General features: G+C 45.3%; 2 protein-coding genes and 2 pseudogenes across 2 annotated transcripts; 1 reads left to right on the top strand and 3 right to left on the bottom strand.

Annotated features, from left to right (window-relative positions):
* Positions 1-55771: 55771 nt before the first annotated feature.
* On the bottom strand, positions 55772-160109 carry LOC134910693 (fucolectin-like). Its single transcript, XM_063919016.1, has 5 exons — positions 160080-160109; positions 111377-111412; positions 92619-92652; positions 66490-66796; positions 55772-56072 (listed from the first exon to the last, which is right to left on the bottom strand). Exons 1-5 carry the CDS (start codon positions 160107-160109, stop codon positions 55934-55936), a joined length of 546 nt encoding a protein of 181 aa, XP_063775086.1. The 3' UTR covers positions 55772-55933.
* A 38775-nt stretch (positions 160110-198884) lies between these two features.
* Positions 198885-267498, top strand: LOC134911060 (fucolectin-like). The gene is made up of 3 exons (XM_063919449.1): positions 198885-198993; positions 256131-256437; positions 267304-267498. Exons 1-3 carry the CDS (start codon positions 198933-198935, stop codon positions 267440-267442), a joined length of 507 nt encoding a protein of 168 aa, XP_063775519.1. The 5' UTR covers positions 198885-198932; the 3' UTR covers positions 267443-267498.
* LOC134912018 (5S ribosomal RNA) lies at positions 251115-251234 on the bottom strand (annotated as a pseudogene).
* LOC134912008 (5S ribosomal RNA) lies at positions 251465-251584 on the bottom strand (annotated as a pseudogene).
* Positions 267499-288358: the final 20860 nt, after the last annotated feature.

Below are 288358 nucleotides of genomic sequence, written 5' to 3'. Positions count from 1 at the left end.
TGGTAGGTGGTATACAATTATGGATGGACTGCCGAGTGCCGACACAGAGGTAGCTACAGCCGTGGACTACCGAACTGTACTGTGTCTGCTGCTAATATAGACTGGATGATAATGAGATGTAGTATGTATAAAGAAGAAAGAAAAAAAAACCACGGGTAGGTGGTATACAATTATGGATGGACTGCCGAGTGCCGACACAGAGGTAGCTACAGCCGTGGACTACCGTACTGTACTGTGTCTGCTGCTAATATAGACTGGATAATAATGAGATGTAGTATGTATAAAGAAGAAAGAAAAAAAAAACCACGGGTAGGTGGTATACAATTATGGATGGACTGCCGAGTGCCGACACAGAGGTAGCTACAGCCGTGAACTACCGTACTGTGTCTGCTGCTAATATAGACTGGTTGATAATGAGATGTAGTATGTATAAAGAAGAAAGAAAAAAAAAACCACGGGTAGGTGGTATACAATTATGGATGGACTGCTGAGTGCCGACACAGAGGTAGCTACAGCCGTGGACTACCGTACTGTACTGTGTCTGCTGCTAATATAGACTGGTTGATAATGAGATGTAGTATGTATAAAGAAGAAAGAAAAAAAAAACCACGGGTAGGTGGTATACAATTATGGATGGACTGCCGAGTGCCAACACAGAGGTAGCTACAGCCGTGAACTACCGTACTGTGTCTGCTGCTAGTATAGACTGGATGATAAATAATGATATAAAAAATATATATATATCACTACTGCAGCCGGACAGGTATATATTATATAATGACGGACCTGCTGGACACTGTCTGTCAGCAGAATGAGTTTTTTTTAATTTTTATAGAATAAAAAAACACCACACAAGTCACACGACGAGTGTACTTTTTCAGGCAGACAATCACAATATACTATACTGGTGGTCAGTGTGGTCAGGTCACTGGTCACAGTGGTCAGTGGTCAGTCACACTGGCAGTGGCACTCTGGCAGCAAAAGTGTGCACTGTTTAATATGTACTCCTGGCTCCTGCTATAACCTATAACTGCTCCCCAGTCTCCCCCACAATTAAGCTGTGTGAGCACAGTCAGATATTATACATAGATGATGCAGCACACTGGGCTGAGCACAGATATGGTATGTGAGTGTGACTGAGTCACTGTGTATCGTTTTTTTCAGGCAGAGAACAAGAACAGAACGGATTATTAAATAATAATAAATTATAAAACTGCACTGGTGGTCAGGTCACTGATCATCAGTCACTAGTATAACTCCTCCTAAGCTCCAGTAAGTAAATGAAGTGTCTCACTCTCACTCTCCTATCTATTTTAATTTCTAAACGGAGAGGACGCCAGCCACGTCCTCTCCCTATCAATCTCAATGCACGTGTGAAAATGGCCGCGACGCGCGGCTCCATATATAGAATCCGAGTCTCGCGATAGAATCCGAGCCTCGCGAGAATCCGACAGCGTGATGATGACGTTCGGGCGCGCTCGGGTTAACCGAGCAAGGCGGGAAGATCCGAGTCGCTCGGACCCGTGTAAAAAAACATGAAGTTCGGGCGGGTTCGGATTCAGAGAAACCGAACCCGCTCATCTCTAACGTTTATAAGGTAAAGTGATACTACTGTGGGATTTAATGTGCATTATGGACACTATCGCATGATCAAATGTGAATAAAGTTGCAGTACTGTGTGGCATAATTGGAATTGGAGTTACTATTGTGTGGCCATGCCCCTTGCCAGCAAAAACACACCCCTTTTTGGGCTGTGCGCCAAATGTGCAAACTGTTCCTATTCAAAATATAGGGGGTACAAACACCAAAATAAGGACTGCTATAGGTGAGGGGTGATCGTGCTGGGAAAGAGGTGCAAGGTCAGAGGCGGAACCAGCGGTGGTGCTAGGGGGCACCAGCCAAAATCTTGCCTAGGGCATCATATTGGTTAGGGCCGGCTCTGGCCAAATATGCCCCCCCAAGTGACAGGTACAACCCCCCCCCTCTCCTCCCCTCCCCGCACCCACACTGTTTTGTGAAGGAGGGACACGGAGGACACAGCGCACTCCTGTCCTGTGTCCCTCCTGCGTTCTGTATGAGGAGAGGGCTGGAGATACTGTGTTATTAGTGTGTGTGTATACTCACTGTCAGTGTATGCAGTTACAGGTCTCTGTGTGGTACGCCTCTGCTATAACATGTGTTGCTGAATGGAAGTACACCAGAGATTTATACTACTACCCCACAGTGCTGGGATTCTATACGTGTTCCTTGTATGTTCTGTATGAGGAGAGGGCTGGAGATACTGTGTTATTAGTGTCTGTGTATACTCACTGTCAGTGTATGCAGTTACAGGTCTCTGTGTGGTACACCTCTGCTATAACATGTGTTGCTGAATGGAAGTGCACCAGAGATTTATACTATTACCCCACAGTGCTGGGATTCTATACGTGTTTCCTTGTATGTTCTGTATGAGGAGAGGGCTGGACATACTGTGTTATTAGTGTCTGTGTATACTCACTGTCAGTGTATGCAGTTACAGGTCTCTGTGTGGTACACTTCTGCTATAACATGTGTGTTGCTGAATGGAAGTGCACCAGAGCTATATACTATTACCCCACAGTGCTGGGATTCTATACGTGTTTCCTTGTATGTTCTGTATGAGGAGAGGGCTGGACATACTGTGTTATTAGTGTCTGTGTATACTCACTGTCAGTGTATGCAGTTACAGGTCTCTGTGTGGTACACCTCTGCTATAACATGTGTTGCTGAATGGAAGTGCACCAGAGATATATACTATTACCCCACAGTGCTAGGATTCTATACGTGTTTCCTGGTATGTTCTGTATGAGGAGAGGGCTAGAGATACTGTGTTATTAGTGTGTGTGTGTGTGTGTGTGTATACTCACTGTCAGTGTATGCAGTTACAGGTCTCTGTGTGGTACGCCTCTGCTATAACATGTGTTGCTGAATGGAAGTGCACCAGAGATATATACTATTACCCCACAGTGCTGGGATTTTATACATGTTTCCCTGTATGTTCTGTATGAGGAGAGGGCTGGAGATACTGTGTTATTAGTGTGTGTGTATACTCACTGTCAGTGTATGCAGTTACAGGTCTCTGTGTGGTACACCTCTGCTATAACATGTGTTGCTGAATGGAAGTACACCAGAGATATATACTATTATCCCACAGTGCTGGGATTCTATACATGTTTCCTTGTATGTTCTGTATAAGGAGAAGGCTGGAGATACTGTGTTATTAGTGTGTGTGTATACTCACTGTCAGTGTATGCAGTTACAGGTCTCTGTGTGGTACACCTCTGCTATAACATGTGTTGCTGAATGGAAGTGTACCAGAGATATATACTATTACCCCACAGTGCTGGTATTCTATACGTGTTTCTTTGTATGTTCTGTATGAGGAGAGGGCTGGAGACACTGTGTTATTAGTGTGTGTGTATACTCACTGTCAGTGTATGCAGTTACAGGTCTCTGTGTGGTACACCTCTGCTATAACATGTGTGTTGCTGAATGGAAGTGCACCAGAGATTTATACTATTACCCCACAGTGCTGGGATTCTATACGTGTTTCCTTGTATGTTCTGTATGAGGAGAGGGCTGGAGATACTGTGTTATTAGTGTGTGTGTATACTCACTGTCAGTGTATGCAGTTACAGGTCTCTGTGTGGTACACCTCTGCTATAACATGTTTTGCTGAATGGAAGTGCACCAGAGATTTATACTATTACCCCACAGTGCTGGGATTCTATACGTGTTTCCTTGTATGTTCTGTATGAGGAGAGGGCTGGAGATACTGTGTTATTAGTGTGTGTGTATACTCACTGTCAGTGTATGCAGTTACAGGTCTCTGTGTGGTACACCTCTGCTATAACATGTGTTGTTGAATGGAAGTGCACCAGAGATATATACTCTTACCCCACAGTGCTGGGATTCTAAACGTGTTTCCCTGTATGTTCTGTATGAGGAGAGGGCTGGAGATACTGTGTTATTAGTGTGTGTGTATACTCACTGTCAGTGTATGCAGTTACAGGTCTCTGTGTGGTACACCTCTGCTATAACATGTGTTGCTGAATGGAAGTGCACCAGAGATATATACTCTTACCCCACAGTGCTGGGATTCTATACGTGTTTCTTTGTATGTTCTGTATGAGGAGAGGGCTGGAGATACTGTGTTATTAGTGTGTGTGTATACTCACTGTCAGTGTATGCAGTTACAGGTCTCTGTGTGGTACGCCTCTGCTATAACATGTGTGTTGCTGAATGGAAGTGCACCAGAGATAAATACTATTACCCCACAGTGCTGGGATTCTATACGTGTTTCCTTGTATGTTCTGTATGAGGAGAGGGCTGGAGATACTGTGTTATTAGTGTGTGTGTATACTCGCTGTCAGTGTATGCAGTTACAGGTCTCTGTGTGGTACGCCTCTGCTATAACATGTGTGTTGCTGAATGGAAGTGCACCAGAGATATATACTATTACCACACAGTGCTGGGATTCTATACGTGTTTCCTTGTATGTTCTGTATGAGGAGAGGGCTGGAGATACTGTGTTATTAGTGTGTGTGTATACTCGCTGTCAGTGTATGCAGTTACAGGTCTCTGTGTGGTACACTTCTGCTATAACATGTGTGTTGCTGAATGGAAGTGCACCAGAGCTATATATTATTACCCCACAGTGCTGGGATTCTATACGTGTTTCCTTGTATGTTCTGTATGAGGAGAGGCTGGAGATACTGTGTTATTAGTGTGTGTATACTCACTATCAGTGTATGCAGTTACAGGTCTCTGTGTGGTACACTTCTGCTATAACATGTGTGTTGCTTAATGGAAGTTCACCACAGCTATATACTATTACCCCACAGTGCTGGGATTCTATACGTGTTTCCCTGTATGTTCTGTATGAGAGGGCTGGAGATACTGTGTTGTTAGTGTCTGTGTATACTCACTGTCAGTGTATGCAGTTACAGGTCTGTGTGTGGTACGCATCTGCTATAACATGTGTTGCTGAATGGAAGTGCCCCAGAGATTTATACTATTACCCCACAGTGCTGGGATTCTATACATGTTTCCTTGTATGTTCTGTATGAGGAGAGGGCTGGAGATAATGTGTTATTAGTGTGTGTGTATACTCACTGTCAGTGTATGCAGTTACAGGTCTCTGTGTGGTACACCTCTGCTATAACAAGTGTTGCTGAATGGAAGTGCACCAGAGATTTATACTATTACCCCACAGTGCTGGGATTCTATATATGTTTCATTGTATGTTCTGTATGAGGAGAGGGCTGGAGATACTGTGTTAATAGTGTGTGTATACTCACTGTCAGTGTATGCAGTTACAGGTCTCTGTGTGGTACACCTCTGCTATAACATGTGTTGCTGAATGGAAGTGCACCAGACATTTATACTATTACCCCACAGTGCTGGGATTCTATACGTGTTTCCTTGTATGTTCTGTATGAGGAGAGACTGGAGATACTGTGTTATTAGTGTCTGTGTATATTCACTGTCAGTGTATGCAGTTACAGGTCTGTGTGTGGTACGCATCTGCTATAACATGTGTTGCTGAATGGAAGTGCCCCAGAGATTTATACTATTACCCCACAGTGCTGGGATTATATACGTGTTTCCTTGTATGTTCTGTATGAGGAGAGGGCTGGAGACACTGTGTTATTAGTGTGTGTGTATACTCACTGTCAGTGTATGCAGTTACAGGTCTCTGTGTGTTACACCTCTGCTATAACATGTGTTGCTGAATGAAAGTATACCAGAGATTTATACTATTACCCCACAGTGCTGGGATTCTATATATGTTTCATTGTATGTTCTGTATGAGGAGAGGGCTGGAGATACTGTGTTAATAGTGTGTGTATACTCACTGTCAGTGTATGCAGTTACAGGTCTCGGTGTGGTACGCCTCTGCTATAACATGTGTTGCTGAATGGAAGTGCACCAGAGATTTATACTATTACCCCACAGTGCTGGGATTCTATACGTGTTTCCTTGTATGTTCTGTATAAGGAGAGGGCTGGAGACACTGTGTTATTAGTGTGTGTGTATACTCACTGTCAGTGTATGCAGTTACAGGTCTCTGTGTGGTACACCTCTGCTATAACATGTGTGTTGCTGAATGGAAGTGCACCAGAGATATATACTATTACCCCACAGTGCTGGGATTCTATACATGTTTCCATGTATGTTCTGTATGAGGAGAGGGCTGGAGATACTGTGTTAATAGTGTGTGTATACTCACTGTCAGTGTATGCAGTTACAGGTCTCTGTGTGGTACACCTATGCTATAACATGTGTTGCTGAATGGAAGTGCACCAGAGATATATACTATTACCCCACAGTGCTGGGATTCTATACGTGTTTCCCTGTATGTTCTGTATGAGGAGAGGGCTGGAGATACTGTGTTATTAGTGTGTGTGTATACTCACTGTCAGTGTATGCAGTTACAGGTCTCTGTGTGGTACACCTCTGCTATAACATGTGTTGCTGAATGGAAGTGCACCAGAGATATATACTATTACCCCACAGTGCTGGGATTCTATACGTGTTTCCCTGTATGTTCTGTATGAGGAGAGGGCTGGAGATACTGTGTTATTAGTGTCTGTGTATATTCACTGTCAGTGTATGCAGTTACAGGTCTCTGTGTGGTACACCTCTGCTATAACATGTGTTGCTGAATGGAAGTGCACCAGAGATATATACTATTACCCCACAGTGCTGGGATTCTATACGTGTTTCCTTGTATGTTCTGTATGAGGAGAGGGCTGGAGACACTGTGCTATTAGTGTGTGTGTATACTCGCTGTCAGTGTATGCAGTTACAGGTCTCTGTGTGGTACACCTCTGCTATAACATGTGTTGCTGAATGAAAGTATACCAGAGATTTATACTATTACCCCACAGTGCTGGGATTCTATACATGTTTCATTGTATGTTCTGTATGAGGAGAGGGCTGGAGATACTGTGTTATTAGTGTGTGTATACTCACTGTCAGTGTATGCAGTTACAGGTCTCTGTGTGGTACACCTCTGCTATAACATGAGTGTTGCTGAATGGAAGTGCACCAGATATTTATATTATTACCCCACAGTGCTGGGATTCTATACATGTTTCCTTGTATGTTCTGTATGAGGAGAGGGCTGGAGATACTGTGTTATTAGTGTGTGTATACTCACTGTCAGTGTATGCAGTTACAGGTCTCTGTGTGGTACACCTCTGCTATAACATGTGTGTTGCTGAATGGAAGTGCACCAGAGATATATACTATTACCCCACAGTGCTGGGATTCTATACGTGTTTCCTTGTATGTTCTGTATGAGGAGAGGGCTGGAGATACTGTGTTATTAGTGTGTGTGTATACTCACTGTCAGTGTATGCAGTTACAGGTCTCTGTGTGGTACACCTCTGCTATAACATGTGTGTTGCTGAATGGAAGTGCACCAGAGATATATACTATTACCCCACAGTGCTGGGATTCTATACGTGTTTCCTTGTATGTTCTGTATGAGGAGAGGGCTGGAGACACTGTGTTATTAGTGTGTGTGTATACTCACTGTCAGTGTATGCAGTTACTGGTCAATGTGTGGTACACCTCTGCTATAACATGTGTGTTGCTGAATGGAAGTGCACCAGAGATATATACTATTACCCCATAGTGCTGGAATTCTATACATGTTTCCTAATATCTTCTGTATGAGGAGAGGGCTGGAGATACTGTGTTATTAGTGTGTGTGTATACTCACTGTCAGTGTATGCAGTTACAGGTCTCTGTGTGGTACGCCTCTGCTATAACATGTGTTGCTGAATGGAAGTACACCAGAGATTTACACTACTACCCCACAGTGCTGGGATTCTATACGTGTTCCTTGTATGTTCTGTATGAGGAGAGGCTGGAGATACTGTGTTATTAGTGTCTGTGTATACTCACTGTCAGTGTATGCAGTTACAGGTCTCTGTGTGGTACACTTCTGCTATAACATGTGTGTTGCTGAATGGAAGTGCACCAGAGCTATATACTATTACCCCACAGTGCTGGGATTCTATACGTGTTTCCTTGTATGTTCTGTATGAGGAGAGGGCTGGAGACACTGTGTTATTAGTGTGTGTGTATACTCACTGTCAGTGTATGCAGTTACTGGTCTCTGTGTGTTACACCTCTGCTATAACATGTGTTGCTGAATGGAAGTACACCAGAGATATATACTATTATCCCACAGTGCTGGGATTCTATACATGTTTCCTTGTATGTTCTGTATAAGGAGAAGGCTGGAGATACTGTGTTATTAGTGTGTGTGTATACTCACTGTCAGTGTATGCAGTTACAGGTCTCTGTGTGGTACACTTCTGCTATAACATGTGTGTTGCTGAATGGAAGTGCACCAGAGCTATATACTATTACCCCACAGTGCTGGGATTCTATACGTGTTTCCTTGTATGTTCTGTATGAGGAGAGGGCTGGAGACACTGTGTTATTAGTGTGTGTGTATACTCACTGTCAGTGTATGCAGTTACAGGTCTCTGTGTGTTACACCTCTGCTATAACATGTGTTGCTGAATGGAAGTACACCAGAGATATATACTATTATCCCACAGTGCTGGGATTCTATACATGTTTCCTTGTATGTTCTGTATAAGGAGAAGGCTGGAGATACTGTGTTATTAGTGTGTGTGTATACTCACTGTCAGTGTATGCAGTTACAGGTCTCTGTGTGGTACACCTCTGCTATAACATGTGTTGCTGAATGGAAGTGTACCAGAGATATATACTATTACCCCACAGTGCTGGTATTCTATACGTGTTTCTTTGTATGTTCTGTATGAGGAGAGGGCTGGAGACACTGTGTTATTAGTGTGTGTGTATACTCACTGTCAGTGTATGCAGTTACAGGTCTCTGTGTGGTACACCTCTGCTATAACATGTGTGTTGCTGAATGGAAGTGCACCAGAGATTTATACTATTACCCCACAGTGCTGGGATTCTATACGTGATTCCTTGTATGTTCTGTATGAGGAGAGGGCTGGAGATACTGTGTTATTAGTGTGTGTGTATACTCACTGTCAGTGTATGCAGTTACAGGTCTCTGTGTGGTACACCTCTGCTATAACTTGTTGCTGAATGGAAGTGTATCAGAGATTTATACTATTACCCCACAGTGCTGGGATTCTATACGTGTTTCCTTGTATGTTCTGTATGAGGAGAGGGCTGGAGATACTGTGTTATTAGTGTCTGTGTATACTCACTGTCAGTGTATGCAGTTACAGGTCTCTGTGTGGTACACCTCTGCTATAACATGTGTTGCTGAATGGAAGTGCACCAGAGATATATACTCTTACCCCACAGTGCTGGGATTCTATACGTGTTTCCCTGTATGTTCTGTATGAGGAGAGGGCTGGAGATACTGTGTTATTAGTGTGTGTGTATACTCACTGTCAGTGTATGCAGTTACAGGTCTCTGTGTGGTACACCTCTGCTATAACATGTGTTGCTGAATGGAAGTGCACCAGAGATATATACTCTTACCCCACAGTGCTGGGATTCTATACGTGTTTCTTTGTATGTTCTGTATGAGGAGAGGGCTGGAGATACTGTGTTATTAGTGTGTGTGTATACTCACTGTCAGTGTATGCAGTTACAGGACTCTGTGTGGTACGCCTCTGCTATAACATGTGTGTTGCTGAATGGAAGTGCACCAGAGATATATACTATTACCCCACAGTGCTGGGATTCTATACGTGTTTCCTTGTATGTTCTGTATGAGAAGAGGGCTGGAGATACTGTGTTATTAGTGTGTGTGTATACTCGCTGTCAGTGTATGCAGTTACAGGTCTCTGTGTGGTACGCCTCTGCTATAACATGTGTGTTGCTGAATGGAAGTGCACCAGAGATATATACTATTACGACACAGTGCTGGGATTCTATACATGTTTCCTTGTATGTTCTGTATGAGGAGAGGGCTGGAGATACTGTGTTATTAGTGTGTGTGTATACTCGCTGTCAGTGTATGCAGTTACAGGTCTCTGTGTGGTACGCCTCTGCTATAACATGTGTGTTGCTGAATGGAAGTGCACCAGAGATATATACTATTACCACACAGTGCTGGGATTCTATACGTGTTTCCTTGTATGTTCTGTATGAGGAGAGGGCTGGAGATACTGTGTTATTAGTGTGTGTGTATACTCGCTGTCAGTGTATGCAGTTACAGGTCTCTGTGTGGTACACCTCTGCTATAACATGTGTGTTGCTGAATGGAAGTGCACCAGAGATAAATACTATTACCCCACAGTGCTGGGATTCTATACGTGTTTCCTTGTATGTTCTGTATGAGGAGAGGCTGGAGATACTGTGTTATTAGTGTGTGTATACTCACTATCAGTGTATGCAGTTACAGGTCTCTGTGTGGTACACTTCTGCTATAACATGTGTGTTGCTTAATGGAAGTTCACCACAGCTATATACTATTACCCCACAATGCTGGGATTCTATACGTGTTTCCCTGTATGTTCTGTATGAGAGGGCTGGAGATACTGTGTTATTAGTGTCTGTGTATATTCACTGTCAGTGTATGCAGTTACAGGTCTGTGTGTGGTACGCATCTGCTATAACATGTGTTGCTGAATGGAAGTGCCCCAGAGATTTATACTATTACCCCACAGTGCTGGGATTATATACGTGTTTCCTTGTATGTTCTGTATGAGGAGAGGGCTGGAGACACTGTGTTATTAGTGTGTGTGTATACTCACTGTCAGTGTATGCAGTTACAGGTCTCTGTGTGTTACACCTCTGCTATAACATGTGTTGCTGAATGAAAGTATACCAGAGATTTATACTATTACCCCACAGTGCTGGGATTCTATATATGTTTCATTGTATGTTCTGTATGAGGAGAGGGCTGGAGACACTGTGTTATTAGTGTGTGTGTATACTCACTGTCAGTGTATGCAGTTACAGGTCTCTGTGTGGTACACCTCTGCTATAACATGTGTTGCTGAATGGAAGTGCACCAGAGATTTATACTATTACCCCACAGTGCTGGGATTCTATACGTGTTTCCTTGTATGTTCTGTATAAGGAGAGGGCTGGAGACACTGTGTTATTAGTGTGTGTGTATACTCACTGTCAGTGTATGCAGTTACAGGTCTCTGTGTGGTACGCCTCTGCTATAACATGTGTTGCTGAATGGAAGTGCACCAGAGATTTATACTATTACCCCACAGTGCTGGGATTCTATACGTGTTTCCTTGTATGTTCTGTATAAGGAGAGGGCTGGAGACACTGTGTTATTAGTGTGTGTGTATACTCACTGTCAGTGTATGCAGTTACAGGTCTCTGTGTGGTACACCTCTGCTATAACATGTGTGTTGCTGAATGGAAGTGCACCAGAGATATATACTATTACCCCACAGTGCTGGGATTCTATACGTGTTTCCATGTATGTTCTGTATGAGGAGAGGGCTGGAGATACTGTGTTAATAGTGTGTGTATACTCACTGTCAGTGTATGCAGTTACAGGTCTCTGTGTGGTACACCTCTGCTATAACATGTGTTGCTGAATGGAAGTGCACCAGAGATATATACTATTACCCCACAGTGCTGGGATTCTATACGTGTTTCCCTGTATGTTCTGTATGAGGAGAGGGCTGGAGATACTGTGTTATTAGTGTGTGTGTATACTCACTGTCAGTGTATGCAGTTACAGGTCTCTGTGTGGTACACCTCTGCTATAACATGTGTTGCTGAATGGAAGTGCACCAGAGATATATACTATTACCCCACAGTGCTGGGATTCTATACGTGTTTCCCTGTATGTTCTGTATGAGGAGAGGGCTGGAGATACTGTGTTATTAGTGTCTGTGTATATTCACTGTCAGTGTATGCAGTTACAGGTCTCTGTGTGGTACACCTCTGCTATAACATGTGTTGCTGAATGGAAGTGCACCAGAGATATATACTATTACCCCACAGTGCTGGGATTCTATACGTGTTTCCTTGTATTTTCTGTATGAGGAGAGGGCTGGAGACACTGTGCTATTAGTGTGTGTGTATACTCGCTGTCAGTGTATGCAGTTACAGGTCTCTGTGTGGTACACCTCTGCTATAACATGTGTTGCTGAATGAAAGTATACCAGAGATTTATACTATTACCCCACAGTGCTGGGATTCTATACATGTTTCATTGTATGTTCTGTATGAGGAGAGGGCTGGAGATACTGTGTTATTAGTGTGTGTATACTCACTGTCAGTGTATGCAGTTACAGGTCTCTGTGTGGTACACCTCTGCTATAACATGAGTGTTGCTGAATGGAAGTGCACCAGATATTTATATTATTACCCCACAGTGCTGGGATTCTATACATGTTTCCTTGTATGTTCTGTATGAGGAGAGGGCTGGAGATACTGTGTTATTAGTGTGTGTATACTCACTGTCAGTGTATGCAGTTACAGGTCTCTGTGTGGTACACCTCTGCTATAACATGTGTGTTGCTGAATGGAAGTGCACCAGAGATATATACTATTACCCCACAGTGCTGGGATTCTATACGTGTTTCCTTGTATGTTCTGTATGAGGAGAGGGCTGGAGATACTGTGTTATTAGTGTGTGTGTATACTCACTGTCAGTGTATGCAGTTACAGGTCTCTGTGTGGTACACCTCTGCTATAACATGTGTGTTGCTGAATGGAAGTGCACCAGAGATATATACTATTACCCCACAGTGCTGGGATTCTATACGTGTTTCCTTGTATGTTCTGTATGAGGAGAGGGCTGGAGACACTGTGTTATTAGTGTGTGTGTATACTCACTGTCAGTGTATGCAGTTACTGGTCAATGTGTGGTACACCTCTGCTATAACATGTGTGTTGCTGAATGGAAGTGCACCAGAGATATATACTATTACCCCATAGTGCTGGAATTCTATACATGTTTCCTAATATCTTCTGTATGAGGAGAGGGCTGGAGATACTGTGTTATTAGTGTGTGTGTATACTCACTGTCAGTGTATGCAGTTACAGGTCTCTGTGTGGTACGCCTCTGCTATAACATGTGTTGCTGAATGGAAGTACACCAGAGATTTACACTACTACCCCACAGTGCTGGGATTCTATACGTGTTCCTTGTATGTTCTGTATGAGGAGAGACTGGAGATACTGTGTTATTAGTGTCTGTGTATACTCACTGTCAGTGTATGCAGTTACAGGTCTCTGTGTGGTACACTTCTGCTATAACATGTGTGTTGCTGAATGGAAGTGTACCAGAGATTTATACTATTACCCCACAGTGCTGGGATTCTATACGTGTTTCCTTGTATGTTCTGTATGAGGAGAGGGCTGGAGACACTGTGTTATTAGTGTGTGTGTATACTCACTGTCAGTGTATGCAGTTACAGGTCTCTGTGTGGTACACCTCTGCTATAACATGTGTTGCTGAATGGAAGTGTACCAGAGATTTATACTATTACCCCACAGTGCTGGGATTCTATACGTGTTTCCTTGTATGTTCTGTATGAGGAGAGGGCTGGAGACACTGTGTTATTAGTGTGTGTGTATACTCACTGTCAGTGTATGCAGTTACAGGTCTCTGTGTGGTACACCTCTGCTATAACATGTGTTGCTGAATGAAAGTATACCAGAGATTTATACTATTACCCCACAGTGCTGGGATTCTATACATGTTTCATTGTATGTTCTGTATGAGGAGAGGGCTGGAGATACTGTGTTAATAGTGTGTGTATACTCACTGTCAGTGTATGCAGTTACAGGTCTCGGTGTGGTACACCTCTGCTATAACATGTGTGTTGCTGAATGGAAGTGCACCAGAGATATATACTATTACCCCACAGTGCTGGGATTCTATACGTGTTTCCATGTATGTTCTGTATGAGGAGAGGGCTGGAGATACTGTGTTAATAGTGTGTGTATACTCACTGTCAGTGTATGCAGTTACAGGTCTCTGTGTGGTACACCTCTGCTATAACATGTGTTGCTGAATGGAAGTGCACCAGAGATATATACTATTACCCCACAGTGCTGGGATTCTATACGTGTTTCCATGTATGTTCTGTATGAGGAGAGGGCTGGAGATACTGTGTTAATAGTGTGTGTATACTCACTGTCAGTGTATGCAGTTACAGGTCTCTGTGTGGTACACCTCTGCTATAACATGTGTTGCTGAATGAAAGTATACCAGAGATTTATACTATTACCCCACAGTGCTGGGATTCTATACATGTTTCATTGTATGTTCTGTATGAGGAGAGGGCTGGAGATACTGTGTTATTAGTGTGTGTATACTCACTGTCAGTGTATGCAGTTACAGGTCTCTGTGTGGTACACCTCTGCTATAACATGAGTGTTGCTGAATGGAAGTGCACCAGATATTTATATTATTACCCCACAGTGCTGGGATTCTATACATGTTTCCTTGTATGTTCTGTATGAGGAGAGGGCTGGAGATACTGTGTTATTAGTGTGTGTATACTCACTGTCAGTGTATGCAGTTACAGGTATCTGTGTGGTACACCTCTGCTATAACATGTGTGTTGCTGAATGGAAGTGCACCAGAGATATATACTATTACCCCACAGTGCTGGGATTCTATACGTGTTTCCTTGTATGTTCTGTATGAGGAGAGGGCTGGAGATACTGTGTTATTAGTGTGTGTGTATACTCACTGTCAGTGTATGCAGTTACAGGTCTCTGTGTGGTACACCTCTGCTATAACATGTGTGTTGCTGAATGGAAGTGCACCAGAGATATAATAAGATTTTACTTACCGATAAATCTATTTCTCGTAGTCCGTAGTGGATGCTGGGGACTCCGTCAGGACCATGGGGAATAGCGGGCTCCGCAGGAGACAGGGCACATCTAAAAAGCTCTTTAGGTCACATGGTGTGTACTGGCTCCTCCCCCTATGACCCTCCTCCAGGCTTCAGTTAGGTACTGTGCCCGGACGAGCGTACACAATAAGGAAGGATCTTGAATCCCGGGTAAGACTCATACCAGCCACACCAATCACACCGTACAACTTGTGATCTGAACCCAGTTAACAGTATGATAACAAAACGAAGTAGCCTCTAAGAAGATGGCTCACAACAATAGTAATAACCCGATTTTTTTGTAACAATAACTATGTACAAACATTGCAGACAATCCGCACTTGGGATGGGCGCCCAGCATCCACTATGGACTACGAGAAATAGATTTATCGGTAAGTAAAATCTTATTTTCTCTAACGTCCTAGTGGATGCTGGGGACTCCGTCAGGACCATGGGGATTATACCAAAGCTCCCAAACGGGCGGGAGAGTGCGGATGACTCTGCAGCACCGAATGAGAGAACTCCAGGTCCTCTTTAGCCAGAGTATCAAATTTGTAAAATTTTACAAACGTGTTCTCCCCTGACTACGTAACTGCTCGACAAAGTTATAATGCCGAGACTCCTCGGGCAGCCGCCCAGGATGAGCCCACCTTCCTTGTGGAATGGGCATCTACATATTTCGGCTGTGGCAGGCCTGCCACAGAATGTGCAAGCTGAATTGTACTACAAATCCAGCGTGCAATAGACTGCTTAGAAGCAGACGCACCCAGCTTGTTGGGTGCATACAATATAAACAGCAAGTCAGACTTTCTGACTCCAGCCGTCCTAACTATATATATATATATATATATATTTATCTTTAGGGCCCTGACAACGTCTAGTAACTTGGAGTCCTCCAAGTCCCCAGTAGCCTCAGGCACCACAATAGGTTGTTTCAGGTGAAAACGCTGACACCCCTTTAGGAAGAAACTGGAGACGAGTCCCAGTTCTGCCCCGTTCAAATGGAAAATTATAATATGGGCTTTTGTAAGACAAAGCCGCCCATTCTGACAATCGCCTGGCCGAGGCCAGGGCTAACAACATGGTCACTTTCCATGTGAGATATTGGTCAACAGCATGGTCACTTTCCATGTGAGATATTTCAAATCCACAGATTTGAGCGGTTCAAACCAATATGATTTTAAGGAATCCCAACACTATGTTGAGATCTCACGGTGCCCCTAGAGGCACAAAAAAACTGTATATGCAATACACCCTTTATAATCTGGACTTCAGGAACTGAAGTCAATTTTTTTCTGGAAGAAAATCTACAGGGCCGAAATTTAAATCTTAATGAACCCCAATTTGAGGCTCAAAACACTCCTGTTTTCAGGAAGTGCAGAAATCGACCTAGTTGAATTTCCTTCGTGGAGCCTTCCTGGCCTTACCCACGCAACATATTTTCACCACATGTGGTGATGACGTTGTGCGGTCACCTCCTTCCTGGCTTTAACCAAGGTAGGTATGACCTCTTATGGAATGCCTTTTCCCTTCAGGATCCGGCATTCAACCGCCATGCCGTCACACGCAGCCGCGGTAAATCTTGGAATATACATGGTACTTGCTGAAGCAAGTCCCATCTTAGCTCCCCAGGCCCTTAGTCCTCTGTGAGCATCTCTTGAAGTTCCGGGTACCAAGTCCCTCTTGGCCAATCCGGAGCCACTAGTATAGTTCATACTCCTCTATGTCTTATAATTCTCAATACCTTGGTTATGAGAAACAGAGGAGGGAACACATACACTGACTGGTACACCCACGGTGTTACCAGAACATCCACAGCTATCGCCTGAAGGTCTCAAGACCTGGCGGAATACCTGTCCCGTTTTTTGTTCGGGCGGGACGCCATCATGTCCACCTTTGGTCTTTGCCAACGGTCCACAATCATGCTGAAAAACTTCCCTATGAAGTTTCCACTCTCCCGGGTGGAGGCAATGCCTGCTGAGGAAGTCTGCTTCCCAGTCGTCCACTCCCGGAAAGAACACTGCTGACAGTGCTATCACATGATTTTCCGCCTAGCGAAAAATCCTTGCAGTTTTGACACTGCCCTCCTGCTTCTTGTGCCGCCCTTTCTGTTTACGTGGGCGACTGCCGTGATGTTATCCCACTGGATCAATACCGGCTGACCTTGAAGCAGAGGTCTTGCTAAGTTTGGAGCATTATATATTTGCTCTAAGCTTATTTATGCGGAGAGAATTCTCCAGACTTAATCACACTTCCCTGGAAATTTTTTCCTTGTGTGACTGTTCCCCAGCCTCTCAGGCTGGCCTCCGTGGTCACCGGCATCCAATCCTGAATGCCGAATCTGCGGCCCTCTAGAAGATGAGCACTCTGTAATCACCACAGGAGAGACACCCTTGTCCTTGGATATAGGGTTATCCGCTGATGCATCTGAGGATGCGATCCGGACCATTTGTCCAGCAGATCCCATTGAAGAGTTCTTGCGGGAAATCTGCCGAATGGAATTGCTTCGTAATAAGCCACCATTTTTACCAGGACTCTTGTGCAATGATGCACTGACACTTTTCCTGGTTTTAGGAGGATCCCGATTATCTCGGATAACTCCCTGGCTTTCTCCACTGGGAGAAACACGTTTTTCTGGACTGTGTCCAGAATCATCCCTAGGAACAGTAGACGTGTCGTCGGAAAAAGCTGCGATTTTGGAATATTTAGAATCCACTCGTGCTGTCGTAGCACTACTTAAGATAGTGCTACTCCGACCTCCAACTGTTCTCTGGACCTTGCCCTTATCAGGAAAGCGTCCATGTTTCTTTTAAGAAAATTCATCATTCCGGCCATTACCTTGGTAAAGACCCGGGGCGCCGTGGACAATCCAAACGGCAGCGTCTGAACTGATAGTGACAGTTCTGTACCAGGAACCTGAAGTACCCTTGGTGAGAAGGGCAAATTTGGACCTGTAGGTAAGCGTCCCTGATATCCAGTGACACCATATCGTCCCCTTCTTCCTGGTTCGCTATCACTGCTCCGAGTGACTCCATCTTGATTTGAACGCTTGTATGTAAGTGTTCAAATATTTCAGATCTCACCGAGCCGGTTGGCTTCAGTACCACAATATAGTGTGGAATACTACCCCCTTCTGTAAAAGGGGTACTTTGATTATCACCTGCTGGGAATACAGCCTGTGAATTGTGTGAGGGGGAGACGTCTCGAATTTCTAATGTACACCTGGGATACTACATGTAGGATCCCGGAGTTCCCTTGCGAGTGAGCCCACTGCGTGCTGAAACTCTTGAGATGACCCCCTACCGCACCTGAGTCCGCTTGTACGGCCCCAGAGTTATGCTGCGGACTTGGCAGAAGCTGTGAGGGGCTTCTGTTCCTGGGAATGGGCTGCTTGCTGCAGTCTTCTTCCCTTTCCTCTACCCCTGGGCAGATATGACTGGCCTTTGCCCGCCTGCCCGTATGGGGACGAAAGGACTGAGACTGAAAAGACTGTGTCCTTTCTTGCCGATATGTGACTCGGGGTAACAAAAGGTGGATTTTTCAGCTGTTGCCATGGCCACCAGGTCCAATGGACCGCCCCTTTATACGGCAATACTTCCATATGCCGTCTGTAATCTGCCTCACCTGACCACTGTCGTGTCTTCGTCTGGCAGATATGTACATCACATTTACTCTTGATGCCAGAATACAATATATGCCTCTGCGCATCACGCATATATAGAAATGCATCCTTAAAATGCTCTATAGTAAATAAAATCTTGTCCCTGTCAAGGGTATCAAAATTTTCAGTCAGGAAATCCGACCAAGCCCCCTCAGCGCTGCACATCCATGCTGAGGCGATTGCTGGTCGTAGTATAACACCAGTATGTGTGTATATACTGTTATGATATTTTCCAGCATCCTATCAGCTGGCTCCTTGAGGCGGCCGTATCTGGAGACGGTAACGCCATGTTTTTACAAGCGTGTGAGCGCCTTATCCACCCTAAGGTGTGTTTTCCAACTCGCCCTTACTTCTGGCGGGAAAGGGTATACCGCCCATAACTTTCTATCGGAGGAACCCCACGTATCATCACACACTTCATTTAATTTATCTGATTCAGGCAAAACTACAAGTAGTTTATTCCCACCCAACAAAATACCCTTATTTGTGGTACTTGTGGTATCAGAAATATGTAACACCTCCTTCATTGCCCTTAACATGTAACTTGTGGCCCTAAAGGAAAAATACGTTTGTTTCTTCACCGTCGACACTGGGGTCAGTGTCCGTGTCAGTGTCTGTCGACCGACTGAGGTAAATGGGCGTTTTTACAAGCCCCTGACGGTGTCTGAGACGCCTGGACCAATACTAATTTGTCCGCCGGCTGTCTCATGTCGTCAACCGGCTTGCAGCGTGTTGACATTATCACGTAATTCCATAAGTAAGCCATCCATTCATGTGTCGACTCCCTAGAGAGTGACATCACTATTACAGGCAATTTGCTCCGTCTCCTCACCAACATTTTTCCTCATACATGTCGACACACACGTACCGACCTATAGCACACACACAGGGAATGCTCTGATAGAGGACAGGACCCACTAGCCCTTTGGGGAGACAGAGGGAGAGTTTGCCAGCACACACCAAAATGCTATAATTATACAGGGACAACCTTTATATAAGTGTTCCTCCCTTATAGCATTTAATATATATTTATATCGCCAAATCATTGCCCCCCCTCTCTGTTATAACCCTGTTTCTGTAGTGCAGTGCAGGGGAGAGCATGGGAGCCTTCCCCTCAGCCTTTCTGTGAGGGAAAATGGCGCCTGTGTGCTGAGGAGAATAAGATCCGCCCCTTTCTCGGCGGGCTTTTCCTCCCGGTTTTTTAATACTGGCCTGGGTTAAAATACATACATATAGCCTTAATGGCTATATGTGGTGTATTTCTTTTGCCAAATTAGGTATTTATATTGCTGCCCAGGGCGCCCCCAGCAGCGCCCTGCACCCTCCGTGACCGTGTCAGTGAGCCTGTGAGACAACAATGGCGCACAGCTGCAGTGCTGTGCGCTACCTCTATGAAGACTGAGAAGCCTTCTGCCGCCTGTCACCGGACCTCCGTCTCTGCCGTCTTCAGCGTCTGTAAGGGGGATCGGCGGCGCGGCTCCGGGACGAACCCCAGGCTGACCTGTGTTCCGACTCCCTCTGGAGCTCAGTGTCCAGTAGCCTAAGACTTCAATCCTCCTGCACGCAGGTGAGTTGCAAGTCTCTCCCCTAAGTCCCACGTTGCAGTGATCCTGTCGCCAGCAGGTATCACTGATTAGTTTAAACCTAAAAAAGACTTTTCTAAACAGCTCTATAAGAGAGCCATCCAGGTTGCACCCTACTCGGCCGGGCACAGAAACCTAACTGAAGCCTGGAGGAGGGTCATAGGGGGAGGAGCCAGTACACACCATGTGACCTAAAGAGCTTTTTAGATGTGCCCTGTCTCCTGCGGAGCCCGCTATTCCCCATGGTCCTGACGGAGTCCCCAGCATCCACTAGGACGTTAGAGAAATACTATTACCCCACAGTGCTGGGATTCTATACGTGTTTCCTTGTATGTTCTGTATGAGGAGAGGGCTGGAGACACTGTGTTATTAGTGTGTGTGTATACTCACTGTCAGTGTATGCAGTTACAGGTCTCTGTGTGGTACACCTCTGCTATAACATGTGTGTTGCTGAATGGAAGTGCACCAGAGATATATACTATTACCCCATAGTGCTGGAATTCTATACATGTTTCCTAATATCTTCTGTATGAGGAGAGGGCTGGAGATACTGTGTTATTAGTGTGTGTGTATACTCACTGTCAGTGTATGCAGTTACAGGTCTTTGTGTGGTACGCCTCTGCTATAACATGTGTTGCTGAATGGAAGTACACCAGAGATTTATACTACTACCCCACAGTGCTGGGATTCTATACGTGTTCCTTGTATGTTCTGTATGAGGAGAGGCTGGAGATACTGTGTTATTAGTGTCTGTGTATACTCACTGTCAGTGTATGCAGTTACAGGTCTCTGTGTGGTACACTTCTGCTATAACATGTGTGTTGCTGAATGGAAGTGCACCAGAGCTATATACTATTACCCCACAGTGCTGGGATTCTATATGTGTTTCCTTGTATGTTCTGTATGAGGAGAGGGCTGGACATACTGTGTTATTAGTGTCTGTGTATACTCACTGTCAGTGTATGCAGTTACAGGTCTCTGTGTGGTACGCCTCTGCTATAACATGTGTTGCTGAATGGAAGTGCACCAGAGATATATACTATTACCCCACAGTGCTGGGATTTTATACATGTTTCCCTGTATGTTCTGTATGAGGAGAGGGCTGGAGATACTGTGTTATTAGTGTGTGTGTATACTCACTGTCAGTGTATGCAGTTACAGGTCTGTGTGGTACACCTCTGCTATAACATGTGTTGCTGAATGGAAGGGCACCAGAGATTTATACTATTACCCCACAGTGCTGGGATTCTATACGTGTTTCTCTGTATGTTCTGTATGAGGAGAGGCTGGAGATACTGTGTTATTAGTGTGTGTGTATACTCACTGTCAGTGTATGCAGTTACAGGTCTCTGTGTGGTACACCTCTGCTATAACATGTGTGTTGCTGAATGGAAGTGCACCAGAGATTTATACTATTACCCCACAGTGCTGGGATTCTATACGTGTTTCCCTGTATGTTCTGTATGAGGAGAGGGCTGGAGATACTGTGTTATTTGTGTCTGTGTATACTCACTGTCTGTGTATGCAGTTACAGGTCTCTGTGTGGTACACCTCTGCTATAACATGTGTGTTGCTGAATGGAAGTGCACCAGAGATTTATACTATTACCCCACAGTGCTGGGATTTTATACATGTTTCCCTGTATGTTCTGTATGAGGAGAGGGCTGGAGAAACTGTGTTATTAGTGTGTGTGTATACTCACTGTCAGTGTATGCAGTTACAGGTCTCTGTGTGGTATGCCTCTGCTATAACATGTGTTGCTGAATGGAAATGCACCAGAGATATATACTATTACCCTACAGTGCTGGGATTCTATACGTGTTTCCTTGTATGTTCTGTATGAGGAGAGGGCTGGAGATACTGTGTTATTAGTGTGTGTGTATACTCACTGTCAGTGTATGCAGTTACAGGTCTCTGTGTGGTACACCTCTGCTATAACATGTGTTGCTGAATGGAAGTGCACCAGAGATATATACTATTACCCCACAGTGCTGGGATTCTATACGTGTTTCCTTGTATGTTCTGTATGAGGAGAGGGCTGGAGATACTGTGTTATTAGTGTGTGTATACTCACTGTCAGTGTATGCAGTTACAGGTCTCTGTGTGGTACGCCTCTGCTATGATAAGCTGAAGGCTGCATAAGCCTGAGGCCATATAAGCGATCAACTTTTTGTGATTGGTTGTTAAATGACTAAGCAGTTGCTAGGCAGATCAGTTTTCCCGGTTGGTTTTTTCCTATTGGTTTAAGGGGTTGTGCATCAGGATGAAGAGGAGGGTCTTAGGTTAGTATATAGGGGGTGGCCATCTTGCTAGACTCCCTCTTGCCTTTCAGTTTATGCCCCAGGAAGGATAAGTACTATTGCTTATTTTCACTGCCTGTAAATTGTTTTTGTTTTTGTTTTTTTGAATTTCATTTGCCTTCTTTAGGGCATTATACAGTGCTGTGCCCCCTCTCTGCGTGTCATTGTCTACTTTTGCAGATTCTCCCCCCTCTGCCATGCCTCGTCCAAAACGTGCAGCTCCCCCCCCCCGGCGCCTCGTGGATGCGGGGAGCGCCTTCCGCTCCCGCTCCCCGAGCGTTGCGCCACAGAGAGGACTTCCCCCTGTTTCAGACAGGCGGCGGGGACGGGCAGTTACAGCCCGCTCCCCTGCCGCACGGAGACGGGCGGCCAGCGGCCGCTCGTCACGTGGTGCCGATGCGCGCGGCTCGGCCGGGCCGCGCGTCCCGGCCGGGCCGCGCGTCCCGGCGCTCGCAGCGGGACGGGCCTCTCCTCTCCCTCCTGCCTCGGGCGTCTGCAGCACTTCCCCTCCGGCGGCCGGCGGCCGCTCTGCACGTGGCGCGGGTGCGTGTGGTCCGGCTGGGCCGCGCTCCCCGGCGCCTCCCGCGGGCGAAACGACTTCCCTCCCTCCTTCCATAAGTGCCTCCGGCCCTCCTCCTCCACCCCCGCGGTCGGCTCTCGGCGGCGTCCTGGGGGCACAAGCTGTGCCGGACGGCCGCGGCAGAGCTGCGGGGGGCGAGGGGGGGGTCAATATGCAGCTGGGGGATATGAGCCCAGGGCAGCGGGTAGCGGCTCCCGCTGTCCCCGGGACAATACAGGGCCCCATACTACCCCCCTCCAGCGGGGGGTTTAGCACACCGCACCTCAATTTAAATAATATTGGGCCGTTTGGGCCTAGTGTCGCCGGGGCGGGGGACGTGGCAGCGGCGGCCGCCACACCCGCCCCGGCGGCAGTCACATGGCAGGGTTTTCCCCCGGCCTCGGTGGCCTGCTCGGGCTCCTCCTGGGTGTCAGACGCCCCGACGCCATTAACGGCGCCCCCGCTCGTCGGTTTTCAAACCCCTCTCCACGCCCTTCCCGGTCCTTTTCAGTTTGGGTCCACACAGACATCCGTCTCGGCGGCTTATATGACGCCCGGCGGGGCGCTTTCGGTAGCAGCGCAGCAAGGCTTCGCGGGGAGCCAGTCCTTCCCCGGGGGTTTTGCGTGGCCTCCGGTTCCAGCATTCCCCTTAGCCGCCAGCATGCCTTCCATGGGCTTCATGACGGTGTCCGGCACACAGTTTTCCCCGCACGGGGCCAGCGCGGGCGCCGGCGTGCAGTCCACGTGGTCGGTCGGTGGCCCCCGAGTCGCGGTGCCCTTGCCGGCCTTTGCGGGCCTGCAGTCAGGGCAGGCACCGGGCGGTGGGTATCAGGTGGCACAGAGTTGGCCCCCTCTCGCGGCGCCCCCTCAGTTCCTTCCGGCGTCATACGGATGGGCGGGGGCGGGCGGCCGTCTTACCCCGCGAGTTTCGGTGCAGTGAGCGGGTCAGCCTTTACGCAGTCGATCGGGTACACCTCGGCGGGGGCCCCCTCCCTGCAGCTGCCGGGCGGCCATCCGCCACGGAACGGGGGGACGGGCTCTCCGCCTCCGCATTTGCGGACAAGTGTTAATGATGTTCTGGTTCCCCCGGTGCCGGTTGTCCCCTCTTTTTCTCCCTTGCAGGTTCCGTCTAATTCAGGGGCTACGCCCGTCACGAGGCGAAGGTCACGGACAAGCGCGACTGCGAACGTGGAGGTACGGCCATCAGCGGAGGCGGGTGCAGCGGACGACGCGGTTCCGGGTCCTTCAAACTCCGGTGAGCTAAATATTCCTTTACACGTTTCAACTTGTAGTTCCTCGTCTTCTAGCAGCGTATCATCCGGCTCTCCGCGGCGCCCGCGTAAATTAGCTAGGCTCATCGCGCGGCGAATGGCCAAGGAGGCGCACAAGGTGGCCGCTCCTGCGCAGGTGGTCCCCTCCGACCCTCCCCGTTACGGCGAGATGGTACATTGCGCCAACACGGCAGTGACAAGAGGGGTTCGTAAGCGCATGCGGGAAAAAATACGTAAGGGGAAGTATGTAGACATATTCACCCTTACAGAGGAAATGCGGCAGGGTTTTGACGCGGCCAAGAAACCGGGTGGTATTGGGGAAAATGCGTTTCGCAATTTTCACCAGTGGCTGCGTGGGTTTTTGGTGTTCATGGCTTGCTACACGGAATCGCGTCCCGCGGAGTATGCCAACTTGGTGAAATATTTGTTTTTAGTACACGATATGTACTTAAAATCCAAGGGTTCCGCGTGGCGGGATTACGACGAGAAGTTTCGTCGCAATCAGGATGGCAACCCCATCCTGCCCGCGGGTTTTAAGGATGTTGAGGTGTGGTTGGAGGTCACGCAGCAGGTCAAACCCACCCCGGACGTCACGGCCAAGAAGCCCGGGGCGGCCGGGGCGGTGGCTTCTCGATTGACGGGAAAAGGCAAGTGCTTTGCCTACAACGACGGCAAATGCGGCAAAGGAACGGGCTGTCGTTTTCGCCACTCATGCAGGTTGTGCGGAGCCAGTCACCCGGCCAAGGAATGCACCGCGGCGACAGGCGGTAAGCCTGCCACTTCCACCGAGGCCGGTGGAATTGGCAAGTAAGGCCTTCTCCCCGATTATAGTTCCCGAGTTGCAGCGCTGGCTTACCTTGTACCCCGATGAGTCGGCGGCATCGTTTCTCTTGCAGGGCTTTCAGCACGGTTTTCGTTTGCCAATCCCGGATTCGGTGTATGTGGTTGCACGCCAGAATTTGAGATCGGCTCGGGAATTCCCGCAGGAAGTCCGGCGGAAGGTTGACGGGGAGATTGGGCTGGGGCGCATGGCTGGGCCCTACGCCCTTTCCCCGTTGCCCTCCTTGTGCATTTCCCCAGTAGGGGTAGTGCCCAAGAAGGCCATAGGTAAGTTTCGTTTGATACAGCACTTGTCGCACCCGCCGGGGCTGTCGGTCAACGACGCTATCCCGGAAGCCCAATGCAGAGTTCGATATCAGTCGTTTGACGACGCGCTGCGATTAGTGCGGGATTGTGGTCCGGGGAGTCTGTTGGCAAAATTGGACGTGGAGTCGGCCTTTCGGCTACTCCCGCTACACCCAGATTCCCTGCGGTTTCTGGGTTTCAAAATAGGGGGCGAATTCTACGTCGATCGGTGTCTCCCCATGGGTTGCTCTGTCTCCTGCGCCTACTTTGAGTGCTTTAGCACGTTTTTGCACTGGTGTGTCCAGACCGCCTCCGGGCAGATGGGGGTGGCTCACTACCTGGATGACTTTCTTTTTGTAGGCCCCGGAGACAGTTCGGTCTGTGGGGACATTCTCTCGGTGGCCAGGTCGTTATTCTGCGCTTTAGGGGTACCGGTTGCGCAGGATAAGTGCGAGGGTCCTTGCACTTGTCTTAGCTATTTAGGTATCGAGATTGACACGGTAGGGGGGTGCTGTCGCTTGCCCGAGGATAAGGTGCGGAAACTATTGGGTTTGATTACAGACTGTTTAGGAAAACGCAGGGTTCGGCTTAAACAGGTGCAGTCCTTGCTTGGTTCTCTCAATTTTGCGTGTCGGATTATCCCCATGGGTAGGATTTTCTGTCGCAAACTTGAGCGGGCCACCGCGGGGACGGTTCGACAGAATCACTCCGTGTACCTTTCCCGCGAGATCAAGGATGATTTGCGGATTTGGGTCTCGTTCCTGGTGTCCTTCAACAGGGAGATCTTGTGGCCCGCTCCTTGTTGTTCTAGTAAGCAGCTGCAATTGTTCACGGATGCTTCAGGCAGTCGAGGTTTCGGCGCGTTCTTCGCTGGCTCATGGTGCGCTGCGGCCTGGCCGGCATCTTGGGTAACGCGTGGGTTTACCAAGAACCTGCTTCTGCTGGAATTGTTCCCGATCTTAGTGGCGCTTGAGTTATGGGCCGGACGGTTCGCAAATAGGGACATTTTGTTTCTTTGCGACAACTTAGGGGTAGTGCATGCGATTAATAACCAGCGTTCCTCATCTCCGCAGGCGCTGCGATTGCTAAGGCATTTAGTGTTGGTTTGTTTGCAGCGCAATATTAATTTTAGGGCTCGACACGTACCTGGAGTTGACAATGGAATTGCGGATGCATTGTCCCGGTTCCAGTTTGACAAATTCAGGACGTTGGTTCCGGGAGCGGAGGCAGAGGGGTTACAGTGCCCACCTTCTGTCTGGCAGATGGTCGAAGCGGTTTAACGGCGTTGGCCAGGTGTGCACTGGCTCCCTCTACGCTACGAGCGTATGATGCTGCATGGCGGGATTGGTCAGCCTTTCAGAGTAGGTACGGGGTAGCAGGTGAGTCCTCGGCCGACGCCCTGTTGACCTTTGTTTGGGAGCATTACCAAAACGGTAGGTCAAAAGCGGCCATGGCTACTGCCCTTGCGGGCATCGCCTTTCACTCGCGACTCCACGGGACGACGGACCCCACGGGGTCGTTTGTCCTTTCCAGAGCGCTGAAAGGTTGGGCTAGGTTGCACCCGGCGCCTGCGGATTCACGTAGGCCTATAACGTTGCAGCTGCTAGCGGAATTGCTGCGTGTGCTACCTCGGATTGCGTCCTCGGAATTTGAGGTGGCATTGTTTAGTAGCGCGTATGCCCTGGCCTTTTTCGGGGCTTTTCGGGTGAGCGAGCTAGTGGCGAGCAGCAAGGCGTCCCGGGAATCGGGTCTGCTCTACGAGAATGTGCGCTTGCAGGAGGGCCTGTTGCTCTGTAGGATTGTGCGGTCCAAGACAGATCAAACAGGTCGGGGTCGCTGGTTGTCCTTGGAGGCTCAGGGAGGTATGGGCGTTTGCCCGCTGCGGTTGACGCAAGAGTATGTGCGGTTAAGACCTCCGGGGGGCAACCAGTTGCTGGTGCACGCGCAGTTGGACCCTCTGACAAAGTTTCAGTTCTCATCGGTGTTCAAGAAATGTTTGACGGCGTTGGGCTTGCAGGAGGCGGACTTCGGTACTCATTCCTTTCGGATTGGGGCGGCTACCCATGCGGCGGCCGCTGGTTCATCACCAGCGGCTATTCGGGAGTTGGGTCGCTGGAAGTCGGCCTCCTATAAGTCCTATGTCCGTATAGATAAGTTATAAGTGCGCCTGTTGCGCTAACCCAAAAACGTGTTTACTCGTCGGTTTTTGAACGCTTACCGTTCAGGAATCGAGGGTGTGAAGCGAATTTTTAAAATTTTTCCTCCGAGGGGGCCTAATTTCAATTGGCTGTTCTACCAAGGTCCACGGGAGGTTTTTTGAGTTTTCTCCTTCACTTGGGTTTTATTGGTTACGTTGTGTTTAAGTTACAGATTATGTGCATAATCTGACATTAGTATATTTTCTTTTACAGCTGTCAGCAATTTTGGAGACCACATATGGATGGTTGGTCATTCCTATGTTTTTTGGGCGGAGAAACATCCCATGGCATCTAGGGCGACTGAGATTTTTGGGTCCAGGCAATTTAGATGGTTAGGTGTTAGGGGCATGTTATGGGGTGATTTGTTGCGCGTCCTTTTTTCTAGGGAGCGCCGCTGGGGTCGCCCCAGTTGTATTATCATTCATCTGGGTGGTAATGATCTGGGCCGAGTTAAAGGCATAGACTTGATTTTGTCTATAAAGGCGGATGTGGTGGCGATACGTTGTCACTGGCCTGGGGTATGCATTGTCTGGTCGGAAATGGTGCCCCGTTTCCATTGGCGTGGTGCGGTGCGTTTCTCGGCGCTGGAGAAAGCACGCAAAAAGGTGAACTCGACGGTGTCTCTGTTTGTCAAGGCCATAGGCGGAGTGGCAATTAAGCATCCTCTGCTGGTGCTGCGGAACAGGCAGTTCTATAGAGACGATGGGGTTCACCTTTCTCCGGAAGGAGTGCAGTTTTTTCTGGAAGATATTTTCGGTCTTTTTCGTTAGAGCTAGTTAGTTTCTGGTTGGTTAAGGTTCTGTTTGCGGATGGCGGTGGCGGTTTGGAAAACCTTGGTGGCGGGAAATCGCTGCCAACCAGCTGTCACACAGGCATAAGTGGTCATTGTGGGGCTCCCTCTTTAAATGGACGGCAGATGTGTCCTTTTCTTGCGGTTGGACATTTAGACGTTCCCCTGCGGGAACCGAACGTTTGCCAGAGAAAGAGGGGTAAGGCCAGCACAATGCGGGTTATGCGGGAAGGAGGCGGGGTATGTGTACTCCCCTCCTTGGTTTGGTGGTTTGTCATCTAGGTGACGGGTGCTGGTGTTTGGCAGCGGTTTTCTGTTTGCCATCCTCCAAACTAAAGTTAATATATATTCAATTCAATTCTAATTCGGCCTCAATTATTAGTTTAAAGAGTTGGTCAGCGATTAATAAACATCGTCTGACCTTTAACTCCAGCTACTGTGTCCGTGTCTTTATTTCAGTGTGTGGTGTGGTTTTATTTAGTGATAAGCTAGCTTAAGTAAAAGGTTTATGTAATCACAATAAAGTTATGAGCGGCTTAAACTAGAGATGAGCGGGTTCGGTTTCTTTGAATCCGAACCCGCACGAACTTCACTTTTTTTTCCACGGGTCCGAGCGACTCGGATCTTCCCGCCTTGCTCGGTTAACCCGAGCGCGCCCGAACGTCATCATGACGCTGTCGGATTCTCGCGAGGCTCGGATTCTATCGCGAGACTCGGATTCTATATAAGGAGCCGCGCGTCGCCGCCATTTTCACTCGTGCATTGAGATTGATAGGGAGAGGACGTGTCTGGCGTCCTCTCCATTAGAATAGAGATAGATAGATTAGATAGAGAGAGATTGTGCAGAGTCGCAGACAGAGTTAGTTTACCACAGTCAGTGACCAGTGCAGTTGCTAGTTAACTTTTATTTAATATAATATATCCGTTCACTTCTCTCTGCTATATCCGTTCTCTGCCTGAAAAAAAAAACGATACACAGCACAGTCAGTCACACAGTGTGACTCAGTCTGTGTGCACTCAGCTCAGCCCAGTGTGCTGCACAGTCATCAATGTATAAATTAAAAGCTTATAATTAATTGTGGGGGAGACTGGGGAGCACTGCAGGTTGTTAGCAGGAGCCAGGAGTACAATTATATTAATTAACAGTGCACACTTTTGCTGCAGGAGTGGTGACCAGTGCCTGACCACCAGTATAGTATTGTTGTATACTACTAATATCTCTTTAAATATCAACCAGTCTATATTAGCAGCAGACACAGTACAGTGCGGTAGTTCACGGCTGTGGCTACCTCTGTGTCGGCACACGGCAGGCAGTCCGTCCGACCAGAATTGTATTATTTATTATTATATACCTACCACCTAACCGTGGTTTTTTTTTCATTCTTTATACCGTCATAGTGTCATCCTAATTGTTACGAGTATACTACTATCTCTTTATCAACCAGTGTACAGTGCGGTAGTTCACGGCTGTGGCTACCTCTGTGTCGGCACACGGCAGGCAGTCCGTCCGACCAGAATTGTATTATTTATTGTTATATACCTACCACCTAACCGTGGTTTTTTTTTCATTCTTTATACCGTCATAGTGTCATCCTAATTGTTACGAGTATACTACTATCTCTTTATCAACCAGTGTACAGTGCGGTAGTTCACGGCTGTGGCTACCTCTGTGTCGGCACACGGCAGGCAGTCCGTCCGACCAGAATTGTATTATTTATTATTATATACCTACCACCTAACCGTGGTTTTTTTTTCATTCTTTATACCGTCATAGTAGTATACTCGTAACAATTAGGATGACACTATGACGGTATAAAGAATGAAAAAAAAACCACGGTTAGGTGGTAGGTATATAATAATAAATAATACAATTCTGGTCGGACGGACTGCCTGCCGTGTGCCGACACAGAGGTAGCCACAGCCGTGAACTACCGCACTGTACACTGGTTGATAAAGAGATAGTAGTATACTCGTAACAATTAGGATGACACTATCTCTTTATCAACCAGTGTACAGTGCGGTAGTTCACGGCTGTGGCTACCTCTGTGTCGGCACACGGCAGGCAGTCCGTCCGACCAGAATTGTATTATTTATTATTATATACCTACCACCTAACCGTGGTTTTTTTTTCATTCTTTATACCGTCATAGTGTCATCCTAATTGTTACGAGTATACTACTATCTCTTTATCAACCAGTGTACAGTGCGGTAGTTCACGGCTGTGGCTACCTCTGTGTCGGCACACGGCAGGCAGTCCGTCCGACCAGAATTGTATTATTTATTATTATATACCTACCACCTAACCGTGGTTTTTTTTTCATTCTTTATACCGTCATAGTGTCATCCTAATTGTTACGAGTATACTACTATCTCTTTATCAACCAGTGTACAGTGCGGTAGTTCACGGCTGTGGCTACCTCTGTGTCGGCACACGGCAGGCAGTCCGTCCGACCAGAATTGTATTATTTATTATTATATACCTACCACCTAACCGTGGTTTTTTTTTCATTCTTTATACCGTCATAGTGTCATCCTAATTGTTACGAGTATACTACTATCTCTTTATCAACCAGTGTACAGTGCGGTAGTTCACGGCTGTGGCTACCTCTGTGTCGGCACACGGCAGGCAGTCCGTCCGACCAGAATTGTATTATTTATTATTATATACCTACCACCTAACCGTGGTTTTTTTTTCATTCTTTATACCGTCATAGTGTCATCCTAATTGTTACGAGTATACTACTATCTCTTTATCAACCAGTGTACAGTGCGGTAGTTCACGGCTGTGGCTACCTCTGTGTCGGCAGTCGGCAGGCAGTCCGTCCATCCATAATTGTATTATTATTATAATATATACCACCTAACCGTGGTTTTTTTTTCATTCTTTATACCGTCATAGTGTCATACTAGTTGTTACGAGTATACTACTATCTCTTTATCAACCAGTGTACAGTGCGGTAGTTCACGGCTGTGGCTACCTCTGTGTCGGCAGTCGGCAGGCAGTCCGTCCATCCATAATTGTATTATTATTATAATATATACCACCTAACCGTGGTTTTTTTTTCATTCTTTATACCGTCGTCATAGTGTCATACTAGTTGTTACGAGTATACTACTATCTCTTTATCAACCAGTGTACAGTGCGGTAGTTCACGGCTGTGGCTACCTCTGTGTCGGCAGTCGGCAGGCAGTCCGTCCATCCATAATTGTATTATTATTATAATATATACCACCTAACCGTGGTTTTTTTTTCATTCTTTATACCGTCGTCATAGTGTCATACTAGTTGTTACGAGTATACTACTATCTCTTTATCAACCAGTGTACAGTGCGGTAGTTCACGGCTGTGGCTACCTCTGTGTCGGCAGTCGGCAGGCAGTCCGTCCATCCATAATTGTATTATTATTATAATATATACCACCTAACCGTGGTTTTTTTTTCATTCTTTATACCGTCGTCATAGTGTCATACTAGTTGTTACGAGTATACTACTATCTCTTTATCAACCAGTGTACAGTGCGGTAGTTCACGGCTGTGGCTACCTCTGTGTCGGCAGTCGGCAGGCAGTCCGTCCATCCATAATTGTATTATTATTATAATATATACCACCTAACCGTGGTTTTTTTTTCATTCTTTATACCGTCGTCATAGTGTCATACTAGTTGTTACGAGTATACTACTATCTCTTTATCAACCAGTGTACAGTGCGGTAGTTCACGGCTGTGGCTACCTCTGTGTCGGCAGTCGGCAGGCAGTCCGTCCATCCATAATTGTATTATTATTATAATATATACCACCTAACCGTGGTTTTTTTTTCATTCTTTATACCGTCGTCATAGTGTCATACTAGTTGTTACGAGTATACTACTATCTCTTTATCAACCAGTGTACAGTGCGGTAGTTCACGGCTGTGGCTACCTCTGTGTCGGCAGTCGGCAGGCAGTCCGTCCATCCATAATTGTATTATTATTATAATATATACCACCTAACCGTGGTTTTTTTATACCACCTAACCGTGGCAGTCCGTCCATAATTGTATACTAGTATCCAATCCATCCATCTCCATTGTTTACCTGAGGTGCCTTTTAGTTCTGCCTATAAAATATGGAGAACAAAAAAGTTGAGGTTCCAAAATTAGGGAAAGATCAAGATCCACTTCCACCTCGTGCTGAAGCTGCTGCCACTAGTCATGGCCGAGACGATGAAATGCCAGCAACGTCGTCTGCCAAGGCCGATGCCCAATGTCATAGTACAGAGCATGTCAAATCCAAAACACCAAATATCAGAAAAAAAAGGACTCCAAAACCTAAAATAAAATTGTCGGAGGAGAAGCGTAAACTTGCCAATATGCCATTTACCACACGGAGTGGCAAGGAACGGCTGAGGCCCTGGCCTATGTTCATGGCTAGTGGTTCAGCTTCACATGAGGATGGAAGCACTCAGCCTCTCGCTAGAAAACTGAAAAGACTCAAGCTGGCAAAAGCACCGCAAAGAACTGTGCGTTCTTTGAAATCCCAAATCCACAAGGAGAGTCCAATTGTGTCGTTTGCGATGCCTGACCTTCCCAACACTGGACGTGAAGAGCATGCGCCTTCCACTATTTGCATGCCCCCTGCAAGTGCTGGAAGGAGCACCCGCAGTCCAGTTCCTGATAGTCAGATTGAAGATGTCAGTGTTGAAGTACACCAGGATGAGGAGGATATGGGTGTTGCTGGCGCTGGGGAGGAAATTGACCAGGAGGATTCTGATGGTGAGGTGGTTTGTTTAAGTCAGGCACCCGGGGAGACACCTGTTGTCCGTGGGAGGAATATGGCCGTTGACATGCCAGGTGAAAATACCAAAAAAATCAGCTCTTCGGTGTGGAGGTATTTCACCAGAAATGCGGACAACAGGTGTCAAGCCGTGTGTTCCCTTTGTCAAGCTGTAATAAGTAGGGGTAAGGACGTTAACCACCTCGGAACATCCTCCCTTATACGTCACCTGCAGCGCATTCATAATAAGTCAGTGACAAGTTCAAAAACTTTGGGTGACAGCGGAAGCAGTCCACTGACCAGTAAATCCCTTCCTCTTGTAACCAAGCTCACGCAAACCACCCCACCAACTCCCTCAGTGTCAATTTCCTCCTTCCCCAGGAATGCCAATAGTCCTGCAGGCCATGTCACTGGCAAGTCTGACGAGTCCTCTCCTGCCTGGGATTCCTCCGATGCATCCTTGCGTGTAACGCCTACTGCTGCTGGCGCTGCTGTTGTTGCCGCTGGGAGTCGATGGTCATCCCAGAGGGGAAGTCGTAAGCCCACTTGTACTACTTCCAGTAAGCAATTGACTGTTCAACAGTCCTTTGCGAGGAAGATGAAATATCACAGCAGTCATCCTACTGCAAAGCGGATAACTGAGGCCTTGGCATCCTGGGTGGTGAGAAACGTGGTTCCGGTATCCATCATTACTGCAGAGCCAACTAGAGACTTGTTGGAGGTACTGTGTCCCCGGTACCAAATACCATCTAGGTTCCATTTCTCTAGGCAGGCGATACCGAAAATGTACACAGACCTCAGAAAAAGAGTCACCAGTGTCCTAAAAAATGCAGCTGTACCCAATGTCCACTTAACCACGGACATGTGGACAAGTGGAGCAGGGCAGGGTCAGGACTATATGACTGTGACAGCCCACTGGGTAGATGTATGGACTCCCGCCGCAAGAACAGCAGCGGCGGCACCAGTAGCAGCATCTCGCAAACGCCAACTCTTTCCTAGGCAGGCTACGCTTTGTATCACCGCTTTCCAGAATACGCACACAGCTGAAAACCTCTTACGGCAACTGAGGAAGATCATCGCGGAATGGCTTACCCCAATTGGACTCTCCTGTGGATTTGTGGCATCGGACAACGCCAGCAATATTGTGTGTGCATTAAATCTGGGCCAATTCCAGCACGTCCCATGTTTTGCACATACCTTGAATTTGGTGGTGCAGAATTTTTTAAAAAACGACAGGGGCGTGCAAGAGATGCTGTCGGTGGCCAGAAGAATTGCGGGACACTTTCGGCGTACAGGCACCACGTACAGAAAACTGGAGCACCACCAAAAACTACTGAACCTGCCCTGCCATCATCTGAAGCAAGAAGTGGTAACGAGGTGGAATTCAACCCTCTATATGCTTCAGAGGTTGGAGGAGCAGCAAAAGGCCATTCAAGCCTATACAATTGAGCACGATATAGTAGGTGGAATGCACCTGTCTCAAGTGCAGTGGAGAATGATTTCAACGTTGTGCAAGGTTCTGATGCCCTTTGAACTTGCCACACGTGAAGTCAGTTCAGACACTGCCAGCCTGAGTCAGGTCATTCCCCTCATCAGGCTTTTGCAGAAGAAGCTGGAGGCATTGAAGGAGGAGCTAACACGGAGCGATTCCGCTAGGCATGTGGGACTTGTGGATGCAGCCCTTAATTCGCTTAACAAGGATTCACGGGTGGTCAATCTGTTGAAATCAGAGCACTACATTTTGGCCACCGTGCTCGATCCTAGATTTAAAGCCTACCTTGGATCTCTCTTTCCGGCAGACACAGGTCTGCTGGGGTTGAAAGACCTGCTGGTGACAAAATTGTCAAGTCAAGCGGAACGCGACCTGTCAACATCTCCTCCTTCACATTCTCCCGCAACTGGGGGTGCGAGGAAAAGGCTCAGAATTCCGAGCCCACCCGCTGGCGGTGATGCAGGGCAGTCTGGAGCGACTGCTGATGCTGACATCTGGTCCGGACTGAAGGACCTGACAACGATTACGGACATGTCGTCTACTGTCACTGCATATGATTCTCTCAACATTGATAGAATGGTGGAGGATTATATGAGTGACCGCATCCAAGTAGGCACGTCACACAGTCCGTACTTATACTGGCAGGAAAAAGAGGCAATTTGGAGGCCCTTGCACAAACTGGCTTTATTCTACCTAAGTTGCCCTCCCACAAGTGTGTACTCCGAAAGAGTGTTTAGTGCCGCCGCTCACCTTGTCAGCAATCGGCGTACGAGGTTACATCCAGAAAATGTGGAGAAGATGATGTTCATTAAAATGAATTATAATCAATTCCTCCGCGGAGACATTGACCAGCAGCAATTGCCTCCACAAAGTACACAGGGAGCTGAGATGGTGGATTCCAGTGGGGACGAATTGATAATCTGTGAGGAGGGGGATGTACACGGTGATATATCGGAGGGTGAAGATGAGGTGGACATCTTGCCTCTGTAGAGCCAGTTTGTGCAAGGAGAGATTAATTGCTTCTTTTTTGGGGGGGGTCCAAACCAACCCGTCATATCAGTCACAGTCGTGTGGCAGACCCTGTCACTGAAATGATGGGTTGGTTAAAGTGTGCATGTCCTGTTTTGTTTATACAACATAAGGGTGGGTGGGAGGGCCCAAGGATAATTCCATCTTGCACCTCTTTTTTCTTTTCTTTTTCTTTGCATCATGTGCTGATTGGGGAGGGTTTTTTGGAAGGGACATCCTGCGTGACACTGCAGTGCCACTCCTAGATGGGCCCGGTGTTTGTGTCGGCCACTAGGGTCGCTAATCTTACTCACACAGCTACCTCATTGCGCCTCTTTTTTTCTTTGCGTCATGTGCTGTTTGGGGAGGGTTTTTTGGAAGGGACATCCTGCGTGACACTGCAGTGCCACTCCTAGATGTGCCCGGTGTTTGTGTCGGCCACTAGGGTCGCTAATCTTACTCACACAGTCAGCTACCTCATTGCGCCTCTTTTTTTCTTTGCGTCATGTGCTGTTTGGGGAGGGTTTTTTGGAAGGGCCATCCTGCGTGACACTGCAGTGCCACTCCTAGATGGGCCCGGTGTTTGTGTCGGCCACTAGGGTCGCTTATCTTACTCACACAGCGACCTCGGTGCAAATTTTAGGACTAAAAATAATATTGTGAGGTGTGATGTGTTCAGAATAGGCTGAAAATGAGTGTAAATTATGTTTTTTGAGGTTAATAATACTTTGGGATCAAAATTACCCCCAAATTCTATGATTTAAGCTGTTTTTTAGGGTTTTTTTAAAAAAACACCCGAATCCAAAACACACCCGAATCCGACAAAAAAAATTCGGTGAGGTTTTGCCAAAACGCGGTCGAACCCAAAACACGGCCGCGGAACCGAACCCAAAACCAAAACACAAAACCCGAAAAATTTCCGGCGCTCATCTCTAGCTTAAACATGTGTTGCTGATTGGAAGTACACCAGAGATATATACTATTACCCCACAGTGCTGGGATTCTATATGTGTTTCCCTGTATGTTCTGTATGAGGAGAGGGCTGGAGATACTGTGTTATTAGTGTGTGTGTATACTTACTGTCAGTGTATGCAGTTACAGGTCTCTGTGTGATACGCCTCTGCTATAACACGTGTGTTGCTGATTGAAAGTGCACCAGAGATTTATACTATTACCCCATGGTGCTGGGATTATATACATGTTTCCATGTATGTTCTGTATGAGGAGAGGGCTGGAGATACTGTGTTATTAGTGTGTGTATACTCACTGTCAGTGTATGCAGTTACAGGTCTCTGTGTGGTACACCTCTGCTATAACATGTGTTGCTGAATGGAAGTGCACCAGAGATTTATACTATTACCCCACAGTGCTGGGATTCTATACGTGTTTCCTTGTATGTTCTGTATGAGGAGAGGGCTGGAGATACTGTGTTATTAGTGTGTGTGTATACTCACTGTAAGTGTATGCAGTTACAGGTCTCTGTGTGGTACGCCTCTGCTATAACATGTGTTGCTGAATGGAAATGCACCAGAGATATATACTATTACCCCACAGTGCAGGGATTCTATACGTGTTTCCTTGTATGTTCTGTATGAGGAGAGGGCTGGAGATACTGTGTTATTAGTGTGTGTGTATACTCACTGTCAGTGTATGCAGTTACAGGTCTCTGTGTGGTACACCTCTGCTATAACTTGTTGCTGAATGGAAGTGTACCAGAGATTTATACTATTACCCCACAGTGCTGGGATTCTATACGTGTTTCCTTTTATGTTCTGTATGAGGAGAGGGCTGGAGACACTGTGTTATTAGTGTGTGTGTATACTCACTGTTAGTGTATGCAGTTACAGGTCTCTGTGTGGTACACCTCTGCTATAACATGTGTTGCTGAATGGAAGTGCACCAGAGATTTATACTATTACCCCACAGTAATGGGATTCTATACGTGTTTTCTTTTATGTTCTGTATGAGGAGAGGGCTGGAGATACTGTGTTATTAGTGTGTGTTTATACTCACTGTCAGTGTATGCAGTTACAGGTCTCTGTGTGGTACACCTCTGCTATAACATGTGTTGCTGAATGGAAATGCACCAGAGATATATACTATTACCCCACAGTGCTGGGATTCTATACGTGTTTCCTTTTATGTTCTGTATGAGGAGAGGGCTGGAGATACTGTGTTATTAGTGTGTGTGTATACTCACTGTCAGTGTATGCAGTTACAGGTCTCTGTGTGGTACACCTCTGCTATAACATGTGTTGCTGAATGGAAGTGCACCAGAGATTTATACTATTACCCCACAGTGCTGGGATTCTATACGTGTTTCCTTGTATGTTCTGTATGAGGAGAGGGCTGGAGATACTGTGTTATTAGTGTGTGTGTATACTCACTGTCAGTGTATGCAGTTACAGGTCTCTGTGTGGTACGCCTCTGCTATAACATGTGTGTTGCTGAATGGAAGTGCACCAGAGATAAATACTATTACCCCATAGTGCTGGGATTCTATACGTGTTTCCTTGTATGTTCTGTATGAGGAGAGGACTGGAGATACTGTGTTATTAGTGTCTGTGTATACTCACTATCAGTGTATGCAGTTACAGGTCTCTGTGTGGTACACTTCTGCTATAACATGTGTGTTGCTTAATGGAAGTGCACCAGAGCTATATACTATTACCCCACAGTGCTGGGATTCTATACGTGTTTCCTTGTATGTTCTGTATGAGGAGAGAGCTGGAGATACTGTGTTATTAGTGTGTGTGTATACTCACTGTCAGTGTATGCAGTTACAGGTCTCTGTGTGGTAAGACTCTGCTATAACATGTGTTGCTGAATGGAAGTGCACCACAGCTATATACTATTACCCCACAGTGCTGGGATTCTATACGTGTTTCCCTGTATGTTCTGTATGAGGAGAGGGCTGGAGATACTGTGTTATTAGTGTATACTCACTGTCAGTGTATGCAGTTACAGGTCTCTGTGTGGTACACCTCTGCTATAACATGTGTTGCTGAATGGAAGTGCACCAGAGATTTATACAATAACCCCACAGTGCTGGGATTCTATACGTGTTTCCTTGTATGTTCTGTATGAGGAGAGGGCTGGAGATACTGTGTTATTAGTGTGTGTGTATACTCACTGTCAGTGTATGCAGTTACAGGTCTCTGTGTGGTACGCCTCTGCTATAACATGTGTGTTGCTGAATGGAAGTGCACCAGATATATATACTATTACCCCACAGTGCTGGGATTCTATACATGTTTCTTTGTATGTTCTGTATGAGGAGAGGGCTGGAGATACTGTGTTATTAGTGTGTGTGTATACTCACTGTCAGTGTATGCAGTTACAGGTCTCTGTGTGGTACACCTCTGCTATAACATGTGTTGCTGAATGGAAGTGCCCCAGAGATATATACTAATACCCCACAGTGCTGGGATTCTATACGTGTTTCCTTGTATGTTCTGTATGAGGAGAGGGCTGGAGACACTGTGTTATTAGTGTGTGTGTATACTCACTGTCAGTGTATGCAGTTACAGGTCTCTGTGTGGTACACCTCTGCTATAACATGTGTTGCTGAATGAAAGTATACCAGAGATTTATACTATTACCCCACAGTGCTGGGATTCTATACATGTTTCATTGTATGTTCTGTATGAGGAGAGGGCTGGAGATACTGTGTTAATAGTGTGTGTATACTCACTGTCAGTGTATGCAGTTACAGGTCTCTGTGTGGTACACCTCTGCTATAACATGAGTGTTGCTGAATGGAAGTGCACCAGAGATTTATATTATTACCCCACAGTTCTGGGATTCTATACATGTTTCCTTGTATGTTCTGTATGAGGAGAGGGCTGGAGATACTGTGTTGTTAGTGTGTGTGTATACTCACTGTCAGTGTGTGCAGTTACAGGTCTCTGTGTGGTACACCTCTGCTATAACATGTGTTGCTGAATGAAAGTATACCAGAGATTTATACTATTACCCCACAGTGCTGGGATTCTATACATGTTTCATTGTATGTTCTGTATGAGGAGAGGGCTGGAGATACTGTGTTAATAGTGTGTGTATACTCACTGTCAGTGTATGCAGTTACAGGTCTCTGTTTGGTACACCTCTGCTATAACATGTGTGTTGCTGAATGGAAGTGCACCAGAGATATATACTATTACCCCACAGTGCTGGGATTCTATACGTGTTTCCCTGTATGTTCTGTATGAGGAGAGGGACGGAGATACTGTGTTATTAGTGTGTGTGTATACTCACTGTCAGTGTATGCAGTTACAGGTCTCTGTGTGGTACACCTCTGCTATAACATGTGTTGCTGAATGAAAGTATACCAGAGATTTATACTATTACCCCACAGTGCTGGGATTCTATACATGTTTCATTGTATGTTCTGTATGAGGAGAGGGCTGGAGATACTGTGTTAATAGTGTGTGTATACTCACTGTCAGTGTATGCAGTTACAGGTCTCTGTGTGGTACACCTCTGCTATAACATGAGTGTTGCTGAATGGAAGTGCACCAGAGATTTATATTATTACCCCACAGTTCTGGGATTCTATACATGTTTCCTTGTATGTTCTGTATGAGGAGAGGGCTGGAGATACTGTGTTGTTAGTGTGTGTGTATACTCACTGTCAGTGTGTGCAGTTACAGGTCTCTGTGTGGTACACCTCTGCTATAACATGTGTGTTGCTGAATGGAAGTGCACCAGAGATATATACTATTACCCCACAGTGCTGGGATTCTATACGTGTTTCCCTGTATGTTCTGTATGAGGAGAGGGCCGGAGATACTGTGTTATTAGTGTGTGTGTATACTCACTGTCAGTGTATGCAGTTACAGGTCTGTGTGTGGTACACCTCTGCTATAACATGTGTTGCTGAATGGAAGTACACCAGAGATATATACTATTACCCCACATTGCTGGGATTCTATACGTGTTTCCTTGTATGTTCTGTATGAGGAGAGGGCTGGAGACACTGTGTTATTAGTGTGTGTGTATACTCACTGTCAGTGTATGCAGTTACAGGTCTCTGTGTGGTACACCTCTGCTATAACATGTGTTGCTGAATGGAAGTGCACCAGAGATTTATACTATTACCCCACAGTGCTGGGATCCTATACATGTTTCCTTGTCTGTTCTATATGAGGAGAGGGCTGGAGATACTGTGTTATAAGTGTCTGTGTATACTCACTGTCAGTGTATGCAGTTACAGGTCTCTGTGTGGTACGCCTCTGCTATAACATGTGTTGCTGAATGGAAGTGCACCAGTGATATATACTATTACCCCACAGTGCTGGGATTCTATACGTGTTTTCTTGTATGTTCTGTATGAGAAGAGGGCTGGAGATACTGTGTTATTAGTGTATACTCACTGTCAGTGTATGCAGTTACAGGTCTCTGTGTGGTACACCTCTGCTATAACATGTGTTGCTGAATGGAAGTGCACCAGAGATTTATACTATTACCCCACAGTGCTGGGATTCTATACGTGTTTCCTGTATGTTCTGTATGAGGAGAGGGCTGGATATACTGTGTTATTAGTGTGTGTGTATACTCACTATCAGTGTATGCAGTTACAGGTCTCTGTGTGGTACACCTCTGCTATAACATGTGTGTTGCTGAATGGAAGTGCACCAGAGATATATACTATTACCCCACAGTGCTGGGATTCTATACGTGTTTCCTTGTATGTTCTGTATGAGGAGAGGGCTGGAGATACTGTGTTATTAGTGTGTGTGTATACTCACTGTCAGTGTATGCAGTTACAGGTCTGTGTGGTACGTCTCTGCTATAACATGTGTTGCTGAATGGAAGTGCACCAGAGATATATACTATTACCCCACAGTGCTGGGATTCTATACGTGTTTCCTTGTATGTTCTGTATGAGGAGAGGGCTGGAGACACTGTGTTATTAGTGTGTGTGTGTATACTCACTGTCAGTGTATGCAGTTACAGGTCTCTGTGTGGTACACCTCTGCTATAACATGTGTTGCTGAATGAAAGTATACCAGAGATTTATACTATTACCCCACAGTGCTGGGATTCTATACATGTTTCATTGTATGTTCTGTATGAGGAGAGGGCTGGAGATACTGTGTTATTAGTGTGTGTATACTCACTGTCAGTGTATGCAGTTACAGGTCTCTGTGTGGTACACCTCTGCTATAACATGAGTGTTGCTGAATGGAAGTGCACCAGAGATTTATATTATTACCCCACAGTGCTGGGATTCTATACGTGTTTCCTTGTATGTTCTGTATGAGGAGAGGGCTGGAGATACTGTGTTATTAGTGTGTGTATACTCACTGTCAGTGTATGCAGTTACAGGTCTCTGTGTGGTACGCCTCTGCTATAACATGTGTTGCTGAATGGAAGTGCACCAGAGATTTATACTATTACCCCACAGTGCTGGGATTCTATACGTGTTTCCTTGTATGTTCTGTATGAGGAGAGGGCTGGAGATACTGTGTTGTTAGTGTCTGTGTATACTCACTGTCAGTGTATGCAGTTACAGGTCTCTGTGTGGTACACCTCTGCTATAACATGTGTGTTGCTGAATGGAAGTGCATCAGAGATATATACTATTACCCCATAGTGCTGGGATTCTTTACGTGTTTCCTTGTATGTTCTGTATGAGGAGAGGGCTGGAGATACTGTGTTGTTAGTGTCTGTGTATACTCACTGTCAGTGTATGCAGTTACAGGTATCTGTGTGGTACACCTCTGCTATAACATGTGTGTTGCTGAATGGAAGTGCACCAGAGATATATACTATTACCCCACAGTGCTGGGATTCTATACGTGTTTCCTTGTATGTTCTGTATGAGGAGAGGGCTGGAGATACTGTGTTATTAGTGTGTGTGTATACTCACTGTCAGTGTATGCAGTTACAGGTCTCTGTGTGGTACACCTCTGCTATAACATGTGTTGCTGAATGGAAGTGCACCAGAGATTTATACTATTACCCCACAGTGCTGGGATTCTATACGTGTTTCCTTGTATGTTCTGTATGAGGAGAGGGCTGGAGATACTGTGTTATTAGTGTGTGTGTATACTCACTATCAGTGTATGCAGTTACAGGTCTCTGTGTGGTACACCTCTGCTATAACATGTGTTGCTGAATGGAAGTGCACCAGTGATATATACTATTACCCCACAGTGCTGGGATTCTATACGTGTTTTCTTGTATGTTCTGTATGAGAAGAGGGCTGGAGATACTGTGTTATTAGTGTATACTCACTGTCAGTGTATGCAGTTACAGGTCTCTGTGTGGTACACCTCTGCTATAACATGTGTTGCTGAATGGAAGTGCACCAGAGATTTATACTATTACCCCACAGTGCTGGGATTCTATACGTGTTTCCCTGTATGTTCTGTATAAGGAGAGGGCTGGAGATACTGTGTTATTAGAGTCTGTGTATACTCACTGTCAGTGTATGCAGTTACAGGTCTCTGTGTGGTACACCTCTGCTATAACATGTGTTGCTGAATGGAAGTGCACCAGAGATTTATACTATTACCCCACAGTGCTGGGATTCTATACATGTTTCCTTGTATGTTCTGTATGAGGAGAGGGCTGGATATACTGTGTTATTAGTGTGTGTGTATACTCACTATCAGTGTATGCAGTTACAGGTCTCTGTGTGGTACACCTCTGCTATAACATGTGTGTTGCTGAATGGAAGTGCACCAGAGATATATACTATTACCCCACAGTGCTGGGATTCTATATGTGTTTCCTTGTATGTTCTGTATGAGGAGAGGGCTGGAGATACTGTGTTATTAGTGTGTGTGTATACTCACTGTCAGTGTATGCAGTTACAGGTCTGTGTGGTACGTCTCTGCTATAACATGTGTTGCTGAATGGAAGTGCACCAGAGATATATACTATTACCCCACAGTGCTGGGATTCTATACGTGTTTCCTTGTATGTTCTGTATGAGGAGAGGGCTGGAGATACTGTGTTATTAGTGTCTGTGTATATTCACTGTCAGTGTATGCAGTTACAGGTCTGTGTGTGGTACACTTCTGCTATAACATGTGTTGCTGAATGGAAGTGCACCAGAGATATATACTATTACCCCACAGTGCTGGGATTCTATACGTGTTTCCTTGTATGTTCTGTATGAGGAGAGGGCTGGAGACACTGTGTTATTAGTGTGTGTGTATACTCACTGTCAGTGTATGCAGTTACAGGTCTCTGTGTGGTACACCTCTGCTATAACATGTGTTGCTGAATGAAAGTATACCAGAGATTTATACTATTACCCCACAGTGCTGGGATTCTATACATGTTTCATTGTATGTTCTGTATGAGGAGAGGGCTGGAGATACTGTGTTATTAGTGTGTGTATACTCACTGTCAGTGTATGCAGTTACAGGTCTCTGTGTGGTACACCTCTGCTATAACATGAGTGTTGCTGAATGGAAGTGCACCAGAGATTTATATTATTACCCCACAGTGCTGGGATTCTACACGTGTTTCCTTGTATGTTCTGTATGAGGAGAGGGCTGGAGATACTGTGTTATTAGTGTGTGTATACTCACTGTCAGTGTATGCAGTTACAGGTCTCTGTGTGGTACGCCTCTGCTATAACATGTGTTGCTGAATGGAAGTGCACCAGAGATATATACTATTACCCCACAGTGCTGGGATTCTATACGTGTTTCCCTGTATGTTCTGTATGAGGAGAGGGCTGGAGATACTGTTATTAGTGTGTGTGTATACTCACTGTCAGTGTATGCAGTTACAGGTCTCTGTGTGGTACGCCTCTGCTATAACATGTGTTGCTGAATGGAAGTGCACCAGAGATATATACTATTACCCCACAGTGCTGGGATTCTATACGTGTTTCCTTGTATGTTCTGTATGAGGAGAGGGCTGGAGATACTGTGTTATTAGTGTCTGTGTATACTCACTGTCAGTGTATGCAGTTACAGGTCTCTGTGTGGTACACCTCTGCTATAACATGTGTTGCTTAATGGAAGTGCACCAGAGCTATATACTATTACCCCACAGTGCTGGGATTCTATACGTGTTTCCTTGTATGTTCTGTGTATGAGGAGAGGGCTGGAGACACTGTGTTATTAGTGTGTGTGTATACTCACTGTCAGTGTATGCAGTTACAGGTCTCTGTGTGGTACACCTCTGCTATAACATGTGTTGCTGAATGAAAGTATACCAGAGATTTATACTATTACCCCACAGTGCTGGGATTCTATACGTGTTTCCTTGTATGTTCTGTATGAGGAGAGGGCTGGAGATACTGTGTTAGTGTCTGTGTATACTCACTGTCAGTGTATGCAGTTACAGGTCTCTGTGTGGTACACCTCTGCTATAACATGTGTGTTGCTGAATGGAAGTGCATCAGAGATATATACTATTACCCCATAGTGCTGGGATTCTATACGTGTTTCCTTGTATGTTCTGTATGAGGAGAGGGCTGGAGATACTGTGTTGTTAGTGTATGTGTATACTCACTGTCAGTGTATGCAGTTACAGGTCTCTGTGTGGTACACCTCTGCTATAACATGTGTGTTGCTGAATGGAAGTGCACCAGAGATATATACTATTACCCCACAGTGCTGGGATTCTATACGTGTTTCCTTGTATGTTCTGTATGAGGAGAGGGCTGGAGACACTGTGTTATTAGTGTGTGTGTGTATACTCACTGTCAGTGTATGCAGTTACAGGTCTCTGTGTGGTACACCTCTGCTATAACATGTGTTGCTGAATGAAAGTATACCAGAGATTTATACTATTACCCCACAGTGCTGGGATTCTATACATGTTTCATTGTATGTTCTGTATGAGGAGAGGGCTGGAGATACTGTGTTATTAGTGTGTGTATACTCACTGTCAGTGTATGCAGTTACAGGTCTCTGTGTGGTACACCTCTGCTATAACATGAGTGTTGCTGAATGGAAGTGCACCAGAGATTTATACTATTACCCCACAGTGCTGGGATTCTATACGTGTTTCCTTGTATGTTCTGTATGAGGAGAGGGCTGGAGATACTGTGTTATTAGTGTGTGTGTATACTCACTGTCAGTGTATGCAGTTACAGGTCTCTGTGTGGTACACCTCTGCTATAACATGTGTTGCTGAATGGAAGTGCACCAGAGATATATACTATTACCCCACAGTGCTGGGATTCTATACGTGTTTCCTGTATGTTCTGTATGAGGAGAGGGCCGGAGATACTGTGTTATTAGTGTCTGTGTATACTCACTGTCAGTGTATGCAGTTACAGGTCTCTGTGTGGTACACCTCTGCTATAACATGTGTTGCTGAATGGAAGTGCACCAGAGATTTATACTATTACCCCACAGTGCTGGGATTCTATACGTGTTTCCTTGTATGTTCTGTATGAGGAGAGGGCTGGAGATACTGTGTTATTAGTGTGTGTGTATACTCACTGTCAGTGTATGCAGTTACACGTCTCTGTGTGGTACACCTCTGCTATAACATGTGTTGCTGAATGGAAGAGCACCAGAGATATATACTATTACCCCACAGTGCTGGGATTCTATACGTGTTTCCTTGTATGTTCTGTATGAGGAGAGGGCTGGAGATACTGTGTTATTAGTGTGTGTGTGTATACTCACTGTCAGTGTATGCAGTTACACGTCTCTGTGTGGTACACCTCTGCTATAACATGTGTTGCTGAATGGAAGTGCACCAGTGATATATACTATTACCCCACAGTGCTGGGATTCTATACGTGTTTCCTGTATGTTCTGTATGAGGAGAGGACTGGAGATACTGTGTTATTAGTGTGTGTGTATACTCACTGTCAGTGTATGCAGTTACAGGTCTCTGTGTGGTACACCTCTGCTATAACATGTGTTGCTGAATGGAAGTGCACCAGAGATATATACTATTACCCCACAGTGCTGGGATTCTATACGTGTTTCCTTGTATGTTCTGTATGAGGAGAGGGCTGGAGATACTGTGTTATTAGTGTGTGTGTATACTCACTGTCAGTGTATGCAGTTACAGGTCTCTGTGTGGTACACCTCTGCTATAACATGTGTGTTGCTGAATGGAAGTGCACCAGAGATTTATACTATTACCCCACAGTGCAGGGATTCTATACGTGTTTCCCTGTATGTTCTGTATGAGGAGAGGGCTGGAGATACTGTGTTATTAGTGTGTGTGTATACTCACTGTCAGTGTATGCAGTTATAGGTCTCTGTGTGGTACACCTCTGCTATAACATGTGTTGCTGAATGGAAGTGCACCAGAGATATATACTATTACCCCACAGTGCTGGGATTCTATACGTGTTTCCTTGTATGTTCTGTATGAGGAGAGGGCTGGAGACACTGTGTTATTAGTGTGTGTGTATACTCACTGTCAGTGTATGCAGTTACAGGTCTCTGTGTGGTACGCCTCTGCTATAACATGTGTTGCTGAATGGAAGTGCACCAGAGATATATACTATTACCCCACAGTGCTGGGATTCTATACGTGTTTCCTTGTATGTTCTGTATGAGGAGAGGCTGGAGATACTGTGTTATTAGTGTGTGTGTATACTCACTGTCAGTGTATGCAGTTACAGGTCTCTGTGTGGTACACCTCTGCTATAACATGTGTTGCTGAATGGAAGTGTACCAGAGATATATACTATTACCCCACAGTGCTGGGATTCTATACGTGTTTCCTTGTATGTTCTGTATGAGGAGAGGGCTGGAGATACTGTGTTATTAGTGTGTGTGTATACTCACTGTCAGTGTATGCAGTTACAGGTCTCTGTGTGGTACGCCTCTGCTATAACATGTGTGTTGCTGAATGGAAGTGCACCAGAAATATATACTATTACCCCACAGTGCTGGGATTCTATACGTGTTTCCTTGTATGTTCTGTATGAGGAGAGGGCTGGAGATACTGTGTTATTAGTGTGTGTGTATACTCACTGTCAGTGTATGCAGTTACAGGTCTCTGTGTGGTACACCTCTGCTATAACATGTGTTGCTGAATGGAAGTGCACCAGAGATTTATACTATTACCCCACAGTGCTGGGATTCTATACGTGTTTCCTTGTATGTTCTGTATAAGGAGAGGGCTGGAGACACTGTGTTATTAGTGTGTGTGTATACTCACTGTCAGTGTATGCAGTTATAGGTCTCTGTGTGGTACGCCTCTGCTATAACATGTGTTGCTGAATGGAAGTGCACCAGAGATATATACTATTACCCCACAGTGCTGGGATTCTATACGTGTTTCCTTGTATGTTCTGTATAAGGAGAGGGCTGGAGATACTGTGTTATTAGTGTGTGTGTATACTCACTGTCAGTGTATGCAGTTACAGGTCTGTGTGTGGTACACCTCTGCTATAACATGTGTTGCTGAATGGAAGTGCACCAGAGATTTATACTATTACCCCACAGTGCTGGGATTCTATACGTGTTTCCCTGTATGTTCTGTATGAGGAGAGGGCTGGAGACACTGTGTTATTAGTGTGTGTGTATACTCACTGTCAGTGTATGCAGTTACACGTCTCTGTGTGGTACACCTCTGCTATAACATGTGTTGCTGAATGGAAGTGCACCAGAGATATATACTATTACCCCACAGTGCTGGGATTCTATACGTGTTTCCTTGTATGTTCTGTATGAGGAGAGGGCTGGAGATACTGTGTTATTAGTGTGTGTGTATACTCACTGTCAGTGTATGCAGTTACAGGTCTCTGTGTGGTACACCTCTGCTATAACATGTGTTGCTGAATGGAAGTGCACCAGAGATATATACTATTACCCCACAGTGCTGGGATTCTATACGTGTTTCCTTGTATGTTCTGTATGAGGAGAGGGCTGGAGATACTGTGTTATTAGTGTGTGTGTATACTCACTGTCAGTGTATGCAGTTACACGTCTCTGTGTGGTACACCTCTGCTATAACATGTGTTGCTGAATGGAAGTGCACCAGAGATATATACTATTACCCCACAGTGCTGGGATTCTATACGTGTTTCCTTGTATGTTCTGTATGAGGAGAGGGCTGGAGATACTGTGTTATTAGTGTGTGTGTATACTCACTGTCAGTGTATGCAGTTACAGGTCTCTGTGTGGTACACCTCTGCTATAACATGTGTTGCTGAATGGAAGTGCACCAGAGATATATACTATTACCCCACAGTGCTGGGATTCTATACGTGTTTCCTTGTATGTTCTGTATGAGGAGAGGGCTGGAGATACTGTGTTATTAGTGTGTGTGTATACTCACTGTCAGTGTATGCAGTTACAGGTCTCTGTGTGGTACACCTCTGCTATAACATGTGTTGCTGAATGGAAGTGCACCAGAGATATATACTATTACCCCACAGTGCTGGGATTCTATACGTGTTTCCTTGTATGTTCTGTATAAGGAGAGAGCTGGAGATACTGTGTTATTAGTGTCTGTGTATACTCACTGTCAGTGTATGCAGTTACAGGTCTCTGTGTGGTACACCTCTGCTATAACATGTGTTGCTGAACGGAAGTGCACCAGAGATATATACTATTACCCCACAGTGCTGGGATTCTATACGTGTTTCCTTGTATGTTCTGTATGAGGAGAGGGCTGGAGATACTGTGTTATTAGTGTGTGTGTATACTCACTGTCAGTGTATGCAGTTACAGGTCTCTGTGTGGTACACCTCTGCTATAACATGTGTTGCTGAATGGAAGTGCACCAGAGATATATACTATTACCCCACAGTGCTGGGATTCTATACGTGTTTCCTTGTATGTTCTGTATGAGGAGAGGGCTGGAGATACTGTGTTATTAGTGTCTGTGTATACTCACTGTCAGTGTATGCAGTTACAGGTCTCTGTGTGGTACACCTCTGCTATAACATGTGTTGCTGAATGGAAGTGCAATGGAACCAGAGATTTATAGGCGTGTAGACTATATTATCTTCACCCAGGACATACTGTAGAAGTCTGAGATTCAGGTTGAGGTGGCTTTTACCTAAGAGGCTATTGTCAGGTCTATTACTAATTTTAATGCATATAAATACATTTTGTATCATTCTTATATATTTTAAATGATTAAAGAGTGCCCCCAAAAGAGATTATTTTTGCTTTAGTCAGCACACTGACAGAACTCCTCTGTTGCTATGTAACATTTCAGCGTAACTGGGGGGGGGGGGGAGGGGGGGAACCAACAGAAATGATTACTTCTGGCTGAGTTTTTCCTAGATGCTGTATATTGTTGGGTCACATGATAACGGAGTTACACCTGTACCTACCTCTTCTCAGTCTGGTGCGGGATCATTCTTATTGGTGTACAATCATCATCATCATCATCATCATCATCATCATTTTCATCAGCATGGATCTAGCACCAGGGAGGAGGCTACTGTAGCTGATGGACCTCCCATAGAGCATAACTGTGGATTCCTCAATTCTGTACGTGGCATAAGGTCTGTGAACGCGCCCTTTCTGTACGCTATGAAACAGGGGGCTAGCGCAGGATTTCTGGAGGGGGGTTTCCAAATCCACCCTTCAATCTGCGGCTCTGCATAACCGCAGAACATTAGAGAAAGCGTGGGAGTCTATATATATATATATATATATATATATATATATATCCAGATAAGTCCACACTCACTGCTACAGTCCACAACATAGGCGGTGCTCCATAAGGGGCTCCAAAGAAGTCCAAAATATATCCAAAAAGAGTACAGGCACTGACCACTTTCCTTGAGAATAGAAAAATTTATTGCCACTCACAGGTGTGTCTCACATGGAGACAGTCAGCATAACAGCATATAGTGTCGACGTTTCGGCTCCCATCGAGCCTTCTTCAAGACAGAGAGAATAACAACAGGTGTATACCCAGCAGCCCAGGGCTGTACCTTATGTTACTAATAAAAATATAAATATAAATATTCTCTGCAGAGAGAAGCACAATGGATCCATCGCTTATCAGTTTTGAGTCCTCGTGGTCTTAATGAAAATTTCAGCCTTGCATGCTTTTAATATGTTTTCATGCTCTATGATATATTTTTATTAGTAACATGATTTTGCTACTAATGTTGTCTCTCTAATTGGATTGTTTGATTAGCCGCTGCTCTACATGTTATTATTTTTTGTTTAGATGTTGTTATGGTGATGGTGCACGGCATCGCCCCCTCGGGGATGACGTCACTTTGAGTGGACGCATGTCGGGGCTTCCGGCGGGACGCCTGACCACGGCCTCTTCACATGGGTGCAAGTGTATATAAGGTAAGATTGTATCTTTGTTTGTTTAATGTATCCTGAAGATAGTGCTGAATAAAGAGCACTGAAACGTTGTTACCACTTGGTTGTTCGCTTCCGTTTCTGATTGCTGAGCACCGCACTGGTATGTGAGTTATTTGAATGTTTTTGTGAAGGCACCGGCATGATTAATACACCAGTTTTTCATGAGTGCCGGACTGATGCTCTACTATATTTAGTCTGATTCAGACGTTGTTGTCAAGGCACCGGACGAACCCTTTGATATATATGGATACTTGCTTCCTATGACTTTGTCTTGGTTTTAATTGTATGTTGATATTAGCAGCAGGACATCACCTGTTCCTAACAGACTGACAACGGTGTTTGAGAGTCTGGGTGATCGCAATCCTGCTCGCTACTGAAAATGGCAGAAGGATGCAGCACTGATAAAGAATTGCCTTTTGACCCCTCTATATTTGCTACAGGGGATATATTCAGCTTCTCTGAAGCAGAAGCTGACTTCATTTTGGATTCTGACGTTTTAAATCAACAACCAGAAGCGGCACCAGTAGAATCACTATATAGAGATCTATTACGACTCAAAAAACGTGAAATTGATTTCCAATACCTTTCAATTTCATTAAGCGACTACTATCGTGCTAAGATGATCCCACGGGGGTTAAGAATGAAAAATTGCCCAACCTTGGGCCGTTATGATCCACAGTTCTGTAAGAAATGGATCGGAATCCTAAACAAGTGCTCCTTTGACTTGATACTTTTAATCATCGAGTACTCTAAAAAGGAACGAATGTCCACTAAAGATAAAATTGCGGCATTTGAACAACAACACTTACCAGCTTTTACCACGGATATAGATAATGACTGGTTGAGCAAATTTGAGAACCAATTAGCTATTTATCGCAGGGATTTAATTAAATTTAAGAAATCTAAACTGCACAAAGTGGAAATGGATTATACACAGCATAAAGTGTATCAATGGCTTAGCGGAGGCTCCAATGAACGACATCCCAAACGGCCGTTTTTCAGGAGAAATTACCCTAAATCTGCCTGTGATACAGCAAGTTCACAAGAATTCACCAATACCAGCGACTCTGATATTCCAACCACTTCAGCACATCAAGCCCCTTTAGGGACAATGACACGTTTAAAATATCCCAGAAAAAGTGCAAAAAACGTAAAAGCACAAGACGGGGCGGACAGAATAGAAGGGAAGGGCCATGGAAGAAAACCACCACCAGGGAACAAGAGGAAATAGTATTTAATCTTTCTTCATACGAACTGAGTACCACAGAAATATCCCTATTAAGTAAGGGCCTTTCCTTCGTTCCAACTGTATTTTTTGATGACTTTAAGTGGCAGGTGGAAAAACATCAGTTACACAGGAGCATCAAACTAAAAGAATTATTTAATAGAAATCAAAGCACACCTTCTGAACAGTCACAGATTATTCCTCAACAATTGAAGAAGATTCTTCCAAGATCTACATTTGAACCATCTTCTGCTAACACAAGTATTAAAACTTTTATGAGGTTACTGGAAAATGACGTTCAAGGGGCTTTGAACTCTTCTCCCTACTTGCATTCCAATTTAACTTCAGTGGAGAAGGAGGCCATCAAGACACTTGCCAATAACCATAATTTAATCATTAGGCCCGCCGATAAAGGTGGGGCCGTGGTCTTACAAGACCTACAGGATTATCGATCTGAGGTTTTATGGCAACTCGCGGATACTGACACTTATTGTCATTTAAATTGTGATCCTACAGCATCTTTTACTAAGGAGCTACAATCTATTTTGGGTTCAGCAGTGGTGAATGGAATTATTAATCAAGAGCTAGCTGATGCTCTGTTGCCTAGGCATCCCATTACCCCACTGCTATACACCATCCCCAAAATTCATAAGGGAATTTCTCCCCCACCGGGCCACTCCATAATATCGGCCCGTGGATCTCTCTCACAACCAGCTTCTATTTACTTAGATGCTGTTTTGCAACCGCTGGTCCAGAAACAACAACATTTTCTCCTAGACACCACTGCTTTCCTAAACAAATTGTCAGCTTTATGTGATGTTAACCCAGATTCTATTCTGATTTGTGCTGATGTTGTTAATCTTTATACCGTTATCCCTCATGATCAGGGATTACTAGCTGTAAAAAAATTTATGCAAGCTGATGGGACATTTACTGAGAAATACATTGATTTTTGTTTATCATTGCTGAACTTCATTTTGACTAAGAACTATTTTCTGTCTGACGGTCTATATTACCTTCAACGTACGGGGTGTGCGATGGGGGCAGCGGTGGCCCCCACGTTCGCTAACATTTATATGTTCTACATGGAACAAAAAAATTTCTTTGATCACCCAGATACTGCATCTTTAATTCATCTTTATACACGGTATATAGATGATTTATTTATCATCTGGAATGGCAGTGATATGGCATTTGGTGAACTGATTACTGAACATAATAAAACCAAATGTCCTGTAAAATTTACCATTAGAATGAGTTAAACAAACATTGATTATCTAGATGTTGATGTAGTTAAGCAAGGTAGCATATTAACTACATCAGTTCATCACAAAAAAACTGACCGCAATACCTTGCTCCATGCACATAGATGTCACTCGACCAGCCTAAAGAGATCCTTACCCTTTTCTCAGATGCTCCGCATTAGGCGAATTAATTCAGACATCAACAAGGCTATTGAACAAATTGACATGCTTTCTGATAAATGGCTTAGGAGGGGATATTTATGCCAACTCCTTTTGGATTCTAAAACAAGGGTATTATTACTTGATAGAGACCAGTTGTTGATTAAAAATACCAAAATTACTAACACTATGAAATTACCCTGGGTCCGACACTATAATGTCAGTGCATCTCAGATTAATTCAGCAACTAAAAATAATTGGAACATCCTTAAAACTGATCACTCTCTTCCTTTTAACAACATGGATGTTATGCCATGTTTTACTAGGGGACGCAACCTTCAGGACCTCCTAGTGCGCACAGATATTACCGAATATGATAAAACATCAGGAACACATTTTTTATCCAATAAAAAACATGGGTGTTTCCGCTGTGGTTGCACCACATGCCAGTTCATGCTAGTGGGCGATTCTTTTTCTCACCCTCACTCTGGTAAGAATTATACCATCAATTACCATCTTACGTGTGAGTCTTCATATGTGATCTACCAAATTTTATGCCCTTGCGGTTTGTCTTACATTGGGAAGACACAATGTACCTTTAAGGAACGTATGACTATGCATCGTTCCACGATTCGAGCAGCTTTGGCAGGTAAAGGTAAACTAGATCACCCGGTAGCTCGTCACTTTGTAGAACAGAAACATAGTTTAGCTTCGCTCCGGTACAGAATGATCGATTTTGTACCAAAACCACGGAGGGGTGGTGACAGGAACCGTTTGCTTCTGCAGAGAGAAGCACAATGGATCCATCGCTTATCAGTTTTGAGTCCTCGTGGTCTTAATGAAAATTTCAGCCTTGCATGCTTTTAATATGTTTTCATGCTCTATGATATATTTTTATTAGTAACATGATTTTGCTACTAATGTTGTCTCTCTAATTGGATTGTCTGATTAGCCGCTGCTCTACATGTTATTATTTGTTGTTTAGATGTTGTTATGGTGATGGTGCACGGCATCGCCCCCTCGGGGGTGACGTCACTTTGAGTGGACGCGTGTCGCGGCTTCCGGCGGGACGCCCGACCACGGCCTCTTCACATGGGTGCAAGTGTATATAAGGTAAGATTGTATCTTTTTTTGTTTAATGTATCCTGAAGATAGTGCTGAATAAAGAGCACTGAAACGTTGTTACCACTTGGTTGTTCGCTTCCGTTTCTGATTGCTGAGCACCGCACTGGTATGTGAGTTATTTGAATGTTTTTGTGAAGGCACCGGCATGATTAATACACCAGTTTTTCATGAGTGCCGGACTGATGCTCTACTATATATATATATATATATATGGTCATTTCAACATAGAAGGGGATTCATCTGCACATAGATCCAGCACATTTAACTACTGCGCATGCGTGGCGGCCATTTTCACCATGATTGTAGTGCCCGATGCTGAACTCCGGAAAGGAAACTATTTAAATATGGGTGTGATTTGTGGGTCCCCCTGGACCAAGATGCCCAAGTGCACCGTACATATTGCACCCATTATAGAAACGCCAATGTATATACACACACATGCCCCCACACCACAAAGCCACTCCTCTTTTGTGTCCGAACCGAGTGTAATTTGGGTGAGTGACACCTCTGATAGTGACCACACCTAAGAGACAGATCTGCAGCAAAACCCAATTAGACTTACATGATAGACAATCTTTATGTTTGTACAATGTCTTTAGCAGGAGACTGTCATTTATAAACCAGATGTCAGCTATCTGTAAACAGGTGGTCTTCAGTATGCCGGTTGTCGGGATCCCAGCGCACAGTATACCCGCGCCAGAATCCCGACAGCCGGCATACTGACACTTATTCTCCCTCGTGGGGGTCCACGACCCTCCGGGAGGGAGAATAAAATAGTGGGGCGTGCGTAGCGCGCCACCGTGCCCGCAGCGAGCCCGCAAGGGGCTCATTTGTGCTCGCCACACTGTCGGTAAGCCGGCGGTCGGGCTCCCGGCGCCGGTATGCTGGTCGCCGGGAGCCCAACCGCCAGCAGATCGTACTACACCCGTGTAAACCTGTGATACGTTCCTGATATAAAGCGTGAATTTATTTCAATCACCTTATTACATGGTAGCAGAACTGCAGGTGAGGTCAGAGAAAGTCTTAGTTCTACATTAATGACCCAAACCTCCAATCCTGAAGCCTAGAGTAGTGTCTGGTAACGTGGCCGGTAGACGGGTATCACAGGAGGAAATGTCCCAGACAGCACTTAATGTCACAGTGTGGCCGCAGATTGCGCAGTGACTATAGGACGATGGTGGATACTATTGCAGAAGCATAATATATGACACGTGTTTTAATGCCTTTGTTTTATTTCAGTGAATTAATTTTGAACCCAAAATATGAAACAGGATAATTTTTCAGGTGAAAGAAGAGAAAGTGATTGGCTATCGCAGTGTGATCAATGGATCTGAAAGACGGTAAAATCTCGCACCGACACTTTATGCAATAATAAGCAGTATGATTAGCTTTAGTAGCCAATTATTTGTATCTCAGAGAAGTGGAGGTATTGTTGTACCGGAAGATAGACGATCACATAGCGTCCCACCATCCCATCACACTCAAAGGTTTGTGACGCTCCAGCTGCTAATGTGGTAATCTCTCCGCAACTGCAGAACCAATAGGAAAAGAGTTCACGTTAGTGCACGCTGTACGTGATTATGTTCATTACACACAGGCTCTATAATATACTGGCCTCAGGACGTTTTCTATCATTTCTACAGCAATAAACATCAAATAAAATCAAATGATTAAAAAGATTTGGCATTTTAAATAGAATTCCATATTATTCCAAATTCACCCACTAAATACACATTTGGGGCCACATGTAATTGGGTGTTTTTTTCTGAAAAATACAAGTTTAGCGCTAAACTGGCACATTTTACTGGACTTACAAACTCACAAGTGTAATAGGGTTTGGGAACATGCAAACATGTCCCCTGCAATCCCCAAACTCCCAATTGCACACATATAACTCGGACAAGGGGGGTCATTCCGAGTTGATCGCTCGCTAGCTACTTTTAGCAGCCGTGCAAACGCATAGTCTCCGCCCACAGGGGAGTGTATTTTCACTTTGCAAGTGTGCGAACGCGTGTGCAGCCGAGCTCTGCAAAAACAGTTTGTGCAGTTTCTGAGTAGGTCTGAACTTACTCAGCCCTTGCGATCACTTCAGTCTTTTTGGCGCTGGAATTGACGTCGCCCCTCAAACGCCCGGACATGACTGCATTTTCCCTACCACTCCCAGTAAAAAGCCAGTTGACACCCATAAACGCCCTCTTTCTGTCAATCTCCTTGCGATCGGCTGTGCGTATGGTTTCTTCGTTAAAACCACCGCTCAGCAATGATCCGCTTTGTACCCGTATGACGCGCCTGCGCATTGCGGTGCATATGCATGCGTAGTAGAAACCTGATCGCTGCGCTGTAATAGGATTACCAAAAGTTGCAAAAACAATAGACCGGCTTATGGCTGGCGAGTGTGACAGAAGCATGACACAGATCAGAGAGATCTTTCTTCACTTTCACACCCTCCTGACCCCAGGCCAACATTGCTGGGTGACCTTATCATACAGCCCATTAAGAACCTCTGCAATCTGGTGGATCATTAGTAACACCTATCCTTGTTTATCAATGCCTGTTTCCCTATAGAGTGTAGGCATGAGAGCAGGGTCCTCCTACCTCTATGTCTGTCTGTTATACCCAGTTTTCTTTTATCACCGTTGTTTCCATTTGTAAATAGCAATGGAATATATAAGAAACTATTAATAAATAAATAATGAGAAGCCCAGAGCCAATCACTGGTGGAGCTCCTCTGGTGCTGTTAGGTGATTGGCTCAGGGGTTTCCCATTGACAGGAGTCACCTGGGTCCCAGTCATTTGCGCAGAGGAGCAGCATGTGGAAGTCCTGACTGGATCGGAGTGACATTTTATTTAACCTCTGGGATGCCTACATGGAACAAATGGGATGTGTTCTACACTGGAATAGGGGAGTACAGTATTTAGGTTATTTCTACAGGTGACGCAGATTACTACTGGAGAAGAGGACGTGAAGGACAGCGTGGGATGTAGGTAAGTACAGATGTATCCACATTTATCTTGACTGTTAATAGGATTAACTGTGACTGGACAGTCGGACTTAATCCCCTGCTGTATTGTTCTCTGTATTGTATTGCAGTTGAGAACAATAGCTGAAAGGTTTATGCTAATAAGTCATGTTGGGACTAGGCACAGAAAACTACTCAAGATAACGGGGGATACATCTGTATGTGTGAGTGTCAGTATGTATGTGAGTGTGAATGAATGATTTATTTATGTTATTATTTATGTTACTGTCATGGTGTGCGTGTAATATGTTTATTATAATATTTATTTTACAGGTAGAACTACAGGTACCAGCAGGCCTTTTAATTCCCCACACGCTGCTACAGTAATTGTGGTTCTACAAACACCAGCATGCGGGGAGGCTTCCTGGGATCTTTATTTCCACCTGTGAATGATAATATTATTTTATTTCTTACACTTATTGGACTATGAAATCGGCATACACAGCCCGGTAATGCTGGGGATTGCCCCAGACTTCAGCCCTGGCTCTTGAGTGCCCTGCGCAGTGGGCACTCCTTTATTGGAGAGTCCTCACTCCCCAGGGTACCCCAGCCAGGGCTAACTAGTTGGGGATTGATGCTGTGGCCGCTGGGACCCATATAAGCATGTGCTCGGGCTGCAGAACTGCCACCCTGGCTAGTGAAGACCAGTGCTGGTTCCACAAATACGGGAGACCCCTGCATCTCCCCCTCCATAGTTTTGGAACCAGGACTGGTCCAAGAGCTTGGTGCTGATTGTAAAACATACAGGGGAGCTCTACTCATTTTTTTTCCTCACCGGTCCTTTCAGGATGTCAGATGAATGTGGCCATAGATGGGCTTATGGGATGATGACTGTCAAACATTAGACAATGTGTTTGTTGCAAAGAGGCAACAAAAAAGATAGATTGCTTTTTGGAGCACTCTTTTATAACAAGTTTAATATGTAATTTGATATGATTATAATGTTAAAACGTAACCTTTAATTCTTACTCCTAAAATAAAGGGGTTCATCTGAGTAACATCAATTTGTATGTAAATGTCACTCTTTGATGCATTAGTATATTTGCATCCCCCGAAAAATTATACAAATTATATATGTATATAGTTCATGAATTGAATCAATATTTCATACGTGGTAAAAATATATTAATCTGAATGATCACTAGTGACCCATAATTGGATCGTAATCAATAATCCATAATTGAATATTCATATTGATATATTGATCATTGATATACTGTGGAATATGGGATGATGACTGTCCCAGCATCTCTGTAATCGCTAATGCCCCTCGCTTGTCCTTGTCTGAGTGGAACATCTCCTTTACTTCTCCCGGCTTGTTCACAGTATTACTCTCGTGGTAGGAGACAATATCTCCTTCTAGTTATTACAAAGCTGATAGTGAATATAGTTGTGCCCAGGAGTGAGCATACTGGACCTTTCAGGAAGCCTTATAAATTATATGAGCTGAGGTGTCCACCGGTGCCTTGGCAAAGACCCATGGTGCAGTTAAAATGCGTCAGTACCAGGCAAGAAGAAGTAAAGGGGATGTTCGGCTCAGACAAGGATTAGCGAGTGGCTTGGCTGAGAGAAGCGACAGATGTCTCTCTCAGCTAATCAGCAGTCAGCCCATTGAAATCAATGGGACTGAGCCCGAGGCAAAATCTGAAGAACCGTCAGCGGGATTGTGAGGTTTTACCCCGGTTTGGGATCCAGGGCATGCAGGGAGATCCAAGCTGTTGCTCAGATTGTCCCAGATCCCAGAATTTTGGGTGGGTCCACTTCCCAGAGAACCGGACCCGCTCATCTCTAGTATTAATATAATTTACTACTGAGATCAGAGTATTGTGGGGGCCTTTTGAAGGCAGGGCCAAATTAACAACAAGGCAAGAGGGGGGACACACATTGGGGGCTCCCACATACAGTATAGCTACATAACCAATATGAGGGCTCTGTGGCATAATGTGAACTGGGGGTCTACATTGTGTTTAATACATTTGTATTGCTGGGAGCATTTGCACATTATACTTTTAGCAGCATTTCTTACTGACATTTTTATTGGTAGGGTCCCTACAAGTTATCCATCATTTGGCCCCCAAACTTTAATCCAGCCCTTTGGGAAAGGTACAGATGGAGCCTCTGTTATCTTTGCTGTTTCTCCGCCTAAACGGAGGTTTAGTCGCACCTAGCGATAGCTTAGGTTGCTGAGTTTAATCACAGATAGACGCGTTGAGGCACGACTACATACTCAGCATGCAATACACATCTCCACCACTGGGTGGCTAATGCTACACTAATCCAGTACTTTAGAGCGAATAGCGGTAGAATGATCTGATGGTACAATGGTCAGAATGATCTGATGGTACAATGGTCAGATGGAGAGGGTCAATTAAATTATATATATATATATATATATATATATATATATATATATATATATATATATAGTTAATACATACAAACATATTAAAACACTTGTCAATTGCCAATTGCTGTGTTATTGAATGTGAGCGTCCAAGTCCCGTAGACAAAGCAATAGAGTAAAAATTCATATAGTTTATGCAGATGCAAATAAAGTGTGAAAGCAATAATGTAGTTTATTGACGTTAAAGTATGTATAGTATACTGTATGTTTTGTACAAAATGAGCGTACAAGTCCCTTAATGGCATATAACAAACACCAATGGGAAGGAATCGCTGCTTACAGAACTTTTACACATGAGCTTGTGTATCTTCCAAGAAGTGGTGTGGGCAATCGGTGAAGTCTTCTGCCAGTAGACCTGGGTTCGATTACCAAAGTGCAAGTGTATTTTTTTCTGACACTCACTTTATTTTTTTATTTTTTTTAATCTATTGTAATATAACATACCAATTAGTATAAATTAGTGTATTTTGGCGTAATTAACTGTTCGAGCAACACAGTACTGTAGATCATCGGCATTAGAGAATCTATGTTGTACTTTATGAGAAGGAATCACTGCTACTGTACCATTTACACATCAAAGTGACTGCAGTTCTCTATCTGAAGTTAATATGCAGTGCAATATTGTGTTGTACATTTATTGTAACCTGGCCTCCCTCGCTGTCTACTGTATGAACTGTGCAGGCTCCCAGGGAGACAGGAAGAAGTGGGATGGGGGTAGGGAGATGCTGGCTTAATACCGTTTTCTGTATTATGAGCATCCAAGTCCACTAACAGCATAAACAAACATTAATGGGAAGGAATGGCTGCTTGCAGTACTTTGACACATCAGCTTGTGTATCTTCTGAAAAGTGGCATAGGCAAACAGTGAAGTCTTTGGCCTTCGATGCTGAGAGTCCGGGTTCGATTCCCAAAGTGCTGGTTCCAGGGTTTCTTTTCTGACACTAACTTTATTATTTACATTTTTTTAATCTATTGTAATATACCTTCACATTCAATAGAAGTGTGCACACAGGTTTTACATAAATCAGGGTAAATCTGTAGGAACAACACATTCCACTATCTAAAATACACATCTGCAAAGAGGACCTGTAGACATACCAATTAATATAAATTAGTTAATTCTGATGCAATTAAATGTTCTAGCAACACAGTACTGAGATCGTCGGCGTTAGAGAATCTGTGTTGTACTTTATGAGAAGAATCACTGCTACTATACCATTTACACATCTATCAAAGCGACTGCAGTTCTCTGTCTGATTTTCATATGCAGTACAATATTGTGTTGTATATTTATTGTAACCTGACCTCCCTCCCTGTCTACAGTATGAACTGTGCAGGCTCCCAGGGGGAAGGGGGGAAGGGAGGTGGGTAGGGGGAGGTGCTGGCTAAATACCATGTTCTGCCTTATGAGCGTCCAAGTTCCTTAACAGCATAAACAAACACTAATGTTTTTTTTAAAATCTATTGTAATATAACTTCACATTCTATAGAAATGTGCACACTTCTAGTCATTACCGCAGAGTACATCCAGGAACTTAGTGAGGAGCTTTTATCTCTCCCCATTATACTTAGATAGATAACACTTTCCTCTGTAGCCTGTAGAGCCGGGTAAGTTACAATCTGTTCGTGCTACTTAGTACTCAAATAGAAACTACTGTACTGAGATGCTAAACACAGTGTTTTGACATCCAGGAACTTAGGGAGGATCTTTCATCTCTCCCCATTATACTTAGAAAGATTACACTTGCCGCGGTACGTTACAAGCTGTTTGTGCTATTCTGCTGGCACCCAAATCGGCTGACTCGCCTTGTGCATGCTCCTGATCATCTCTATAAAACAGCTTGAATTCACCACAACTGACCTATGAATCATCATAAATATCCAAGGACTTACCTTTAACTAGTACTACTCTACGCAGACATCTCTCATTCCTGCGCTGAGATAAACACTGGATTGAATCCTGGATTGAATCCTCTGCACACCTCCACTGAGAAGTACTTCAGTTTGGCAGCTACTGTACTCTGCATTGGACATCCCAGATAAGGTACTGTGGACTACAACCTATCTTTGGCTCCATCCAGCCCCTCACTTAGACATCATCCACCTCTGTTCTCCGAGCAACAAATAAGTGACTTATTGCATTAATCAACTAATATCAGTATATTCAGGCTCTGAATTACTGAAGGCTCACTGTTTCAAACTGCAGGATCCATGTCCCATGACACGTTATCACTACCCCCACAAGAAATCTACTTCAAAGGCCTCTCACACTAAGACTTTTCACACCTACACAGTAGGAATTGGCTTCTAACACCTTTCCACAAGACTGCCTATCCTAGGATAATTGACTAAATCAGCAGTTATTTTATTTAACACTTGCTTCAAATATACACAATAGGTTATAGCAATAACTCTGTTCATAAACCCATTATAATTTTGTATCAGATACCGAATTGGGGGAAATCAAAACACAAACAGGAAAAAAAAACCCACTGCTTTCTCTCCCTCTCTCATTATCATATGCAGCTCATACTTATAGTGATCTATCATTGATGACCCAATGTATACGTATTCCTAAAGCTTCATTCTTTCATTCCGCCCACCACATTCCGCAGTTCCTATCACACCATCACAGGCTTCTATTCTCCAATCCCATGGCATTTTAAAAAGAAAACACCTTAAAATTAGGGCCCACCCTATTGAAATGACTCGCTCATTCGAGTGCATTGCTGCCTGGAGTTCGACAGGATTAGGTTTCACAGTATTTCTCATTTACCGGCTCCTGGAGATGGAAAGAAATTTCTACAATAAATTGCAGACACTGTTGCTGGCCTGGCTCTGGAACATCAAAAATGGCTCATGCTCGGGAATTTCAATGCATGGGTGGATGATGAGCTCTCACGCCTTGGCCAAGACCTCCTGTGCACAATGAATGGTCTGGGCTTCACACAGGTCATTCCTTCTGCCACACATAAAAGTGGTCACACTCTCGATCTTGTCTATCAGATTGGATTAGAAGTCACTGACCTAAAAATAAACCCAGTCACAGACCACCACTCCCTTTGGTTCTCAGTTGCAACTCCTCAAATAAGATCTCTGCCCTTAGAGTTGACCAGGTATCGTCCAAGGAGGGGTATGATCCCCCAGGCTCTTGCTGCAAATCTGTATCTCTCTGCTATACTGGGTGCCTGTGAAGATCCCTGTTCCCTAGTCCGTTATTTTAATAGGGATGTTATGGCTGCAATTGATATTATCGCCCCTGTGTGTATAAGACCTTGTAAACCACAACGTCAAGCTCAATGGTTCGACAACAGCATTAGTGAGCTCAAGGAAAGGGGGCGTAGACTGGAAAGATGATGGAGGAAGACTAACCTAGTGGAAGACAAAATAAAACTAATAAAGCATAACGAAGACTATCAATCGACAATCACTCGTAAGAAATCACAGTTCCTGTCAAATGAGATCACGGCAGCAAACAATAGGCCAGCTCAACTTTTCCGCACAGTGGAGATGCTTTACAAGCCAGCATGCCTGCAGACTGATGAAGCCCTCTCCCAGGCAAGATGCAACAAGTTTGCAAACTTCTTTGCAGATAAAATATCCACCATCCGGAATCTCCACAGTGCCATCACAGGAGTGCCAAACTACAAAGCATGCCAATATAAGCCTCCTGCCTTCATGGACCAGCTTTGACCCAGTGGATGTAAAGGAAACTGCTGAAATTGCTCAAATTTTGCATCCCACCACCTGTGATCTGGACCCGGCCTCAACCAAGCTTCTAAAAGGTTGTATGGATATAATTGGTCCTATCTTTGCAAAAATTGTTCAATGCTCTTTGCAAATAGTCATTTTTTCTGGGACCCCAAAAGGAAGCAATTGTTAGACCGCTTCTTAAAAAACCTAATTTAGATGCTGACTGCATGACCAACTACAGCCCGGTATCAAACCTTCCTTTCCTAGGAAAGGTTATTGAGAAAGTGGTTGCAAATCAACTGGAAACCTGCCTGACAACCCATGATATTTATGATCCATTCCAATCAGGATTCAGGAGAAGACATAGCACTGCAACAGCCCTGGTGTGTGTGTTAAATGATCTTCTGATGGCAAGAGACAGATGTGACTGTTCAATATTAATCCTTCTAGATCTCTCTGCAGCATTTGATACCGTGGACCATGGGCTTCTGATTGAGCGACTGATACATTTCTGTGGTTAGGATGGGACAGTCCTAGGCTGGTTCAAATAATTTCTCACAGGCAGGTCACAGAGTATAGTCTGGATTATACGCATCACCATCAGTGCCATTGTCATGTGGTATCCCACAAGGTTCTATACTATCCCCCATGCTTTTTGCAGTACACATGCTTCCGTTGGGTGAAATAATCAGGCGCCATGGCCTGGTCTACCACTGCTATGCAGATGATACACAACTGTACTTGTCCTTTGCTCCGGGCACTGATAACCCAATAGCAACCCTAAATGGCTGTCTAGCTGAGCTCCAGGAGTGTATGAGCGCCAGCTGGCTGCGACTGAACCCGAATAAAACAGAGGTCGACCGCAACATCAAAGGACAAGACTGCAGCATAGCCAACCAACTGGACTTACACTCGGGGATTCAGAATTACAGACCACTGATCGTGAGCGGAATCTTGGTGTTGTCCTGGATGGTGGCTTGACACTTATACATCAGATATCAGCCACAATCAAATCCTCTTTCACCTGAGGAACATAGCCAGAATCAAGCAGTTAATTCCCTCAGATGATCTGCCAAAAGTCATACATGCATTGGAATAACCTCGATTAGACTACTGTAATGCCCTCTACCTTGGTCTCCCAGCAAAAGAATTGCAATGCTTACAGCTGGTGCAAAACACAGCTGCCAGGCTGTTACCCAACCAGCCCCGTTCTAACCACATAACACCCATCCTCTATTCCCTTCACTGGCTGCCTGTAAGATGGCGAATCATCTTCAAGATTGGCTTACTGAGTTTCAAAGCACTACATGACCAGGGCCCAAGATACTTGAAGCAGCTTCTGACCCCATACTGCCCCACTCGATTACTGCGATCTGTAGATGAATGACTTTTAGCAGTACCTAGAATCTCCTGTAATTCATCTGGGGGTGGAGCTTTTAGTCATGCGGCTCCGATGCTATGGAACTCACTTCCCCGCAACTGCGAGAGGCCCCAACTATAGAATCCTTCAAAAGTTGACTCAAGACTTTCCTGTTTACTCAAGAATTTCCATAATTGTCCCTTTTAGTATCTTCATGCTTCTGTATTTTATGAAAATATACCTCATTCTTTTCTGTACTATATTATGCTATGTATCTGTTAAGCACCTTGAGTCCTATTGGAGAAAGAGCACTATATAAATAAAATTATTATTATTATTAAATACAAAATACTATACAGCGATGCAAAGCACAGTGATTTGGCATCCAGGAACTTAGGGTGGAGCTTTTCTCTCTCCCCATTGTACTTAATACTCTGGGATTTGGACGCTCACATATCCCTAACATCATTAGACCATACTGTACCTGTAACACATTCGTTTGCATCTGTATATGCTGTACTATTTGCGTCTGTACTGTATATACTGTTATAAACTGTATGACATACTGTAGCATAATGTAGCGTAATGAGACGCACCAGTAAAGTAGTTCCTACGCTGTAGTTCAGTATTGCATTTTAATGGAGACCACACGTATGCGCATTAGTGATTTTAAAAAGCGACATCTGGTGGATGATCGCTGGTATTACACTCAAAGGTATTGCCAAATGCTCTGTGTGTCTCCCTATGACCTGGTGCGCCTCCTTCCACCCAGGCATGCTGCATATGCCCGATCGCGACTAACGCCTCAGCCAGCCAAGATAATGGCGGCTCCAGGGCCGGCTCCGGGGCTTGTGGCGCCCCGGGCGGCTTTAGGGGGCGAGGCTTAGTACAGGGGGCATGGTCATTCACGCCCCCTGTACAGCTGAATTGATGTGCGGTGCGCGATGACGTCATCGCGCACCGCACAGTAAAGGACCTCTCCAGGAAGGGAAACTAGACGCGTACGCGGCTAGTTTCCCTTCCCAGCGGCAGCGGACGGGGGCACACACCAGCAGCGGATCTTGCCCTGGTGCGGCGCCCTCCGGAGGGCGCCCTGCGCCCTCCGGAAGGCGGCGCCCCGGGCAAAAGTACTGCTTGCCCGTGGCAAGATCCGCTACTGGGCGGCTCCATCTGTAGATGGCGACCAGTGCCTGTTGCATGTCACTGCATTAGAGTATGCCTTCTCTGTGGTCTCCAAGGCATTGGCAGAACCGATGGAACAACTAGGGCTCACCTCTATAATCAGAATTGTTGTAAACATTTTTACATTTTTGAACCTTGACACCTTTGTAAATGTTATACGTCACTGAGCTTCTGAATGGGAGCACTGCTGGGTATTTTCCCATCATTCTCCTCTGATAATTTGCTTTGTTAGAGGTAAGTTACTTAAATAACCATCATGACATCTCTATGAATAATTGTGTCCTCACCTTGGATTGGTCTTTCCATCATTTTCCAGTGAGTTCCCAAAAACAATTTTTGCTCCGTTCAGCCGTTCTGGACAGCAGTCTCCTCGGTTGGTGATAATTATATTGGAGATGTGATAGGAATCCAGTAAGTCCACTCTCCACCAGGGACCAACATCATTACTAGAGTGAAAGCACGACCCATGGAAATAGTTGGGATCTGTGTTTCCATCTATTGCATTCGCACCCAGGCCCAAATATCCAACGGAAGAGTCTAGATGTATAGATGACTGCGTCGCACGGCCTCTAAGAGCAAGATTCTCATATACTGCTGTATGAAAAGATATGACGGGAAAAATACATTACAATTTGGTATTGGGCAGTGTGTTATACTAAACAGTAATAATACAGCACAAGGATTGTCACGATGCACAGTACGTAAGGTAGTGCAGGTTGAGGTCATTGAGTTCGTGAAATGTTGCACCTTTATAAAGTAGTCTATTATCTCTCAGCTGAAAAAAACTGAACAATTATTTCACCACCCAAAAAGATATCTCCAATCAATTCCAAAAATATTTCCAAACTCTCTACACCGAAATTCCAGACGCACCCTTATTGACCAAATCTCTTCTAGATACAATCTGCTTACCAACTTTAAGCACACAACAACTAGAACATTTGGAAGAAGATATCACAGAAGATGAAATTAAAAAGGCTATCCAAGATCTTACACTGTATACATCTCCTGGTCCAGATGGACTGAGTGGAGAATACTATAGAATTATTTCCCCCTCTATTCAAAGGAAAACCCAAATACACTGATTTTAACTGAAGCCCATACCATTTTATAACCAAATCCCAATAAGGGCCCAGAATTAGTGGACTCATTTAGACCAATTAAGCTTATAAATGTTGATTTTAAATGACTGTCAAAAATGATGTCCTCACGTCTACAATCTATAAAGCCTTCTATTCTTACACAACATCAGTGAGGCTTCACACACTACAGGCACTCAGTTTTTGCTATTAGATCTGCATTATCTGCAATAATAGCAACAAAATCTTTGAAAAATCACGACAAGATGCTTTAAAGTTTACATGCGGAAACAGCATTCCATCAGATCTCATGGAAATACCTGTATCAAATTCTAGAGAGAAGAAATTCTGGTCCTTCCTTTATCAGTTTGATAACATTTTTATATACTGAACCTAAAACCACCTTAATAGTCAATAACCTATTTAGTGACCCAGTCAATCTCCAGAGAGGAATGAGACATAGGTGCTGCATGTCCCCTGTCTTGTTCAGGTTAGCTCTGGATCCTTAAGTAAGAATCTAACAGGATATGAAAGTACACCTACACAGTAGGAATTGGCTTCTAACACCTTCCAAAAGACTGCCTATCCTAGGATAATTGACTAAATCAACAGTTATTTTATTTATTACTTGCTTCAAATACACCCAATAGGTTATAGCAATAACTTTGTTCATAATCCCATTATAATTTTGGATCACATACCGAATTGGGGGAAAACACAAAAAAAAAAAAAAAACACTGCTTTCTCTCCCTCTCTCATCATATGCAGCTCAAACTTATAGTAATCTGTCATTGATGACCAAATGTATACGTATTGCTCCTGCTTCATTCTTTCACTCCGCCCACCACGTTCTGCAGTTCCTATCACACCATCACAGGCTTCTATTCTCCAATCCTTTGGCATTTTAAAAAGAAAACACAGGCGCATTCGTGGGAAGCGAGCAGGCCGGAAATGTATTTCCCCCGGTAACCATCTAAGTCCTTTGCCCACCTGCTCACCCCCATACTCAAAGAACAATCAAATAGAAGTGATAACAAAAAGACGGCCCTGTGTTTGGAAGGACAGAACTGTCAACTCTCACTTTGTGACCCCCATACCCAGAGCTCCTGCACTTAACATAAAGAAAACTGAAGGCCCTCTGGTATGCCCAATCAGGTCAGTCCTTTGTAATGCCAGATCTATAAGAAACAAGACTGCAACAATTGCTGACCTTATTGAATCTGCAGATCTAGCCTGTATTACAGAGACCTGGCTAGATGAAAATGCAGCACCTATATTGGAGGCTGCAGTACCAACAAACTACTCTGTCATCCACAACCCAAGACTGGACCGCAGGGGTGGCGGGGTGGCTATCTGCTTCAAAAAAGAACTTAAACTTAGGGTCCACCCTATTGAAACTACTCGCTCATTCGAGTGCATTGCTGCCCGGAGTTCGACAGGATTAGGTTTCAGAGTACTTCTCATTTACCGGCCACCTGGAGATGGAAAGATATTTCTACAAGAAATTGCAGACACTGTTGCTGGCCTGGTTCTGGAACATCAAAGATGGCTCATCCTCGGGGATTTCAATGCATGGGTGGATGATGAGCTCTCATGCCTTGGCCAAGACCTCCTGTGCACAATGAATGGTCTGGGCTTCACACAGGTCGTTCCCTCTGCCACACATAAAAGTGGTCACACCCTCGACCTTGTCTTTCAGATTGGATTAGAAGTCACTGACCTAAAAATAAACCCAGTCATCTGGTCAGACCACTACTCCCTCTGGTTCTCAGTTGCAACCCCTCAAATAAGATCTCTGCCCGTGGAGTTGACCAGGTATCGTCCAAGGAGGGGTATGACTCCCCAGGCTCTTGCAGCAAATCTGGATCTCTCTGCTATACTGGGTGCCTGTGAAGATCCCTGTTCCCTAGTCCGTTATTATAATAGGGATCTTATGGCTGCAATTGATATTATCGCCCCTGTGCGTTTAAGACCTCGTAAACCACAACGTCAAGCTCCATGGTTTGACAACAGTGTTAGTGAGCTCAAGAAAAGGGGGCGTAGACTGGAAAGACGATGGAGGAAGACTAACCTAGTGGATGACAAACTAAAACTAATAAAGCATAACGAAGAATATCAATCGACAATCACTCGTAAGAAAGCACAGTTCCTGTCAAATGAGATCACAGCAGCAAACAATAGGCCAGCTCAACTTTTTCGCACAGTGGAGATGCTTTGCAAGCCAGCATGCCTGCAGACTGATGAGACCCTCTCCCAGGCAAGATGCAACGAGTTTGCAAACTTCTTTGCAGATAAAATATCCACCATCCGGGCTGGAATCTCCACAGTGCCATCAAAGGAGTGCCAAACTACAAAGCCCTCCAATATAAGCTACCTGCCTTCATGGACCAGCTTTGACCCAGTGGATGTAAAGGACACTGCTGAAATTGCTCGGATTTTGCGTCCCACCACCTGTGATCTGGACCCAGCCTCAACCAAGCTTCTAACCGGTTGTATGGATATAATTGGTCCTGTCTTTACAAAAATTGTTCAATGCTCTTTGCAGACAGGCATTTTTCCTGGAGCCCTAAAGGAAGCAATTGTTAGACCGCTTCTTAAAAAACCTAATTTAGATCCCGACTGCATGACCAACTACAGACCGGTATCAAACCTTCCTTTCCTAGGAAAGGTTATTGAGAAAGTCGTTGCAAATCAACTGGAAACCCGCCTGACAACCCATGATATTTATGATCCATTTCAATCAGGATTCAGGAGAAGACATAGCACTGAAACAGCCCTGGTGTGTGTGTTAAATGATCTTCTGATGGCAAGAGACAGAGGTGACTGTTCAATATTAATCCTTCTGGATCTCTCGGCAGCATTTGATACCGTGGACCATGGGCTTCTGATTGAGCGACTGATACATTTCTGTGGTCTGGATGGCACAGTCCTAAGCTGGTTCAAATCATTTCTCACAGGCAGGTCACAGAGAGTATCATCTGGATTATACTCATCACCACCAGTGCCATTGCCATGTGGTGTCCCACAAGGTTCTATACTATCCCCCATGCTTTTTGCAGTAAATATTGCTCCCATTGGGCGAAATAATCAGGCGCCATGGCCTGGTCTACCACTGCTATGCAGATGATACACAACTGTACTTGTCCTTTGCTCCGGGCACTGATAACCCAATAGCCACCCTAAATGGCTGTCTAGCTGAACTACAGGAGTGGATGAGCGCCAGTTGGCTGCGACTGAACCCAGATAAAACAGAGGTCCTTTTGATACGACCGCAACATCAAAGGACAAGACTGCAGCATAGCCAACCAACTGGACTTACACTCGGGGATTCAGAATTACAGACCAGTGATCGTGTGCGGAATCTTGGCGTTGTCCTGGATGGTGGCTTGACACTTAAACATCAGATATCAGCCACAATCAAATCCTCATTCTTTCACCTGAGGAACATAGCCAGAATCAAGCACTTAATTCCCTCAGATGACATGCCAAAAGTCATACATGCATTTGTATCATCTCGTTTAGACTACTGTAATGCCCTCTACCTTGGTCTACCAGCAAAATAATTGCAACGCTTACAGCTGGTGCAAAACACAGCTGCCAGGCTATTAACCAACCAGCCCCGTTCTAGCCACATAACACCCATCCTCTACTCCCTTCACTGGCTGCCTGTAAGATGGCGAATCATCTTCAAGATTGGCTTACTGAGTTTCAAAGCATTACATGACCAAGGCCCAAGGTACCTAAAACAGCTTCTGACCCCATACTGCCCCACTCGATTACTGCGATCTGTAGATGAAGGACTTTTAGCAGTACCTAGAATCTACCGTAATTCATCTGGGGGTCGAGCTTTTAGTCATGCGGCTCCGACTGTATGGAACTCACTTCCCCGCACAGTGCGAGAGGCCCCAACTATAGAATCCTTCAAAAGTAGACTCAAGACTTTTCTGTTTACTCAAGCATTTCCATAATGTCCCTTTTAGTATCTTCATGCTTCTGTATTTTATGAAAATGTACTTCATTATTTTCTGTACTATATTATGCTATGTATCTGTTAAGCGCCTTGAGTCCTATTGGAGAAAGAGCGCTATATAAATAAAATTATTATTATTATTATTATTATTATTTGAAGTCAATCAAATTGGTGCTCACTCTCTTACATTATTAGCCTTTGTGGACGATTTATTATTATTTCTCTCTAACCCAAAAAATATTCTACAAACAGTTATTGACACAATAACACAATTCGGTCTCATTTCTGGTTTTATTATTTACTTTAACAAATCTATAGCCATGTCACTTACCCAAAACACGTGCCCCATTTGGGTACGCAACCTCAATATTTCATGGTCTTCTTCTAGTATCTCATATTTAGGAAGCCAACTTCCAAAATATATTTCCTTTTTATATACTCTTAACATAACCAAGACAATAAATAAAGTCACTGCCGAACTTACAGAATGGAGCAAAATACAACTTTCCTATTTGGGCAGGGCTCAGTTAATAAAAATCATGTCCTTTCCTAAAATACTGTATCCATTACAAGTCCATTACAAGTCCTGCCGTTAATTCTTACTAATAAAGATGAGAAATCACTGAACAATGTTTTCCGTCAATTTATTTGGAACGGCAACAAACCGAAGATAAGCCTTAACATTTTACAAAAAAGAAAATCTGAAGGAGGCTTTAATGTCCCTCATTTAATGTTCTATAATCAAGCTGCTATATGCAGATATATAAAAGATTGGATCTCTAGTCACAAGAAATACGCTAATGTTGCACTAGAACAGCAACGCATACCAGATATTGGGGATCATTCCGAGTTGATCGCTCACTAGCAGTTTTTAGCAGCTGTGCAAACGCATTGTCGCCGCCCACTGGGGAGTGTATTTTCGCTTTGCAGAAGTGCGAACGCCTGTGCAGCAGAGCGCCTGCAAAATCTTTTCGTGCACAACAAGACCAGCCCTGGAGTTACTTAACCTGTGCGTTGATTCTAACGACGGAGGGACGGCTTTTGATGTCACACACCCGCCCAGTGAACGCCCAGCCACGCTTGTGTTTTTCTATGAACTCCCTGAAAACGGTCAGTTAACACCCAGAAACACCCTCTTTCTGTCAATCACCTTGCGGCAGTTTGTGCGATTGGAATTGTTGCTAGAACCAGTGCAAAACCACAATATTTGACAAATACCTCACGTTTGGCTTTAATGACGCATGTTCAAATTTTAGAAAAAAATAATTTTTACGAGAAATCAACCTTTTTTTGCGAAATTTCAAGCCAAACACTATACCAAATATTTCTTGCGAAGGGTTACACTATCTGACTGGAACAACAATTTACAGTGCATCCAGAAAGTATTCACAGTGCTTCACTTTTTCCACATTTTGTTATGTTACAGCCTTATTCCAAAATGGAATAAATGTATTTTTTCTCTTAAAATTCTGCACACTATACCCCATAATGACATGAGAAAAGTTTTTTTTTAGATTTTTGCAAATGTATTAAAAATAAAAAACTAAGAAATCACATGTACATAAGTATTCACAGCGTTTGCTCAATACTTTGTTGATGCACCTTTGGCATCAATTACAGCCTCAAGTCTTTTTGAATATGATGCTACAAGCTTGGCACACCTAACTTTGGGCAGTTTTGCCCATTCCTCTTTGCCGCACCTCTCAAGCTCCATCAGGTTGGATGGGAAGCGTCGGTGCACAGCCATTTTCAGATCTCTCCAGGGATGTTCAATCGGATTCAAGTCTGGGCTCTGGCTGGGCCACTCAAGGACATTCACTCAGTTGTTCTGAAGCCATTCACAGAGTTGTCCTGAAGCCAGCCCTTTGATATCTTGGCAATGTGCTTAGGGTCGTTGTCCTGCTGAAAGATGAACCTTTGCCCCAGTCTGAGGTCAAGAGAGCTCTGGAGCAGGTTTTCATCCAGGATGTCTCTGTACATTGCTGCATTCATCTTTCACTCTATACTGACTATTCTCCCAGTTCCTGCCACTGAAAAACATCCCCACAACAATGCTGCCACCACCATGCTTCACTGTAGGGATAGTATTAGCCTGGTGATGAGCGATGCCTGGTTTCCTCCAAACATGACACCTGGCATTAACGCCAAAGTATTCAATCTTTGTCTCATCAGATCAGAGAATTTTGTGGTTCTCCTTTCTCCACAGAGGAATGCTGTAGCTCTGAGTGACCATTGGGTTCTTGGTCACCTCCCTGACTAGGGCCCTTCTCCCCCGATCACTCAGTTTAGATGGCCACCCAGCTCTAGGAAGAGTCTTGGCGCTTCCAATCTTCTTTCTTTTACGGATGATGGAGGCCACTGTGCTCATTGGGACCTTCAAAGCAGCAGATATTTTTCTGTACCCTTACCCAGATTTGTGCCTTAAGACAATCCTGTCTCGAAGGTCTACAGACAATTCCTTTGACTTCATGCTTGGTTTGTGTTCAGACATGCACTGTCAAGTGTCGGACCTTATATAGACAGGTGTGAGCCTTTCCAAATCATGCCCAATCAACTGCATTTACCACAGGTGGACTCCAATTAAGTTGTAGGAACAGCTCAAGGATGATCAGTGGAAACAGGGTGCACCTGAGCTCAATTTTGAGCTTCATGGAAAAGGCTGTGAATACTTATGTACATGTGATTTCTTAATTTTTTATTTTTTATAAATTAGGAAAAATCTCAAAAAAACTTTTTTCACGCTGTCATTATGGGGTATTGGGTGTAGAATTTTTAGGGAAAAAATAAATATATTCCATTTTGGAATAAGGCTGTAACATAACAAACTGTGGAAAAAGTGAAGTGCTGTGAATACTTTCTGGATGCACTTTAGATACTGCATTCTGGCTACTCTCTCAGCCGTCCAATCCACCTTCTTACTTTTATTGTCTAGCCCTTTCTCCAACATTCTCATGTGAGTTTTGCACAGGGATTGCTGCTTGGCGTGAAAAATTTCCACATATACAATCTGTCAAAGTCAGAAAAATATCTCTATGCACACTGCCATATTTTGCACCTCATACAGGTCCGTGCTGCGCATGCGTACGCTCTCCCGTGCGTGCGCATACTCACAGTCGCGGGCACCCGCAGGCGCACGGTATGCGTATTTACGGTAGAGTTTATGTGATCGTAGCGTGCGACTCAATCGTAACATATTTTCACTATATAATGTATTTTGTAGATCATGGTCCCTTTGATAGATTCTGAAAGTTTAGTTAATATAGCATGTTCCTGGACAGAGAGATCCCTCTTTGTATTGTACGAAGGGTCTAACAGGGGTCATACAGTGGTGTTTAGTACCCATCGGAAGAGTATTTAATTAGCAATATTCCGGTGTTGGTTTGGAGCGGATTAATCGCTCGTGCGAATAGTTATGGACATAAGAAGTTTATGTCCATTTACTATTATTTGTTCTTACTTAGCCATGCGGCGGGAAACCTAGTATCCCACCCACCTGAACAGTTGGAAGAAGCCACAGCCCACCTGTATGAATCAACCTATGACCTTTTGTTATAATGCGAAGCCGAATTCCTGTGTCCAATGAACAATGAGATTGTAGGGACCATTGAATTGTATTGTGTGTGGGGCATAAATAGACAAGCCGACCATATCCAGTTCACTCTCTTCAACGGTTCTCATTGCTGATAATCGGGAGCTGGATATCGAGGCGCATGCGATCGTTTCCCCTTGTGCGTAAGTCTTCTCCGCAATCATATTGATCTTCTTGTTATTGTGAGCCATTTCTCTCTCTCTCTCTCTTCTCCTCTTTCTCTCTTATTTTCCCTTAAAACGTAATTGTATTGTATTGTATTTCCTGTGTAGTTATCTGGTTAGGTAGTCTATGTTATATTGTAGTGTATGACTTGTATTGTGTTAATTCTTTTGCAAGTATATCATTCATAATATATATATATCAGGCGTTGGACCCTAAGCACGGTATCTGTGTATTTCTTATAGTGTTAAGTATTCTCAGAGTGTCGGTGACGCTCGAACAGCTTTTAAGTTAATAAGGTTATACTGTGTTGCATTTACACTCTATCATTACACTAAGGTTTTACTGCATAATACACTGTTTATGGTTTAGATATAAAGGTTTAACATTGTGAGCGTCAGCGCCGCTGGTGATCTCCTCGTGGTCCCGAGCGTCCGCTACGCTATAGCGAATCATTACGTTAGTCGGCAGCCAATAGCGTGCCTGCCTGTGATCTCTTGGCCGTGAGCGAACGTGACGCTTGAGCGTCTCGACTACGGCTAAGCGATCGTTACGCAACGTGCGTACCCTTACGGTATTCCATACGTAAATAGCGTACAGTGTTCTTAGACCTCTTAAAGGGTTTTATATACGATAAATATTTAGCTTTGTCAATTGCGGGCTCGTCCAGTCCTTCACATATCTGCACTAGGTAGATTCAGCAGACATTATCCATCAGCAAAGGGCGGGAGATCATGTTCTTTGCAGTGCTGACGGGATAAGCGTCTGCTTTGCTTAAGTAAAGAGTGCTGAAGGAACCCGGGAACCGGAGGTAAGAACAACACACTAGTGTCTTTTAAAACTGTTTATTTCTGTCTTGCGTACACACGCACGCACGTATATATCTGCATTTCTTTTTCACTCGTGTATTTTCATATGTCACTCTTCTGTTTGCCATTTTTATAAGTTGATAAACGTACTAAGAGAGATTTGCCGCTATTTCATAGTTTAAGAGTAAAGGTAATATAGTTAAAGTATAGACAAACACACAGCTTTGCCTGAGAGACAAGGCGAAGTCAGTGTGGTGCGCGGTAGATGATAAAGGATCATCTACATTGATAAACGTATAAATTGTGTTACGGTGGATCTTTGCTTTGCGTACACGTGTCTCTAACAAAGGACTGAGACTTGCGTACGCAACCCAAAGGCCGACGCACGCAGCGTATATTACACAACGGAGCGTCCGTGTACGCCCACGTAACTCAAATCACAAGTGTTATTTTTACGCAATAAATAACGCAACGCGATAAATAGCGCAAATCTATTTTGGTGTCCGAAATTTAAATTAACAGATCCTCCTCCTAATTTACAACACATCTGGTTTAAAGAGAAAATTTCTGCGCAGAAATAGAAAGAGAAACAAAAGTGTACATGTGGTGAGTGAGTGTGTTTTATACAATTTTGAGGTTGAACCACAAGAAAAGTATCGAGTTCTCGTGAAGGTACATACGTGTAAGTGACGTACATGGTGGCTAGGGAGGCATCCCTGGTTAAGCATAAAATTTGAGCATTAGAGTATAGCGGACCAAGAGGTCATACTGTAGCACAGACCAGGAGGTCCAGAACAGACCAGGAGGTCCAGGTACAGCAGACAAGGAAGTCCGCTATAGAGTCAAGAGGCACAACACCAAGAAAGGGTTGGTGCAACACCCATATAGGCCATACAAGCTCTGGCTGACGGATTTCGCAGCCGCAATTTTCGATTCCGTTGGTCGCTCCGTACATAAGATTAGTTGCTTATGTTCTGAACGATTGTACCGCACGTAATTGTGTACATTAGTTAGTAATCTGACCTAGTACCACTAGAGTAAAGGGGTCACAAACGCTATTTGTACATTCTAACGTGATTTGTGTAATTTTTTTATTTTAAGGGAAGTTCGCTGCTCACTTAGGAACTATCCAACAACCGATACTTGCTGGGGAACGCGCCCCAGTAAATAAAGGTTCACAGGGGCCCTGGGTTGGGTACCACAGCTCTGGATACAGTGATTGCAGTACTGGCCAACGTGGGCGAGGAGTGAGTGGAGTACTCGGTAAACTTCGCCGCCAGCCTGCCCAGGACATCTTGGTTTTTTTGTAAGGGTTCGCTGAAGAAAAGCAACCCCTACGAGTTATGGGGGCCAGTTGTTCAGGTAGGGGGCGATCAACCTCGGTTCGGGTTGATTTAGTTAACCGACCAATCGGGACGGCAAGGTACGTGATGTGTGAAAAATACGGTTCACACACAGAGGTTTTATGTGATGAATGGGAGAGAATGACTGTACATGACGGGGAGAAGTTCCCGAAAATAGGCAGCTTTAGCCCAGAAGTGTTACTGAATCTAAGGAGGAGGATAGGTCTCATTAAATCAGCAAAGAGACGGAGCAAACATTATGATTATTTAAAACTTTGGCAACAGGAAAGTGAATTTCAAAGAGAGGTAACTGACATATCTGACTCTTATCTTGGGAGGAGAGACATGGCGATGGAGAGGGTTATGGTTGCGGAGAAAAGCACAATGTTGAACAACAAAAACGCTCTTAACAACTGTATTATAGATGATAAGAATAATGTAATAAATGTAACAATGATAATTGTAATACTGTTAAATGTACAACTATTAACCTGTGCAAGTCGCACCCCATGTTAAACTTCCCTCAGGATTACCTGCAAGAAAGTGAGCCCAGAACGATGTCGGCACCTCTTCCAACAACCATCACACAAGACATCCAGGTGGACGCGACCAAATCGGTAAAGGCAATAATCAAACCCCCTAACGGAGGGTCAGGTGAGGTCGTGTCCACAGGTACGTACAAAGTTTTATATCACGCACAAACAGATGTACCCCATATTGTAAGACCAACACAAGATGATGTAGTTGAGTTTGATCCGGTCAGGGTGATCGCAGTCCCCAATGGGAAGACTGACGATCAGGGAATCATTCCCGTCAAGGACAGTGCAATGCGCTGTCTCTGGTCCCGGACCGAATTGAGGTCAATTATGTCTGAATTTCCTGATCCTAGGAAAAATCTAGCCGCATGTCAAAGGTTTATTAAAGAACTAGGAAACGCCACAGAACCCACCAACAAAGAGTGGCGAACCGTGCTGAGGACATGTTTGCCCTCCAGTGTTGACCCTGCAAAATTCATTGCTGATTGTAAATTAGACACGGAGGTACCTTGTACGGAGGAACACAATCAGGAATGTATTAAGCAGATCAACCGACAGTTGGGAGTATATTTCCCAGCCGCTGTCAAGTGGAATGAAATTTTCTCCATAAGGCAAAACGAAAGGGAAAGTATTTCTAATTATTTCAATCGAGCACTGCAAATAATGGCTAGAAACACTGGGATCACAGACATCAAGACAAAGGCACAGCATAAAGGAATAGCGGTTAAGGTATTAATGAATGGTTTAAAGGATGAATTAAGAACAAGGGTACAGACCACCAACCCAAACTGGAGAGATATCTCGGTGGCCGCATTAAGAGAGGCCGCTATTGATCATGATCAGAATATCACCAGATACAGAGAGTCACTAAGTGACAAGTTAATGGCAGCAAGTATACAGGCCCTAACCACAAGACCACTCCAACAAAAGCCCCACACCCCTGCGAGAAATTTAAATGTGGAAGTCTGTTACAATTGTCATAAAAAGGGACACTTTGCGAGAGATTGTAGATCAAGAGAAATACAAAAGTCATATCAATCTCCTAGACAACAACCTAACCATGATATCCAAGGAAGCAGGGAAGTACAGGGAAAACGGTTGATGGTGATGAGCATCCGAGCGTTTGAGGAGGCATCAAATCAACCAAAACCTCAGATCACTGACACGTGGAGGAAGCCCAGGATTTGTTATCTTTGTAAAAGAGAAGGGCATTATGCCAGCAACTGTAACAGCCCACATAAAGTTAGACCCCCTAGACCAAGAAATGAGCAAAGTAATGACACACCAAATTATAATCAGAGATCAGATAGGAAGAATTTTGGCCCACACTCATGAGATGTAGTCAAGAAAGGTGATCACTAGGATGGATGGTAAGCCTGAGGTAACAGTTAATAAATTGGGAGGTCATTCCCTGAAGACACAGGAATGACCGGGTGAAACGTTGTAAATGTATCTGTGAAATGTTTCTTTTTCTCTCTCCCCATCTCTGACGATTATTGGTAGGACTCAAACATTGCATATCTGCTTGGTCTTTGCAGAAGTCTACCAAACCCCAGCATGACCTATCCACATCAATGTATCCTGGCCAGATACAGACAGTGGAGTAATGGGGGTGCTGGTGGGGAAGGGACTGCGCAAGGAAACCATTGGACATATAGATATGGCAGCCTGACGATCTGACAATGTTTTAAAATGTTTGAAAAATGTTTTTTTTTCTCTTTTCCTATTGTTGGTTATTGTTGATTTATGTAATATACATATACATATGAAGTGTTCTCTCTCTCTGTTGTTTTTTTTTGTTTTCTCTCTTCTCACTCATGTTTTCATGGTTTAAAGATGGTATGTCACCCCTCAGTTAGACAAATGGTGATGCAGGATTTTTGCTCCTTACAGAAAGATCGCTGGTTTGGAAGAATATTGCATCACCGGAATGTTTGTTTGGAAGACTGAGAGACAGCACCTTTGAGATGACGACAGAACAAGAAGAACAACAAGACTAGAGAACTAATCATCGTAACAAGTTTCTTTCCCCCTCAAATTGATTTTCTGTACCCCATTACAAGTTTCTTCTTTTCTCCTCCAGTAAGATGGACTTGCCCCAAGAGACTGTGATATGGATTTTCCTGTTGACCATGATGTTGACCAGAGCAGTCTGTTTCGGTGAGAGTATCAGTGAGGTCGAGAAAGGATCCAGAAAGGTCCTGATGATAAAGATAGAGGTGTAAATTTCCAATAACAACCCAATCACCAAGCAAAGGCGAGTACCGGAAACGATCTAGCAGCCATGTTATCTGTAAACATTTTCTTTTAAGGATTGTTAGCTGAAGAAAACTGTATCTGTAGGATCTGTAACAACTGTGTATGAAAGAAATAGAGTGCACTGTCAGGAAGCTGCTGGTGTAGGGGGTGGTAATTCCCCAAAGAAATATATATGCAATAAAAGTAGTAGTCACCAGCGCTAAGTTGTAAAAATTAAAAATAATACTATAATTTAAAACAAATTCAGGACGGTAGGTTATGTTGAAAAAGGTATATAATAAATTTAATAAAAATAATATCATAAAATCACAGATGCCTAAATAGCATAATTAGGAGTTTAAATGATCATGTAGAATGGCACATCCACATATTTCCTCAACATATGTTAATTCATACCCCGGCTAGGACTTCCTCTGGAGTTATGTCCATGAACTTATTGGAGAGTTGATGAAAGCGATGGAGTGAAGAATGTCCCTTTGAAGCATAACAATGCAAGCGTTTCAAGCAGATAGGGAAACCTCCAATTTCTCCGCAAATGGAAATGTCCAGGGAAATGCTGTCCAATTGATGCCGTGTGGGTGATGGTGATGAAAAGATCCAGCAATGTTGAGGATAGTTTTGAGGATGTGACCAGCAGTCTCTAACTCGATGCGTTTCGCTGGTGTTGACACCCAGCTTCCTCAGGAGTGAATCATTTTTTTATTAAATTTATTATATACCTTTTTCAACATAACCTACCGGCTCTGTAACAACGTAGTGGAGGATGGGTGCATTAAGAAATGCCAATCCAGTTTTAATATCCATATGGACCGGCATCCATTGAGTGACTATCACTCCTTAGTGGGCAGTGTGTTAAATAAAACAGATTGTTGGGTATGCTCTCAAGTACCTCAAGGTCATAGCAAATCAGGGCTAGTACCATTTCCTTTAACGTTAGGGGAGGTACTTGAGTTAAGTGGTGGGAGACCGGTGGACAGGAGGTTTAATATCTCCAGCCCTCCTAGTTTGAAGCTCCACCAATACCATGTGGATAGGTCCCTATTATGTTTTAACATCTCCAATCCCCAAAAGCCGGGAAATTGGGAAGTGTCATGGAGTAACCAAACCATGACCTTTTCGCATAGAGCAGATAGAATGCCTACAGATACAGAGCTTATACGCCACATAGCCAGTAGAGGAAAATCTTTCCGGTATAGGTATACCTTAGGAAATAGGATTACGAGAGTTGGAGAGGTATCACCAGGATACTGTGCACATATCGTACAACCTGATACGTGTACTAAGCAGATGGAAGAATTAGGGTTAGGAGATGTCACATGGAAGGTGTGTAATATGGTTATGTCCTAATCCGTCCTATATGTTCTCCCCGATGATGCATATTTCATATGCGTGAGAAAGGCGTATAAGTGGCTTGCCCCAAACTCTGAAAGATTGTGTTATATTGGAAAAGTACTGCCTGAAGTAATGACTGTATCACATGCCAAAATGAAAGACATACACCGTGGTGCCCAAGCTCCTTATACTCACACCCATTACGAGCACGTAGTTAAAAGGCAACTGACAGAAAGGTCAGAGCATCCGGCCTCTGATCTGATCCATGAATCCACCGGGATTCAGGTTCTGCTTGAGTTAGATTTCACTCGCACCGCTAGGGGAGTGATGAACTATAGATACATCTCTACGCTCGCAAATTTGTTAGATAATATCACTGAAATGTATGATGACACGTTTAGGTATACTGGAAGGGAACTTCAAGCTTACAAAACAGAACTGGTACAGCATAGAATGGTTCTCAATTACCTCACAGCAGTGACAGGCGGATATTGTGTCACACTGGCAACGCAATACGGCGTGAAATGTTGCACATATATCACGAATAGCACCGAGGATCCGGTCGAGGTCATAGACCAAAAGATGGATGATATTCTCCAATTGAAGTGGGAATTTCGCAGGAGACACAATCTCACTCTTGCTGCTGTAGGTAATGAGCTGACTGGTTGGGTGTCATGGTTAAACCCACAAAATTGGTTCTCTGGTTTAGGAGACTGGGCTCAAGGAGTCATAATGGATGTTGGGAAGTTTCTTCTATGTATCTTAGGTGTCATTATATCGATTGGATTGATATTTAGATGCGGTCAGGCTTTAGTGAAGTGCAAACAAAGTACCAGAGTGATGAGTCTGAGGAGTGAGGAAACTGTAATTCCAATGGACTTGATTTATGACCCAACGGTAGAAACAATGATGTAATGAAAATGCGATTATACGGTCCGTTTCTTTCACCTGTTTTTCCGTTTTCCTCCAAGGTAAAAAGACCCACTTGGACGAGGAATTTGATGAGCCGATATACAGACAACGGATAGATCAAAGAAGAAGTTTTGACAACCTTATACACGGATATTTGATGAACTATGCCATAGATCCCCAGTTTCCCTAGAAATTTTAAAATTACGCTAGCCCAACACTTTTGTAAATCTATGGACATTGACATAAGCTTTTGCTCGCACCTTATGGGCAAAAGCACAAAGAAGACTGCAACCAACAGACACCGAACAAGACTTCAACCGACAAATGTACATTAACCTGACATAGAATACCACAGCATTTACCATAAGTGTTCTTTATCTTCATTTCTACAACCCTCAGGTAATGACACACATAGTCGATAGGGAACACAGGCACAGATATCAGCAATCACATAATTCCCCCATTCATGTATCATCAACTAAAATGTGCTCCCCCATTTTGTTACAACCACAGCCGAAAAGAGCTCGGTAGAGTTTGACAGCCCATCCACAGACCCTTAATACGGGATAAGAAGGAATTCAAATGTATACTTCGCAATACCTCGAAGCTTGATGTACAACACGTACGGCACGATGATACATGACCCCCCAAACATGGACTCATACACACATGCTTCTGCTATCTCACTAGGTCATACCCTCTTCACACCTTCTCCTCTCTCCTCCCTTACCCAACCATGGAAATGTATTAACCCCTGACATGTATTTTTCTCTTTTTGAAATGTTTTAGAAAGTGGCAGTTATTGTTGACTGCCAAAGGGTGGACTGTCAAAGTCAGAAAAATATCTCTATGCACACTGCCATATTTTGCACCTCATACAGGTCCGTGCTGCGCATGCGTACGCTCTCCCGTGCGTGCGCATACTCATAGTCGCGGGCACCCACAGGCGCACGGTATGCGTATTTACGGTAGAGTTTATGTGATCGTAGCGTGCGACTCAATCGTTACATATTTTCACTATATAATGTATTTTGTAGATCATGGTCCCTTTGATAGATTCTGAAAGTTTAGTTAATATAGCATGTTCCTGGACAGAGAGATCCCTCTTTGTATTGTACGAAGGGTCTAACAGGGGTCATACAGTGGTGTTTAGTACCCATCGGAAGAGTATTTAATTAGCTATATTCCGGTGTTGGTTTGGAGCGGATTAATCGCTCGTGCGAATAGTTATGGACATAAGAAGTTTATGTCCATTTACTATTATTTGCTCTTACTTAGCCATGCGGCGGGAAACCCAGTATCCCACCCACCTGAACAGTTGGAAGTAGCCACAGCCCACCTGTATGAATCAACCTATGACCTTTTGTTATAATGCGAAGCCGAATTCCTGTGTCCAATGAACAATGAGATTGTAGGGACCATTGAATTGTATTGTGTGTGGGGCATAAATAGACAAGCCGACCATATCCAGTTCACTCTCTTCAACGGTTCTCATTGCTGATAATCGGGAGCTGGATATCGAGGCGCATGCGATCGTTTCCCCTTGTGCGTAAGTCTTCTCCGCAATCATATTGATCTTCTTGTTATTGTGAGCCATCTCTCTCTCTCTCTCTCTCTCTCTTCTCTTCTTTCTCTCTTATTTTCCCTTAAAACGTAATTGTATTGTATTGTATTTCCTGTGTAGTTATCTGGTTAGGTAGTCTATGATATATTGTAGTGTATGACTTGTATTGTGTTAATTCTTTTGCAAGTATATCATTCATAATATATATATATCAGGCGTTGGACCCTGAGCACGGTATCTGTGTATTTCTTATAGTGTTAAGTATTCTCAGAGCGTCGGTGACGCTCGAACAGCTTTTGAGTTAATAAGGTTATACTGTGTTGCATTTACACTCTATCATTACACTAAGGTTTTACTGCATAATACACTGTTTATGGTTTAGATATAAAGGTTTAACATTGTGAGCGTCAGCGCCGCTGGTGATCTCCTCGTGGTCCCGAGCATCCGCTATGCTATAGCGAATCATTACGTTAGTCGGCAGCCAATGGCGTGCCTGCCTGTGATCTCTTGGCCGTGAGCGAACGTGACGCTTGAGCGTCTCGACTACGGCTAAGCGATCGTTACGCAACGTGCGTACCCTTACAGTACTCCATACGTAAATAGCGTACAGTGTTCTTAGACCTCACAAAGGGTATTATATCAGATAAATATTTAGCTTTGTCAATTCGGACAAAATTCTATCAACTCTTATATTCTCTCTGAACACTCTATGCAATTTCATATAAAGAAATGCGTCTCAAAATCTTTTACAGTGGCTATCTATCGCCCGGGAGAGCAAATCTTATAGGTATTATATGGGGTAATCCAGACCTGATCGCTAAGCTGCGTTTTCTCACTCTGCAATCAGGTCCGAACTGCGCATGCGTATGTACCGCAATGCGTAGGCGCATTGGACGACTGGACCGGGCATCGGTGCATAGCGACGGGATGGTGTGAAAAAAGCGATCGCACGGGCGATCGAAAGGAGAGTGACAGGAAGTGGGCGTTCGTGGGTGGAAAGTGACCGTTTTGTAGGTGTGTCCAGGAAAACGCAGGAGTGACCAGGTGTTTGGTGGGAGGGTTTCTGGGGTCAGCTCTGGCCCGGATCATCGCAGCGGCTGAGTAAGTCCTGGGCTGAGCAGAAAGTTCTGCTAGAAAAGCGTTCGCACCCCTGCACACAGCCAATACCCTCCCCCTGTAGGTGGCGACTTCCTGATCGCAGGGATGCAAAAAACGCACCATAGTGATCAGGTCTGAATTAGGGCCATAGATTCTCTATGAAATGGATGAGGTGTTTAGCGCATCCTAGCTAGAGCAAGGATATCAATATTATATTCTATAAAAAAGTCCACAATGAGACAGTATTAGTGAATAAATAAACAATTTATTGGCATAAAATCTTCATAAAAATGCTATATCGATTTAATAAATTTGTGCAACGATATGTGTGTGCTATTCCTATATACCCTCCTAGTACCGGTACACAATACAAACAAATGACACATAGACAAACATACCCTGTGGGCACACTGTGAAAGCGTTTTACCCCACTGGTGTATGCTCTAGTGAATAACCTTATTACTCTGTGGTCTTTGGTCTTATAAAGGAATCTTATTATGGGCTCTGTAGTCTGCGATTTGTGCATATAAGCAGTCTCTGCAATGTAGTGACTCGTCCCGTCGCCAGAAACCAATGTCCATGTATATGGGGCAATGCCGGTAATTGAGTCCTGTATTAAATGTCCCTACTGGCAAATAGGAGAAATAGCGCAGTTCCTCACTCTCTCCTTTTTAAACCATAGATTCCTCTAGTTGCCCTAAATCCTCCTCTTCCTCATCTTATCTTTTCAATATCTTCTGGGGCTGCCACGCAATAAAACGATTCTGGAAACAGATATTACACTTTGTAATTTTAAATATCACCCCGGAATGCCAGCTGACACCTGAATGGGCGATATTGGGAATTTCGAATGCTGACACCAATTTAACCTCCCCAACGATTAAACTTCTTACAATTATATCTGCAATAGCCTGTATACGCATCCTGCGTTAATAGATTTCTTATTCACCTCCTACTGGTAAAATGTTTCAGCAACAACTCTTCTTTATTTTCAAAATGGATTGGATTGAAACCTCGTTATGTAAAGACACTTGCATAAAGAATTTTTTTCTCCTATGGAATGAATATATTGGGGTATATGCAATTGCGGTCGAATTGCCGCAAATGTCGAAAAACGGGGCATTTTTGACACAAAAAAATAAAAATCAAGAAAAAAAATGCATGGGGTCCCCCCTACTAAGCATAACCAGCCTCGGGCTCTTTGAGCTGGTCCTGGTTGTAAAAATACGGGGGGGGGGGGGGGGGGGGAATGACAGGGGATCCCCCGTATTTTCACAACCAGCACTGGGCTCTGCATCCGGTCCTGGTGCCAAAATACGGGGGACAAAAAGCGTAGGGGTCCCCCATATTTTTAACACCAGCACTGGGCTCTACTAGTCAGAGAGATAATGCCACAGCCGGGGGACACTTTTATATCGGTCACTGTGGCCGTGGCATTAAATCCCCAACTAGTCACCCCTGGCCGGGGTACCCTGGAAGAGTGGGGACCCCTTAATTCAAGGGGTCCCTCCCATCCAGCCACCCAAGGGCCAGGGGTGAAGCCTGAGGCTGTCCCCCCATCCAAGGGCTACGGATGGGTGGCTGATAGCCTTGGTGTGGTATAGCTCATAGACAGTTAAAAGATAGACAGTCATTAGTTAGACACTATATGGTCGACAGTCAAAAGTCAGACAGGGTCAAAAGTCAAACAGTCAAAAGTCAGACAGGGTCAAAAGTCAGACAGGGTCAAAAGTCAGACAGTCAAATGTCAGACAGTCAAATGTCAGACAGGGTCATAAGTCAGACACACAAAAAATAATTTTTTGTATGTTTTTAAACATCTTTAACCCAAAATTGGTGAAATTTGTCCGCTCGCCATGCTTTGGGCTCGATGTCTCATTCCGCTTCGCTCACAACTTTACTAAAAGGTAATAGTTTGTGTGACATGGATAGTAAATGAGGCAAAAGATGTAAAAAACAGAAAAATCAAACATTTTTTTTGTCTGACTGTTGACTGTTTGACTTTTGACCCTTTCTGACTTTTGATCCTTTCTGACTTTTGACCCTGTCTGACTTTTGACTGTCTGACTTTTGACCTTGTCTGACTTTTGACCTTGTCTGACTTTTGACCATGACTGAATTTTGACTGTCGACCATATAGTGTCTAACTAATGATTGTCTATCTTTTAACTATCTGTCTATAGACCGGAACCCGATAGCCTTGTGTCAAATAAAAGAGTATTGTTTTTTTGTAGCAGAACTACAAATCCCAGCAAGCATCCCCCGCAAGTTGGTACCTGGAAAACCACGAGTACCAGAATGCGGGGGGGGGGGGGGGGGGGGGCGCTGGTACCTGTAGTTCTACTGCAAAAAAAATACCCAAATAAAAACAGTACACTCCGTGAAAGTAAAACTTGCCATTATTCCATACATGCCAACACACACTTACTTACCTATGTTGACACGAGGGTCGGTCCACTTCTCCAAGTAGAATCCACGGTGTACCTGAAAATAAAATTATACTCACCAAAATCCATTGTAGATCTGTCCTCTTCTGTTCTGTAATCCATGTACTTGGCAAAAAAACAAACTGCATTTACCCGGATCACTCACTGAAAGGGGTCCCATGTTTATACATGGGACCCCTTTCTCCGAATGCCGGGACCCCCCGTGACTTCTGTCACAGAGGGTCCCTTCAGCCAATCCGGAAGCCTGAGGATGGTTATGCTTAGGAGGGGGGACCCCACGCATTTTTTTTTTGGGGGGGGGGGGGGGTTTAAACACTTTTGTGCCGTCCAAAAAGTCGAATCCAGGACGCACATATCCGTCAATTGGTCCGTTTTTCGACAGCAGGACTGCATATACCCCATTGACTCCCTGCCAATTGAAACACAGACATGAAAGTTTTTTCTAGGTTTTTATGAATTCGATGATTCACCAGATGTTTGATAGCCAGATCCATTACTTCCTTCCCTCTCACCTTTTCTTCTTCCCTCTACTAGAGTCTTCTTACTCTTTTTCTTTACTGGATACCATGAAAATTCTCATTGTTTGGAAACAACACCAAATTGTTCCTCATATTTGTTGTTCATATTGAAACATACTTTCAAGTTACTTTTAATAAAAAAAACCCCATAAAAATTGGAAAGGTTGGTCTTAATATTATTTCTGAGAGACTTAATATTAAACATACTATGGACTTTGCTAGAACATAGTGACCTTCCTGGATTTGTAATATTGAATGTCAACAAGATTTCAAAATATTTCTCTGTGTATCTGGAATTCTTATGTATGTAATATACTTTAAATCTTGTAAAAAGAAAATAAAGTGTTCTTTCATATTCCTGATACATAGGCTGATACTGACCTTTCCTCAATAAACAACATTTATATAAAGTAGTCTATCGTTCACATACATTAATCAATTATGTGCGTCTATATTTATAAACAAAATAAAACGTTAAAAGGCGGGGCAGCCATCAGGGGGGACTGTGGGGACTGGTGTCCCAGGCCCTTACAGATAGGGGGGCCCACCCCTTGCTCCTACCGCCAATACCTGTAGAGCTGCACCAGTCTGTGAATCAGCGGCAAGCCTTCTTAATACAATGTGCGCATCAGTTCTCTATAAACCGTTCTTGTAGGTTCACAACACTTAACCAATATGTAACGTCACAATGTATGACATTACATAGGGGTGGAGCAGCGCAGCAGAATTTTTTGGGGAGAGGTAGGGGCCTTGTCTATTTTGTCAGTCCCGCGCCTCCAATTTCTGGTGGCAGCCCTGGTAAAAGGTACAATATGCTACATTCAACTTACTGTTTAACTACTTTGGAGCTAGCACTCATAATGTGTAGTGATGAGCAGGTTCGGTTCGTTGGAATCCGAACCCCCCCGAACTTCACTCTTTTTACACGGGTCCGAGGCAGACTCGGATCTTCCCGCCTTGCTTGGTTAACCCGGGCGCGCCCGAATGGCATCATCCCGTGGTCGTATTCTCGCGAGATTCGTATTCTATATAAGGAGCCGCGCGTCGCCGCCATTTTTCACTCATGCATTGGAAATGATAGTGAGAGTACGTGGCTGGCGTCCTCTCAGTTTTATTCATTTGGCTGCAAATATCTCTGCTCACTGCTTTATTGTGTGGACTGGGGACCAGCTGTATTATATAGGAGGACAGTGCAGAGTTTTGCTGACCAGTGACCACCAGTATTATACGTTCTCTGCCTGAAAAACGCTCCATATCTGTGCTCAGTGTGCTGCATATATCTGTGCTCACACTGCTTTATTTTGGGGACTGGGGACCAGCAGTATTATATAGGAGGAGTACAGTGCAGAGTTTTGCTGACCAGTGACCACCAGTATTATACATTCTCTGCCTGAAAAACGCTCCATATCTGTGCTGCATTGTAGTATATAGTAGGAGTACAGTGCATAATTTTGCTGACCACCAGTATATAACATATAGCAGTATGGTACAGTAGGACACTGCTCTACCTACCTGTGTGTCGTCAAGTATACTATCCATCCATACCTGTGGTGCATTTCAGTTGTGCGCAGTATATATAGTAGTATGCCATTGCTATTGATACTGGCATATAATTTAACACTTTAAAAAATGAAGAACAAAAATGTGGAGGGTAAAATAGGGAAAGATCAAGATCCACTTCCACCTCGTGCTGAAGCTGCTGCCACTAGTCATGGCCGAGACGATGAAATGCCATCAACGTCGTATGCCAAGGCCGATGCCCAATATCATAGTAGAGAGCATGTAAAATCAAAAAAACAAAAGTTCAGTAAAATGACCCAAAAATCAAAATTAAAAGCGTCTGAGGAGAAGCGTAAACTTGCCAATATGCCATTTACGACACGGAGTGGCAAGGAACGGCTGAGGCTCTGGCCTATGTTCATGGCTAGTGGTTCAGCTTCACATGAGGATGGAAGCACTCATCCTCTCTCTAGAAAACTGCAGTGCCACTCCTAGATGGGCCAGGTGTTTGTGTCGGCCACTTGGGTCGCTTAGCTTAGTCACACAGCTACCTCATTGCACCTCTTTTTTTCTTTGCATCATGTGCTGTTTGGGGACTATTTTTTTGAAGGGCCATCCTGCCTGACACTGCAGTGCCACTCCTAGATGGGCCAGGTGTTTGTGTCGGCCACTGGGGTCGCTTAGCTTAGCCTTCCAGCGACCTTGGTGCAAATTTTAGGACTAAAAATAATATTGTGAGGTGTGAGGTGTTCAAAATAGACTGAAAATGAGTGGAAATTATGGCTATTGAGGTTAATAATACTATGGGATCAAAATGACCCCCAAATTCTATGATTTAAGCTGTTTTTGAGGGGGTTTTGTAAAAAAAAACACCCGAATCCAACAAAAAAATTTCAGGGAGGTTTTGCCAAAACGCGTCTGCATCCAAAACACGGCCGCAGAACCGAATTCAAAACCAAAACCCGAAAATTGTCCAGTGCACAGCACTAATAATGTGAATTGGGTTACCCATATATATGTAACCTGATTAATAGTTATTACTGATAGTTTAGCAATAATTTAATATTTATTAATAATCTAATAAATGTTTGATGAATATATATATATTGTGTTAAGGGAATTTTATAATAAATATATGTGGATACTGTAATAATAAATATATATAATAAAATAAGTATATATGTATATAGATGAATTGTGAAGGGATAAATATCTGTACTTTAATTATTAATTGTACATGTATATTCCAATTGATATAATGTGTGGGTTTGGCTTATATAGTTTGCCATGTGGTAATGCTGGGGGTATAGTATAGACCTAGTGGGCCAGCGATAGCCTGCGGGGTAGAAAAGGATTTACAGCATTGGGTCCAGAGAATGAACTCAGTTACACCCTTTGGCTTAAATGAGTCGTTGTCTTTCTCCTGTTTCCTGTAACTTCGCATGGTTTTGGAGCTTTCATCAATTTGCGCATTGTAATACATCAGGCACACATAACATACATTAGACAGCAGCACAAGTATAACATGGCGGCAGGTATCCTAAGGGAGTCCCATCCACATAACGCTCCCCTCGCATAATGCCTGTTTTCAGCACATTGCAGGACCACAAGTAGAGTTGCAGTAATGATAAGGATAGTTAGTTCCCTGTTTTTTGACAACCTATAAATTTTTTCTATAGGTTTTTTTTCTACAGGTTTTCAAGTAGTATATTTAACAACACCCAGTGCATCTATACCAGTCTTATAGACATAGCAGTCATTTTTCTGTTTGGCATTGCCAACTGTGGCTGCACTTATTTTTGAGCCATGCATCAGTTACCAGCACTCACGATTCGTTTATTTACCCGAATCTCCTCTTCCGAGGATTTTAATCTTATTTTTTTGTTTACATTCCCTCATTGGGCAGTGCGCTGCCGTCTGAATTCTTTCATGTTTTTTTCACTTTTTAATATACCATTACAGGGGCTTTCAAGTGTTTTTAGCCCGCTGTATCTTACACCGCCCGGTTGGTAGATTTTTACACAACACATTTTACTCCTTCATTTATTTTTCATATTTATATTCACATGTATCTTTATTTTGGTCATTTGATATGTTTGTATTATGCTATCACGTGTTGTTTTGGCTGTTTACAGGTCACCATGGCGACCACCGGTTTCCCTCATCCCCTCCGACGACGGGTCACGTGCCTGCGTTCCATGCAGTTGGCGCCGGAAGGTGTCACTAGAAGGGAGGAAGTGAGGTGACAGACCGAAGGCTGCAGCGAGCGAATGGGACAAGCGCAATGACGTCATTGGAAGGGGACACGCGGCGACTGAGAGGCGGGCATGGCGGCCAGGACGGCTTTTCACTATTTAAGGTAAGATTTCACTTGTTTTAGCTTGTTCTTGAAAAAAGTCAAATAATACTGAAATGTTGACACGCAGACGCTGTTCGTCTCTTTATTCGCCCGTCAAAAGTCTCACGAGTGCCGCCCGCACACGCAATATACGAGGGTCCAGCAGGCTCAGGGAGGGCACCGGAGCAGCTTTGTTTGACAGTACGTGAGTGCCGACTCAACTTCTGCATATATATATATCTATATATATTGTTGGACAGTTCTAAGTTCACAACAAGATAATTGTATGGAAAGTCTCAATTAGCTGAGTTGAGGAACAAGTGCATTAATAATATTATATATATATATAGTTTTGAATGTGAAAAAGATATTTGGCAAGGACATTTATTAGCATTGTGTCATCTAAGTGATACATCACCGCTGCAGCAGCTGAGACGGATACAGTTACTAGAAACCAGAGACTATAACACATAGTATCACAGCAAGAAAGGATACAATTGTTACAGAGTCTAGGATATCTATTGCAGACTGAATTACAGACAATGCCTGTTTCCTTTTAATGAGATGAACATAATACTGCACAAACCCATCAGTCTATGATTAAATACCAGAGAGGGTGACTGTCAGCATGATGCACAGAGTAAAGTATATTCTGCTATACAGGGAAAACTAGAGGCGTGCCGCACATTTTAAATTGGATGCCAAGCAAGGTATTGGTCAGTGTACACTGAATTACGGGCCCAGACTTTGCACTTATTTTTCTGAGTACCCGGGTCACTCCAACAGTAACATTACAATATTTTTTTGTATTGCATGCAAGATAACGTGTATAGGGCGTAAAGGGTGATATAGGAATGGGATTGACAATGGTGTTACATGTTATTGTGTTTGCCAGAATGTTTGTTTTGCCTTTAATCTTTAGATAGCGTAGGGGTAATAAACATCACTACTTATACTTACCATCTGCTGTGTGATGAACTTCTTTCCGAAGATCCTGAAGAAACAAAGAGAAGAACAGGTATAATATAATATTGTAAAATATGCGCATATGTATAGGAGGCAGACAGACATACACCTAAATTCCCATTGTTAGGAAAAGGCTTACCCAAGAAAGCCTAAATAATTACTCCTGGGTGGAGGCACAAGTATTGACTGACCGGTTATTAGGTGATATATCCCTGTACCGGCAGGGGGAGGGTTACATTTGGAGGCACCGCGTGAGATCATTTTGTAGGATACTCAGGGGCAAGTGAGCACAGTAGCCAGAATGCCACATTATACCAGGAGTGAAGTGTTTGACTGGTGTATAAGGAAGGGAATAACTCCTGAAAGGAGTTTTGTATTGATGGGGGATCTCACAGACACCACTGATGGTACAATTATGACAGAGATGTTGTTTCTGTTCGGGGTGAAGCAACCAAGGATTATTGATAAACAATTCAGGGAAAGTGGAGAGATGTGCGCTGTATTAATAACTACCAGTCATGATTTAGAGTCTGAGTTGCTTCCTAAAGTGGTGGCTGTGAGATCTAACCCAGAACGCCGGTGGATAATTATATGGCCTGAAAAGGATGGAAGTGAAAGGGCTGCTGAACCATTAATTGTGGGTGACATGTCTACTCCGGCCAGTGGAGATCCCTCCGCGACTCTGGGAGAAGGGAGTCAAACACAGGGCATTGAAGAAAAATTAGGTAACCAGTTAGAGGTTATAGCTGATAAAGTAGTACATCAATTGGAACGGTGGCACTATGAGGGTAGCTATAGGCGATTGAGGCTTTTTTCAGGAATAATTCCTGTGCCTATTGGCGAGGAACCCTCTGAGGTGTGGAGGGAGGCAGCCATACAGCAGTCGGAGGAATGTCATTGCCCCGATCATATAAAGAAACAAAGGATAGTAGAGAGCTTACGGGGACCCGCTATGGGAATTATTCAAGCCACCAGAAAAAGTAATCCTGGGGCTGCTGTGGCTGACAACTTTCAGGCCTTAGAATACACATATGGGACATTGGAGGACGTAGGTGATTTGGTTGCAAGATTCCATCATACATATCAGGAGACAGGGGAGAAGTTGTCACAGTATGTGTATAGACTTGATAAATTAATTCATAAAATCGTAGATAAAGGAGGGTTAGCTCCTGCGGAAGTGGATAGTAGCCGCTTGAAACAATTGATTAGGGGAGCATTAACAACTGACCCTGTAGCTCAGCGGTTGCGTTGTACAACTTTATTATTAGGAAGTCCCACCCTTAACGATCTAATTAAGGAAATTACACAGGAAGAAGCTTTAATATCTAATAGGGAAAAGACTCATACCAAATCTGTCAAAATAGTGTTACCCTCCCCTGAGGCACAAGGGTTAAAAGAAGACAAGTTAGTTACCCTGGTAGTGGAACAAAATAAGAAAATAGACCAGCTTATTCTGGCACTAAATAAAAGGTTGGAACCCTCCAGCATTACTTCCAGTAATTCCACTAGGGGGTTTAATAGTAGTAGATACATTTTAGGAGAGGTGGAAATTTTATAAACAGAGGCTGTTTTCGCTGTGGACAATTAGGACATAGAGCAATGGAATGTTCTATAGACTGGGGAATAAATGAAATGGGAACTAATGTTCAGTCAAATACGTCTCATCAGGGAAACGATGGAGGGAGATTGGCGGGCCCCTCGCCATCTCCCAGAAATTAGACATAGATTCAATGGGGAGTACCCAGTGGAGTAGTTCTATTCCGGATGGTATGGTAGGACCTGCTCCACGTGTGGTTGTTAAATTGAATGGACATCCCTGCCCTGTGTTGCTGGACAGTGGGTCTCAGGTGTCCATTATATTTGAGCATTGGTACAGACATTATTTATCTGTTGTCCCTATCCTGCCCCTGGAAGGACTAGTAATTTGGGGATTAAGTGAACAGAAATACCCATATTTAGGTTATGTGGTAATTAACATAGAGTTTCCGGAAGGGTATATGGGTGTATCAGAGTCATTACCTCTAATTGCTCTGGTATGCCCAGAATCACCAGGTGATAAAACTACAATGCCAGTGATCATTGGGACTAATGCTCACTTATTTAGGGTCCTCAGTGATTGGTGTTTAAAAATGTGTAGGGAAGCGACTGCTTTTACAATGGCGACTGGCTATGAGGAGTACAGGAGCGGGGAGTCTGAGCACCGAAATTCCTCTCTTACTCAGGGTATGTCCCTTGAAGACTTACATCCATGTTTCCAGGGGAGTGACATTGGGCTGCTAGAAAGAAATATTTTATGTGAGGAATTGCTGGAACGAAAGCATGTCTTTTCTCTTGGGGAATGGGATTTGGGAAAAGCAAAAGGTGTGGAACACTGTACAAAGCTGACTGATGAGACTCCTTTCAGGGAGAGGTCACGCAGACTTGCTCCTGCAGATTTCGATGATGTCAGACAGCATCTTCAGACTCTTTTGGAAACAGAGGTTATTCAACACTCTGAAAGTCCATATGCCTCTCCCATTGTGGTGGCTCGTAAAAAGAATGGCAAAATTAGAATGTGTATTGACTATCGCACACTTAACCAACGTACTGTGCCTGATCAATACACTGTTCCTAGGATAGAGGAGGCATTGGACTGTTTGCAGGGGAGTCAGTGGTTTACTGTGTTGGATCTACGGAGTGGGTATTACCAAATACCTATGAGTCATCATGATAGAGAGAAGACTGCTTTTATTTGCCCTTTGGGTTTCTTTGAATTTTTGAAGATGCCCCAGGGAATCAAGGGTGCCCCGGCAACGTTTCAGAGGACCATGGAGCAGACGGTGGGTGATATGAATTATCGTGAGGTATTAGTTTATCTCGATGATATTATTGTTTTTGGGTCCTCTCTGCAGGAACATAACCACCGTCTGCTCCGAGTACTTGATAGATTATTGAAGAAAGGTTATAAACTCTCTTTGGACAAATGCAAGTTCTGCCTGCCCTCTGTTACCTATTTGGGACATGTAGTAAGTCGACAGGGCATTTCTACTGATCCAACAAAAGTTGAAGCAGTGAATGAGTGGCCCAGACCCACTAAATTAAAGGAATTAAGATCTTTCCTCGGGTTTTGTGGTTACTATCGCCACTTTGTGCCCTATTACTCCGTAATATGTCGCCCTCTCACTGATCTGACCAAGGGGTATCCGCCAGTTGGTAAAACTACAACTGCCACATCCTGTAACAAGAAATATTTCAAACCATATGAAGAGTTCGGGGATAGATGGACCCAGGCTTGTGAAGAAGCCTTCATCAAATTAAAATGGAGTCTTACCAATGCTCCTGTATTGGCCTATGTGGACCCCAGTCTGTCATATACATTACATGTGGATGCGTCTTTTGATGGTCTGGGTGCCGTGTTGTATCAAACTCATGACGGAAAATTGCGACCTGTATCTTATATCAGTCGAGGATTGTCCAATAGTGAAAGGAGATATCCTGTACATAAATTAGAATTCCTTGCTCTAAAATGGGCTGTGGCTGATAGGTTTTATGAATACCTGTATGGAGCGAGTTTTGAGGTGTTCACTGACAATAACCCTTTGACCTATGTGCTTACCACTGCAAAATTAGATGCCACCGGGCACAGGTGGTTAGCTGCCTTGTCCATTTATGATTTCAAGATTAAATATCGCCCAGGCATTAATAACATAGATGCAGATTCTTTGTCTAGATTATCTAGAATTGATAAAGAAATAGATAGATCTGAGTGGATTGAAGTTCCTGCAAATACCATTAAGGGACTATGCTTTAGCATCTCATGTGTACTTGCAGAAAGTAGGGAATGTATTAGTGCCCTTGGAGCTACCGACAAGGCTTTACCTCTGGCCTATTGCTGGTTAAGCCAATCAGAATTAGGGGGTTTGAAACAAATAAATCAAGACCAAATCCGCATTGATCAACGGAATGACCCTGATATCTCCATTGTCATACGCTATCTTGAGTCTGGTTGGGCTGAATGTGATGATGTTAGTTCTCTGACACATGCATCTAAGTTACTGATGTGGCAAATTAAGCAATTGACTCTGAGGAATGGAGTAATGTATCGTAAATTATTTAAATTCAAAGGGAAGTTCAAATTACAATTAGTTACTCCACAGTGTTATAGAGAAACTATTTTGAATGCATTACATGATCAGCACGGCCATTTTGGGATAGAAAAGACATCGGGGCTGATAACTGACCGATTTTACTGGCCATTATTGGAGAAGGATATTGAGAACTATTGTAAGACCTGTGGTAGTTGTGTTTTGAGGAAAACTCTCCCCACTAAGTCCGCTTCTCTTATTAATCTTCAGAGCAGTGGTCCCATGGATCTGGTATGCATTGATTATTTGTCCTTGGAAACTTCACCAGGAAAGAAATGTTACATACTTGTAGTAACGGATCACTTCACCCGTTATGCCCAGGCTTATGTTACTTCTGATTAAAGAGCTGTTACAGTAGCCAAAACTCTATGGGAGCGGTGCTTTGTTCATTATGGTTTACCGGCCCGATTGCACTCCGACCAGGGGCGGGATTTTGAGGGAAAAATTATTAAGGAGCTTTGTCTGTGTTGCGGGATTAAGAAATCCCGAACTACTCCTTACCATCCGCAGGGAAATTATCAGCCAGAACGTTTTAATCGTACTTTGCTTGATATGATGGGCACTTTGGGACCCATGTGCAAAAGAAAATGGAATAGAAGGATATGCCATCTGGTGCATGCCTATAATTGCACTAAGAATGAATCTACTGGGTACTCCCCATATGAGCTGATGTTTGGGCGTGAAGCCCGACTGCCCATAGATGTCTCTTTAGGACTTCCATCCAGAGATGCAATGGGACAAACTCATTCTCAATATATTAATAATTTACGGAAAGAGCTAAAATATGCTCATGAGCTAGCTCAGGAAAAGGCTAGGAAAACTGGTATAGCAAATAAGAAAAGATATGACATGAGAGTGAAAGAAAATGTATTAAAAATAGGAGATCGAGTTCTAGTGCAGAAATTAGGACACCCCCACCGACAAAAATTAGCTTATCGATGGAAACCCGATCCATATGTGTTAATTGAAAAATTACCTAACATACCAGTTTATAAACTAAGGTCAGAGTCGGTGGAGGGAACAGTTCTTACATACCACCGACAGCATCTTTTGCCCATCTCACAAAATCTTCGTCTCCCTGACTATATTGAAAATGAACCACCCTTAAGATGTAGTCGGAAAGATAGTAATAGGTTAAGATCTTCTCCAGGTCAATGCCAATCTCCAGACATTACAGCAGGATATAATGGGGATGCTGAGGACAGGGAACCAGGCCCAGGATATTTTTATTATGATAACAGTAATGATAACTCTATTCCCTTGTTATCTGATTGTAACACACCTGGGATGTTTGATAACAGATCTCTGGAAAAGGACGGTAATATATCCACTAATACCCATAACGAGGAAGGTGGGTCAGAATCTCAGTGGGGACTTCTATCAGAAGGGAGTATAGGTAACACTGAGGTTAACCCAAGCATGGATTCTGGTAGTGAATCCAGGATATTAGATGCTGGTGAGGATAAATTGCCTAGTTATAGGACATTCAGGGAACGAAGACCTCCTTTAATATTAACCTATCCGGAATTAGGTAAACCTGCATATTTACCTCAAATAATTCACCCAAATATAGTACTTACCTGGCCCTACTTTGGGTATTGAAAGGAGGAAGATAATTGGTGATCTGATTGATTGGGATGGATAAATTTACAGATCACCAGGGGGAGAGTGTAACCTGATTAATAGTTATTACTGATAGTTTAGCAATAATTTAATATTTATTAATAATATAATAAATGTTTGATGAATATATATATATTGTGTTAAGGGAATTTTATAATAAATATATGTGGATACTGTAATAATAAATCTATATAAGAAAATAAGTATATATATATATATATATATATATATATATATATATATATATAGATGAATTGTGAAGGGATAAATATCTGTACTTTATTTACTAATTGTACATGTATATTCCAATTGATATAATGTGTGGGTTTGGCAATATAGTTTGCCATGTGGTAATGCTTGGGGGATAGTATAGACCTGGTGGGCCAGCGATAGCCTGCAGGGTAGAAAAGGATTTACAGCTTGGGTCATTGGATGGTCCGCGCGCTGCTGGAGTAATACACTGCAGGGCGGGAAGAGCAGGTCCCCAAGCGGGGGGGGTACAAAGCTGACCGCGAGCCTGGGGAAAGATAGCTGATTGGCGGCGGTGATGGGACAGCGCGCGGCTCTGGCGGGAAGGGAGCCGCACGAGCCGGAGTCTGGGGAGAATAAATAGAGCTCCCCGCCGGCGGTGGGTTAGAATGCGGTTCCCCCTGTTAGTGTGTGCACTTGGGTCGTCAGTACTGCCGTAAGAGCTGTGCGGTAGCGCTTGGAGACCAAGTAGTACGGCCAATACAGGGCAGCGACGGTAAGCAGAGGTGATGAGCCTAGATCCCCCAGCCCTTCCTATACCTAAGTACCTGGATGAGGCTCAACGGGAGAAGGGACGGTTATCCGGTGGAGGAGGCAGTGTGAAGAGACAGAAGGACTGAGGGAAGTGCTTCCCCAGCGGCTGAGAGGAAGCTAACATTGCCCTCTCCTGATTCGCCGCCTGCATAAAGGGGTCAGTCCAGCAGAGACCATCCGTCCCGAGGGAGGAGTCGGGGGAGAAGGCAGCTGAGATACAACAATCTGTAAGTGAGATTATGCAAATCAGCACACAGCTACACCTCACTGGCTTTTGTACTAGAAAACAGATTGCCTCCCACATCTACTTGCTGTATAGGGTGGCTGACTTAAATATTGAACTAAACGCAGCCAGCCCTTGGTACTAATTTAATATACTGCCATAAGGCGTTAATAGACTAGCCAGGAGATTAACTATGTCACCCTGGTATATGTAGAGGATGAACAGTTGCTGCCTCAAAGGAACACTTATATATGACAGGGAGAACTATATGAATATATATATATTCCATAGACAAAAAACCTTACAGTTTCACATGTCCCATTAAGGCTTCTTAGACATGATCGAAATTTCAGAAACCAGTTGTAACTCTTCCACTCAAACTCCAGAAAGCAATGAAATTCCGATCATTAAGGCTGAAGCCTTAATGGACGTGTTCCTTGCGCAATACAGATATGGTATGCCATCACAGCCTGTGGGTAAGTGCAGATTCAGCACTCTCACAGAGTGAGATTTCTGTCACTCACACAATGGTGGAGCTGCTAATTCACAGATTTGTGTGCTCATTGGAATACACACATGCAGTCTATGCAACTGAAGGTCTGAGCAGTTATGTGGTGCTCCCATCCCACACAGTCCTCACAACCATCCCATTCAGTCACCACAACAATCCCACCTTGTTACAACATCCTTCTAACTCCATACATCCATCTCATTTAGAATACACATTTAGCTCCCTCAAACATCTTGGTTAATTGCTAAAACTATAATACCCTATCTACGGTCTATGCATCTACACTTACTTCCCCTATACACCCCCATGCTGCCCTGTCTTCCCCAATCCCTACTGCTGTGTTCTCCCATCTGTGCTAGTCTGTACTAACTTATCTGTACCATCTGTCTTTCCCCACCTGTGCCTTGTCTGTACCACCGTTTCCTTCTCTCTGTGCTGCTCAGTGTTTCCTTCTTCAACGTCACTCTGCCTACTTCAGTACATGGCACACTATCTTCTCACCCATCTGCACCAGTTTTCTACGCATCCATGCCAGTGTTTTCAACCCATCTGCACCGCTCTGTCTCCCTTCCCATACTTGCTGCTTAATCTACCCCTATCCACACCAGTCTTACCCCATTCATGTAGCTGACATCCTGAAGGTAAATTTCGTTGATCATACGCTCTTGGCAGGGGGATAACCGCTACAGCCCACCCCCCAGTGGTCCGGAAACGCCTCCGTTGTGCAGACCATGCCCTGCCAATGGCATGCTAACGCTGTTTGCACGCCCCCCTCCTTCCCCGCAACCACCTCTGCCTATCAATCAGGCAGGGTGATCGCAGCCAGTGAGATGCTGATAGCATCTCACTGGGCTCCTGGGGTATGCACGCGCAGTGCGGCCATTGCACGTGCGCACCTAACAAACTAATACAGACTGCGATTGCTGCTGCTGCGGTCTGAATTACCCTCTGTGTTTCTTTGTCCCCCCCATCAGTGCTGCTTAGTGTTCAACTCTATCCACACACTTCTGTTCCCCCATCCACACCGCTCTCCTCCCTCCAATCAACAACACTCTTACCTCATCTGAGCAGTTTTGTCTTCCGCTCAGACCTTCAGTTGCATAGACTGCATGTGTGTATTCCAATGAGCACACAAATCTGTGAATTAGCAGCTCCACCATTGTGTGAGTGACAGCAATCTCACTCTGTGAGAGTGCTGAATCTGCACTTACCCACAGGCTGTGATGGCATACCATATCTGTATTGCACAAGGAACACGTCCATTAAGGCATCAGCCTTAATGATCGGAATTTCATTGCTTTTTGGAGTTTGAGTGGAAGAGTTACAACAGGTTTCTGAAATTTCGATCATGTCTAAGAAGCCTTAATGGGACATGTGAAACCGTAAGGTTTTTTGTCTATGGAATTTCATCGCTTTTTTAAAAAAAAAAAATGTTATTCAGAAATGTAAAATTTCACTGTAAGAATAAACATTTGATTTTTTTAAATGTTTAATGAAAATGTTCGTATAACATCACTGTTCTGTGCAAAATTATTTTATTAACCAAACCGAATTGTTTAAGGTCAATACACACTTAACGATTTAATGAGCAACGTCGCTCATTTTCCCCCTCCTTGAGCGACGTCGCTCGTTTTATCGTTAAGTGTGTATGCCGCCAGCGACGAACGATGCGCGGCCCCGCGGGTCGGCAACAATCGTCGCTGTCGGTAGGTCATGCATGAAGGATGTGGACTGTCGTCCACGACCTTCATGCAGGGCTGGCGGGGGCATGACGTCACTGAGCGGTCATATCGCTCAGTGTGTACAGTCGGCCGCCGGCCGGCCGGCCCGTGAGGGGAAAACATTACACGATGTCGCTCACAGAGCGACATCGTTTAATGTGTATGGGCCTTTAGACTTTGGTCAAAATATTTTGCTGCCTTTGCAGCTGATGCAGGGAGGGGGGTAGGCGGCAGCAGACTGTGACTGAGGCTGGAGGTAGGCGTGAAATGCATTGCTTGTACGTGTGAGTGCGTGGTGTCAGGTGCTGCCTGTGTATCAGCTCCTGTGTGTGTGTGTGTGTGTGTGTATGTGTGTGTCAGGTGCTGCGTATATAAACGAGTGTGTCTGATGGTGCGTGTGTATGCGTCAGCAGCCGCACGTGTATGTGTGTCAGGTGTTGCGGGTGTATATGTGTGTGTGTGTCAGGTGTTGCGCGTGTATGTGTGTGTCAGGTGCCGCACGTGTATGTGTGTGTGTGTCAGGTGTTGCGTGGATATGTGTATGTCAGGTGCCGCACGTGTATGTGTGTGTGTCAGGTGTTGCGCGTGTATGTGTGTGCGTCAGGTGCTGCACGTGTCTATGTGTGTGTGAGTAAGGTGCTGCATGTGTATGTGTGTGTCTGATGGTGTGCGTGTATATGTATGTGTCAGGTGCTGCATGTTTATTTTATTGTGTCTGATGCTACGTGTGTGTGTCAGGTGTTGCGCGTGTATGTGTGTGTGTGTGTGTCAGGTGTTGCGCGTGTATGTGTGTGTCAGGTGCCGCACGTGTATATGTGTGTGTCAGGTGTTGCGCGTGTATGTGTATGTCAAGTGCCGTTCCCCTTTTTCCCATCCCAGCTCTCTCTGTAGAATACAGCTCTGCACTCAGAGAGAGGGAAAGACCAGGGGGCTGATCACTGCACTGCTCACTTTTTGGTCATGAGTTCGGCCTCCTGTTTCTTCCAGTGCTGTGTTCCTGCAGCCCAGCCCTCCCTGTTGTGCCAGAGAACCAGCCCTTCCTTCCCCAGCCAGAGAGAGAGCCCGAGGCAGAGACGTAGCTGGCTTACCCCCAGTACTTCAGCACTGGCCATGCGGCAGTCAACAAAGGAGACCAGCAGGGGGTTCTGGCAGCATCAGCTGTGGCCGCAGCTGGATCGGGGAGGCCTGCAGTGTCTGAGGTGGGCAACGCTTCCTCCGCCGCGGTCACCTTCCCCTGCCGGAGAGAAAGCCAGAGACATACCCTTCCCGCAGCTGGGCTACCCCTAGTACCTCAGTGCTGGCCAGGCAGAAGCCTATGGAGGGGACCGGAAGGGGTTTCGCAGCCAGATCAGGGAGGCCTGCAGGGTCAGAGCCGGGCAGCACTTCCACCAACACTGTCACCTCTGTGCTGGGCATGTACACCAGTCCGTACGGACGGAGGTGTCCACAACAGGCAGCAGTATAATGAGTCAGACAAACTCATTACACGCTGCCCACTGCTGCGCCGCGTGCCCTCGATGGAGGAAGCCTAGATGCGGTCCCCAGCGGCAGCGAGGGAGAAGGGTGATCACATCACCCTTCAACCCGGCACCTCACAATCAGCTGTGGATCTGCAGTAGCTTCATCTCTCTCTTCCTCTCTGACAGCACAGCAGCCCCTCTGGGTCCCATGTAGCTCTGCCCCCCTGCTCACAGTTCACTCGGCCTCTCCTGATTAAAAAGAAAATAAGAGCCTGACCTGCTGCTCAGATGCGAGGAGGGGACGGGCGGTAGGTCCTCTGTGAGTGCACTACACAGTCATAATTAACTCTGACTCCTCACAACAGTGTGGACTGCGGGCGACGTCAGACGCCAATTTGGGTGTGCTTGCCGCACTACCTGCCCATCAAGCCCAACGTGGTGCCATGGTGCCAGCCCCGCCCACTATACGGATTCCATTTTGTATTAGGAACCCTATAACAGCATTCCGACATCCCTTCCTATGACGCTGCCATCCATACACTGCCGCTCTCATACATCCGCACACTGCCGCTCTCACACAACTGTACACTGCTGCTCTCATACATCCATACACTGCCGCTCTCATACATCCGTACAACCCCGCTCTCATACATCCGCACACTGCCGCACTCTTACAGCCGCACACCATCGCACTCTTACAGCCGCACACCATCGCACTCTTACAGCCGCACACCATCGCACTCTTACAGCCGCACACCATCGCACTCTTACAGCCGCACACCATCGCACTCATACAGCCGTACTTTGCCGCTCTCATACATCCGCACACTGCCGCTCACATCTATACAAACATAGCCTCCATACATCTACACATCCAATCCCCGCGCAAGGGAACACTGAAATCACTATCACTTTTGCCCGGGGTGTGACCACAGCCAGCCACTACTCCGGCCACCTTCTTGTGACACCAAAATGCATCTTACCTATCATCAGGGTGGTGCTGCTGCTGGGGGTGGGTTGCTGCCTCAGTCTCCAGGTTGGTGCTGCGATTGGAGGGGGTACTGCTTCCCTGTGCTGCCACTGTCTCCCGGATCATCGTGCCGCTGGCTGAATTGCTGCTTGACGCTACTGCTGCCAGGAGTAACAGCTTCCTGGCTGTTGTTGCTGGTGGCTGCCTACTGCTCATTGCCACCGGAACACTGACCGGCTCGGCAGTGATGCTGGCGGAGGAGTAGTGGCGGTGGGGTGGGGGGTGCCTGCTCCCTTCCCTTGAGCATTTTGCAGTGTACAAAAATAAATAATAAATAGAGAGCATACCAGGTTGAGAGTCTGTATGGATCACAGTGATTACACGGGGCACAGCATAAGGACACCTTGCTGTGAGCGGCTCTGCCCACACAGATTGCTGCACCCTCTCTGATGTCAGCCGCTGCCCTCTCATTCTCAGGGCGGCCAGTTCCAGTGTGAGGTAGGAGAGGAAGAGAACACACAGGAGAGCAGCCCTGATATATAACAGAGGTGGAAGTTCTATAGGCAGCAGAGACGGAGACCAGCCAGCCAGTCTCCCAGTGCCCTGATCACTACACGCCGCCAGCACAGCATTACAGGAGGGTCCTATAGTGCTGCCCTGAGCTAACAGGTGTGTGTACCAAGTGTACCCCGTACAGTGTGCTGCGCCCTGGTGTCTCTGAGAGGGGTGAGGTCACCGTGCCGCTTTAGTATGTGGCTTTTCCTTAGTACTGTACGTTACAGCCCTGCACTAGTAGTGGCAACTCTGCCCTATGTGAACCTGTGAGGTTATTTTCCTATTTACAGAATAACCGGGGAGAAGGCGGCCATATTGTGGCTCTCAAGTGAAGGCCCTCTAGTACACCCCCTGCTGGCGGCCACTGCGCAGGCGCAACAAATTGAAATGCCCGATCTCTATAATGGGGCATATTTCTCTTAATTAAAAAAAACCTGTAACTTTCTGAAAAACCACAACCCCAAAAGGCACTTCACTGGGACATGCTCTATCTAATAAAACAAACCCCAATATATATATACACACATACACACACACACACACTCATATATATACATGTATACACAAATACACGTATGTACATGTTTATGTATGTATAATACACTGATAGAGTACATTATATTTATGAATTAATTGCTTCCCGATTCTGCAGCAGCATCATCAGCACCACCAGTGTTACTCACAGTCACTTCACACTGACTGCTGCACAACACATCACTTAATTTCCGGGCCGCCCGCCACCTGGTGAAGAGACATGGGAGATGAAGGACCAGCAGTGCCACGTTGAGCGGAAGTATTGTGAATTAGTTACCCACACACTCCTTGTGACACCAGCTCCCCGTCTGCCCTCCCACCCGCCGCCTGCCGTCCGGAACCCGCACTGACAAGTAAGTCTCAGCAGAATGTGTCTGCCGGCGGCTCCTAGTCCCCAGTGGTGTGGCGGCCGCGGCACACTAGGACTGAGAGACCGCAGCGGGAGGAAAGCACAGGTGGGCGGGAGGAGAGCATGGGCGGACATCACCACGTCACATTGCAAGGTGACGCCAGTCCCCCCAGTGAGGCCGCCGACGAATGCACTCAGCATAGTATTAGCAGCAGGCAGAGGGGGGGCGGGCGCATCGGTGGTGGGAGGTACGGAAATGAGCTGCAGGCTAGGCTCCACCGATCACACACTCAGCGATCACTGTGCTACAGCAAGCGTGGCGTGCAGCGGTGCTGGACATTAGGGAGTGCCTGTGCGCAGCGTGTAGGGGGCAGGCCTGGTCCACTTGTCAGGAGAGAGCAGTCACTGGAGGGTAAGAAGGGGGCGGGGCCTAGTCCTACAGACGGGAGAGAGCACAGACAGGAGAGAGCAAGGTACAGGGGTAGAAGGGGACGGCTGATGTGGAGAAGGGGGCGGGGCCTATTCTTACAGGCTTTCAAAATTCGACTTTTTAAAATTCGACATTTGACAAATTCGACTTTTCTGCAATGGTACAAATGCGGCAATTCGACAAAAGTATATTCAATTGAAGTTTGTAAATTCGACAACAGTGCTTTTAAACAGTAAATTCGTCATTTTCAATCCGCCACACTTTGCAGGCGGAATCTAATAAATAAAAGTGTTTTTTTTTGGTAATAGCATATTTATATTAGAAGGGATTAGGTACTTGGTTTGTCTTTTTTGGAGGCACAAGTATTATTTATATATTTTTTAAAAGATTATTATTTTTTTTTAAATGGAATGTAAAAAACCCGGGAAAAAAATTGCGTGGGGGTCCCCCCTCCAAAGCATAACCAGCCTCGGGCTCTTCGAGCCGGTCCTGGTTCTAAAAATCCGGGGAAAAAACGGACAGGGGATCCCCCGTATTTTTAAAACCAGCACCGGGCTCTGCGCCTGGTGCTGGTGCAAAAAATACGGGGGACAAAAAGAGTAGTGGTCCCCCGTATTTTTTACACCAGCATCGGGCTCCACTAGCTGGACAGATAATGTCACAGCCGGGGATCACTTTTATACAGTGCCCTGCGGCCGTGGCATTAAATATCCAACTAGTCACCCCTTGCCGGGGTACCCTGGGGGAGTGGGGACCCCTTCAATCAAGGGGTCCCCCCCAGCCACCCAAGGGCCAGGGGTGAAGCCCAAGGCTGTCCCCCCCATCCAAGGGCTGCGGATGGGAGGCTGGTAGCCTTGAGAAAATTGAAAGAATATTGTTTTTTCCAGCAGTACTACAAGGCCCAGCAAGCCTCCCCCGCAAGCTGGTACTTTGAGAACCACAAGTACCAGCATGCGGGAGAAAAACGGGCCCGCTGGTACCTGTAGTTCTACTGGAAAAAAATACCCAAATAAAAACAGGACACAGACACCGTGAAAGTATAACTTTATTTCACACCTGCCGACACACACATACTTACCTATGTTGACACGAAGCAGTCGGTCCTCTTCTCCAAGTAGAATCCACGGGTACCTGAAAATAAAAGATAATTATACTCACCTGATCCAGGTTCCAGATTAAATCCACGTACTTGGCAAAACAACAAACCGAACACCCGGACCAGACGGACTGAAAGGGGTTCCATGTTTACACATGGTACCCCTTTCCACGAATGCAGACATCCGAATCTCGTGAGAATCCGACAGCGGGATGATGATGTTCGGGCGCACTTGGGTTAGCCGAGCAAGGCGGGAAGGTTCGAACCTGCCTCGTGTAAAATGGGTGAAGTTCGGGGGGTCCGGATTCCGACGAACCGAACCCACTCATCACTAGTATGTGCGTGTGCGTGTCAGGCGCTGCGTGTGAGTGTGTGTGCGTGTCAGGCGCTGCGTGTGAGTGTGTGTGCGTGTCAGGCGCTGCGTGTGAGTGTGCGTGTCAGGCGCTGCGTGTGAGTGTGTGTGCGTGTCAGGCGCTGCGTGTGAGTGTGTGTGCGTGTCAGGCGCTGCATTGAGTGTGTGTGCGTGTCAGGCGCTGCGTGTGAGTGCGCGTGTGTGTCAGGCGCTGCGTGTGAGTGCGCGTGTCTGTCAGGTGCTGCGTGTGAGTGCGTGTGCGCGTGTCTGTCAGGCGCTGCGTGTGAGTGCGTGTGCGCGTGTCTGTCAGGCGCTGCGTGTCTGTCATGCGCTGCGTGTCTGTCAGGCGCAGCATGTCTGTCAAGCGCTGCGTGTCTGTCAGGCGCTGCGTGTGTCAGGCGCTGTGTGTCTGTGTGTGTCAGGCGCTGCGCGTCTGTGTGTGTGTGTCAGGTTGTGCGCGTCTGTGTGTGTGTGTGTGTCAGGCGCTGCGCGTCTGTGTGTGTGTGTGTGTGTGTCAGGTGCTGCGTGTCTTTGTGTGTGTGTGTGTCAGGTGCTGCATGTCTGTATGTGTGTGGGTGTGTCAAGTGCTGCATATTTGTGTGTGTGTGTGTCAGGTGCTGCATGTCTGTGTGTGTGGGTGTGTGTGTGTCTGTCAGGTGCTGCATGTCTGCGTGTGTGTGTCAGGCGCTGCATGTCTGCGTGTGTGTGGGTGTGTCAAGTGCTGCATATTTGTGTGTGTGTGTCAGGTGCTGCATGTCCGTGTGTGTGGGTGTGTGTGTGTCTGTCAGGTGCTGCATGTCTGCGTGTGTGTGTCAGGCGCTGCATGTCTGCGTGTGTGTGTCAGGCGCTGCATGTCTGAATGGCAGGTGCTGTGTGTCTGTGTGTGTGTGTGTCAGGTGCTGCGTGTGTGTGTGTGTCAGGTGCTGCGTGTCAAGTGCTGCGTGTCTGCGTGTGTCAGGTGCTGCGTGTCTGCGTGTGTCAGGTGCTGCGTGTCTGCGTGTGTCAGGTGCTGCGTGTGTGTGTCAGGTGCTGCGTGTGTGTGTCAGGTGCTGCGTGTGTGTGTGTCAGGTGCTGCGTGTGTGTGTGTGTGTGTGTGTGTGTGTCAGGTGCTGCGTGTGTGTGTGTCAGGTGCGTGTCAGTGTGTGCGTCAGGTGCTGCGTGTGTATGTCAGGTGCTGCGTGTGTGTGTCAGGTGCTGCGTGTGGTTGTCAGGTGCGTGTGAGTGTGCGTCAGGTGCGTGTGAGTGTGTGCGTCAGGTGCGTGTGAGTGCGTGCGTCAGGTGCTGCGTGTGCGTTAGGCGCTGCGTGTGCGTCAGGCGCTGCGTGTGCGTCAGGCGCTGCGTGTGCGTCAGGCGCTGCATGTCTGCGTGTGTCAGGCGCTGTGCGTCTGTGTGTGTCAGGTGCTGCGTGTGAGTGTGTGCGTGTGTGTCAGGTCCATGTGAGTGTCAGGTGCTGCGTCTGGGGACGGTGGGGAGGGATGGACGGACACGGCGGGGAAGGCGGGGGGGATGGACGGACACACGGCGGGGAGGGGTGGACGGACACAGGGCGGGGGGATGGACGGACACACGGCGGGGGGGATGGACGGACACACGGCGGGGAGGGGTGGACGGACACAGGGCGGGGGGGATGGACGGACACACGGCGGGGAGGGCGAGGGGGGATGGATGGACACACGGCGGGGAGGGCGGGGGGGATGGATGGACACACGGCGGGGAGGGATGGACGGACACACGGCGGGGAGGGGATGGACGGACACACGGCGGGGAGGGGATGGACGGACACACGGCAGGGAGGGCGGGGGGGGAGATGGACGGACACACGGCAGGGAGGGCGGGAGGGATGTACAGACACAGCAGGGAGGGAGGGAGGGCGGGGGGGGATGGACGGACACAGCAGGGAGGGCGGGGGGGGGGCGGATGGACGGACACAGCAGGGAGGGCGGGGGGGGGGATGGACGGACACAGCAGGGAGGGTGGGGGGGGATGGAAGGACACAGCAGGGAGGGCGGGGGGGGGATGGACGGACACAGCATTGAGGGTGGGGGGGATGGACGGACACAGCAGGGAGGGATGGACGGACACAGCAGGGAGGGCGGGGGGGATGGACGGACACAGCAGGGAGGGCGGGGGGGGATGGAAGGACACAGCAGGGAGGGCGGGGGGGTGGACGGACACAGCAGGGAGGGCGGGGGGGGATGGACGGACACAGCAGGGCGGGCGGGCGGGGGACGTCATGCATGAGACACTGCTTCCCGTGCTCTCCTTGTGCACAACTGCCAGTACACAGCGCGTGAGGCTGCTAGAGCCATTATGCCACCAATGACAAGCTCATCTATGTTCACCCCCTGCTGGCGGCCACTGCGCAGGCGCAACAAATTGAAAAGCCTTATCTTTAAAATGGGGCATATTTTACTTAATTAAAAAAAAAACTATAACTTTCTGAAAAACCACAACCCCAAAAGGCACTACACAGGGACATACTCTATCTAATAAAACAAACCCCAAGTCTTAATTTGTCCTCTATCCTGAGTTATGCCTTCCCAAAAAAATCCTCCTTCACTCTATAGGAAAACGTTGTCAAAAAGCCACAGAGGGAGTGGCAGAAAAAAACTGACAGTTGGAACTTTAGGTTACTCCCAATTCCTCATTTTTTATTATTTTGCCCAGTTTTGAGGTGTAGCCCCTCAAACACCATGACCCCATCTCAGAAGTTCCCTATGGGAGAATTCCGTTTGTTCGATTCAGCCTTAATATAAGGGCACGACCGTGCCCTTATAATATAACTATATATATTGTTGGACAGTTCTAAGTTCACAACAAGATAATTGTATGGAAAGTCTCAATTAGCTGAGTTGAGGAACAAGTGCATTAATAATATTATATATATATATAGTTTTGAATGTGAAAAAGATATTTGGCAAGGACATTTATTAGCATTGTGTCATCTAAGTGATACATCACCGCTGCAGCAGCTGAGACGGATACAGTTACTAGAAACCAGAGACTATAACACATAGTATCACAGCAAGAAAGGATACAATTGTTACAGAGTCTAGGATATCTATTGCAGACTGAATTACAGACAATGCCTGTTTCCTTTTAATGAGATGAACATAATACTGCACAAACCCATCAGTCTATGATTAAATACCAGAGAGGGTGACTGTCAGCATGATGCACAGAGTAAAGTATATTCTGCTATACAAGGAAAACTAGAGGCGTGCCGCACATTTTAAATTGGATGCCAAGCAAGGTATTGGTCAGTGTACACTGAATTACGGGCCCAGACTTTGCACTTATTTTTCTGAGTACCCGGGTCACTCCAACAGTAACATTACAATATTTTTTTGTATTGCATGCAAGATAACGTGTATAGGCCCTCATTCCGAGTTGATCGGTCGCAAGGCGAATTTAGCAGAGTTACACACGCTAAGCCTACGCCTACTGGGAGTGTATCTTAGCATCTTAAAAGTGCGAACGAAGTATACGCAATATTGCGATCACAAACTACTTAGCAGTTTTAGAGTAGCTCCAGACTTACTCTGCCTGTGCGATCAGTTCAGTGCATGTCGTTCCTGGTTTGACGTCAGAAACACTCCCAGCGTTCGCTCTGGCACTCCCCCGTTTCTCCGGCCACTCCTGCGTTTTTTTCGGAAACGGTAGCGTTTTCAACCACACGCCCATAAAACGCAGTGTTTCCGCCCAGTAACACCCATTTCCTGTCAATCACACTACGATCGCCGGTGCGAGGAAAAAGCCGTGAGTAAAAATCCTTTCTTCATTGCAGAATTACTTGGCGCAGTCGCAGTGCGAACATTGCGCATGCGCTCTAAGCGGATTTTTACTGCGATGCGATAAAAAAGAACGAGCGAACGACTCGGAATGAGGGCCCTAGGGCGTAAAGGGTGATATAGGAATGGGATTGAAAATGTGTTACATTTTATTGTGTTTGCCAGAATGTTTGTTTTGCCTTTAATCTTTAGATAGCTTAGGGGTAATAAACATCACTACTTATACTTACCATCTGCTGTGTGAAATTAACTTCTTTCCGAAGATCCTGTAGATACAAAGAGAAGAACAGGTATAATATAATATTGTAAAATATGCGCATATGTATAGGAGGCAGACAGACATACACCTATATTCCCATTGTTAGGAAAAGGCTTACCCAAGAAAGCCTAAATAATTACTCCTGGGTGGAGGCACAAGTATTGACTGACCGGTTATTAGGTGATATATCCCTGTACCGACAGGGGGAGGGTTACACACATGTAACTGTGACAGGGAAGGTGGCTTCTCTCAGCTCTGGGCCCCATAGCAGCTGCACTCCCTGCACCTATGGTAGCTACACCCTGTATATAACACATGTAACTGTGACAGGGAAGGTGGCCTCTCTCAGCTCTGGCCCCATAGCAGCTGCACTCCCTGCACCTATGGTAGCTACACACTGTATACAACACATGTAACTGTGACAGGGAAGGTGGCCCCTCTCAGCTCTGGCCCCATAGCAGCTGCACTCCTTGCACCTATGGAAGCTACACTCTGTATATAACACATGTAACTGTAACAGGGAAGGTGGCCCCTCTCAGCTATGGCCCCATAGCAGCTGCACTCCCTGCACCTATGGTAGCTACACCCCAGTATATAACACATGTAACTGTGACAGGGAAGGTGGCCCCTCTCAGCTCTGGCTCCATAGCAGCTGCACTCTCTGCACCTATGGTAGCTACACCCTGTATATAACACATGTACCTGTGACAGGGAAGGTGGCCCCTCTCAGCTCTGGCCCCATAGCAACTGTACTCCCTGCACCTATGGTAGCTACACCCTGTATATAACACATGTAACTGTGACAGGGAAGGTGGCCCCTCGCAGCTCTGGGCCCCATAGCAGCTGCACTCCCTGCACCTATGGTAGCTACACCCTGTATATAACACATGTATCTGTGACAGGGAAGGTGGCCCCTCTCAGCTCTGGCCCCATAGCAGCTGTACTCCCTGCACCTATGGTAGCTACACCCTGTATATAACACATGTAACTGTGACAGGGAAGGTGGCCCCTCTCAGCTCTGGGCCCCATAGCAGCTGCACTCACTGCACCTATGGTAGCTACACCCTGTATATAACACATGTAACTGTGACAGGGAAGGTGGCCCCTCTCAGCTCTGGCCCCATAGCAGCTGCACTCCATGCACCTATAGTAGCTATACCCTGTATATAACATGTAACTGTGACAGGAAAGGTGGCTCCTCTTAGCTCTGGTCCCATAGCAGCTGCACTCCCTGCACCTATGGTAGCTACACCCTGTATATAACATGTAACTGTGACAGGGAAGGTGGCTCCTCTCAGCTATGGCCCCATTGCAGCTACACTCCCTGCACCTATGGTAGCTACACCCCTGTATATAATACATGTAACTGTGACAGGGAAGGTGGCTCCTCTCAGCTCTGGCCCCATAGCAGCTGCACTCCCTGCACCTATGGTAGCTACACCCTGTATATAACACATGTAACTGTGACAGGGAAGGTGGCCCCTCTCAGCTCTGGCCCCATAGTAGCTGCACTCCCTGCACCTATAATAGCTACACCCTGTATATAACACATGTAACTGTGACAGGGAAGGTGGCCCCTCTCAGCTCTGGCCCCATAGCAGCTGCACTCCCTGCACCTATGGTAGCTACACCCTGTATATAACACATGTAACTGTGACAGGGAAGGTGGCCCCTCTCAGCTCTGGCCCCATAGCAGCTGCACTCCCTGCACCTATGGTAGCTACACGTTGTAAATAACACATGTAACTGTGACAGGGAAGGTGGCCCCTCTCAGCTCTGGCCCCATAGCAGCTGCACTCCCTGCTCCTATGGTAGCTACACCCTGTATATAACACATGTAACTGTGACAGGGAAGGTGGCCCCTCTCAGCTCTGAGTCCCATAGCAGCTGCACTCCCTGCACCTATGGTAACTACACCCTGTATATAACACATGTAACTGTGACAGGGAAGGTGGCCCCTCTCAGCTCTGGCCCCATAGCAGCTGCACTCCCTGCACCTATGGTAGCTACACGCTGTATATAACACATGTAACTGTGACAGGGAAGGTGGCCCCTCTCAGCTCTGGCCCCATAGCAGATGCACTCCCTGCACCTATGGTAACTACACCCTGTATATAACACATGTAACTGTGACAGGGAAGGTGGCCCCTCTCAGCTCTGGCCCCATAGCAGCTGCACTCCCTGCACCTATGGTAGCTACACCCTGTATATAACACATGTAACTGTGACAGGGAAGGTGGCTCCTCTCAGCTCTGACACCATAGCAGCTGCACTCCCTGCACCTATGGTAGCTACACCCTGTATATAACACATGTAACTGTGACAGGGAAGGTGGCCCCTCTCAACTCTGGTCCCATAGCAGCTGTATTCCCTGCACCTATGGTAGCTACACCCTGTATATAACACATGTAACTGTGACAGAGAAGGTGGCCCCTCTCAGCTCTGGCCCCATAGCAGCTGCACTCCCTGCACCTATGGTAGCTACACCCTGTATATAACACATGTAACTGTGACAGGGAAGGTGGCCCCTCTCAGCTCTGGGCCCCATAGCAGCTACACTTCCTGCACCTATGGTAGCTACACCCTGTATATAACACATGTAACTGTGACAGGGAAGGTGGCCCCTCTCAGCTCTGGCCCCATAGCAGCTGCACTCCCTGCACCTATGGTAGCTACACCCTGTATATAACACATGTAACTGTGACAGGGAAGGTGGCCCCTCTCAGCTCTGGCCCCATAGCAGCTGCACTCCCTGCACCTATGGTAGCTACACCCTGTATATAACACATGTAACTGTGACAGGGAAGGTGGCCCCTCTCAGCTCTGGCCCCATAGCAGCAGCACTCCCTGTACCTATGGTAGCTACACCCTGTATATAACACATGTAACTGTGACAGGGAAGGTGTCCCCTCTCAGCTCTGGCCCCATAGCAGCTGCACTCCCTGCACCTATGATAGCTACACCCTGTATATAACACATGTAACTGTGACAGGGAAGGTGGCCCCTCTCAGCTCTGGGCCCCATAGCAGCTGTACTCCCTGCACCTATGGTAGCTACACCTTGATAAAAAGATTACACCTGCATGAAATTGCGCTCACAAGCAGCAGGGGAATAGATATCCAAAGGGGGGTATTACCTTCACCCCAATGAAGCTCTAATGTTAAAGGAAGAATTATTTGGATATCTTATCTCCTGCGCTTTCCTAATTCAGTTTTTTGTATAAAGAAGGAGTGAACCTTTACTTATCTTATCAAGGCAGATGGGTTTCTTACGTCCTACTTCCTTCTCAATAGTTTTCAATATGAATAATAATGAGTAGTGAATATCCAACAATCCAGTGTCAGAACCATGTAAAAAAAAATGTATAAAACACAATCTAGTGTATTACCATTATAAAAATATTTCAATTAAGAATAATAGAATAATTGATTCTTTGGTCTTAATTTCTAGTGAGAGTAGTCCACACATATATATAAAAACAATTTCTTTAATGCTAAAAGTTGTTCCAATCACGGAATATCATTCAGACATATACGGATATAGCATATATCCACTTTTACATCCAATCATTTGTGAGGGTGGCTTCCTACCAGATTTGGGAAATTTTGAGGCGCTTAAAATTAAGCTTGTGCAGATGTCTCAGCAGTCCGGGGAAAACCAGCTCCAATGGTCAGCACCTCGTCCTCTCCTCGTCTGGTACGTCTGCCACAAATCCTCACCGTTACCAACGCGTTTCGATCAAAATCGTTGATCTTTGTCAAGGCATAGTGTGATGACCTCCTCTTCCAGTTAAAAATAATGAAAACATAAATTGACGTGGACCGGAAGTGCATAGTGCAACGGGGACTATTTCTGGTTGCACTATGCACTTCCGGTCCACGTCAATTTATGTTTTCATTATTTTTAACTGTCTTTTAATCATGTATTGTTATGTACAATCGAAAATATAGTAATAGATTGTATTAAAGAATCATTTATAAATGGAAAATAAGGAGTTTGAGAATGATTTATATAGAAAACAAATGTTAATTGTAAGTGAGAGTGGCTCCTCCCAGCAATTAGGAATACTAATTCATAGGGGTATAAAGAGCTGGAAGAGGAGGTCATCACACTATGCCTTGACAAAGATCAACGATTTTGATCGAAACGCGTTGGCTGACGGTGAGGATTTGTGGCAGACGTACCAGACGAGGAGAGGACGGGGTGCTGACCATTGGAGCTGGTTTTCCCGGGACTGCTGAGACATCTGCACAAGCTTAATTTTAAGCGCCTCAAAATTTCCCAAATCGTGTAGGAAGCCACCCTCACAAATGATTGGATGTAAAAGTGGATATATGCTATATCCGTATATGTCTGAATGATATTCCGTGATTGGAACAACTTTTAGCATTAAAGAAATTGTTTTTATATATATGTGTGGACTACTCTCACTAGAAATTAAGACCAAAGAATCTATTATTCTATTATTCTTAATTGAAATATTTTTATAATGGTAATACACTAGATTGTGTTTTATACATTTTTTTTTAACATGTTCTGACACTGGATTGTTGGATATTATTATTCACTACTCATTATTATTCATATTGAAAACTATTGAGAAGGAAGTAGGACGTAAGAAACCCATCTGCCTTGATAAGATAAGTAAAGGTTCACTCCTTCTTTATACAAAAAACTGAATTAGGAAAGCGCAGGAGATAAGGTAGCTACACCTTGTATATAACACATGTAACTGTGACAGGGAAGGTGGCCCCTCTCAGCTCTGGCCCCATAGCAGCTGCACTGCCTGCACCTATGGTAGCTACACCCTGTATATAACACATGTAACTGTGACAAGGAAGGTGGCCCCTCTCAGCTCTGGGCCCCATAGCAGCTGCACTGCCTGCACCTATGGTAGCTACACCCTGTATATAACACATGTAACTGTGACAGGGAAGGTGGCCCCTCTCAGCTCTGGCCCCATAGCAGCTGCACTCCCTGCACCTATGGTAGCTACACCCTGTATATAACACATGTAACTGTGACAGGGAAGGTGGCCCCTCTCAGCTCTGGCTCCATAGCAGCTGCACTCCCTGCACCTATGGTAGCTACACCCTGTATATAACACATGTAACTGTGACATGGAAGATGGCCCCTCTCAGCTCTGGCCCCATAGCAGCTGCACTCCCTGCACCTATGGTAGCTACACCCTGTATATAACACATGTAACTGTGACAGGGAAGGTGGCCCCTCTCAGCTCTGGGCCCCATAGCAGCTGCACTCTCTGCACCTATGGTAGCTACACCCTGTATATAACACATGTAACTGTGACAGGGAAGGTGGCCCCTCTCAGCTCTGGGCCCCATAGCAGCTGCACTTCCTGCACCTATGGTAGCTACACCCTGTATATAACACATGTAACTGTGACAGGGAAGGTGGCCCCTCTCAGCTCTGGCCCCATAGCAGCTGCACTCCCTGCACCTATGGTAGCTACACCCTGTATATAATAGAGATGAGCGCCTGAAATTTTTCGGGTTTTGTGTTTTGGTTTTGGGTTCGGTTCCGCGGCCGTGTTTTGGGTTCGAACGCGTTTTGGCAAAACCTCACCGAATTATTTTTGTCGGATTCGGGTGTGTTTTGGATTCGGGTGTTTTTTTCCAAAAACACTAAAAAACAGCTTAAATCATAGAATTTGGGGGTCATTTTGATCCCAAAGTATTATTAACCTCAAAAACCATAATTTACACTCATTTTCAGTCTATTCTGAATACCTCACACCTCACAATATTATTTTTAGTCCTAAAATTTGCACCGAGGTCGCTGTGTGAGTAAGATAAGCGACCCTAGTGGCCGACACAAACACCGGGCCCATCTAGGAGTGGCACTGCAGTGTCACGCAGGATGTCCCTTCCAAAAAACCCTCCCCAAACAGCACATGACGCAAAGAAAAAAAGAGGCGCAATGAGGTAGCTGTGTGAGTAAGATTAGCGACCCTAGTGGCCGACACAAACACCGGGCCCATCTAGGAGTGGCACTGCAGTGTCACGCAGGATGGCCCTTCCAAAAAACCCTCCCCAAACAGCACATGACGCAAAGAAAAAAAGAGGCGCAATGAGGTAGCTGTGTGAGTAAGATTAGCGACCCTAGTGGCCGACACAAACACCGGGCCCATCTAGGAGTGGCACTGCAGTGTCACGCAGGATGGCCCTTCCAAAAAACCCTCCCCAAACAGCACATGACGCAAAGAAAAAAAGAGGCGCAATGAGGTAGCTGACTGTGTGAGTAAGATTAGCGACCCTAGTGGCCGACACAAACACCGGGCCCATCTAGGAGTGGCACTGCAGTGTCACGCAGGATGTCCCTTCCAAAAAACCCTCCCCAAACAGCACATGACGCAAAGAAAAAAAGAGGCGCAATGAGGTAGCTGTGTGAGTAAGATTAGCGACCCTAGTGGCCGACACAAACACCGGGCCCATCTAGGAGTGGCACTGCAGTGTCACGCAGGATGTCCCTTCCAAAAAACCCTCCCCAATCAGCACATGATGCAAAGAAAAAGAAAAGAAAAAAGAGGTGCAAGATGGAATTATCCTTGGGCCCTCCCACCCACCCTTATGTTGTATAAACAAAACAGGACATGCACACTTTAACCAACCCATCATTTCAGTGACAGGGTCTGCCACACGACTGTGACTGATATGACGGGTTGGTTTGGACCCCCCCCAAAAAAGAAGCAATTAATCTCTCCTTGCACAAACTGGCTCTACAGAGGCAAGATGTCCACCTCATCTTCACCCTCCGATATATCACCGTGTACATCCCCCTCCTCACAGATTATCAATTCGTCCCCACTGGAATCCACCATCTCAGCTCCCTGTGTACTTTGTGGAGGCAATTGCTGCTGGTCAATGTCTCCGCGGAGGAATTGATTATAATTCATTTTAATGAACATCATCTTCTCCACATTTTCTGGATGTAACCTCGTACGCCGATTGCTGACAAGGTGAGCGGCGGCACTAAACACTCTTTCGGAGTACACACTTGTGGGAGGGCAACTTAGGTAGAATAAAGCCAGTTTGTGCAAGGGCCTCCAAATTGCCTCTTTTTCCTGCCAGTATAAGTACGGACTGTGTGACGTGCCTACTTGGATGCGGTCACTCATATAATCCTCCACCATTCTATCAATGTTGAGAGAATCATATGCAGTGACAGTAGACGACATGTCCGTAATCGTTGGCAGGTCCTTCAGTCCGGACCAGATGTCAGCATCAGCAGTCGCTCCAGACTGCCCTGCATCACCGCCAGCGGGTGGGCTCGGAATTCTGAGCCTTTTCCTCGCACCCCCAGTTGCGGGAGAATGTGAAGGAGGAGATGTTGACAGGTCGCGTTCCGCTTGACTTGACAATTTTGTCACCAGCAGGTCTTTCAACCCCAGCAGACCTGTGTCTGCCGGAAAGAGAGATCCAAGGTAGGCTTTAAATCTAGGATCGAGCACGGTGGCCAAAATGTAGTGCTCTGATTTCAACAGATTGACCACCCGTGAATCCTTGTTAAGCGAATTAAGGGCTGCATCCACAAGTCCCACATGCCTAGCGGAATCGCTCCGTGTTAGCTCCTTCTTCAATGCCTCCAGCTTCTTCTGCAAAAGCCTGATGAGGGGAATGACCTGACTCAGGCTGGCAGTGTCTGAACTGACTTCACGTGTGGCAAGTTCAAAGGGCATCAGAACCTTGCACAACGTTGAAATCATTCTCCACTGCACTTGAGACAGGTGCATTCCATCTCCTATATCGTGCTCAATTGTATAGGCTTGAATGGCCTTTTGCTGCTCCTCCAACCTCTGAAGCATATAGAGGGTTGAATTCCACCTCGTTACCACTTCTTGCTTCAGATGATGGCAGGGCAGGTTCAGTAGTTTTTGGTGGTGCTCCAGTCTTCTGTACGTGGTGCCTGTACGCCGAAAGTGTCCCGCAATTTTTCTGGCCACCGACAGCATCTCTTGCACGCCCCTGTCGTTTTTTAAAAAATTCTGCACCACCAAATTCAAGGTATGTGCAAAACATGGGACGTGCTGGAATTTGCCCATATTTAATGCACACACAATATTGCTGGCGTTGTCCGATGCCACAAATCCACAGGAGAGTCCAATTGGGGTAAGCCATTCCGCGATGATCTTCCTCAGTTGCCGTAAGAGGTTTTCAGCTGTGTGCGTATTCTGGAAAGCGGTGATACAAAGCGTAGCCTGCCTAGGAAAGAGTTGGCGTTTGCGAGATGCTGCTACTGGTGCCGCCGCTGCTGTTCTTGCGGCGGGAGTCCATACATCTACCCAGTGGGCTGTCACAGTCATATAGTCCTGACCCTGCCCTGCTCCACTTGTCCACATGTCCGTGGTTAAGTGGACATTGGGTACAACTGCATTTTTTAGGAGACTGGTGAGTCTTTTTCTGACGTCCGTGTACATTCTCGGTATCGCCTGCCTAGAGAAGTGGAACCTAGATGGTATTTGGTAACGGGGGCACACTGCCTCAATAAATTGTCTAGTTCCCTGTGAACTAACGGCGGATACCGGACGCACGTCTAACACCAACATAGTTGTCAAGGACTCAGTTATCCGCTTTGCAGTAGGATGACTGCTGTGATATTTCATCTTCCTCGCAAAGGACTGTTGAACAGTCAATTGCTTACTGGAAGTAGTACAAGTGGGCTTACGACTTCCCCTCTGGGATGACCATCGACTCCCAGCGGCAACAACAGCAGCGCCAGCAGCAGTAGGCGTTACACGCAAGGATGCATCGGAGGAATCCCAGGCAGGAGAGGACTCGTCAGACTTGCCAGTGACATGGCCTGCAGGACTATTGGCATTCCTGGGGAAGGAGGAAATTGACACTGAGGGAGTTGGTGGGGTGGTTTGCGTGAGCTTGGTTACAAGAGGAAGGGATTTACTGGTCAGTGGACTGCTTCCGCTGTCACCCAAAGTTTTTGAACTTGTCACTGACTTATTATGAATGCGCTGCAGGTGACGTATAAGGGAGGATGTTCCGAGGTGGTTAACGTCCTTACCCCTACTTATTACAGCTTGACAAAGGGAACACACGGCTTGACACCTGTTGTCCGCATTTCTGGTGAAATACCTCCACACCGAAGAGCTGATTTTTTTGGTATTTTCACCTGGCATGTCAACGGCCATATTCCTCCCACGGACAACAGGTGTCTCCCCGGGTGCCTGACTTAAACAAACCACCTCACCATCAGAATCCTCCTGGTCAATTTCCTCCCCAGCGCCAGCAACACCCATATCCTCCTCATCCTGGTGTACTTCAACACTGACATCTTCAATCTGACTATCAGGAACTGGACTGCGGGTGCTCCTTCCAGCACTTGCAGGGGGCATGCAAATAGTGGAAGGCGCATGCTCTTCACGTCCAGTGTTGGGAAGGTCAGGCATCGCAAACGACACAATTGGACTCTCCTTGTGGATTTGGGATTTCAAAGAACGCACAGTTCTTTGCGGTGCTTTTGCCAGCTTGAGTCTTTTCAGTTTTCTAGCGAGAGGCTGAGTGCTTCCATCCTCATGTGAAGCTGAACCACTAGCCATGAACATAGGCCAGGGCCTCAGCCGTTCCTTGCCACTCCGTGTGGTAAATGGCATATTGGCAAGTTTACGCTTCTCCTCCGACAATTTTATTTTAGGTTTTGGAGTCCTTTTTTTTCTGATATTTGGTGTTTTGGATTTGACATGCTCTGTACTATGACATTGGGCATCGGCCTTGGCAGACGACGTTGCTGGCATTTCATCGTCTCGGCCATGACTAGTGGCAGCAGCTTCAGCACGAGGTGGAAGTGGATCTTGATCTTTCCCTAATTTTGGAACCTCAACTTTTTTGTTCTCCATATTTTATAGGCAGAACTAAAAGGCACCTCAGGTAAACAATGGAGATGGATGGATTGGATACTAGTATACAATTATGGACGGACTGCCACGGTTAGGTGGTATAAAAAAACCACGGTTAGGTGGTATATATTATAATAATAATACAATTATGGATGGACGGACTGCCTGCCGACTGCCGACACAGAGGTAGCCACAGCCGTGAACTACCGCACTGTACACTGGTTGATAAAGAGATAGTAGTATACTCGTAACAACTAGTATGACACTATGACGACGGTATAAAGAATGAAAAAAAAACCACGGTTAGGTGGTATATATTATAATAATAATACAATTATGGATGGACGGACTGCCTGCCGACTGCCGACACAGAGGTAGCCACAGCCGTGAACTACCGCACTGTACACTGGTTGATAAAGAGATAGTAGTATACTCGTAACAACTAGTATGACACTATGACGACGGTATAAAGAATGAAAAAAAAACCACGGTTAGGTGGTATATATTATAATAATAATACAATTATGGATGGACGGACTGCCTGCCGACTGCCGACACAGAGGTAGCCACAGCCGTGAACTACCGCACTGTACACTGGTTGATAAAGAGATAGTAGTATACTCGTAACAACTAGTATGACACTATGACGACGGTATAAAGAATGAAAAAAAAACCACGGTTAGGTGGTATATATTATAATAATAATACAATTATGGATGGACGGACTGCCTGCCGACTGCCGACACAGAGGTAGCCACAGCCGTGAACTACCGCACTGTACACTGGTTGATAAAGAGATAGTAGTATACTCGTAACAACTAGTATGACACTATGACGACGGTATAAAGAATGAAAAAAAAACCACGGTTAGGTGGTATATATTATAATAATAATACAATTATGGATGGACGGACTGCCTGCCGACTGCCGACACAGAGGTAGCCACAGCCGTGAACTACCGCACTGTACACTGGTTGATAAAGAGATAGTAGTATACTCGTAACAACTAGTATGACACTATGACGACGGTATAAAGAATGAAAAAAAAACCACGGTTAGGTGGTATATATTATAATAATAATACAATTATGGATGGACGGACTGCCTGCCGACTGCCGACACAGAGGTAGCCACAGCCGTGAACTACCGCACTGTACACTGGTTGATAAAGAGATAGTAGTATACTCGTAACAACTAGTATGACACTATGACGACGGTATAAAGAATGCAAAAAAAACCACAGTTAGGTGGTATATATTATAATAATAATACAATTATGGATGGACGGACTGCCTGCCGACTGCCGACACAGAGGTAGCCACAGCCGTGAACTACCGCACTGTACACTGGTTGATAAAGAGATAGTAGTATACTCGTAACAACTAGTATGACACTATGACGGTATAAAGAATGAAAAAAAAACCACGGTTAGGTGGTATATATTATAATAATAATACAATTATGGATGGACGGACTGCCTGCCGACTGCCGACACAGAGGTAGCCACAGCCGTGAACTACCGCACTGTACACTGGTTGATAAAGAGATAGTAGTATACTCGTAACAATTAGGATGACACTATGACGGTATAAAGAATGAAAAAAAAACCACGGTTAGGTGGTAGGTATATAATAATAAATAATACAATTCTGGTCGGACGGACTGCCTGCCGTGTGCCGACACAGAGGTAGCCACAGCCGTGAACTACCGCACTGTACACTGGTTGATAAAGAGATAGTAGTATACTCGTAACAATTAGGATGACACTATGACGGTATAAAGAATGAAAAAAAAACCACGGTTAGGTGGTAGGTATATAATAATAAATAATACAATTCTGGTCGGACGGACTGCCTGCCGTGTGCCGACACAGAGGTAGCCACAGCCGTGAACTACCGCACTGTACACTGGTTGATAAAGAGATAGTAGTATACTCGTAACAATTAGGATGACACTATGACGGTATAAAGAATGAAAAAAAAACCACGGTTAGGTGGTAGGTATATAATAATAAATAATACAATTCTGGTCGGACGGACTGCCTGCCGTGTGCCGACACAGAGGTAGCCACAGCCGTGAACTACCGCACTGTACACTGGTTGATAAAGAGATAGTAGTATACTCGTAACAATTAGGATGACACTATGACGGTATAAAGAATGAAAAAAAAACCACGGTTAGGTGGTAGGTATATAATAATAAATAATACAATTCTGGTCGGACGGACTGCCTGCCGTGTGCCGACACAGAGGTAGCCACAGCCGTGAACTACCGCACTGTACACTGGTTGATAAAGAGATAGTAGTATACTCGTAACAATTAGGATGACACTATGACGGTATAAAGAATGAAAAAAAAACCACGGTTAGGTGGTAGGTATATAATAATAAATAATACAATTCTGGTCGGACGGACTGCCTGCCGTGTGCCGACACAGAGGTAGCCACAGCCGTGAACTACCGCACTGTACTGTGTCTGCTGCTAATATAGACTGGTTGATATTTAAAGAGATATTAGTAGTATACAACAATACTATACTGGTGGTCAGGCACTGGTCACCACTCCTGCAGCAAAAGTGTGCACTGTTAATTAATATAATTGTACTCCTGGCTCCTGCTAACAACCTGCAGTGCTCCCCAGTCTCCCCCACAATTAATTATAAGCTTTTAATTTATACATTGATGACTGTGCAGCACACTGGGCTGAGCTGAGTGCACACAGACTGAGTCACACTGTGTGACTGACTGTGCTGTGTATCGTTTTTTTTTTCAGGCAGAGAACGGATATAGCAGAGAGAAGTGAACGGATATATTATATTAAATAAAAGTTAACTAGCAACTGCACTGGTCACTGACTGTGGTAAACTAACTCTGTCTGCGACTCTGCACAATCTCTCTCTATCTAATCTATCTATCTCTATTCTAATGGAGAGGACGCCAGACACGTCCTCTCCCTATCAATCTCAATGCACGAGTGAAAATGGCGGCGACGCGCGGCTCCTTATATAGAATCCGAGTCTCGCGATAGAATCCGAGCCTCGCGAGAATCCGACAGCGTCATGATGACGTTCGGGCGCGCTCGGGTTAACCGAGCAAGGCGGGAAGATCCGAGTCGCTCGGACCCGTGGAAAAAAAAGTGAAGTTCGTGCGGGTTCGGATTCAAAGAAACCGAACCCGCTCATCTCTAGTATATAACACATGTAACTGTGACAGGGAAGGTGGCCCCTCTCAGCTCTGGCCCCATAGCAGCTGCACTCCCTGCACCTATGATAGCTACACCCTGTATATAACACATGTAACTGTGACAGGGAAGGTGGCCCCTCTCAGCTCTGGCCCCATAGCAGCTGTACTCCCTGCACCTATGGTAGCTACACCCTGTATATAACACATGTAACTGTGACAGGGAAGGTGGCCCCTCTCAGCTCTGGCACCATAGCAGCTGCACTCCCTGCACCTATGGTAGCTACACCCTGTATATAACACATGTAACTGTGACAGGGAAGGTGGCCCCTCTCAGCTCTGGGCCCCATAGCAGCTGTACTCCCTGCACCTATGGTAGCTACACCTTGATAAAAAGATTACACCTGCATGAAATTGCGCTCACAAGCAGCAGGGGAATAGATATCCAAAGGGGGGTATTACCTTCACCCCAATGAAGCTCTAATGTTAAAGGAAGAATTATTTGGATATCTTATCTCCTGCGCTTTCCTAATTCAGTTTTTTGTATAAAGAAGGAGTGAACCTTTACTTATCTTATCAAGGCAGATGGGTTTCTTACGTCCTACTTCCTTCTCAATAGTTTTCAATATGAATAATAATGAGTAGTGAATATCCAACAATCCAGTGTCAGAACCATGTAAAAAAAAATGTATAAAACACAATCTAGTGTATTACCATTATAAAAATATTTCAATTAAGAATAATAGAATAATAGATTCTTTGGTCTTAATTTCTAGTGAGAGTAGTCCACACATATATATAAAAACAATTTCTTTAATGCTAAAAGTTGTTCCAATCACGGAATATCATTCAGACATATACGGATATAGCATATATCCACTTTTACATCCAATCATTTGTGAGGGTGGCTTCCTACCAGATTTGGGAAATTTTGAGGCGCTTAAAATTAAGCTTGTGCAGATGTCTCAGCAGTCCGGGGAAAACCAGCTCCAATGGTCAGCACCTCGTCCTCTCCTCGTCTGGTACGTCTGCCACAAATCCTCACCGTCACCAACGCGTTTCGATCAAAATCGTTGATCTTTGTCAAGGCATAGTGTGATGACCTCCTCTTCCAGTTAAAAATAATGAAAACATAAATTGACGTGGACCGGAAGTGCATAGTGCAACGGGGACTATTTCTGGTTGCACTATGCACTTCCGGTCCACGTCAATTTATGTTTTCATTATTTTTAACTGTCTTTTAATCAAGTATTGTTATGTACAATCGAAAATATAGTAATAGATTGTATTAAAGAATCATTTATAAATGGAAAATAAGGAGTTTGAGAATGATTTATATAGAAAACAAATGTTAATTGTAAGTGAGAGTGGCTCCTCCCAGCAATTAGGAATACTAATTCATAGGGGTATAAAGAGCTGGAAGAGGAGGTCATCACACTATGCCTTGACAAAGATCAACGATTTTGATCGAAACGCGTTGGCTGACGGTGAGGATTTGTGGCAGACGTACCAGACGAGGAGAGGACGGGGTGCTGACCATTGGAGCTGGTTTTCCCGGGACTGCTGAGACATCTGCACAAGCTTAATTTTAAGCGCCTCAAAATTTCCCAAATCTGGTAGGAAGCCACCCTCACAAATGATTGGATGTAAAAGTGGATATATGCTATATCCGTATATGTCTGAATGATATTCCGTGATTGGAACAACTTTTAGCATTAAAGAAATTGTTTTTATATATATGTGTGGACTACTCTCACTAGAAATTAAGACCAAAGAATCTATTATTCTATTATTCTTAATTGAAATATTTTTATAATGGTAATACACTAGATTGTGTTTTATACATTTTTTTTTAACATGTTCTGACACTGGATTGTTGGATATTATTATTCACTACTCATTATTATTCATATTGAAAACTATTGAGAAGGAAGTAGGACGTAAGAAACCCATCTGCCTTGATAAGATAAGTAAAGGTTCACTCCTTCTTTATACAAAAAACTGAATTAGGAAAGCGCAGGAGATAAGGTAGCTACACCTTGTATATAACACATGTAACTGTGACAGGGAAGGTGGCCCCTCTCAGCTCTGGCCCCATAGCAGCTGCACTGCCTGCACCTATGGTAGCTACACCCTGTATATAACACATGTAACTGTGACAAGGAAGGTGGCCCCTCTCAGCTCTGGGCCCCATAGCAGCTGCACTGCCTGCACCTATGGTAGCTACACCCTGTATATAACACATGTAACTGTGACAGGGAAGGTGGCCCCTCTCAGCTCTGGCCCCATAGCAGCTGCACTCCCTGCACCTATGGTAGCTACACCCTGTATATAACACATGTAACTGTGACAGGGAAGGTGGCCCCTCTCAGCTCTGGCTCCATAGCAGCTGCACTCCCTGCACCTATGGTAGCTACACCCTGTATATAACACATGTAACTGTGACATGGAAGATGGCCCCTCTCAGCTCTGGCCCCATAGCAGCTGCACTCCCTGCACCTATGGTAGCTACACCCTGTATATAACACATGTAACTGTGACAGGGAAGGTGGCCCCTCTCAGCTCTGGGCCCCATAGCAGCTGCACTCTCTGCACCTATGGTAGCTACACCCTGTATATAACACATGTAACTGTGACAGGGAAGGTGGCCCCTCTCAGCTCTGGCTCCATAGCAGCTGCACTCCCTGCACCTATGGTAGCTACACCCTGTATATAACACATGTAACTGTGACATGGAAGATGGCCCCTCTCAGCTCTGGCCCCATAGCAGCTGCACTCCCTGCACCTATGGTAGCTACACCCTGCATATAACACATGTAACTGTGACAGGGAAGGTGGCCCCTCTCAGCTCTGGGCCCCATAGCAGCTGCACTCTCTGCACCTATGGTAGCTACACCCTGTATATAACACATGTAACTGTGACAGGGAAGGTGGCCCCTCTCAGCTCTGGGCCCCATAGCAGCTGCACTTCCTGCACCTATGGTAGCTACACCCTGTATATAACACATGTAACTGTGACAGGGAAGGTGGCCCCTCTCAGCTCTGGCCCCATAGCAGCTGCACTCCCTGCACCCTTGGTAGCTACACCCTGTATATAACACATGTAACTGTGACAGGGAAGGTGGCCCCTCTCAGCTCTGGCCCCATAGCAGCTGCACTCCCTGCACCTATGGTAGCTACACCCTGTATATAACACATGTAACTGTGACAGGGAAGGTGGCCCCTCTCAGCTCTGGCCCCATAGCAGCAGCACTCCCTGTACCTATGGTAGCTACACCCTGTATATAACACATGTAACTGTGACAGGGAAGGTGGCCCCTCTCAGCTCTGGCCCCATAGCAGCTGCACTCCCTGCACTATGATAGCTACACCCTGTATATAACACATGTAACTGTGACAGGGAAGGTGGCCCCTCTCAGCTCTGGCCCCATAGCAGCTGTACTCCCTGCACCTATGGTAGCTACACCCTGTATATAACACATGTAACTGTGACAGGGAAGGTGGCCCCTCTCAGCTCTGGCACCATAGCAGCTGCACTCCCTGCACCTATGGTAGCTACACCCTGTATATAACACATGTAACTGTGACAGGGAAGGTGGCCCCTCTCAGCTCTGGCACCATAGCAGCTGCACTCCCTGCACCTATGGTAGCTACACCCTGTATATAACACATGTAACTGTGACAGGGAAGGTGGCCCCTCTCAGCTCTGGGCCCCATAGCAGCTGTACTCCCTGCACCTATGGTAGCTACACCTTGATAAAAAGATTACACCTGCATGAAATTGCGCTCACAAGCAGCAGGGGAATAGATATCCAAAGGGGGGTATTACCTTCACCCCAATGAAGCTCTAATGTTAAACGAAGAATTATTTGGATATCTTATCTCCTGCGCTTTCCTAATTCAGTTTTTTGTATAAAGAAGGAGTGAACCTTTACTTATCTTATCAAGGCAGATGGGTTTCTTACGTCCTACTTCCTTCTCAATAGTTTTCAATATGAATAATAATGAGTAGTGAATATCCAACAATCCAGTGTCAGAACCATGTAAAAAAAAATGTATAAAACACAATCTAGTGTATTACCATTATAAAAATATTTCAATTAAGAATAATAGAATAATTGATTCTTTGGTCTTAATTTCTAGTGAGAGTAGTCCACACATATATATAAAAACAATTTCTTTAATGCTAAAAGTTGTTCCAATCACGGAATATCATTCAGACATATACGGATATAGCATATATCCACTTTTACATCCAATCATTTGTGAGGGTGGCTTCCTACCAGATTTGGGAAATTTTGAGGCGCTTAAAATTAAGCTTGTGCAGATGTCTCAGCAGTCCGGGGAAAACCAGCTCCAATGGTCAGCACCTCGTCCTCTCCTCGTCTGGTACGTCTGCCACAAATCCTCACCGTCACCAACGCGTTTCGATCAAAATCGTTGATCTTTGTCAAGGCATAGTGTGATGACCTCCTCTTCCAGTTAAAAATAATGAAAACATAAATTGACGTGGACCGGAAGTGCATAGTGCAACGGGGACTATTTCTGGTTGCACTATGCACTTCCGGTCCACGTCAATTTATGTTTTCATTATTTTTAACTGTCTTTTAATCATGTATTGTTATGTACAATCGAAAATATAGTAATAGATTGTATTAAAGAATCATTTATAAATGGAAAATAAGGAGTTTGAGAATGATTTATATAGAAAACAAATGTTAATTGTAAGTGAGAGTGGCTCCTCCCAGCAATTAGGAATACTAATTCATAGGGGTATAAAGAGCTGGAAGAGGAGGTCATCACACTATGCCTTGACAAAGATCAACGATTTTGATCGAAACGCGTTGGCTGACGGTGAGGATTTGTGGCAGACGTACCAGACGAGGAGAGGACGGGGTGCTGACCATTGGAGCTGGTTTTCCCGGGACTGCTGAGACATCTGCACAAGCTTAATTTTAAGCGCCTCAAAATTTCCCAAATCGTGTAGGAAGCCACCCTCACAAATGATTGGATGTAAAAGTGGATATATGCTATATCCGTATATGTCTGAATGATATTCCGTGATTGGAACAACTTTTAGCATTAAAGAAATTGTTTTTATATATATGTGTGGACTACTCTCACTAGAAATTAAGACCAAAGAATCTATTATTCTATTATTCTTAATTGAAATATTTTTGTAATGGTAATACACTAGATTGTGTTTTATACATTTTTTTTTAACATGTTCTGACACTGGATTGTTGGATATTATTATTCACTACTCATTATTATTCATATTGAAAACTATTGAGAAGGAAGTAGGACGTAAGAAACCCATCTGCCTTGATAAGATAAGTAAAGGTTCACTCCTTCTTTATACAAAAAACTGAATTAGGAAAGCGCAGGAGATAAGGTAGCTACACCTTGTATATAACACATGTAACTGTGACAGGGAAGGTGGCCCCTCTCAGCTCTGGCCCCATAGCAGCTGCACTGCCTGCACCTATGGTAGCTACACCCTGTATATAACACATGTAACTGTGACAAGGAAGGTGGCCCCTCTCAGCTCTGGGCCCCATAGCAGCTGCACTGCCTGCACCTATGGTAGCTACACCCTGTATATAACACATGTAACTGTGACAGGGAAGGTGGCCCCTCTCAGCTCTGGCCCCATAGCAGCTGCACTCCCTGCACCTATGGTAGCTACACCCTGTATATAACACATGTAACTGTGACAGGGAAGGTGGCCCCTCTCAGCTCTGGCTCCATAGCAGCTGCACTCCCTGCACCTATGGTAGCTACACCCTGTATATAACACATGTAACTGTGACATGGAAGATGGCCCCTCTCAGCTCTGGCCCCATAGCAGCTGCACTCCCTGCACCTATGGTAGCTACACCCTGCATATAACACATGTAACTGTGACAGGGAAGGTGGCCCCTCTCAGCTCTGGGCCCCATAGCAGCTGCACTCTCTGCACCTATGGTAGCTACACCCTGTATATAACACATGTAACTGTGACAGGGAAGGTGGCCCCTCTCAGCTCTGGGCCCCATAGCAGCTGCACTTCCTGCACCTATGGTAGCTACACCCTGTATATAACACATGTAACTGTGACAGGGAAGGTGGCCCCTCTCAGCTCTGGCCCCATAGCAGCTGCACTCCCTGCACCTATGGTAGCTACACCCTGTATATAACACATGTAACTGTGACAGGGAAGGTGGCCCCTCTCAGCTCTGGCCCCATAGCAGCTGCACTCCCTGCACCTATGGTAGCTACACCCTGTATATAACACATGTAACTGTGACAGGGAAGGTGGCCCCTCTCAGCTCTGGCCCCATAGCAGCAGCACTCCCTGTACCTATGGTAGCTACACCCTGTATATAACACATGTAACTGTGACAGGGAAGGTGGCCCCTCTCAGCTCTGGCCCCATAGCAGCTGCACTCCCTGCACCTATGATAGCTACACCCTGTATATAACACATGTAACTGTGACAGGGAAGGTGGCCCCTCTCAGCTCTGGCCCCATAGCAGCTGTACTCCCTGCACCTATGGTAGCTACACCCTGTATATAACACATGTAACTGTGACAGGGAAGGTGGCCCCTCTCAGCTCTGGCACCATAGCAGCTGCACTCCCTGCACCTATGGTAGCTACACCCTGTATATAACACATGTAACTGTGACAGGGAAGGTGGCCCCTCTCAGCTCTGGCACCATAGCAGCTGCACTCCCTGCACCTATGGTAGCTACACCCTGTATATAACACATGTAACTGTGACAGGGAAGGTGGCCCCTCTCAGCTCTGGGCCCCATAGCAGCTGTACTCCCTGCACCTAGGGCAGCTACACCTTGATAAAAAGATTACACCTGCATGAAATTGCGCTCACAAGCAGCAGGGGAATAGATATCCAAAGGGGGGTATTACCTTCACCCCAATGAAGCTCTAATGTTAAACGAAGAATTATTTGGATATCTTATCTCCTGCGCTTTCCTAATTCAGTTTTTTGTATAAAGAAGGAGTGAACCTTTACTTATCTTATCAAGGCAGATGGGTTTCTTACGTCCTACTTCCTTCTCAATAGTTTTCAATATGAATAATAATGAGTAGTGAATATCCAACAATCCAGTGTCAGAACCATGTAAAAAAAAATGTATAAAACACAATCTAGTGTATTACCATTATAAAAATATTTCAATTAAGAATAATAGAATAATAGATTCTTTGGTCTTAATTTCTAGTGAGAGTAGTCCACACATATATATAAAAACAATTTCTTTAATGCTAAAAGTTGTTCCAATCACGGAATATCATTCAGACATATACGGATATAGCATATATCCACTTTTACATCCAATCATTTGTGAGGGTGGCTTCCTACCAGATTTGGGAAATTTTGAGGCGCTTAAAATTAAGCTTGTGCAGATGTCTCAGCAGTCCGGGGAAAACCAGCTCCAATGGTCAGCACCTCGTCCTCTCCTCGTCTGGTACGTCTGCCACAAATCCTCACCGTCACCAACGCGTTTCGATCAAAATCGTTGATCTTTGTCAAGGCATAGTGTGATGACCTCCTCTTCCAGTTAAAAATAATGAAAACATAAATTGACGTGGACCGGAAGTGCATAGTGCAACGGGGACTATTTCTGGTTGCACTATGCACTTCCGGTCCACGTCAATTTATGTTTTCATTATTTTTAACTGTCTTTTAATCATGTATTGTTATGTACAATCGAAAATATAGTAATAGATTGTATTAAAGAATCATTTATAAATGGAAAATAAGGAGTTTGAGAATGATTTATATAGAAAACAAATGTTAATTGTAAGTGAGAGTGGCTCCTCCCAGCAATTAGGAATACTAATTCATAGGGGTATAAAGAGCTGGAAGAGGAGGTCATCACACTATGCCTTGACAAAGATCAACGATTTTGATCGAAACGCGTTGGCTGACGATGAGGATTTGTGGCAGACGTACCAGACGAGGAGAGGACGGGGTGCTGACCATTGGAGCTGGTTTTCCCGGGACTGCTGAGACATCTGCACAAGCTTAATTTTAAGCGCCTCAAAATTTCCCAAATCTGGTAGGAAGCCACCCTCACAAATGATTGGATGTAAAAGTGGATATATGCTATATCCGTATATGTCTGAATGATATTCCGTGATTGGAACAACTTTTAGCATTAAAGAAATTGTTTTTATATATATGTGTGGACTACTCTCACTAGAAATTAAGACCAAAGAATCTATTATTCTATTATTCTTAATTGAAATATTTTTATAATGGTAATACACTAGATTGTGTTTTATACATTTTTTTTTAACATGTTCTGACACTGGATTGTTGGATATTATTATTCACTACTCATTATTATTCATATTGAAAACTATTGAGAAGGAAGTAGGACGTAAGAAACCCATCTGCCTTGATAAGATAAGTAAAGGTTCACTCCTTCTTTATACAAAAAACTGAATTAGGAAAGCGCAGGAGATAAGGTAGCTACACCTTGTATATAACACATGTAACTGTGACAGGGAAGGTGGCCCCTCTCAGCTCTGGCCCCATAGCAGCTGCACTGCCTGCACCTATGGTAGCTACACCCTGTATATAACACATGTAACTGTGACAAGGAAGGTGGCCCCTCTCAGCTCTGGGCCCCATAGCAGCTGCACTGCCTGCACCTATGGTAGCTACACCCTGTATATAACACATGTAACTGTGACAGGGAAGGTGGCCCCTCTCAGCTCTGGCCCCATAGCAGCTGCACTCCCTGCACCTATGGTAGCTACACCCTGTATATAACACATGTAACTGTGACAGGGAAGGTGGCCCCTCTCAGCTCTGGCTCCATAGCAGCTGCACTCCCTGCACCTATGGTAGCTACACCCTGTATATAACACATGTAACTGTGACATGGAAGATGGCCCCTCTCAGCTCTGGCCCCATAGCAGCTGCACTCCCTGCACCTATGGTAGCTACACCCTGTATATAACACATGTAACTGTGACAGGGAAGGTGGCCCCTCTCAGCTCTGGGCCCCATAGCAGCTGCACTCTCTGCACCTATGGTAGCTACACCCTGTATATAACACATGTAACTGTGACAGGGAAGGTGGCCCCTCTCAGCTCTGGCTCCATAGCAGCTGCACTCCCTGCACCTATGGTAGCTACACCCTGTATATAACACATGTAACTGTGACATGGAAGATGGCCCCTCTCAGCTCTGGCCCCATAGCAGCTGCACTCCCTGCACCTATGGTAGCTACACCCTGCATATAACACATGTAACTGTGACAGGGAAGGTGGCCCCTCTCAGCTCTGGGCCCCATAGCAGCTGCACTCTCTGCACCTATGGTAGCTACACCCTGTATATAACACATGTAACTGTGACAGGGAAGGTGGCCCCTCTCAGCTCTGGGCCCCATAGCAGCTGCACTTCCTGCACCTATGGTAGCTACACCCTGTATATAACACATGTAACTGTGACAGGGAAGGTGGCCCCTCTCAGCTCTGGCCCCATAGCAGCTGCACTCCCTGCACCTATGGTAGCTACACCCTGTATATAACACATGTAACTGTGACAGGGAAGGTGGCCCCTCTCAGCTCTGGCCCCATAGCAGCTGCACTCCCTGCACCTATGGTAGCTACACCCTGTATATAACACATGTAACTGTGACAGGGAAGGTGGCCCCTCTCAGCTCTGGCCCCATAGCAGCAGCACTCCCTGTACCTATGGTAGCTACACCCTGTATATAACACATGTAACTGTGACAGGGAAGGTGGCCCCTCTCAGCTCTGGCCCCATAGCAGCTGCACTCCCTGCACCTATGATAGCTACACCCTGTATATAACACATGTAACTGTGACAGGGAAGGTGGCCCCTCTCAGCTCTGGCCCCATAGCAGCTGTACTCCCTGCACCTATGGTAGCTACACCCTGTATATAACACATGTAACTGTGACAGGGAAGGTGGCCCCTCTCAGCTCTGGCACCATAGCAGCTGCACTCCCTGCACCTATGGTAGCTACACCCTGTATATAACACATGTAACTGTGACAGGGAAGGTGGCCCCTCTCAGCTCTGGCACCATAGCAGCTGCACTCCCTGCACCTATGGTAGCTACACCCTGTATATAACACATGTAACTGTGACAGGGAAGGTGGCCCCTCTCAGCTCTGGGCCCCATAGCAGCTGTACTCCCTGCACCTATGGTAGCTACACCTTGATAAAAAGATTACACCTGCATGAAATTGCGCTCACAAGCAGCAGGGGAATAGATATCCAAAGGGGGGTATTACCTTCACCCCAATGAAGCTCTAATGTTAAACGAAGAATTATTTGGATATCTTATCTCCTGCGCTTTCCTAATTCAGTTTTTTGTATAAAGAAGGAGTGAACCTTTACTTATCTTATCAAGGCAGATGGGTTTCTTACGTCCTACTTCCTTCTCAATAGTTTTCAATATGAATAATAATGAGTAGTGAATATCCAACAATCCAGTGTCAGAACCATGTAAAAAAAAATGTATAAAACACAATCTAGTGTATTACCATTATAAAAATATTTCAATTAAGAATAATAGAATAATAGATTCTTTGGTCTTAATTTCTAGTGAGAGTAGTCCACACATATATATAAAAACAATTTCTTTAATGCTAAAAGTTGTTCCAATCACGGAATATCATTCAGACATATACGGATATAGCATATATCCACTTTTACATCCAATCATTTGTGAGGGTGGCTTCCTACCAGATTTGGGAAATTTTGAGGCGCTTAAAATTAAGCTTGTGCAGATGTCTCAGCAGTCCGGGGAAAACCAGCTCCAATGGTCAGCACCTCGTCCTCTCCTCGTCTGGTACGTCTGCCACAAATCCTCACCGTCACCAACGCGTTTCGATCAAAATCGTTGATCTTTGTCAAGGCATAGTGTGATGACCTCCTCTTCCAGTTAAAAATAATGAAAACATAAATTGACGTGGACCGGAAGTGCATAGTGCAACGGGGACTATTTCTGGTTGCACTATGCACTTCCGGTCCACGTCAATTTATGTTTTCATTATTTTTAACTGTCTTTTAATCATGTATTGTTATGTACAATCGAAAATATAGTAATAGATTGTATTAAAGAATCATTTATAAATGGAAAATAAGGAGTTTGAGAATGATTTATATAGAAAACAAATGTTAATTGTAAGTGAGAGTGGCTCCTCCCAGCAATTAGGAATACTAATTCATAGGGGTATAAAGAGCTGGAAGAGGAGGTCATCACACTATGCCTTGACAAAGATCAACGATTTTGATCGAAACGCGTTGGCTGACGGTGAGGATTTGTGGCAGACGTACCAGACGAGGAGAGGACGGGGTGCTGACCATTGGAGCTGGTTTTCCCGGGACTGCTGAGACATCTGCACAAGCTTAATTTTAAGCGCCTCAAAATTTCCCAAATCTGGTAGGAAGCCACCCTCACAAATGATTGGATGTAAAAGTGGATATATGCTATATCCGTATATGTCTGAATGATATTCCGTGATTGGAACAACTTTTAGCATTAAAGAAATTGTTTTTATATATATGTGTGGACTACTCTCACTAGAAATTAAGACCAAAGAATCTATTATTCTATTATTCTTAATTGAAATATTTTTATAATGGTAATACACTAGATTGTGTTTTATACATTTTTTTTTAACATGTTCTGACACTGGATTGTTGGATATTATTATTCACTACTCATTATTATTCATATTGAAAACTATTGAGAAGGAAGTAGGACGTAAGAAACCCATCTGCCTTGATAAGATAAGTAAAGGTTCACTCCTTCTTTATACAAAAAACTGAATTAGGAAAGCGCAGGAGATAAGGTAGCTACACCTTGTATATAACACATGTAACTGTGACAGGGAAGGTGGCCCCTCTCAGCTCTGGCCCCATAGCAGCTGCACTGCCTGCACCTATGGTAGCTACACCCTGTATATAACACATGTAACTGTGACAAGGAAGGTGGCCCCTCTCAGCTCTGGGCCCCATAGCAGCTGCACTGCCTGCACCTATGGTAGCTACACCCTGTATATAACACATGTAACTGTGACAGGGAAGGTGGCCCCTCTCAGCTCTGGCCCCATAGCAGCTGCACTCCCTGCACCTATGGTAGCTACACCCTGTATATAACACATGTAACTGTGACAGGGAAGGTGGCCCCTCTCAGCTCTGGCTCCATAGCAGCTGCACTCCCTGCACCTATGGTAGCTACACCCTGTATATAACACATGTAACTGTGACATGGAAGATGGCCCCTCTCAGCTCTGGCCCCATAGCAGCTGCACTCCCTGCACCTATGGTAGCTACACCCTGTATATAACACATGTAACTGTGACAGGGAAGGTGGCCCCTCTCAGCTCTGGGCCCCATAGCAGCTGCACTCTCTGCACCTATGGTAGCTACACCCTGTATATAACACATGTAACTGTGACAGGGAAGGTGGCCCCTCTCAGCTCTGGCTCCATAGCAGCTGCACTCCCTGCACCTATGGTAGCTACACCCTGTATATAACACATGTAACTGTGACATGGAAGATGGCCCCTCTCAGCTCTGGCCCCATAGCAGCTGCACTCCCTGCACCTATGGTAGCTACACCCTGCATATAACACATGTAACTGTGACAGGGAAGGTGGCCCCTCTCAGCTCTGGGCCCCATAGCAGCTGCACTCTCTGCACCTATGGTAGCTACACCCTGTATATAACACATGTAACTGTGACAGGGAAGGTGGCCCCTCTCAGCTCTGGGCCCCATAGCAGCTGCACTTCCTGCACCTATGGTAGCTACACCCTGTATATAACACATGTAACTGTGACAGGGAAGGTGGCCCCTCTCAGCTCTGGCCCCATAGCAGCTGCACTCCCTGCACCCTTGGTAGCTACACCCTGTATATAACACATGTAACTGTGACAGGGAAGGTGGCCCCTCTCAGCTCTGGCCCCATAGCAGCTGCACTCCCTGCACCTATGGTAGCTACACCCTGTATATAACACATGTAACTGTGACAGGGAAGGTGGCCCCTCTCAGCTCTGGCCCCATAGCAGCAGCACTCCCTGTACCTATGGTAGCTACACCCTGTATATAACACATGTAACTGTGACAGGGAAGGTGGCCCCTCTCAGCTCTGGCCCCATAGCAGCTGCACTCCCTGCACTATGATAGCTACACCCTGTATATAACACATGTAACTGTGACAGGGAAGGTGGCCCCTCTCAGCTCTGGCCCCATAGCAGCTGTACTCCCTGCACCTATGGTAGCTACACCCTGTATATAACACATGTAACTGTGACAGGGAAGGTGGCCCCTCTCAGCTCTGGCCCCATAGCAGCTGCACTCCCTGCACCTATGGTAGCTACACCCTGTATATAACACATGTAACTGTGACAGGGAAGGTGGCCCCTCTCAGCTCTGGGCCCCATAGCAGCTGTACTCCCTGCACCTATGGTAGCTACACCTTGATAAAAAGATTACACCTGCATGAAATTGCGCTCACAAGCAGCAGGGGAATAGATATCCAAAGGGGGGTATTACCTTCACCCCAATGAAGCTCTAATGTTAAACGAAGAATTATTTGGATATCTTATCTCCTGCGCTTTCCTAATTCAGTTTTTTGTATAAAGAAGGAGTGAACCTTTACTTATCTTATCAAGGCAGATGGGTTTCTTACGTCCTACTTCCTTCTCAATAGTTTTCAATATGAATAATAATGAGTAGTGAATATCCAACAATCCAGTGTCAGAACCATGTAAAAAAAAATGTATAAAACACAATCTAGTGTATTACCATTATAAAAATATTTCAATTAAGAATAATAGAATAATAGATTCTTTGGTCTTAATTTCTAGTGAGAGTAGTCCACACATATATATAAAAACAATTTCTTTAATGCTAAAAGTTGTTCCAATCACGGAATATCATTCAGACATATACGGATATAGCATATATCCACTTTTACATCCAATCATTTGTGAGGGTGGCTTCCTACCAGATTTGGGAAATTTTGAGGCGCTTAAAATTAAGCTTGTGCAGATGTCTCAGCAGTCCGGGGAAAACCAGCTCCAATGGTCAGCACCTCGTCCTCTCCTCGTCTGGTACGTCTGCCACAAATCCTCACCGTCACCAACGCGTTTCGATCAAAATCGTTGATCTTTGTCAAGGCATAGTGTGATGACCTCCTCTTCCAGTTAAAAATAATGAAAACATAAATTGACGTGGACCGGAAGTGCATAGTGCAACGGGGACTATTTCTGGTTGCACTATGCACTTCCGGTCCACGTCAATTTATGTTTTCATTATTTTTAACTGTCTTTTAATCATGTATTGTTATGTACAATCGAAAATATAGTAATAGATTGTATTAAAGAATCATTTATAAATGGAAAATAAGGAGTTTGAGAATGATTTATATAGAAAACAAATGTTAATTGTAAGTGAGAGTGGCTCCTCCCAGCAATTAGGAATACTAATTCATAGGGGTATAAAGAGCTGGAAGAGGAGGTCATCACACTATGCCTTGACAAAGATCAACGATTTTGATCGAAACGCGTTGGCTGACGGTGAGGATTTGTGGCAGACGTACCAGACGAGGAGAGGACGGGGTGCTGACCATTGGAGCTGGTTTTCCCGGGACTGCTGAGACATCTGCACAAGCTTAATTTTAAGCGCCTCAAAATTTCCCAAATCGTGTAGGAAGCCACCCTCACAAATGATTGGATGTAAAAGTGGATATATGCTATATCCGTATATGTCTGAATGATATTCCGTGATTGGAACAACTTTTAGCATTAAAGAAATTGTTTTTATATATATGTGTGGACTACTCTCACTAGAAATTAAGACCAAAGAATCTATTATTCTATTATTCTTAATTGAAATATTTTTGTAATGGTAATACACTAGATTGTGTTTTATACATTTTTTTTTAACATGTTCTGACACTGGATTGTTGGATATTATTATTCACTACTCATTATTATTCATATTGAAAACTATTGAGAAGGAAGTAGGACGTAAGAAACCCATCTGCCTTGATAAGATAAGTAAAGGTTCACTCCTTCTTTATACAAAAAACTGAATTAGGAAAGCGCAGGAGATAAGGTAGCTACACCTTGTATATAACACATGTAACTGTGACAGGGAAGGTGGCCCCTCTCAGCTCTGGCCCCATAGCAGCTGCACTGCCTGCACCTATGGTAGCTACACCCTGTATATAACACATGTAACTGTGACAAGGAAGGTGGCCCCTCTCAGCTCTGGGCCCCATAGCAGCTGCACTGCCTGCACCTATGGTAGCTACACCCTGTATATAACACATGTAACTGTGACAGGGAAGGTGGCCCCTCTCAGCTCTGGCCCCATAGCAGCTGCACTCCCTGCACCTATGGTAGCTACACCCTGTATATAACACATGTAACTGTGACAGGGAAGGTGGCCCCTCTCAGCTCTGGCTCCATAGCAGCTGCACTCCCTGCACCTATGGTAGCTACACCCTGTATATAACACATGTAACTGTGACATGGAAGATGGCCCCTCTCAGCTCTGGCCCCATAGCAGCTGCACTCCCTGCACCTATGGTAGCTACACCCTGCATATAACACATGTAACTGTGACAGGGAAGGTGGCCCCTCTCAGCTCTGGGCCCCATAGCAGCTGCACTCTCTGCACCTATGGTAGCTACACCCTGTATATAACACATGTAACTGTGACAGGGAAGGTGGCCCCTCTCAGCTCTGGGCCCCATAGCAGCTGCACTTCCTGCACCTATGGTAGCTACACCCTGTATATAACACATGTAACTGTGACAGGGAAGGTGGCCCCTCTCAGCTCTGGCCCCATAGCAGCTGCACTCCCTGCACCTATGGTAGCTACACCCTGTATATAACACATGTAACTGTGACAGGGAAGGTGGCCCCTCTCAGCTCTGGCCCCATAGCAGCTGCACTCCCTGCACCTATGGTAGCTACACCCTGTATATAACACATGTAACTGTGACAGGGAAGGTGGCCCCTCTCAGCTCTGGCCCCATAGCAGCAGCACTCCCTGTACCTATGGTAGCTACACCCTGTATATAACACATGTAACTGTGACAGGGAAGGTGGCCCCTCTCAGCTCTGGCCCCATAGCAGCTGCACTCCCTGCACCTATGATAGCTACACCCTGTATATAACACATGTAACTGTGACAGGGAAGGTGGCCCCTCTCAGCTCTGGCCCCATAGCAGCTGTACTCCCTGCACCTATGGTAGCTACACCCTGTATATAACACATGTAACTGTGACAGGGAAGGTGGCCCCTCTCAGCTCTGGCACCATAGCAGCTGCACTCCCTGCACCTATGGTAGCTACACCCTGTATATAACACATGTAACTGTGACAGGGAAGGTGGCCCCTCTCAGCTCTGGCACCATAGCAGCTGCACTCCCTGCACCTATGGTAGCTACACCCTGTATATAACACATGTAACTGTGACAGGGAAGGTGGCCCCTCTCAGCTCTGGGCCCCATAGCAGCTGTACTCCCTGCACCTATGGTAGCTACACCTTGATAAAAAGATTACACCTGCATGAAATTGCGCTCACAAGCAGCAGGGGAATAGATATCCAAAGGGGGGTATTACCTTCACCCCAATGAAGCTCTAATGTTAAACGAAGAATTATTTGGATATCTTATCTCCTGCGCTTTCCTAATTCAGTTTTTTGTATAAAGAAGGAGTGAACCTTTACTTATCTTATCAAGGCAGATGGGTTTCTTACGTCCTACTTCCTTCTCAATAGTTTTCAATATGAATAATAATGAGTAGTGAATATCCAACAATCCAGTGTCAGAACCATGTAAAAAAAAATGTATAAAACACAATCTAGTGTATTACCATTATAAAAATATTTCAATTAAGAATAATAGAATAATAGATTCTTTGGTCTTAATTTCTAGTGAGAGTAGTCCACACATATATATAAAAACAATTTCTTTAATGCTAAAAGTTGTTCCAATCACGGAATATCATTCAGACATATACGGATATAGCATATATCCACTTTTACATCCAATCATTTGTGAGGGTGGCTTCCTACCAGATTTGGGAAATTTTGAGGCGCTTAAAATTAAGCTTGTGCAGATGTCTCAGCAGTCCGGGGAAAACCAGCTCCAATGGTCAGCACCTCGTCCTCTCCTCGTCTGGTACGTCTGCCACAAATCCTCACCGTCACCAACGCGTTTCGATCAAAATCGTTGATCTTTGTCAAGGCATAGTGTGATGACCTCCTCTTCCAGTTAAAAATAATGAAAACATAAATTGACGTGGACCGGAAGTGCATAGTGCAACGGGGACTATTTCTGGTTGCACTATGCACTTCCGGTCCACGTCAATTTATGTTTTCATTATTTTTAACTGTCTTTTAATCATGTATTGTTATGTACAATCGAAAATATAGTAATAGATTGTATTAAAGAATCATTTATAAATGGAAAATAAGGAGTTTGAGAATGATTTATATAGAAAACAAATGTTAATTGTAAGTGAGAGTGGCTCCTCCCAGCAATTAGGAATACTAATTCATAGGGGTATAAAGAGCTGGAAGAGGAGGTCATCACACTATGCCTTGACAAAGATCAACGATTTTGATCGAAACGCGTTGGCTGACGGTGAGGATTTGTGGCAGACGTACCAGACGAGGAGAGGACGGGGTGCTGACCATTGGAGCTGGTTTTCCCGGGACTGCTGAGACATCTGCACAAGCTTAATTTTAAGCGCCTCAAAATTTCCCAAATCTGGTAGGAAGCCACCCTCACAAATGATTGGATGTAAAAGTGGATATATGCTATATCCGTATATGTCTGAATGATATTCCGTGATTGGAACAACTTTTAGCATTAAAGAAATTGTTTTTATATATATGTGTGGACTACTCTCACTAGAAATTAAGACCAAAGAATCTATTATTCTATTATTCTTAATTGAAATATTTTTATAATGGTAATACACTAGATTGTGTTTTATACATTTTTTTTTAACATGTTCTGACACTGGATTGTTGGATATTATTATTCACTACTCATTATTATTCATATTGAAAACTATTGAGAAGGAAGTAGGACGTAAGAAACCCATCTGCCTTGATAAGATAAGTAAAGGTTCACTCCTTCTTTATACAAAAAACTGAATTAGGAAAGCGCAGGAGATAAGGTAGCTACACCTTGTATATAACACATGTAACTGTGACAGGGAAGGTGGCCCCTCTCAGCTCTGGCCCCATAGCAGCTGCACTGCCTGCACCTATGGTAGCTACACCCTGTATATAACACATGTAACTGTGACAAGGAAGGTGGCCCCTCTCAGCTCTGGGCCCCATAGCAGCTGCACTGCCTGCACCTATGGTAGCTACACCCTGTATATAACACATGTAACTGTGACAGGGAAGGTGGCCCCTCTCAGCTCTGGCCCCATAGCAGCTGCACTCCCTGCACCTATGGTAGCTACACCCTGTATATAACACATGTAACTGTGACAGGGAAGGTGGCCCCTCTCAGCTCTGGCTCCATAGCAGCTGCACTCCCTGCACCTATGGTAGCTACACCCTGTATATAACACATGTAACTGTGACATGGAAGATGGCCCCTCTCAGCTCTGGCCCCATAGCAGCTGCACTCCCTGCACCTATGGTAGCTACACCCTGTATATAACACATGTAACTGTGACAGGGAAGGTGGCCCCTCTCAGCTCTGGGCCCCATAGCAGCTGCACTCTCTGCACCTATGGTAGCTACACCCTGTATATAACACATGTAACTGTGACAGGGAAGGTGGCCCCTCTCAGCTCTGGCTCCATAGCAGCTGCACTCCCTGCACCTATGGTAGCTACACCCTGTATATAACACATGTAACTGTGACATGGAAGATGGCCCCTCTCAGCTCTGGCCCCATAGCAGCTGCACTCCCTGCACCTATGGTAGCTACACCCTGCATATAACACATGTAACTGTGACAGGGAAGGTGGCCCCTCTCAGCTCTGGGCCCCATAGCAGCTGCACTCTCTGCACCTATGGTAGCTACACCCTGTATATAACACATGTAACTGTGACAGGGAAGGTGGCCCCTCTCAGCTCTGGGCCCCATAGCAGCTGCACTTCCTGCACCTATGGTAGCTACACCCTGTATATAACACATGTAACTGTGACAGGGAAGGTGGCCCCTCTCAGCTCTGGCCCCATAGCAGCTGCACTCCCTGCACCTATGGTAGCTACACCCTGTATATAACACATGTAACTGTGACAGGGAAGGTGGCCCCTCTCAGCTCTGGCCCCATAGCAGCTGCACTCCCTGCACCTATGGTAGCTACACCCTGTATATAACACATGTAACTGTGACAGGGAAGGTGGCCCCTCTCAGCTCTGGCCCCATAGCAGCAGCACTCCCTGTACCTATGGTAGCTACACCCTGTATATAACACATGTAACTGTGACAGGGAAGGTGGCCCCTCTCAGCTCTGGCCCCATAGCAGCTGCACTCCCTGCACCTATGATAGCTACACCCTGTATATAACACATGTAACTGTGACAGGGAAGGTGGCCCCTCTCAGCTCTGGCCCCATAGCAGCTGTACTCCCTGCACCTATGGTAGCTACACCCTGTATATAACACATGTAACTGTGACAGGGAAGGTGGCCCCTCTCAGCTCTGGCACCATAGCAGCTGCACTCCCTGCACCTATGGTAGCTACACCCTGTATATAACACATGTAACTGTGACAGGGAAGGTGGCCCCTCTCAGCTCTGGCACCATAGCAGCTGCACTCCCTGCACCTATGGTAGCTACACCCTGTATATAACACATGTAACTGTGACAGGGAAGGTGGCCCCTCTCAGCTCTGGGCCCCATAGCAGCTGTACTCCCTGCACCTATGGTAGCTACACCTTGATAAAAAGATTACACCTGCATGAAATTGCGCTCACAAGCAGCAGGGGAATAGATATCCAAAGGGGGGTATTACCTTCACCCCAATGAAGCTCTAATGTTAAACGAAGAATTATTTGGATATCTTATCTCCTGCGCTTTCCTAATTCAGTTTTTTGTATAAAGAAGGAGTGAACCTTTACTTATCTTATCAAGGCAGATGGGTTTCTTACGTCCTACTTCCTTCTCAATAGTTTTCAATATGAATAATAATGAGTAGTGAATATCCAACAATCCAGTGTCAGAACCATGTAAAAAAAAATGTATAAAACACAATCTAGTGTATTACCATTATAAAAATATTTCAATTAAGAATAATAGAATAATAGATTCTTTGGTCTTAATTTCTAGTGAGAGTAGTCCACACATATATATAAAAACAATTTCTTTAATGCTAAAAGTTGTTCCAATCACGGAATATCATTCAGACATATACGGATATAGCATATATCCACTTTTACATCCAATCATTTGTGAGGGTGGCTTCCTACCAGATTTGGGAAATTTTGAGGCGCTTAAAATTAAGCTTGTGCAGATGTCTCAGCAGTCCGGGGAAAACCAGCTCCAATGGTCAGCACCTCGTCCTCTCCTCGTCTGGTACGTCTGCCACAAATCCTCACCGTCACCAACGCGTTTCGATCAAAATCGTTGATCTTTGTCAAGGCATAGTGTGATGACCTCCTCTTCCAGTTAAAAATAATGAAAACATAAATTGACGTGGACCGGAAGTGCATAGTGCAACGGGGACTATTTCTGGTTGCACTATGCACTTCCGGTCCACGTCAATTTATGTTTTCATTATTTTTAACTGTCTTTTAATCATGTATTGTTATGTACAATCGAAAATATAGTAATAGATTGTATTAAAGAATCATTTATAAATGGAAAATAAGGAGTTTGAGAATGATTTATATAGAAAACAAATGTTAATTGTAAGTGAGAGTGGCTCCTCCCAGCAATTAGGAATACTAATTCATAGGGGTATAAAGAGCTGGAAGAGGAGGTCATCACACTATGCCTTGACAAAGATCAACGATTTTGATCGAAACGCGTTGGCTGACGGTGAGGATTTGTGGCAGACGTACCAGACGAGGAGAGGACGGGGTGCTGACCATTGGAGCTGGTTTTCCCGGGACTGCTGAGACATCTGCACAAGCTTAATTTTAAGCGCCTCAAAATTTCCCAAATCTGGTAGGAAGCCACCCTCACAAATGATTGGATGTAAAAGTGGATATATGCTATATCCGTATATGTCTGAATGATATTCCGTGATTGGAACAACTTTTAGCATTAAAGAAATTGTTTTTATATATATGTGTGGACTACTCTCACTAGAAATTAAGACCAAAGAATCTATTATTCTATTATTCTTAATTGAAATATTTTTATAATGGTAATACACTAGATTGTGTTTTATACATTTTTTTTTAACATGTTCTGACACTGGATTGTTGGATATTATTATTCACTACTCATTATTATTCATATTGAAAACTATTGAGAAGGAAGTAGGACGTAAGAAACCCATCTGCCTTGATAAGATAAGTAAAGGTTCACTCCTTCTTTATACAAAAAACTGAATTAGGAAAGCGCAGGAGATAAGGTAGCTACACCTTGTATATAACACATGTAACTGTGACAGGGAAGGTGGCCCCTCTCAGCTCTGGCCCCATAGCAGCTGCACTGCCTGCACCTATGGTAGCTACACCCTGTATATAACACATGTAACTGTGACAAGGAAGGTGGCCCCTCTCAGCTCTGGGCCCCATAGCAGCTGCACTGCCTGCACCTATGGTAGCTACACCCTGTATATAACACATGTAACTGTGACAGGGAAGGTGGCCCCTCTCAGCTCTGGCCCCATAGCAGCTGCACTCCCTGCACCTATGGTAGCTACACCCTGTATATAACACATGTAACTGTGACAGGGAAGGTGGCCCCTCTCAGCTCTGGCTCCATAGCAGCTGCACTCCCTGCACCTATGGTAGCTACACCCTGTATATAACACATGTAACTGTGACATGGAAGATGGCCCCTCTCAGCTCTGGCCCCATAGCAGCTGCACTCCCTGCACCTATGGTAGCTACACCCTGTATATAACACATGTAACTGTGACAGGGAAGGTGGCCCCTCTCAGCTCTGGGCCCCATAGCAGCTGCACTCTCTGCACCTATGGTAGCTACACCCTGTATATAACACATGTAACTGTGACAGGGAAGGTGGCCCCTCTCAGCTCTGGGCCCCATAGCAGCTGCACTCCCTGCACCTATGGTAGCTACACCCTGTATATAACACATGTAACTGTGACAGGGAAGGTGACCCCTCTCAGCTCTGGGCCCCATAGCAGCTGCACTCCCTGCACCTATGGTAGCTACACCCCTGTATATAATACATGTAACTGTGACAGCGAAGGTGGCCACTCTCAGCTCTGGCCCCATAGCAGCTGCACTCCCTGCACCTATGGTAGCTACACCCTGTACATAACACATGTAACTGTGACAGGGAAGGTGGCTCCTCTCAGCTCTGGCCCCATAGCAGCTGCACTCCCTGCACCTATGGTAGCTACACCCCTGTATATAATACATGTAACTGTGACAGGTAAGGTGGCCCCTCTCAGCTCTGGCCCCATAGCAGCTGCACTCCCTGCACCTATGGTAGCTACACCCTGTATATAACACATGTAACTGTGACAGGGAAGGTGGCTCCTCTCAGCTCTGGCCCCATAGCAGCTGCACTCCCTGCACCTATGGTAGCTACACCCTGTATATAACACATGTAACTGTGACAGGGAAGGTGGCCCCTCTATGCTCTATTCCCCATAGCAGCTGCACTCCCTGCACCTATGGTAGCTACACCCTGTATATAACACATATAACTGTGACAGGGAAGGTGGCCCCTCTCAGCTCTGGCCCCATAGCATCTGCACTCCCTGCACCTATGGTAGCTACACCCTGTATATAACACATGCAACTGTGACAGGGAAGGTGGCCCCTCTCAGCTCTGGGCCCCATAGCAGCTGCACTCCCTGCACCTATGGTAGCTACACCCTTTATATAACACATGCAACTGTGACAGGGAAGGTGGCCCCTCTCAGCTCTGGCCCCATAGCAGCTGCACTCCCTGCACCTATAGTAGCTATACCCTGTATATAACATGTAACTGTGACAGGAAAGGTGGCTCCTCTCAGCTCTGGCCCCATAGCAGCTGCACTCCCTGCACCTATGGTAGCTACACCCTGTATATAACACATGTAACTGTGACAGGGAAGGTGGCCCCTCTCAGCTCTGGCCCCATAGCAGCTGCACTCCCTGCACCCTTGGTAGCTACACCCTGTATATAACACATGTAACTGTGACAGGGAAGGTGGCCCCTCTCAGCTCTGGCCCCATAGCAGCTGCACTCCCTGCACCTATGGTAGCTACACCCTGTATATAACACATGTAACTGTGACAGGGAAGGTGGCCCCTCTCAGCTCTGGCCCCATAGCAGCAGCACTCCCTGTACCTATGGTAGCTACACCCTGTATATAACACATGTAACTGTGACAGGGAAGGTGGCCCCTCTCAGCTCTGGCCCCATAGCAGCTGCACTCCCTGCACTATGATAGCTACACCCTGTATATAACACATGTAACTGTGACAGGGAAGGTGGCCCCTCTCAGCTCTGGCCCCATAGCAGCTGTACTCCCTGCACCTATGGTAGCTACACCCTGTATATAACACATGTAACTGTGACAGGGAAGGTGGCCCCTCTCAGCTCTGGCCCCATAGCAGCTGCACTCCCTGCACCTATGGTAGCTACACCCTGTATATAACACATGTAACTGTGACAGGGAAGGTGGCCCCTCTCAGCTCTGGGCCCCATAGCAGCTGTACTCCCTGCACCTATGGTAGCTACACCTTGATAAAAAGATTACACCTGCATGAAATTGCGCTCACAAGCAGCAGGGGAATAGATATCCAAAGGGGGGTATTACCTTCACCCCAATGAAGCTCTAATGTTAAACGAAGAATTATTTGGATATCTTATCTCCTGCGCTTTCCTAATTCAGTTTTTTGTATAAAGAAGGAGTGAACCTTTACTTATCTTATCAAGGCAGATGGGTTTCTTACGTCCTACTTCCTTCTCAATAGTTTTCAATATGAATAATAATGAGTAGTGAATATCCAACAATCCAGTGTCAGAACCATGTAAAAAAAAATGTATAAAACACAATCTAGTGTATTACCATTATAAAAATATTTCAATTAAGAATAATAGAATAATAGATTCTTTGGTCTTAATTTCTAGTGAGAGTAGTCCACACATATATATAAAAACAATTTCTTTAATGCTAAAAGTTGTTCCAATCACGGAATATCATTCAGACATATACGGATATAGCATATATCCACTTTTACATCCAATCATTTGTGAGGGTGGCTTCCTACCAGATTTGGGAAATTTTGAGGCGCTTAAAATTAAGCTTGTGCAGATGTCTCAGCAGTCCGGGGAAAACCAGCTCCAATGGTCAGCACCTCGTCCTCTCCTCGTCTGGTACGTCTGCCACAAATCCTCACCGTCACCAACGCGTTTCGATCAAAATCGTTGATCTTTGTCAAGGCATAGTGTGATGACCTCCTCTTCCAGTTAAAAATAATGAAAACATAAATTGACGTGGACCGGAAGTGCATAGTGCAACGGGGACTATTTCTGGTTGCACTATGCACTTCCGGTCCACGTCAATTTATGTTTTCATTATTTTTAACTGTCTTTTAATCATGTATTGTTATGTACAATCGAAAATATAGTAATAGATTGTATTAAAGAATCATTTATAAATGGAAAATAAGGAGTTTGAGAATGATTTATATAGAAAACAAATGTTAATTGTAAGTGAGAGTGGCTCCTCCCAGCAATTAGGAATACTAATTCATAGGGGTATAAAGAGCTGGAAGAGGAGGTCATCACACTATGCCTTGACAAAGATCAACGATTTTGATCGAAACGCGTTGGCTGACGGTGAGGATTTGTGGCAGACGTACCAGACGAGGAGAGGACGGGGTGCTGACCATTGGAGCTGGTTTTCCCGGGACTGCTGAGACATCTGCACAAGCTTAATTTTAAGCGCCTCAAAATTTCCCAAATCGTGTAGGAAGCCACCCTCACAAATGATTGGATGTAAAAGTGGATATATGCTATATCCGTATATGTCTGAATGATATTCCGTGATTGGAACAACTTTTAGCATTAAAGAAATTGTTTTTATATATATGTGTGGACTACTCTCACTAGAAATTAAGACCAAAGAATCTATTATTCTATTATTCTTAATTGAAATATTTTTGTAATGGTAATACACTAGATTGTGTTTTATACATTTTTTTTTAACATGTTCTGACACTGGATTGTTGGATATTATTATTCACTACTCATTATTATTCATATTGAAAACTATTGAGAAGGAAGTAGGACGTAAGAAACCCATCTGCCTTGATAAGATAAGTAAAGGTTCACTCCTTCTTTATACAAAAAACTGAATTAGGAAAGCGCAGGAGATAAGGTAGCTACACCTTGTATATAACACATGTAACTGTGACAGGGAAGGTGGCCCCTCTCAGCTCTGGCCCCATAGCAGCTGCACTGCCTGCACCTATGGTAGCTACACCCTGTATATAACACATGTAACTGTGACAAGGAAGGTGGCCCCTCTCAGCTCTGGGCCCCATAGCAGCTGCACTGCCTGCACCTATGGTAGCTACACCCTGTATATAACACATGTAACTGTGACAGGGAAGGTGGCCCCTCTCAGCTCTGGCCCCATAGCAGCTGCACTCCCTGCACCTATGGTAGCTACACCCTGTATATAACACATGTAACTGTGACAGGGAAGGTGGCCCCTCTCAGCTCTGGCTCCATAGCAGCTGCACTCCCTGCACCTATGGTAGCTACACCCTGTATATAACACATGTAACTGTGACATGGAAGATGGCCCCTCTCAGCTCTGGCCCCATAGCAGCTGCACTCCCTGCACCTATGGTAGCTACACCCTGCATATAACACATGTAACTGTGACAGGGAAGGTGGCCCCTCTCAGCTCTGGGCCCCATAGCAGCTGCACTCTCTGCACCTATGGTAGCTACACCCTGTATATAACACATGTAACTGTGACAGGGAAGGTGGCCCCTCTCAGCTCTGGGCCCCATAGCAGCTGCACTTCCTGCACCTATGGTAGCTACACCCTGTATATAACACATGTAACTGTGACAGGGAAGGTGGCCCCTCTCAGCTCTGGCCCCATAGCAGCTGCACTCCCTGCACCTATGGTAGCTACACCCTGTATATAACACATGTAACTGTGACAGGGAAGGTGGCCCCTCTCAGCTCTGGCCCCATAGCAGCTGCACTCCCTGCACCTATGGTAGCTACACCCTGTATATAACACATGTAACTGTGACAGGGAAGGTGGCCCCTCTCAGCTCTGGCCCCATAGCAGCAGCACTCCCTGTACCTATGGTAGCTACACCCTGTATATAACACATGTAACTGTGACAGGGAAGGTGGCCCCTCTCAGCTCTGGCCCCATAGCAGCTGCACTCCCTGCACCTATGATAGCTACACCCTGTATATAACACATGTAACTGTGACAGGGAAGGTGGCCCCTCTCAGCTCTGGCCCCATAGCAGCTGTACTCCCTGCACCTATGGTAGCTACACCCTGTATATAACACATGTAACTGTGACAGGGAAGGTGGCCCCTCTCAGCTCTGGCACCATAGCAGCTGCACTCCCTGCACCTATGGTAGCTACACCCTGTATATAACACATGTAACTGTGACAGGGAAGGTGGCCCCTCTCAGCTCTGGCACCATAGCAGCTGCACTCCCTGCACCTATGGTAGCTACACCCTGTATATAACACATGTAACTGTGACAGGGAAGGTGGCCCCTCTCAGCTCTGGGCCCCATAGCAGCTGTACTCCCTGCACCTATGGTAGCTACACCTTGATAAAAAGATTACACCTGCATGAAATTGCGCTCACAAGCAGCAGGGGAATAGATATCCAAAGGGGGGTATTACCTTCACCCCAATGAAGCTCTAATGTTAAACGAAGAATTATTTGGATATCTTATCTCCTGCGCTTTCCTAATTCAGTTTTTTGTATAAAGAAGGAGTGAACCTTTACTTATCTTATCAAGGCAGATGGGTTTCTTACGTCCTACTTCCTTCTCAATAGTTTTCAATATGAATAATAATGAGTAGTGAATATCCAACAATCCAGTGTCAGAACCATGTAAAAAAAAATGTATAAAACACAATCTAGTGTATTACCATTATAAAAATATTTCAATTAAGAATAATAGAATAATAGATTCTTTGGTCTTAATTTCTAGTGAGAGTAGTCCACACATATATATAAAAACAATTTCTTTAATGCTAAAAGTTGTTCCAATCACGGAATATCATTCAGACATATACGGATATAGCATATATCCACTTTTACATCCAATCATTTGTGAGGGTGGCTTCCTACCAGATTTGGGAAATTTTGAGGCGCTTAAAATTAAGCTTGTGCAGATGTCTCAGCAGTCCGGGGAAAACCAGCTCCAATGGTCAGCACCTCGTCCTCTCCTCGTCTGGTACGTCTGCCACAAATCCTCACCGTCACCAACGCGTTTCGATCAAAATCGTTGATCTTTGTCAAGGCATAGTGTGATGACCTCCTCTTCCAGTTAAAAATAATGAAAACATAAATTGACGTGGACCGGAAGTGCATAGTGCAACGGGGACTATTTCTGGTTGCACTATGCACTTCCGGTCCACGTCAATTTATGTTTTCATTATTTTTAACTGTCTTTTAATCATGTATTGTTATGTACAATCGAAAATATAGTAATAGATTGTATTAAAGAATCATTTATAAATGGAAAATAAGGAGTTTGAGAATGATTTATATAGAAAACAAATGTTAATTGTAAGTGAGAGTGGCTCCTCCCAGCAATTAGGAATACTAATTCATAGGGGTATAAAGAGCTGGAAGAGGAGGTCATCACACTATGCCTTGACAAAGATCAACGATTTTGATCGAAACGCGTTGGCTGACGGTGAGGATTTGTGGCAGACGTACCAGACGAGGAGAGGACGGGGTGCTGACCATTGGAGCTGGTTTTCCCGGGACTGCTGAGACATCTGCACAAGCTTAATTTTAAGCGCCTCAAAATTTCCCAAATCTGGTAGGAAGCCACCCTCACAAATGATTGGATGTAAAAGTGGATATATGCTATATCCGTATATGTCTGAATGATATTCCGTGATTGGAACAACTTTTAGCATTAAAGAAATTGTTTTTATATATATGTGTGGACTACTCTCACTAGAAATTAAGACCAAAGAATCTATTATTCTATTATTCTTAATTGAAATATTTTTATAATGGTAATACACTAGATTGTGTTTTATACATTTTTTTTTAACATGTTCTGACACTGGATTGTTGGATATTATTATTCACTACTCATTATTATTCATATTGAAAACTATTGAGAAGGAAGTAGGACGTAAGAAACCCATCTGCCTTGATAAGATAAGTAAAGGTTCACTCCTTCTTTATACAAAAAACTGAATTAGGAAAGCGCAGGAGATAAGGTAGCTACACCTTGTATATAACACATGTAACTGTGACAGGGAAGGTGGCCCCTCTCAGCTCTGGCCCCATAGCAGCTGCACTGCCTGCACCTATGGTAGCTACACCCTGTATATAACACATGTAACTGTGACAAGGAAGGTGGCCCCTCTCAGCTCTGGGCCCCATAGCAGCTGCACTGCCTGCACCTATGGTAGCTACACCCTGTATATAACACATGTAACTGTGACAGGGAAGGTGGCCCCTCTCAGCTCTGGCCCCATAGCAGCTGCACTCCCTGCACCTATGGTAGCTACACCCTGTATATAACACATGTAACTGTGACAGGGAAGGTGGCCCCTCTCAGCTCTGGCTCCATAGCAGCTGCACTCCCTGCACCTATGGTAGCTACACCCTGTATATAACACATGTAACTGTGACATGGAAGATGGCCCCTCTCAGCTCTGGCCCCATAGCAGCTGCACTCCCTGCACCTATGGTAGCTACACCCTGTATATAACACATGTAACTGTGACAGGGAAGGTGGCCCCTCTCAGCTCTGGGCCCCATAGCAGCTGCACTCTCTGCACCTATGGTAGCTACACCCTGTATATAACACATGTAACTGTGACAGGGAAGGTGGCCCCTCTCAGCTCTGGCTCCATAGCAGCTGCACTCCCTGCACCTATGGTAGCTACACCCTGTATATAACACATGTAACTGTGACATGGAAGATGGCCCCTCTCAGCTCTGGCCCCATAGCAGCTGCACTCCCTGCACCTATGGTAGCTACACCCTGCATATAACACATGTAACTGTGACAGGGAAGGTGGCCCCTCTCAGCTCTGGGCCCCATAGCAGCTGCACTCTCTGCACCTATGGTAGCTACACCCTGTATATAACACATGTAACTGTGACAGGGAAGGTGGCCCCTCTCAGCTCTGGGCCCCATAGCAGCTGCACTTCCTGCACCTATGGTAGCTACACCCTGTATATAACACATGTAACTGTGACAGGGAAGGTGGCCCCTCTCAGCTCTGGCCCCATAGCAGCTGCACTCCCTGCACCTATGGTAGCTACACCCTGTATATAACACATGTAACTGTGACAGGGAAGGTGGCCCCTCTCAGCTCTGGCCCCATAGCAGCTGCACTCCCTGCACCTATGGTAGCTACACCCTGTATATAACACATGTAACTGTGACAGGGAAGGTGGCCCCTCTCAGCTCTGGCCCCATAGCAGCAGCACTCCCTGTACCTATGGTAGCTACACCCTGTATATAACACATGTAACTGTGACAGGGAAGGTGGCCCCTCTCAGCTCTGGCCCCATAGCAGCTGCACTCCCTGCACCTATGATAGCTACACCCTGTATATAACACATGTAACTGTGACAGGGAAGGTGGCCCCTCTCAGCTCTGGCCCCATAGCAGCTGTACTCCCTGCACCTATGGTAGCTACACCCTGTATATAACACATGTAACTGTGACAGGGAAGGTGGCCCCTCTCAGCTCTGGCACCATAGCAGCTGCACTCCCTGCACCTATGGTAGCTACACCCTGTATATAACACATGTAACTGTGACAGGGAAGGTGGCCCCTCTCAGCTCTGGCACCATAGCAGCTGCACTCCCTGCACCTATGGTAGCTACACCCTGTATATAACACATGTAACTGTGACAGGGAAGGTGGCCCCTCTCAGCTCTGGGCCCCATAGCAGCTGTACTCCCTGCACCTATGGTAGCTACACCTTTATAAAAAGATTACACCTGCATGAAATTGCGCTCACAAGCAGCAGGGGAATAGATATCCAAAGGGGGGTATTACCTTCACCCCAATGAAGCTCTAATGTTAAACGAAGAATTATTTGGATATCTTATCTCCTGCGCTTTCCTAATTCAGTTTTTTGTATAAAGAAGGAGTGAACCTTTACTTATCTTATCAAGGCAGATGGGTTTCTTACGTCCTACTTCCTTCTCAATAGTTTTCAATATGAATAATAATGAGTAGTGAATATCCAACAATCCAGTGTCAGAACCATGTAAAAAAAAATGTATAAAACACAATCTAGTGTATTACCATTATAAAAATATTTCAATTAAGAATAATAGAATAATAGATTCTTTGGTCTTAATTTCTAGTGAGAGTAGTCCACACATATATATAAAAACAATTTCTTTAATGCTAAAAGTTGTTCCAATCACGGAATATCATTCAGACATATACGGATATAGCATATATCCACTTTTACATCCAATCATTTGTGAGGGTGGCTTCCTACCAGATTTGGGAAATTTTGAGGCGCTTAAAATTAAGCTTGTGCAGATGTCTCAGCAGTCCGGGGAAAACCAGCTCCAATGGTCAGCACCTCGTCCTCTCCTCGTCTGGTACGTCTGCCACAAATCCTCACCGTCACCAACGCGTTTCGATCAAAATCGTTGATCTTTGTCAAGGCATAGTGTGATGACCTCCTCTTCCAGTTAAAAATAATGAAAACATAAATTGACGTGGACCGGAAGTGCATAGTGCAACGGGGACTATTTCTGGTTGCACTATGCACTTCCGGTCCACGTCAATTTATGTTTTCATTATTTTTAACTGTCTTTTAATCATGTATTGTTATGTACAATCGAAAATATAGTAATAGATTGTATTAAAGAATCATTTATAAATGGAAAATAAGGAGTTTGAGAATGATTTATATAGAAAACAAATGTTAATTGTAAGTGAGAGTGGCTCCTCCCAGCAATTAGGAATACTAATTCATAGGGGTATAAAGAGCTGGAAGAGGAGGTCATCACACTATGCCTTGACAAAGATCAACGATTTTGATCGAAACGCGTTGGCTGACGGTGAGGATTTGTGGCAGACGTACCAGACGAGGAGAGGACGGGGTGCTGACCATTGGAGCTGGTTTTCCCGGGACTGCTGAGACATCTGCACAAGCTTAATTTTAAGCGCCTCAAAATTTCCCAAATCTGGTAGGAAGCCACCCTCACAAATGATTGGATGTAAAAGTGGATATATGCTATATCCGTATATGTCTGAATGATATTCCGTGATTGGAACAACTTTTAGCATTAAAGAAATTGTTTTTATATATATGTGTGGACTACTCTCACTAGAAATTAAGACCAAAGAATCTATTATTCTATTATTCTTAATTGAAATATTTTTATAATGGTAATACACTAGATTGTGTTTTATACATTTTTTTTTAACATGTTCTGACACTGGATTGTTGGATATTATTATTCACTACTCATTATTATTCATATTGAAAACTATTGAGAAGGAAGTAGGACGTAAGAAACCCATCTGCCTTGATAAGATAAGTAAAGGTTCACTCCTTCTTTATACAAAAAACTGAATTAGGAAAGCGCAGGAGATAAGGTAGCTACACCTTGTATATAACACATGTAACTGTGACAGGGAAGGTGGCCCCTCTCAGCTCTGGCCCCATAGCAGCTGCACTGCCTGCACCTATGGTAGCTACACCCTGTATATAACACATGTAACTGTGACAAGGAAGGTGGCCCCTCTCAGCTCTGGGCCCCATAGCAGCTGCACTGCCTGCACCTATGGTAGCTACACCCTGTATATAACACATGTAACTGTGACAGGGAAGGTGGCCCCTCTCAGCTCTGGCCCCATAGCAGCTGCACTCCCTGCACCTATGGTAGCTACACCCTGTATATAACACATGTAACTGTGACAGGGAAGGTGGCCCCTCTCAGCTCTGGCTCCATAGCAGCTGCACTCCCTGCACCTATGGTAGCTACACCCTGTATATAACACATGTAACTGTGACATGGAAGATGGCCCCTCTCAGCTCTGGCCCCATAGCAGCTGCACTCCCTGCACCTATGGTAGCTACACCCTGTATATAACACATGTAACTGTGACAGGGAAGGTGGCCCCTCTCAGCTCTGGGCCCCATAGCAGCTGCACTCTCTGCACCTATGGTAGCTACACCCTGTATATAACACATGTAACTGTGACAGGGAAGGTGGCCCCTCTCAGCTCTGGGCCCCATAGCAGCTGCACTCCCTGCACCTATGGTAGCTACACCCTGTATATAACACATGTAACTGTGACAGGGAAGGTGACCCCTCTCAGCTCTGGGCCCCATAGCAGCTGCACTCCCTGCACCTATGGTAGCTACACCCCTGTATATAATACATGTAACTGTGACAGCGAAGGTGGCCACTCTCAGCTCTGGCCCCATAGCAGCTGCACTCCCTGCACCTATGGTAGCTACACCCTGTACATAACACATGTAACTGTGACAGGGAAGGTGGCTCCTCTCAGCTCTGGCCCCATAGCAGCTGCACTCCCTGCACCTATGGTAGCTACACCCCTGTATATAATACATGTAACTGTGACAGGTAAGGTGGCCCCTCTCAGCTCTGGCCCCATAGCAGCTGCACTCCCTGCACCTATGGTAGCTACACCCTGTATATAACACATGTAACTGTGACAGGGAAGGTGGCTCCTCTCAGCTCTGGCCCCATAGCAGCTGCACTCCCTGCACCTATGGTAGCTACACCCTGTATATAACACATGTAACTGTGACAGGGAAGGTGGCCCCTCTATGCTCTATTCCCCATAGCAGCTGCACTCCCTGCACCTATGGTAGCTACACCCTGTATATAACACATATAACTGTGACAGGGAAGGTGGCCCCTCTCAGCTCTGGCCCCATAGCATCTGCACTCCCTGCACCTATGGTAGCTACACCCTGTATATAACACATGCAACTGTGACAGGGAAGGTGGCCCCTCTCAGCTCTGGGCCCCATAGCAGCTGCACTCCCTGCACCTATGGTAGCTACACCCTTTATATAACACATGCAACTGTGACAGGGAAGGTGGCCCCTCTCAGCTCTGGCCCCATAGCAGCTGCACTCCCTGCACCTATAGTAGCTATACCCTGTATATAACATGTAACTGTGACAGGAAAGGTGGCTCCTCTCAGCTCTGGCCCCATAGCAGCTGCACTCCCTGCACCTATGGTAGCTACACCCTGTATATAACACATGTAACTGTGACAGGGAAGGTGGCTCCTCTCAGCTCTGGCCCCATAGCAGCTGTACTCCCTGCACCTATGGTAACTACACCCTGTATATAACACATGTAACTGTGACAGGGAAGGTGGCCCCTCTCAGCTCTGGGCCCCATAGCAGCTGCACTCCCTGCACCTATGGTAGCTACACCCTGTATATAACACATGTAAATGTGACAGGGAAGGTGGCCCCTCTCAGCTCTGGCCCCATAGCAGCTGCACTCCCTGCACCTATGGTAACTACACAATGTATATAACACATGTAACTGTGACAGGGAAGGTGGCCCCTCTCAGCTCTGGGCCCCATACCAGCTGTACTCCCTGCACCTATGGTAGCTACATGTAGCCCTGTAAAACTAAATAAATGACAAAGAGGAGATACATGATGATCTCTGTTCCCTGAGGCTTACATTGAATGTATATATATGTGTATCTATATATATTTATATATATATATATATAATCTAGTTATCCACTGCTTGTGTACATATATGAACTATGTACTATATAATTACTGCCTTTGTAAATAGATGATATATATTCACATTGTTTGATGTGACTCTTGTACTGTATATATATATATTTGTGGGTTGTTGGTGGAGAACGGGGATATTGGACATTAATGTGTTGGACGGTACTGTGGTACGTTGGCACGAGCAGGATTAGCTTGAATCTTCCAGAAGCTCTCGTGCTGACTGAGATGTGCCCGGATTGAGAGAGCCGTTGAGGGAAGCTCGAGGGAGAGCGGGAGTGAGAGCCGCGAGGACACAGAGACGCTGAGGAGAGCGGTGTGCGGCTGAGGTTTATGACAGGAGGCGCTGTGTAGTCCGGCACCGGAGCCCACCCGTACGCACCCCGAGGAAAAGAGATAGCGCGGAGGGTGGCTGAGGATAGTGACGGGACGGAGCGGCAAGGCGGGAGATTGACCTTACCTGACAAGGAGCTACGGTGGGGTTCAAGGTGCTGCATCTCCCTGACTGAGCTGCTGAGGAGAACAGACGGGACAGTCTGTGGAAATCTGATCCAAGAGACGCCTTCAGAGAGGCGGCCCCCGAAAGTGTGACCAACAGGAGCTGTGAGTTGAGACCTAAGGGGGAAGTGGGAGGAATAAACAGACCCATCCGATAAGTGTACAGGCTGCCTGACATAGACTGTGAAATAGACAGGCAGTTCACTGAAGGGAAATAGAACTGTGTATCAGAGAATACCCTTCAGCCGCTGTCTGACACTGAAAATATTAGTGCATTAGAAACTATCCTTCAGCAGCAGACTCACCCTGTAAAGTCAAGTGCAGTATAATAGACTATACTGAAACGGCCCCCTTCACATTAACCCTTTTGACAGGGAATTATTGCAGTAATTGAGGAATCAATAGATGCCAGCTGATCATTGACTTATAAGGTCTAAATGAGACTCTACCGATAGGGAGCAGTACTGGAATATGATACCTCATCCAGTGCAGTAACTGTATATAGTTATTGGAGCATACCGGACAGAGAGGAGAGTCAGGCTCTGTGTGTTGAAGGAGGTATGACCCAAGACCACGTTAACGAATAAAGGGGATGCTGAGGTAACATCAGTCAGTTGTACTATGTGGAGTGACTTTTAGGAAGAGCATCCAGACAGGGGAATTTGCTCCAGAGATGGGGGAGGAGAGCCTGCTTTAGTTTACAGCAGGTGATGATCGAGGAGAAAGATCTTATGGAAATGGACTAAGGTTCACTAATATTATATAGAGGGGACGAGAGTACCGAAGGATATACAAAAGCACAGGAACATTATATGTGGAAGGAGTTTAGTATGCCAGGGAAATTTCGAGTGACATAAAAGGCAGAGGGGATACTGGTAACTTTTCTTTTTGTTGAAGACTAACAACCCACACTAAACTCTCAGAGCGGAGTTCAACCAGTAAACACTAGTTCACTAAAATATTGTTATCAGTAGAGGTAGACCAGATACTTCGGATGAAATTGGAAAGCATATGTATCTCTACAACTTACCTTGTACTCCGGAAACAGACATAGATTCATGTCACTATACTTCGAAAAAAGGCATATGTATAATATAAATTATATTGGGCCCCAACTGTGCACCAACAATCACCATATGGTATACCATAACGGAGAATGGTAATATAAAGTGGGTAATCTAAGGTTACTGTATAAATATTAACAACCTAACTTTATAAAGTTCAGTAGCAACCAGTTTTTTTTGTATTGCATGCACGGTAATCTTTTATGTATAGGGAAAGGATATGGTATAGCATAGTATAATGATATGCATTGTTTCAGTTAAATAAATATTGTCATCTTTGTGAATAAACCATCATATTTATATATGAAGTGAGTTATATTAATGAATACTTACCGGTGAGGTGGAGAACATCCTTGGTAAACGAAAGAACAGCCCCTGAAAGACATAAGGTGACAATAAGGTAAACAACCTCTTTTATCAATTACCCCTTTGGATACAGTATATGTATATAGCATTACTGGTAAATGCTTTCCCAAGCAAGCTAAAGGGGGGAATAAATATTGCTTGGGTGGAGGCACTCTGTTCAATTGAAATAGTAACCTCTTCAGTGTATTATTAGGGTACAAAGGAGTGTTACATTTGGAGGCACTGCTGAGATCCTACTATACCCAAGATTCAGTGTTCCATATCGAAAATATACATCATGGAAGAAGTTACCAACGCCGATATCTATAGGTGGTGTAAAGAAAAGGGCATGGAACCCTTATGTAGCTTCGGATTAGTTGGACAACTTTCATCGGCCAGTGATGATGCAGTCATTCGGGCTGTTGTACAACTGTATGGTATTAGTCAACCATGTACGGTTGATCGATGGAAAGGACAAGATGGAGAAACTTTTGCTATCCTACTTAGTAATAGACTTCCTTTGGATAACACATTACTACCCTGTATGGTGGTGGTTGAAGATGTCCCTGGGCGAAAAGTTCAACTAGTATGGCCTGAAACCATGGAAGAAGCGGCCACCCCAGGAGAAGATATAGGAAATGATACCACGGCTGTAGGAGACTGTTTTCATATCCCCAGTGGGGAAGATCGAACAGAGGATAAGGAAGAATCTCCTGGAAAAGGGGTGAAAACCATGATGGATAAAATGGTTAGTCAGATGGAGAGATTACATTATGAAGGGGGATATAGGAGACTTAGGATTTTCTCTGGTATTTCCCCTGTACCTGCTGGTGAAGAAACATATGATACTTGGAGAGAAGCTGCCATTCAGCACTCTGAAGAGTGGCAATGTCCTGAGCATATCAAACGACAGCGCATAGTGGAAAGTCTCCGGGGACCTGCTATGAGAGTGATTCAAGCCACCAGAAGGAGTAAATCTACCGCCACTCTGAAAGATTATCTAGAAGCGTTGGATTTTTCTTATGGCACCATGGAAGATGTAGGAGATCTGATGTCAAGATTACATCGCACCTATCAGGAGCCGGGGGAGACTCTCACTCAATATATTTATAGAGTGGATCGATTGATTTATCAAATTGTAGAGAAAGGGGGGATAGTTAGGGATGCGGTAGATGACCAACGAATGCGACAGGTTCTGAAAGGAGCTCTAACTCTAAATCCAGTTGCACAAAGACTACGTTGTACCCGACGGTCAGGACCCGCACCCAGTCTTACGGAACTTGTGAGGGAGGTCAAGATAGAGGAAGTACAAATCGAGAATCGAGACAAGACTATTAAGAGAGTCAAAGCTATCTTACCGGCGATACCTGCCCCCACCTCCACTGTTATGGATGACCGATTGATTAAGTTACTGGAAGATCAAAATAAAAAAATAGACCAGTTAATTGCTTTACAGAGTACAGCTTCATCAAGGCCCTACTGGTCGTCAGACTCAACCCGAGGAAGGACCAGGGGAGGTGGTAGACGTGGGAATATACTCTGTTATAGTTGTGGACAACCAGGACATAGATCTTTTGAATGCCCAGTGAGTGGTATGGAGCGGAATGGACGAATGCCGTTTTACCACCGGTCCAGAGAGGAGCAGATGGAAAACCCCAACGGGAGTTCTGTGAACCCCTCACAGGCTCCCCAACAATAACTGTTCATGCTATGGGGAGTGCCCAATGGTCCGATGCTATTCCAGACTGTCTTATGGGAAATGCACCATTAGTGAAAGCACTTATAAATGGACAGGAATGTATGGTGTTGTTGGACAGTGGGTCACAAGTGTCCATTGTATTTGAAACATGGTACCGGGAGAATCTGTCAACTGTTCCCATTCAAGCTCTTAGCGGTCTTACAGTATGGGGCCTCAGTGAACAGAAGTACCCGTATTTAGGGTACATAGTTACACAACTTACTTTGGAACCTGGATTAATTACCCCTAATGATTCTATCCCATTGGTAGCCCTGATTTGCCCTGATTCCCCTGGGGATAATGGCCACTTGTCCGCTATAGTGGGTACTAATACCAATATGTTTAGAAATTTAAAGCAATGGTGTGATAAACAAGACAGGGGAAATAATGAAGGGATGAGACCATTGATAGAACCAGAAACCGTTCACTGTAACTTCTTGGAAAGTCATCCTGATCGAATGGTTACCCCTTTGTCTAATGGGTCTCAGGGAAATTATAACCAATTGAATCTGGAAGAGTGTTTTCAGGGGAGTGATATTGATCAGACTCGAAAACAACTGCTAATGGAACAGCTCATGTTAAGGGAAGATGTTTTTTCCAAAAGTGATTGGGACCTAGGGATTGCATCGGGTGTTGAACATCATATTAGATTGACAAATAATACTCCATTCCGAGAGAGATCCAGGAGATTGGCTCCGGCTGATTTCGAAGACGTCAGGAGTCACCTTAGGAATTTGTTGGAGAATAATGTCATCGCCGATTCCGAAAGTCAGTATGCTTCACCTATTGTGGTTGCTCGGAAAAAGACCGGAGAAATTCGTCTATGTATAGACTATCGTACTCTTAACAATAGAACAGTGACTGATCAATACACTGTACCTAAAGTAGACGAGGCATTGGATTGCCTTCAAGGGAGCCAGTGGTTCTCCGTTCTTGATCTACGATGCGGGTACTATCAGATCCCCATGAGTAAGGAGGACAGGGCCAAAACTGCCTTCATCTGCCCTATTGGGTTCTATGAGTTTTTAAAGATGCCCCAAGGAATCAAGGGAGCACCGGCTACTTTCCAACGAACCATGGAACAAACTGTAGGTGACATGTGTTACCGGGAAGTATTAGTGTATCTCGACGATATCATCGTGTTCGGAAAAGATCTAGATGAACACAATGAACGATTACTGAAAGTGTTAGATCGTCTACGAGCTCGAGGATTAAAACTTTCAGCCGAAAAATGTAAATTGTGTAGATCTTCAGTCAAATACTTGGGACATGTGGTGAGTCGGCAAGGGATAGCTACTGATCCCGATAAAGTAGCCACGGTGAAGAAATGGCCCCGACCAACCAACCTTAAGGAACTGAGGTCTTTTCTGGGTTTTTGTGGATACTACAGGAAGTTCGTAGAGCACTATTCTAAAATCGCTAAACCACTGACAGATTTAACAAGAGGGTATCCGCCCGTCAATAAAGACAGAAGAAAGAAATCCGAGGTAGACATGTCTTACCATAAGCCCAGAGAATTGTTTGGAAACAGGTGGACGGATCAGTGTGAGAAAGCCTTTGTTACTCTGAAAGATCGCCTCACTGAATCTCCTGTGTTGGCATATGCTATACCGGATTTGCCTTACGAAGTACACATAGATGCCTCATTAGACGGGCTAGGGGGGGTGTTGTACCAAAAACAAGAGCAATTGTTGAGACCCATTGCCTATGTTAGTAGAGGAATTTCTAGTAGTGAAAGAAATTATCCCGTTCACAAGTTGGAATTTCTAGCATTAAAATGGGTGGTTAGCGAAAAATTACATGACTATCTTTATGGCGCGAAATTCATTGTACAGACGGATAACAACCCACTTACTTATGTACAGACCTCCGCTAAACTTGATGCCACTGGACACCGATGGCTTGCAGCCCTTACCAACTATGACTTCACTCTCAAATATAGGCCAGGTATTAATAACCAGGATGCTGATGCTTTATCTAGGATGCCACACTCTGAAGCTCCCGAAGGCGAATATGATTGGATTGAAGTACCTGCTGGAGTAGTAAAAGGACTGTGCCACCATATTAGTATCACCAAAAATCAAGAAGTGGCGGCGGTATATGATATAGGAGCCTCTGAAATAGCTATTCCACCTCTCTATTGCAGGTTAGGACGGGTTGAACTCCAGGGGTTAGGAATAATAACCTCTGAACAATTGGCTCAAGAACAACGAACTGACCCCGATATTCTTCCTATTGTTAGGATTATCGAAGATCATAATTATCAGTTGCATCGTTCTCAATTACCAAGGAAGGCACAAATATTGATGAGGCAGTACCGGAAGTTAACCATGCTGAATGGGGTATTATTTCGGAAAACAATCAAGAAAGACGGAGGTACTAAAATGCAAATAGTATTACCCACCAAGTATAAACAGATGGTGCTAGAAGCCTTGCATGATCAACATGGCCACCTTGGATATGAGAAAACCCAGGGGTTGGTGTCCGATCGTTTTTTCTGGGCTCATATGAATCAGGATATAGAACGATTCTGTAGAACCTGTGGGAATTGCATTCTCCGAAAAACTTTACCTATATCTACCGTTCCATTAGTTAATATCACCAGTACGGGACCTATGGAGTTAGTATGCATCGATTTCCTTACCTTAGATGGCCCTGGTAGATCAGACTGTCATATTCTGGTAGTAACTGACCATTTTACAAGGTATGCTCAAGCCTACGTAACTGTGAACCAGACTGCCCTAACTGTTGCAAGAACATTGTGGGAGAAATTCTTTGTACATTACGGTTTGCCCGCAAGGATTCATTCAGATCAAGGTCGAGAATTTGAGAGTAAAGTAATTCGAGAACTGTGTCATTGCTGTGGTATAACCAAATCCCGAACTACCCCCTATCATCCCCAAGGAGACCCTCAGCCTGAGCGATTTAACAGAACGTTATTAAACATGTTGGGCACATTAGACTCTAAAAGAAAATCCAACTGGCGGAAATATATTGCTCCTTTAGTGCATGCATATAATTGCACTCGAAATGACACCACGGGATACACCCCATATTACCTCATGTTTGGTCGGGAGGCCAGATTGCCCATAGATATTTGTTTAGGAACTCGCAATAATTCTAGTTCAAAGATATCTCACAGCCAATATGTTAAACAACTTCGTCAACAATTACGAGAAGCCTATCAACTCGCTGAAAGGGCCGCCCAGAAAATGTGTGACAGAAATAAAGAATATTTTGATCGACATATTAAGGAACACATCTTAAAGCCTGGAGATAGAGTGCTGATTAGAGCTCTGGGGTTACCACGAAAGCAAAAGTTACAGTATAAATGGAAATCCACTCCTTTTATTGTATTGAAACAGCTCCCTAACATTCCGGTATACCAATTAGCCCCAGCAAATGGGCAGGGAAATATGGTCACTTACCTTAGAAAACATTTACTCCCTATTGCTCAGGACATTAGATGGGAAAATAATGTAACGTTTCCTATGGAAGATAGTGAAATTAAAAGCATTGGTACACAGGAAGTTAACCTTCAGAGTCCAAGAAAAGAAGCTGAGGACATTGAAGATGACTTCAAAGCAGGATACTACTTTTGGGATAGTGAACCTTGGGAATCCAAAACCCATGTATTGGATTCATATCCTGGAGGACAAGAAAAAATACCCTCTTCATGCACCGGGGTAGAACCGGAGAGTGTTGGAAGCCATGATGGTAATGAAAGTGAATCGATATGTGGAATAACAGAAGTTCCTGACCACATCCATGGGGATAATATAGGAGAAGGGCTTAATTTTGAACAACCATCTATGTCACCTAGGCCTCAAAGGGTTAAGAGGGCCCCTAGAATACTCACCTATGACCAGTTGGGAACCCCAACTGAAATTCCTTTGGTATTGCAACCCCACATGATGATGTCATGGCCATATTTTGGATGAAATATAATCTGTAATACTTAGTGTGAACATTGGAATGTATATGTGTGTGGTGATATACAATTAACTTTAAAATAGTGTAAATGTACTCACCAGGGGGAGAGTGTAGCCCTGTAAAACTAAATAAATGACAAAGAGGAGATACATGATGATCTCTGTTCCCTGAGGCTTACATTGAATGTATATATATGTGTATCTATATATATTTATATATATATATATAATCTAGTTATCCACTGCTTGTGTACATATATGAACTATGTACTATATAATTACTGCCTTTGTAAATAGATGATATATATTCACATTGTTTGATGTGACTCTTGTACTGTATATATATATATTTGTGGGTTGTTGGTGGAGAACGGGGATATTGGACATTAATGTGTTGGACGGTACTGTGGTACGTTGGCACGAGCAGGATTAGCTTGAATCTTCCAGAAGCTCTCGTGCTGACTGAGATGTGCCCGGATTGAGAGAGCCGTTGAGGGAAGCTCGAGGGAGAGCGGGAGTGAGAGCCGCGAGGACACAGAGACGCTGAGGAGAGCGGTGTGCGGCTGAGGTTTATGACAGGAGGCGCTGTGTAGTCCGGCACCGGAGCCCACCCGTACGCACCCCGAGGAAAAGAGATAGCGCGGAGGGTGGCTGAGGATAGTGACGGGACGGAGCGGCAAGGCGGGAGATTGACCTTACCTGACAAGGAGCTACGGTGGGGTTCAAGGTGCTGCATCTCCCTGACTGAGCTGCTGAGGAGAACAGACGGGACAGTCTGTGGAAATCTGATCCAAGAGACGCCTTCAGAGAGGCGGCCCCCGAAAGTGTGACCAACAGGAGCTGTGAGTTGAGACCTAAGGGGGAAGTGGGAGGAATAAACAGACCCATCCGATAAGTGTACAGGCTGCCTGACATAGACTGTGAAATAGACAGGCAGTTCACTGAAGGGAAATAGAACTGTGTATCAGAGAATACCCTTCAGCCGCTGTCTGACACTGAAAATATTAGTGCATTAGAAACTATCCTTCAGCAGCAGACTCACCCTGTAAAGTCAAGTGCAGTATAATAGACTATACTGAAACGGCCCCCTTCACATTAACCCTTTTGACAGGGAATTATTGCAGTAATTGAGGAATCAATAGATGCCAGCTGATCATTGACTTATAAGGTCTAAATGAGACTCTACCGATAGGGAGCAGTACTGGAATATGATACCTCATCCAGTGCAGTAACTGTATATAGTTATTGGAGCATACCGGACAGAGAGGAGAGTCAGGCTCTGTGTGTTGAAGGAGGTATGACCCAAGACCACGTTAACGAATAAAGGGGATGCTGAGGTAACATCAGTCAGTTGTACTATGTGGAGTGACTTTTAGGAAGAGCATCCAGACAGGGGAATTTGCTCCAGAGATGGGGGAGGAGAGCCTGCTTTAGTTTACAGCAGGTGATGATCGAGGAGAAAGATCTTATGGAAATGGACTAAGGTTCACTAATATTATATAGAGGGGACGAGAGTACCGAAGGATATACAAAAGCACAGGAACATTATATGTGGAAGGAGTTTAGTATGCCAGGGAAATTTCGAGTGACATAAAAGGCAGAGGGGATACTGGTAACTTTTCTTTTTGTTGAAGACTAACAACCCACACTAAACTCTCAGAGCGGAGTTCAACCAGTAAACACTAGTTCACTAAAATATTGTTATCAGTAGAGGTAGACCAGATACTTCGGATGAAATTGGAAAGCATATGTATCTCTACAACTTACCTTGTACTCCGGAAACAGACATAGATTCATGTCACTATACTTCGAAAAAAGGCATATGTATAATATAAATTATATTGGGCCCCAACTGTGCACCAACAATCACCATATGGTATACCATAACGGAGAACGGTAATATAAAGTGGGTAATCTAAGGTTACTGTATAAATATTAACAACCTAACTTTATAAAGTTCAGTAGCAACCAGTTTTTTTTGTATTGCATGCACGGTAATCTTTTATGTATAGGGAAAGGATATGGTATAGCATAGTATAATGATATGCATTGTTTCAGTTAAATAAATATTGTCATCTTTGTGAATAAACCATCATATTTATATATGAAGTGAGTTATATTAATGAATACTTACCGGTGAGGTGGAGAACATCCTTGGTAAACGAAAGAACAGCCCCTGAAAGACATAAGGTGACAATAAGGTAAACAACCTCTTTTATCAATTACCCCTTTGGATACAGTATATGTATATAGCATTACTGGTAAATGCTTTCCCAAGCAAGCTAAAGGGGGGAATAAATATTGCTTGGGTGGAGGCACTCTGTTCAATTGAAATAGTAACCTCTTCAGTGTATTATTAGGGTACAAAGGAGTGTTACATACACCCTGTATATAACATGTAACTGTGACAGTGAAGGTGGTACCTCTCAGCTCTGGCCCCATAGCAGCTGCACTCCCTGCACCTATGGTAACTACACCCTGTATATAACACATGTAACTGTGACAGGGAAGGTGGCACCTCTCAGCTCTGGCCCCATAGCAGCTGCACTCCCTGCACCTATGGTAGCTACACCCCTGTATATAACACATGTAACTGTGACAGGGAAGGTGGCCCCTCTCAGCTCTGGGCCCCATACCAGCTGTACTCCCTGCACCTATGGTAGCTACACCCTGTATATAACGCTTAACTGTGACAGGGAAGGTGGCCCCTCTCAGCTCTGGGCCCCATAGCAGCTGCACTCCCTGCACCTATGGTAGCTACACCCTGTATATAACACTTAACTGTGACAGGGAAGGTGGCCCCTCTCAGCTCTGGGCCCTATAGCAGCTGCACTCCCTGCACCTATGGTAGCTACACCCTGTATATAACACATGTAACTGTGACAGGGAAGGTGGCCTCTCTCAGCTCTGGGCCCCATAGCAGCTGCACTCTCTGCACCTATGTTAGCTACACCCTGTATATAACACATGTAACTGTGACAGGGAAGGTGGCCCCTCTCAGCTCTGGCCACATAGCAGATGCACTCCCTGCACCTATGGTAGCTACACCCTGTATATAATACATGTAACTGTGACAGGGAAGGTGGCTCCTCTCAGCTCTGGCCCCATAGCAGCTGCACTCCCTGCACCTATGGTAGCTACACCCTGTATTTAACACATGTAACTGTGACAGGGAAGGTGGCCCCTCTCAGCTCTGGCCCCATAGCAGCTGCACTCCCTGCACCTATGGTAGCTACACCCTGTATATAACACATGTAACTGTGACAGGGAAGGTGGCCCCTCTCAGCTCTGGGCCCCATAGCAGCTGCACTCTCTGCACCTATGGTAGCTACACCCTGTATATAACACATGTAACTGTGACAGGGAAGGTGGCCCCTCTCAGCTCTGGGCCCCATAGCAGCTGCACTCCCTGCACCTATGGTAGCTACACCCTGTATATAACACATGTAACTGTGACAGGGAAGGTGACCCCTCTCAGCTCTGGGCCCCATAGCAGCTGCACTCCCTGCACCTATGGTAGCTACACCCCTGTATATAATACATGTAACTGTGACAGCGAAGGTGGCCCCTCTCAGCTCTGGGCCCCATAGCAGCTGCACTCCCTGCACCTATGGTAGCTACACCTTGTATATAACACATGTAACTGTCACAGGGAAGGTGGCCACTCTCAGCTCTGGCCCCATAGCAGCTGCACTCCCTGCACCTATGGTAGCTACACCCTGTACATAACACATGTAACTGTGACAGGGAAGGTGGCTCCTCTCAGCTCTGGCCCCATAGCAGCTGCACTCCCTGCACCTATGGTAGCTACACCCCTGTATATAATACATGTAACTGTGACAGGTAAGGTGGCCCCTCTCAGCTCTGGCCCCATAGCAGCTGCACTCCCTGCACCTATGGTAGCTACACCCTGTATATAACACATGTAACTGTGACAGGGAAGGTGGCTCCTCTCAGCTCTGGCCCCATAGCAGCTGCACTCCCTGCACCTATGGTAGCTACACCCTGTATATAACACATGTAACTGTGACAGGGAAGGTGGCCCCTCTATGCTCTGTTCCCCATAGCAGCTGCACTCCCCGCACCTATGGTAGCTACACCCTGTATATAACACATATAACTGTGACAGGGAAGGTGGCCCCTCTCAGCTCTGGCCCCATAGCATCTGCACTCCCTGCACCTATGGTAGCTACACCCTGTATATAACACATGCAACTGTGACAGGGAAGGTGGCCCCTCTCAGCTCTGGGCCCCATAGCAGCTGCACTCCCTGCACCTATGGTAGCTACACCCTTTATATAACACATGTAACTGTGACAGGGATGGTGGCCCCTCCCAGCTCTGGCCCCATAGCAGCTGCACTCCCTGCACCTATAGTAGCTATACCCTGTATATAACATGTAACTGTGACAGGAAAGGTGGCTCCTCTCAGCTCTGGCCCCATAGCAGCTGCACTCCCTGCACCTATGGTAGCTACACCCTGTATATAACACATGTAACTGTGACAGGGAAGGTGGCTCCTCTCAGCTCTGGCCCCATAGCAGCTGCACTGCCTGCACCTATGGTAGCTACACCCCTGTATATAACACATGTAACTGTGACAGGGAAGGTGGCCCCTCTCAGCTCTGGGCCCCATAGCACCTGCACTCCCTGCACCTATGGTAACTACACCCTGTATATAACACATGTAACTGTGACAGGGAAGGTGGCCCCTCTCAGCTCTGGGCCCCATAGCAGCTGCACTCCCTGCACCTATGGTAGCTACACCCTGTATATAACACATGTAAATGTGACAGGGAAGGTGGCCCCTCTCAGCTCTGGCCCCATAGCAGCTGCACTCCCTGCACCTATGGTAACTACACCCTGTATATAACACATGTAACTGTGACAGGGAAGGTGGCCCCTCTCAGCTCTGGGCCCCATACCAGCTGTACTCCCTGCACCTATGGTAGCTACACCCTGTATATAACATGTAACTGTGACAGTGAAGGTGGCACCTCTCAGCTCTGGCCCCATAGCAGCTGCACTCCCTGCACCTATGGTAACTACACCCTGTATATAACACATGTAACTGTGACAGGGAAGGTGGCACCTCTCAGCTCTGGCCCCATAGCAGCTGCACTCCCTGCACCTATGGTAGCTACACCCCTGTATATAACACATGTAACTGTGACAGGGAAGGTGGCCCCTCTCAGCTCTGGGCCCCATACCAGCTGTACTCCCTGCACCTATGGTAGCTACACCCTGTATATAACACATGTAACTGTGACAGGGAAGGTGGCCCCTCTCAGCTCTGAGTCCCATAGCAGCTGCACTCCCTGCACCTATGGTAGCTACACCCTGTATATAACACATGTAACTGTGACAGGGAAGGTGGCCTCTCTCAGCTCTGGGCCCCATAGCAGCTGCACTCTCTGCACCTATGGTAGCTACACCCCTGTATATAATACATGTAACTGTGACAGGGAAGGTAGCTCCTCTCAGCTCTGGCCCCATAGCAGCTGCACTCCCTGCACCTATGGTAGCTACACCCTGTATTTAACACATGTAACTGTGACAGGGAAGGTGGCCCCTCTCAGCTCTGGCCCCATAGCAGCTGCACTCCCTGCACCTATGGTAGCTACACCCTGTATATAACACATGTAACTGTGACAGGGAAGGTGGCCCCTCTCAGCTCTGGCCCCATAGCAGCTGCATTCACTGCACCTATGGTAGCTACATCCTGTATATAACACATGTAACTGTGACAGGGAAGGTGGCCCCTCTCAGCTCTTGCCCCATAGCAGCTGCATTCACTGCACCTATGGTAGCTACATCCTGTATATAACACATGTAACTGTGACAGGGAAGGTGGCCCCTCTCAGCTCTGGCCCCATAGCAGCTGCACTCCCTGCACCTATGGTAGCTACACCCTGTATATAACACATGTAACTGTGACAGGGAAGGTGGCCTCTCTCAGCTCTGGGCCCCATAGCAGCTGCACTCCCTGCACCTATGGTAGCTACACCCTGTATATAACACATGTAACTGTGACAGGGAAGGTGGCCCCTCTCAGCTCTGGGCCCCATAGCAGCTGCACTCCCTGCACCTATGGTAGCTACACCCTGTATATAACACATGTAACTGTGACAGGGAAGGTGGCCTCTCTCAGCTCTGGCCCCATAGCAGCTGCACTCCCTGCACCTATGGTAGCTACACCCTGTATATATAACACATGTAACTGTGACAGTGAAGGTGGCCCCTCTCAGCTCTGGCCCCATAGCAGCTGCACTCCCTGCACCTATGGTAGCTACACCCTGTATATAACACATGGAACTGTGACAGGGAAGGTGGCTCCTCTCAGCTCTGGGCCCCATAGCAGCTGCACTCCCTGCACCTATGGTAGCTACACGCTGTATATAACACATGTAACTGTGACAGGGAAGGTGGCCCCTCTCAGCTCTGGCCCCATAGCAGCTGCACTCCCTGCACCTATGGTAGCTACACCCTGTATATAACACATGTAACTGTGACAGGGAAGGTGGCCCCTCTCAGCTCTGGCCCCATAGCAGCTGCACTCCCTGCACCTATGGTAGCTACACCCTGTATATAACACATGTAACTGTGACAGGGCAGGTGGCCCCTCTCAGCTCTGGCCCCATAGCAGCTGCACTCCCTGCACCTATGGTAGCTACACCCTGTATATAACACATGTAACTGTGACAGGGAAGGTGGCTCCTCTCAGCTCTGGTCCCCATAGCAGCTGCACTCCCTGCACCTATGGTAGCTACACCCTGTATATAACACATGTAACTGTGACAGGGAAGGTGGGTCCTCTCAGCTCTGGCCCCATAGCAGCTGCACTACCTGCACCTATGGTAGCTACACCCTGTATATAACACATGTAACTGTGACAGGGAAGGTGGGTCCTCTCAGCTCTGGCCCCATAGCAGCTGCACTCCCTGCACCTATGGTAGCTACACCCTGTATATAACACATGTAACTGTGACAGGGAAGGTGGGTCCTCTCAGCTCTGGCCCCATAGCAGCTGCACTCCCTGCACCTATGGTAGCTACACCCTGTATATAACACATGTAACTGTGACAGGGAAGGTGGCTCCTCTCAGCTCTGGCCCCATAGCAGCTGCACTCCCTGCACCTATGGTAGCTACACCCTGTATATAACACATGTAACTGTGACAGGGAAGGTGGCCCCTCTCAGCTCTGGCCCCATAGCAGCTGCACTCACTGCACCTATGGTAGCTACACCCTGTATATAACACATGTAACTGTGACAGGGAAGGTGGCTCCTCTCAGCTCTGGCCCCAAAGCAGCTGCACTCGCTGCACCTATGGTAGCTACACCCTGTATATAACACATGTAACTGTGACAGGGAAGGTGGCTCCTCTCAGCTCTGGCCCCATAGCAGCTGCACTCCCTGCACCTATGGTAGCTACACCCTGTATATAACACATGTAACTGTGACAGGGAGGTTGGCCCCTCTCAGCTCTGGCCCCATAGCAGCTGCACTCCCTGCACCTATGGTAGCTACACCCTGTATATAACACATGTAACTGTGACAGAGAAGGTGGCCCCTCTCAGCTCTGGCCCCATAGCAGCTGCACTCCCTGCACCTATGGTAGCTACACCCTGTATATAACACATGTAACTGTGACAGGGAAGGTGGCCCCTCTCAGCTCTGGGCCCCATAGCAGCTGTACTCCCTGCACCTATGGTAGCTACACCTGGATAAAAAGATTACACCTGCATGAAATTGCGCTCACAAGCAGCAGGGGAATAGATATCCAAAGGGGGGTGTTACCTTCACCCCAATGAAGCTCTAATGTTAAAGGAAGAATTATTTGGATATCTTATCTCCTGCGCTTTCCTAATTCAGTTTTTTGTTTAAAGAAGGAGTGAACCTTTACTTATCTTATCAAGGCAGATGGGTTTCTTACGTCCTACTTCCTTCTCAATAGTTTTCAATATGAATAATAATGAGTAGTGAATATCCAACAATCCAGTGTCAGAACCATGTAAAAAAAAAATAAGATTTTACTTACCGATAAATCTATTTCTCGTAGTCCGTAGTGGATGCTGGGACTCCGTAAGGACCATGGGGATATAGCGGCTCCGCAGGAGACAGGGCACAACAATAAAAGCTTTAGGATCAGGTGGTGTGCACTGGCTCCTCCCCCTATGACCCTCCTCCAAGCCTCAGTTAGGATACTGTGCCCGGACGAGCGTGTATAATAAGGAAGGATATTGAATCCCGGGTAAGACTCATACCAGCCACACCAATCACACCGTACAACTCGTGATATGAACCCAGTTAACAGCATGATAACAACGAAGGAGCCTCTGAAAAGATGGCTCACAACAAGAATAACCCGATTTTTGTAACAATAACTATGTACAAGTATTGCAGACAATCCGCACTTGGGATGGGCGCCCAGCATCCACTACGGACTACGAGAAATAGATTTATCGGTAAGTAACATCTTATTTTCTCTGACGTCCTAGTGGATGCTGGGACTCCGTAAGGACCATGGGGATTATACCAAAGCTCCCAAACGGGCGGGAGAGTGCGGATGACCCTGCAGCACCGAATGAGAGAACTCCATGTCCTCCTCAGCCAGGGTATCAAATTTGTAGAATTTAGCAAACGTGTTTGCCCCTGACCAAGTAACTGCTCAGCAAAGTAGTAAAGCCGAGACCCCTCGGGCAGTCGCCCAAGATGAGCCCACTTCATACTTGCCGACATCCTGGCTGCTCTCTGCGGGAGAGAGCAGCCAGGTCGGCTCAGCAAAGGGGCAGAGGAGGGATATGACGTGGGGAGGAGGCGGGGCGGAGGCGGAGCAAGGGCGGGGCGGGGCGGAGCAAGGGCGGGGTCACGCTGCCACCCGCTTTGAGCCACGCCCCCCCCGCTCTGTAATGCCGCGATCACCGGCATTACACGGCAGGGGGCGTGGCTATGATGACGCGATTCTGCAAGAATCGCGTCATCAACTGCCCGGACCGCCCACTTTACATACTAAGTGGGCGGACGGGCAGGGAGACCCCCGTTTCCGGGAGACTTGCCTGCTCTTCCGTGGGGCCGGGAGGGTCACCCGATTTTCGGGAGCCTCCCGGCCATTCCGGGAGAGTAGGCAAGTATGGCCCACTTCCTTGTGGAATGGGCTTTTACAGATTTTGGCTGTGGCAGGCCTGCCACAGAATGTGCAAGCTGAATTGTACTACAAATCCAGCGAGCAATCGTCTGCTTAGAAGCAGGAGCACCCAGCTTGTTGGGTGCATACAGGCTAAACAGCGAGTCAGATTTTCTGACTCCAGCCGTCCTGGAAACATATATTTTCAGGGCCCTGACAACGTCAAGTAACTTGGAGTCCTCCAAGTCCCTAGTAGCCGCAGGTACCACAATAGGTTGGTTCATGTGAAAAACAGAAAACACCTTAAGGAGAAATTGAGGACGAGTCCTCAATTCTGCCCTGTCAGAATGAAAAATTAAGTAAGGGCTTTTATATGATAAAGCCGCCAATTCTGACACACACCTGGCTGAAGCCAGGGCTAATAGCATCTTCACCTTCCATGTGAGATATTTTAAGTCCACAGTGGTGAGTGGATCAAACCAATGTGACTTTAGGAAACTCAAAACAACATTGAGATCCCAAGGTGCCACTGGGGGCACAAAAGGAGGCTGTATATGCAGTACCCCTTTTACAAACGTCTGAACTTCAGGCACTGAAGCCAGTTCTTTCTGGAAGAAATTCGACAGGGCCGAAATTTGAACCTTAATGGACCCTAATTTTAGGCCCATAGACAGTCCTGTTTTCAGGAAATGTAGGAAACGACCCAGTTGGATTTCCTCTGTAGGGGCCTTCTTGGCCTCACACCACGCAACATATTTTCGCCAAATGCGGTGAAAATGTTTTGCGGTTACATCCTTCCTGGCTTCGACCAGGGTAGGAATGACTTCATCTGGAATGCCCTTTCAGGATCTGGCGTTCAACCGCCATGCCATCAAACGCAGCCGCGGTAAGTCTTGGAACAGACAAGGCCCCTGCTGGAGCAGGTCCTTTCTTAAAGGTAGAGGCCACGGGTCTTCCGTGAGCATCTCTTGAAGTTCCGGGTACCAAGTCCTTCTTGGCCAATCCGGAACCACGAGTATCGTTCTTACTCATCTCTTTCTTATGATTCTCAGTACTTTTGGTATGAGAGGCATAGGAGGGAACACATACCCTGACTGGTACACCCACAGTGTTACCAGAGCGTCCACCGCTATTGCCTGAGGGTCCCTTGACTTGGCGCAATATCTGTCTAGTTTTTTGTTCAGGCGGGACGCCATCATGTCCACCTTTGGTTTTTCCCAACGGTTTACAATCATGTGGAAGACTTCCCGATGAAGTCCCCACTCTCCCGGGTGGAGGTCATGCCTGCTGAGGAAGTCTGCTTCCCAGTTTTCCACTCCAGGAATGAACACTGCTGAGAGTGTTATCACATGATTTTTCGCCCAGCGAAGAATCCTTGCAGTTTCTGCCATTTCCCTCCTGCTTCTTGTGCCGCCCTGTCTGTTTACGTGGGCGACTGCCGTGATGTTGTCCCACTGGATCAATACCGGCTGACCTTGAAGCAGAGGTCTTGCTAAGCTTAGAGCATTGTAAATTGCCCTTAGCTCCAGTATATTTATGTGGAGAGAAGTCTCCAGACTTGATCACACTCCCTGGAAATTTTTTCCTTGTGTGACTGCTCCCCAGCCACTCAGGCTGGCATCCGTGGTCACCAGGACCCAGTCCTGAATGCCGAATCTGCGGCCCTTTCATAGATGAGCACTCTGCAGCCACCGCAGAAGAAACACCCTTGTCCTTGGAGACCGGGTTATCCGCTGATGCATCTGAAGATGCGATCCGGACCATTTTTCCAGCAGATCCCACTGAAAGGTTCTTGCGTGAAATCTACCGAATGGGATCGCTTTGTAAGAAACCACCATTTTTCACAGGACCCTTGTGCAATGATGCACTGATACTTTTCCTGGTTTTAGGAGGTTCCTGACTAGCTCGGATAACTCCCTGGCTTTCTTCTCCGGGAGAAAACATCCTTTTCTGGACTGTGTCCAGAATCATCCCTAGGAACAGTAGACGTGTCGTCGGAAAAAGCTGCGATTTTTGAATATTTAGAATCCACTCGTGCTGTCGTAGAACTACTTGAGATAGTGCTACTCCGACCTCCAACTGTTCTCTGGACCTTGCCCTTATCAGGAAAGTGTCCATATTTCTTTTAAGAAGAATCATCATTTCGGCCATTACCTTGGTAAAGACCCGGGGTGCCGTGGACAATCCAAACGGCAGCGTCTGAACTGATAGTGACAGTTCTGTACCACGAACCTGAGATACCCTTGGTGAGAGAGGCAAATTTGGACATGTAGGTAAGCGTCCCTGATATCCAGTGACACCATATCGTCCCCTTCTTCCTGGTTCGCTATCACTGCTCTGAGTGACTCCATCTTGATTTGAACCCTTGTATGTAAGTGTTCAAATATTTCAGATCTCACCGAGCCGTCTGGCTTCAGTACCACAATATAGTGTGGAATAATACCCCTTCCCTTGTTGTAGGAGGGGTACTTTGATTATCACCTGCTGGGAATACAGCCTGTGAATTGTTTCCAATACTGCCTCCCTGTCGGAGGGAGACGTTGGTAAAGCAGACTTCAGGAACTTGTGAGGGGGAGACGTCTCGAATTTCCAATGTACACCTGGGATACTACGTGTAGGATCCAGGAGTCCACTTGCGAGTGAGCCCACTGCGTGCTGAAACTCTTGAGATGACCCCCCACCGCACCTGAGTCCGCTTGTACGGCCCCAGCGTCATGCTGCGGACTTGGCAGAAGCTGTGGAGGGCTTCTGTTCCTGGGAATGGGCTGCCTGCTGCAGTCTTCTTCCCTTTCCTCTACCCCTGGGCAGATATGACTGGCCTTTTGCCCGCCTGCCCTTATGGGGACGAAAGGACTGAGACTGAAAAGACTGTGTCCTTTTCTGCTGAGATGTGACTTGGGGTAACAAAGGTGGATTTTTCAGCTGTTGCCATGGCCACCAGGTCCGATGGACCGACCCCAAATAACTCCTCCCCTTTATACGGCAATACTTCCATGTGCCGTCTGGAATCTGCATCACCTGACCACTGTCGTGTCTATAAACATCGTCTGGCAGACATGGACATCACATTTACTCTTGATGCCAGAATGCAAATATCCCTCTGCGCATCTCGCATATATAGAAATGCATCCTTAAAATGCTCTATAGTCAATAAAATATTGTCCCTGTCAAGGGTATCAATATTTTCAGTCAGGAAATCCGACCAAGCCCCCCCAGCGCTGCACATCCAGGCTGAGGCGATTGCTGGTCGTAGTATAACACCAGTATGTGTGTATATACTTTTAGGATATTTTTCAGCTTCCTATCAGCTGGCTCCTTGAGGGCGGCCGTATCTGGAGACGGTAACGCCACTTGTTTTTATAAGCGTGTGAGCGCCTTATCCACCCTAAGGTGTGTTTCCCGACTCGCCCTAACTTCTGGCGGGAAAGGGTATACCGCCAATAATTTTCTATCGGAGGAAACCCACGTATCATCACACACTTCATTTAATTTATCTGATTCAGGAAAAACTACAAGTAGTTTATTCACACCCTACATAATACACTTTTTTGTGGTACTTGTAGTATCAGAAATATGTAACACCTCCTTCATTGCCCTTAACATGTAACGTGTGGCCCTAAAGGAAAATACGTTTGTTTCTTCACCGTCGACACTGGAGTCAGTGTCCGTGTCTGTGTCTGTGTCGACCGACTGAGGTAAATGGGCGTTTTTACAAGCCCCTGACGGTGTCTGAGACGCCTGGACAGGTACTAATTTGTTTGCCGGCCGTCTCATGTCGTCAACCGACCTTGCAGCGTGTTGACATTATCACGTAATTCCTAAATAAGCCATCCATTCCGGTGTCGACTCCCTAGAGAGTGACATCACCAATACAGGCAATTTGCTCCGCCTCCTCACCAACATCGTCCTCCTACATGTCGACACACACGTACCGACACACAGCACACACACAGGGAATGCTCTGATAGAGGACAGGACCCCACTAGCCCTTTGGGGAGACAGAGGGAGAGTTTGCCAGCACACACCAAAAACGCTATAATTATACAGGGACAACCCCTTATACAAGTGTTTTCCCTTATAGCATTTTCACATATGTAATCATATCGCCAAATAAGTGCCCCCCCTCTCTGTTTTAACCCTGTTTCTGTAGTGCAGTGCAGGGGAGAGCCTGGGAGCCTTCCTCACAGCAGAGCTGAGCAGGAAAATGGCGCCGTGTGCTGAGGAGAATAGGCGGGCTCTTCTCCCGGAGTTTGTGAGATCTGGCAGGGGTTAAATACATCCATATAGCCTCAAGGGCTATATGTGATGTATTTTAGCCATAAAAAGGTATTATACATTGCTGCCCAGGGCGCCCCCCCCAGCGCCCTGCACCCTCAGTGACCGCTGGTATGAACAACAATGGCGCACAGCTGCAGTGCTGTGCGCTACCTTATGAAGACTGAAAGTCTTCTGCCGCCTGTTTCTGGACCTCTGGACCTCTTCAACTTCGGCATCTGCAAGGGGGGTCGGCGGCACGGCTCCGGGACCGGACTCCATGGCTGGGCCTGTGTTCGATCCCTCTGGAGCTAATGGTGTCCAGTAGCCTAAGAAGCAAATCCATCCTGCACGCAGGTGAGTTTACTTATCTCCCCTAAGTCCCTCGTAGCAGTGAGCCTGTTGCCAGCAGGACTCACTGAAAATAAAAAACCTAACTTAAACTTTTATTCTAAGCAGCTCAGGAGAGCCACCTAGATTGCACCCTTCTCGGCCGGGCACAAAAATCTAACTGAGGCTTGGAGGAGGGTCATAGGGGGAGGAGCCAGTGCACACCACCTGATCCTAAAGCTTTTATTGTTGTGCCCTGTCTCCTGCGGAGCCGCTATATCCCCATGGTCCTTACGGAGTCCCAGCATCCACTAGGACGTCAGAGAAATGTATAAAACACAATCTAGTGTATTACCATTATAAAAATATTTCAATTAAGAATAATAGAATAATAGATTCTTTGGTCTTAATTTCTAGTGAGAGTAGTCCACACATATATATAAAAACAATTTCTTTAATGCTAAAAGTTGTTCCAATCACGGAATATCATTCAGACATATACGGATATAGCATATATCCACTTTTACATCCAATCATTTGTGAGGGTGGCTTCCTACCAGATTTGGGAAATTTTGAGGCGCTTAAAATTAAGCTTGTGCAGATGTCTCAGCAGTCCCGGGAAAACCAGCTCCAATGGTCAGCACCCCGTCCTCTCCTCGTCTGGTATGTCTTCCACAAATCCTCACCGTCACCAACGCGTTTCGATCAAAATCGTTGATCTTTGTCAAGGCATAGTGTGATGACCTCCTCTTCCAGTTAAAAATAATGAAAACATAAATTGACGTGGACCGGAAGTGCATAGTGCAACGGGGACTATTTCTGGTTGCACTATGCACTTCCGGTCCACGTCAATTTATGTTTTCATTATTTTTAACTGTCTTTTAATCATGTATTGTTATGTACAATCGAAAATATAGTAATAGATTGTATTAAAGAATCATTTATAAATGGAAAATAAGGAGTTTGAGAATGATTTATATAGAAAACAAATGTTAATTGTAAGTGAGAGTGGCTCCTCCCAGCAATTAGGAATACTAATTCATAGGGGTATAAAGAGCTGGAAGAGGAGGTCATCACACTATGCCTTGACAAAGATCAACGATTTTGATCGAAACGCGTTGGCTGACGGTGAGGATTTGTGGCAGACGTACCAGACGAGGAGAGGACGGGGTGCTGACCATTGGAGCTGGTTTTCCCGGGACTGCTGAGACATCTGCACAATCTTAATTTTAAGCGCCTCAAAATTTCCCAAATCTGGTAGGAAGCCACCCTCACAAATGATTGGATGTAAAGTGGATATATGCTATATCCGTATATGTCTGAATGATATTCCGTGATTGGAACAACTTTTAGCATTAAAGAAATTGTTTTTATATATATGTGTGGACTACTCTCACTAGAAATTAAGACCAAAGAATCTATTATTCTATTATTCTTAATTGAAATATTTTTATAATGGTAATACACTAGATTGTGTTTTATACATTTTTTTTTACATGGTTCTGACACAGGATTGTTGGATATTATTATTCACTACTCATTATTATTCATATTGAAAGCTATTGAGAAGGAAGTAGGACGTAAGAAACCCATCTGCCTTGATAAGATAAGTAAAGGTTCACTCCTTCTTTATACAAAAAACTGAATTAGGAAAGCGCAGGAGATAAGGTAGCTACACCTTGTATATAACACATGTAACTGTGACAGGGAAGGTGGCCCCTCTCAGCTCTGGGCCCCATAGCAGCTGCACTCCCTGCACCTATGGTAGCTACACCCTGTATATAACACATGTAACTGTGACAGGGAAGGTTGCCCCTCTCAGCTCTGGGCCCCATAGCAGCTGCACTGCCTGCACCTATGGTAGCTACACCCTGTATATAACACATGTAGCTGTGACAGGGAAGGTGGCCCCTCTCAGCTCTGGGCCCCATAGCAGCTGCACTCCCTGCACCTATGGTAGCTACACCATGTATATAACACATGTAACTGTGACAGGGAAGGTTGCCCCTCTCAGCTCTGGGCCCCATAGCAGCTGCACTCCCTGCACCTATGGTAGCTACACCATGTATATAACACATGAAACTGTGACAGGGAAGGTGGCCTCTCTCAGCTCTGGCCCCATAGCAGCTGCACTCCCTGCACCTATGGTAGCTACACCCTGTATATAACACATGTAACTGTGACAGGGAAGGTGGCCCCTCTTAGCTCTGGGCCCCATAGCAGCTGCATTCCCTGCACCTATGGTAGCTACACCCTGTATATAACACATGTAACTGTGACAGGGAAGGTGGCCCCTCTCAGCTCTGGCCCCATAGCAGCTGCACTCCCTGCACCTATGATAGCTACACCCTGTATATAACACATGTAACTGTGACAGGGAAGGTGGCCTCTCTCAGCTCTGGCCCCATAGCAACTGTATTCCCTGCACCTATGGTAGCTACACCCTGTATATAACACATGTAACTGTGACAGGGAAGGTGGCCTCTCTTAGCTCTGGTTCCATAGCAGCTGCACTCCCTGCACCTATGGTAGCTACACCCTGTATATAACACATGTAACTGTGACAGGGAAGGTGGCCCCTCTCAGCTCTGGGCCCCATAGCAGCTGCACTCTCTGCACCTATGGTAGCTACACCCTGTATATAACACATGTAACTGTGACAGGGAAGGTGGCTCCTCTCAGCTCTGGCCCCATAGCAGCTGCACTCCCTGCACCTATGGTAGCTACACCCTGTAAATAACACATGTAACTGTGACAGGGAAGGTGGCTCCTCTCAGCTCTGGCCCCATAGCAGCTGCACTCCCTGCACCTATGGTAGCTACACCCTGTATATAACACATGTAACTGTGACAGGGAAGGTGGCCCCTCCCAGCTCTGGCTCCATAGCAGCTGCACCCCCTGCACCTATGGTAGCTGCACCCTGTATATAACACATGTAACTGTGACAGGGAAGGTGGCCCCTCTCAGCTCTGGCCCCATAGCAGCTGTATTCCCTGCACCTATGGTAGCTACACCCTGTATATAACACATGTAACTGTGACAGGGAAGGTGGCTCCTCTCAGCTCTTGCCCCATAGCAGCTGCACTCCCTGCACCTATGGTAGCTACACCCTGTATATATAACACATGTAACTGTGACAGAGAAGGTGGCCCCTCTCAGCTCTGGGCCCCATAACAGCTGTACTCCCTGCACCTATGGTAGCTACACCCTGTATATAACACATGTAACTGTGACTGGGAAGGTGGCTCCTCTCAGCTCTGGCCCCATAGCAGCTGCACTCCCTGCACCTATGGTAGCTACACCCTGTATATAACACATGTAACTGTGACAGGGAAGGTGGCCCCTCTCAGCTCTGGCCCCATAGCAGCTGCACTCCCTGCACCTATGGTAGCTACACCCTGTATATAACACATGTAACTGTGACAGGGAAGGTGGCCCTCTCAGCTCTGGGCCCCATAGCAGCTGCACTCTCTGCACCTATGGTAGTTACACCCTGTATATAACACATGTAACTGTGACAGGGAAGGTGGCTCCTCTCAGCTCTGGCCCCATAGCAGCTGCACTCCTTGCACCTATGGTAGCTACGCCCTGTATATAACACATGTAACTGTGACAGGGAAGGTGGCTCCTCTCAGCTCTGGGCCCCATAGCAGCTGCACTCCCTGCACCTATGGTAGCTACACCCTGTATATAACACATGTAACTGTGACAGGGAAGGTGGCCCCTCTCAGCTCAGGCCCCATAGCAGCTGCACTCCCTGCACCTATGGTAGCTACACCCTGTATATAACATATGTAACTGTGACATGGAAGGTGACCCCTCTCAGCTCTGGGCCCCATAGCAGCTGCACTGCCTGCACCTATGGTAGCTACATCCTGTATATAACACATGTAACTGTGACAGGGAAGTTGGCTCCTCTCAGCTCTGTCCCCATAGCAGCTGCACTGCCTGCACCTATGGTAGCTACACCCTGTATATAACACATGTAACTGTGACAGGGAAGGTGGCCCCTCTCAGCTCTGGCCCCATAGCAGCTGTACTCCCTGCACCTATGGTAGTTACACCCTGTATATAACACATGTAACTGTGACAGGGAAGGTGGCCCTCTCAGCTCTGGCCCCATAGCAGCTGCACTCCCTGCACCTATGGTAGCTACACCCTGTATATAACACATGGAACTGTGACAGGGAAGGTGGCCCTCTCAGCTCTGGCCCCCATAGCAGCTGCATCCCTGCACCTATGGTAGCTACACCCTGTATATAACACATGTAACAGTGACAGGGAAGGTGGCACCTCTCAGCTCTGTCCCCATAGCAGCTGCACTCCCTGCACCTATGGTAGCTACGCCCTGTATATAACACATGTAACTGTGACAGGGAAGGTGGCTCCTCTCAGCTCTGGCCCCATAGCAGCTGCACTCCCTGCACCTATGGTAGCTACACCCTGTATATAACACATGTAACTGTGACAGGGAAGGTGGCTCCTCTCAGCTCTGGCCCCATAGCAGCTGCACTCCCTGCACCTATGGTAGCTACACCCTGTATATAACACATGTAACTGTGACAGGGAAGGTGGCCCCTCTCAGCTCTGGGCCCCATAGCAGCTGCACTCCCTGCACCTATGGTAGCTACACCCTGTATATAACACATGTAACTGTGACAGGGAAGGTGGCCCCTCTCAGCTCTGGCCCATAGCAGCTGTACTCCCTGCACCTATGGTAGCTACACCCTGTATATAACACATGTAACTGTGACAGGGAAGGTGGCCCCTCTCAGCTCTGGCCCCATAGCAGCTGCACTCCCTGCACCTATGGTAGCTACACCCTGTATATAACACATGTAACTGTGACAGGGAAGGTGGCCCCTCTCAGCTCTGGCCCCATAGCAGCTGCACTCCCTGCACCTATGGTAGCTACACCCTGTATATAACACATGTAACTGTGACTGGGAAGGTGGCTCCTCTCAGCTCTGGGCCCCAGAGCAGCTGCACTCCCTGCACCTATGGTAGCTACACCCTGTATATAACACATGTAACTGTGACAGGGAAGGTGGCCCCTCTCAGCTCTGGGCCCATAGCAGCTGCACTCCCTGCATCTATGGTAGCTACACCCTGTATATAACACATATAACTGTGACAGGGAAGGTGGCCCCTCTCAGCTCTGTCCCCATAGCAGCTGCACTCTCTGCACCTATGGTAGCTACACCCTGTATATAACACATGTAACTGTGACAGGGAAAGTGGCCCCTCTCATCTCTGGCCCCATAGTAGCTGCACTCCCTGCACCTATGGTAGCTATACCGTGTATATAACACATGTAACTGTGACAGGGAAGGTGGCCCCTCTCAGCTCTGGCCCCATAGCAGCTGCACTCTCTGCACCTATGGTAGCTACACCCTGTATATAACACATGTAACTGTGACAGGGAAAGTGGCCCCTCTCATCTCTGGCCCCATAGTAGCTGCACTCCCTGCACCTATGGTAGCTATACCGTGTATATAACACATGTAACTGTGACAGGGAAGGTGGCCCCTCTCAGCTCTGGCCCCATAGCAGCTGCACTCCCTGCACCTATGGTAGCTACACCTTGTATATAACACATGTAACTGTGACAGGGAAGGTGGCCCCTCTCAGCTCTGGCCCCATAGCAGCTGCACTCCCTGCACCTATGGTAGCTACACCTTGTATATAACACATGTAACTGTGACAGGGAAGGTGGCCCCTCTCAGCTCTGGCCCATAGCAGCTGTACTCCCTGCACCTATGGTAGCTACACCCTGTATATAACACATGTAACTGTGACAGGGAAGGTGGCCCCTCTCAGCTCTGGCCCCATAGCAGCTGCACTCCCTGCACCTATGGTAGCTACACCCTGTATATAACACATGTAACTGTGACAGGGAATGTGGCCCCTCTCAGCTCTGGCCCCATAGCAGCTGCACTCCCTGCACCTATGGTAGCTACACCCTGTATATAACACATGTAACTGTGACAGGGAATGTGGCCCCTCTCAGCTCTGGCCCCATAGCAGCTGCACTCCCTGCACCTATGGTAGCTACACCCTGTATATAACACATGTAACTGTGACAGGGAAGGTGTCCCCTCTCAGCTCTGGCCCCATAGCAGCTGCACTCCCTGCACCTATGGTAGCTACACCCTGTATATAACACATGTAACTGTGACAGGGAATGTGGCCCCTCTCAGCTCTGGCCCCATAGCAGCTGCACTCCCTGCACCTATGGTAGCTACACCCTGCACAGGGACGTGCAGTCAGGGGAGGCAGTGCCTCCCCTGTCATAATGTTTAAAATAATACAAAGAAGATACTTATAACACAGATTCTGTGTCATATCAATCTTCTTTGTATTATTCTTAGAATTTTGGCTGTGAAAATAAAGGTAACTGTGGATGGGAGGCAACGAGAACGCTGCCTCCCTCTTACATTAATAAAGTAGCTGAAGCTGGGGGCGGGGCCAAGCCACCGGCAGGAAAAGGCCATTCAAAAAAGTGAGGAGAAGAGGCAGCTCTAACTCTGCCTCAATCTAAAACAAAGCAAGCCCCTGCCCCTTCTCTATCCCTCCCCTCTGTCTATCATTGTCTGGTGACGGGATGTTGTGCTGCACGGAGAGGACGAATACATCATATCCTTGACACAGGGGGCAGTGTCATTTCCGGTCAGACGGTAAACGCCGATCCACGTCATTTCCGGTGACGGGACAATGTTGCGTCATGAGGCATTATTGGTCAATCCATACGGCGGGAAACGGACTTTCAGAAAGCCACTAGGAAGATATGAAATTGACTTCTTTTATAGCAATAGGTGCATGTTAGGTATTTAGGATCTTAGCAGTCAGGTAATCCATGTCTGGCATTAGGTTTTTAGCTGTTTAGATTTGTGGGAGGATAAATACCACAGGGTGTCTGCTACCATCTACACCTTGAAAAAGATAACCATTTGTTATCGAAACGCGTTGGTGAAGGTAGCAGGACGTATGTGGAGCTCTTGCCTGGCTGGATACAACTACTCCTGGGGACGCCTAGTTGTTTTATGTATAACAAAGGTAGTTGTCTGCATTTTCATGCAGACCAATCAGTCTGGTAAGAACCCACCTTGCTAAGTTTTATATTTTATGAAAATAAGAATATACTTACCGATAATTCTATTTCTCGTAGTCCGTAGTGGATGCTGGGGACTCCGTCAGGACCATGGGGATTAGCGGCTCCGCAGGAGACAGGGCACAAAAGTAAAAGCTTTAGGATCAGGTGGTGTGCACTGGCTCCTCCCCCTATGACCCTCCTCCAAGCCTCAGTTAGGATACTGTGCCCGGACGAGCGTACACAATACGGAAGGATTTTGAATCCCGGGTAAGACTCATACCAGCCACACCAATCACACTGTACAACCTGTGATCTGAACCCAGTTAACAGCATGATAACAGCGGAGCCTCTGAAAAGATGGCTCACAACAATAATAACCCGATTTTTGTAACAATAACTATGTACAAGTATTGCAGACAATCCGCACTTGGGATGGGCGCCCAGCATCCACTACGGACTACGAGAAATAGAATTATCGGTAAGTAAATTCTTATTTTCTCTGACGTCCTAAGTGGATGCTGGGGACTCCGTAAGGACCATGGGGATTATACCAAAGCTCCCAAACGGGCGGGAGAGTGCGGATGACTCTGCAGCACCGAATGAGAGAACTCCATGTCCTCCTCAGCCAGGGTATCAAATTTGTAGAATTTTTCAAACGTGTTTGCCCCTGACCAAGTAACAGCTCGGCAAAGTTGTAAAGCCGAGACCCCTCGGGCAGCCGCCCAAGATGAGCCCACCTTCCTTGTGGAATGGGCATTTACATATTTTGGCTGTGGCAGGCCTGCCACAGAATGTGCAAGCTGAATTGTACTACACATCCAACAAGCAATCGTCTGCTTAGAAGCAGGAGCACCCAGTTTGTTGAGTGCATACAGGATAACAGCAAGTCAGTTTTTCTGACTCCAGCCGTCCTGGAAACATATATTTTCAGGGCCCTGACAACATCTAGCAACTTGGAGTCCTCCAAGTCCCTAGTAGCCGCAGGTACCACAATAAGCTGGTTCAGGAGAAACGCTGACCCACCTTAGGGAGAAACTGGGGACGAGTCCGCAGCTCTGCCCTGTCCGAATGGACAATCAGATATGGGCTTTTGTGAGACAAAGCCGCCAATTCTGACACTCGCCTGGCCGAGGCCAGGGCCAACAACATGGTCACTTTCCATGTGAGATATTTCAAATCCACAGATTTAAGCGGTTTAAACCAATGTGATTTGAGGAATCCCAAACCTACGTTGAGATCCCACAGTGCCACTGGAGGCACAAAAGGGGTTGTATATGCAATACTCCCTTGACAAACTTCTGGACCTCAGGAACTGAAGCCAATTCTTTTTGGAAGAAAATCGACAGGGCCGAACTATGAACCTTAATGGACCCAAATTTGAGGCCCATAGACACTCCTGTTTGCAGGAAATGTAGGAATCGACCGAGTTGAAATTCCTCCGAGGGGGCCTTCCTGGCCTCACACCATGCAACATATTTTCGCCAAATGCGGTGATAATGTAGTGCGGTCACCTCCTTCCTGGCTCTGACCAGGGTAGGGATGACCTCTTCCGGAATGCCTTTTTCCCTTAGGATCTGGCGTTCAACCGCCATGCCGTCAAACGCAGCCGCGGTAAGTCTTGGAACAGACATGATCCTTGCTGAATCAAGTCCCTTCTTAGTATCTCTTGAAGTTCCGGGTACCAAGTCCTTCTTGGCCAATCCGGAGCCACGAGTATAGTTCTTACTCCTCTCCGTCTTATAATTCTCAGTACCTTGGGTATGAGAGGCAGAGGAGGGAACACACACACACACACCGACTGGTACACCCACGGTGTTACCAGAGCGTCCCAGCTATTGCCTGAAGGTCTCTTGACCTGGCGCAATACCTGTCCAGTTTTTTGTTCAGATGGGACGCCATCATGTCCACCTTTGGTCTTTCCCAACGGTTCACAATCATGTGGAAAACTTCCAGATGAAGTCCCCACTCTCCCGGGTGGAGGTCGTGCCTGCTGAGGAAGTCTGCTTCCCAGTTGTCCACTCCCGGAATGAACACCGCTGACAGTGTTATCACATGATTTTTCGCCCAGCGAAGAATCCTTGCTGCCATTGCCCTCCTGCTTCTTGTGCCGCCCTGTCTGTTTACGTGGGCGACTGCCGTGATGTTGTCCGACTGGATCAGCACCGGTTGACTTTGAAGCAGAGGTCTTTCTAGGCTCAGAGCATTGTAAATTGCCCTTAGCTCCAGTATATTTATGTGGAGAGAAATCTCCAGACTTGACCACACTCATTGGAAATGTCTTCCCTGTGTGACAGCTCCCCAGCCTCTCAGGCTGGCATCCGTGGTCACCAGGACCTAGTCCTGAATGCCGAATCTGCTGCCCTCTAGTAGATGAGCACTCTGCAACCACCACAGGAGAGACACCCTTGTCCTTGGAGACAGGATTATCCGCTGATGCATCTGAAGATGCGATCCGGACCATTCGTCCAGCAGATCCCACTGAAAAATTCTTGCGTGAAATCTGTCGAATGGAATCGCTTCGTAAGAAGCCACCATTTTTCCCAGGACTCTTGTGCATTGTGACACCTGGCCTAGTTCTAGGAGGTTCCTAACTAGCTCGGATAACTCCCTGGCTTTCTCCTCCGGGAGAAAACACCTTTTTCTGGACTGTGTCCAGAATCATCCCTAGGAACAGCAGATGTGTCGTCGGAATCAGCTGCGATTTTGGAATATTTAGAATCCACCCGTGCTGTCGTAGAACTACTTGAGATAGTGCTACTCCGACCTCCAACTGTTCTCTGGACCTTGCCCTTATCAGGAGATCGTCCAAGTAAGGGATAATTAAGACGCCGTTTCTTTGAAGAAGAATCACCATTTCGGTCATTACCTTGGTAAAGACCCGGGGTGCAGTGGACAATCCAAACGGCAGCGTCTGAAACTGATAGTGACAGTTATGTACCACGAACCTGAGGTACCCTTGGTGAGAAGGGCAAAATTGGGACATGGAGGTAATCATCCTTGATGTCCAGTGACACCATATAGTCCCCTTCTTCCAGGTTCGCTATCACTGCTCTGAGTGACTCCATCTTGATTTGAACCTTTGTATGTAAGTGTTCAAAGATTTCAGATTTATAATAGGTCTCACCGAGCCATCTGGCTTCAGTACCACAAATAGTGTGGAATAATACCCCTTTCCTTGTTGTAGGAGGGGTACTTTGATTATCACCTGCTGGGAATACAGCTTGTGAATTGTTTCCAATACTGCCTCCCTTTCGGAGGGAGACGTTGGTAAAGCAGACTTCAGGAGCCTGCGAGGGGGAGACGTCTCGAATTTCCAATCTGTACCCCTGGGATACTACTTGTAGGATCCAGGGGTCCACTAGCGAGTGAGCCCACTGCGCGCTGAAACTCTTGAGACGACCCCCCACCGCACCTGAGTCCGCTTGTACGGCCCAAGCGTCATGCTGAGGACTTGGCAGAAGCGGTGGAGGGCTTCTGCTCCTGGGAAGGGGCTGCCTGCTGCAGTCTTCTTCCCTTTCGTCTACCCCTGGGCAGATATGACTGACCTTTTGCCCGCCTGCCCTTATGGGGACGAAAGGACTGAGGCTGAAAAGACGGTGTCTTTTCCTGCTGAGATGTGACTTGGGGTAAAAAAGGGTGGATTTTCCAGCTGTTGCCGTGGCCACCAGGTCCGATGGACCGACCCCAAATAACTCCTCCCCTTTATACGGCAATACGTCCATGTGCCGTTTGGAATCTGCATCACCTGACCACTGTCGTGTCCATAAACATCTTCTGGCAGACATGGACATCGCACTTACTCTTGATGCCAGAGTGCAAATATCCCTCTGTGCATCTCGCATATATAGAAATGCATCTTTTAAATGCTCTATAGTCAATAAAATACTGTCCCTGTCAAGGGTATCAATATTTTCAGTCAGGGAATCCGACCAAGCCACCCCAGCGCTGCACATCCAGGCTGAGGCGATCGCTGGTCGCAGTATAACACCAGTATGTGTGTATATACTTTTTAGGATATTTTTCAGCCTCCTATCAGCTGGCTCCTTGAGGGCGGCCGTATCTGGAGACGGTAGCGCCACTTGTTTTGATAAGCGTGTGAGCGCCTTATCCACCCTAGGGGGTGTTTCCCAACGCGCCCTAACTTCTGGCGGGAAAGGGTATAACGCCAATCATTTTCTGTCGCGAGAACCCCACGCATCATCACACACTTCATTTAATTTATCTGATTCAGGAAAAACTACAGGTAGTTTTTTCACACCCCACATAATACCCTTTTTTGTGGTACTTGTAGTATCAGAAATATGTAACACCTCCTTCATTGCCCTTAACATGTAACGTGTGGCCCTAATGGAAAATACGTTTGTTTCTTCACCGTCGACACTGGAGTCAGTGTCCGTGTCTGTGTCTGTGTCGACCGACTGTAATGGGCGTTTTAAAGCCCCTGACGGTGTTTGAGACGCCTGGACAGGTACTAATTGGTTTGCCGGCCGTCTCATGTCGTCAACCGACCTTGCAGCGTGTTGACATTATCACGTAATTTCCTGAATAAGCCATCCATTCCGGTGTCGACTCCCTAGAGAGTGACATCACCAATACAGGCAATTGCTCCGCCTCCTCACCAACATCGTCCTCATACATGTCGACACACACGTACCGACACACAGCACACACACAGGGAATGCTCTGATAGAGGACAGGACCCCACTAGCCCTTTGGGGAGACAGAGGGAGAGTTTGCCAGCACACACCAAAATGCTATAATTATACAGGGACAACCTTATATAAGTGTTATCCCTTATAGCATCTTAATATATTATAATATTGCCACTCAAAATGCCCCCCCTCTCTGTTTTAACCCTGTTTCTGTAGTGCAGTGCAGGGGAGAGCCTGGGAGCCTTCCTAGCAGCGGAGCTGTGTAGGAAAATGGCGCTGTGTGCTGAGGAGAATAGGCCCCGCCCCCTTTTCGGCGGGCTTCTTCTCCCGTTTTTCTGACAACCTGGCAAGGGTTAAATACATCCATATAGCCCCAGAGGCTATATGTGATGTATTTTTAGCCAGCATAGGTCAGTGGCGTAACTACGGCCCCCGCAGTCCTCGCGGTGGCTTGGGGGCGAGGGGCTGCGGGGGCGCCACTGATTACAGCAGACTGACATGCGGACGAGCGTCCGCTTGTCAGTCTGCTTTGTTGGAGGGACACGGAGGGCGCAGCGTGTGCCTCTCCTGTGTCCCTCCTGAGTCCTGCATCATCTCCGGCGGCCCGCGGGTCTAATAGGGGAAAGTGCCGTTCGTGAGCTCTAATTGGCTCACGAACCGGCACTTCCCCCTATCAGACCCGCGGCCGCTGGAGATGATGCAGCAGGAGGGACACAGGAGAGGCACACGCTGCGCCCTCCGTGTCCCTCCAACAAGCGGCGGCGGCACTGGGGGGAATATCTGGCACTGGGGCATATATGGCACTGGGGGGGGGGGATATCTGGCACTAGGGCATATCTGGCACTGGGGGGGGTGTCTGGCACTGGGGCATATATGGCACTGGGGGGGGGATATCTGGCACTGGGGCATATCTGGCACTGGGGGGGGGGGTATCTGGCACTGGGGCATATATGGCACTTGGGGGGGGGATATCTGGCACTAGGGCATATCTGGCACTGGGGGGGGGGATGCCTGGCACTGGGGGGGATATCTGGCACTGGGGCATATATGGCACTGGGGGGGGGATATCTGGCATGGGGGTGGATATATGGCACTGGGGGGGGATGTCTGGCACTGGGGGGGAATATCTGGCACTGGGGGGGGGGGATATCTGGCACTGGGAGGGAATATCTGGCCCTGGGGCATATATGGCACTGGGAGAGAATATCTGGCACTGGGGGCATATATGGCACTGGGGGGGAATATCTGTCACTGGGGGGGGGGATATATGGCACTGGGGTGGAATATCTGGCACTGGGGGCATATATGGCACGGGGGGCATATCTGGCACTGGGGGCATATATGGCACGGGGGGCATATCTGGCACTGGGGGCATATATGGCACTCGGGGGGAATATATGGCACTGGCGGCATATCTGGCACTGGGGGAATATCTGGCTACTGGGGGCATATGTGGCACTGGGGGGGAATATATGGCACTGGAGGCATATCTGGCATGGGGGGAATATCTGGCACTGGGGGCATATGTGGCACTGGGGGGGAATATCTGGCACTGGGGGCATATCTGGCACTGGGGGCATATCTGGCACTGGGGGGAATATCTGACACTGGGGGCATATGTGGCACTGGCGGGGGTATATGTGTACCTGGCACAGGGGGGGGGGGGCTATATTTGGCACCGTGGGCATGTGAGTACCTGGCACCGTGGGGGAATATCTGGCACTGGGGACATATGTGGCACTGGGAGCACAGCCCTAGCAACAAGGACTACCTCCTAGCAACGAGCATGACACCCAGTGCATGAAACACCTGGCAACGAGCATGACACCCAGTGCATGAAACCCCTGACAACGAGAAGGTAATTGAAAAGTAATTAGAAGCCTTACTGTAGGACTTAATGTGTAATGGGCATTACGGTGTGTGGCATAATGTATCACGGACATTGCGGTGTGTGTCATAATGTGTCACAGGCATTACGGTGTATGGTATACTATATCGCGGGCATTGTGATATGTGGTATAATGTCTCAGGGTCATTGCAGTGTGTGGCATAATGTATCACGGACATTGCGGTGTGTGTCATAATGTGTCAGGCATTACGGTGTGTGGTATACTATATCACGGGCATTGTGGTATGTGGTATAATGTCTCAGGGTCATTGCAGTGTGGCATAATACATAACGGGCATTGCGGTGTGTGGCATAGGGTATAACGGGCAGGGCATTGCGGTATGTGTCACAGGCATTACGGTGTATGGTATACTATATCACGGGCATTGTGGTATGTCTCAAGGTCATTGCGGTGTGTGTCATAATGTGTCACAGGCATTGTATGTGCTATAATGTATCAGGGGCATTGCAGTGTGTAGCATAATCTATAACGGGCATTGCGATTCCTGTCATAATGTGTCGGGGGCATTACGATGTGTGGCATAATGTGTCGGGGGCATTACAGTGTGTGCATATTGTGTCATGTGCATTGTTGTGTGCGGCATAATGTCTAAGGGCCATTGCAGTATGTGGCATAATGTATACTGGGCATTACTATAAGGAGGAAAAATGACAAATAATGTAAGGGGCATGAAGCAGGATTATTTTTCTTTCCTGTGGTGGCTAACGTCTTGGCGTGCAGGTTGCAAAACTGGGGTATAAGGTAGTCTTTTCCTGCAATACCACGCCCCTTTATGAGAAACCACGCCCATTCCAACAAAACCACGCCCCTTTTTTTGCAGCGCGCGCCTTAGGCGCGCGCATATTTATCCCTTTCTTGCTCCCAATTATGCGGCGGGGGGGGGGGGCGCCAAACAATTTTTTGGCCTGGGGGAGAAAAATTTCTAGTTACGCCACTGGCATAGGTACTATCATTGCTGCCCAGGGCGCCCCCCCCAGCGCCCTGCACCCTCAGTGACCGTTGGTGTGAAGTGTGCTGAGAGCAATGGCGCACAGCTGCCGTGCTGTGCGCTACCTTAAGAAGACTGGGAAGTCTTCAGCCGCCGATTTCTGGACCTCTTCACTCTTCAGCATCTGCAAGGGGGTCGGCGGCGCGGCTCCGGTGACCCATCCAGGCTGTACCTGTGATCGTCCCTCTGGAGCTAGTGTCCAGTAGCCTAAGAAGCCCAATCCATCCTGCACGCAGGTGAGTTCACTTCTTCTCCCCTAAGTCCCTCGTTGCAGTGAGCCTGTTGCCAGCAGGACTCACTGAAAATAAAAAACCTAACAAAACTTTTACTCTAAGCAGCTCTTTAGGAGAGCCACCTAGATTGCACCCTTCTCGGCCGGGCACAAAAACCTAACTGAGGCTTGGAGGAGGGTCATAGGGGGAGGAGCCAGTGCACACCACCTGATCCTAAAGCTTTTACTTTTGTGCCCTGTCTCCTGCGGAGCCGCTAATCCCCATGGTCCTGACGGAGTCCCCAGCATCCACTTAGGACGTCAGAGAAATAAAAGTTTTATGGTAATGCACTATTGGAGTACCATTGTCACTTTCATGCACCTTGAGTTGGAATAAGAAGGGGCTATTCCTGAGAAGTTGGAAGAAGTCAGGAGATATCTAAGACGGTGACCCGCTCCAATACCGCGCAATTTGTCTACCTAACAGTAGACCACCTGATGCGGTACGAATCCGACACCTCTAAAGATTGATTCGACTGTCCCCTCCCACTGTTACAATATCACACTATGTATTTGTATTTTCCAAGGTTATATGTCTCCATTAAATCTGAGAGACTGAATATTACTTGAAGAGCGCCTGAGATAAGAGGTGGTAAACCATTTTTCTGTATTTCTGTCTATCGGGAGTATTGGTGATACTTCTAACCACCTTTCTTTTCGGCTGCTCAGGCGCACCTATTGTGATCTATTTTTTGTACACTCTCTTCCGTATGTACACCATTGTTTTCCCACCATCTATGGAGTACGGGTGCCACCATGTTGCTTTGGATCAGCTGATTGCAAGTCCTCCAACCACAAGCATCGGTTAGTCACATGACTCCGCTATCCACTGGATAACCAGCAAGGGGGATACAAGGGCTAGTCAGAGCTCTAGCAAATTGCCCAGGACACCTTCATTCATCTCATGTTCCTGGTGTCCTGTTTATTACCAGCAATTCCAAGTTCTAGCAGGATTACCAGCACTGTGATCCCGCTGTAAGTATTTCACCTGCATTAAGATTCCAGCCGTATTGCCAGCTCAGTGTTCCCAGCACTAAGTACTTGTACATGTATTGTGTGATTCCAGCAGCTACGTGTTCTCTCCAGTGTGTTCTACAGTGCTATTCCAGTGCCAGAGATATCCATCCAGTGGCTACGTGTGTGTACTGCAGTTACAGCTGTCTCACTGGTTCCAATCCGGTTCAAGTTTATCATCTCCCAGGCTGAGTCCAGTTCCAGCTGTCTCTCTGGTTTCAATCTGGTACAAGTTTATCATCTTCCAGGCTGAGTCCAGTTCCAGCTGTCTTTCTGGTTTCAATCTGGTACAAGTTTATCATCTTCCAGGCTGAGTCCAGTTCCAGCTGTCTCTCCGGTTCCAGTAGGGTTCAAGTTTATCAGCTTCCAGGCTGAGTCCAGTTCCAGCTGTCTCTCTGGTTCCAATCTGGTTCAAGTTTATCAGCTTCCAGGCTGAGTCAGATTCCAGCTGTCTCTCTGGTTCCAATCTGGTTCAAGTTTATCAGCTTCCAGGCTGAGTCCAGTTCCAACTGTCTTCCTGGTTCCAATCTGGTTCAAGTTTATCAGCTTCCAGGCTGAGTCCAGTTCCAGCTGTCTCTCTGGTTTCAATCTGGTACAAGTTTATCATCTTCCAGGCTGAGTCCAGTTCCAGCTGTCTTTCTGGTTTCAATCTGGTACAACTTTATCATCTTCCAGGCTGAGTCCAGTTCCAGCTGTCTCTCTGGTTCCAGTAGGGTTCAAGTTTATCATCTTCCAGGCTGAGTCCAGTTCCAGCTGTCTCTCTGGTTCCAGTAGGGTTCAAGTTTATCATCTTCCAGGCTGAGTCCAGTTCCAGCTGTCTCTCTGGTTCCAGTAGGTTTCAAGTTTATCATCTTCCATGCTGAGTCCAGTTCCAGCTGTCTCTCCGGTTCCAGTAGGGTTCAAGTTTATCATCTTCCAGGCTGAGTCCAGTTCCAGCTGTCTCTCTGGTTCCAGTAGGGTTCAAGTTTATCATCTTCCAGGCTGAGTCCAGTTCCAGCTGTCTCTCTGGTTCCAGTAGGGTTCAAGTTTATCATCTTCCAGGCTGAGTCCAGTTCCAGCTGTCTCTCCGGTTCCAGTAGGTTTCAAGTTTATCATCTTCCAGGCTGAGTCCAGTTCCAGTTGTCTCTCTGGTTCTAATCCGGTTCAAGTTTATCAACTTAACAGGCTGAGTCCAGTTCCAGCTGTTTCTCCATTTCCAGTCTGGTTCAAGTTTATCAGCTTCCAAGTTCTGATTCCAGTTCCAGCTGTTACTCCGGTTCCAGTCTGTGACAAGCATATCAGCTTCCAGGCTGAATCCAGTTCCAGCTGTCTCAAGTCTGGTTCAAGTTAAACAGCTTCCAAGCTATCTCCAATTCCAGTTGCCTCACTGATTCCAGTGCGGTTCTAGTGAATGCTTCTTATAGCTGTCATCTGTTTCAGCTATTTACTAAGCACAGACTTGTTCAAACCTAGACTGTTCCATGTTTAATTCAATTGCCGTATGTCTTCCATGCAAATCTTGAATAAATATGCTTAAAGATATTGGGGGTCATTCCGAGTTGATCGCTCACTGACGATTTTCACAGCACAGCGATCAGGTGAAAAAAAATGGCATTTCTGCGCATGTGTATGCCCCACAATATGCACGCGCGACGTACGGGTACAAAGCTCTTTGTGGTTGTGCTCAGGTTCTAGCGAAGTTTTCCTTCGCACTGGCGGCCGCAAGAAGATTGACAGAAAGGGGCATTTCTGGGTGTCAACTGACTGTTTTCAGGGAGTGTTTGCAAAAACACAGGCGTGTCTGAAAAAATGAAGGCGTGGCTGGGCGTTGTATGACGTCAAATCCAGACACGAATAGGCTGAAGTGATCGCATGCACAGAGTAGGTTCAGAGCTACTCTGAAAGTGCACATACTGTTTTGCAGAGCTCGGCAGCACGGGCGTTCACACTTCTGCTAAGATAAAATATACTCCCCAGTGGGCGGCGGCATAGCGTTTGCACGGCTGCTTAAACTAGCTAGCGAGCGATCAACTCGGAATGACCCCCATTATCATCTCTCATTGTTCCTTGTGTGAAAGACATACAGTACCTAAGTCCACTGAGTTTCCTGCACCATGGCGGTCATTCCGAGTTGATTGTTCACTAGCTACTTTTAGCAGCCGTGCAAACGCATAGTCGCCGCCCACAGGGGAGTGCATTTTCGCTTTGCAAGTGTGCGAACGTGTGTGCAGCTGAGCGTCTGCAAACACATTTTGTGCAGTTTCAGAGTAGTGCTGGACTTACTCAGCCTTTGTGATCACTTCAGTCTTTTTGGTGCCGGAATTTACGTCAGACACCCGCCTTCCAAATGCTTGGACACGCCTGCGTTTTTCCAAACACTCCCAGAAAATGGTCAGTTGACATCCATAAACGCCCTCTTTCTGTCAATCTCCTTGCAATCGGCTGTGTGAATGGATTCTTTGTTAAATCCATCGCTCAGCAACGATCCGATTTGTACCCGCACGACGCGAGTGCACATTGCGGTGCATGCGCAGTAGAAACCTGATCGCTGCGCTACGAGAATCGGCAGCGAGCGATCAACTCGGAATGACCCCCCATGTGCCTACTACAGGACCACACATAGATTCAAACTTGGGTTCACTAAATACCATACTTCCCAACACTGGGAGAATGGAAGGAGGGACACATTGGCGAGGCGAAGCTGCGCCCGCTCGAAAAGGGGGTGTGACCTATAGAAAAGGAGCGTGTATATATATATATATATATATATATATATATATATAGCACAATTTAATACATTAATGTTAATTATCTAATTGTTTAGGAATAAAAAAATAATAAGAAAATACTGCCCTTGTGTATAATAATAATTGCTGTATAACACTGTGCCAGTTCATTACTAGGCAATGTTGGTAATACTGGGGATTATTACATATAAGACTGCTCCTGGGATTTATTACGAGATATTAGTACATGTAACATTTTCCACGTGAAACTTGAGCTAAAGCCAATTATACCAGGATGCAGTCTAGCTCCTCCCATTATCATTGTATCTTCTGGTATAAATGAGGTGTCATCACTGGAGATTATACCAGGATGCAGTGTAGCTCCTCCCATTATCATTGTATCTTCTGGTATAAATGAGGTGTTATCACTGGAGATTATACCAGACACCAGACATCAGACATGAGATCAGCTGCTTCCTCTCTTCTCCTGGGGCTGGTCCTGCTCTCAGCAGTGACTGCTGGTAAGTGACAGATTAACTGCAAACGCCTTGGAGAGAGATAAAGTACCAGCCAATCAGCTCCTAACTGCCATGTTACAGGCTGCATCTGAAAAATGACAGTAAGGAGCTGATTGGTTGGTACTTTATCTTCATCCATTTTATCTCTCTCCAGGGCTTAGAAAATATTGTGTAAACCATAAGGTGTCTCCCTTACAGCAATTTAAATTGCAATTTGCTGAGACCAACAAGGATTTGGGCATAAATAGGGCAGAAAGTGGAATGGACTTTAGGAAATTTCCCATTTCTCACTCGGTAGTGTCTTCCAGAGAGGGCACCCCCGGAATAGGATGTGGCACCATTCCCTCAGAGAACCAGAAGTGTAGCTGTGGGAGGTAATGGAGTCAGCTGCCACCGGGATACTGCTCTGTAGGGGGCACCTCTCCTCCCATTCAGGGACACCATTCAGTTCTGGTAATTCAAAGCCACCGCTATCTCTTCCATGGCCGCCTGCCCCACTAGTCCCTGCACCTTACAAGTCACATCCTCTTTATTATAGATGCACATTTTGAAAGCGTCAGACAGAGGATCAGAACCCACAACCTATTACACTGGAAGTAGACACCTCACTGATGGAGCTATCTGCTCCTATATAGGAAGCGCGAGAACTCTAACTATATGAAGTAACTTCTCTGACCATTAGACGTAACTTCATATAGTTAGAATTCTCATACTTCCTATACAGGAGCAGATAGCTCCATCAGTAAGGTGCCTGCTTCCAATGTAATAGGGCGTAGGTTCTAATCCTGGGTATGACGCTTGTAAAATAATTCTCAGAGAAATAATCAGCATTGTGATGACTGAGCAGATCTATGTAGTGTGCGGATGAGCAGATCTATGTAGTGTGTGGCTGAGCAGATCTATGTAGTGTGTGACTGAGCAGATCTATGTAGTGTGTGACTGAGCAGATCTATGTAGTGTGTGGCTGTGCAGATCTATGTAGTGTGTGGCTGAGCAGATCTATGTAGTGTGTGGCTGAGCGGATCCATGTAGTGTGTGACTGAGCAGATCCATGTAGTGTGTGACTGAGCAGATCTATGTAGTGTGTGGCTGTGCAGATCTATGTAGTGTGTGGCTGAGCAGATCTATGTAGTGTGTGGCTGAGCAGATCTATGTAGTGTGTGACTGAGCAGATCTATGTAGTGTGTGGCTGTGCAGATCTATGTAGTGTGTGGCTGAGCAGATCTATGTAGTGTGTGGCTGAGCAGATCTATGTAGTGTGTGACTGAGCAGATCTATGTAGTGTGTGACTGAGCAGATCTATGTAGTGTGTGACTGAGCGGATCCATGTAGTGTGTGGCTGAGCAGATCCATGTAGTGTGTGGCTGAGCAGATCTATGTAGTGTGTGGCTGAGCGGATCCATGTAGTGTGTGGCTGTGCACTATGAATCGACAACTCTAACTAGGTTCATATAATTAGAATCTGCAGCCTGGCTACGCAGGAGCAAATATCTCTATGAGTAAGGTGTCTGCCTTCTGTGAAACAGGGTATGGGTTTTAATTCTGGGTATGACTGTTAAGAAATGACCGCCGGTCACGCAATAAACACTCCTCCAATGGGGCTGTAATAATCTATTGAGAATGTGTAATCTCTATGGAGGTGTGCAATGTGACTGAGAGTATGCAATCTGTATGAAGGTGTGCAATGTGGCTATAAGTGTTCAATCTGTATGGAGGTGAGCAATGTGGCTGAGAGTGTGTAATCTCTTTGAAGGTGTGCTATGTGATTGAGAGTGTGCAATCTGTATGACGGTGTGCTATGTGATTGAGAATGTGCAATCTGTATGGAGGTGTGCAATGTGACTAGGAGTATGCATTCTGTATGGAGATGTGCAATGTGGCTGTAAGTGTGCAATCTCTATGGAGGTGTGCAATATGGAAAAGAGTGTGCAATCTGTATGGAGGTGTGCAATGTTGCTGAGAGTGTGCAATCTCTATGGAGGTGTGCATTGTGGCTGTACGTGTGCAATGTGGCTGAGAGTGTGCAATCTGTATGGAGGTATGCAATGTGGCTGTACGTGTGCAATGTGGCTGAGAGTGTGCAATCTGTATGGAGGTGTGCAATGTGGCTCTGAATGTGCAATCTGTATCGAGGTGAGCAATGTGGCTGAGAGTGTGCAGTCTGTATGGAGGTTTGCTATGTGATTGAGAATGTGCAATCTGTATGGAGGTGTGCAATGTGACTAGGAGTATGCATTCTGTATGGAGATGTGCAATGTGGCTGTAAGTGTGCAATCTCTATGGAGGTGTGCAATATGGAAAAGAGTGTGCAATCTGTATGGAGGTGTGCAATGTTGCTGAGAGTGTGCAATCTCTATGGAGGTGTGCAATGTGGCTGTACGTGTGCAATGTGGCTGAGAGTGTGCAATCTGTATGGAGGTGTGCAATGTGGCTCTGAATGTGCAATCTGTATCGAGGTGAGCAATGTGGCTGAGAGTGTGCAGTCTGTATGAAGGTGTGCAATGTTGCTGAGAGTGTGCAATCTCTATTAAGGAGTGCAATGTGACTGAGAGTGTGCAATCTATATGAAGGTGTGCAATGTGGCTGTTAGTGTGCAATCTGTATGAAGGTGTGCAATGTGACTGAGAGTGTGTAATCTCTTTGGAGGTGTGCTATATGATTGAGAGTATGCAATCTGTATGACGGTGTGCTATGTGATTGAGAATGTGCAATCTGTATGGAGGTGTGCAATGTGACTAGGAGTGTGCATTCTGTATGGAGATGTGCAATGTGGCTGTAAGTGTGCAATCTCTATGGAGGTGTGCAATATGGAAAAGAGTGTGCAATCTGTATGGAGGTGTGCAATGTTGCTGAGAGTGTGCAATCTCTATGGAGGTGTGCAATGTGGCTGTACGTGTGCAATGTGGCTGAGAGTGTGCAATCTGTATGGAGGTATGCAATGTGGCTGTACGTGTGCAATGTGGCTGAGAGTGTGCAATCTGTATGGAGGTGTGCAATGTGGCTCTGAATGTGCAATCTGTATGGAGGTGTGCAATGTGGCTGAGAGTGTGCAGTCTGTATGGAGGTTTGCTATGTGATTGAGAATGTGCAATCTGTATGGAAGTGTGCAATGTGACTAGGAGTATGCATTCTGTATGGAGATGTGCAATGTGGCTGTAAGTGTGCAATCTCTATGGAGGTGTGCAATATGGAAAAGAGTGTGCAATCTGTATGAAGGTGTGCAATGTTGCTGAGAGTGTGCAATCTCTATGGAGGTGTGCAATGTGGCTGTACGTGTGCAATGTGGCTGAGAGTGTGCAATCTGTATGGAGGTGTGCAATGTGGCTGTACGTGTGCAATGTGGCTGAGAGTGTGCAATCTGTATGGAGGTGTGCAATGTGGCTCTGAATGTGCAATCTGTATCGAGGTGAGCAATGTGGCTGAGAGTGTGCAGTCTGTATTGAGGTTTGCTATGTGATTGAGAGTATGCAATCTGTATGGAGATATGCAATGTGGCTGAGAGTGTGCAATCTGTATATACAGTAGGTGTGTAAAGTGGCTGAGAGTGTGAAATCTGTATGTTGGTGTGCAATGTGGCTGAGAGTGTGAAATCTCTATGAAGGTGTGCAATGTGACTGAGAGTATGCAATCTGTATGGAGGAGTGCAATGTGACTGAGAGTGTGCAGTCTGTATGAAGGTGTGCAATGTGGCTGTAAGTGTGCAATCTCTATGGAGGAGTGCAATGTGACTGAGAGTGTGTAATCTGTATGAAGGTGTGCAATGTGACTGAGAGTGTGCAATCTGTATGAAGGTGTGCAATGTTGCTGAGAGTGTGCAATCTCTATGGAGGTGTGCAATGTAACTGAGAGTGTGCAATCTTTATGGAGGTGTGCAATTTGGCTGTAAGTGTGCAATCTGAATGGAGGTGAGCAATATGACTGAGATTGTGCAATTTGTATGGAGGTGTGCAATGTGGCTAAGAGTGTGCAATCTGTATGGAGGTGAGTAATGTGGCTGAGAGAGTGAAATTTGTATGTTGGTGTGCAATGTGGCTGAGAGTGTGTAATGATAATCTCTATGGAGGTGTGCAATGTGACTGAGAGTATGCAATCTGTATGGAGGAGTGCAATGTGGCTGTTAGTGTGCAATCTGTATGGAGATGTGCTATGTAACTGAGAGTGTTCAATCTGTATGGAGGTGTGCAAAGTGGCTCTGAGTGTGTAATCTCTATGGAGGTGTGCTATGTGATTGAGAGTATGCAATCTGTATGAAGGTGTGCTATGTGATTGAGAATGTGCAATCTGTATGGAGGTGTGCAATATGACTGGGAGTGTGCAATCTGTATGGAGGTGTGCAATATGGAAAAGAGTGTGCAATCTGTATGGAGGTGTGCAATGTTGCTGAGAGTGTGCAATATGGAAAAGAGTGTGCAATGTGACTGAGAGTGTGCAATGTGGCTGAGAGTGTGTAATCTGTATGGAGGTGTGCAATGTGACTGAGAGTGTGCAATCTGTATGGAGTTGTGCAATGTGGCTCTGAATGTGCAATCTGTATAGAGGTGAGCAATGTGGCTGAAAGTGTGCAATCTGTATGGAGGTGTGCTATGTGATTGAGAGTATGCAATCTGTATGGAGATATGCAATGTGGCTGAGAGTGTGCAATCTGTATATACAGTAGGTGTGTAAAGTGTCTGAGAGTGTGTAATCTGTATTGAGGTGTGCAATGTGGCTGAGAGTGTGTAATCTCTATGGAGGTGTGCAATGTGACTGAGAGTATGCAATCTGTATGGAGGTGTGCAATGTGACTGAGAGTGTGCAATCTGTATGAAGGTGTGCAATGTGACTGAGAGTGTGCAATCTGTATTAAGGTGTGCAATGTGGCTGTAAGTGTGCAATCTGTATGGAGGTGAGCAATGTGGCTGAGAGTGTGCAATCTGTATGAAGGTGTGCAATGTGACTGAGAGTGTGCAATCTGTATGGAGGAGTGCAATGTGACTGAGAGTGTGTAATCTGTATGAAGGTGTGCAATGTGACTGAGAGTGTGCAATGTGTATAGAGGTGAGCAATGTGGCTCAGATTGTGCAATTTGTATGGAGGTGTGCAATGTGGCTAAGAGTGTGCAATATGTATGGAGATGTGCAATGTGGCTCTGAGTGTGCAACCTGTATGAAGGCGTGCAATGTGGCTGAGAGTGTGTAATCTCTATGGAGGTGTGCAATGTGACTGAGAGTATGCAATCTGTATGGAGGAGTGCAATGTGGTTGTTAGTGTGCAATCTGTATGAAGGTGTACAATGTGGCTGTAAGTGTGCAATCTGTATGGAGGTGAGCAATGTGACTGAGATTGTGCAATCTGTATGAAGGTGTGCAATGTGACTGAGAGTGTGCAATCTGTATGGAGGTGTGCTATGTGATTGAGAATGTGCAATCTGTATGGAGGTATGCAGTGTGGCTGAGAGTGTGTAATCTCTATGGAGGTGTGCAATGTGACTGAGAATGTGCAATCTGTATGGAGGTATGCAGTGTGGCTGAGAGGGTGAAATCTGTATGGAGGTGTGCAATGTGATTGGGAGTGTGCAATCTGTATGGAGATGTGCAATGTGGCTGTAAGTGTGCAATCTGTATGGAGGTGTGCAATGTGGCTGAGAGTGTGCAATCTGTATGGAGGTGTACAATGTGGCTGAGAGTGTGCAATCTGCATGGAGGTGTGCAATGTGGCTGAGAATAAGCAATTTGTGTGGAGGTGTGCAATGTGACGTGAGAGTTTGCAATCTGTATGGAGGCGTGCCAAGTATTTTTGAGTGTGCAATCTCTGTGGAGGTGGGCTATGTGACTGAGAGTGTGCAATCTGTATGGAGGTGTGCAATGTGACTGAGAGTGTGCAATCTTTATGGAGATGTGCAATGTGACTGAGAGTGTGCAATCTGTATGGAGGTGTGCAATGTGACTGAGAGTGTGCAACCTGTATGGAGGTGTGCTATGTGATTGAGAGTATGCAATCTGTATGGAGGTGTGCTATGTGATTGAGAATGTGCAATCTGTATGGAGGTGTGCAGTGTGGCTGAGAGTGTGCAATCTGTATGTAGGTGTGCAATGTGTCTGAAAGTGTGTAATCACCATGGAGGTGTGCAGTAGTGGATCTTGCCACGGGCAAGCGGGACTTTTGCCCGGGGCGCCGCCTTCCGGAGGGCGCCGCACCATGGCAAGATCCGCTGCTGCTGTAGTGCCCCCCGCTGCCACTGCCCGCTGCCCGCTGTGAAGGGAAACTAGATGCTACTGTTAGGGTCTCCTGCCCTGTGCTGCCACGTCTTCATGGCAACCGGGAGACAAGTGCTAGCGGAGTAACCTGAGCGCAGCTGATACTCCGGTTCGGGTCTTTTGCTGTGCAGTGGTTATAGGCTCTGTGCACGGCAGGGGATCTGGTGCTGGTTTTTGTGCTCACAGTCTGTGAGGTCTGAGTGGGGCGTGGACAGCACCTGCTTTATAAGGCCTCTTCTCAGTTTAAGCAGATGCTGCTGAATCTTTGTTGGTTAGTCAGTTCCTGAAAGTTAGCCAGTACTGTGTAGCTTTGTATTTGTTTGTTGCTTACTGCAAATAGGCCTGGGGATTTGGTATTACACTCTGCCAATCCAGACCTAGCAGTAAGACTGGAGTCAGTCGTTTAGCTTGCTGGGGTTCTGTTACTACTCTGTGAACTTAGCAAGTTTGCGGCTGTATTCTAAGACTTGCCTGTCTAATCCTGTCTCACTGTGCTAGGTGTCAGGGGTCAGTTTAGTGGCAGTAAGCTGAACCTGTGCACTGCAAGTGAGAATTAGGATTGTGGAGACTCTCCTTGTGTCTATCATTCCATCTCTGACCAAGGAGTTTACTGCCACACCCGTTGGTAACCCTTTAGGGTTTTGCTGTTGCCCTTAGCAACAGCATTTCGGGTTCTCTACGTATTAAAACACAACATCTTGCTTTTCCCATCTGAGCATTTCTAATACAAGGGAGATACCCAGTTCCTTAGCCTCTGGGCTTCTCTGTTCACTTTGTGTGTATTTTGTTACCCTATCATCTTCTGTGTACGTTATGTCATATTCCCCAGTCTGTCTGTGAGTCCATTTGTTTTGCATACCTATCCGTTCAGACACCAGTACATTCCTGCAGGCACTGGTGTGCATAACATATTCAGCAGCCCAATATTCCTGTTGAAATTTTGTGGGAATATGGAGCATACCCCTCAAAATACGTTGCAATAGGTGGTCGATCAGGTGCAGGTCCTGACTCGACAATTTAATGATTTGTCCATTAAAATGCACACCTCCCAGGCTGCTGGCGGAGCTCCCGCAGCAGCAGCACCTGCAGGGGTTAAGGAGCCGAAAGTAAATCTCCCGGATCGTTTTTCTGGAGATCGCTCGCAGTTCTTTTGTTTCAAGGAGAGCTGCAAGCTATACTTCCGGCTTAGGCCTCAGTCTTCTGGGTCGGAGATTCAGCGGGTGGGCATAGTGATTTCCTTGCTACAAGGAGACCCACAGGTCTGGGCATATGGGTTGCAGCCTGACTGTCTGTCGCTTAAAAGTGTTGATGCTTTTTTTACGGCACTGGGCATGTTATATGATGACCCTGACAAGACGGCCTCAGCCGAGGCTCAGATTTCGATCCTTAGGCAAGGGCGAAGGCCAGTTGAGGTTTACTGTACGGAGTTTCGGAGGTTGGCCCATGATACCCAGTGGAATGACCCAGCCCTGAGACACCAGTACCGAAGAGGTCTTTCTAACCAGATAAAGGACCAACTGGTACAATATCCCTTGCCTGATAGCTTGGATCAGCTCATGCAGTTATCCATCCGGGTGGATAGACGACTGAGAGAGCGTAGGCTTGAAAGGGAGACTGAGATTTCCTTCCTTCCCAAGGGAACCTCAGACTCTGAGGAATTTTCCGAGGAGCTTATGCAGATTGGGGCTACCCGCCTCTCCTCGCGTGAGAAGACGCGGAGGAGACAGCAGGGGTTGTGTTTGTACTGTGGGAATAAAGGTCATGTGGTAGTATCATGCCCAGAAAAGCCGGAAAACTTCAGGGCCTGAGGGTGATGGGAAATATCCTGTCAGGCCAGAAGTCAGAATTTCCCAAGAAGACTTTTATCATTCCGGTGACCTTGAAGATCCTCGGTCAAACTGTCAAGACTGAGGCCTTTGTGGACAGTGGGGCCGACGGGGTTTTTATGGACCGCCAATTCGCCCTGAAACACTCTATTCCCTTAGTACCCTTGGCATCGGAAATTGAGATTTGTGGGTTAAACGGGTTACCATTATCCCAAGGTAAAATTACCTCTTGCACTAGCCAGATTTCTTTGTTTATTGGAGCCACACACTCTGAAAAATTGTCCTTTTATGTGACTGTCTGTACTTTTGCCCCATTGGTGTTGGGGTTACCCTGGTTAAGGGCTCATAATCCTCAATTTGACTGGGTCTCTGGGGAGATTCTTAGTTGGGGTACTGATTGTTTCAGGAGTTGCTTGAGCCTTCCAGTCAGGCTCTCGCAGCTAAGTTTGCCAGGATTGCCAGGGTGTTATGCAGATTTTGCGGACGTGTTCTCCAAAAAAGTTGCAGAGGCACTACCTCCCCATCGCCCCTATGACTGTGCCATTGATTTGTTGCCAAATGCTAAGCTTCCCAAGAGCAGGTTGTACTCCCTGTCACGTCCTGAGACTCAGGCTATGGCAGAGTACATTCAGGAGAACTTGGCTAAGGGATTTATCAGACCTTCACAGTCTCCAGTTGGGTCGGGGTTCTTCTTCGTGGGTAAAAAGGACGGTTCGTTGCGACCCTGCATCGACTTCAGGGAATTGAACCGTATCACGATTAAAAACTCATACCCACTGCCTCTCATTTCGGTCTTGTTTGACCAGCTTCGTACTGCCACCATTTTTTCTAAGATTGACCTACGCGGTGCGTACAATCTAATCCGAATAAGAGAGGGGGATGAATGGAAGACTGCCTTTAATACCCACTCAGGGCATTATGAATATTTGGTGATGCCTTTTGGGCTCTGTAATGCCCCGGCAGTCTTCCAGGATTTCATGAATGATGTGCTCAGGGAATATTTGGATAGATTCTTAGTTGTATACTTAGATGACATCCTAATCTTCTCCCATTCCCTGGAGGAACATCGGAAGCATGTACGCTTAGTCCTCCAGAAACTCAGAGACCACCGGCTTGGGGCGAAGCTGGAGAAGTGCGAATTTGAAGTTCAGCAAATCGCATTTCTAGGATATATTATCTCCCCAGAAGGTTTCCAAATGGAGGGTTCCAAGGTACAGGCAGTCCTGGATTGGGTGCAGCCCACTAGTTTGAAGGCGCTTCAGCATTTCCTGGGCTTTGCAAATTTTTATAGACGATTTATCGCTGGATTTTCGTCTACAGTGGCGCCCTTGGTGGCACTCACTAAGAAAGGGGCGGATGTTGCTCACTGGTCTTGTGAGGCTAAAGCGGCTTTTGCCCGTCTCAAAAGGGCATTTGTTTCGGCCAAGGTGCTGCGACACCCAGATCCAGAGCGTCCTTTTGTGGTGGAGGTGGATGCCTCTGAGATGGGTATTGGGGCAGTGCTTTCTCAGATGGGAGTGTCTGATAATCGCCTTCATCCCTGTGCTTACTTTTCCCGTAAATTTTTGCCTGCCGAGATGAATTATGACGTGGGTAACCGTGAATTGTTGGCTATTAAGGATGCACTCGAGGAGTGGAGACACTGGCTTGAGGGGGCTAAGTTTGTGGTCTCAATTCTCACTGACCATAAGAATCTGGCATATTTAGAGTCAGCGAAGCGTCTCAATGCCAGGCAGGCACGATGGGCTTTGTTTTTTGCTCGCTTTAATTTTTTGATAACATATCGCCCTGGGTCAAAAAACATCAAGGCTGATGCGCTCTCGCTGAGTTTTGCTCCAATCCAGGAGACCACCGAGGAGCCGTTGCCCATTGTTTCCCCATCATGTATTAAAGTGGGCATTACCCAGGACCTCTTATCATTAGTCCTTAGAGCACAGGAGCAGGCTCCTCCAGACCTTCCGGTAGGTCTTTTGTTTGTGCCTCCTAGGTTAAGACAGCGAGTGTTCCTGGAATTCCATGCCAAGAAGTCGGCAGGTCACCCGGGTATTGCCAGAACTCGGGAGTTGCTATCTAGGGCGGTGTGGTGGCCCTCGGTGGCTAAGGATGTGGATCGGTGGGTTCGGGCATGTGACATCTGTGCCCGAAATAAGACTCCTAGAGGGGTTCCTGTTGGCCCATTACATCCACTCTCTATCCCATCTAAGCCATGGACCCACATTTCAATGGATTTTGTGGTGGACTTGCCCAAATCCTCGGGGATGACAGCCATCTGGGTTGTCGTTGACAGGTTTTCGAAGATGGCGCACTTCGTTCCACTGGTTGGGCTGCCATCGGCCAGACGCCTGTCTGAATTATTTATGCTGCATGTTGTGCGTCTCCACGGGTTGCCACTTGATGTGGTTTCTGACCGCGGATCTCAGTTTGTGGCCAAATTCTGGAGGGCATTTTGTTCCGATCTCCAGATTTCTGTCAGCTTGTCGTCAGGCTACCATCCGCAGTCTAATGGGCAGACTGAAAGGGTGAACCAGTCCTTGGAGCAGTTCCTCAGGTGTTATGTCTCCAAGTGTCAGACTGACTGGGTTGCTCATCTGTCCATGGCGGAGTTTGCCTATAACAACGCGGCTCACTCTGCTACAGGGATCTCTCCCTTCCTTTGTGTGTATGGGCATCATCCTAAGGCCAATTCTTTTGACCCCCTGGACTCCACGCCTGGTGGTTCCTCTGTGGTTTCGGTCCTTAGAGGTATTCGGCGGAAAGTGAAGAAAGCCCTTGTGTCTGTGTCATTAGTGACCAAAAGGGTTTTTGATAAGCGGAAAAGATCCTGCAGCTTCAAATTAGGAGACTTCGTCTGGTTGTCTACCAAGAATTTGAAGTTGAGACAGCCATCTCATAAGTTAGGCCCCTGGTTCATCGGCCCTTATAAGATCACCAGGGTTATCAATCCGGTGGCATTTCAGTTAGATCTGCCCCGTTCTTTGGGTATCAATAAAACATTTCATTGTTCCCTTTTAAAACGGGCGATTAGCAATCCTTCTTCCAGTGGAAGACCTTCCCCTCTTCTGATACGTGGCCAGAGGGAGTTTGTTGTTGAAAGGATTCTTGACTCCAAGGTGGTTCGGGGTCGGCTGTCATTTTTGGTGCACTGGAAGGGGTATGGCCCGGAGGAGCGGTCGTGGGTGCGCAGTTGTGATCTTCATGCCCCCCAGACTGATACGCTCTTTCTTCTCGCAGTTCCCCGATAAACCCGGTGGTAGGGGTTCTTTGACCCCTCGTCAGAGGGGGGGTACTGTTAGGGTCTCCTGCCCTGTGCTGCCACGTCGTCATGGCAACCGGGAGACAAGTGCTAGCGGAGTAACCTGAGCGCAGCTGATACTCCGGTTCGGGTCTTTTGCTGTGCAGTGGTTATAGGCTCTGTGCACGGCAGGGGATCCGGTGCTGGTTTTTGTGCTCACAGTCTGTGAGGTCTGAGTGGGGCGTGGACAGCACCTGCTTTATAAGGCCTCTTCTCAGGGTAAACAAATGCTGCTGAATCTTTGTTGGTTAGTCAGTTCCTGAAAGTTAGCCAGTACTGTGTAGCTTTGTATTTGTTTGTTGCTTACTGCAAATAGGCCTGGGGATTTGGTATTACACTCTGCCAATCCAGACCTAGCAGTAAGACTGGAGTCAGTCGTTTAGCTTGCTGGGGTTCTGTTACTACTCTGTGAACTTAGCAAGTTTGCGGCTGTATTCTAAGACTTGCCTGTCTAATCCTGTCTCACTGTGCTAGGTGTCAGGGGTCAGTTTAGTGGCAGTAAGCTGAACCTGTGCACTGCAAGTGAGAATTAGGATTGTGGAGACTCTCCTTGTGTCTATCATTCCATCTCTGACCAAGGAGTTTACTGCCACACCCGTTGGTAACCCTTTAGGGTTTTGCTGTTGCCCTTAGCAACAGCATTTCGGGTTCTCTACGTATTAAAACACAACATCTTGCTTTTCCCATCTGAGCATTTCTAATACAAGGGAGATACCCAGTTCCTTAGCCTCTGGGCTTCTCTGTTCACTTTGTGTGTATTTTGTTACCCTATCACCTTCTGTGTACGTTATGTCATATTCCCCAGTCTGTCTGTGAGTCCATTTGTTTTGCATACCTATCCGTTCAGACACCAGTACATTCCTGCAGGCACTGGTGTGCATAACAGCTACGCGTCTAGTTTCCCTTCCTGGAGAGGACCGAAACTGTAAAGATGTGCGGTGCGCGTTGATGTCATCGCGCACCGCACAGCAAAGGTCTTCTCCCACGAAGGGAACTAGACGCTTAGCGTCTAGTTTTCCTTCATGGAGAGGACCTTTGCTGTGCGGTGCGCGATGATGTGATCGCGCACCGCACATCCTACTACAGTACAGGGTGCGTAACTGACCACGCCCCCTGTATGAAGCCACGCCCTCAAATGCCGCCCGGGGCGCAAGAAGCCCCGGAACTGGCCCTGGAGGTGTGCAATGTGACTGAGAGTATGCAATCTGTATGGAGGTGTGCAATGTGACTGAGAGTGTGCAATCTGTATGAAGGTGTGCAATGTGGCAGTGAGTGTGCAATCTGTATGGAGGTGTGCTATGTAACTGAGAGTGTGCAATGTGTATGGAGGTGTGCAATGTAACTGAGAGTGTGTAAATTGTATGGAAATATGCAATGTGGCTGAGAGAGTGCAATCTGTATATACAGTAGGCGTGTAAAGTGTCTGAGAGTGTGTAATCTGTATTGAGGTGTGCAATGTGGCTGACAATGTAATCTGTATGGAGGTGAGCAATGTGGCTGAGAGTTTCTGTATGGAGGTGTGCCAAGTGTTTTTGAGTGTGCAATCTCTTTGGAGGTGGGCTATGTGACTGAGAGTGTGCAATCTGTATGTGGGTGTGCAATGTGACTGAGAGTGTGCAATCTGTATGGAGGTGTGCAATGTGACTGAGAGTGTGCAATCTGTATGGAGGTGTGTAATGTGGCTGAGAATGTGCAATGTGGATGAGAGTGTGTAATCTGTATGGAGGTGTGTAATGTGGCTGAGAGTGTGTAGTTTCTATGGAGGTGTGTAATGTGGCTGGGAGTGTATAATGTGTATGAAGGTGTGTAATGTGGCTGGGAGTGTATAATGTGTATGGAGGTGTGTAATGTGGCTGGGAGTGTGTAATCTGTATGGAGGTGTGTAATGTGGCTGGCTGTATATAATGTGTATGGAGGTGTGTAATGTGGATGAGAGTGTATAATCTGTATGGAGGTGTGTAATCTGTATGGAGGTGTGTGATGTGGCTGTTAGTGTACAATCTGTATGGAGGTGTGCAATGTGGCTGAGAGTGTAATCTTTATGGAGGTGTGCAATGTGGCTGAGAGTTTGCAATCTGTATGAAGGTGTGCCAAATGTTTTTGAGTGTGCAATCTCTGTGGAGGTGGGCTATGTGACTGAGAGTGGGCAATCTGTATGTGGGTGTGCAATGTGACTGAGAGTATGCAATCTGTACGGAGATGTGCAATGTGGCTGTGAGTGTGCAATCTGTATGGAGGTGTGCAATGAGACTGAGAGTGTGCAATCTGTATGGAGGTGTGCAGTGTGGATGAGAGTGCGTAATCTGTATGGAGGTGTGTAATGTGGCTGAGAGTGTGTAGTCTCTATGTAGGTGTGTAATGTGGCTGTGAGTGTGTAATCTGTATGGAGGTGTGCAGTGTATCTGAGAGTATGTAATCTCTATGGAGGTGTGCAGTGTGGATGAGAGTGTATAATCTGTATGGAGGTGTGTAATGTGGCTGGGAGTGTGTAATCTGTATGGAGATGTGTAATGTGGCTGGGAGTGTATAATCTGTATGGAGGTGTGTAATGTGGCTGAGAGTGTGCAATCTGTATGGAGTTGTGTAATGTGGCTGGGAGTGTGTAATCTGTATTGAGGTGTGTAATGTGGCTGCGAGTGTGCAATCTGTATGGAGGTGTGCAATGTGGTTGGGAGTGTATAATCTGTATTAATAAAGGTGAACCGAGGAAAGGGCACCCTTTGCTTAACCAAGTTCAAGCACGCATTCAGTCAGTCAGCATCAGGTTCATACATGGCTGCAGCCAGTGACCAGTCAACAAATTAACATTTGTAATAATCAGCCACGTGTGTTTAGTGAGGAATTATAGTGCGGAGCTGCTTTATTTCCTGAAAACATTACATTGTAAAGAGGTACATATTTGCATACAGTAGCGTAGCTTCCTTACACAAAGCATAATCCTATTGGTTAATGACCTCTTTAATTCTATTGGTTAACATACTTTTCTTATCCTATTGGTTAATAAACTCCTATATTCTTAGCAACGCTATAACTCCAGTTTGCGGTTTTAAGTGGGACAACAGGGGACTTTTGTTGAACTCATATGTCTGGTTCTTTTGTTAAACTCGTAATCTACATATGTCTGGTTCTGCTTCCATTCCTGTTATACCGCAAACTGACAAATGCCTTTGAAGCCTTCATTCACATTTAGCTGCTGACAATATATTTTGTGCAAGGAAAGTATATCTTAGATAAAGATCATAGCTTCACAATATGAGTTCAAACGAAGTACAAGTCTGTACTTTTCCTGTGTCAGTTCTAAACTGAAAAACAATTTGAAACTACTTGTAAAATGTCAATTATAAAATGGAGTCCTATGAACAAATATGGCTTCCATCTTTATCAACTTCCCCTCTTTGTTTCTAATTTTATTTTATCCTTCCTTTACCTGGTCATTGATTCTATAGGGACACCTACTTTCACGACTGGTGTACCATAAGGGCACTCCAGGCATGGGCTAGTCCATTCAACATCCCTATGCTCGGGTAGAACCAATGTTCCCTATCCTCTTATTCCTAACCACAAGAGAAAGTTCACAAAAGAGAAGCGGTTTCTCAAGATGAGATTATTATAATGTTCATAGTCCTTGAAAATGATAATAACTTCATATTGTGACAGCAATGGGGGGTCATTCCGAGTTGTTCGCTCGCAAGCTGATTTTAGCAGAGTTGCTCACGCTAAGCCGCTGCCTACTGGGAGTGAATCTTAGCTTCTTAAAATTGCGAACGACGGATTCGCAATATTGCGATTACACCTCTCTTAGCAGTTTCTGAGTAGCTTCAGACTTACTCGGCATCTGCGATCAGTTCAGTGCTTGTCGTTCCTGGTTTGACGTCACAAACACACCCAGCGTTCGCCCAGACACTCCCCCGTTTCTTCGGCCACTCCCGCGTTTTTCCCAGAAACGGTAGCGTTTTCCCTCACACACCCATAAAACGGCCTGTTTCCGCCCAGAAACACCCACTTCCTGTCAATCACATTACGATCACCAGAACAATGAAAAAGCCGTGAGTAAAAATCCTAACTGCATAGCAAATTTACTTGGCGCAGTCACACTGCGGACATTGCGCATGCGCACTAAGCAGAATATCGTTGCGATGCGAAGAAATTTACAGAGCGAACGACTTGGAATGACCCCCAATGTTCCTTTAGATCACATCATCATAGCAATAGGGACAGCTGGAAGCTTCTGTGTATCTGGTGTGGCAGGTATCACAGTAGAATGAAGTGGAGTTGTATATGGTGGTGTCGTCCAGAAGTTCCAGATAAATCGGTTGTGATTTTCCAGTTTCAGAAATACCTCGGACAGAAAAAGATCTTTGTGTAAGTATCTTTTGTATTATCCACATAATAATCCTTACAACAATATAGATTACTAATAGCAAAGCAAGCATTTTGGCAATAATGGACAATATTCCTGCTATCCATCCTCCTATGCCCTGGAACCAGTTGTTAGGATTTAACCATGAAAGCCAAGAAAAGTATGAGCCTGGAATTACACTGGTGTAGTTATGGTCAATAGCGAACTGATTTTTCAACAGTATTACTTCATTCATCTTTTCATCAATAATATCTTCTGGGCAGTATCATTAGTTATATAAGTACAACACTTAACTCCATATAGAGTTTGTAATGTGACACAATAGCCTGCAGAAGCTGCTGTAAGCTAATCAAGAATCATGCGGTGCTGAATAAGTTCTGTTCGAACCGATTGGAGCTCATGTCCAATATACCTAAAGGTACTATCATATATTTCAGTGATATTATCAGTTATATCCCCCAAGGCCTGGATCATTTTCTGATTTGCAGTGGATCCCTACGTACCAAATGTAATTATGTTTCCAAAACCCAATCCCAGTTTGTAACCTGTACTTAGGGTAAAGAGATGCTTATATTTCTTGCTTATTATTTTGACTTCACGTTTTGTCAATTTTTGGCCTGGGGGTGTTACCTTGGATGTAAATTATTCTTTTATATCCTCATGATCTAATGTAACTACATCAGGAATGAGTGTACCTATAAAACATATTCTAAAAGCGTTGTACGATAACCATTTATAAGCCCGTCTACCACAGATGTAATAGATCCCACTAGGTAAAGTGTATGGCTCATCCCACACTGCATATATTATTGCTTCGTTCAAGAGGTCACAAGGATATTCCTCTCCTATTATCCTTTCCTGAAATCGGTCCCATGCTTCAGAGACATTTACCCCTACCATTTTTGCTATTATGGCCCAAAAGTATTTTGGATTATCTATATCTAATATGTGTGTACAGCCTGTGGTGGCCCCCAAGAATTTTATTCCAGTAAGATCAGTCCCTTCATCAGGTTCCCATCCTACCCATCGTTTGGCTGTTTCTTCTCCTACAGATTTATTTATACACACTACCTGTTGTTCTTTAGTAAAATGATAACTTTTTACTATTAAAGTCGGAGCTTTGGTCATATCATCATAAGGGGGTGCAGTGTGTTTTCCACAACCACGATTTTTGACCATGTCATATGTGACGGGCACTGGGACAAATCCTACATTTCCTTGTCCTCTTGGGACATGACTGCAAATCCAACAATCTGTGAGGTTTGCACCTTTACCCAGTAATGTATGGTAGGTATCGAGAGGGTGTGTATGTACTGTGTGCGAGGGGTCACCCTTGCACCACTCTTCGCATGTTGCCTCTGAATTAAGCCCACAATACCTACAAATACACTCTTCTACTGCTGTCTTTTGCTTACAGTTGTTCCTTATTGTATCTACTGATCTGCGTCTTCTAGGGTTATGTGCATTTACTGGAGTATTTGGTGAAGTCATAACAGTAGACATTTCTGATAAAATAGGGAGGATTCCTGATTCCTTTATATTTTCCTTTGTGTCATTACCCTTGGTATGGTTACCATCTATGGCCCTGTCACGTGACTCCTCATAATAGTATGGATCAAGTATTAATGACCATATAAGGATTACCATGCCACCAATAAGAACTGAATAGTACATTATACATGCCCACAGACCCATGTCTGGTCTGGCACTTATGAGATGATATCTGTACATTCTGATTGTGTATCGTGATTGGATAATACTTTCTTTGTCACTTTCTTGCAATGTGATGCATGTACCCACGAATCCCTTCCACACAATTTGACCGACGTGGCTGTCGTCAACAGGACTTGGAATGGACCTTCGAATCTGGGTTCTAGAGACTTTCTTACGTGTTTCTTAGTGACCACCCAATCACCTGGCTTCAGTTCATGCGTTTCCTGTGAGTTATTAGGATCTGGAATAGAACCAAAAACTTTGTCGTGCATTTTGGTTAGTTGTTGTTGTATATGTATTACATAATAAGTTGTCACCATGCTCATGCAGAAGCTGCTAGGGAAAATAACATACTGTCCTAGCAACAATACCAAAATAAGATTGCATATGGTATTAACCCATGCTTTTCACTTGAAATATTTGTGAGAACAAAGCAATGGGTAAACCTTCTAGCCATGTTTTGCCTGTTTCTGTAACTTATTTTTATAGCTTTAGTTTTAAGGTAATAGTTAAGTTTTTCTACATGTTTACTACTCTGCATATAGGGAGTGTAAAATGCCTGAGTAACACCTAAATCTGACAGAATTTTTGCCTAATACTTCTCCTGTAAAATGGGTACCTCTGTTGCTTTCAATAGCTTAAGGTACTCCATATCTACATATTACTTCTTGCATTAACTTCTTTGCAACTGTTTTGGCGTTTGCTGCTCTACAAGGCCAAGCTTCAACCCAATTTGAGAATAGGTCTTTGTACACAAGTACATTTTTATACCCAGAACATTTAGGTAACTGGATAAGGTCTATTTGTAATCGCTGAAAGGGGTAGCAAGTTTGTGGGGTACTTTTTGCTGGTACCTTCACAACCTTTCCTGGGTTGTGTAGGGCACAAGTTACACACCCTGCAACATAGGCCTGTGCTGCTTGTGTGAAACCGGGTGCTACCCAGTGCTGGTTTAAAATCCTTACCATTGCATCTCTTTATTGGTGAGTTTTTTTATGCAATATTTGTGCTAAGACTGGGTAAAGTGAGCGTGGTAAACAGATACGGTTCTCCACCATCCACCTGTCACTGTGTATTCACCCACCTAATTTTTCCCAATCCTTTTTCTCCTTGCCTGAGGCTTGTGCTTGTAATTTGCACAATAACTGTAAGTCTAATGACTCTGGCGTGACAGTTATCATCACCTGAGTGTCTGGCAGAGGCTGGACTGCTGCAGCTTTTGCAGCCTGATCAGCTAGAGCGTTTCCTCTGACCTCTGCAGTATCCTCTTTAGTGTGCGCTTTGACCTTTATAACTGCTAATTTCTTTGGCAATCGAAAGGCAGCAAATAATGCCCTAATACAGTTTGCATATTTTATTGGTTTTCCTGAAGAACCTATAAAATCTCTGCTCTTCCAGATAACTGCATAGTCATGGGCAATACCAAAGCATTACCTTGAGTCTGTGTAAATGTTAACTGTTTGACCTTCAGCATAAATACAGGCTGCTATCAGTGCCCTAAGCTCTGCCTCCTGCGCTAAACTACCTGATGGCAAGGGTTCCTGTATTAGGATTTCTGTTTCTGTGGTAACTGCAAAACCTGTATGCGGTTCCCCATCCACATAGTACCTGGAGCCATCCACAAATAAATGTAAATCTGCATTTAGTAGAGGATGTTCCTGTATGTCTGGTGTACTTGTGGTTTCAAGATTCATTAACTCTATACAATCATGTTCTTGATCGTGTATAGAAATTGAAAAATTTGATTGGTTTTCTGTGCCTGTCACTGTCATTCCATCATCACTTGCACCACTGTGCCTGTCATTTCATCATCACTTGCACCATGGTTTTCTGTGCCTGTCACTGTCATTTCATCATCACTTGCACCATGGTTTTCTGTGCCTGTCACTGTCATTTCATCATCACTTGCACCATGGTTTTCTGTGCCTGTCACTGTCATTTCATCATCACTTGCACCATGGTTTTCTGTGCCTGTCACTGTCATTCCATCATCACTTGCACCATGGTTTTCTGTGCCTGTCACTGTCATTCCATCATCACTTGCACCATGGTTTTCTGTGCCTGTCACTGTCATTTCATCATCACTCGCACCATTCCTGCCTGTCATTTCATCATCACTCGCACCATTCCTGCCTGTCATTTCATCATCACTCTCACCCTTCCTGCCTGTCATTTCATCATCACTCGCACCATTCCTGCCTGTCATTTCATCATCACTTGCACCATTCCCCTCTTTTGAAGCCAACGGCAATAATGTAGCTGGGTTCAAAGAAGTACAACGTTTGATAGTGACATTGGATGGTGTAAGCAATGCTACTTCATATTTGGTTAGTCTAGCAGCAGATAAATGTTTAGTCTGCGCTTGGTTCAGAATTTCAGTCACTGAGTGAGGCACCTGTACAGTTAAGGGATGACCCAGAACAATATCAGCAGCCTTGTCTAACAGTAACGCTGCTGCTGCTACTGACTTGACACAGGTTGTTGCTGCCCATATGACTGGGTCTAACTGTACTGAGTAATACGCTGGGGGTCGCTGTTTGTCACCATGTACCTGCGTTAATATTCCTTCGGCATAGCCTGAAATTTCACAACAAAACAAATTGAAAGGCCTTGCATAATCAGGAAGTCCTAATGCTGGTGCTGATATTATGTCTGTTTTTAGCTGACAAAAAGCATCTAGCTGCTCTTGTGTTATGAGTACTGCACCTTGTGCATTTTGTCCCTTTAGGGCATCATATAACACTAGTAGTTTCTGTGATGCGCCTACAATCCACTCTCTGCAATAAGTGATCAGTCCTAAAAGGATATGAGTTGTTTAAGTGTCTGAGGAGGTTTAACTGACGAGATTACATTTCTCCTCTCTGTAGTAATGTGTTTAGCATTAGCAGACATATAAGGACCCAAAAACTGTATTTTCTCTTGTGCGTACTGTAACTTGTCCTTGGATACCTTGCAATTCTTTTTGTGTCAAAAATAATAACAAGGAATATGTATCTTGTTCACATTTCTGTCTGTCATCTGCACACAAAAGTAGGTCATCTACATATTGTATCAGTACTGTGGACACATTTTCTGGTGCCCATTCCTGAAGGACCAATGCCATAGCCTCGCTAAATCCACTGGGACTTACTGCTCCTCCCTGAGGCAATCTTGTCCAGCAGTACTGTTGTCCGTTAAAGGTAAAGGCTAGCAGTAACTGACTATCCTCAGTAATGGGCACACTGAAAAATGCGTTGGCAAGATCGAGAACAGTGAATACTATAGCACTAGTTGGAATCTGATTGAGAAGCGTGTGCGGGTTGGGAACAATAGGACTATCTATGATCATCCTCTTGTTGACCTCCCTTAGGTCATGAATAAGCCTATAAGAGGGCTTATCATTTATTTGGGAATGTTTTTTAATGGGAAACAGCGGCGTATTCCAACGGGACCTGCAGGTGTTAAGGACCCCTGCCTTAACATAATCCCCAATTTGTTTCCCTATCGCTTCCACCTGTTCACTGTTTAGGGGATACTGTTTCATTTTAACTGGTTGTACATTGGGCTTCAATTTGATAGCCACTGGTGTTACTGGGAGTAAACCCACATCTACTTTACTGCTGGACCACAGGTTCTGTGGTAATGTTTGAAGCAATTCAGGAAGCGAAGTACTCGGGGAGTCACACTCCTGAGATGAGACAAACATGTACGTATCAAAAGCAATTCTTTGGTTGTCACAAGCATGAGTTGAAATCGACACAGTTCCATTTTTAAATATTATACAGGCTTCTAGGGCAGATAAAAGATCTGCTCCTATTAAGTTTACTGGGCAGTCTTCAGATATGAGAAACTGTGTGACAACTGATTTACCCTCTGGGCCAGAAACTTTTACTGGTTTGGATTGTTGTAGGAACTGTGTTTGACCATGTAAACCTGTAGCAGGTACTTGATCGACTGAGATTAGATTTTTGGGCACTAAGTTTTTCCTTATTACAGACCTGGCTGCCCCGGTGTCCACCAAACACTGGATGTTTGGACCTCCATCAAGAGTTAGAGGTAAATTACATTGGGGTCCTGCCTTAGATACTCTGCAGGGAAAGGTGGGCACTCGGGGGCCGTGTTCCTAATCTGATTTATGTTTGTCTTGAGAATTGTGGCTGCTCTGAAATGGTTTTTGCAAATTGGCTTGCTGATTTTTCCATTTCCGACAGTCCTTTTTAAGATGACTCTTTTTATTGCAGGCAAAACACAGACCCAGTCTCCTAGCTGTATCAGCAGTGGATCTGAATCTGTTATCAGAGCCCTGTTTGTGGGTATCCTGTTGGAATTTACCTGGTGCTTGTTGGACCAGATAAATAGTCTGTGGAGCTGACTTCTTTTTGTCAGCCTTTTCCTGATTATTATGTTCAATGGCACGCAAGATAGTGAGCATCACATCTGGAGCCAATGTCCCTGCTTCTGGCCTGCTACAGTACAATTCTTCCTTTAGGGCGGGGGATAGGCCATTAAGGAAGGCAGTCTTGAATATTCTAATGTCTCTAGGCTCTGTCATATTAAAGCCTTGATCAGTATGCCGTCTGTGCATGATATCATAGTACTGCTGTACTGATTCTGTTTTATTTTATCTGTGTTCTTGTGCTGCTGGTGCATTTTCTACCAGGCGATTACAGAAAAGTTCACATTTTCCTATCCACGTCTGGCCAGAAGCACAAGCTTTGCGCTCATTTTCAGCAGGTATGGCAAGTGCTGCACCTGGAGGGTTAGGCTGCATTTGCTCTATTTGACTTGCAATCAGAACTCCTGCAGAGGCTTTTGTTACTTCATCTAGATCTAACCATGTAGCATTATAAATTGTTCTTAATCTTTTAACCTGCCTAAGAAACCCCATGGGTTGAAGTTTAACATCCGGCATGTCCTTGACTATTGTTAACAGTTCTGTATTTGTCCATGGCTTGTACCATGTTGTGGTTCTGCGCCGCTCTGCCTGCGCTTCATTGCTATTCCCAGCTGCTACGGCCGGTGTGATTGAATCCTGTGTATATACCGGATACAATCCATAGGGGACTGATCCCTCGGGTACAGTATATGCTGGAGGTGCAGATGCCAGACTAGAGACCACACATCCAGTTTGTTTAGGATGCACTCCTGGTCTTTTGACATTGCATGCTGTGCACTCTCTAGTTTGCCAATGTATAAGTTTAGGGCATCCGCATCTCCAAGTATATTTTGTAGGTCTCTTACTTTTAAGTAATGGCAGCCATTCACTGATAGATTTCCTAAACCTAACGGATTTTCTAACATTTGGTCCTTCACAGGGTTTACATTTGTAAGACCAGGGTGTCTGACAAACTGGACATATTGTGTCATCTGGTGGGTTACAATGTCCACAATTTGGACATTCCCAGTAAGGATACCCTTTGGTTTTCTTGGGACCTGCACGTATCATTGTTTCCTGTCTGGTTGTGTCCACATTTTCCCAGTCATCCAAACTTATTAGGGACAATTGCTCCTGAATTTGGTCTACCTCTTCTAACTCTTTTTCATACTGAAGTAATTCAGCCGTGTCAATCCACAACTCAAGCCTACATTCCAGTTTATTATCCTTCACATATCTCCCATAGGTTACTCTAATTTGCTTCAACCTATCCGGGTCAGGAATGCCATCAGTGGTCACTCCTGCCCGTTGAAACAATCGTCTCATACCCTTCAAGCATTGGTCACCATGTACATTCTTCATAATGTCCATGGCACTCCGAGGTGCTTCATCCGAAGGATAAGTATTTGTATTTCCCATTCTTATGGCCAGTCAGAAAAAATCCGGGAAATATCAGTAGCCTGGATCTAACGGATCCTCAGAGATACAACTGTGAGGATAATTGCCTGAAACAGAGGTGATTTGTAACCAATTTTTACCTATGTCTCTATCCTTTGGAATGAAATGACATCCCATCAGTATGAACACATCATCTGGGTTTTCTCTATTTTTCCAAACCCCTTCTTCTGCAGAGCATACTACTGCTTTTAAAACAAATGGATGTCCCTCTCCTAACTTATGTATGATTGCTATTCAGACACAATCCTGACAGGACATTTAACTTGCATTTATTGCTCGCACCAGTCTGTGGTTATAGCTCACGGAAGAGAGAGAAAAAAAAGTTTTAAATGACTTCCGTTCCTGATTTTTTTTTTCTTAACTCTGTACGCTAGAATTTTTAAAGCGACAGGACGTGCTTTCTGGTACTAACAAGGTATGCAAGTCAGAAGCAATGATATTCTACTGTGAGTACAACTTAGACTCTTATATTGTGTGCAATATACTGCTCTGAATCATTTAATTCAGTAAGTATATCTGACCACTTCCTTCCAATGTCTCTTACTGTAGGAATGAAATGGCAACAAATTGGTGCAAAAATGTCAAATCCTTCTTCCCAAGGTTCAGAAAATAGGGGAGATTCTCCTGGACTACAAATATAATGTAAATAAAATGTCTGATCGTGGTGTGCCTTTACTAAAAGTACTACACACTTGCCAAGGGGACAGATTTGTTTTATAACTCTGAGTTCTTTCTAAAGTCTCCTTACACTATTTTACATTTATACTGCTGTAACAATGACGTAATCTACGTTCTAGTTCTCTTTATAAGACAAACAAGACAGTGTTCTAGCCCTCAGATGCCACATGGGTCTCCTGAGTATGCGTGTAGGATCGCTACCGCACCAAAACACCTGACCAGACTCATTGGAAGTTTTAACTACGCCACTCCAATTGCCTGTTATTTGAGGTATACAGATCAAGTTCACAGGTTCCAGGAGCCACTACCGCCAGTGAAGGCGGCTGCAGCAACATCCAGTTTAACAACCCGTCAGTTGATTATGTATACACACTCTAAATACTCAGGATCAACTCACACTGACATTCATTGATTCATACGCCTTTGTAACATATATAAGCACATATAAGCAAGAGATAGAATGAAAATGAGAAAAACCTGTTTACTGAGTGACCTTTGCGCACACAATCCCGATTTCTGTCTCCCAGCGGAACAGAGTGGATGGTTAGCAGGAATGAGAGTCTACTAGTGATGAGCACCGGAAATTTTTCGGGTTTTGTGTTTTGGTTTTGGGTTCGGTTCCGCGGCCGTGTTTTGGGTTCGTACGCGTTTTGGCAAAACTTCCCCGAATTTTTTTTGTCGGATTCGGGTGTGTTTTGGATTCGGGTGTTTTTTTCAAAAAACCCTAAAAAACAGCTTAAATCATAGAATTTGGGGGTAATTTTTATCCCAAAGTATTATTTACCTCAATAACCATAATTTCCACTCATTTTCAGTCTATTCTGAACACCTCACACCTCACAATATTATTTTTAGTCCTAAAATTTGCACCGAGGTCGCTGGATGGCTAAGCTAAGCGACACAAGTGGCCGACACAAACACCTGGCCCATCTAGGAGTGGCACTGCAGTGTCAGGCAGGATGGCCCTTCCAAAAAATACTCCCCAAACAGCACATGACGCAAAGAAAAAAAAAAAGAGGCGCAATGAGGTAGCTGTGTGAGTAAGCTAAGCGACTCAAGTGGCCGACACAAACACCTGGCCCATCTAGGAGTGGCACTGCAGTGTCACGCAGGATGGCCCTTCCAAAAAACACCCCCCAAACAGCACATGACGCAAAGAAAAAAAAAAAGAGGCGCAATGAGGTAGCTGTGTGAGTAAGCTAAGCGACTCAAGTGGCCGACACAAACACCTGGCCCATCTAGGAGTGGCACTGCAGTGTCACGCAGGATGGCCCTTCCAAAAAACACCCCCCAAACAGCACATGACGCAAAGAAAAAAAGAGGCGCAATGAGGTAGCTGTGTGACTAAGCTAAGCGACCCTAGTGGCCGACACAAACACCTGGCCCATCTAGGAGTGGCACTGCAGAGACACGCAGGATGGCCCTTCAAAAAACTACTCCCCAAACAGCACATGACGCAAAGAAGAAAAAAAAGATGCGCAATGAGGTAGCTGTGTGACTAAGATAAGCGACCCTAGTGGCCGACACAAACACCTGGCCCATCTAGGAGTGGCACTGCAGTGTCACGCAGGATGGCCCTTCCAAAAAACACCCCCCAAACAGCACATGACGCAAAGAAAAAAAGAGGCGCAATGAGGTAGCTGTGTGACTAAGATAAGCGACCCAAGTGGCCGACACAAACACCTGGCCCATCTAGGAGTGGCACTGCAGTGTCACGCAGGATGGCCCTTCCAAAAAACACCCCCCAAACAGCACATGACGCAAAGAAAAAAAGAGGCGCAATGAGGTAACTGTGTGACTAAGATAAGCGACCCAAGTGGCCGACACAAACATCTGGCCCATCTAGGAGTGGCACTGCAGTGTCACGCAGGATGGACCTTCCAAAAACTACTCCCCAAACAGCACATGACGCAAAGAAAAATTAAAGAAAAAAGAGGTGCAAGATGGAATTGTCCTTGGGCCCTCCCACCCACCCTTATGTTGTATAAACAGGACATACACACTTTAACCAACCCATCATTTCAGTGACAGGGTCTGCCACACGACTGTGACTGAAATGACGGGTTGGTTTGGATCCCCACCAAAAAAGAAGCAATTAATCTCTCCTTGCACAAACTGGCTCTACAGAGGCAAGATGTCCACCTCATCATCATCCTCCGATATATCACCGTGTACATCCCCCTCCTCACAGATTATCAATTCGTCCCCACTGGAATCCACCATCTCAGCTCCCTGTGTACTTTGTGGAGGCAATTGCTGCTGGTGAATGTCTCCACGGAGGAATTGATTATAATTAATTTTAATGAACATCATCTTCTCCACATTTTCTGGATGTAACCTCGTACGCCGATTGCTGACAAGGTGAGCGGCGGCACTAAACACTCTTTCGGTATACACACTTGTGGGAGGGCAACTTAGGTAGAATAAAGCCAGTTTGTGCAAGGGCCTCCAAATTGCCTCTTTTTCCTGCCAGTATAAGTACGGACTGTCTGACGTGCCTACTTGGATGCGGTCACTCATATAATCCTCCACCATTCTTTCAATGGGGAGAGAATCATATGCAGTGACAGTAGACGACATGTCCGTAATCGTTGGCAGGTCCTTCAGTCCGGACCAGATGTCAGCATCAGCAGTCTCTCCAGACTGCCCTGCATCACCGCCAGCGGGTGGGCTCGGAATTCTGAGCCTTTTCCTTGCACCCCCAGTTGCGGGAGAATGTGAAGGAGGAGATGTTGACAGGTCGCGTTCCGCTTGACTTGACAATTTTCTCACCAGCAGTTCTTTGAACCCCTGCAGACTTGTGTCTGCTGGAAAGAGAGATACAACGTAGGTTTTAAATCTAGGATCGAGCACGGTGGCCAAAATGTAGTGCTCTGATTTCAACAGATTGACCACCCGTGAATCCTTGTTAAGCGAATTAAGGGCTCCATCCACAAGTCCCACATGCCTAGCGGAATCGCTCTGTGTTAGCTCCTCCTTCAATGTCTCCAGCTTCTTCTGCAAAAGCCTGATGAGGGGAATGACCTGACTCAGGCTGGCAGTGTCTGAACTGACTTCACGTGTGGCAAGTTCAAAAGGTTGCAGAACCTTGCACAACGTTGAAATCATTCTCCACTGCGCTTGAGACAGGTGCATTCCACCTCCTATATCGTGCTCAGTTGTATAGGCTTGAATGGCCTTTTGCTGCTCCTCCAACCTCTGAAGCATATAGAGGGTTGAATTCCACCTCGTTACCACTTCTTGCTTCAAATGATGGCAGGGCAGGTTCAGGCGTTTTTGGTGGTGCTCCAGTCTTCTGTACGTGGTGCCTGTACGCCGAAAGTGTCCCGCAGTTCTTCTGGCCACCGACAGCATCTCTTGCACGCCCCTGTCGTTTTTTTAAATAATTCTGCACCACCAAATTCAAGGTATGTGCAAAATATGGGACGTGCTGGAATTTGCCCAGATTTAATGCACACACAATATTGCTGGCGTTGTCCGATGCCACAAATCCACAGGAGAGTCCAATTGGGATAAGCCATTCCGCGATGATCTTCCTCAGTTGCCGTAAGAGGTTTTCAGCTGTGTGCGTATTCTGGAAAGCGGTGATACAAAGCATAGCCTGCCTAGGAAAGAGTTGGCGTTTGCGAGATGCTGCTTCTGGTGCCGCCGCTGCTGTTCTTGCGGCGGGAGTCCATACATCTACCCAGTGGGCTGTCACAGTCATATAGTCCTGAGCCTGCCCTGCTCCACTTGTCCACATGTCCGTGGTTAAGTGGACATTGGGTACAACTGCATTTTTTAGGACACTGGTGAGTCTTTTTCTGAGGTCTGTGTACATTTTCGGTATCGCCTGCCTAGAGAAATGGAACCTAGATGGTATTTGGTACCGGGGACACAGTACCTCCAACAAGTCTCTAGTTGGCTCTGCAGTAATGATGGATACCGGAACCACGTTTCTCACCGCCCAGGATGCCAAGGCCTCAGTTATCCGCTTTGCAGCAGGATGACTGCTGTGATATTTTATATTCCTCGCAAAGGACTGTTGGACAGTCAATTGCTTGGTGGAAGTAGTAAAAGTGGTCTTACGACTTCCCCTCTGGGATGACCATCGACTCCCAGCAGCAACAACAGCAGCGCCAGCAGCAGTAGGCGTTACACGCAAGGATGCATCGGAGGAATCCCAGGCAGGAGAGGACTCGTCAGAATTGCCAGTGACATGGCCTGCAGGACTATTGGCATTCCTGGGGAAGGAGGAAATTGACACTGAGGGAGTTGGTGGGGTGGTTTGCGTGAGCTTGGTTACAAGAGGAAGGGATTTACTGGTCAGTGGACTGCTTCCGCTGTCGCTCAAAGTTTTTGAACTTGTCACTGACTTATGATGAATGCGCTGCAGGTGACGTATAAGGGAGGATGTTCCGAGGTGGTTAACGTCCTTACCCCTACTTATTACAGCTTGACAAAGGCAACACACGGCTTGACAAATGTTGTCCGCATTTCTGTTGAAATACTTCCACACCGAAGAGCTGATTTTTTTGGTATTTTCACCAGGCATGTCAATGGCCATATTCCTCCCACGGACAACAGGTGTCTCCCCGGGTGCCTGACTTAAACAAACCACCTCACCATCAGAATCCTCCTGGTCAATTTCCTCCCCAGCGCCAGCAACACCCATATCCTCCTCATCCTGGTGTACTTCAACACTGACATCTTCAATCTGACTATCAGTAACTGGACTGCGGGTGCTCCTTCCAGCACTTGCAGGGGGCGTGCAAATGGTGGAAGGCGCATGCTCTTCATGTCCAGTGTTGGGAAGGTCGGGCATCGCAAATGACACAATTGGACTCTCCTTGTGGATTTGTGATTTCGAAGAACGCACAGTTCTTTGCTGTGCTTTTGCCAGCTTGAGTCTTTTCATTTTTCTAGCGAGAGGCTGAGTGCTTCCATCCTCATGTGAAGCTGAACCACTAGCCATGAACATAGGCCAGGGCCTCAGCCGTTCCTTGCCACTCCGTGTGGTAAATGGCATATTGGCAAGTTTACGCTTCTCCTCCATCAATTTTATTTTCGATTTTTGAGTCCTTTTTTTACTGATATTTGGTGTTTTGGATTTTACATGCTCTGTACTATGACATTGGGCATCGGCCTTGGCAGACGACGTTGATGGCATTTCATTGTCTCGGCCATGACTAGTGGCAGCAGCTTCAGCACGAGGTGGAAGTCGATCTTGATCTTTCCCTATTTTTGGAACCTCAACATTTTTGTTCTCCATATTTGAATAGGCACAACTAAAAGGCACCTCAGGTAAACAATGGAGATGGATGGATACTAGTATACTTATGGATGACGAGCGACTGCCGACACAGAGGTAGCTACAGCCGTGGACTACCGTACTGCGTCTGCTGCTAGTATAGACTGGATGATAATGATATAAAAAATATATATATATCACTACTGCAGGACAGGTATTTATTATATAATGACGGACCTGCTGGACACTGTCAGCACAGCAGACTCCTAAAGTAAACTACTAGTATGAAGAAGATAGAAAAAAAAAAAAACACCACAGGTATGTATACAATTATGAATGGACGAGCGACTGCCGACACAGAGGTAGCTACAGCCGTGGACTACCGTACTGCGTCTGCTGCTAGTATAGACTGGATGATAATGATATAAAAAAAATATATATATCACTACTGCAGGACAGGTATATATTATTTAATGACGGACCTGCTGGACACTGTCAGCACTGCAGACTCCTAAAGTAAACTACTAGTATGAAGAAGATAGAAAAACAAACAAACACCACAGGTAGGTATACAATTATGGATGGACGAGCGACTGCCGACACAGAGGTAGCTACAGCCGTGGACTACCGTACTGCGTCTGCTGCTAGTATAGACTGGATGATAATGATATAAAAAATATATATATATCACTACTGCAGGACAGGTATATATTATATAATGACGGACCTGCTGGACACTGTCAGCAGAATGCGTTTATAGAATAAAAACACCACACGACGAGTGTTTAACTTTTTCAGGCAGACAATCACAATATACTGGTGGTCAGTGGTCACTGGTCAGTCACACTGGCAGTGGCACTCTGGCAGCAAAAGTGTGCACTGTTAAATATGTACTCCTGCTATAACTGCTCCCCAGTCTCCCCCACAATTTAATTAAGCTGTGTGAGCAGTGAGCACTCAGCACAGTCAGATATACATAGATGATGCAGCACACTGAGGCTGAGCACAGATATGGTATGTGACTGTGTATCGTTTTTTTTCAGGCAGAGAACGGATTATATTAAATAATAAAAATAAATAAAACTGCACTGGTGGTCAGTCACTAGTATAACTATCAGCAAAACTCTGCACTCTCTGAGTACTCCTCCTAATGCTCCAGTAAATCAAGTGTCTCACTCTCTATCTATTCTAAACGGAGAGGACGTGGCTGGCCTATCAATCTCAATGCACGTGTGAAAATGGCGGCGACGCGCGGCTCCTTATATAGAATCCGAGTCTCGCGAGAATCCGACAGCGGGATGATGACGTTCGGGCGCGCTCGGGTTAACCGAGCAAGGCGGGAGGATCCGAGTCGCTCGGACCCGTGTAAAAAAAGGTGAAGTTCGGGCGGGTTCGGATTCCGAGGAACCGAACCCGCTCATCACTAGAGTCTACAGAGAAATATCTCTACGTACCATGCATGGGTTTTGAGTCTCAGTCCAGGAACCGTCCGCCCAATCATCCGCTGTTCAACAGGTGATGTGGGATCTCGGATTCGGAACCTCCATATGATAAAGGTGAACCGAGGAAAGGGCACCCTTTGCTTAACCAAGTTCAAGCACGCATTCAGTCAGTCAGCATCAGGTTCATACACGGCTGCAGCCAGTGACCAGTCAACAAATTAACATTTGTAATAATCAGCCACGTGTGTTTAGTGAGGAATTATAGTGCGGAGCTGCTTTATTTCCTGAAAACATTACATTATAAAGAGGTACATACAGTGGCGTAGCTTCCTTACACAAAACATAATCCTATTGGTTAATGATCTCTTTAATTCTATTGGTTAACATACTTTTCTTATCCTATTGGTTAATAAACTCCTATATTCTTAGCAACGCTATAATTCCAGTTTGCGGTTTTAAGTGGGACAACAGGGGACTTTTGTTGAACTCATATGTCTGGTTCTTTTGTTAAACTCGTAATCTACATATGTCTGGTTCTGCTTCCATTCCTGTTATACCGCAAACTGACAAATGCCTTTGAAGCCTTCACATTTAGCTGCTGACAATATATTTTGTGCAAGGAAAGTATATCTTAGATAAAGATCATAGCTTCACAATATGAGTTCAAACGAAGTACAAGTCTGTACTTTTCCTGTGTCAGTTCTAAACTGAAAAACAATTTGAAACTACTTGTAAAATGTCAATTCTAAAATGGAGTCCTATGAACAAATATGGCTTCCATCTTTATCAGTATCGAGGTGTGTAATGTGGCTGGGAGTGTGTAATCTTTATGGAGGTGTGTAATGTGGCTGGGAGTGTGTAATCTGTATGGAGCTGTGTAATGTGGCTGGGAGTGTGTAATCTATATGGAGGTGTGTAATGTGGCTGGGTGTGTATAATGTGTATGGAGGTGTGTAATGTGGCTGAGAGTGTATAATCTGTATGGAGGTGTGTAATGTGGCTGAGAGTGTGCAATGTGTATGGAGGTGTGTAATGTGGCTGGGAGTGTGTAATCTGTATGGAGGTGTGTAATGTGGCTGAGAGTGTATAATCTGTATGGAGGTGTGTAATGTGGCTGCAAGTGTGCAATGTGTATGGAGGTGTGTAATGTGGCTGAGAGTGTGTAATGTGTATGGAGGTGTGTAATGTGGCTTGGAGTGTATAATCTGTATGAAGGTGTGTAATGTGGCTGGGTGTGTATAATATGCATGGAGGTGTGTAATGTGGCTGAGAGTGTATAATCTGTATGGAGGTGTGCAGTGTGGATGAGAGTGTGTAATCTGTATGGAGGTGTGCAATGTGGCTGGGAGTGTATAATCTGTATGGAGGTGTGTAATGTGGCTGGGAGTGTGTAATGTGTATGGAGGTGTGCAGTGTGGATGAGAGTGTATAATCTGTATGGAGGTGTGTAATGTGGCTGGGAGTGTATAATGTGTAAGGAGGTGTGTAATGTGGCTGGGTGTGTATAATCTGTATGGAGGTGTGTAATGTGGCTGGGAGTGTATAATCTGTATGGAGGTGTGTAATGTGGCTGGTAGTGTGTAATGTTTATGGAGGTGTGTAATGTGGCTGAGAGTGTATAATGTGTATGGAGGTGTGTAATGTGGCTGGGAGTGTGTAATGTGTATTGAGGTGTGTAATGTGTCTGGGAGTGTATAATCTGTATGGAGGTGTGTAATGTGGCTGGTAGTGTGTTATGTTTATGGAGGTATGTAATGTGGCTGAGAGTGTATAATGTGTATGGAGGTGTGTAATATGGCTGAGAGTGTAATGTGTATGGAGGTGTGTAATGTGGCTGGGAGTGTATAATCTGTATGGAGGTGTGCTATGTGATTGAGAGTATGTAAACTGTATGGAGGTGTGTAATGTGGCTGGGAGTGTATAATCTGTATGGAGGTGTGCAGTGTGGATGAGAGTATGTAATCTGTATGGAGGTGTGCAATGTGGCTGGGAGTGTGTAATGTCTATGGAGGTGTGTAATGTGGCTGGGAGTGTATAATCTGTATGGAGGTGTGTAATGTGACTGAGAGTGTGTAATGTGTATGGAGGGGTGTAATGTGGCTGGGAGTGTGTAATGTGTATGGAGGTGTGTAATGTGTATGGAGGTGTGTAATGTGGATGAGAGTATGTAATCTGTATGGAGGTGTGTAATGTGGCTGGGAGTGTGTAATCAGTATGGAGGTGTGTAATGTGACTGAGATTGTGCAATGTGTATGGAGGTGTGTAATGTGGCTGGGAGTGTATAATCTGTATGGAGGTGTGTAATGTGACTGAGAGTGTGTAAACTGTATGGAGGTGTGTAATGTGACTGAGAGTGTAAACTGTATGGAGGTGTGTAATGTGGCTGGGAGTGTGTAATGTGTATGGAGGTGTGCAGTGTGGATGAGAGTATGTAATCTGTATGGAGGTGTGCAATGTGGCTGGGAGTGTGTAATGTCTATGGAGGTGTGTAATGTGGCTGGGAGTGTATAATCTGTATGGAGGTGTGTAATGTCACTGAGAGTGTGTAATGTGTATGGAGGGGTGTAATGTGGCTGGGAGTGTGTAATGTGTATGGAGGTGTGTAATGTGGCTGGGAGTGTGTAATGTGTATGGAGGTGTGCAGTGTGGATGAGAGTACGTAATCTGTATGGAGGTGTGTAATGTGGCTGGGAGTGTGTAATCTGTATGGAGGTGTGCAGTGTGGATGAGAGTGTGTAATGTGTATGGAGGTGTGCTGTGTGGATGAGAGTATGTAAGCTGTATGGAGGTGTGTAATGTGACTGAGAGTGTGCAATGTGTATGGAGGTGTGTAATGTGGCTGGGAGTGTGTAATCAGTATGGAGGTGTGCAATGTGACTGAGAGTGTGCAATGTGTATGGAGGTGTGTAATGTGGCTGGGAGTGTATAATCTGTATGGAGGTGTGTAATGTGACTGAGAGTGTGTAATCTGTATGGAGGTGTACAGTGTGGATGAGAGTATGTATTGTGTATGGAGGTGTGTAATGGGGCTGGTAGTGTGTAATCTGTATGGAGGTGTGTAATGTGACTGAGAGTGTGTAATGTGTATGGAGGTGTGTAATGTGGCTGGGAGTGTGTAATGTCTATGGAGGTGTGTAATGTGGCTGGGAGTGTATAATCTGTATGGAGGTGTGTAATGTGACTGAGAGTGTGTAATCTGTATGGAGGTGTGCTATGTGATTGATAGTTGTTGTGAACCACAAGTAGTGGTTCATTCCTGTTCATGTATTTTATGTCATAGTTCTCTTGCAGGCCAGGATTTCCCTTTTCTCTGGTTTAGAAGACTCTAGTTTGCCTCCGGTGGTTAGTCTGTGTAATTGCAGCCTGTTCCCATATGTTTGGCCTCACCTGTCTGCTAATTGCATCTTGTCAGTTTGGAGTCATGCAACAGGGCAGCTGCACGACATAATTAATTAGGGTTCCCTGTTATATTCTGGCTCAGTGCAATACACAGACGCGGGTGATAGTTTCTGTCTAGCAGCTTCTGTCTAGCCTTGAAGCGTTCCTGTCCAGGGATCCAGTGTCTGATCCAGTGTCTGATCCAGTATCCTGCTTCCTGGTCTCCATTGGTCTGTCGCTTGGAACTCTGCATGTCCTCCGGTCCTGAGAGCCTGTGTCGGCTACCTTGGCGGTTCCTGTCCTGTTGCCAGTATTCGTGCCGGTTTCGTGAGTAGCGGCTCTGCCGCATGCCTAGGCCGCGGCATTTGGTTATATTTGTTTTGGAGTTTCTGCAGAGGTTCTGCATATGCTGTCACCACCGGTAAACAACAGTAGTGTGTCGGCATGTGGACAGCATTTCCTTTGTTGTTGTTTATCCTGGCAGCTGTGCCGCATATACATTTAGTTTTAGGTCTCTTTGTAGCACCTAGCTCTCTGTTTGCTTTAGTTAGAGGTCCCTTTGTTATCATCCTGTCTCGGTTCACGCCTTGTCTCATACTAAGACCTGGGGGCATCGGAGTTGGGCAGACCTAATCCGCCCTTCAAACGCAGCTGCCGTGGGCCCAAGAAACCACAGTCTCGCAGGCGTGAACTGACCACACTGTTGAAATAATGGAAGTAGGCTGCTAGGGGCTATTTCAGTACCTTACCTCAATTCAGCGTCACGTTCTGGTGCTCTGGACTCACAACGCAACATATCTCTAGTTCTGAGCACCAGGAACCTAACAAGAGTGTGCAATCTGTATGGAGGTGTGCAATGTGGTTTTGAGTGTGTAAATTGTGTGTGAAATGAGCAATGTGACTTTCTACTCTGCTATACTCTAATGCTCTTATTTCAATATTTAACAAGGGATGCCTCCCAAGCCACCACACGCCGTCACTTTCGCGGATGTCCTCACGAGAACTCGACTTCTATGTTCCAACCAAAAATGAGAAAATACTTATATATATGTATACACACACTTTCACCTCATATACTCTTGACTTTCATTTCTGCGCAGAAATCCCTTTCATTCAGTAACACAGTCTAGTCCAGAGGAGTTGCAACTAGAGAAGGATCTATTAGCTTAAAATTTTGGACACTGGGATTGATTTGCGCTATTATCTCGTTGCCTCCATATCGCCTACTAAAACAATACTATCGTGTGATTTGTATTATGTGGGCGTTCCCAGACGCTCCGTTGCGTAATATACGCTCCGTGCATCGGCCCTTGAGTCGCGTACGCTAGTCCCACCCTTGGTTAGGGACAAGTGTACGCAAACCAGGTATGTCCACAGTAACACAACTAACACGTTTATCAATGTAAATGACCTTTAACTGTAATCATCTACTGAACACCACACAGATCTTCCCTTGTATCTTTAGGAAAAGCCGTGTGCGTGTTTTACAATTTACTCCTTAACGTATTATTTTTACTTTTAACTTACCAATAGCAACCACTCTTTCTCAGCACGTTTTCAATTATAAATGGCAAACAGGAGAGTGAGACGTGAAACTACAGAATTGAAAAGAAATACAGATGTGTGCGTGCGTGCGTGTGTGCTTACGCAAAACAGAAATAAACAGGTTTTAAAAGATAATAGCATATTGTTCTTACCTTCCTACCTTCCGGTTCCGGATTCCACCCCAGCACTCCTACAGCGTAGTGCAACAGACTGTCAAAAGAAAAAATCAGAGACCCAAGGCGCAAAACACTTTTGCAGCTAACACGACAAAATGAGGGCCACTTCACCCACATAAAAAGACAAATTAAACAGAAAATGGTCGAGAACAAGCGCTCAGTGTGGTTCCATACAAATAATATACTTAAAGTCCATATGTGCCCGTGGAGGGAATTCAACTTCACAGATCAATCTTGCTGCTGTAATATGGATCCAAACTTCTACTCCACGAATAGGCTCAGGATAATATACAATGAAAACAGAAATAGAAAATCATGGTGCAGTATGTCCTTATATAGTAAAATGTTGATGTTATATCTGGTAACAATAAGTCCTCTGTGAGATAAATGGCGTACCCCACTCACAAGAAATATGGTATATCTCCACCCATAAAGGTATCTTTATCTCTATCACACAAAAGAGCCGTGACGATAAATGCGTACCATTACTCACTCAAGAATGGGCGCTGATCCTCATGTAAAGGTATATTTTCACGCTGCTCCGCAAATAAATAAACTTTCTTATCTGACTTATTGGAAGATCTCTCAGCTCCTTAATTCCACTTCCTCTGAAAGTCCAATGTGGGTTTCTTGTTTTTTGCTTTTTTCTTCTTTATCTGAAAATAAATCCAACCGGAATTTCTCCTTTGCATTTACCGGCAAATAACTTAGCTTCCTCTATCTTCTACCAGAAAACATCAAACCAGATGGATTTCCAGAAAGAGGATTAGAACAAAAAAAAACACAAAAAAATTAGAATCACACAAAAGATTTGTAGAAGTTCCAGACGCTTATCTAGTCAGCACCACTGTATCCCTCACCACCAATACGGATATGAAAGGATACTGCTTTCCCGCCCTTTGCTGACAGATAAAGTCTGTTTGCACTAGTGTGGATATGTGGAGGGAGGACCAGGCCCCAATTGATAATACTGATATATTACCTTATACCTTTCCCTATATGTAGGTAGGAGACTCAGTACGCAATTGGCGTATGGGGTACCGTAAGGGTACGGACTTAGCGTAGCAAACGCTCAGCGGTGATCGAGACGCACGAGTGGCATGCTCGCTCACAGCTTTACGCTTGGTGTCGAACACGCTATAGGCGGCCGACTACCGTAATGATACGCTACTAGCGTAGCGGACGCTGTGATCGCGAGGGGAACACGAGCGGCGCAGACACTCACGGGATGACACTCAGTAAACCTTGTATGCAACGCACTATGATTGAGTTTGTATTGTAAACCTTACTACTGAAATACTGCAGCGATAATACGCTGCTTTAACCTTATTAGTGTAAATGCTGTTTGAGCAATTGAGAAGCTCTGAATACCCTCTACAATGTAATAAACACACAATACCTTTCTAAGGCTCCAAAACCTTTACTAACAGGATTAAGTTATATTAAAAGGGGAAATACAGTTGACAATTCATACACTACAAGCTAACATCAATATCTAACAGAATAACTACACAATAGCAGCACAATCACAAACAATAACATACAATGAGAGAGAGAGAGATCGTGGCACAATTACAGTCAGAGATTAAGAATGGTCACAGAGAGAGTACTTACACACTGGGAAATGATTCGCTGCGCATGTCCTGGTTGCCAGCTCTGGGTTAGTCAATGATGAAAACCGTTGTGGAGAGAAGACTCTTGTGTCCCCAAGGCTATTTCAAACTATATTTATGTACTAGCTCAAGACATACTTCAATAGATACTATGTGTCCTCTTTCCATTGGTTAGGGGGTGGGACATGTACTGCACCTGGGATCATTGGTTAGTTCAAGAAATGGGCGATGGCTAGGACTTGTCAGTATTCTAAATTCCTCTCTTGGTTGTATTGGGGAAACCTATTGTTTTGATCTTCCAAACAAACTCTGTCTCTGTGCTTTGTTTACCCCCTGGTCACCTCTTTCAGTTGAGACAATGACATCTCAGCACTCATTATTCTGGAGAGAAACCTGGACCTATTCATAAACAAAGGTATAAGCCCTCTTCATAGAATCTCAAAGCTTAGTGTAAATAAGGCTATTTATTTTCAGTCTGTGGGAAAGAGGTGACTGAATTCCAGTCCCCCACCCTGCATTTATGTGTAATTTATTCTGAATGCAATTAATCTTATGTTCTACTTCTGTGCATAACCATGAGCAGGAACTATGCGAATCCCTCCCAACTGTCATAGGCACAACACTTCTTCAATACCCCACAGCTGGACACCAAATACTACCCTCCAACCTTTATCTGAACCCTCCCAGCATGTAAAGGAGAATTTCTCAGGTCCAAGAACCGTTTTAAACTTACCATACTTGCTGACATTATTAAGGGGAATATTAACTATAAAACGCAATATATTGGTTAAATATGTAGCGATCGAGTCGCTCGCTAGTCGCACACAAACACCGCCGTAAATACCCATCTCCCTGCGCAGGCGACATCAGAGTGTCCCCTATGCAACCTGAGGGGATGCATACGCACAGGGGAGTCGGTGCGCGAGCAGCGGGCACGTGCATTGGGGTTAGTACAAGGCATCATAGGTCGCTATATTTTTCGACTTTGACAGTCCACCCTTTGGCAGTCATCAATAACTGACACTTCCTAAAACAATTCAAACAGAAAAATATATGTCATCATGGAATACCTTTTTATGATTGGGTAGAGGGAGGAGAGGAGAAGGTGGGAAAGGTATGACCTAGTGAGATAGTAGAAGCATGTGTGTATGAATCCATGTTTGGGGGTCATGTATCATCGTGCCGTACGTGTTTTAAATCAAGCTTCGAGGTATTGCGAAGTATACATTTGAATCGTTCTTATCCCGTATTAAGGGTCTGTGGATGGGCTGTCAAACTCTACCGAGCTCTTTTCGGCTTTTGGTTGCAACAAATAGGGGAGCACATTTAGTTGATGATACGTGAATGGGGGGAATCGACTATGTGTGTCATTACCTGAAGGTCGTAGAGGTGAAGATAAGAAGCAGTTATTATAAATGCGGTTGTAAACTATGTGAGTTTAGTATGCATTTGCTGATTGAGGCCTTGTCTTGTGTCTTGTCTTGATGTACATGTTGTCTGTAGTCTCCCGATGCTTTTGCTATAAATGGCGGCAAAAGCTTTTCCATTGTCCAGAAAGTTACAGTCTCTAAAATATTTGGGGCTATCGTAAAATTTACAGTCACTAGGGATATTGGGGGTCTGTGGTATGGTCCATCGATGGTCTGTATAAAAGAGGTTGTCAAATTCTTCTTCCAAATGGATGTCTTTGTACCTTGGAGGAAATCAAAGGAGAAACGGGTGAAAGAAACGGACCGTGGAATCACATTTTCATCACAACATTGTCTCTATCGTTGGGTCGTAAATCAAATTAGTTGTTGTTATTACAATGTCTTCGCTCCTCAAACTCATCACTCTGGTATTACCTTTACACTTCGTTAAAATCTGAACGCATCTAAATATCAGACCAATCAATATGACGGCACCCAGAATACACAAGAGAGATTTCCCTACATCCATAATAATACCTTGAGCCCATTTTCCTAAACCAGAGAACCAATTTTGTGGGTTCAACCATGACACCCAACTGGTCAGTTCATTACCCACAGCAGCAAGTGTGAGATTGTGTCTCCTTCGGAACTCCCACTTTAATTGTAAAATGTCATCCATCTTTTGGTCTATGACCTCGGCCGGGTCCTCTGTGCTGTTTGTAATGTACGTGCAGCACTTTATTCCATATTGAGTTGCTAAGGTGACACAATACCCACCTGTCACTGCTGTGAGATAATTGAGAATCATCCTATGCTGAACCAGTCCTGTTTTGTAAGCTTGTAACTCTCTCCCAGTATACCTGAATGTGTCGTCATACATTTCAGTGATATTGTCTATCAGGTTCGCAAGCGCGTTTACATACCTAAAGTTTATCACCCCCCTGGCGGTACGAGTGATATCCATCGGGAGGAGAAATTGAATCCCGGTGGATTCATGGATCAGATCAGAGGCCGGATGCTCTGTCCTTTCTGTCAGGTGCCTTTTAATGACGTGCTCGTAATGGGTGTGAGTATAAGGAGCTTGGGCACCGCGGTGAATATCTTTCATTTTTGTATGGGATACAGTCATTACTTCAGGCAGTACTTTTCCAATATAACATAATCCTTCTGAGTTTGGGGCAAGCCACTTATACGCCTTCCTCCTGCATATGAAATATGCATCATCGGGGAGAACATATGGGACGGAGTGTGTCATAACCATGTTACAAATTTTCCATGTGAAATCTCCTAACCCTAATTCTCCCATCTGTTCAGTACACGTATCTGTTTGTACGACATGTGCACAGTATCCTGGTGATACTTCTCCAACTCGCATAATCCTACTTCCTAGAGTGTACCTATACCGGAAATATTTTCCACTGTCGGCTATCTGGCGTATAAGCTCTTTGTCTATGGGCATTCGTCGGCTCTATGTGAAAATGTCATGGTTTGATTACTCCATGACACTTCCCAATTTCCCGGCTTTCGGGGATTGGAAATGTTAAAGCACACTAGGGATCTATCCACATGATATTGGTGGAGCTTCAAACTAGGAGGACTAGAGATATTAAACCTCTTGTCCACCGGCCTCCCACCACTTAACTCAAGTACCTCTCCTACAGTTAAAGGGAATGGTACTAGCCCTGATTTGCTATGACCTTGAGGTACTTGAGAGCATACTCAACAGTCTGTCTGATTTAACACTTTACCCACTAATGAGTGATAGTCACCCAATGGATGCCGGTCCATGTGGATATTAAAACTGGACTGACATTTCTTGATGCACCCATCCTCAACTATGTTGTCGCAATGCCTACAGATGCAGTTTTCTTCAGCTAACAATCCTTCACAATTCCTTCTATTGTCAATGCTACCAGATCGTTTTCTGATACTCGCCTTTACTCTGTGATTATGTTGTTCTTGGAAATCTACGCCTCCGTTTCTGTCATCAGATTCCATTCTAGATCCTTTCTCGACCTCACTGGTACTCTCACCGAAACAGACTGCTCTGGTCAACATCATGGTCAACAGGAAAACACGGACTGCAGTCTCTTGGGGCGAGTCCATCTTACAGTAGGAGAAAGAGAAATTTGTAATGGGGGTACAAAAAAATACTTTGAGGGGAAAGAAAAATGTTACGATGTCTTATGTCCTCTAGTCTTGTTGTTCTTCTTGCTCTGCTGTCATCTCAAAGGTGCTGTGTCTCAGTCTTCCAAACGAACACTCCGGTGATACAATATTCCTTCCAAATCTGCGATCTTTCTGTAAGGAACAAAAAATCTTGCATTACCATTTGTCTGACTGATGTGTGACATACCGTCTTTAAAGCATGAGAACATGAGAGAGAAGTAAAAAACAAACGAGAGAGAGAACAATTCATATATATGTGTTACATAAAACAACAAACAAAAAAAAAACATTGTCAGATCTTCTGTTCACCATCAGGCTGTCACACCAACACATCCATTGGTATCTTTGCGCAGTTTCCCCCACCAGTATTTCCACACTCCACCTTTTTGTGCCTGGCCAGGACACACCGATGTCGGTAGGTCACACTGGGGTTAGGTAGACTTCTGCAAAGACCAAGTAGCCATGTGATGTTTGAGTTCTGCCGATGAACGTCAGAGATGGGAAAAAGAAACATTTACAGATAAATTACAACGTTTACCCGGCCGTTCTTGTGCCTGCAAGGAACTGACCTCCCATTTCATTAACCTCAGGCTTACTATCAAGGCTACTGACTAGCTTTACTGGCTGCAAATTACAGGTGCGGCCCAAAATTCTTCCTATATGATCCCTGATTACAATTCCGTGTGTCATATCTCTGCTCGTGTCCTTGTCTAGGGGGTCTGACTTTATGTGGGCTGTTACAGTTGCTGGCATAATGCCCTTCCCTTTTACACAAATAACAAACCCTGGGCTTCCTCCAAGTGCCAGTGGCCTGAGGTCTTGGTTGATTTGATGCCTCCTCAAACGCTTGGATGCTCATCACCATCAACCGCTTTCCCTGTACTTCCCCGATTCCTTGGATACCATGGTTATGTTGTTGTCTAGGGGGTTGATATACCTTCTGTAAATCTTTGAACCTGCAATCTCGTGCATAATGACCTTCCTTCTGGCAATTATAACACCTTATCACCTTTGACTTACCCACAGGGATCTGAGGCTTCTTGCCTCCCTGTGCTTCCCTGTCCTTGCTGATGTTTTGCTCATGCCCAACAGCGGACTTTCTTAATGCAGCCACCGAGATATTTCTCCAGTTTGGGTTGGTGGTCTGAACCCTTGTTCTCAGCACTTCCTTTAAACCATTCATTAACACAGATACTGCTACTTCTCTATGCGGTGCATTTGTTTGTGCGTGATATATAACACCGTATGTACCTGTGGACACGACCTCACCTGACCCTCCGTTAGGGGGTTTGATTACTGCCTTTACCGATTTGGTCATGTCCACCTGGATGTCTTGTATGATGGCTGCTGGAAAAGGTGCCGACATCGTGCTGGGCTCACTTTCTTGCTTGTAATCCTGAGGGAAGTTTAACATGGGGTGCGACTTGCACAGGTTAACAGTTGTACATTTAACAGTTTTACTTTTATCATTGTTACATTTACTACTTCCATAATTATTAATACAGTTGCTAAGTGCATTTTTATCATACACCAGTGTGCCACTCTCTGTAACCATCTTTTCTCTCGTTGCCATATTTTTCTTACCACAGTGAGAGTCAGCTGTGCAAGCTAATCCTCCTTGTCTCTCACCTTCCTGTTGCCATAACTGTAAACAATCATAATGTTGGATCCGCCTCCTTACAGATTTAATGAGACATATCCTTCTCCTTAGATTTTGTAACACCTTGGGGCTAAAACTGCCTACTTGTGGGAACTTTTCCCCGTCATGCACAGTCATTCTTTCCCATTCATTGCACAAAACCTCTGTGTGTGAGCCGTATTTCTCACACATGATATACCTTGCCGACCCTATTGGCCGGCTTACTAAATCAACCGGAACTAGGGTTGATCGCCCCCTACCTGAACAACTGGCCCCCATCTTTGCAGGTGTTGCTTTCACTACCTCTGACCTTCAAATCAGGGTCTTCAGCGAACCCTTACAAAAACCAAGATGTCCGGGGTAGGCCGACGGTGAAACTTTACTGAGTACTTTCACACACTCTCGCCCACGTTGGCCAGTACTTCAATCACTGATGTAGAGCTGCCGTACCCAACCTAGGGCCCCTATAAACCTTTATTTCTGGGGCGTTTGGGAGTAGGTTACCCGTCCCCAGCAAGTATCGGTTGTTAGAGAATTCCCGAGTGACCAGCGAATCTCCCTTAAAATAAAAAAAAATTGCAGAAATCACGTTAGAATGTACAAATAGCGTTTATGACCCCACTAGCGTACGCAAATGGTACTGGGTCAAGTTACAAACTAATGCACACAATTACGTGCGGTACAATCGTACGGCACACAAGCAACTAATCTTATGTGCGGAACGACCAACGGAATCGAAAATTGTGGCTGCGAATTCCTTCAGCCGGAGCTTAATGGCCTATATGGGTACCGCACCAACCCTTCCTGGTGTTGTGCTTCTTGACTATCTATAGCGGACTTCCTAGTCTGCTGTACCTGGACCTCCTGGTCTGTCTCTGGACCTCCTGGTCAGTGAGCTCCTGGTCTGTGTCTACAGTAGACTTTCTACTCTGCTATACTCTAATGCTCTTATTTCAATATTTAACAAGGGATGCCTCCCAAGCCACCACACGCCGTCACTTTCGCGGATGTCCTCACGAGAACTCAACTTCTATGTTCCAACCAAAAATGCGAAAATACTTATATATATATGTATATACACACACTTTCACCTCATATACTCTTCACTTTCGTTTCTGCGCAGAAATCCCTTTCATTCAGTATCGCAGTCTAGTCCAGAGGAGTTGCAACTAGAGAAGGATCTATTAGCTTAAAATTTTGGACACTGGGATCGATTTGCGCTATTATCGCGTTGCCTCCATATCGCCTACTAAAACAATACTATCGTGTGATTTGTATTATGTGGGCGTACCCAGACGCTCCGTTGCGTAATATACGCTCCGTGTGTTGGCCCTTGAGTCGCGTACGCTAGTCCCACCCTTGGTTAGGGACAAGTGTACGCAAACCAGGTATGTCCACAGTAACACAACTAACACGTTTATCAATGTAAATTACCTTTAACTGTAATCATCTACTGAACACCACACAGATCTTCCCTTGTATCTTTAGGCAAAGCCATGTGCGTGTTTTACAATTTACTCCTTAACGTATTATTTTTACTTTTAACTTACCAATAGCAACCACTCTTTCTCAGCACGTTATCAATTATAAATGGCAAACAGGAGAGTGAGACGTGAAACTACAGAATTGAAAAGAAATACTGATGTGTGTGTGCGTGCGTCGTGCGTGTGTGCGTACGCAAAACAGAAATGAACAGGTTTTAAAAGATAATAGCATATTGTTCTTACCTTCCTACCTTCCTAACTTCCGGTTCCGGATTCCACCCCAGCACTCCTACAGCGTAGTGTAACAGACGCTTATCTAGTCAGCACCACTGTATCCCTCACCACCAATACGGATATGAAAGGATACTGCTTTCCCGCCCTTTGCTGACAGATAAAGTCTGTTTGCACTAGTGTGGATATGTGGAGGGAGGACGAGGCCCCAATTGATAATGCTAATATATTACCTTATACCTTTCCCTATATGTAGGTAGGAGACTCAGTACGCAATTGGCGTATGGGGTACCGTAAGGGTATGCACTTAGTGTAGCAAACGCTTAGCCGTGATCGAGACGCACGAGCGGCATGCTCGCTCACAACTTTACGCTTGGTGTCGAACACGCTATAGGCGGCCGACTACCGTAATGATACGTTACTAGCGTAGCGGACGCTGTGACCGCGAGGGGAAAACGAGCAGCGCAGACACTCACAGGATGACACTCAGTAAACCTTGTATGCAACGCACTATGATTGAGTTTGTATTGTAAACCTTACTACTAAAATACTGCAGCGATATAACGCTGCTTTAACCTTGTTAGTGTAAATGCTGTTTGAGCGATTGAGAAGCTCTGAATACCCTCTACAATGTAATAAACACACAATACCTTTCTAAGGCTCCAAAACCTTTACTAACAGGATTAAGTTATATTAAAAGGGGAAATACAGTTACAATTCATACACTACAAGCTAACATCAATATCTAGCAGAATAACTACACAATAGCAGCACAATCGCAAACAATAACATACAATGAGAGAGAGAGAGAGAGATCGTGGAACAATTACAGTCAGAGATCAAGAATGGTCACTGAGAGAGTACTTACACACTGGGGAATGATTCGCTGCGCATGTCCTGGTTACCAGCTCTGGGTTAGTCAATGATGAAAACCGTTGTGGAGAGAAGACTCTTGTGTCCCCAAGCCTATTTCAAACTCTATTTATGCACTAGCTCAAGACATACTTCAATAGATACTATGTGTCCTCTTTCCATTGGTTAGGGGTGCGACATGTACTGCACCTGGGATCATTGGTTAGTTCAAGAAATGGGCAATGGCTAGGACTTGTCAGTATTCTAAATTCCTCTCTTGGCTGTATTGGGGAAACCTATTGTTTGGATCTTCCAAACAAACTCTGTCTCTGTGCTTTGTTTACCCCCTGGTCACCTCTTTCAGTTGAGACAATGACATCTCAGCACTCATTATTCTGGAGAGAAACCTGGACCTATTCATAAACAAAGGTATAAGCCCTCTTCATAGAATCTCAAAGCTTAGTGTAACTAAGGCTATTTGTTTTCAGTCTGTGGGAAAGAGGTGACTGAATTCCAGTCCCCCACCCTGCATTTATGTGTAATTTATTCTGAATGCAATTAATCTTATGTTCTACTTCTGTGCATAACCATGAGCAGGAACTATGCGAATCCCTCCCAACTGTCATAGGCACAACACTTCTTCAATACCCCACAGCTGGACACCAAATACTACCCTCCAACCTTTATCTGAACCATCCCAGCATGTAAAGGAGAATTTCTCAGGTCCAAGAACCGTTTTAAACTTACCATACTTGCTGACATTATTAAGGGGAATATTAACTATAAAACGCATTATATTGGTTAAATATGTAGCGATCGAGTCGCTCGCTAGTCGCACACAAACACCGCCGTAAATACCCATCTCCCTGCGCAGGCGACGTCAGAGCGTCCCCTACGCAACCTGAGGGGATGCGTACGCACAGGGGAGTCGGTGCGCGAGCAGCGGGCACGTGCATTGGGGTTAGTACAAGGCATCATAGGTCGCTATATTTTTCGACTTTGACAAAGTATATTACATACATAAGAATTACAGATACACAGAGAAATATTTTGAAATCTTGTTGACATTCAATATTACAAATCCAAGAAGTCACCATGTTCTAGCAAAGTCCATAGTATGTTTAATATTGAGTCTATCAAGACCAACCTTTCCAATTTTTATGGGTTTTTATTTATTAAAAGTAACTTGAAAGTATGTTTCAACAATATGAACAACAAATATGAGGAACAATTTGGTGTTGTATTCAAACAATGAGAATTTTCATGGTATCCAGTAAAGAAAAAGAGTCAGAAGACTCTAGTAGAGGGAAGAAGAAAAGGTGAGAGGGAAGGAAGTAATGGATCTGGCTATCAAACATCTGGTGAATCATCGAATTAATACAAATCTAGAAAACACTTTCATATCTGTGTTTCAATTGGCAGGGAGTCAATATATTCATTCCATAGGAGAAAAAAATTCTTTATGCGAGTGTCTTTAAATAACGAGGTTTCTATCCAATCCATTTTGAAAATAAAGAAGAGTTGCTCCGGAAACATTTTAGCAGGAGGAGGTGAATAAGAAATCCATTGACGCAGGATGTGTATACGGGCTATTGCAGATATAAGTTTCGTTGTTGGGGAGGTTAAATTGGTGTCAGCATACGAAATTCCCAATATCGCCCATTCAGGTGTCAGCTGACATTCCGGGGTTATATTTGAAATTAGAAAGTGTAATATCTGTTTCCAGAATGGTTTTATTGCGTGAAGATATGGGAAAGATAAGCTGAGGAAGAGGAGCATTTAGAGCAACTAGAGGATCTATGGACCTAATTCAGACCTGATCACTATGGTGCGTTTTTTGCATCCCTGCGATCAGGAAGTCGCCACCTACAGGGGGAGGGTATTGGCTGTGTGCAGGGGTGCGAACGCATTTGTAGCAGAACTTTCTGCTCAGCCCAGCACTTACTCAGCCGCTGCGATGATCCGGGCCAGAGCTGACCCCAGAAACCCTCCCACCAAACACCTGGTCACTCCTGCGTTTTCCTGGACACACCTACAAAACGGTTAGTTTCCACCCACGAACGCCCACTTCCTGTCACTCTCCTTTCGATCGCCTGTGTGATCGCTTTTTTCACACCATCCCGTCGCTATGCACCGATGCCCGGTGCAGTCGTCCGATGTGCCTGCGCATTGCCGTGCATACGCATGCGCAGTTCGGACCTGGTCGCAGGCTGTGAGAAAACGCAGCTTAGCGATCAGGTCTGGATTACCCCATATAATACCTATAAGATTTGCTCTCCCGGGCGATAGATAGTCACTGTAAAAGATTTTGAGACGCATTTCTTTATATGTAATTGCATAGAGTGTTCAGAGAGAATATAAGAGTTGATAGAATTTTGTCCGAATGTATACGTGGAAATTGTTCACGCCAAGCAGAAATCCCTGTGCAAAACTCACGTGAGAATGTTATAGAATGGGCTAGAGAATAAAAGTAAGAAGGTGGATTGGACGGCTGAGAGAGTAGCCAGAATGTAGTATCTAAATTGCATCCAGAAAGTATTCACAGCGCTTCACTTTTTCCACATTTTGTTATGTTACAGCCTTATTCCAAAATGGAATACATTTATTTTTTCCCTCAAAATTCTACACACAATACCCCATAATGACAGTGTAAAAAAAGTTTTTTTTAGATTTTTCCTAATTTATTAAAAATAAAAAAACGTGCATCGTATGGGTCTATTGTGGTTTTGCACTGGCTCTACCGACTATTCCAATCGCACAGACAGCCGCAAGGTGATTGACAGAAAGAGGGCGTTTCTGGGTGTCAACTGACCGTTTTCAGGGAGTGCTTGGAAAAACGCAGGCATGTCGGGGGAAAATGTAGACGTGGCTGGGCGTTCGCTGGGCGGATGTGTGACATCAAAAGCCGTCCCTCCGTCGTTAGAATCAACGCACAGGTTAAGTAACTCCAGGGCTGGTCTTGTTGTGCACGAAAAGATTTTGCAGGCGCTCTGCTGCACAGGCGTTCGCACTTCTGCAAAGCGAAAATACACTCCCCAGTGGGCGGCGACAATGCGTTTGCACAGCTGCTAAAAACTGCTAGTGAGCGATCAACTCGGAATGATCCCCAATATCTGGTATGCGTTGCTGTTCTAGTGCAACATTAGCGTATTTCTTGTGACTAGAGATCCAATCTTTTATATATCTGCATATAGCAGCTTGATTATAGAACATTAAATGAGGGACATTAAAGCCTCCTTCAGATTTTCTTTTTTGTAAAATGTTAAGGCTTATCTTCGGTTTGTTGCCGTTCCAAATAAATTGACGGAAAACATTGTTCAGTGATTTCTCATCTTTATTAGTAAGAATTAACGGCAGGACTTGTAATGGACTTGTAATGGATACAGTATTTTAGGAAAGGACATGATTTTTATTAACTGAGCCCTGCCCAAATAGGAAAGTTGTATATTGCTCCATTTTGTAAGTTCGGCAGTGACTTTATTTATTGTCTTGGTTATGTTAAGAGTATATAAAAAGGAAATATATTTGGGAAGTTGGCTTCCTAAATATGAGATACTAGAATGAGCCCATGAAATATTGAGATTGCGTACCCAAATGGGGCACGTGTTTTGTGTAAGTGACATGGCTATAGATTTGTTAAAGTAAATAATAAAACCAGAAATGAGACCGAATTGTGTTATTGTGTCAATAACTGTTTGTAGAATATTTTTTGGGTAAGAGAGAAATAATAATAAATCGTCCACAAAGGCTAATAATGTAAGAGAGTGAGCACCAATTTGAATAACTTCAAATACTTTCATATCCTGTTAGATTCTTACTTAAGGATCCAGAGATAACTTGAACAAGACAGGGTACATGGAGCACCTTTGTCTCGTTCCTCTCTGGAGATTGACTGGGTCACTAAACAGGTTATTGACTATTAAGGTGGTTTTAGGTTCAGTATAGAAACATTTTATCAAACTGATAAAGGAAGGACCAAAATTTCTTCTCTCTAGAATTTGATACAGGTATTTCCATGAGATATGATGGAATGCTTTTTCCACTTGTAAACTTTAAAGCATATTGTCGTGATTTTTCAAAGATTTTGTTGCTATTATTGCAGATAATGCAGATCTAATAGCAAAAACTGAGTGTCTGTAGTGTGTGAAGCCTCACTGATGTTGTGTAAGTATAGAAGGCTTTATAGATTGTAGACGTGAGGACATCATTTTTGACAGTAATTTAAATAAGGGTGCGTCTGGCATTTCAGTGTAGAAAGTTGAGAAATATTTTTGGAATTGATTGGAGATATATTTTTGGGTGGTGAAATAACTGTTCAGTTTTTTTCAGCTGAGAGATAATAGACTACTTTATAAAGGTGCAACATTTCAAGAACTCAATGACCTCAACCTGCACTACCTTACGTACTGTGCATCATGACAATCCTTGTGCTGTATTACCACTATGGCTAACTTGTAGGGACCCTACCAATAAAAATGTCAGTAAGAAATGCTGCTAAAAGTATAATGTGCAAATGCTCCCAGCAATACAAATGTATTAAACACAATGTAGACCCCCAGTTCACATTATGCCACAGAGCCCTCACATTGGTTATGTAGCTATACTGTATGTGGGGAGCCCCCAATGTGTGTCTCCTTTCTTGCCTTGTTGTTAATGTGGCCCTGCCTTCATAAGGCCCCACAATACTCTGAATCTCATTAGTAAATTATATTAATACTAAAGATGAGCAGGTCCGGTTCTCTGGGAAGTGGACCCACCCAAAATTCTGGGATCCAGGGCAATCTGAGCAACAGCTTGGATCTCCCTGCTTGCCCTGGATCCCAAACCGAGGCAAAACCTCACAATCCCGCTGTCGGTTCTTGAGATTTTGTCTCGGGCTCATTCCCATTGAATTCAATGGGCTGACTGCTGATTAGCTGAGAGAGATGTCTGTCACTTCACTCCGCCAATTAGCACTTGCCCATAGAGTTCAATGGTAAAAATGTTAAATATACTGGCTACTGCTACCACCCCCCCCCCCACAATGAGGACACCGCTGCCAACCCCCCACAAAAAAAAAACAGCCAGCACCGCTGAAATCGCTGGCACCCCCACACTGCCAACACAACTAGCACACCCTCTCAGATGACATAGCCAGCACCCCCACACTGCAAACACAACTGGTACACCTGCACAGAGAACACAGCCGGTTTCCCACACTGCAAACACTGCTAACACACCCACACAGAGGACACTGTCAGCACCACAGCACTGCCAATACTGCTGGAACACCCACACAGATGACACAGTTGGTACCCTTGCACTGCCTACACCGCCGGCATCACCCTTCTCACAGACATCACCTGGGGCACGGGCGTAACTATAACTTGTGGGCCCCATAAGCAAAATCTGGAAAAGGGTCCCACCCAGGAAAAACAACAACCCATTAACGCTAATGCCCCCCGCTAATCCTTGTCTGAGCTGAACATCCCCTTTACTTCTTCTGGCCTGGTACTGATGCGTTTCAACTGCACAATGGGTCCTTGCCAAGGCACCGGTGGACACCTCAGATCATACAATTTATAAGGCTTCCTGAAAGGTCCAGTGTGCTCACTCCCGGGCACAACTATATTCACTATCAGCTTTGTAACAACTAGAAGGAGAAGTTGTCTCCTACCATGAGAGTGATACTGTGAACAAGCCGGGAGAAGTAAAGGAGATGTTCCGCTCAGACAAGGATTAGCGAGGGGCATTAGCGGTTACAGAGATGCTGGGACAGACGTCATCCCATAAGCCCATCTATGGCCACATTCATCTGACATCCTGAAAGGACCGGTGAGGAAAAAAAAATAGTAGAGCTCCCCTGTATGTTTTACAATCAGCACCAAGCTCTTGGACCAGTCCTGGTTCCAAAACTATGGAGGGGGAGATGCAGGGGTCTCCCGTATTTGTGGAACCAGCACCTGGCTTCACTAGCCAGGTTGGCAGTTCTGCAGCCCGAGCACATGCTTATATGGGTCCCAGCGGCCACAGCATCAATCCCCAACTAGTTAGCCCTGGCTGGGGTACCCTGGGGAGTGAGGACTCTCCAATAAAGGAGTGCCCACTGTCCAGGGCACTGAAGAGCCAGTGCTGAAGTCTGGGGCAATCCCCAGCATTACCGGGCTGTGTATGCCGATTTCATAGTCCAATAAGTGTAAGAAATAAAATAATATTATAATTCACAGGTGGAAATAAAGATCCCAGGAAGCCTCCCCACATGCTGGTGTTTGTAGAACCACAAATACTGTAGCAGCATGTGGGGAATTAAAAGGCCTGCCTATACCTGTAGTTCTACCTGTAAAAGAAATATTATAAAAAACATATTCCACGCACACCATGACAGTACAACATTAATAAAGCATTCATTCACACTCACATACATACTGACACTCACACATACTTAATAGAAAGAAAGGGGTTTTGGGAACCGCACAAGTCTTTAATTATAATAATCAGTAGCCTCTGAATAAACTGAATTATCCCGAATTGCTTCTAGATATAGCAACTAGGGGTATGGATAGTTAATTTTAGCCCCAATTGATTGTTGCTTTCAGTGGTGCTCCCAAGAGTCAATTTTAAGCAGACAGAAAAAAACAAAACAAAGAAGTGTTGGAAAGTAGACTCTTTTTTGGGAGCACTCTAATTCAGAGGGTAGAAATATGATTTATCAATACTGGTAAAATCATTTTTATTAGGTTATTCATTAAAAAAAAAATTTTTTTTGGAGTATCTGCGTGAAAAATTATTATAAGCTTTGCGAAAATATAGAACACATTACACATGGTACGTGATATCCATATCACAATGTATCAATTGCCGGAGATTAATGGCTGTGGTTACAAAGTTCATGAGTCCTTACACATTCGGACTCATGTGATATATGACCATCATTTGTTCAGCAAGTATCCATCATGGATTACAATCATTGCTGAGAATTAAATCATAGGTCATATGAGAGTCAGGTACCCAATAGTATATATATATATATAGGTGGGTGACACTGTATAGGGGAGTCAATTTCTTGCAGTACCAGGGTGTTCAGAGGTGGTCTCCCATCCTAGTACTAACCCGGCCTTTCACTGCTTAGCTTCCAAGGTCAGAAGAGATTGGGCATCTCCAGTAATGTATGACCGCAAATGTTGTACTCTCCCTCTAGGATCACCTAAATGCATGCAGCCACTTGGTTGGGTTACCCTCTAGCTAGGCAGTCACAATTAAGATATAGACATATTTGACAGCCTATTTTGTAATGGGAAAGTTACCAAGTATCCACAATTTAGGCTTGCCTTTTCACTGATGCAAACCAATTTTTTTGAAAATCCAAATGCTCAATATTTTGGGTGTGGATGATGCTCTAGGGGAGTCAATTTGTTGCAGTACCTGGGTGTTCAAAAGTGGTCACCCATCCTTTTACTAGCCCGGCCTTTCACTGCTTAGCTTCCAAGGTCAGAAGAGATTGGGCATTTCCAGTGAGGTATGACCGCAAATATTGTACTCACCCTCCTGAATCATCTAAATTTTTAAATTGTGTTTGCCAAGGATAGCAAATTATATATACATGTGGTACAATAAAGGATTAAATAAGATAATATGTAGCCACCTGGCTTAATCACCTCGTAACATATCAGCCACGAAAAACAATATACTCATGAGTGAAGGCCTGTTGTGTGGGTAAAATTCCTGAGCACCACACAATGTCCACAATTAGGACTTGCCTTTCACTCTTGAAAATAACCAAGGAGCACCAGAACGGTCGGACAACAATTAGTAACTATATAAGTGCAGGATAGAATTATGCTGCACAGAAATAAATTTTCTAAATCGTCAATTTATGGTACACCCTGAAGCACTAACCCAGACAATAGATTAGAGGTGCCTATTGCTCGTAACCTCTAATAAGTACCTGCATATATTATGAGAAAGCAGGCTGGAAAAGGTGCTTGTAGATGATTTGCACATATGTTAAATTGCTTGAGCCTAATAAATTCAAAATTCTGAGCATTTGCTGAGATTTGCCTATTGTTAAATTTCATCAGAAAGGGCACATTCAGTGCTTCCTATAGAGTAGATATCAGCTTGCTGTTAATGTTTGTAGCCATGTGGGTGTTGCTTTAGCCTGATAAGTTCAAAATTCAGAACATTTGCTGAAATTAGCCATTATTGAATTTCCAAAGAAAAAACAGTCAGTGATACCTATAGAGATGATATCAGCTTGCAAATATTGTCTATAGCAAATAAGGATAGTTCCAATTGTATACCTTGATTGCTGAGGAAAAAATCCTTGTGGTATTGTTAATATGCATATAGATTGGTAAATGCTCAATTAGCTTAGTGATATCATTCAGGTGCTCGAAAGGAAGGGGTATTTCTGAGCAAGAAAAAAGGAATTGGATTCCCCAGCACCCTGGATGATACCAGTAACCAGATATAAATCCCACATGATAATAGAATTCAGAGATCTTCGGCAATTGATACATTGTGATATGGATATCACATACCATGTGTAATGTGTTCTATATTTTCGCAAAGCTTATAATAATTTTTCACCCAGATACTCCAAAAAAATTGTTTTTTTAATGAATAACCTAATAAAAATGATTTTACCAGTATTGATAAATCACATTTCTACCCTCTGAATTAGAGTGCTCCCAAAAAAGAGTCTACTTTCCAACACTTCTTTGTTTTGTTTTTTTCTGTCTACTCACACATACTTGACATATAGATTGGTAAATGCTCAATTAGCTTAGTGATATCATTCAGGTGCTCGAAAGGAAGGGGTATTTCTGAGCAAGAAAAAAAGCAATTGTTTCCCCAGCACACTGAATGGATAACAGTAACCAGATATAAATCCCACATGATAATAGAATTCAGAGATCTTCGTTACACATATTTGCGCAAATGTGTGGTTAAGCCCCAAAGACGCATCAAGGCCTCTCTGTATATTTGGGGTCCCTAGCGCTATATCAAGGTGCAGGGTGTGGCACCCCAAAACACCAGAATGAGCCAGAAAGCACAGTGTGACATACCAGTGTAAAAAACTATAGTGTTAATAAATTAGTTTAACAGAAAAAGGAGATCTTTCTTGCGCTTTACTAACAAGTGTCAGACTCTTATCCCACACAAAGAAACCTTCACCGTGGTTTCACTTCAAGACCATACACCAAAAAAACGTGAGGAAAAGATGGCGCAACTTGTCACCCTTATAGACACACAGAAATGCTTACACGAAATGTTCCTACAGCGAAAGAAAGATGTATGATTTATAATCCACCTTCCATAAATAAGGATTCTATAAATATAGTAAAAAGAAACACAACAAACATAGTGTATTCCGATTAAATTGATTGATGTGTCTTTAATACTTCTTGGTCTCACTCACATGATGGAATTTTTCAATTCACATATAGAAATCCATAGGTATGATGAATCAACTTCATAGGTATGCAGGAAGCATAAAATCCATATGGCACATAAAAAAGAGAAAGTAGGAAAATAGTGCAATCCTGTCTGTGTATATTTTTTAAAAGGGTATTTATTAAAACACACTCACAAAACACAGACTTGACAATAGCATATAACAAGGAAGGAATTGCTTGGACATCAGGGTAAGGGAAAAACAGCCACCGGCAGCATGGATTATAGTCACCGCAAGTCCCGGTTTACTCGAGGTGTCCCCGTGCTGTCAGGTCCGTTCTCCAAAGTTCCAGTCAGTCCAGCAAAGAAAACAAGAGTCCCCAGCTTGAGCGCTTTCGGATGAGATATCCTTCTTCAGAAGCGTAGGGGACAAACGCTGTTACCTGCTTTAAATAGTGTCCTAATCTTGATCACTGAAAACAGCTGTTCACTGAGTCCGCCCTCGGAACAGATCAGTGTTGTAAGGGGTGACGTATGCGTTTCAATGGGCGGAAGTCGCGTCACCGAAAGTGACGCACGCGGAACCCAGCTCATGCAGTATGCGTTCCATTCCGACCCGTTTTCGTGTACAGCTCGTTTGACATGCATCATTCCACTCAGCGCTCCGTCAGTCACCCAAAATATAAGACAAATATAGCAGGAATAACTTAAAACATGAAATCACTTTAAACAGCCATTATTTCTTAAAATATGACATTGTTTTAAAAAAAAAGCATTAAAAAACAGCATTAAAAAACATTAAAAAACATCAATCCACAAACCACTTAGGAGACAATAAAAGAGATTTAGAAATTCATCATAAAAACCATTTGAGTTCGAAATCACTATTCAGTCCCAATGGGACTAAGGTTTTTAATCTGTATATCCATTTCATTTCTGTTTTAGATAGTAAAATATCAATTTGTTTGTTCCTGGGGTTAGAATTAATTGTTTGGATACCCCAAAAAGATTTAAAGTGACAAGGTTTACAGGCATGTGTCAATTTAAAGTGCTTTGAGACTGTATGGGTATCTAAACCCTTTTTCACATTGCGGATATGTTCCGATAATCTTATCTTTAAATTTCTACTTGTCTTTCCGACATACACCAATCCGCAATCACACTCTAGAGCGTAAATAACGTTACTAGAGTTACATGTGATAAAATTCTTAATGGGATATGTATTCCCCCATACCGTGAACTCCTTAATTTTACTTGCACCTTTTGTGCATTTGCACATGGCACAAAGTCCACATCGGTAGAACCCAGTACTTCTAATACTAGTTCTCTTAGACACCTCAATTGAACTATGGACTAACTTGTCCTTAATGGACTTGGATCTTCTATAAATAAACCTAGGTTTTGGGGGTAATATCGGGCCCAAAACTGGATCTTTCGTAAGTACCATCCACTTTTTTTCTTGCTCAGAAATACCCCTTCCTTTCGAGCACCTGAATGATATCACTAAGCTAATTGAGCATTTACCAATCTATAGGTCTGTTGTGAGAGGCAGAGAGGTTTCTGCATTAGGAGGAGGTGCAGGCCCTGACATGCCACATGGAGCATTATGGGGTTGCTCCAAGGTAAGTAGCTCTTAGCTTAGACATATTTTAGTAAGGAGCCATTATCATGTGACTCCTTGCTGGTTAATATTAGACCCAGATTGGGGTAATGGAGGTGTGAGGTGTGGTGCCTCTGGACTGGCTGAGCTGGATGGCTTTAGTGTGGCATACCTTTACATTCTATTAACACTTTTCACTTATTAATTTACTAACACTATTTCTCTATTTTAATTACATTTCATGTTTGTATCACCCCCTCTATAGCTTCGGCTTCCTAAATACTAATTTATTAACACTATAGTTTTTTACACTGGTATGTCACACTGTGCTTTCTGGCTCATTCTGGTGTTTTGGGGTGCCACACCCTGCACCTAGATATAGCGCTAGGGACCCCAAATATACAGAGAGGCCTTGATGCGGCTTTGGGGCTTAACCACACATTTGCGCAAATATGTGTAACGAAGATCTCTGAATTCTATTATCATGTGGGATTTATATCTGGTTACTGTTATCCATTCAGTGTGCTGGGGAAACAATTGCTTTTTTTCTTACTCACACATACTTACCTACAGCCCACACTGTCCTTCACGTCCTCTTCTCCAGTAATAATCTGCGTCACCTGTAAACAAGAACTTAAATACTGTACTCCCCTATTCCAGTGTAGAACACATCCTATTTGTTCCATGTAGGCATCCCAGAGGTTAAAAAAAAAGGTCAATCTGATCCAGTCCGGACTTCCACATGCTGCTCCTCTGCGCAAATGACTGGGTTTGTTTCTATAAGAGATTTGGTCAATAAGAGTGCGTCTGGCATTTCAGTGTAGAGAGTTTGGAAATATTTTTGGAATTGATTGGAGATATATTTTTGGGTGGTGAAATAACTGTTCAGTTTTTTTCAGCTGAGAGATAATAGACTACTTTATAAAGGTGCAACATTTCACGAAATCAATGACCTCAACCTGCACTACCTTACGTACTGTGCATCATGACAATCCCTGTGCTGTATTATTACTGTTTAGTATAACACACTGCCCAATACCAAATTGTAATGTATTTTTCCCTTCATATCTTTTCATACAGCAGTATATGAGAATCTTGCTCTTAGAGGCCGTGCGACACAGTCATCTATATATCTAGACCATTCCAATGGATATTTGGGCCTGGGTATGAATGCAATAGATGGAAACACAGATCCCAACTATTACCATGGGTCATGCTTTCACTCTAATAATGATGTTGGTCCCTGGTGGAGAGTGGACTTACTGGATTCTTATTACATCTCCAATATAATTATCACCAACCGAGGAGACTGCTGTCCAGAACGGCTGAACGGAGCAAAAATTGTTGTTGGAAACTCACTTGTAAATAATGGAAAGAACAATCCAAGGTGAGGACACAATTATACATAGAGATGTCATGATGGTTATTTAAGTAACTTACCTCTGACAAAGCAAATTATCAGAGGAGAATGATGGGAAAGTACCCAGTACTGTCCCCATTCAGAAGCTCAGTGACGTATAACATTTACAAAGGTGTCAAGGTTCAAAAATGTGAAAATGTTTACAACAATTCTGATTATAGAGGTGAGCCCTAGTTGTTCCATCGGTTCTGCAAATGGCTTGGAGACCACAGAGAAGGCATACTCTAATGCAGTGACAGGCAACAGGCACTGGTCGCCATCTACAGATGTAGCCTCCATTATCTTGGCTGGCTGAGGCGTTAGTCGCGATTGGGAATACGCAGCATTCCTGGGTGGAAGGAGGCACGCCTAGTCATTAGAGATGTGCACTTGAAATTTTTCGGGTTTTGTGTTTTGGTTTTGGGTTTGGTTCCGCGGCCGTGTTTTGGGTTCGACCGCGTTTTGGCAAAACCTCACCGAATTTTTTTTGTCGGATTCCGGTGTGTTTTGGATTCGGGTGTTTTTTTCAAAAAACACTAAAAAACAGCTTAAATCATAGAATTTGGGGGTCATTTTGATCCCAAAGTATTATTAACCTCAAAAACCATAATTTCCACTCATTTTCAGTCTATTCTGAATACCTCACACCTCACAATATTATTTTTAGTCCTAAAATTTGCACCAAGGTAGCTGTGTGAGTAAGCTAAGCGACCCTAGTGGCCGACACAAACACCGGGCCCATCTAGGAGTGTCACTGCAGTGTCACGCAGGATGGCCCTTCCAAAACCCCCCCCCCAAACAGCACATGATGCAAAGAAAAAAAGAGGCGCAATGAGGTAGCTGTGTGAGTAAGATAAGCGACCCTAGTGGCCGACACAAACACCTGGCCCATCTAGGAGTGGCACTGCAGTGTCACGCAGGATGGCCCTTCCAAAAAACACTCCCCAAACAGCACATGACGCAAAGAAAAAAAGAGGCGCAATGAGGTAGCTGTGTGAGTAAGATAAGCGACCCTAGTGGCCGACACAAACACCTAGCCCATCTAGGAGTGGCACTGCAGTGTCACGCAGGATGGCCCTTCCAAAAAACACTCCCCAAACAGCACATGACGCAAAGAAAAAAAGAGGCGCAATGAGGTAGCTGTGTGAGTAAGATAAGCGACCCTAGTGGCCGACACAAACACCTGGCCCATCTAGGAGTGGCACTGCAGTGTCACGCAGGATGGCCCTTCCAAAAAATACTCCCCAAACAGCACATGACGCAAATAAAAATTAAAGAAAAAAGAGGTGCAAGATGGAATTGTCCTTGGGCCCTCCCACCCACCCTTATGTTGTATAAACAGGACATGCACACTTTAACCAACCCATCATTTCAGTGACAGGGTCTGCCACACGACTGTGACTGAAATGACGGGTTGGTTTGGACCCCCACCAAAAAAGAAGCAATTAATCTCTCCTTGCACAAACTGGCTCTACAGAGGCAAGATGTCCACCTCATCATCATCCTCCGATATATCACCGTGTACATCCCCCTCCTCACAGATTATCAATTTGTCCCCACTGGAATCCACCATCTCAGCTCCCTGTGTACTTTGTGTAGGCAATTGCTGCTGGTCAATGTCTCCACGGAGGAATTGATTATAATTAATTTTAATGAACATCATCTTCTCCACATTTTCTGGAAGTAACCTCGTAAGCCGATTGCTGACAAGGTGAACGGCGGCACTAAACACTCTTTCGGAGTACACACTTGTGGGAGGGCAACTTAGGTAGAATAAAGCCAGTTTGTGCAAGGGCCTCCAAATTGCCTCTTTTTCCTGCCAGTATAAGTACGGACTGTCTGACGTGCCTACTTGGATGCGGTCACTCATATAATCCTCCACCATTCTTTCAATGGGGAGAGAATCATATGCAGTGACAGTAGACGACATGTCCGTAATCGTTGTCAGGTCCTTCAGTCCGGACCAGATGTCAGCATCAGCAGTCGCTCCAGACTGCCCTCCATCACCGCCAGCGGGTGGGCTCGGAATTCTGAGCCTTTTCCTCGCACCCCCAGTTGCGGGAGAATGTGAAGGAGGAGATGTTGACAGGTCGCGTTCCGCTTGACTTGACAATTTTCTCACCAGCAGGTCTTTGAACCCCAGCAGACTTGTGTCTGCCGGAAAGAGAGATCAAAGGTAGGTTTTAAATCTAGGATCGAGCACGGTGGCCAAAATGTAGTGATCTGATTTCAACAGATTGACCAACCGTGAATCCTTGTTAAGCGAATTAAGGGCTCCATCCACAAGTCCCACATGCCTAGCGGAATCGCTCCGTGTTAGCTCCTCCTTCAATGTCTCCAGCTTCTTCTGCAAAAGCCTGATGAGGGGAATGACCTGACTCAGGCTGGCAGTGTCTGAACTGACTTCACGTGTGGCAAGTTCAAAGGGCAGCAGAACCTTGCACAACGTTGAAATCATTCTCCACTGCGCTTGAGACAGGTGCATTCCACCTCCTATATCGTGCTGAATTGTATAGGCTTGAATGGCCTTTTGCTGCTCCTCCAACCTCTGAAGCATATATAGGGTTGAATTCCACCTCGTTACCACTTCTTGCTTCAGATGATGGCAGGGCAGGTTCAGGCGTTTTTGGTGTTGCTCCAGTCTTCTGTACGTGGTGCCTGTACGCCGAAAGTGTCCCGCAATTCTTCTGGCCACCGACAGCATCTCTTGCACGCCCCTGTCGTTTTTTAAAAAATTCTGCACCACCAAATTCAAGGTATGTGCAAAACATGGGACGTGCTGGAATTTGCCCATATTTAATGCACACACAATATTGCTGGCGTTGTCCGATGCCACAAATCCACAGGAGAGTCCAATTGGGGTAAGCCATTCCGCGATGATCTTCCTCAGTTGCCGTAAGAGGTTTTCAGCTGTGTGCGTATTCTGGAAACCGGTGATACAAAGCGTAGCCTGCCTAGGAAAGAGTTGGCGTTTGCGAGATGCTGCTACTGGTGCCGCCGCTGCTGTTCTTGCGGCGGGAGTCCATACATCTACCCAGTGGGCTGTCACAGTCATATAGTCCTGACCCTGCCCTGCTCCACTTCTCCACATGTCCGTGGTTAAGTGGACATTGGGTACAACTGCATTTTTTAGGACACTGGTGAGTCTTTTTCTGACGTCCGTGTACATTCTCGCTATCGCCTGCCTAGAGAAGTGGAACCTAGATGGTATTTGGTAACGGGGGCACACTACCTCAAGAAATTGTCTAGTTCCCTGTGAACTAACGGCGTATACCGGACGCACGTCTCACACCAACATAGTTGTCAAGGCCTCAGTTATCCGCTTTGCAACAGGATGACTGCTGTGATATTTCATCTTCCTCGCAAAGGACTGTTGGACAGTCAATTGCTTTGTGGAAGTAGTAAAAGTGGGCTTACGACTTCCCCTCTGGGATGACCATCGACTCCCAGCAGCAACAACAGCAGCGCCAGCAGCAGTAGGCGTTACACGCAAGGATGCATCGGAGGAATCCCAGGCAGGAGAGGACTCGTCAGAATTGCCAGTGACATGGCCTGCAGGACTATTGGCATTCCTGGTGAAGGAGGAAATTGACACTGAGGGAGTTGGTGGGGTGGTTTGCATGAGCTTGGTTACAAGAGGAAGGGATTTACTGGTCAGTGGACTGCTTCCGCTGTCGCCCAAAGTTTTTGAACTTGTCACTGACTTATTATGAATGCGCTGCAGGTGACGTATAAGGGAGGATGTTCCGAGGTGGTTAACGTCCTTACCCCTACTTATTACAGCTTGACAAAGGCAACACACGGCTTGACAAATGTTGTCCGCATTTCTGTTGAAATACTTCCACACCGAATAGCTGATTTTTTGGGTATTTTCACCAGGCATGTCAACGGCCATATTCCTCCCACGGACAACAGGTGTCTCCCCGGGTGCCTGACTTAAACAAACCACCTCACCATCAGAATCCTCCTTGTCAATTTCCTCCCCAGCGCCAGCAACACCCATATCCTCCTCATCCTGGTGTACTTCAACACTGACATCTTCAATCTGACTATCAGGAACTGGACTGCGGGTGCTCCTTCCAGCACTTGCAGGGGGCGTGCAAATGGTGGAAGGCGCATGCTCTTCACGTCCAGTGTTGGGAAGGTCAGGCATCGCAACCGACACAATTGGACTCTCCTTGTGGATTTGGGATTTCGAAGAACGCACAGTTCTTTGCGGTGCTTTTGCCAGCTTGAGTCTTTTCATTTTTCTAGCGAGAGGCTGAGTGCTTCCATCCTCATGTGAAGCTGAACCAGTAGCCATGAACATAGGCCAGGGCCTCAGCCGTTCCTTGCCACTCCGTGTGGTAAATGGCATATTGGCAAGTTTACGCTTCTCCTCCGACAATTTTATTTTAGATTTTTGAGTCCTTTTTTTACTGATATTTGGTGTTTTGGATTTTACATGTTCTGTACTATGACATTGGGCATCGGCCTTGGCAGACGACGTTGCTGGCATTTCATCGTCTCAGCCATGACTAGTGGCAGCAGCTTCAGCACGAGGTGGAAGTTGATCTTGATCTTTCCCTAATTTTGGAACCTCAACATTTTTGTTCTCCATATTTTAATAGGCACAACTAAAAGGCACCTCAGGTAAACAATGGAGATGGATGGATACTAGTATACTTATGGATGGACGAGCGACTGCCGACACAGAGGTAGCTACAGCCGTGGACTACCGTACTGTGTCTGCTGCTAATATAGACTGGATGATAATGAGATAAAATTAAAATATATATATATATCACACTAGTACTGCAGCCGGACAGGTATATATTATGTAATGACGGACCTGCTGGACACTGTCTGTCAGCACTGCAGACTCCTAAAGTAAGCTACTAGTATCAAGAAGATAGAAAAAAAAAAACCCACGGGTAGGTGGTATACAATTATGGATGGACGAGCGACTGCCGACACAGAGGTAGCTACAGCCGTGGACTACCGTACTGTGTCTGCTGCTAATATAGACTGGATGATAATGAGATAAAATTAAAATATATATATATATCACACTAGTACTGCAGCCGGACAGGTATATATTATGTAATGACGGACCTGCTGGACACTGTCTGTCAGCACTGCAGACTCCTAAAGTAAGCTACTAGTATCAAGAAGATAGAAAAAATAAATAAACCACGGGTAGGTGGTATACAATTATGGATGGACGAGCGACTGCCGACACAGAGGTAGCTACAGCCGTGGACTACCGTACTGTGTCTGCTGCTAATATAGACTGGATGATAATGAGATAAAATTAAAATATATATATATATATCACACTAGTACTGCAGCCGGACAGGTATATATTATGTAATGACGGACCTGCTGGACACTGTCTGTCAGACTCAGCACTGCAGACTCCTAAAGTAAGCTGCTAGTATCAAGAAGATGGAACAAAAAAAAAACCACGGGTAGGTGGTATACAATTATGGATGGACAAGCGACTGCCGACACAGAGGTAGCTACAGCCGTGGACTACCGTACTGTGTCTGCTGCTAATATTGACTGGATGATAATGAGATAAAATTAAAATATATATATATATATATATATATATATATATATATATATATATATATATATATATATATCACACTAGTACTGCAGCCGGACAGGTTTATATTATGTAATGACGGACCTGCTGGACACTGTCTGCAGAATGCGTTTATAAAAACACCACACGACGAGTGTTTAACTTTTTCAGGCAGACAATCACAATATACTGGTGGTCAGCAGACAATCACAATACTGGTGGTCAGTGGTCACTGGTCAGTCACACTGGCAGTGGCACTCTGGCAGCAAAAGTGTGCACTGTACTTAAAATATGTACTCCTGCTATAACTGCTCCCCAGTCTCCCCCACAATTAAGCTGTGTGAGCAGTGAGCACTCAGCAGTCAGATAATGATATACAGTATATGATGCAGCACACTGGGCTGAGCACAGATATGGTATGTGTGACTGTGTCACACTGTGTATCGTTTTTTTTCAGACAGAGAACGGATTAATTAAACTGGTGGCACTGGTCACTGGTCACACTATCAGCAGCAAGTAGTACTCCTCCTATATGCTCCCCAAAATTTGTGTCTCTCTAGTACTAGTCACTTTAAACGGAGAGGACGCCAGCCACGTCCTCTCCCTATCAATCTCAATGCACGTGTGAAAATGGCGGCGACGCGCGGCTCCTTATATAGAATCCGAGTCTCGCGATAGAATCCGAGCCTCGCGAGAATCTGACAGTGGGATGATGACGTTCGTGCGCGCTCGGGTTAACCGAGCAAGGTGGGAAGTTCCGAGTCGCTCGGCCCGTGTAAAAAAAACTGAAGTTCGGGCGGGTTCGGATTCAGAGGAACCGAACCCGCTCATCTCTACTAGTCATAGGGAGGCACACAGAGCATTTGGCAATACCTTTGAGTGTAATACCTGCGATCATCCACCAGATGTCGCTTTTTAAAATCACTAATGCGCATACGTGTGGTCTCCATTAAAATGCAATACAGAACTACAGCGTAAGAACTACTTTACTGGTGTGTCTCATTACGTTACATTATGCTACAGTATGTCATACACTATATAACAGTATATACAGTACAGACGCAAATAGTACAGCATATACAGATGCAAACAAATGTTTTACAGGTACAGTATGGTCTAATGATGTTAGGGTTATGTGAGCGTCCAAATCCCAGAGTATTAAGTATAATGGAAAGAGATAAAACCTCCTCCCTAAGTTCCTGGATGCCAATTCACTGTGCTTTGCATCGCTGTATAGTATTTTGTATTTGAGTACTAAATAGCATGAACAGCTTGTAACGTACAGCGGGAAGTGCTAGCTTTCTAAGTATAATGGGGAGATATAAAAACTCCTCCCTAGGTTATTGGATTTGTATTTGAGTACTAAATAGCAGGAACAGCTTGTAATGTACCCTGCTCTAAAGGCTACAGAGGCAAATGTTATCTTTCTGAGTATAATGGGGAGAGATAAAAGCTCCTCCCTAAGTTCCTGGATGAACTCTGCTGTAATGACTAGAAGTGTGCACACTTCTATAGAATGTGAAGTTATATTACAATAGATTTAAAAAAAACATTAGTGTTTGTTTATGCTGTTAAGGAACTTGGATGCTCATAAAGCACAACACGGTATTTAGCCAGCACCTCCCCCTACCCCCATCTTACTTCTCCCTTCCCCCCTGGGAGCCTGCACTGTTCATACAGTAGACAGGGAGGGAGGTCAGGTTACAATAAATATACAACACAATTTTGTACTGCATATGAAAATCAGACAGAGAACTGCAGTCGCTTTGATAGATGTGAAATTGGTACAGTAGCAGTGATTAATCTCATAAAGTACAACACAGATTCTCTAACACCGACGATCTACAGTACTGTGTTGCTAGAACATTTAGTTGCATCAGAATTAACTAATTTATATTAATTGGTATGTCTACGGGTCCTCATTGCCGATGTGTATTTTAGATAGTGGAATGAGTTGTTCCTACAGATTTACCCTGATTTATGTAAAAGCTGTGTGTACACTTCTATTGAATGTGAAGGTATGTTACAATAGATTAAAAAAATAAAAATAATAAAGTTAGTGTCGGAAAAAAAAACCCCGCAACCGGCACTTTGGGAATCGAACCCGGGACTCTCAGCATGGAAGGCCAAAGACTTCACTATTTGCCTATGCCACTTCATGGAAGATACACAAGCTCATGTGTCAAAGTACTGTAAGCAGTGATTTCTTCCCATTAATGTTTGTTTATGCTGTTAGTGGACTTGGACGCTCATATTACAGAACACGGTATTAAGCCAGCACCTCCCTCTACCCCCATCCCACTTCCCCCTGTCTCCCTTGGAGCCTGCACAGTTCATACAGTAGACAGTAGGGAGGTCAGGTTACAGTAAATGTACAACACAATATTGCACTGCATATTAAATTCAGATAGAGAACTGCAGTGATTCCTTCACAAAAAGTACAACACAGATTCTCTAACACCGACGATCTACAGTACTGTGTTGCTAGAACATTTAGTTGCATCAGAATTAACTAATTTATATTAATTGGTATGTCTACGGGTCCTCATTGCCGATGTGTATTTTAGATAGTGGAATGAGTTGTTCCTGCAGATTTACCCTGCTTTATGTAAAAGCTGTGTGCACACTTCTATTGAATGTGAAGGTATATTACAATGGATTTAAAAAAAAGCAAAAAATAAAGTGAGTGTCAGAATCAAACCAGGTCTCTTAGCATGGGAGGCAGAAGCCTTCACCGCTTGCCCACACCACTTCATGGAAGATACACAAGCTCATGTGTAAAAGTACTGTAAACAGCGATTCCTTCCCATTGGTGTTTGTTATATGCCATTAAGGGACATACACTATACTGTACATACTTTAACGTCAATTAACTACATTATTGCATTCACACTTTAGTTGCATCTGCATACACTATATGAAATTTTTGCTCTATTGCTTTGTCTACGGGACTTGGACGCTCACATCAATAACATGGCAATTGACAAGTGTTTTAATATGTTCATTTGCGTATGTATAAACTATATATATATATATATATATATATATATATATATATATAATTTAATTGACCCTCTCCATCTGACCATTGTATCGTCAGATCATTAATATAATTTCGGATCATTCTGACCATTGTATCGTCAGATCATTCTGCCGCTATTTGCTCTAAAGTACTGGATTAGTGGAGCATTAACCACCCAGTGGTGGAGATGTGTATTGCATGCTGAGTATGTAGTCGTGCCTCAACGCGCCTATCTGGGATTAAACTCAGCAACCTAAGCTATCGTCTAGGTGCAACTAAACCTCCGTTTAGGCGGAGAAACAGTGAAGATAACGGAGGCTCCATCTGTATCTTTCACAAAGAGCTGGATTAAAGTATGGGGGGCCCCATGATGGCTAACTTGTAGGGACCCTACCAATAAAAATGTCAGTAAGAAATGCTGCTAAAAGTATAATGTGCAAATGCTCCCAGCAATACAAATGTATTAAACACAATGGAGACCTCCAGTTCATATTATGCCAAAGAGCCCTCACATTGGTAATGTAGCTATACTGTATGTGGGGGCCCCCCAATGTGTGTCCCCCCTCTTGCTTTGTTGTTAATGTGGCCCTGCCTTCAAAGGGCCCCCACAATACTCTGAATCTCAGTAGTAAATTATATTAATAGTAGAGATGAGCGGGTTCGGTTCTCTGGGAAGTGGACCCACCCAAAATTCTGGGATCCAGGGCAATCTGAGCCACAGCTTGGATATCCCTGCATGCCCTGGATCCCAAACCGAGGCAAAACCTCATAATCCCGCTGTCGGTTCTTGAGATTTTGCCTCGGGCTCAGTCCCATTGAATTCAATGGGCTGACCATGATTAGCTGAGAGAGACGTCTGTCACTTCTCTAAGCCAATTAGCACTTGCCCATAGATTTCAATGGGAACAGAGTTAAAGATACTGGCTGCTGCTACCCACCCCCACACTGAGGACACCGCTGGCAACCCCCAACAGAGAACACAGCCAGCACTGCTGAAACCGCTGGCACCCCCACACTGCCAACACAGCTGTAAATCCCGCACAATGATGACACTGCCAGCCCACCAACACTGCCGACATTGTTGGCACACCCACACAGGGGACACCACTGGCACCCCAGCACTGCTGACACAGTCGGCGCCCCCACACTGCCAGCACAGCTAGCACACCCTCTCAGATGACATAGCCAGCACCCCCACACTGCCAACACCACTGGTACACCTGCACAGAGAACACAGCCAGTTTCCCACACTGCCAACACTGCTAGCACACCCACACAGAGGACACTGCAAGCACCACAGCACTGCCAATACTGCTGGCACACCCACACAGATGACACAGCCGGCACCCTTGCACTGCCGATACCACCGGGATCACCCTGGGGCAGGGGCGTAACTATAACTTGTGGGCCCCATAAGCAAAATCTGGAAAAGGGTCCCGCCCATGAATTTTTTTATAAATTTAATTAATTAATAAATTTATTAATAAAATTAATTTATGGGTCCAACTGACTTTTTCTGGGAGTGGTAGGGAAAACGCAGGCGTGTCCGGGCGTTTGAGGGGTGACGTCAATTCCGGCACCAAAAAGACTGAAGTGATCGCAAGGGCTGAGTAAGTTCAGACCTACTCAGAAACTGCACAAACTGTTTTTGCAGAGCTCGGCTGCACAGGTGGTCGCACACTTGCAAAGTGAAAATACACTCCCCTGTGTGCGGTAACTAAGCGTTTGCACGGCTGCTAAACGTAGCTAGCGAGCGATCAACTCGGAATGACCCCCCTTGTCTGAGTTATATGTGTGCAATTGGGAGTTTTGGGATTGCAGGGGACATGTTTGCATGTTCCCAAACCCTATTACATTTGTGAGTTTGTAAGTTTGGCCAGTTTAGCGCTAAACTCGTATTTTTCAGAAAAAAACACCCAATTACATTTGGCCCCAAATGTGTATTTAGTGGGTGAATTTGGAATAATATGGAATTCTATTTAAAATGCCAAATCTTTTTAATCATTTGATTTTATTTGATGTTTATTGCTGGAGAAATGATAGAAAACGTCCTGAGGCCAGTATAATATAGAGCCTGCGACTGATTATGCGGCTGTGACATCATCATTCACTTTCATACTGCAACACAAAGGTTTTGCAATAACTTAGATGTCACTTCTGCAATAACTTTCCGTATATCTGTGTCTTAGAAAATGTGTGTAATGAACATAATCACGTACAGCGTGCACTAACGTGAACTCTTTTTCTATTGGTTCTGCAGTTGCGGACAGATTACCAAATTAGCAGCTGGAGCGTCACAAAACTTTCAGTGTCATGGGATGGTGGGCCGCTATGTGATTGTCTATCTTCCGGGAAAACAAAACCTCCACTTCTCTGAGATACAAATAATGGGCTACTAAAGCTAATCATACTGGGTTCAAAATTCATTCCCTGAAATAAATCAAAGGCATTAAAACATGTGTCATGTAATATGCTTCTGCAATAGTATCCACCATCGTCCTGTAGTCACTGTGCAATCTGCGGCCACACTGTGACATTAAGTGTTGTCTGGGACATTTCCTCCTGTGATGCCCGTCTACCGGCCACGTTACCAGACACTACTCTAGGCTTCAGGATTGGAGGTTTGGGTCATTAATGTAGAACTAAGACTTTCTCTGACCTCACCTGCAGTTCTGCTACCATGTAATAAGGTGATTGAAATAAATTCACACTTTATATCAGGAACGTATCACAGGTTTACACATAGCTGACATCTGGTTTATAAATGACAGTCTGCTGCTAAAGACATTGTACAAACATACAGATTGTCTATCATGTAATTCTAATTGGGTTTTGCTGCAGATCTGTCTTTTAGGTGTGGTCACTATCAGAGGTGTCACTCACCCAAATTACACTCGGTTCGGGCACAAAAGAGGAGTGGCTTTGCGGTGTGGGGGCGTGTGTGTGTATATACATTGGTGTTTCTATAATGGGTGCAATGTGTGCTGTGCACATGGAGCTCTTGCTCCAGGGGGACCCACAAAACACACCCACATTTAAATAGTTACCTTTCCGGAGTCCAGCATCGGGCACTGCAATCATGGTGAAAATGGCTGCTACGCATGCACAGTAGTTAAATTTGCTGGATCTATGTGCAGAGTAATCCCCTCCTATGTTGAATAATGGGTTGTATGATATGATCACCCCGCAATGTTGGAAGACAAAATATGTGAGGTTATGTGGACTGTACAGAGAGGATGTAATTAGATAGAGAAGCACTGTAGGCTATGTGGGTGGGTCTGGAATTTGGTAGGCTTGTCTGAAGAGGTGAGTTTTCAGGGAACATTTAAAGGCTTGGAGAGTCTTATTATGCATTCCACAGAGAGGGGGAAGCTGGGATAAAGTCCTGTAATTTTTAGTGGGAACAGGTAAAACATGTGGATGAGAGACGTAGATCTTGTGCAGAGCAGAGAGGTCAGGTAGGGAGATATTTTGAGATGAGTGAAGAGATGTATGATGGTGCAGTTTGGTTATTGGCCTTGTATGTAAGTAAAGGTATTTTATATTTAACATGGTAGAATACCGGTAACAAATGGAGGGACTGACAGAGTGGATCAGCAGACAAAGAACGTCTAGCGAGGAAGATTTTATATATATATATATATATATATATATATATATATATATATATATATATATATATATATATATATAAATAAAATGTCCAGGGTCTGAACTAGGTTCTTCTACTTGTCCACCAGACTCCCACGCTTGCTCTAATGTTCTGCGGTTATGCAGAGCAGCAGATTGAAGGGTGGATTTGGAAACCCCCCTCCAGAAATCCTGCGCTTGCCCCCTGTTTCATAGCGTACAGAAAGGGCGCGTTCACACACCTTAAGCCACGTACAGAATTGAGGAATCCACAGTTATGCACTATGGGAGGTCCATCAGTTACAGTTGCCTCCTCCCTGGAGCTAGATCCAAGCTGATGAAAATGATGATGATTATGATGATGATGATGATGATGAAGAAGACGATGACGATTGTACACAAAGAAGAATGATACGGCACCAGACTAAGAAGAGGCAGGTACAGGTGTATCTCCGTTATCATGTGACCCAACAACATACAGCATCTAGGAAAAACTCAGCCAGAAATAATAATTTCTGTCGGTGCCCCCCCCCCCCCCCCCACCGGTTACGCTGAAATGTTACATAGCAACAGGAGTTCTGCCAGCATGCAGGACTAAAGCAAAAATAATTTCTTTTGGGGGCACTCTTTAATCATATAAAATACATAAGATTTATACAAAATTTATTTATATGCATTAAAATTAGTACTAGACCTAACTATACCCTCTTAGGTAAAAGCCACCTCAACCTGAATCTCAGACTTCTACAGTATGTCCTGGGTGAAGATAATAAATATAGTCTACACGCCTATAAATCTCTGGTTCGATTGCATTTCCATTCAGCAACACACGTTATAGCAGAGGTGTACCACACAGAGACCTGTAACTGCATACACTGACAGTGAGTATACACACACACTAATCACACAGTATCTCCAGCCCTCTCCTCATACAGAACATACAGGAAACACGTATAGAATCCCAGCACTGTGGGGTAATAGTATATATCTCTGGTGTACTTCCATTCAGCAACACATGTTATAGCAGAGGTGTACCACACAGAGACCTGTAACTGCATACACTGACAGTGAGTATACACACACACTAATAACACAGTATCTCCAGCCCTCTCCTCATACAGAACATACAAGGAAACACGTATAGAATCCCAGCACTGTGGGGTAATAGTATAAATCTCTGGTGCACTTCCATTCAGCAACACATGTTATAGCAGAGGTGTACCACACAGAGACCTGTAACTGCATACACTGACAGTGAGTATGCACAGACACTAATAACACAGTATATCCAGCCTCTCCTCATACAGAACATACAAGGAAACACGTATAGAATCCCAGCACTGTGGGGTAATAGTATAAATCTCTGGTGCACTTTTATTCAGCAACACACGTTATAGCAGACGCGTACCACACAGAGACCTGTAACTGCATAAACTGACAGTGAGTATACACACACTAATAACACATTATCTCCAGCCCTCTCCTCATACAGAACATACATGGAAACACGTATAGAATCCCAGCACTGTGTGGTAATATTATATATCTCTGGTGCACTTCCATTCAGCAACACATGTTTGTTAGAGTCTCCTGCCCTGTGCTGCCACGTCGTCATGGCAACCGGGAGACAAGTGCTAGCGGAGTAACCTGAGCACAGCTGATACTCCGGTTCGGGTCCTTTGCTGTGCAGTGGTTACAGGCTCTGTGCACGGCAGGGGATCCGGTGCTGGTTTTTGTGCTCACAGTCTGTGAGGTCTGAGTGGGGCGTGGACAGCACCTGCTATATAAGGCCTCTTCTCAGGTTAAGCAGATGCTGCTGAATCTTTGTTGGTTAGTCAGTTCCTGAAAGTTAGCCAGTACTGTGTAGCTTTGTATTTGTTGTTGCTTACTGCAAATAGGCCTGGGGATTTGGTACTACACTCTGCCAATCCAGACCTAGCAGTAAGACTGAAGTCAGTCGTTTAACTTGTTGGGGTTCTTTTGCTACTCTGTGAACTTAGCAAGTTTGCATCTGTATTCTCAGATTTGCCTGCCTAAATCCTGTCTCACTGTGCAAGGTGTTCAGGTGTCAGTTTAGTGGCAGTAAGCTGAACCTGTGCACTGCAAGTGAGGATTAGGATTGTGGAGACTCTCCTTGTGTCTATCATTCCATCTCTGACCAAGGAGTTTACTGCCACACCCGTTGGTAACCCTTTAGGGTTTTGCTGTTGCCCTTAGTAACAGCATTTCGGGTTCTCTACGTATTAAAACACAACATCTTGCTTTTTCCATCTGAGCATTACTAATACTAGGGAGACACCCAGTTTCTTAGCCTCTGGGCTTCTCTGTTCACTTTGTGTTTATTTTGTTACCCTATCACCTTCTGTGTACGTAATATCATATTCCCCAGTCTGTCTGTGAGTTAATTTGTTTTGCATCCCTATCTGTTCAGACACCAGTACATTCCTGCAGGCACTGGTGTGCATAACAGTTCAAACACCAGTACATTCCTGCAGGCACTGGTGTGCATAACAGTTCAGACACCAGTACATTCCTGCAGGCACTGGTGTGCATAACATATTCAGCAGCCTAATACTCCTGTTGAAATTTTGTGGGAATATGGAGCATACCCCTCAAAATACGTTGCAGCAGGTGGTCGATCAGGTGCAGGTCCTGACTCGACAATTTAATGATTTGTCCATTAAAATGCACACCTCCCAGGCTGCTGGCGGAGCTCCCGCAGCAGCAGCAGCACCTTCAGGGGTTAAGGAGCCGAAAGTGAATCTCCCGGATCGTTTTTCTGGAGATCGCTCGCAGTTCTTTTGTTTCAAGGAGAGCTGCAAGCTATACTTCCGGCTTAGGCCTCAGTCTTCTGGGTCGGAGATTCAGTGGGTGGGCATAGTGATTTCCTTGCTACAAGGAGACCCACAGGTCTGGGCATATGGGTTGCAGCCTGACTGTCCGTCGCTTAAAAGTGTTGATGCTTTTTTTACGGCACTGGGCATGTTGTATGATGACCCTGACAAGACGGCCTCAGCCGAGGCTCAGATTTCGATGCTTAAGCAAGGGCGAAGGCCAGTTGAGGTTTACTGTACGGAGTTTCGGAGGTTGGCCCATGATACCCAGTGGAATGACCAAGCGCTGAGACACCAGTACCGAAGAGGTCTTTCCAACCAGATAAAAGACCAACTGGTACAATATCCCTTGCCTGATAGCTTGGATCAGCTCATGCAGTTATCCATCCGGGTGGATAGACGGCTGAGAGAGCGTAGGCTTGAAAGGGAGACAGAGGTTTCCTTCTTTCCCAAGGGAACCTCAGACTCTGAGGAATTTTCCGAGGAGCCTATGCAGATTGGGGCTACCCGCCTCTCCTCGCGTGAGAAGACGCGGAGGAGACAGCAGGGGTTGTGTTTGTACTGTGGGAATAAAGGTCATGTGGTAGTATCATGCCCAGAAAAGCCGGAAAACTTCAGGGCCTGAGGGTGATGGGAAATATCCTGTCAGGCCAGAAGTCAGAATTTCCCAAGAAGACTTTTATCATTCCGGTGACCTTGAAGATCCTCGGTCAAACTGTCAAGACTGAAGCCTTTGTGGACAGTGGGGCCGACAGGGTTTTTATGGACCGCCAATTCGCCCTGAAACACTCTGTTCCCTTAGTACCCTTGGCATCGGAAATTGAGATTTGTGGGTTAAACGGGGAACCATTATCCCAAGGTAAAATTACCTCTTGCACTAGCCAGATTTCTTTGTTTATTGGAGCCACACACTCTGAAAAATTGTCCTTTTATGTGACTGTCTGTACTTTTGCCCCATTGGTGTTGGGGTTACCCTGGTTAAGGGCCCACAATCCTCAATTTGACTGGGTCTCTGGGGAGATTCTTAGTTGGGGTACTGATTGATTCAGGAGTTGCTTGAGCCTTCCAGTCAGGCTCTCGCAGCTAAGTTTGCCAGGATTGCCAGGGTGTTATGCAGATTTTGCGGACGTGTTCTCCCAAAAAGTTGCAGAGGTACTACCTCCCCATCGCCCCTATGACTGTGCCATTGATTTGTTGCCAAATGCTAAGCTTCCCAAGAGCAGGTTGTACTCCCTGTCACGTCCTGAGACTCAGGCTATGGCAGAGTACATTCAGGAGAACTTGGCTAAGGGATTTATCAGACATTCACAGTCTCCAGTTGGGTCGGGGTTCTTCTTCGTGGGTAAAAAGGACGGTTCGTTGCGACCCTGCATCGACTTCAGGGAATTGAACCATATCACGATTAAAAACTCATACCCACTGCCTCTCATTCGGTCTTGTTTGACCAGCTTCGTACTGCCACCATTTTTTCTAAGATTGACCTACGCGGTGCGTACAATCTAATCCGAATAAGAGAGGGGGATGAATGGAAGACTGCCTTTAATACCCACTCAGGGCATTATGAATATTTGGTGATGCCTTTTGAGCTCTGTAATGCCCCGGCAGTCTTCCAGGATTTCATGAACGATGTACTCAGGGAATATTTGGATAGATTCTTAGTTGTATACTTAGATGACATCCTAATCTTCTCCCATTCCCTGGAGGAACATCGGAAGCATGTACGCTTAGTCCTCCAGAAACTCCGAGACCACCGGCTTGGGGCGAAGCTGGAGAAGTGCGAATTTGAAGTTCAGCAAATCGCATTTCTAGGATATATTATCTCCCCAGAAGGTTTCCAAATGGAGGGTTCCAAGGTACAGGCAGTCCTGGATTGGGTGCAGCCCACTAGTTTGAAGGCGCTTCAGCGTTTCCTGGGCTTTGCAAATTTTTATAGACGATTTATCGCTGGATTTTCGTCTATAGTGGCGCCCTTGGTGGCACTCACTAAGAAAGGGGCGGATGTTGCTCACTGGTCTTGTGAGGCTAAAGCGGCTTTTGCCCGTCTCAAAAGGGCATTTGTATCGGCCAAGGTGCTGCGACACCCAGATCCAGAGCGTCCTTTTGTGGTGGAGGTGGATGCCTCTGAGATGGGTATTGGGGCAGTGCTCTCTCAGATGGGAGTGTCTGATAATCGCCTTCATCCTTTTGCTTACTTTTCCCGTAAATTTCCGCCTGCCGAGATGAATTATGACGTGGGTAACCGGGAATTGTTGGCTATTAAGGATGCACTCGAGGAGTGGAGACACTGGCTTGAGGGGGCTAAGTTTGTGGTCTCAATTCTCACCGACCATAAGAATCTGGCATATTTAGAGTCAGCGAAGCGTCTCAATGCCAGGCAGGCACGATGGGCTTTGTTTTTTGCTCGCTTTAATTTTTTGATAACATATCGCCCTGGGTCAAAAAACATCAAGGCTGATGCGCTCTCGCGGAGTTTTGCTCCAATCCAGGAGACCACCGAGGAGCCGTTGCCCATTGTGTCCCCATCATGTATTAAAGTGGGCATTACCCAGGACCTCTTATCATTAGTCCTTAGAGCACAGGAGCAGGCTCCTCCAGACCTTCCGGTAGGTCTTTTGTTTGTGCCTCCTAGGTTAAGACAGCGAGTGTTCCTGGAATTCCATGCCAAGAAGTCGGCAGGTCACCCGGGTATTGCCAGAACTCGGGAGTTGCTATCTAGGGCGGTGTGGTGGCCCTCGGTGGCTAAGGATGTGGATCAGTAGGTTCGGGCATGTGACATCTGTGCCCGAAATAAGACTCCTAGAGGGGTTCCTGTTGGCCCATTACATCCACTCTCTATCCCATCTAAGCCATGGACCGACATTTCAATGGATTTTGTGGTGGACTTGCCCAAATCCTCGGGGATGACAGCCATCTGGGTTGTCGTTGACAGGTTTTCGAAGATGGCGCACTTCGTTCCACTGGTTGGGCTGCCATCGGCCAGACGCCTGTCTGAATTATTTATGCTGCATGTTGTGCGTCTCCACGGGTTGCCACTTGATGTGGTCTCTGACCGCGGATCCCAGTTTGTGGCCAAATTCTGGAGGGCATTTTGTTCCGATCTCCAGATTTCTGTCAGCTTGTCGTCAGGCTACCATCCGCAGTCTAATGGGCAGACTGAAAGGGTGAACCAGTCCTTGGAGCAGTTCCTCAGGTGTTATGTCTCCAAGTGTCAGACTGACTGGGTTGCTCATCTGTCCATGGCGGAGTTTGCCTATAACAACGCGGCTCACTCTGCTACAGGGATCTCTCCCTTCCTTTGTGTGTATGGGCATCATCCTAAGGCCAATTCTTTTGACCCCCTGGACTCCACGCCTGGTGGTTCCTCTGTGGTTTCGGTCCTTAGAGGTATTTGGAGGAAAGTGAAGAAAGCCCTTGTGTCTGTGTCATTAGTGACCAAAAGGGTTTTTGATAAGCGGAAAAGACCCTGCAGCTTCAAATTAGGAGACTTCGTCTGGTTGTCTACCAAGAATTTGAAGTTGAGACAGCCATCTCATAAGTTAGGCCCCCGGTTCATCGGCCCTTATAAGATCACCAGGGTTATCAATCCGGTGGCATTTCAGTTAGATCTGCCCCGTTCTTTGGGTATCAATGAAACATTTCATTGTTCCCTTTTAAAACGGGCGATTAGTAATCCTTCTTCCAGTGGAAGACCTTCCCCTCTTCTGATACGTGGCCAGAGGGAGTTTGTTGTTGAAAGGATTCTTGACTCCAAGATGGTTCGGGGTCGGCTGTCATTTTTGGTGCACTGGAAGGGGTATGGCCCGGAGGAGCGGTCGTGGGTGCGCAGTTGTGATCTTCATGCCCCCAGACTGATACGCTCTTTCTTCTCGCAGTTCCCCGATAAACCCGGTGGTAGGGGTTCTTTGACCCCTTGTCAGAGGGGGGGTACTGTTAGGGTCTCCTGCCCTGTGCTGCCACGTCGTCATAGCAACCGGGAGACAAGTGCTAGCGGAGTAACCTGAGCACAGCTGATACTCCGGTTCGGGTCTTTTGCTGTGCAGTGGTTACAGGCTCTGTGCACGGCAGGGGATCCGGTGCTGGTTTTTGTGCTCACAGTCTGTGAGGTCTGAGTGGGGCATGGACAGCACCTGCTATATAAGGCCTCTTCTCAGGTTAAGCAGATGCTGCTGAATCTTTGTTGGTTAGTCAGTTCCTGAAAGTTAGCCAGTACTGTGTAGCTTTGTATTTGATGTTGCTTACTGCAAATAGGACTGGGGATTTGGTACTACACTCTGCCAATCCAGACCTAGCAGTAAGACTGGAATCAGTCGTTTAACTTGCTGGGGTTCTTTTGCTACTCTGTGAACTTAGCAAGTTTGCGTCTGTATTCTCAGATTTGCCTGCCTAAATCCTGTCTCACTGTGCAAGGTGTTCAGGTGTCAGTTTAGTGGCAGTAAGCTGAACCTGTGCACTGCAAGTGAGGATTAGGATTGTGGAGACTCTCCTTGTGTCTATCATTCCATCTCTGACAAAGGAGTTTACTGCCACACCCGTTGGTAACCCTTTAGGGTTTTGCTGTTGCCCTTAGCAACAGCATTTCGGGTTCTCTACGTATTAAAACACAACATCTTGCTTTTTCCATCTGAGCATTACTAATACTAGGGAGACACCCAGTTTCTTAGCCTCTGGGCTTCTCTGTTCACTTTGTGTTTATTTTGTTACCGTATCACCTTCTGTGTACATAATGTCATATTCATCAGTCTGTCTGTGAGTTAATTTGTTTTGCATCCCTATCTGTTCAGACACCAGTACATTCCTGCAGGCACTGGTGTGCATAACAGTTCAAACACCAGTACATTCCTGCAGGCACTGGAGTGCATAACAGTTCTGACACCTGTACATTCCTGCAGGCACTGGTGTGCATAACAGTTCAAACACCAGTACATTCCTGCAGGCACTGGTGTGCATAACAGTTCAGACACCAGTACATTCCTGCAGGCACTGGTGTGCATAACAATGTTATAGCAGAGGCGTACCACACAGAGACCTGTAACTGCATACACTGACAGTGAGTATACACAGACACTAATAACACAGTATCTCCAGCCCTCTCCTCATACAGAACATACAAGGAAACACGTATAGAATCCCAGCACTGTGGGGTAATAGTATAAATCACTGGTGTACTTCCATTCAGCAACACACATGTTATAGCTGAGGCGTATCACACAGAGACCTGTAACTGCATACACTGACAGTGAGTATACACACACACTAATAACAGTATCTCCAGACCTCTCCTCATACAGAACATACAAGGAAACACGTATAGAGTCCCAGCACTGTGTCGTAATAGCATATATCTCTGGTGCACTTCCATTCAGCAACACATGTTATAGCAGAGGTGTACCACACAGAGACCTGTAACTGCATACACTGACAGCGAGTATACACACACACTAATAACACAGTATCTCCAGCCCTCTCCTCATACAGAACATACAATGAAACACGTATAGAATCCCAGCACTGTGGGGTAATAGTATATATCTCTCGTACACTTCCATTCAGCAACACATGTTATAGCAGAGGTGTACCACACAGAGATCTGTAACTGCATACACTGACAGTGAGTATACACACACACTAATAACAGTATCTCCAGCCCTCTCCTCATACAGAACATACAAGGAAACACGTATAGAATCCCAGCACTGTGGGGTAATAGTATATATCTCTGGTGCACTTCCATTCAGCAACACATGTTATAGCAGAGGTGTACCAAACAGACCTGTAACTGCATACACTGACAGTGAGTATACACACACACTAATAACACAGTATCTCCAGCCCTCTCCTCATACAGAACATACAAGGAAACACGTATAGAATCCCAGCACTGTGGGGTAATAGTATAAATCTCTGGTGCACTTCCATTCAGCAACACATGTTATAGCAGAGGTGTACCACACAGAGACCTGTAACTGCATACACTGACAGTGAGTATACACAGACACTAATAAAACAGTATCTCCAGCCCTCTCCTCATAAAGAACATACAGGGAAACACGTATAGAATCCCAGCAATATAGGGTAATAGTATAAATCTCTGGTGCACTTCCATTCAGCAACACATGTTATAGCAGAGGTGTACCACACAGAGATCTGTAACTGCATACACTGACAGTGAGTATACGCACACACTAATAACACAGTATCTCCAGCCCTCTCCTCATACAGAACATACAAGGAAACACGTATAGAATCCCAGCACTGTGTGGTAATAGTATATATCTCTGGTGCACTTCCATTCAGCAACACATGTTATAGCAGAGGTGTACCACACAGAGACCTGTAACTGCATACACTGACAGTGAGTATACACAGACACTAATAAAACAGTATCTCCAGCCCTCTCCTCATAAAGAACATACAGGGAAACACGTATAGAATCCCAGCAATATAGGGTAATAGTATAAATCTCTGGTGCACTTCCATTCAGCAACACATGTTATAGCAGAGGTGTACCACACAGAGATCTGTAACTGCATACACTGACAGTGAGTATACGCACACACTAATAACACAGTATCTCCAGCCCTCTCCTAATACAGAACAAACAAGGAAACACGTATAGAATCCCAGCACTGTGTGGTAATAGTATATATCTCTGGTGCACTTCCATTCAGCAACACATGTTATAGCAGAGGTGTACCACACAGAGACCTGTAACTGCATACACTGACAGTGAGTATACACACATACTAATAACACAGTATCTCCAGCCCTCTCCTCATACAGAACATACAAGGAAACACGTATAGAATCCCAGCACTGTGGGGTAATAGTATATATCTCTGGCGCACTTCCATTCAGCAAAACATGTTATAGCAGAGGTGTACCAAACAGACCTGTAACTGCATACACTGATAGTGAGTATACACAGACACTAATAAAACAGTATCTCCAGCCCTCTCCTCATAAAGAACATACAGGGAAACACGTATAGAATCCCAGCAATATAGGGTAATAGTATATATCTCTGGTGCACTTCCATTCAGCAACACATGTTATAGCAGAGGTGTACCACACAGAGACATGTAACTGCATACACTGACAGTGAGTATACACACACACTAATAACACAATATCTCCAGCCCTCTCCTCATACAGAACTTACAAGGAAACACGTATAGAATCCCAGCACTGTGGGGTAATAGTATATATCTCCGGTGCACTTCCATTCAGCAACACATGTTATAGCAGAGGTGTACCAAACAGACCTGTAACTGCATACACTGACAGTGAGTATACACACACACTAATAACACAGTATCTCCTGCCCTCTCCTCATACAGAACATACAAGGAAACACGTATAGAGTCCCAGCACTGTGTGGTAATAGTATATATCTCTAATGCACTTCCATTCAGCAACACATGTTATAGCAGAGGTGTACCACACAGAGACCTGTAACTGCATACACTGACAGTGAGTATACACACACACTAATAACACAGTATCTCCAGCCCTCTCCTCATAAAGAACATACAGGGAAACACGTATAGAATCCCAGCAATATAGGGTAATAGTATAAATCTCTGGTGCACTTCCATTCAGCAACACATGTTATAGCAGAGGTGTACCACACAGAGACCTGTAACTGCATACACTGACAGTGAGTATACACACACACTAATAACACAGTATCTCCAGCCCTCTCCTCATACAGAACTTACAAGGAAACACGTATAGAATCCCAGCACTGTGGGGTAATAGTATATATCTCCGGTGCACTTCCATTCAGCAACACATGTTATAGCAGAGGTGTACCACACAGAGACCTGTAACTGCATACACTGACAGTGAGTATACACACACACTAATAACACAGTATCTCCAGCCCTCTCCTCATACAGAACATACAAGGAAACACGTATAGAATCCCAGCACTGTGTGGTAATAGTATATATCTCTAATGCACTTCCATTCAGCAACACATGTTATAGCAGAGGTGTACCACACAGAGACCTGTAACTGCATACACTGACAGTGAGTATACACACACACTAATAACAGTATCTCCAGCCCTCTCCTCATACAGAACATACAAGGAAACACGTATAGAATCCCAGCACTGTGTGGTAATAGTATATATCTCTGGTGCACTTCCATTCAGCAACACATGTTATAGCAGAGGTGTACCACACAGAGACTTGTAACTGCATACACTGACAGTGAGTATACACACACACTAATAACACAGTATCTCCAGCCCTCTCCTCATACAGAACATACAGGAAACACGTATAGAATTCCAGCACTGTGGGGTAATATTATATATCTCTGGTGCACTTCCATTCAGCAACACATGTTATAGCAGAGGTGTACCACACAGAGACCTGTAACTGCATACACTGACAGTGAGTATACACAGACACTAATAACACAGTATTTCCAGCCCTCCCCTCATACAGAACATACAAGGAAACATGTATAGAATCCCAGCACTGTGGGGTAATAGTATAAATCTCTCGTGCACTACCATTCAGCAACACATGTTATAGTAGAGGTGTACCACACAGAGACCTGTAACTGCATGCACTGACAGCGAGTATACACACACACTAATAACAGTATCTCCAGCCCTCTCCTCATACAGAACATACAAGGAAACACGTATAGAATCCCAGCACTGTGTGGTAATAGTATATATCTCTGGTGCACTTCCATTCAGCAACACATGTTATAGCAGAGGTGTACCACACAGAGACCTGTAACTGCATACACAGACACTAATAAAACAGTATCTCCAGCCCTCTCCTCATAAAGAACATACAGGGAAACACGTATAGAATCCCAGCAATATAGGGTAATAGTATATATCTCTGGTGCACTTCCATTCAGCAACACATGTTATAGCAGAGGTGTACCACACAGAGACCTGTAACTGCATACACTGACAGTGAGTATACACACACACTAATAACACAGTATCTCCAGCCCTCTCCTCATACAGAACTTACAAGGAAACACGTATAGAATCCCAGCACTGTGGGGTAATAGTATATATCTCCGGTGCACTTCCATTCAGCAACACATGTTATAGCAGAGGTGTACCACACAGAGACCTGTAACTGCATACACTGACAGTGAGTATACACACACACTAATAACACAGTATCTCCAGCCCTCTCCTCATACAGAACATACAAGGAAACACGTATAGAGTCCCAGCACTGTGTGGTAATAGTATATATCTCTAATGCACTTCCATTCAGCAACACATGTTATAGCACAGATGTACCACACAGAGACCTGTAACTGCATACACTGACAGTGAGTATACACACACACTAATAACACAGTATCTCCAGCCCTCTCCTCATACAGAACATACAAGTAAACACGTATAGAATCCCAGCACTGTGGGGTAATAGTATATATCTCTGGTGCACTTCCATTCAGCAACACATGTTATAGCAGAGGTGTACCACACAGAGACCTGTAACTGCATACACTGACAGTGAGTATACACACACACTAATAACACAGTATCTCCAGACCCCTCCTCATACAGAACATACAAGGAAACACGTATAGAATCCCAGCACTGTGGGGTAATAGTATAAATCTCTGGTGCACTTCCATTCAGCAACACATGTTATAGTAGAGGTGTACCACACAGAGACCTGTTACTGCATACACTGTCAGTGAGTATACACACACACTAATAACACAGTATCTCCAGCCCTCTCCTCATACAGAACATAAAAGGAGACACGTATAGAATCCCAGCATTGTGTGGTAATAGTATATATCTCTGCTGCCCTTCCATTTAGCAACACATGTTATAGTAGAGGTGAACCACACAGAGACCTGTAACTGCATACACTGACAGTGAGTATACACACACACTAATAACACAGTATCTCCAGCCCTCTCCTCATACAGAACATACAGGAAACACGTATAGAATCCCAGCACTGTGGGGTAATAGTATATATCTCTGGTGCACTTCCATTCAGCAACACATGTTATAGCAGAGGTGTACCACACAGAGACCTGTAACTGCATACACTGACAGTGAGTATACACACACACTAATAACACAGTATTTTTAGCCCTCCCCTCATACAGAACATACAGGGAAACACGTATAGAATCCCAGCACTGTGGGGTAATAGTATATATCTCTGGTGCACTTCCATTTAGCAACACATGTTATAGTAGAGGTGTACCACACAGAGACCTGTAACTGCATACACTGACAGTGAGTATACACACACACTAATAACACAGTATCTCCAGCCCTCTCCTCATACAGAACATACAAGGAAACACGTATAGAATCCCAGCACTGTGTGGTAATAGTATATATCTCTGGTGCACTTCCATTCAGCAACACATGTTATAGCAGAGGTGTACCACACAGAGACCTGTAACTGCATACACTGACAGTGAGTATACACACACACTAATAACACAGTATCTCCAGCCCTCTCCTCATACAGAACATAAAAGGAGACACGTATAGAATCCCAGCACTGTGTGGTAATAGTATATATCTCTGCTGCCCTTCCATTTAGCAACACATGTTATAGTAGAGGTGTACCACACAGAGACCTGTAACTGCATGCACTGACAGCGAGTATACACACACACTAATAACATAGTATCTCCAGCCCTCTCCTCATACAGAACATACTAGGAAACACGTATAGAATCCCAGCACTGTGGGGTAATAGTATATATCTCTACTGCCCTTCCATTTAGCAACACATGTTATAGCAGAGGTGAACCACACAGAGACCTGTTACTGCATACACTGTCATTGAGTATACACACACACACTAATAACACAGTATCTCCAGCACTCTCCTCATACAGAACATACAAGGAAACACGTATAGAATCCCAGCACTGTGGGGTAATTGTATAAATCTCTGGTGCACTTCCATTCAGCAACACATGTTATAGCAGAGGTGTGCCACACAGAGACCTGTAACTGCATACACTGACAGCGATTATACACACACACTAATAACACAGTATCTCCAGCCCTCTCCTCATACAGAACATACTAGGAAACACGTATAGAATCCCAGCACTGTGGGGTAATAGTATATATCTCTGGTGCACTTCCATTCAGCAACACATGTTATAGCAGAGGTGTACCACACAGAGACCTGTAACTGCATACACTGACCGAGAGTACACACACACACACTAATAACACAGTATCTCCATCCCTCTCCTCATACAGAACATACAAGGAAACACGTTTAGAATTCCAGCACTGTGGGGTAATAGTATATATCTCTGGTGCCCTTCCATTCACTAACACATGTTATAGCAGAGGTGTACCACACAGAGACCTGTAACTGCATACACTGACAGTGAGTATACACAGACACTAATAACACAGTATCTCCAGCCCTCTCCTCATACAGAACATACAAGGAAACACGTATAGAATCCCAGCACTGTGGGGTTATAGTATAAATCTCTGGTGCACTTCCATTCAGCAACACATGTTATAGCAGAGGTGTACCACACAGAGACCTGTAACTGCATACACTGACAGTGAGTATACACACACACTAATAACACAGTATCTCCAGCCCTCTCCTCATACAGAACATACAGGAAACACGTATAGAATCCCAGCACTGTGGGGTAATAGTATATATCTCTGGTGCACTTCCATTCAGCAACACATGTTATAGCAGAGGTGTACCACACAGAGACCTGTAACTGCATACACTGACAGTGAGTATACACAGACACTAATAATACAGTATTTCCAGCCCTCCCCTCATACAGAACATACAAGGAAACACGTATAGAATCCCAGCACTGTGGGGTAATAGTATTTATCTCTGGTGCACTTCCATTCAGCAACACATGTTATAGCAGAGGTGTACCACACAGAGACCTGTAACTGCATACACTGACAGTGAGTATACACACACACTAATAACACAGTATCTCCAGCCCTCTCCTCATACAGAACAAACAAGGAAACATGTATAGAATCCCAGCACTGTGGGGTAATAGTATAAATCTCTCGTGCACTACCATTCAGCAACACATGTTATAGCAGAGGTGTACCACACAGAGACCTGTAACTGCATACACTGACAGCGAGTATACACACACACTAATAACATAGTATCTCCAGCCCTCTCCTCATACAGAACATACTAGGAAACACGTATAGAATCCCAGCACTGTGGGGTAATAGTATATATCTCTACTGCCCTTCCATTTAGCAACACATGTTATAGCAGAGGTGAACCACACAGAGACCTGTTACTGCATACACTGTCATTGAGTATACACACACACTAATAACACAGTATCTCCAGCACTCTCCTCATACAGAACATACAAGGAAACACGTATAGAATCCCAGCACTGTGGGGTAATTGTATAAATCTCTGGTGCACTTCCATTCAGCAACACATGTTATAGCAGAGGTGTGCCACACAGAGACCTGTAACTGCATACACTGACAGCGATTATACACACACACTAATAACACAGTATCTCCAGCCCTCTCCTCATACAGAACATACTAGGAAACACGTATAGAATCCCAGCACTGTGGGGTAATAGTATATATCTCTGGTGCACTTCCATTCAGCAACACATGTTATAGCAGAGGTGTACCACACAGAGACTTGTAACTGCATACACTGACCGAGAGTACACACACACACACTAATAACACAGTATCTCCATCCCTCTACTCATACAGAACATACAAGGAAACACGTTTAGAATTCCAGCACTGTGGGGTAATAGTATATATCTCTGGTGCCCTTCCATTCACTAACACATGTTATAGCAGAGGTGTACCACACAGAGACCTGTAACTGCATACACTGACAGTGAGTATACACAGACACTAATAACACAGTATCTCCAGCCCTCTCCTCATACAGAACATACAAGGAAACGCATATAGAATCCCAGCACTGTGGGGTAATAGTATAAATCTCTGGTGCACTTCCATTCAGCAACACATGTTATAGCAGAGGTGTACCACACAGAGACCTGTAACTGCATACACTGACAGTGAGTATACACACACACTAATAACACAGTATCTCCAGCCCTCTCCTCATACAGAACATACAGGAAACACGTATAGAATCCCAGCACTGTGGGGTAATAGTATATATCTCTGGTGCACTTCCATTCAGCAACACATGTTATAGCAGAGGTGTACCACACAGAGACCTGTAACTGCATACACTGACAGTGAGTATACACACACACTAATAACACAGTATCTCCAGCCCTCTCCTCATACAGAACATACAAGGAAACACGTATAGAATCCCAGCAATATAGGGTAATAGTATATATCTCTGGTGCACTTCCATTCAGCAACACATGTTATAGCAGAGGTGAACCACAGAGAGACCTGTAACTGCATACACTGACAGTGAGTATACACACACACTAATAACACAGTATCTCCTGCCCTCTCCTCATACAGAACAAACAAGGAAACACATATAGAATCCCAGCACTGTGGGGTAATAGTATATATCTCTACTGCCCTTCCATTTAGCAACACATGTTATAGCAGAGTTGAACCACACAGAGACCTGTTACTGCATACACTGTCATTGAGTATACACACACACTAATAACACAGTATCTCCAGCCCTCTCCTCATACAGAACATACAAGGAAACACGTATAGAATCCCAGCACTGTGGGGTAATAGTATAAATCTCTGGTGCACTTCCATTCAGCAACACATGTTATAGCAGAGGTGTACCACACAGAGACCTGTAACTGCATGCACTGACAGCGAGTATACACACACACTAATAACATAGTATCTCCAGCCCTCTCCTCATACAGAACATACTAGGAAACACGTATAGAATCCCAGCACTGTGGGGTAATAGTATATATCTCTACTGCCCTTCCATTCACTAACACATGTTATAGCAGAGGTGTACCACACAGAGACCTGTATCTGCATACACTGACAGTGAGTATGCACAGACACTAATAACACAGTATCTCCAGCCCTCTCCTCATACAGAACATACAAGGAAACACGTATAGAATCCCAGCACTGTGGGGTTATAGTATAAATCTCTGGTGCACTTCCATTCAGCAACACATGTTATAGCAGAGGTGTACCACACAGAGACCTGTAACTGCATACACTGACAGTGAGTATACACACACACTAATAACACAGTATCTCCAGCCCTCTCCTCATACAGAACATACAAGGAAACACGTATAGAATCCCAGCACTGTGGGGTTATAGTATAAATCTCTGGTGCACTTCCATTCAGCAACACATGTTATAGCAGAGGTGTAACACACAGAGACCTGTAACTGCATACACTGACAGTGAGTATACACACACACTAATAACACAGTATCTCCAGCCCTCTCCTCATACAGAACATACAGGAAACACGTAAAGAATCCCAGCACTGTGGGGTAATAGTATAAATCTCTGGTGCACTTTCATTCAGCAACACACGTGTTATAGCAGAGGTGTATCACATAGAGACCTGTAACTGCATACACTGACAGTGAGTATACACACACACTAATAACACAGTATCTCCTGCCCTCTCCTCATACAGAACATACAAGGAAACACGTATAGAATCCCAGCACTGTGGGGTAATAGTATATATCTCTGGTGCACTTCCATTCAGCAACACATGTTATAGCAGAGATGTACCACACAGAGACCTGTAACTGCATACACTGACAGTGAGTATACACACACACTAATAACACAGTATCTCCAGCCCTCTCCTCATACAGAACAAACAAGGAAACACGTATAGAATCCCAGCACTGTGGGGTAATAGTATATATCTCTGGTGCACTTCCATTTAGCAACACATGTTATAGCAGAGGTGAACCACACAGAGACCTGTTACTGCATACACTGACAGTGAGTATACACACACACTAATAACACAGTATCTCCAGCCCTCTCCTCATACAGAACATACTAGGAAACACGTATAGAATCCCAGCACTGTGGGGTAATAGTATATATCTCTGGTGCCCTTCCATTCACTAACACATGTTATAGCAGAGGTGTACCACACAGAGACCTGTAACTGCATACACTGACAGTGAGTATACACAGACACTAATAACACAGTATCTCCAGCCCTCTCCTCATACAGAACATACAAGGAAACACGTATAGAATCCCAGCACTGTGGGGTTATAGTATAAATCTCTGGTGCACTTCCATTCAGCAACACATGTTATAGCAGAGGTGTACCACACAGAGACCTGTAACTGCATACACTGACAGTGAGTATACACAGACACAAATAACACAGTATCTCCAGCCTCTCCTCATACAGAACATACAAGGAAACATGTATAGAATCCCAGCACTGTGGGGTAATAGTATATATCTCTGGTGCACTTCATTCAGCAACACATGTTATAGCAGAGGTGTACCACACTGAGACCTGTAACTGCATACACTGATAGTGAGTATACACAAACACTAATAACACGGTATCTCCAGCCCTCTCCTCATACAGAACATACAAGGAACCACATATAGAATCCCAGCACTGTGGGGTAATAGTATATATCTCTGGTGTACTTGCATTCAGCAACACATGTTATAGCAGAGGTGTACCACACAGAGAACTGTAACTGCATACACTGACAGTGAGTATGCACACACACAAACACAGTATCTCCAGCCTCTCCTCATACAGAACATACAAAGAAACACGTATAGAATCCCAGCACTGTGGGGTAATAGTATAAATCTCTGGTGCACTTTCATTCAGCAACACATGTTATAGCAGAGGTGTACCACACAAAGATCTGTAACTGCATACACTGACAGTGAGTATACACACACACACACACACACACACACACACACACACACACACACACACTAATAACACAGTATCTCCAGCCCTCTCCTCATACAGAACTTACAAAGAAACACGTATAGAATCCCAGCACTGTGGGGTAATAGTATATATCTCCGGTGCACTTCCATTCAGCAACACATGTTATAGCAGACGCGTACCACACAGAGACCTGTAACTGCATACACTGACAGTGAGTATACACAGACACTAATAACACAGTATCTCCAGCCCTCTCCTCATACAGAACATACAAGGAAACACATATAGAATCCCAGCACTATAGGGTAATAGTATAAATCTCTGGTGCACTTCCATTCAGCAACACATGTTATAGCAGACGCGTACCACACAGAGACCTGTAACTGCATACACTGACAGTGAGTATACACAGACACTAATAACACAGTATCTCCAGCCCTCTCCTCATACAGAACATACAAGGAAACACGTATAGAATCCCAGCACTGTGGGGTAATAGTATAAATCTCTGGTGCACTTCCATTCAGCAACACACATGTTATAGCAGAGGTGTACCACACAGAGACCTGTAACTGCATACACTGACAGTGAGTATACACAGACACTAATAACAAAGTATCTCCAGCCTCTCCTCATACAGAACATACAAGGAAACATGTATAGAATCCCAGCACTGTGGGGTATTAGTATATATCTCTGGTGCACTTCCATTAAGCAACACACATGTTATAGCAGAGGCGTACCACACAGAGACCTGTAACTGCATACACTGACAGTGAGTATATACAGACACTAATTACACAGTATATCCAGCCCTCTCCTCATACAGAACATACAAGGAAACACGTATAGAATCCCAGCACTTTGGCGTAATAGTATATATCTCTGGTATACTTCCATTCAGCAACACATGTTAAAGCAGACGCGTACCACACAGAGACCTGTAACTGCATACACTGACAGTGAGTACACACAC

The sequence above is a fragment of the Pseudophryne corroboree genome, chromosome 4, assembly GCF_028390025.1.
Source record: "Pseudophryne corroboree isolate aPseCor3 chromosome 4, aPseCor3.hap2, whole genome shotgun sequence".
Classification (NCBI taxonomy): domain Eukaryota; kingdom Metazoa; phylum Chordata; class Amphibia; order Anura; family Myobatrachidae; genus Pseudophryne; species Pseudophryne corroboree.
Note: the sequence above shows the minus strand (reverse complement) of the source record. Positions and strands in the feature narration are given on the sequence as shown.

Bases quoted from the DNA above. Each gene is read 5' to 3' on its own strand.
- LOC134911060 (XM_063919449.1), top strand. From the start codon at position 198,933: ATGAGATCAGCTGCTTCCTCTCTTCTCCTGGGGCTGGTCCTGCTCTCA. The intron at 198,994-256,130 runs GTAAGTGACAGA...CTTTTCATACAG, and splicing joins GCTCTCAGCAGTGACTGCTG to CAGTATATGAGAATCTTGCT. The intron at 256,438-267,303 runs GTGAGGACACAA...TTGGTTCTGCAG, and splicing joins AATGGAAAGAACAATCCAAG to TTGCGGACAGATTACCAAAT.
- LOC134910693 (XM_063919016.1), bottom strand. From the start codon at position 160,109: ATGAATCTATGTCTGTTTCCGGAGTACAAG. The intron at 111,413-160,079 runs GTAAGTTGTAGA...TTGTATCTACAG, and splicing joins GTCTGTTTCCGGAGTACAAG to GATCTTCGGAAAGAAGTTAA. The intron at 66,797-92,618 runs GTAAGTATAAGT...CTTTTCATACAG, and splicing joins AGTTCATCACACAGCAGATG to CAGTATATGAGAATCTTGCT.